Source organism: Myotis myotis, unplaced genomic scaffold, assembly GCF_014108235.1.
Source record: "Myotis myotis isolate mMyoMyo1 unplaced genomic scaffold, mMyoMyo1.p scaffold_m19_p_4, whole genome shotgun sequence".
In the NCBI taxonomy this organism is placed as follows: Eukaryota; Metazoa; Chordata; class Mammalia; order Chiroptera; family Vespertilionidae; genus Myotis; species Myotis myotis.
The window spans coordinates 61,110,439-61,398,796 of record NW_023416346.1 but is presented as its reverse complement, the minus strand read 5'-3'; the positions used below and the strand labels follow the sequence as shown (position 1 = coordinate 61,398,796).

General features: G+C 37.4%; 1 non-coding gene across 1 annotated transcript; it reads left to right on the top strand.

Moving 5' to 3' along the window:
* The first annotated feature begins 20,995 nt into the window (after nucleotides 1–20,995).
* On the top strand, nucleotides 20,996–21,159 carry LOC118654891. Its single transcript, XR_004967139.1, has one exon. It is a non-coding gene; the product is annotated as a U1 spliceosomal RNA (small nuclear RNA).
* Nucleotides 21,160–288,358: the final 267,199 nt, after the last annotated feature.

Genomic DNA, 288,358 nt, shown 5'->3' with positions numbered 1-288,358 from the left:
GAAACCAAGAGCTGATTCTTTGAAAGGATAAACAAGATGAACCTCTACCCAGGCTCACCAAGAAGCAAAGAGAGAGGACCCAAATAAACAAATTCAGAAATGAAAAAGAGGTGAAATAACAGACCACACAGAAATACAAACGGTTGTAAAAATAAATACTATGAGCAACTCTGCTCCAACAAACTAAACTACCTAGAGGAAATGGAAGTATTCCTAGAAAAATATGACCTTCCAAAACTCAATCAAGAAGAATTTTAAAAAATCTCAATAGGCTGATAACTAAGGAGGAAAGTTGAAGCAGTCATCAAAAAGCTTCCAGCAAACAAAAGTCCAGGGCCAGACAGTTGTACAGGAGGGTTTTACCAAACATTCAAAGAAGACCTAAAACCCATCCTTCTCAGACTATTACATAAAATGAAAGAGGAAAGAACACTTCCAGGCTCTTTCTATGAAGCCAGCATTCCCCTAATCCCAAAACCAGATAAAGACACCACACAAAAAAAAGAGAATTACAGACCAATATCCCTGATGAACATAGATGCTAAAATCCACAACAAAATTCTAACAAATTGGATCCAGCATTACATTAGACAGTAGTTCTCAACCTGTAGGTCGTGACCCCTTTGGCGGTCGAATGACCCTTTCACAGGGGTCACCTAAGACCATCCTGCATATCAGATATTTGCATTATGATTCATAACAGTAGTAACATTACAGTTATGAAGTAGCAACAAAAATAATTTTATGGTTGGGTCACAACATGAGGAACTGTATTTAAAGGGCCAGAAGGTCGAGAACCACTGCATTAGAAAGATCATACACCAAGACCAAGTGGGATTTATTCCAGGGATTCAAGGCTGGTACAATATCCACAAATCAATAAATGTGATACATCACATAAACCAATTGAGAGACAAAAATCACATAATCATATCAATTGATGCAGAAAAGGCATTTGGCAAAATTCAACACCTTTTCCTAATAAAAACTCTCAGCAAAGTGGGCATAGAGGGATCATACCTCAACATAATAAAAGCCTTATATGACAAACCTACAGCCAACAACATATTCAATGGGCAAAATCTAAAACCATTTCCCCTAAGAACAGGAACAACACAGGCAAGCCCACTCTTGTTTGACAGTACTGGAAGTGCTAGCCATAGCCATGAGACAAGAAGAAGAAAGAAAAGGCATCCAAATTGGAAAAGAAGAAGTAAAATTGTCATTATTTGCAGATGACATAATATTGTACATAGAAATCCCTAAAGACTCCATCAAAATCTAGTGGTACTAATAAATGAATTCAACAATGTAGCAGGGTACAAAATTAACACCCAGAAATCTATGGCATTTTTATACACCAATAATGAACTCACAGAAAGAGAAACTAAAAAAAAAAAAAAAAAAAAAAAAAATTCCATTTACCATTGCAACAAAAAAAAAAAAATTAAGAAACCTGGGAATAAATTTAACCAAGGAGTACAGGACCTGTACTCAGAAAATTATAAGACACTGAAAAAAGATATACAGGAAGACATAAACAAATGGAAGAATATACCTTGTTCATGGATTGGTAGAATCAACACCATTAAAATGTCCATACTACCAAAAGCAATCTATGGATTCAATACAATCCCCATTAAAATACCAAAGGCATATTTCAAAGACCTAGAACAAAGTCTCCAAAAATTCATCTGGAATAAAAAAGACCCCGATTAGTTGCAGTAATATTGAGAAAGAAGAACAAAGTTGGAGGGATCACAATACCAGATATCAAGCTATACTACAAAACCACTGTTCTCAAAACTGCCCAGTACTGGCAGAAGAACAAACATATAGACCAATGGAACAAAGCAGAGAACCCAGAGATTGACCAATGGCGTTATGCTCAATTAATATTTTACAAAGGAGGCAAGAGCATAAAATGGAGTCAAGATAGTCTCTTCAATAAATGGTGTTGGGAAAATTGACAGATACATGCAAAAAAGTGAAACTATACCACCAATTTACACCATACATAAAAATAAACTCAAAATGGATAAAAGCCTTAAACATAATATGGGAAACCACAAAAATCCTAGCAGTAGCCATAGGCAGCAAAATAGCAGACATTTATCATAGCAATATCTTTACCTATACAGCTCTTAGGTCAATGAAAATTAAGGAAAAAATAAACAAATGAGACTACATCAAAATAAAAATCTACTGCACAGGGAAAGAAACCATCAACAAAACAACAAGAAATTCCACTGCATGAGAGAACATATTTGCCAATGTTGTCTCTGATAAGGGTTTAATGTCCAAAATTAATAGAGGACTCATAAAACTTAACAAAAGGAAGATAAACAATCCAATCAAAGATGGGCAAAGGACCTAAATAAACACTTTTTGCAAGAAGACATACAGAAAGCCAAGAGACACACGAAAACTTGCTCAAAGTCACTAATCATCCATGAGATGCAAATCAAAACAATGAGGTACCATCTCCCACCTGTCAGAATGGCTATCATCAACACATCAACAAACGACAAGTGCTGGTGAGGATGTGGAGAAAAAGCAGCCTTGTGCACTGCTGGTGGAGCCACTGTGGAGAACAGTATGGCATTTCCTCAAAAATTAAAAACGGAACTCCCATTTTACCCAGTAATCCCACTTCTAGGAATATATCCCAAGAAAACAGAAACACAAATCAGAAAGCATATATGCACCCCTGTGTTCATAGCAGCACAATTTATAATAGCTAAGATTTGGAAACAGCCTAAGTGACCATCAGCGGATGAGTGGATTAGGAAATAGTGATACATCTACACAATGAAATACTATGCAGCTGTAAAAAAGAAAGAATTCTTACCTTTTGCAACAGCAGATGGAACTGGAGAGCATTGTGCTAAGCGAAATAAGCCAGTCAAAGAAAGATAAATGTCACATGATCTCACTCATTTGTGGAATATAATGAACAACATAAACTGATGAACAAAAGTAGAACCAGAGTAATAGAAGCATGGGTCAGACTGTCCAACCTATGAGGGAAGTCGGCGGGTGAGGGGGTAGGAGATCAACCAAAGGACTTGTATGCATGCATATGAGCATAACCAATGGACACAGATGGTGGGGGGCAGTGAGAACATATGCAGGGGGTTAGGGGAAGCCAGAGAGTGGTCAATGGGGGGAAAAGGAGACTTATGTAATTCTTTAACAATAAAGAATTTAAATTAAAAAATATCACATACCCTTCACTATTACAGGAGACATTACTTTGAGGATTTTATCATACTGTAATACTAGAAAAGAAATGCAAAAATATTTGAATAAATGTATTCATAGCAGTAATATTTATATTGCTGAAAAATGAAAAGAACCTGAATGGTCATGAAAAGAAAGCTCATTAATTCGTTATAAATGAAATACTATGAAGCTATAAAAAATTAATACATATCCCTGTTGTTATTGACTATAAAAGATATCCATTACATATTGTTAAGCTTAAAAGACAGTTACAGAACACTATATTTCAATTTTTTGTTAGTATAAAACTTGCATAGCCATTCCCTTAAGCATTAAGCCCTCAGGACAATGAGGTATGTATGTATGTGTATTAATATGTTAGCAATGGTTAACTCTGAATAGTGGGATTTGAAAGGATTTTAACTTTTTTCTGTTTATCTGTGTATTCTTGTTTTCTAAAAGAGTCATGTATTATCTGGGTATTTAAAAAATAAATGATTTGTGCTAAAAAAAATACTGCAGCTGTCTTCAGAATTCATATGTCAGGAAGTATTTGAATTATCACACATCTGACCCATTAGTGAAGCTCATTTTAAAGAGGAACTGATTGAGCTGAAAGCAAACTATACTAATTACATGGACATAATATCCTTCAAATTTTGGAGAGGAGACTATAACTGCACAAATAATTATAAAATTTCTGGCTATGTGACCAATCTTGGGGCTATGTTTGGGTCCATCCAGCTCTATGAAGGCATATTTTCCCTTATATAACTTCTGAAATCACTATTCAGACCATCAGTGACGAAAAGCAGACGTAGTGCTAAAAGTAAATTCACCCTTGGTTCCAGAATAAGTCCTCTGTTCAAAGCACTATTCTCATTGACTGGTAACTGTGCACTTTATATAAATACATATGTTTGAATATAATTTTGAACTGATTTTGTATCAATTCTGCTCATATTTACATGTTAAAGTATAGAAGGCTGTACTTTACCATAATCATTATATGTAGATTACATAGATATGTCATCCTTTTTTTTCCCATTCAAAGTCCCAAAGCTCTCAAAAATAGTAGACCATATAAACATATTGTACTCTGTTAGTACCAAAATTCTTACAGTTTTTTATATCCCATATTCTTTGTCATGCCTCCTTGTCTATTCTTATGTTGTTCTTTCTTCCTGGGGCCTTCCCACTTTAAAAAGCACACACCTGTATAAAGTGTTAATGTTTATGATTCAGTTCAGCTCTAATCTCTTTCAAGAAACTCTCCCTGAGAGATGAATCAAATCATTTGTATGCATAACCCATGGACACAGACAATAGAGTGGTGAAGGCCTGGGGCAGGGAACAGGGGGAGCTAGAAGGGCTCAATGGGGAAAAAAAGGGGGACATATGTAATACTTTTAACGATATAGTTTTTTTTTTTAAATAATAAACTCTCCCTAAATCCCAAGCTGTAATCTGCCCTCTTCTCTGATCCCATGATACCCATCATATACTGTTCATTTGTTCAATACTCATTGAGAATTTACCATGTGTAAGACAATGTGCTAGGATGACCGAAATATAAGAGTAAACAAAATTAGGCATGGCTCCTGCCTAAATGGAGCTTAAAGTTCATTTTGTCAGTTACCACATTAAAATGAAATGTACTATTTTGTCTTTCTGTCCTCTCTAAATTATAAGCTTCTTTATACCAAAGCCTATGTGTGTTCACATTAACACTTTTAGTGCTCAAAAATGTCCTGAAATATAATGGGCACACAACAAATGTTTGTGAACTGAAGTTTTTGATTATGTCAAGATTTTTAAAAAAATGTTTTTCCAAATTTTCACTGCATTGACCTTTTTCTTTTCTAATCTAAATTTACTTTCTGCTACTGGTCTTTATATCACAAGGATAAGAGAACACATCCCATTGAGATGGTTGGAGTGTGGTAAAAGTTGGAGAAAAAGAAGGTATAACTCAGATACACAAAGAGGTGAGGTTAAAATTATTTGTAGCACTTTTCTCTATTTGTTCTACTTGCATTCTCACCACATTAACACCCTGCTGTCATGTATTCTCAAGTCATGTCTTCTGCCACATTGCTGAGTTGAAGAAAACTGAGAGAGAGAGAGAGAGAGAGAGAGAGAGATTGGACATATTTCTAAATTCTGACTCAGATGAGACCCCCACACGAGTCAGCATTAGGTAGAATTCATAATATACCTGACATGCAGAGAATGATGCTTGCACCCAATACATTGGATGATATTGGGTCAATGTTAGAATCAATTTTGCATTTCCACTTAACTCTTTTGTCTTCAAAATTCAGTTTTAATATATCTACGTTTCTTGATGGGTTCCAAACGCCTGGCTTCCACATTATTGCACATTTGAACTCTTGGATGGTACTTTGTCAATTGACTTTTGAAAACAATAGAATAACAATGACTAAGGTAGCCATTATAATATTTTACTTAGTAGTATTAGATGCAGTAAGAAACAAGAGAGGTATGAAAAGTTTTCACTATATGTTACAGTGACTAAAACAGAAATCCCTGGCTTGACCTACTTACTGATACAGTTATTTAGATGATTTTTTAAAAAAATTAGCTTGAGTGGATCCTTATTATTTAAACCTTCTATCTATTCCCCATTTCTTGCTCCATACTAGTTCTCTCAAAGGTTCTTCTTTACTCCCTCCTTTTCCCTCTCCTCTCATGGATACACACACACACACACACACACACACACACACACACACACACACACACACATTCACTATCTACAAAAATTTGTAAATGCAAAATGATAGTATGGCTCTTGTATTTCTTTTCACCAGTTTTTTTGTTTTTTAAATCTTCACGTGAGGATATGGAAGATATGTTTTTATTGATTTTTGGGGGGAGAGAGGGAGAGAGACGAGAGAGAGAGAGGTTGAGAGAGAGAAATGCTGATTGGTTGCCTCTCTTAGGTGCCCAGACCAGGGATTGCACCTGAAATGTCGTTATGTGGCCTGACTGGGAATTGGACCCTTTTGTGTATAAGAGGAAGCTCCAACTATGACTACCATCTTCTTATTATATGTATACTAGTGGCCTGGTGCATGAAATTTGTGCACAGAGGGGGTGTCCCTCAGCCCGGCATGCACCTCTCCAATCTGGGACCCCTTAGGAGATGTACAACTGCCTGTTTAGGCCCCATCCTCAGTGACATCCATCTCACAATATGGGACCACTGGCTCCTAATTGCTTGCCTGCCTGCCAGCCAGATCGCCCACAACTGCCCTCCCCTTCTGGCCTGATTGCCCACAACTGCCCTCCCCTGCCGTGACCTGCCTTCTCCACCAGGACTGGCGTCCTCTGCGATGCATGGAGCTGTGGGACCCCCAGGCCTCACTGCATGGAATGGCCACCAGGCCCTGCCTCTGCTAGGCTCAGGGCCATCTTGTGGCGGCCATCTTGTGGCAGCCATCATCTTGTGATGATGTCGCACAGGGACCACCTAGGCTTTTATTAGTATAGACTAGAGGCCCGGTGCACAAAAATGTGTGCACTCGGGGGGGGAGGGGTCCCTCAGCCCGGCCTGTGCCCTCTGGCAGTCTGGGACCCCTCAGGAGATAACAACCTGCTGGCTTAGGCCTGCTCCCGGGTGGCAGAGGGCAGGCCCAATCCCTAGGTGCAGCCCCTGGTCGGGATCAGAGCAGGGCCTATTGGGGAGTTGGGGCGGCACCCCCTGTCACACTCAAGGCAGGGTCGATGGGGAGGTTGCAGCACCACCCCCTGTCATGCACAGAGCAGGGCGGATCAGGGGGTTGGGGAGCTCCCCCCTGTCACGCACAGAGCAGGGCCCATCAGGGGGTTGGGGAGCTCCCCGCTGTCACGCACAGAGCGGGGCCCATCAGGGGGTTGAGGAGCTCCCCCCTGTCACTCACAGAGTAGGGCCAATAGGGGAGTTGGGGCACTGCCCCCTGTCACACAGAGCAGGGCGGATCAGGGGGTTGGGGCACCGCCACTGTCACACTCAGGGCAGGGCCGATGGGGAGGTTATGGCTCTACCCCGTCACACACAGAGCAGGGACTGTGGGGTGGGGGGGTTGGGGCGCCGCACCCTGTCACACACAGAGCCGCAGGGCGATCAGGGGGTTTGGGCGCTGCCACCTGTCATGCTGATCCTGGTGCCGGGAGGCATATTACCCTTTTACTATATAGAATAGAGGCCTGGTGCATGGATGGGGGCTGGCTGGTTTGCCCTAAAGGGTGTCCCGGATCAGGGTGGGGGTCCCACTTAGGTGCCTGGCCAGCCTGGATGAGGGGATGATGGCTGTTTGCAGCTGGTCACACACCCTTCAGGGTGGGGGTCCCACCCTGGCTGGGGTGCCTGGCCAGTCTGGGTGAGGGGTGAGGGCTGTTTTCAGGCTCGGACTGAAGCTCCCAACTGCTCCTTTTTTTCTTTTCTTCTTTTTTTTTTTTTTTTTTTTTTATTCTGAGCCAGCTTTAGCTCTGAGGCTCCAGCTCTTAGGCCTCCATTCCTGAAAGCAGGTATCTGGTTTGTTTCGGTTCTACAATTGAAACTCTGTATCAACTCCAGGTCTGAGATCCCGGCTAGCTGAAAGCTGGTTTCTGGGGTTTTGTTTAGCTTCTATTTTGGTAACTATGTTTCAAACTGCCAGCTCAGAGGCTTGCAGCAGCAGGCGGGGAACATTGGAGTCCTCTGTCAATGAAGCAAGCAAGCCTCTTGTTAGTTTCAAGCTGCCTGGCTGCCGGCGGCCATCTTGGCTGACAGTTAATTTGCATATCGCCCTGATTAGCCAATGGGAAGGGTAGCAGTCGTATGCCAATTACCATGTTTCTCTTTTATTAGATAGGATGAGAAAAGATAAACTTTGTTGATTTTAAAATATGCTTCTTGCCCAATTCACTTTAGTGCTCATCATGTTTTTACTTTTCTCTTGCGTTGTGAAAGGAAAACAATGCATACTGCAAATTACAGCCACCTCTCAGGTTATCTTTGTTAAGACAGGTAAATCCCTTTAAATTCTATTTTTGTACCAATTAGTTCTTATAGCAAATATAGTGGTGATTCAGTCTATATATTGGGAATAAAGTAACTTCATTATGCCCTATAGCTATGCATTTTTATTTTAAAGGGCTAAAATACCCATAACTAAATTGTATTTCAATCTCATGATTATTAGAACTGTAATCACATCAGTTGCCATTTTTCCCCTTTGCCAATATTGTAAAAGCCATTTTGTAGAGAATATTTCAGAATACTTTACGGTAATATATATTTTTAAAAAGATGAATTAGGTACTTGTCCTCTGGAAGTTCTATGACTATCCATGTGTATGAGTTTTTTATTATATGCAAAAATAGCTCATTTTCCATGAATGTGCTATTTAAATGCAGGCAAATCTGCCATTTTAGGATTGTCATCAATTCTGAAAGAAAGAATCACGTGTTACCTTCCTTGTTCCTTTAGAAACTAATTTCATTCAAGATCCCTTCCTCCTTGAATTGTTCATTAAATTTTAAATGAATGCTAATAAAAGCACTATTTAAAGGACTGTGTCCAGTTGACCAAGGTTCATGCTATGAACCAATTTAAAGGTCTTATAACATTGAAAATGCAATTCTTCAATTATATTTCCCAGATAAAATAAAATTACCTTGAGTCAGTTGTCTAGTGGGCTTACCCTGATAATATAATGCTAAGTGACCAAATCCATCCTTACAACAAAGTGGATCTAATAAAAACATTAATGCATTATAAAAATGAAAAAACTAAATGAAAAACAAAAGTCCCAGAAACTAGTAAAATGTGATCTCTCTCTTTACCATCAAAGAACTGCACTAACCCCTTCATGCTGATGGATGTAATTATGTCCTAACTTGTTGAATGTATCTTTTCCCTGTCTGAATTTGATCTTCATCAATATATTAAAAGGAATATTTATTCAGGCTGACCTTTTGCTATCTTTAGGGCTTTCACATTTCTGAAATATTATTCCTTTTATGCATACTGAGTTTAAATAAATTTTGAGTACCTCACTGTTTGTAGGTAGGCTCTGAATGGATTCATATTTTGTTTTTTAAATGATATTTCCATTGGGAAATTAATGGAAGCAATTTAATGCAAACATTCTGAATCATTATTTTTTAAAATAACAGAAAGTAACACATTTAATTGTAGAAAATAAAATCTAAAAGAAAAAATAACAAAGAAAAAAATTATTCCAAATCCCACCACTAAAACATAAATACTGATAAAATTTTTATGTTTAGTATTTTCTATATAACTATGTGTATATAAATACTGTAAAATTATTCAAGTTATGTACCATTGCCGGGGTCCAACCCCAGCAGGTCCAGGGGTCCCCAAAGGTGTGGATGGAGTCGGCGAAGAAGGAATGACACAGAGACAGCGTTCAGTTGATCAGCAGCCTGGCCAGGATCTCTAGCCAGGATCTCCAGCCAAGTTCTGGTCTGGATCTCCAGAGAGGTTCTGCTTAGGATCTCCAGCCAGGTTCTGAGTCCATGTTCTCTTGCAAGGTTCTCCAGGTTCTCCAGTGAAGTTCTGGTTAGGAGCTCCAGCCAAGTTCTGTGTCCATGTTCTCTTGCTATGTTCTCCAGGCAGGTTCAGTAGCCATGTTCCCTCGCTAGGTTCTCCAGCCAGGTTCTGTCCAGGTTCTCCAGCCAGGTTCAGTCACCAGGTTCTAGTCAGGTTCTCTTGCCCATTTCTGTAGTCAGGTTCAGTCCAGGATCTTTTGCCATGTTCTCTCCAGCGAAGTTCTTCTGTCTCTAGTTCTGTGTGTTCTGTCTTCTTACATCTGTATTTATCCAGTTGATTCCAATCCTATCAATCTCTATTTCAAAGGTTAGGGCATTTCTTATCTCCATTCCAGGGAGTAAAGATTATGTAGCTTAAGCATGATTGTTCATAGTTAAAGTGATTAATTACCCACCTGGCACTAGTTAAGAGGTTTTATTCCCTCCCTAACAACCTTTCTCAGAGACCTTGTTTAAAACACATAGTGCCAAGAAGGTGAGCAAACATATTAAGAACAGTATGCCATCTATGCCAGGTCCCTTGAAACAGCAAGGATGGACCGGCTCCCGGCATACCATATTATGATTTATTTATGTAAATTTAAATTATGTATATTTCTAAGCCATTACATATGATCTTAAAACATCCTTTTTAATATTACATCATGTGGATGCATCATAGTTTATTTAAATAATTCCTAATCTTGATATTTAAGCTGATTCCAAATGTTTGCTATTAAAATAATGTTGCAGTGAGCCTCCTTTTAAATATGTCTTTCTTTGTATCACTGATTATTTCTTCAGAATAATTTCCAATCTTTGGATTTACTAGGTCATGGGGTGTAAAACTGTTTAAGGCTGTTCACACATATTGCCAAGTTTCCCTCAAGATGATTTGTGTTGTTTTACACTCCATTATCTATGTATATTAGTGCCAATTTCACAATATTCTTGCCAGAGCTAACTATATAATAAAAACTATTTTTCCAGTTTGAAAGGAGAAAAACTGTATTTTATTAATCAATTATAATTTTATGATTTAACTGGTAAAAATTTTTTCATAGATTAATTGACAATATTTATAATTTTTTTATTTATGGACCTTTTAAATTTTTCTTCTTAAGTGTATCATGTATTCTAATTGACCTGTCTTTGATATTAATATATTACAGATATTAATCCATTATCTGTTGTTTATTTTTAATTATTTTGCCCAGTTTTCATTTTTTTTCAAATATATTTTTATTGATATCAGAGAGGAAGGGAAAAGGAGAGAGAGATAGAAACATCAATGATGAGAGAGAATCATTGATTGGCTGCTCCCTGGATGCCCCCTACTGGGGATCGAGCCTGTAACCTGGGCATGTGCCCTTGGCTGATATCAAACCCGGAACTCTTCAGTCTGCAGGCCGACGCTCTATCCACTGAGCCCAACCAGCTAGGGCCAGTTTGAATTTTTAAATTTATATTCTTTATTGTTTAAAGTATTACATATGACTCCTTTTCCCCCATTGACCATCACCATACTGTCTGTGTCCATTGGTTATGCTCATATGAATGTATACAAGTCCTTTGGTTATCTCTTAATCCCTCACACTCTCTCCTGCCTTCCCTCTGAGGTTTGACTGTCTGATCAATGTTTCTATGTCTCTGGATCTATTTTTTGTTCATCAGTTTATGTTGTTCGTTATATCACACAAATGAGTGAGATCATGTGATATTTATCTTTCTCCAACTGGTTTATTTCCCTTGGCATAATGTGAATGGTAAGAGTTCTTTCTATTTTACAGCATCATTGTATTCCATGGTGTAGATGTACCACCATTTTTCAATCCACTCATCTGCTGATGGATACTTAGGCTGTTTCCAGATCTTAGCTATGTTAAATTGTGCTACTATGAACATAGGGATGCACATATCCTTTCTGATTGGTGCTTATGTTTTCTTGGGATATATTCCTAGAAGTGGGATCACTGGGTCAAATGGGAGTTCCATTTTTAGTTTTTCAAGGACACTCCATACTGTTTTCCACAGTGGCTCTGCCAGTCTGTATCCTCACAAGCAGGGCACAAGGGTTCCTTTTTCTATGCATCCTTGCCAGCACTTGTCCCTTGTTGACTTGCTGATGACAGACATTCGGACAGGTGTGAGATGGTGCCTCATTGTCATTTTGATTTGCATCTCTTAGATGATTAATGACTTTGAGCATGTTTTCATATGTCTCTTGGCCTTCTGTATGTCCACTTTTGAAAAGTGTCTATTTAGGTCCTTTGCCCATTTTGTGATTAAATTGTTTATCTTCCTTTTCTTAAGTTGTATGAGTTCGCTATCCATTTTGGAGATTAAAAAACATTGGAAAGATGCTTTAAAAACTTTGCATCACTTAGAATATTTGGTTCCATTCCCTTCTAGCCTGATGTGTTTCTGTTGAGAAATCAGTTGATAGTCTAGTAGAAGATCCCTTGTAAGCAATGTGGCATGTATCTGTCCAATTTTCTCAAAGATGTTTTCCCATGCAGTGGCCTCTCCTGTTGTTTTGTTGATGGTTTCTTTTGCTGTTAAGAAGCTCTTTATTTTGATGGAGTCCCACTTGCTTATTTTCTTCTTAGTTTCCACTGTCCTAAGAGCTGTATCTGTAAAGATATTGCTACACCATATGTCTGTTACTTTGCGGCCTATGGATTCTTCTAAGATTTTTATGATTTCTTGTCTTATGTTTAAGTCCTTTATCAATTTTGAGATTATTTTTGTGTATGGTGTAAGTTGGCATTCTAGTTTCATTTTTTTTGCATGTATCTGTACAATTTTCCCAACACCATTTATTGAAGTGACTGTCTTGATTCCATTGTATTCTCTTGCATTCTTTGTCAAACATTAATTGAGCATAATGGCTTGGGTCAATTTCTGGGTTCTCTGTTCTATTTCATCAGTCTTTATGTCAGTTATTGTGTCAGTATCAGGCAGTTTTGAGAACAGTGGCTTTGTAATATCGTTAATATCTGATATTGTGATCCCTCCAACTTTGTTGTTCTTTCTCAGGATTTTTGTGGGTATTCAGGGCCTAATTTTATTTTATATGAATTTTTGGAGAGTTTGTTTTAGGTTTGTAAAATATGTTATTGGTGTTTCACTGGGAATTGCATTAAATCTATATATTTCTTTGGGTAGTATGGACATTTTAATGATGTTGATTCTACCAATCCATGAACATGGTATATTCTTCCTTTTTTTATGTCTTCCTCTATCACTTTTTTCAATGTCTAAGTACAGGTCTTTTACCTCCTTAGTTAAGTTTATTCCTAGGTATCTTAATTTTTTTGGTGCAATGGTAAATTGGATTTTTTTGTTTGTTTGCTTGTTTCTCTTTTTGTGAATTCATTATCGGTGTATAAAAAGGCATAGGTAAAGTAAGAATCTTAAGACTGTCAGAAAGAGACAGAAAGTTACCTAAAAATGATCTTACATTAGTCTATCAACTGATATCTCAATAGAAACACATCAGGACAGAAGGGAATGTAATGAAGTATTCAAAGTGATACAGAACAAGGGACTGAATCCAAGAATACCCTATCCAGCAAGGCTATGCTATCATTCCAAATTGAACGGAAATGAGGAGCTTCACAGATTAAAAAAAAAAAAGGCTAAAGGAGTTTATTACCACCAAGCTTGCAATGCTAGAAATGCTAAAGGTACTGCTATTAAAAGAAGAAATAGAAAGGGAAGAAGGAACAGATGCATAAAGATTAAAAATGGCAACAAACAGGTACCTATCTACACTAATAAAAGAGAAACATACAAATTGGTGTCACTCCAATATGCCCAGCAGCCAATAAGGATGCATATGCAAATTAATCCAACACAGATGGCGGTTAATTTGCATATGCAGGTGCAGAGCAAAGACTGAAGTCTCCGGCTGGAGTGAAGACTGAAGACTGAAGACTGAAGACTGAAGAGGCTTGGCTTCTCTGCTGTGGCTACAGAGGAGAAACCAAGCCTCACTGCGGCCAGAGGGGAAAAGCCAAGCCTCACTGTGTCTGCAGCGGAGAAGCCTTGCCTTTAGGCTTGGCTTTTCCACTGCAGCCAGACCAAAGGCGTGGGTCCTGGGTGCCAGAGGAAAACCGGTGCTGACAGCCAGGGGAAGGAAGGCCTATTGCATGAATCTTAGTGCAACAAGCTTCTAGTCAATAATAACCTTAAATGTAAATAGGTTAAATGTTCCAATCAAAAGACAGAGTAGCTGAATGGATAAGAAAACATGACCTATATATATGCTGTCTACAAGAGACCTACCTCAGAACAAAGACTCGTACAGACTGAAAGTGAAGGGATGGACATATTTTTCATGCAGATGGTAATGAAAAACAAGCTGGGGTAGCAATATTCATATCTGATAAAATAGATTTCAAAGTGAAGGTCATAATAAGAGATAATAGAAGTTACTACATAGTACTGAAGGGATCAATAAAACACGAGGATGTAACCCTCGTAAACATATATCATATATGCACTCAATAGGGGTGAAATCAAATATATATATTATATATATATATATATATATATAATATATATATATATAATATATATATATACACACACACACACACACACACACACACACACACACACACACTTCTGGAGGACTCTAAGAGAGATATTGACAGAAATACAATCACAGTAGGGGACTTTAATATCCCACTGACATCACTGGATAGATCTTACAGACAAAAAGTTTACAAGGAAACAGAAATCATAAAGACACACTCGATCAGATGGAGTTAATTGATAATTACAGAATATTTCACCACAACGTTACAGAATATACATTCTTCTCAAGTGCACATGGGTCACTCTTAAAGATAAACTACATGTTAGGACACAAAACAAGTCTCTACAAGTTGAAGAAGACTGAAATGATATCAAGCATCTTTTCAGATCACAATAGCATGAAATTAGAACTCCACTACAGTAAAAACACTTAGAAACAGCCAAACATGTGGAAACTAAATTTCATGTTATTAAAAAATGATTGGGTTACCAATTAGATCAATCAAGAAATAAAAAACTTCCTGGAAAGCAATGAAAATGAACATACAAAACCCCAAAATCTCTGGGACACAGCAAAAGCAGTTCTGAGATGGAAGTTCACTATAGGCCTACCTCAAAAGACAAGAAAAATTAATAATAAGATATCCTATATAATAAAAGCCTAGGTAGTATCACATGATGTTGTCACAAGATGGCCACCACAGGATGGTCACCACAAGATGGCCAGCAGGGGAGGGCAGTTGGGGGTGATTGGGCCAGCAGGGGAGGGCAGTTGGGGGTGATCAGGCCAGCAGGGGAGCTGTTAGGGGGCACATCAGGCTGGTAGGCTGAAGAGGTTAAGAGCAATCAGGAAGGCAGGCAAGCAGTTAGGAGCCAGCAGTCCTGAATTGTGAGAGGGATATCTGACTGCCCTCAAGGGGTCCCATATTGTAGAGAGTGCAGGTCGGGCTGAGGGACACCCCCCCCCCACCGTGCACGAATTTCTTGCACCAGCCTCTGGTATTAATGATAAACTATATAACTTAAAGAATTACAAAGCAAACAACAAAAAAACCTGCAAAGTAGAAAGTAGGAAATAATAAAGAAAAGAGCAGAAATAAATGACATAGAGACAAAAAGAACAATAGAAAAGATCAATGAAAACAAGAGCTGGTTCTTTGAGGAGATAAAGAAGATTGATGAACCTTAGGCAGACTCATCAAGAAGCAAACAAGAGGATCCAAATAAATAAAATCAAAAATAAAAGCAGGGAAGTAACCACTGACACCACATAAATACAAAGGACAGGACTACACACAACTATATGCCAACAAGCTGGACAATGTGGATGACATGCACAATTTCTTAGAAAAAATATTATTTTCCAAACCTGAATCAGGAAGAATCAGAAAAATGAATGGGTGATAATAGCAAATTATATTGAAGCAATAATTTAAAAACAAACAACAACAACAAACTCACAACAAACAATAGCCCAGGCCGTATGGCATCATAAGGGAATTTTGTCAAGCATTCAATAAGAACTAACACCTATCCTCCTCAAACTATTCCAAAAAAATACAAGAGGAAGGAACACTTCCATGCTCTTTTTATGTGGCCAGCATTATCCTAATTCCAAAATAAGATAATGACACTAAAAAAAAAAAAAAAAAAAAAAAAAATAGAGAGAGAATTACAGGCCAATATCCCTGATGAATATAGAAGCTAAAATCCTCAACAAAATACTAGCAAATTTGATTCAGCAATATATTAAAAAGATCTTACACCATGACCAAGGGGGAGTTAATCCTTGGATGCAAGGCTGGTACAATATTCACAAATGAATAAATGAGGTTCATCACATAAACAAATCGAAAGACAAAAATCGCATGATCATAGCAATAGACAGAGAAAAGGTATTCTAGTTTGACCAATGTGGCTCAGTGTCTCAATGTCCACCAATAGACCAGAAGGGAATGGCTTGATTCCCAGTCAGGGTGTATGCCCAGGTTGTGGGCTCGATGCCTAATAGGGGACAGACAGGACGCAGCTGATCAATGAATCTCTCTCATCATTAATGTTTCTATCTCTCCTTCTCCCTTCTTCTCTGAAATATATATATTAGAGGACCGGTGCATGGATTGTGCACCTCTCGCAATCCGGGACCTCTCAGGGGATGTTGGATTGCTGGTTTCAACCCAATTCCTGCAGGCCAGGTTGAGGGACCCGACCAGTGCACGAATCTGTGCACTGGGCCTCTAGTATGCATATAAGGTCTTTGGTTAATCTCTTCCCGCCCTCCCCCAGTCCCCCCCTTCACTCTGATATTCATCAGTCTGTTCCATGTTTCCATGCCTGTGCATTGAGTGTTTGCCCCCTGGTGGTCAGTGCACATCATAGCTACTGGTCGAATGGTTCCTTAGGCATATATATATAACCTCCATTCAATAAAATCCAACACCCATTTTTGATAAAATCTCTCAGCAAAGTGGGAAAAGAAAGATCATACCTCAATATAATAAAGGCCATGTATGCCAAACCTATAGCCAACAACACACTCTATGGGTAAAAACTAAAACCATTTCCCTGAAGAGCAGGAACAAGACAGGGATGTCTGCTTTTACAACTCTTATTCACAATAGTACTGGAAGTACTAGCCACAGTGATTGGACAAGAAGAAAAAATAAAGGCCATTCAAATAGGAAAGGAGGAAGTAAAATAATCATTAATTGCAGATTACATAGTAGTGTATATAGGAAACCCTAAAGACTCCACCAAAACCTACTAGATTTAATAAATAAATTCAGCAATGTTTCAGGGTCCAAAATGAATACCAAGAAACCAGTGGCATTTTTATACACCAACTAGGAGCCCAGTGCGTAAATGTGTGTGCCTTGAAAAGAACTGTGTGCCACAAGGCTACAGTGAGCACGGGTGGGGGGGGGGGCAATTGGCCCATCCTCCCTGCCCCCACCCAGCCCTCTTACCATTTCTTCTGGTTCCCTGTCTGCCAGCAGCCCTGCTCCTGCCACCGCTGCTACCATGCGCTGATGGCACAGAGTGATTGGGGTTGGCGCTAGCAGTGGGTGTGAGAGGCAGCTCCAGCACTGGCTGTGGGTTTAAGTGAGGCCAGTGCTAGCAGCAGGTGTGGGCGCTGGGCAGGACCATGGCATGGTGGAGCAAAGTATTTTCAGTAACCACCAGAAGCTCACCCTGATGACAGTGAACAGCGCCCTGCTTTGGTCTGGCGGTCCCATTCACCTTCTCCACTATCTCACCATGGCCAACGCCCACCATGTTCAGTGCTCTGATGCTTGCTGCCGATACCCAACATGTTCTGCACACGCCCCCTGGTGGTCACTGCATGTCATAGCAACTGTTTTTTTGGTTGTTCGGTTGTTCCATGGCTCAGTCTATTTGCATGTTAGCCTTATATTATATAGGATAATGAATTCTCAGAAAGAGTAACTGAAAAAACAATCCCATTTACTATTGCAACAACAACAAAATTAAGATATATAGGAATGTATTTAACCAAGGAGGTAAAAGATCTGTAATCAGAAAACTATAGCATTTTGCCGAACCGGCTTGGCTCAGTGGATAAAGCGTCGGCCTGCGGACTAAAGGGTCCCAGGTTCGATTCCGGTCAAGGGCATGTACCTTGGTTGCGGGCACATCCCTACTGGGGGGCGTGCAGGAGGCAGCTGATCGATGTTTCTCTCTCATCGATTTTTCTAACTCTCTATCCCTCTCTCTTCTTCTCTGTAAAAAAGCAATAAAATATATTTTAAAAAAATGAGAAGGGGACCCACTGTATGGGAGAACATATTTGGCAATGATACATCTGGTAAGGGGTTAATTTCCAAAATATATAAAGAATTCATACAACTCAACAAAAGGAAGATAAACACTCCAATTAAAAAAAAATGGGCAGAAGATGTGAATAGACACTTCTCCAAAGGGAACATAGTAATGGCCAAGAGACATATAAAAAATGCTCAATGTCAGTAATCATCAGAGAAATGCAGATAAAAAATACAATAAGGCACCACCTCACACCTGCCAGAATGACTAACATCAATAAATCAACAAACAACAAGTTTTGAGGATGTGGTGAAAAAGGAACCCTAGTACACTGTTGGCAATGCAGACTAGTACAAACACTATGGAAAATGGTGTGGAGTTTCTTCAAAAACATTAAAAATGGAAATGCCATTTGACGAGCAATCCCACTTCTAGGAATATATACAAGAAGTCTGGGACACCAGTCAAAAAGAATATATGCACTCTTATGTTCAAAGCAGCATTATTTATAATAGCTAATATCTGGAGATAGCGCAAGTGCCCATCAGTAGATGAATGGATAAAACAACTGTGGTACCTTTACACAATGGAATACTATGCAGCTGTTAAAAAGAAAGATACTTTACCTTTTGAGACAACATGAAGTGACCTGGAGACTATTATGCTACGTGAAAAAAGGTAATCAGAGAAAGACAAATATCACATGATCATTTTTGTGTGGAATCTAATGAACAAAACAAGCTGATGAACTAAATAGATCTAGAAACATGGAAACATGCAACAGACTGATGACTCTCAGACATTAGGGTGGAAGGTAGATGGGAAGAGATTAACCAAAGAACTTATATGTATATATGCATAGCCCATGGACACAGATGATAGAATGGTGAAGGCCTGGGGAGAGGGTGAGAATGGGAAGTAGGATGTCAATGCGAAATAAAAGGGTGGCCATTTGTAATATTTTCCACAACAAACATAATAATAATAAAAGCAATTTTTAAAATAGAGATTTACTAAAATAAAAAATAATAAAAGCAATCATGCTTTGAAAGTCCTTTTACTAACAATAGATTTTTATAATATTCCCCTTCATTATTTCATTATTTAGTGCATATGTATATATGAAATTATTTATTATTATACACACATCCACATTAATAAATAAAATTATACCATAGTATTTATGATGAGAGTTATGTTTGCTAAAGTTATACATCAGAGTTATGCTTACAGTGAAAATAATCTTGTTTATACTACCATAAAATAAACTCATAAGTAATATAAATTAAAATTTTGGGAATTTCCAGTTCCTTGAAAGTTTAAATCAAATCAGCCATAAAATAATTTGGACCAGAGATATTTTTTCAGGAAATTCCTTTCAACTTTTATTTTTCCAACATTTTTATGGTTATTGATCAATTTTGTGTTTTCTATTTTGGGATCAATTTTAACAATTGGTATTTTATTCTATAAACTGACCCATTTCATTCACACATTCAAAATTATTAATATACGTTTTGACATAGTTTTATTCCTATGTATTAAAAACTAGAGGCTTGATGCATGAAATTCGTGCAAGGGGCTCAGCCCTTGCAGCCTTGGCTGCCTCATGGCCCTGCGGCCCTGCCCACTGGTCATTCCACAGTCCAACCTAATTAGCATATTAGCTCTTTATTATATAGGATAACCCAGAGAGCGAAAGAGAAATAGAAAGTTTTATGTCAATTTATTATTCTTTTTCTATTGAGAGATTTTGAAGAAAATGATGTAAAGACAGTGGCACAAGAGTTGTCCAGATAATTTGAAATTAATGAGCTAGGTACCTTCATAAGTTGGATTTACGTGGAAAAAAACCCTCTTATAAAGTAAAAATGGCTTGAAAATTATTTATTCTGATAAGTATTACACTTGAGAGGGAAAAATTATTGAGTAGTCTTCATTAAACTCTGTTGAACTAGACTTCAAGAGGTTATTACCAATAAGGTATTTTATGGAAATTTAGATAAATTATTATCAGCTGGTTGGATGTGTTAATGTATTCTTATTGCCAAAGAGCAATGCTTACCATAGCCAAGGTCCTCATAGAGAAAGACTACAGTTGATGGTATAATTTTTTACATTAATGATTTTGCAAATAATGGACATCTTTCTTAAAATACTCAGTCTTATAAACTAACTTGCATTGAAAATTATATTTTTTTAAAAAGATGATGTATACCTAAGATTTTTAAAAAATATTGAATGGACCTGGAAAGTATTAAGCCAGTCAGAGATAGGTAAGTATCACAAGATCTCACTCATATGTGGAATCTAATGAACAAAATAAACTGATGAACAAAAACAGACACAGAGACATAGAAACATGGAACAGACTTTTTCAGGATAGGGTGGGTGGGAAGAGATTAACCAATGAACTTGTAAACATATATGCATAACCTGTGGACACAGACAATGGGGTGGTGAGGGCTTGGGGGTTGGAGGCAGCCTGGAAGAGATCAATGGGGGGAAAGTAGGACTTATGTAATACTATCAACAATAAATCTTTTTAAAAAATAAAATACACAAACTCTAAGATAAGATTCATTTCTTAGTAATCCTGGACCAATATCCTGGACCCCTACTTTCAAGATTAATGAGAATGCTTGTTAATTTAGGATACAAAATGTTCTACTGCATCAGTACAACCCTTTAAGCTTTTTTTTTTAAATTTAAAAATTCTAAAAATCCCGACCTGTCTCTAACAAGAGACCAAACTGCTTCCAAATTATATCTAAGAGAAACTATGAAGTTGTTTTTTAGCATCCCCAATAATTACTATAAATTCACACAATTTTTCTCTACCATTGTAAATATAAAATGAAGAGAGAGAAACAAAACAACTATAAATAAATGTATTCCTATACTTACCTGGCAGGGGAGATACCATGATCATGGAGGTGGTTTTCCCAGGGCAAGGCTTATCCATTGTACTCCAGATGTGCTGACCCCTTCGATTTCCCCAAATGTGGAAAACTTGACTGCATAATTTGTGGTAGTGGGGGACTGTGTTCGCATTCTCTCCTGAAAAAACTATGTATTATTATGTGATGTTATACTATTTAAAATAGAATAATTTTCTCTTTCTCAGTATTAATTATTTTCCTTTCAAAACAATATTTCATACATATTTATATATTTTGAATCAAACTGCCTTAATAACATAACATACAATACTATGAATGCACAAAATTTCAGACTATGTTTTGAAAAATCTCGATATTTAAAAACAAATGTATCCTAGTTTAGTTTAAAAAGCACATTTCTACACAACTGAAAAGTTTGAAACCTTATTTGATATATAATAGTTTCAATGCAGCTTCTAGACAGCAACATGTACAAGGAACTTCAGGGCTCCAATAGAGTGTAGGTACATTTTAATACAACCACCTATTTTATTAAATCTAATAAGGCCCTATATTTATCTGCTTATTGTTCCTCAATATGTTGGGAGGTACATTCAAAGTAGAGATAAGCAATATTTCCAGTATTTACCTGTGTCTATCTTTCCATTTAGGGATAGCAGATGAGAGAGAATTGACTGTGAAAGCAAATATTATTTCACTAGATTATATAAGATTGCTGAAAGTCACACGAGTAAGTGCATGCACTACATTTTAAATCACCAAATCTCCTGTAAACATTGACCACTGATGCTTCCTTTTTAAACAGTGCATTCTCACTGAGTTAATCTTAGTCAAAAAGTACTTCCAGAGTACATAAAGTTCTGGCACACCACATAAATGCAGTTCTAATAGGTGCATTGGATGAATTTGCAATGGAATTTGTCTTTGATGAAAATGAGTAACAAAATACAACATGCAACAGAACTGATATGTTCAGTTATTGTAAAGATCTAAATCATCACCAATGTTTTAGTTCCACTATTTATCCCACAATCCAAAGGAGATATGTTCTATTTTTATGGAGTATAGTGACCATGAGGCTATAGCAACTTTGAAGTTCCTCTGAGTTATCCAAATATAGTGTTTACTTACACTATTTCTGAAGTGTTATAACCCATCTCTAAGGAACATAAAATCCAACTACATCTAGATGTCAATTATTTACAAGAATCTATGGCCAAAGATGGCGTATAAAAGCAAATCCACTAGGCAAGTATTTGCTGAGCACCTATGATGTTCCAGACATTATTTTAGCACTGTAAAAGAGAGAAGGAGAGAGAGAGAGATAAAGAGAAAGAAAAACAAAACAGACAAGATTTGTCTTTTCTGAAACATATTCTGACTAGAGGCACGGTGCACAAAATTCATGCATGGTTGGGCCACCTCAGCCCAGCCTGCACCCTTTCCAATCTGGGACCACGCCTAAACCAGCAGTCGGACATCCCTCTCACAATCCAGGGCTGCTGACTCTTAACTGCTCACCTGCCTGCCTGCCTGATTGCCCCTAACTGCCCCCCCCTGCCAGCCTGATCACCCCTAACCACCTCTGCCTGCCAGCCAGGTCACCCCCAACTACCGCCTGTTTTTCAGTCATTTGGTTGTCCCTCACTAATCTCCCTGCCTGGTTGCCCCACTCAGCCTGCTGTTCAGTCATTACTGTTATTGTGACGGCATCCTGGACAATTTGCATATTCCTCTCTTATTAGTATAGATTCTATAGTGATGCTCTCAATTTAAAAAAAAAGACTAGGAAAAACCACAGAAAATTTTAATGTTTGATTATTTATGATTTTCTGGGTAGGTGGTTTTTCTAGAACACCAGTTTAAAGATGGAGAGTAAGATAATATGATCAGCACAATTTTTTTAAGAGGCAGTTTCAAAGATCTGAGACAATTTGAACAAAGACATATTTTTGGAAAAATAAGTAATGGGAGAAATTGTAAATAAGGTTTGTTTCATCATAGGAGAAAAATAAAATAAGTTGAAATGCAGTACAAGTAATAAGAAAAATATATATCACTTTCCTAAAGCTAATTCTTGTTATAAAATTAAAACTAACCATATACATAACTGACTGATTAAACTAAAACACATAATTGAGCAATTTTATTTATATTAATTATTGAGCACCTGTTCTATACCAGGTATTATGTTATGTATTAGTGGTAAATAAAACATACTAATTCCCTGTCTCCATTCTGGAATCAGAATGAAGTGTGATGAGCAGAATGATGGAAAATACAGGCACTATAAAAGTACAAGTACATATTAGAGATTTCAACTAGTACTTTAAAAAGCCTCAAATAAAAGCCTCAGAAAAAGTATCATTTTATCTGAAATTTAAAGGATGTGTTAGGAAGAGGAAGGAGGCTGAACAAGACTGTTTCAAGTGGGTGGAATAGCATATGTGAAGGCCTAAACTAAGAGAAAGGGCACATTTCAAGAACAGTAAAAAGATCAAAGTGCTGGAGGAATTAAAGAGAGAAGAGGAGTTTTAATAGGGTTCAGAATTATGAGAGTAACCTCAAGGTTTGCTTTAGATACCCTTTCCCTTGCTATAACTCTTGGAGAATGTGGTTGGATTACATTCAGAGCTCCCTCTGCTATATTAAACTTCAGGGTCCTTGTTCCTGGGTTCCAATCCTTGATTACAACATACATTAAACTTATTCTAAACTTAGAAATTGAAGGGGGATGAAATTTATTGTCTGCTCCAACACAGTCACTCTTTTAGGTATTAAAGGTACAGCTGTGAATAAGATGGCAATGCGCCACTTTCACTGGGCTTATATTCTAGTGAATGGAGATTGATAATAAAAACAAGGTAATTCCAGTAGAGATAAATGCAATGAAAAAATACCTAATATGATAAAGAATCACTGTCAGTAATGGGTGGGATTGAATAAACATATCATTAGATTGGGTAGCTACTCTATGATAACAATATTTGGGTTGTAGCCTGGATGAAAAGAAACACATTATCCAAGAACAGAGGACATGCTATTCTAGGCAGCAAGAATGAAAAATGAAAGGACCCCTAGGAGAGGGGTTGTGTGTGTCTGTAGGGCAGAAATGTCACATTGGCTATGTTTTAGCAGGGAAGGGGGAAAATAACAGCACATGAGATTAGAGAGCTATATAGAGGCCAGATCATCTAAGGCTCTATAGGTCATTTTAAGTACCAGTGGTCTTGTTTTAAGTATGATGGAAGATGAAATAATACAATTCTTTTTATTTTACAATTAAAGTTTACATTCAATATTATTTTATATCAGTTTCAGGTCTATAGCATAGTGCTTAAATTTTCAGTTTACATCTATCTAATAGATTGCCATTCATTCTTACCTGGAAGGTCTTGCATTAAAAGGAAAGATGTAGCTGTATATCTTCATCTAATCAAACCAAGATCTCTATGAAAAACAAATAGAATAATGGTAAGCAGTTGTGAGATCAATTTGCAATAGTGACAAGTGTGTACTCAGGTCTGGATTGAGATTATGCTGACTTCATGTAAACTCAGAGCCATTAGAGGATGACTGCATATTCACTCAACCTACAAATTTGGAACCATGGCTTGAAAAGGCTCAAGAGCCTCCATTTCAGGAAACCCTTGAGAATAATCATCAGTAGAGTCACCAGGGGCATTTGATTGTTTATCGAATAACATAATTTCAAAATGGTCAGGAATCAGCCCTTAAATTTTTTTCAGAATTTTGGTCACAGTATTTTGACTGCCTGACTTTCTGCCTTTAGAAAGAGAAGATAGCCTATATGTCAACATAGCAAAGGCAAATAGTACCCAAAATAATCCTCACATAAAAACCTACTTTGCTTCTGATGCATGAAAAAAGTCTTCCCTTTTGGAAAAAAAAATATTTTGTGTCAATGAGCACATGCATTAAATGATTTTCTTTACTGAGAGTAATAATAAAGTGAGTAAAACAAAGAAGAAATGAGTGAAATTTCTGAAATTGAAATTGCTTTAACTTATTTTCCTCAGAAAGCTCACCTTCATTTAGCCAGCTATTTATATTTGCCTTTTCTTCTTTGTCTTGATATTTTTCCTTAATATGTATTCTTCCTATGACTGTCAAACATTTGCATTTTGACAATCTAAATTAGTGTTTAGTTAGTTCTTCCTTTGAAAGATATCAACAAACAAGAACACTACTAAATATACATTTGGGATACAGATAATATACCCCAATAAAACCAGACTAAGTTCCGTCTCATTACCTGGTTACTGGTTAGCAAGCACTTTCCAAACATTGTATTTGGTAAGCTTTGGGACTGCTTAAACCATAAAGTATTAGTTTTGCTAGTAATATCTTCACATATTGAGTGCTCAACAAATGTTTAAATATGTAAGAACAAGCATGACTGATCAAATAATTAAGCAATGAAAGGTTAAGGCAAGTGAGGTTCATCACTGTTAATTAACTTGCCCAAATTGTCACTATTAGTAAGCAGCAGAGCTATAATTTGAGCCCAAGGCTAATTCAAAAACATATATGGAATCTTTACTATATGACTGGTTATTAAATAAGTAAAGAAATGAATGAAAAAAGAACTCAATAAAAGATGTGTGCAACAAGAAACAATGAGAATAAATGACCTAACTCTACAACTCGAAGAGTTAGAAAGGGAGCAACAAAAAAAGCCCACTGTTAGCAGAAGGAAGGAAATAACAAAGATCAGAGTGGAGATAAACGACATAGAGACCAAAAAAAAAACAATACAAAAGATCAACAAAACCAAGAGCTGGTTCTTTGAAAGGATAAACAAGATTGATACACCTCTAGCCAGGCTCACCAAGAAACAAAGAGAGAGGACCCAAATAAACAAAATCAGAAATGAAAGAGGAGAAATAACAACAGACCCCACAGAAATACAAAGGATTGTTAGAAAATACTATGAACAACTCTACTTCAACACACGAGACAACCTGGAGGAAATGGACATATTCCTAGAAAAATACAACCTTCCAAAACTTAACCAGGAAGAATCTAAAAATCTCAATAGGCCAATAACTATGGAGGAAATCGAAGCAGTAATCAAAAAGCTTCCAGCAAACAAAAGCCCTGGGCCAGATGGCTTCACAGGGGAGTTTTCCCAAACATTCAAGGAAGACCTAAAACCTATCCTCCTCAGACTATGTCAAAAGATCCAAGAGGAAGGAACACTTCCCAGCTCATTCTACGAAGCCAACATCACCCTAATCCCAAAACCAGATAAAGACAATACAATGAAAGAGAATTATAGGCCAATATCCCTCATGAACATAGATGCCAAAATCCTCAACAAAATCCTAGCAAATCGGATCCAGCAGTACATCAAAAAGATCATACACCATGACCAAGTAGGATTTATCCCAGAGATTCAAGGATGGTACAATATCCACAAATCAATAAATGTGATACATCACATGAACAAATTGAGAGAAAAAAAACACATAGTCATATCAATTGATGCGGAAAAAGCATTCGACAAAATCCAACACCCTTTCTTGATAAAAACTCTCAGCAAGATAGGAATTGAGGGATCATACCTCAACATAATAAAAGCCATATATGACAGGCCCACAGCCAACATCATACTCAATGGACAAAAACTAACACCATTCCCCCTAAAAACAGGAACAAGACAGGGATGCCCCCTCTCACCACTCCTGTTCAACATAGTACTGGAAGTATTAGCCGTTGCAATCAGACAAGAAGGAGAAATAAAAGGCATCCAGATTGGAAAAGAAGAAGTAAAACTGTCCTTATTTGCAGATGACATGATACTGTACATACAGAACCCTAAAGACTCCATCAAAAAATTATTAGACTTAATAAATGAATTCGGCAATGTAGAAGGATACAAAATTAATGCTAAGAAATCCATGGCATTTCTTTACACCAATAGTGAACTTACAGAAATTAAAACTACAGAATCAATCCCATTTACCATTGCACCAAAAAAATAAAAATACCTAGGAATAAACTTAACTAAGGAGGTAAAAGACTTATATGCCAAAAACTACAGGACGCTGAAAAAAGAGATAGAGGAAGACATAAACAGATGGAAGAACATACCGTGTTCATGGATTGGTAGAATCAACATCATCAAAATGTCCATACTACCCAAAGCAATTTATAGATACATCATCAAAATGTCCATACTACCCAAAGCAATTTATAGATTCAATGCAATCCCCATTAAATTACCAACAGCATATTTCACAAATCTAGAACGAACGTTCCAAAAATTCATCTGGAATAAAAAAAGACACCAAATAGCTGCAGCAATCCTGAGAAAGAACAAAGTAGGTGGGATCTCAATACCAGATATCAAACTGTATTACAAAGCCACTGTTCTTAAAACAGCTTGGTACTGGCACAAGAACAGACATATAGATCAATGGAATAGAATAGAGACCCCAGAAATCGACCCAAACCACTATGCCCAATTAATATTCGACAAAGGAGGCAAGAGCATACAGTGGAGTCAAGACAGTCTCTTCAATAAATGGTGTTGGGAAAATTGGACAGATACATGCAAAAAGATGAAACTAGACCACCAACTCACACTGTACACAAAAATAAACTCAAAATGGATAAAAGACTTAAATGTAAGGCTGGAAACCTTAAAAATACTAGAGGAATCCATAGGCAGTGAAATCGCAAAAATATGCTGAAGGAACTTCTTCTCTGATAATGCTCCTAGGGCAATGGAAACTAAAGAGAAAATAAAGAAATGGGACTACATCAAAATAAAAAGCTTTTGCACAGCAAAGGAAACCATCAACAAAACAACAAGAAGACCCACTACATGGGAGAACATATTTGCCAATGATACCACCGATAAGGGTTTAACTTCCAACATTTACAGGGATCTCATGAAACTTAACAAAAGGAAGATAAACAATCCAATAAAAAAATGGGCAACGGACCTAGATAGACACTTTTCGAAAGAGGACATACAGAAGGCCTAAAGACATATGAAAACATGCTCAAAGTCACTAATTATAAGAGAGATGCAAATCAAAACGACAATGCGTTATCATCTCACACCTGTCAGAATGGCTATCATCAACAAATCAACAAACGACAAGTGCTGGAGAGGATGTGGAGAAAAAGGAACCCTTCTGCACTGCTGGTGGGAATGCAGAGTGGTGCAGCCACTGTGGAAAACAGTATGGAGCTACCTCAAAAAACTAAAAATGGACCTCGCATTTGACCCAGTGATCCCACTACTAGGAATATATCCCAAGAAACCAGAAACGCCAATCAGAAAGTATATATGCACCCCTATGTTCATAGCAGCACAATTCACCATAGCTAAGATTTGGAAACAGCCTAAGTGCCCATCAGCAGATGAATGGATTAGAAAACTGTGGTACATATACACAATGGAATACTATGCTGCGGTAAAAAAAAAAGGAACTCTTGCCTTTTGCAACAGCATGGATGGAACTGGAGAGCATTATGCTAAGTGAAATAAGCCAGTCAGAGAAAGATAAATACCACATGATCTCACTCATTTGTGGATTATAGAGAACAACATAGACTGATGAAAAGGGACAGACCCAAATACTGAGAAACAGCAATCAGGCTATCAATCCCCAGAAGGAAAGTAGGGGAGGGTGGGGGTAAGGGGAAGAGATCAACCAAAGGACTTGTATACATGTATATAAGCCAAACCAATGGACATGGACAACAGGGGGATGGGAGCATGAGTGTGCGGGGCGGGGGGGGGAGGGGAGGTTGGGGGTTAATGGGCGGGATGAGGACACATTTGTAATACCTTAACTAATAATAATAAAAAAAGATGTGTGCCGTTAAAAATGAAACATTTTCTTAGATAGGTAATGTTCAGAGGCTCTATTGGACAATCTCAGTCATTTAATTTATCTGAAAACATACAAACTACAAGTCTTAAATTATAAAAAAGTTCTTATTAATAACTCGATTTCTGTAAAAATTAATTGGTATGTTTTTCATTTGTGTATCCTATAACCAAGCAATTTAAAAAGGACAATGAAAGGTGTGCCAATATAAACAAACTAAGGGGCCAGAAAATATTTTTAAAATCTTCCTTCAGCCACTTCCTCAAAACATGGATAAAATAGTACCTTTAATTTTACATTGAAAATTATACAGAAATTTCTACAGATATCCTATATAATAAAAGACCAATATGAAAATCGACCAAAAGGCAGAATGACCAGTCGCTATGATGCACACTGACCACCAGGGGGCATATGCTCAATGCAGGAGCTTCCCCCTGATGTTCAGTGCACAAGTGCTGCTCAGCCAGAAACCAGGCTCACAGCTGGAGCCTCCACAGCAGTGCTAAGGATGTCTGACTGACTCCCAAGGGGAGCGGGCCTAACCCATCAGTCAGACATCCCCTGAGGGCTCCCAGACTGAGAGGGCACAGGCTGGGCTGAGGGACCCTCCTGAGTGTACGGATTTCATGCACTGGGCCTCCAGTATATTCATAAAGCTTTGTCATACTCTTCACTTTTAAAAAATATATATTTATTGATTTCAGAGAGGAAGGGAGAGAGAGAGAGAGAGAGAGAGAGAGAAACATAAATGGTGAGAGAGAATCATTGATTGGCTGCCTCCTGTTCATGCCCTACTGGCGATCAGGCCCACAACCCAGGCATGTACCCTTCCATGGAATTGAACTGTGACCTCCTGGTTCATAGGTTGATGCTCAACTAAGCTATGCCAGCTGGGGACTCTTAACTTTTTACAAATAATTTTAATTCATGCATATCTTCACATATAATATAATTAGATTTTCAGATGAAATTTTGCAAGTTTGTCTCTATGTGTCTTTAAATGCATGTTTTTATGTTCTTTCAGGAGTTCCAGAGATTTGGGACTGACAAGAGAGATATGCCCATAAGAAGCAGTAACAGATGCAACACTGGCAAATATGTTCTCCCATTCAGTAGGCTCTCTTGTTATTTTGTTGATGGTTTCTTTTGCTTTGCAGAAGCTTTTTATTTTGATGTAGTCCCATTTGTTTATTTTCTCCTTAGTTTCCATTGTCCTACGAGATATATAGGTAAACATATTACTAAGAGATATGTCTGATATATTGCTGCCAATGAATTCTTCTAAGATTTTTATTATTTCCCCTCTTACATTTAAGTTTTTTATCTATTTTGAGTTTATTTTTGTACATGGTATAAGTTGGTGGTCTAGTTTCATTTTTTGCATGTATCTGTCCAATTTTCCCAACACCATTTACTGAAGAGACTGTCTTCACTCCATTGTATGCTCTTACCTCTTTTATGAAATATTGAGCATAACGGCTTGGGTCGACATATAGGTTCTCTGTTCTGTTCCATTGGTCTACATGTCTCTCTTTTGCCAGTATCAGGCAGTTTTGAGAACAGTGGCTTTGTAATACAACTTGATATCTGGTATTGTGATCCCTCCAACTTTGTTCTTCTCTCTCAGGATTGCTGCAGCTATTCAGGGTCTTTTTTTATTCCATATAAATTTTTGGAGAGTTTGCTATAGCTGTGTGAAATATGCTGCTGGTATTTTAATGGGAATTACATTGAATCTATCGATTTTTTTGGGTAGTACAGATTTTTTAATGATGTTGATTCTACCAATCCATGATCATGGTATATTCTTCCACTTGTTTATATCTTCTTCTATCTCTTTTTTCAGTGTGCTGTAGTTTTCCAAGTACAGGTTTTTTACTTCCTTAGTTAAATTTATTTCTGGGTATCTTAATTTTATTTTTTTGTTGCAATGGTATTGTTTTTTGATTTTTTTTTTTTAGTTTTTCTTTCTGTGAGTTCATTATTGGTGTATAAAAATGCCATAGATTTCTGGGTGTTAATTTTGTATCCTTCTACATTGCCGAATTCATTTATTAAAACTAGTAGTTTTTTTGATGGAGTCTTTAGGGTTTTCTATGTACAATATCATGTCATCTGTGAATAATGACAGTTTTACTTTTACTTTTCCAATCTTGTTGCCTTTTATTTCTTCTTCTTTTCTGATCAATATGGCCAGCATTTCCAGTGCTATATTGAACAGGAAGGTGAAAGTAGGCATCCATTTCTTCTTCCTGTTCTTAGAGTAAATTGTTTTAGTATTTGCCTATTAAGGATGATGTTGACTGTGGTTTTTCAATTAAGGTTTTAATTATATTGATGTATGATCCTTCTGTTCCCACTTTACTGAGAGTTTTTATAAAAAAGGGGGGACAGGGAGGTTAAATAGGATAAATGGGGGGATAAATGGTGGTGAACACAATACAATAAACAGATGATGTGTATGCCTGAAATCTATAATTTTATTAACAAATGTCAGACCCATAAATTCAATAAAAGATAAAAAAGAATATAAAAAAGGGTGTTGGATTTGCCAATGTTACATCTGATAAGCGTTTAATCTCTAACATTTATAGGGAACTCATACAACTTAACAAAAGAAAGATAAACAACCCAACAAAAAAATGTGCAAAGGACCTAAATAGACACTTCTTGAGAGTGGACATACAGAAGGCCAAGATGCATATGAAAAAATGCTCAAAGTCACTAATCATCTGAGAGATGCAAATCAAAACAACAGTGAGGTTCCACCTCACACCTTTCAGAATGGATATCATCAGCAAAACAACAAGTGCTGGAAAAGATGTGGAAAAAAAGGAATCCTCATACCTTGCTGGTAGGAATGCAGACTACTGCAGCCTCTGTTGAAAACAGTGTAGAGTTTCATCAAAAAAATAAAAATGGAATTCCCATTTGACCCAGTAATCCCAATTCTAGGAATGTATCGAAAGAACTCAGAAACACCAATCAGAAAGAAATATGTACCCCGATGTTAATAGCAGTGCAATTTACTATAGCTAAGATTTGGAAACAGCCTAAGTGCCCATCAGCCGATGAGTGGATTAAAAAACTGTGGTACATCTACACAATGGAATACTATGCCGCTATAAAAAAAGAAGGGACTTTTATCATTTGCAACAGCATGGATGGAACTGGAGAGCATTATGCTAAGTGAAATAAGCCAGTTGGAGAAAGATAAATATCACATGATCTCACTCATATGTGGGATATAATGATCAACATAATTTGATGAACAAGAATAGATCCAGAGACAAATGGTAGGGGAGGGGCATGGTTAGAGAGCAACCAAAGGACTTGTATGCATGCATATTAGCATATCCAATGGACACAGACACTGGAGCGGTGGGGGCTTGCCAAGGGTGGGAATGGCTGGTGGGGGTCAATTGGGGAAAAAAGAGACATATGTAAAACTTTAGACAATAAAAAGGAAAACATAACAAAGAATTAAAAACAACAACAAAATAAATGGTGATACATTACACAATGGTATACTATGCTGTTGTAAAAAAGAAAGAACTCTTACCATTCACAACAGCATGGATGGACTTGGAGAGCATTATGCTAAGCGAAATAAGCTCATCAGAGAAAGATAAGTATCACATGATCTCACTCATTTGTGTAATATAATGAACAACATAAACTGATGATCAAAAATAGTTCCAGAGCCATAGAAGCATTGAACAAAACATCAAACCTCAGAGGGAAGGCAGGGGAGGGTGAAGGTAAGGGGGAGAGATCAACCAAAGGACTTGTATGCATATAAGCATAACCAAAAGACAGATAATAGGGAAATGAAGGCCTGGGCTGGGGGTTGGGAGTTGGCTGTGAGAGGATAATGGGGAAAAAGGGGGACAAATGTAATATTTTCAACAATAATGAATTTAAAAAAGAAGTCTATTTCATGGAGTTTGAACAGGATTTCATGAGAGGCAATGTCCCTCACAGAAGGAGTTTGCCCAGGGGCAAAAATGAAGTCTCTACTCAGAAAGGGAGGTGGACAAGGGAACTACTTGGAGGAGAAGTAAATAAGAGAGATGGCTTGCTTATCTAGGTGATATCACTCAACAGCATAGAGGGGAATTTTTGTGTCTGGGGGCTCCAAAGGACCATAGCATTTTGTGGTCTTATAACTAGAAGACTCTATCTTATCAATGACCTGCTAATGTGGGGTGAGATTTCACAGGATATGCAAAACAGGAAGACTAAATGTCTAAAAATATGCTTTAGAGGTCTTTCTAAAAAAATAATTGGGTATGTAAAAATTGAGTTTGCAGGCCTTTGAGCTAATGGGTTTCATCCTTCAGTGAAGAAATAAACATCCTAGGGACCAATATACACAAAGGCAATCTTTGGTTCATTTATTTATAAAGAATCACAGTAACAATCAGAACCAATAAGCAAACATCTGTGTATCTTCGTGTATAATATATAATGACTACTAATGAGTTTTTATTATTTCAATATCCCTCCACATACACGTATACATGAGTGACTATTTAGAGAGTAGAGCTAGATATGTTTTCAAAGCCTTCATATAAATTTAAAAAAGCAATAATTTAAATTAAAGGGCATCTTTAATGCAGTGGACATTTTTGGTATTTTGAAAAGAAGTAAAACTGTCTTTATTCGCAGATGACATGATACCGCACATAGAAAACCCTAAAGACTCCATCAAAAAATTATTAGACTTAATAAATGAATGTGGTAATTTGAAAAGAAAAAAAATAATTGTTTCAACCAGGAGATAAGCAACCAGGAAAGTACACAGTTGCAAAGATAATGATTTTGACATAAATTAGGTATACTCATTTTATATTTAAAGATAAACATATATGTGTATATATGCATATGCATGTGTGTGCATATGTGTGTATCAACATCTGGAATGTCAATATTAAAGAAAATCTCAAATAGAAATATGATCAGTATTCTAAAAAGCTACTTACAAACCATAAATATATTCTCCATCACCTAGTCAGATAACGTAAAGAATGAAATATTCATCTGGACTGTTTGAAACCTGTTCCATCAGTGAAATTATTTTGGCTCCATGTGTATGGTTTGGCTCCAGGTCTATATCAGTTTGCAGTACTAGCTCTTCACCCAGTTTGGAATGAAGACAATTTGTAGCAGCCCTTCCACCCTTTAATTTCTACCCTTTCCTAGTCCTTGCTCCTCACTTTCCAGAAAACCACTGCTCTCATATTCTATCACAAAGCATCCTACCTGGGACACCCAGTAATTCAAATACTAGCTCCTGTTTCCCATCTCTTTCAAAACATGCCTTTCATAAGCAGCATGCCCTTGGCAACCTAATGAGTAGAGCTTCTCTGGTGAACTCATCCAAGTTAAAGCGATAATGGCTTAATGTGTATCCCTCTTTAATGAAATTATATTTTCTTTAAATACTTAAGTACAAATACTAGGTAATTAAAAGGCAGTTAAAGGAAAGGAAATATTTTTGGCAAGGGGAAATTTCAAATTTTTCTCAAAATATACCGTTTGATCTTTTTTGAACTATTCCTAAAGAGATGCAATTTAATCAGGTAACTAAAAGAGTAAATTTAAGGAGTCTCTGAAGAAATTTCCTCTCAATTATATTAATACTAGTAGCCCGGTGAATGAAATTTGTGCACATTAAAAGGGAATTAATTGCCCTAACCAGTTTGGCTCAGTGGATAGAGCATCGGTCTGCAGACTGAAATGTCCTAGGTTCAATCCCGGTCAAGGGCATGTACCTTGGTTGCGGGCACATCCCCAGTGGGAGTGTGCAGGAGGCAGCTGATCAATGTTTCTCTCTCATCAATGTTTCTAACTCTCTATCCCTCTCCCTTCCTCTCTGTAAAAAAAAATCAAATAAAATATATTGTTTTTAAAAAAGGGAATTAATTAGCAAACTGGCCACCTGTCTATTCTGTGAGGAAAGGGACTCCCTCCTCCTGCCTGTCAGGGTCCAGGGTGCAGGAGAACAGGGTTCCTGGCTGGCAGGCCACTGACAGCAAGCTATCCAACAGCAGATTCTGTGAGGAATGGGGCTCCCTCTTTTCTACTGTCAGGGTCTGGTTTGAAGGTCGGCAGTGCCCCCTGTTGGGCCAGACCCAGAGTTCTACCATGCCGTGGCCTCCACCTCAGCAACCCAGGACTGACTGCTGCTGGGAGCTCCTGGTGCTCTGAGGGTGGATTCTTTCCTCAAGCCACAAGGGAAACAGCTGGGGAAGGCACAGTCCTTGGCAAAGCGACCCAGGATTCAGTGGGTCCAAGCTCCTAGGGCAGGTTCCTGCCTCAAACCCCGCCCTAACCCGAAACAGCTTTGGGAAACAGCTTGGGGGAGGGAGCAGCGGTTGCCAAGACAACCCCTGCAGGACTGACTTCCTTCCGCTTGGTCTGCAGACCCGGTCATGATGAACACCACCCAGGGTTTTTATATAAGTAGATATCTTAAAACCATAGAATCTAGGATGTTTACAGTGTTTATTTATGATGCAATAGTGAAAATAACCTAAATTTCCAAATATAGAGTACTGTGGAAAAAATTTCCAGTCATACAGTGAGATACTATATAGTAGTGTTTTGTACATTTATATATACTAAAATGTTATAAAAGTATATTTTTGTCAGTATGGAATTATTATCATAAGAAATGGGAAAATTAAAAAAATGTAATGTATTAACCAGTACACATACCATATTTTTGTAAACATGCACACACACATATTTTGGACATAAGTTATAATGACAGTTATCTCCAGATAGTCTGTTTCTGAGCATATTTTATTATATTATATATGCTTGTCTGTAGTTTCTAAATTTTTAGATCAAAAGAAAAACATGTATTATCTTTATAATAGAGAGCTTTTTTAATTAAGAGCTGCACATTGCTTTAAATATAAGCACAAGGAAATTGAGGATAAGATGATGTCCTCAACACCTAGAACCAAGTCAATAATTAGGATTTTTAGCCAAATGATTTCATAAAGGGAACTCATACAGGCTACTTGTTTTTAGATTAATCAATTATATAGTATTCTAGTGGTCTATTCAATGTATTTCACTCTTTTTATGCATTCCTAGGAAATTATGTTAGGCTTTAAAATTTTATTCATAATCATATGATTATAATGTAAATTTGATATTTTAAGATACAAAATTAATAAAATATATTTTTGATGATAACTTCATTATACTTTAATAACTTATTTTTCAAGGATTTATATAACAAAACTTTTATTATTATGATATAACACTTTCAGCTTTGGTCTTCATCTTGTTGTTGCATGGAATTTTCTTATTGCCCTATTGTGCTCCTTCTAATCGGTTGATTGTTCCCTACTATCACATTTTAATAACTTAGTCAATACCTTATTAGCCTTGTTACCCTTCTAGAATCCTATATCCAAATGTTTTAAATACATTCTCACCAATTCCCTGAATCACCTAACTCCCTTGACCTTGCATTATACCTACCATGCTAACCCCCAACCTTGAATTAATTGAACCAATCATTTTCTTAAATATTTTCTGATTTTTGCAAGTTGCTTCAAGAAATATACATCAACATTATGATTAGGGACACTAAATATACATGATATAAAGTTTCAACTGGGCCTCCACTTTCAATTCTTTACTTCCATTTCAAAGTAATTATCTCACTACTGCACTGCAGCAACTATTCCAAAACTTTTCTGTTCTCCTCATTCACTGAAAAGCTTTCCACGTTTTGTCAAATTTTTAAAATGAGTAGTCTACTCACACCTTTTTTTCTCAACTTCTTTAATTCTGTGTTTAACAACTATCAAGCTATAAAAACTGCCATAACAAAGCACCAGTTTCAATTACTTTATTCCAATTCCCATCTTAGTCAAATTGTCTGTATAATTCCATGTACTTGACAGCCCATCTTTCTTAAAAATGTTTCCTTCTAATGATTTTGTAAGTTATTGTCATTCTCTTGTCTTCTACTATTTTCTTTTTTAAATCTTTGAATAGTCTCTGTCTTCTTCATGGATTCCTATACTATACACTTTTTATTTAAGGCATCCTCCAATGTTTTGCTTCTGACCCTCTTTTCCTGCTATTCATTCTATTTTGTCAATTGCATTCACTCTCATAACTTCAAAAATAAATTGTGCAAGTCCCAATTCTCTTCTGAAATACAGTACTAAATTTATATTTTCTCAATTATCATTTATTAATGCCCCCAAAGCAATATATATATATATATATATATATATATATATATATATATATATATATCACATCACCTCATCAAACTTCCCATTTTCTTAGTCTTTCTGTATTTTCTAAGGCCCTTTATTTTTCTAGGCACTTAAAATCAAAATCTCAACCTAAATTGTTGTTCTTTCATATTCCTAATAATTCCCTATATTTAAGCATGAATTAATGTCTTGTGACTTCTATCTCTGCAATATCCTTTTTTTTTGTCATACATTACCCTTTCTCCAAGAAAACGTAGTTTTTACTATTCTAGCTCAAGCCTTATTTGACTATTATGACTTGTTAACTACTATCCCTGACTTCACTCAATCACTCTACTCTCTTATATTACAGTTGTAATTATATCATTACCCTATTCAAATACCTTTTGTGGCTTTCCACTACCAACAGAAGCAAGTCAAGCCCATAAATCTGACACATGAAGCCTTCTGTAGTCTTTCCCCATTCTATTTTCTAGCATTTTCTATCACTTATTTGACACCACAAAAATTAAGAACATTTGGTCATAGCCTTTGTCTGATCTGATCACACTTCTTCCCCACACTCCAACCCTAACCTCTGAATCTCAGACTTACTAAACCTTCATTCATTCATTAATTCAGTAACCACTTGTGTACCAAACAGTATAATGGACAATTTAAAAAAAAAGAGTTCTTATTTTCAAATATTTTAAAGAATAGTGAAAGAGATCAATAGATTATTTCAATATAATATAGTAAGTGCTATGAGAGAGATATGAAGGAATAAAGTCACAGCAGAAGAAAATCTGCTTGGGTGTTCTGAAGATGGCTTTACACATTAACTAACATTTGAGCAGGGGCACAGAGTTGGCTTATTTCTAACTTCTATATTTAAAAATATCTTTACTTCTACCTATATTGTAATACTCATTACACTGACCATTCATTCATCCATTCCCTGATTCAACAATCTTTATTCTCTACCATGTGTCAGATACATCTGTAAGTATTAGGCATCAACAAACCAGCCAAAACCCTCCTACTTTTACAGATATTTTATTCTAGTATAGAAACAAAACATGTAAATTATATAGAATATAAAAAATGTCATAAATGTTACAAAAAATAAAGTCACGTAGCGAGCTAAGGAGCACTAGGGTGGGGGTGCAATTTTCATAGTAATTATATATATATATTTCTTCTGTTGTGCTTTGAATTTCTCAAGACCAAAAATTGTGTAGGGAACTTAGGTTTGAATCAGGAAATCATTAGCCAGGCCTAAAAATTGGTGGGGGGCGGGGGGATGTGGCTATCTTTAAGTTATTTTAAGGATTAAATTTTCAATATTAATATTTAAATAATGATTATTATAGACACCCAAGTGTGTTATGGGAAATGACAAATTGTTCACTGTTGATCTTTGTATGTTTGAATCAGAATGTGGTCATCCTTTCTCAAGTAACTTTATCTGAGAAAATTTATAAACTAGGATATCAGGTCATAATTTACCATTTAGTTCTGAATAAAATAATTCAAACACATTTTTAAACAATGAGAAGGGTATTTTTTTAAATGACGGATTAGCCTAGACAAAAAGAACTTGGTAAAATAGACAAGTGTTTTCAAAATTTTGCATGTAGATTTTGACCAATCTCAGAGAAAAAATGTAATTGCATGTTTTAACAAATAATAAATGTAAAATTGGGCTCAGATTTTTAAACAAATTATAGTGTTTTAGCCCAAAGACACCTCATTGAAATGTAGAAAGTGGTTTTGTCTCCGGGTACCACACAGGAAACAGAGGTCTATCAAGCTTAAGAAACTCTTACTTCCACTAACTGAGTTACAATTAGTGGAGCTTTAGAGTTCAGAGTTGTCACAGGTTTATTTTATTTTATTTTTTTACCCTTTGTTGCCTTTGAAGTTATCAATTTTTAAATTGAAATAAAGTTGTTGAATATATTCAGACATGATTCTATGCTTTGGATTTCCCCACAGTCCAATACAAGAGTATTTTGAGAAATATCTCAAATCAAAAATGAAACTATCATATGTAAAGCATCTAAAGATATTAACTTCCCATTGTAGGTACTTAAAGGAAGCTTACACCCTTCTGGGTTTTTGTTTGTTTGTTTGTTTGTTTATTCATTTGATTTAAAATTTTATCATATATATTTTTTAAAATCCTCATCTAAGGACATGCATAGAGAAAGGAAGGAAGAAGAGAGAGAAACATAAATGTGAGAGAGAAACATTGATTGGCTGCCTTCCATATGTACTCTGAATGGGAATTGAACCAGCAACCCTTTGATGCACAGGACAACACTCAACTAACTCTGGCCAGCAAATCCCTCTATTCAAGGCTAATGAGAGATTTATCCATGTCTCTTCTAAACCCCAGGGGATTTGGATCCACAGGAGACAATCTCTAGGAAAGAGAAAGACAACGCGGAAAGAGTTTTATCTGGGAAACAAATGGGTATATCCGTAACTACCCACAAATTGCAGCGGACCCCAGCACAGAAACCAACCAGAGTGCTTGAAACACTTTCTGAAAGCAAAGCCAGGAGCTTAACCAAGAACAGATAGGACTCAGGAGGTGAATATCTAGCAAAACTGAGAGAACTTTTCAAGACAGTTCCTAACCAGAGTGAATCACTTTAACGGAATAAAGTCTGTACCACATGGCCCAGGGAACAAGATCAGAAGTAATGGCATCCAATGTGACTAGGACAACTTCTACCACCATAGACAGGAATGAAGGCAAAATGGGTTAAAGACTTATATGTAAGACTTAAAACCAGAAAAAGACCAGAAGAAAACACAGGCAATAAAATCTCAGACATCACTCTTAGCAATTTTTTTTTCTGATATATCTCCTCAGGCAAGGGAAATGAAAGAAAAAATAAATAAGTGGGACTCCATCAAACTAAAAAGTGTTTGCACAGCAAAGGAAGCCATCGATAAAATGAAAAGACAACCCTCTAAATGGGAAATCATATTTACTAATGATACATCTGATAAGGGGTTACTGTCCAAAATGTATTTATAAAATTCAACACACACACACAAAAAAAACAACCCCAAATAATCCAACTAAAAATGGACAAAGGACTTTAATAGACACTTCTCCAAAGAGGACATAGACACAACTAGCAGATGTGTGAAATGATGCTCAATACAACTAATCATGAGAGAGGTGCAAATTAAAACCCAAATGAGATATCACCTCATGCCTATCAGAATAACTATCATCAATAAATCAATAAACAACAAATGTATTAAAGAATGTGAAGAAAAGGGAACCCATGTGCACTGTTGGTGGGAATGCAGATTGGTGCAGCCACTGTGGAAAACAGTATGGAGGTTCCTAAAAAAATTTAAAAATGGGACTGCCATTTGACCCAGCGATTCCACTTCTGGGAATATATTCAAAAAATATATTCACCCTTAAGTTCATTACAGCATTATTTACAATAGCCAAGATCCGGAAAGAGCCCAAGTGCCCATCAATAGAGGAGTGAATAAAAAAAAAAAAACTGTGCCAGGGGATAGTCAAGGGCGGGGAAAAAAAAAAGACACATATGTAATACCCTTTGTAATACTTTAAGCAATTAAATAAATAAATAAATAACTCTGGTACATTTACACAGTGGAGTACTAAGCAGCATAAAAAAGGAGACAATCTTACCTTTTGGACAGCATGGGTGGACATGGAGAATATTATGCTATGTGAAATAAGCCAGTCAGAGAGAGACAAATACTTTATGATCTCACTTATATGTGGAATCTAATGAACAAAATAAACTGAAAAGATATAAATTGACTCAGATACAGAGAAGAGACTGACATTTGTCAGAAGGAAAGAGATTTGGGGGTCTAGATGGAAAAGTTGAAGGAATTCAGAAAAAACAACAACTCATAGACACAGACAACAATATGGTAATTACCAGAGGGAAAGGGAGTGGGGGAGGTAGAAAAGAGGAAAGGGAGATAAATAGTAATGGAAGGAGACTTGACTTGGGGTAATGAACACACGATACAGTATACAGATGATATATTACAGAACTGTACACCTGAAACCTATATAATTTTACTAACTAATGTCACCCCAATAAATTCAATAACATTTTTAAAAGGAACATAAAAGAGCAGGAATTATAGGCTATTCAGTTTTGTGTTATGGGTGTTTGACAACTGTCAAATTAAATTGACTGTGATAAATTTTATTGAAATTTCTATAAACTTTTTCTCTCATACAAATCTCAGAAAGTCTCCCTAACAAAAGCTACACTGTTTGCATGGCAACATGGAAAATGATTGCTGAGCTGTTCTTATGAATTCTTTCAGTTCATGTTCTATCATGAAGGAGCAATTTCTCTTCAGCTTTCCCCACTTAAATTTTCTACCTTAAATTTCAAGAACAACAACAATTGTGGGTTTTCATGGAGTGTTTTTGTAATAGAAATTGTGCTATGTGTGTAACAATACCAAAACATAATAAAGATGTAAATATTTTGTGTTTCACAACTAGGTCAATTAACTTGAAAATGGTACTTAGAATGAAAGTTGGCAGAATATAATATAACAGAGTTTCAAAAGTATAAGATTCTTAACTTGTGAGAGATACTGAACTATAATTATGAACTAACTGCAAGTCTGCAAAAATAATTTAAAGCCTGTGACAGTTTCTCTGGATTAGCATTTTTGACATATACATTTACCATGGAGAATCATTGATATGATTTTTGTCAAATGAGATATTTAGTAGCTTTTATGTATCATAACTCAGTAAAGATGATGTTTGTCTGGGCAAATCTTTAACTCAAGTCTCAGTTTTCTTAATATGTTTAATTAGCCACCGAAATTTTTATTTAAATGCAGTGAATTCATTGGCTTACTGTCTTTAAACTGAAATCAACTATTTGACTTTGTTTCACATATGAAAAGTGGAGCCAACCTTGAATAACAAGCTCCAGTGATTAATGATATCAGAGTAATAATCTGTTCCACAATATTCCCCAGCATTGTTGAAGCATTAAAGTACTCAATAGGGGAAACACACACACACACACACACACACACACACACACACACACACACACACACACACACATATATACACACACACACAACAATGGAGAACTTCAATATGAGTTATATAAACATCACCACTAATAACAGGATCTTTAAAAAGAGAGCAATACGTGTCACTTCTGGAAACATGAAGGTAGATTCCAAATAAATAATGAACAACATAAACTGATGAACAAAAATAAATCCAGAGACATAGAAGCATCGAACAGACCGTCAAACTTCAGAGGGAAAGCAGAAAATGGTGGGAGGGGCTAAGAAATCAATCAAAGAACTTGTAGGCATGCATGGAAGCATAACCAATGAACACAGACAGTAGGGGGTGTGAGGGACTGTGCTGGGGGGGTGGGCAGGAGCAGGTGGAGAGAGGTCAATGAGGCAAAAAGGAGCCATATGTAATACTTTCAACAATAAACAATTTAAATAAAAAATAAGTCTAAAAATAATAATAATACACAAGCAAAAGCCCTCACACGTTTCAAAGGTATAGACAATACTCCCTAATTTCTTCCCAGTATAAACTTGGTTATAATTTGGTAGATAAAAACTCATAAAGCTTTCACATTCACCTCCCATATGATTTACCAGTTGTCAAATTTTATAAAGTAAGCTAACTGAAAAATTACTAAGAACTTTCAATGTGCCAGTAATTTTTTTTCTCATTAGTAATCATTTGGTTCTCTCCTTCCATTTTTATAGGGCACAACATCATCCCATCAAGAACTGTAAAAGAGATCAAATGTTGCTTCTGCAACCATTCTATTAGAGAGAGAGATATTTATTCCCTTATTTGTACTTTTATCCAAACTATCCACAAGCCCCCACAAACTCACTCAGAAATTTCCCTCTTAAGATTGATAATAAACCAGCTTCTCACCTAAGAGGTCAGAGAATAGGATTGAATAAAAAATTGCATTTGGTAATTAGCATATACTATTAAACATTGATAAAACTTTGCAGAGACATTTTGGAATTCATCTGAATAACCCAGAATGATAAAAGGCAAAGCACTCAGTCTGTCAAATTAATGCCTCAGGAGCTGTATATTTTAATTGCTTTCATGGTCTCAAAGGACAAGTTGTGTGTGGGTATTTTACATTGTTGAGACAGTTTACATAGCAACATGGTTCCTCTTCTTTTCTTTTTTTCTTTCAGACATGGGATTAAATGTTTCTGTCCAGTTCATATATGCACTAGATAACTGTAAACATAATTAATCCAACTGCAAGATCTTCAGCAAATACTCAATTATCTTGCCTTCAGGGTCCCCAGAAACATGCCTCCCAGATGGCATGACCTAGTTCAGAGATATGTATTAGAAGCAAACTTAGTACAGTCAATGTATTCCTCCCGTTTAGAAGATGTTCACCAGCAAGTTATTTTAGTCTTAGAACATGTTTACTGGAAAAAATGCAGTTGCATTAGAATGATTGTTTGGGAGAAAATAAAGTCTTTGGGAGAGTCATAAGTGAAGAAAAAAGGCCATTTGAGATTTCAACTAAGAAGAAATTATAAAGAATATGGAAATGAATTCTAATTAGACAGAAAGGCTCCAAGACTGCATCCTATAGTGAAAATAGTATCTTCAATAGATAATATGTCTCATTAACAATAGGAATCTACTTTTCATTGTACTTTCCTTAGATTTTTCACTTCATATGGTAAAACTTAAAATATATATTAATGACCAAATTAATGAATCTATTTGCTGTGACTATTTTGAGCACTTTGAATAAGCAAGACATCTAGCCTGAACCTTTAAAAAGAGAAATAGATTAAAATCTATGGTGTTTTATTTGATGAGAAAAGGGTCAACTTCACAGGAAGCACAAAGAATATAAACAAATGAATGCCACCACTATTGTTCATGTTAAGTCACAGCATTTTTCAAATGAAGGCATGATGTTGTTCAGATTGATTCTGTGTACCTGATAGTAATGTAATTCAAACTTGATCAGAAATCTCATGACAAGGTTTATTGTGGAAACTTCAATAGCTGTATTAGAATTATTTATGAAAAGTAAGGATCTGTAAAGTCTTTGTGTAATAACGCATCTACATCACTCAGGGCTTAAATAATTATTTATTTAATAAAAGAAAAATAAAGTGAGATAATATTTTAAAAACATAAATGTAATCTAGTACCTATCCCTGTTAATTGCATAAGAGTTCTAGCTTGTTGTATTACATCCTATAATTTTTAAGACTGAAGTTTTAAATACAACAAAATAGTTAAATGTTTAGAGTCTACACTTTACCATAAGAAAGGTTTTAATTTAACTCAAGGCTGGTTCAAGTTTTGGGGACTTAAAGGTGAAAAAATAATTTGTAGTCACTGTTGTTTCATGTACTTAATAGGTCTTAGCAAAATGAACATGGAAAATCATAAGGGAAAAACAGCCAGGTACAACATAAATTATTTCTTGGACAAGTTGAATGTTTGTCTAATAAGCATTGTATCCAATTTTCCAGATAATAAAATGTTACAGTAATAAGATCCCCAAATCCAGCAATAACATTCTAAGGAGAGAAATAAAGATAATTATGGTAGAGAAAAAATTAAGCAAGCAAATATTTTGCTTTGGTAATTTCTAGTTGTTTTCAACCAATTTTTGTACGTATTCCATATAAGGCTACTCACTGATATATAATGATTTAAAATTACATCTTCCAATATGGACTAGTCTGTTAGTCCTTCAAAGGCTTTTCAGAGAATGAATTCTGTAACTTCTATATATGGGATTAAATTCCTCCTCCTCAGAATCACTCTTACAAGCCCTCAGGTTGATGTGAAGGTGAAGAGGAGAGGGCTGCATTGGCTAAATGCAGTGTTTTGACTTTGAGGGCTGGGCTTCAAGAATTGAGCAAGAACACTTATAATCCTCTCCCACAAAAGGGGGACACAACCTACTATAAGTAGAGATAAAAAACTATTTGCTCCTAATGTATTTTCTGGCAATCAATGAATAAAATAGAAAACGTTATTAAACTAAATTACTCTTGATCATGAAATGAATATAATACCCTTTTTTCTAATAAACATCAGGTTAGATAAGGAGCAAAAAATATTATCTGTACTGCATAGGCTTTTTATTCCTTTATAATTCCTTATTGTTTTCTGTATTCTGTGGAAATTTTTCATCCTCACTACCATAGTCCTAATCTATAAAGTAGATTGTATAGTACACTATAACCTATAGTTCAGGACTATAAGCATTAAGAAAATTTTTCAGCAGTAATAAAAGTAAAATCAACTTTTCTGATTATAGATCTCCCTAAATCATATATTATTAACCATATGAGTGTGGAACTCAAATAACAATTAAAATATAATTGCCCAACATTACTCTGGTTCCCCTCTTCCCCAAATTGCATGTGTTAGACAACTTAGAAGAAATCATCAAAGCTTTCTGGAAAAATAGAGAAACAAATCTCAGGAATCACAAAGATTATTCCAACAAGAACACTGGTGATATTCCATAGCAGGCCCAAATGCAACATTAAGTACTTTCAACAGTGAGGTTCTTTGATAATTGCAAATATCTGAGATTATTAGGGGAAGAGGGAGAGATTTAAGGTTTTTGGAGAAAGGTAAGGGTACAAGTTGTGGCTTCTGAATATTTTAATTTCTTTAATATCTATAACCTGATGACTCCAAAATCAATGTTTCCAGTCCCCTGTATTTCCTTGAGCTGCAGATACACAGATCTAACTGAATTATAAATATGCACACTTCAATTTCCCAGAAGTCCCAAAGGACACAAAAATTTTCAGTTTTTATTCTTCGCTTATGTTCCCTATTGCAAGCAATTGCATATCCTGCTCAAATCAGAAGATTGACATCATTGCCTCTAACTAATCATTTCCAAAACTAAAGTAATACAAGCTCCTCCCCTAAACCAACCAAATCAGAGAAACTTCTACTTCTACTTCTAAGTGTCTATATTATTTTCCAGGAAACATTACCACTGTCTGCCCAGTGGCACAAGCAAGAAACTTAACAGTGCTACAAAATTTCTTCCTCTTGCTACCTCTGACCCCTATTACACACACACACACACACACACACACACACACACACACACACACACACACACAGCCACAAAATCTGAAAACTCTATTGCCCTAATTCTCCCCAATTCTTCATTTTCTTTTCTCCACATCTACTACTCTAGACCTCTGATATCAGTTTCCAAACTTCAGTATTGGCATCAGAAATGTTTCTAAGTCAAAATGTCTTATATCATCCCCTCCAAAATGAGATGAAAAGAAGGATTAAAAAGATATCCATATTAAGATAAACAAACTGTGAAACACCCCTCAGTTGTATTATACCTCTTGGGGTATAAGTGACATCATTGACTTCTTCCTTTCCTCATGCTCTGACAAATCTTATTCATTGTAGCTCTAGAGTTTCTCTAACATACACTATTTCCTGTCCATTCCTACTGTCATTACCTTAATTCAGGTCTTCTTTATTTTTTATAACCTTTCCCCTTGTCAAAATAAAAATACTTTGTGTTCCCTTTTATACTTATAAAAGTAACAAAAACTCATGATACCAATATAGTCTGAAAAAATAGAGAAGTCTAGTGAAAAAAATTATATCATCTGTTATCTCACTTTTCAGAAATATCCATTATCAACATTTTTATGTAAATCCTCCAGACTTTTTCTATATAAAGCATCCTCTCTTCATCCCTCTCTCTATCTTCCCTTCCTTCCTTCCTTTTATTGTTTAATTTTTTATGAAATTGTCATGTCTAGTTACCTTCTGTCACCATATGAATTTATTATAGCATTATTGATTATATTCTCTATGCTGTTCATTACTTCCCTATGACTTATTAATTTTATAACTGGAAGTTCAAATATCTTAATCCCTATAACCTAGTTTTCCCATCTCCCCACAGCCCATTCCTCTGGCAACCACCAGTTTGTTCTCTGTAGCTATAAATCTTTTACTTTTTTGGTGGTTGGTTCATTTGTTTTGACTTTTAGATTCCAAATGTAAATTAATTCATATGCCATTTGTCTTTCTCTGTCTGACTTATTTCACTTAGAGCAATATTCTCAGGCTCTATTCCATTAATGTTGTCACAAATAGCAAGATTTTATTCTTTTCTTTGGATGACTAATATTCCATTTTATATTATCCATATATATCTATACTAATAAAAGCCTAGGTGGTCCTCATGCAAGATGTTGTCACAAGATGTCTGCCACAAGATGGCCATGCACACATTGGAGGTGGGGCCCAGCGGCTGCTCCACGTGGTGAGGCCTGGGAGTCCCACGGCTCCACGCGGCATGGAGGAGGCAGGTCGTGGCAGGGGAGGGCATTTGTGGGCAATCAGGCCATCCCTCGAGGGGTCCCAGATTGGAAAGGGTGCAGGCTGGGCTGAGGGACACCCCCTGCCTGTGCACAAATTTTGTGCACTGGGCCTCTAGTCTATATATAATAAAGCTTAAGTGACAGTTATGACGGAACAACTGGAATGACCAGGCAACAGGTCGCTATGACATGCACTGACCACCAGGGGGTAGATGCTCAATGCAGGAGCTGCCCCCTTGTGGTCACTACACTCCCACAGCAGGAGCACCACTCAGCTGACAGACCCATCCTGGCGGCCCAACAGCCCAGCGGCAGCCACTCACTCCTTCAGAAGTCTTGCAGGTCTAATCTCTGGAGAATAGGCCATGCACCAACAGACCAGTACCGCTGGTACGATCCCCACAGTGTCAATGGCCTCCTGGAAGTCTGCCTTGGGCACTGTGGCCACTTCCCTTCCCTAGACGCTCCACAAGGAAGAAACAATATAAAAGCGGCTTCCAGGTGGCTCCTGACAACCAGCATGAATGTCAGCAAAATGGATCCAGATCCCAGGCCGGCAAGGGCGTCCTGGCCCCCCTCACCCTCCTTGGGACCCCACTCATGCATGAATTCATGCACCAGGCCTCTAGTATATGCATAAAAAGATGAATATGATTTATATATGTGATATGTATATATATATATATATATATATATATATATATATATATATATATAGTCACCATTCCTTTCAAATCATAGTACCAATAGCAATAATAAATAAATTATTCTAAAACTTTTGTCAACACTGTATATTATATTTTTTCTTATGATGGTTTATGAGATGAGGTCTGATACCTAGATTTAATTTTCATTTATTTGATAATTATTGAGGTCAAATATTTTAATATGACATTTTCCCATATTTTTATTGTAATGTTTTTCTTTTTTTATTGCTTTAAGAACTTATTACATATTGATATCATTAACCTTTAGTCATATATGCAAATGTAGTTTTCTGCTTCTTTTATAAATTTTATTTCATTTTGAAATTCCTTAATTTCTGTACAGTTAAGTCTGTCATTATTTGTATTATGATTTCTGTTCTTTAAAACATGCTTAACCCAGTCTGTGTTGCTCAGTGGTTGAGCATTGACTATGAACTAGCAGGTCATGGTTCAATTCCTGGTCAGGGCATTTGCCCGGGGTTGTGGGCTCAATCTCCAAAGAGGGCATGGAGAAGGCAGCTGATCAATGATTCTCTCTCATCATTGATGTTTCTATCTCTCTCACCCTTTCCCTTCCTCTCTGAAATCAATAAAAATATTTTTTAAAAAGACATGCTTAGAAAGACTTTTCCCATGACAGACAGTATTTTACAAATGTTGACCAATATTTTCCTATTGTATAATTTCATCTTTTGCTTTTAAATATTTTGTACATCTGCAATAATTTAGATAAAGTGCAGTGTAGAGATCTATGGCAGAGATAATAGTGATTAGCAAGCACTTCAACTACTCTCCATCATTCCCAGATCCTTTATTGTTAGAAGGATCACATGACTAGTACTTGCGGACTATTGAAAATAATAAAAGGATCAGCTTACAATGCAATCGCTGTCTCTTCCCCTTTTGAAGTGTCTGGAGGTCACATGCTCTAGAGAGCACAACTATAAGATATTGATACCTCTGTCAACAGGAGTTCCTAAATGACAATGTGGAGTTGAGACCCCACTGTCAATCACCACTTGACATGCAATTTAAGTGGGAAATAAGCCTGAGTTTTGGTAAACTACTAAGATTTCAGGGTTGGGCCCTAACCGGTTTGGCTCAGTAGCTAGAGCCTTGGCCTGCGGACTGACGGGTCCCAGGTTCTATTCTGGTCAAGGGCATGTACCTTGGTTGCGGGTACATCCCCAGTAGGGGGCGTGCAGGAGGCAGCTGATCGATGTTTCTCTCTCATAGATGTTTCTAACTCTCTATCCCTCTCCCTTCCTCTCTGTAAAAAATCAATAAAATATATTTTTAAATAAGATTTCAGGGTTGGTTTATTATTAGGGCATGATATGGCTTATTGTTCTCAAACTTAAATATGCATCAGAATCACTTAGATAATGTGTTAAAATACAGATTGTAAGGTCCCACCCAAGAGTTTGTGATTCTGACTTTCTGGGGTGGAGCCTGAGAGTTTGAATTTGTCAAGTGATACTGATTTTCCAGAACCAGTGTTCTGTCTCATCAATATAAGTTAATTTTATTTTAATTTTCTGCAAAAATATATACTCATTGTGATACTGCTTTTAAAATACTTTTAATTATTATGGTAGTTCCCCCTTATTCATGAATAGTATGTTCCAAGATCCCCAGTGGATGCTTGAAACCATCGATAGTGCTGAACCCTCTTACACTATGTTTTTCCTATGGTAAATTTTAATTTTAAATTAAGAATAATAAGAAATTAATAATAATATCAAATAATAAAACAGAATAATTATAATAATAAACTTTAATAAAAGTTATGTGAATGTAGTCACTCATTTCACGAGATCTCTTGCTGAAACCTTTGTATAAGCTCAATGCTGTCTGGTACAACACTTTGCTGTCGATCAGAACATGTTTACTGTTTATGTTTTCTGCCCACAAATTTTATGCCTTTTTCATCTTATCTAAGCACTTATCCTGCACTGTGGCCCTAACTTTTGCAGTTTGAGGTATGACAGTGAAACCAATATGAATTTTTTTCCTTCTTCAAGATATCATGGATAGAATATTTGTTCTTACTTTACATCTTAGCAACCTCAGCATATGATTTTTTTTTCCTTACTAAGTCAAAAACTTTCATCTTTTTACTGAAGGAAACACCTTAAGGCTTTTCTTTGTTCTATCCAAATTTCCAGAATCACTACTTTTGCACTTTGGGGCCATTATTAAGTAAGATAAGGGTTACTTGAACACAAGCATTGTGATACCATGATAATATATATGGTAACTGAGACAGCTACTAAGTGACTAATTATTAGGTAGCACCTATAGAATGTGGATATGATAACAAAAAAAAAGGAATTATTCTTGTCCTGGTCAGGATGGAGCAGGGCAGTATGAGACTTTATCACACTCTTAGAATGGCCTGCAATTTAAAACTTATAAATTATTTATATCTGGAATTTTCAATTTAATATTTTCAGACCATGATTGGTCATGGGTAACTGAAACAACAAAAGTGAAACCACAGATAATGGGGAACTACTTATAACTACATATTTTAAAATATATTTTATTGATTTCAGAGAGAAAGAGAAAGGGAAAGGGAGAGATAGAAACATCAATGTTGAGAGAGAATCATTGATCAGCTGCCTCCTGCATGCCCCCCACTGGGAACTGAGACCACAGCCTGAAATTCTACTACTTGAACACTTTTGATGATAAATTCCGTAGCCCATGCTCTCTTTTTTAGCTGAAATCTCATGATTAGGGATATCTAATGCTATTGCCAGTGAATATAACTAGTATCAAAATAAGAACTTTAAACTTTTGGAATTCTGAGCTAGGTGGGAGGGGGTACATATACTAAATTTTGAATTCAATATACTCTAGTCTATTTCACTGTTTCATCTTGAAAACCTGTGTAAAGAGGTCAGCAGTTGAATTTAGGTGGCCTCAAATTAATTTAAAATAAGTGAGGGGACTGAAGTGTTTGGTGAAAAATCAGTTATTTTCTCCTCTTCTTTTAGACCCACTTATTATTAAGTAAACACAAGGTGGAACTAATGCATTTCCTAATTATCTATCTACACTAATAAAAGAGAAATATGCAAATTGGTGTCACTCTGCTATGCCCAACAGCCAATCAGGATGCGTAAGCAAATTAACCCAACAAAGATGGTGGTTAATTTGCATATGCAGGCACGGAGCAAAGATGGAAGACTCTGGTTGGAGTGAAGACTGAAGACTAAAAACTGAAGACTGAAGACTGAAGAGGCTTGGCTTCTCCGCTGCAGCTGGACCAAAGGCCTGGGTCCCAGGTGCTGGAGGAAAACCGGTGCCAACAGCCAGGAGAAGGAAGGCCTATTGCACAAATCTCTGTGCAACGAGCTTCTAGTATATATATAAAGAGCCAGGGGCCATAGCATCTGAAACAACCAAATGGATGACCAAACAGGCTGAGTGGGGTGACAAGGCCAGCAGGGGCGGCAGTGAAGGGCAACCAGGCCAGTAGGAGGGGCAGTTGGCAGCAACCAGTCTGGCAGAGGGGCAGTGAGGGACAACCAGGCCAGCAGGGGGACAGTCGGGGGTTACCAGGCAAGCAGGGGGGGCAGTTGGGGGTGACCAGGATGGCAGAGGGGGGAAGTTGGGGGTGACCAGGCCAGCAGGGGACAGTTAGGGGCCATCAGGTCAGCAGGGAAAGGCAGTTAGGAGCCAGCAGTCCTGGATTGTGAGAGGGATGTCCGACTGCCAGATTGGAGCAGGTGTAGGCTGGGCTGAGGGGACTTCCCTCTGTGCACGAATTTTGTGCACCAGGCCTCTAGTATTGGATAATGGAGCAAAAGAATCAGTAAGCAATTGAATCCCTGGCTACTGTGAGATGGCTTGTTTGTGAAGATTCTTGCAAAACTTAGTGCCCATATTATTTATGGTGATACTAATTACTGTAACAAAACAAAACAAAACCTGAAGGTTTCAATGGCTTAACGAAACAAAAGCTTTTTTCTCATTAATGTAACAGTAAAATTCAATTGTTTTCTGATCAGTGATTCAGAGACCTAGTTTTCTTTCTAGAGCTTTGGAATCCTTTGCATCCAGTTGGCAGATGGAGGAACTAAGTGCAGCAAAAGCACACCAATTTCATCAATGTGAACTATCCACAAAGTAACCTCCACCATTTCTGCCTATATTTCATTAGAGAAAATTGGTCACATGGTCATAACATAATGCAAAGTTTATGGTAGGGAGATGTCATAATTGGCTGGACAGGTATCTTTGGGTGAAAACTCCACACTATGGAAATGACTGAAGATGTATTTTTGGTAAAAATTTACCTATTTCTGTTAATGTCTTTCACCATGTTTATAAAATGATGAAATGTCTATTTGCGGCAGGGTATTATGTTCAAGACCCCCCTCACTCCCCCCCCCCACACACACACATACACACTAACTTCAGGCCCATGCCATATTGTAATATTCATTATCTGGAATTCATACTTTGACATTTGATTATCCTATTTTGTGCACTAATTATTTCATGTGCAGATTTCTAATCTCCCTAAACAGATTATAAATTCATTGAGGACAGATATTATGTAGCACAGGATAGGCACCAAATATTACTAAATTCAATTGACTGCGGCTGCACTTCTGCAAAGTGTAAGAGCTTCTCATAATCCTCCACATCACAATTAAGCTCCATAACCTTTGTTGTTATTTTCCCAATCACCCTCATAGTGTTATTCATTTGCATCTCCCCTCATACTGCCTAAATCAGTGATGGCGAACCTATGACACGCATGTCAGAGGTGACACACGAACTCATTTTTTGGTTGATTTTTCTTTGTTAAATGGCATTTAAATATATAAAATAAATATCAAAAATATAAGTCTTTGTTTTACCATGGTTGCAAATATCAAAAAATTTCTATATGTGACACTGCACCAGAGTTAAGTTAGGGTTTTTTAAAATGCTGACACGCCGAGCTCAAAAGGTTCACCATCACTGGCCTAAATCAACTTAACTTTTGAAAATTATTGAAAAGCTAAATGTTTTTCGAAGACAGAAAATTAAGATAAGCAAAATTCTTTATATGCTTTTATTCAAGGCCTAAACTATAATTTATACCAAATTTATGTGGATAGGGACATGTAGATACAGATAATTTGTGACTGAAAATAAAGCTAGGTATCTTGGAAAATAATTGAACAAGATGAAGTAGGCATAGAAAATAATGCTCGTTGATTCTCAAGTGCCCAGCTTCAAAGCAGATATGGAGACATCACTTGTGTTTGTCTTAGCCACTCACTTCTTAAGTAGTCCTCCAATCCAGGAATACAATATACCCAAATAGCCCAGGGAGTCTTAGTTTAGGTTTATTGTAGGAGCATAATTATTGATATTGCCCTTTAACTCTTAAAAAGTATCCCGCTTTAAAGAATAAATGATATGGTTATCTTAGCCAAATGACTCAACTCCTTTTCCTGTCCTGGGTCATGCGTGGATCATACCATCTTGGCAGTGGCTAAAGCTTTTCAATTTGCCTATTAGTATTATTTCACAATGATGCTCTACTAGATGAAAATTTCTGGGGCTACATTGCCAAGGTAGCTAACTAAATATGAACAGTACTACTGCTGCTGGATATCCTCAGCACATCAGAGTTACTGCTCCAGTCACTAGCTACACTGTCTCCAATTTGTGTCATTAATCTCATTACAGTGGATCTTGTTGAGAAAGACATCTCTCCAACAAGTAAGTACAATTAGGTACCCCAAAATAGCATACACTTAAGATTTTCATTTCTTGAACAGAACTAGGTCAAAGATTATTTAAATGAACCACTTGTCACATGCAAAAAGAGCATCTCTTTCCCATCCACAGGCCCTTCACTAAAAATTGGATGTTTTCAGATAGCAATCCTAGAAATTGGGGTTGGCATTTTTCTCCCTCTTTTGTCATATTTATAAATCCTAATGTTCTAATGGATGTAATTTTCAAAATCTGCTTCAACATTTTCCTCAACAGGTAGGAGATACATAACCAAATTGTACCCTTTGATTGTTTCTTTTGGTATCTCACTGTCTATAAAATTAGAATAAAATTTTGATCCCCATTTGGAAACAATGTCCTTTTAGACTAATTTATGATATCATGCTGCTTTATAAAAGACTTCAGATTTTTTAAAATTAGATTACTTTTTAGAATTGAGATCTCTTTGTGTACTTACTATCCTTTCTTCCCCTTGTTCTATTGTTAATTGTTGTTTTTGTTATTTTGTTTCATTTTTTGTGTTTCTTTTATAATATGATGTTAAATTGAAGTATTTAAGTCTGAATTTGGGATATAAAACTAAAATATTAGAAGCCAACAGGTGGAAGTCCACCATGTGGAATTTACAAAGGTGGCTGAATACTGGTTTAAAAATCCTACTCAAATACCCCATTTAAAGCCTATAAAATATATTAGAGCATTTTATAAACGAGTGGATGTTTAGGAGGGAATTTTTGGAAAGAGTTGTTGGTATGCTATGAGTAGTATTTTTTCAAAGTGTAAGTATTGAGAGATGCTTGCCTCTTATCACAGGTAAAAGGAAAGAGTATTCTATAGAATCACATGGAGAGTATGAAATATGTTCCCTGGAACCTGACTGAATGTTGTATGGCTTTGATGATTAAAGTATGGCTCATACCACCAAGACAATCTAAAGGGCAAGACTTGTTAGCTATTTGCTCTTAAAGCAGAGAAAATATAAGTTGCTGTATTTGAACAATGTCGGTACTCCCAGAGTATGTTGGGACAAAGAATACATGTATCTTATGGAGCATATGTAGTCCACACACACAAAGATCCAGCATGGGATTCCTTAGAACTTGGCTAAGAGAGGCCAGGCCATGGGAGAGATGTCCCAAATCAGTAGTCAATGGTCAAATTCCTATGTGATAAACAGCCAGAAGAGCGGCATTCACAAATATTAGGAGAACTGCAAATGATGTATTTCCAGTGATGAAGTGGTCTCTTAAGAAGTTAATAAAGCAATCCATGAAAGAAAAGATCAAGCTTAAACACCTACCAACTCGAGGGAGTGTCCATTCCTTCTCATGGTAGTATAATAAATTCACTCTTTTCCTTGCCATTTTCTCCTCTCCATTGGCTGTTATCTTATCATGAAGAAATTAAAGGTGAACAAGATGGAAAATTAGGACAATACAAGGTAGAGAAAACGTGTCTTCTTTGCTGTTCAAGTTAGTGAGGCTGGCAGTAGGCCTGAACTTGGAAAATAGCACACCTTTGAATAAAGTTTATAGTGCTATTTTTATATTGCTGAAGGTATATTAATTACTAAAATGTGACTCTTATTACTAAAAAGTTATGGAAATTTCCTGAATTTTATCCAAGGAGAAAGGAAGAACTCACCTCACAGAATAAATTTGAAGAAGTCTTGGGAAATTAAAACAGTCATGTTTGTTATATGTATCAGTTACTACTTCGTGTCTTATTCTTGAATGAAAAAGAAAAATCTACCTAAATCTAAACACTTCTAACAGATAGTGTATGTAGGTGTCCCTTGATTTTATTCTCTATCAATTTTCCAGTTGGACAACTATCTTAACTTTTTTACAGGGACTCTTAGAAAGTAATAGTAAAAGTGACTTTGAAATAAGAAACATTGGGGTTCATACCCTGGTTCCATCACTTGCTGTGTGACCTTGGGTAGCTGGTTCCATTCTCTTGTCTAAAACTAAGATGCTATTACTTAATTTACAGGATCACTATGATGAAGACAGGTGACAAATGTAGATGGTGCATGAGATGCATGTAGTATTATATACTGAACATGGGTTGCTTGCATAATTTTGGGCCCAATTCCTAGTGCCTAATGTTGTGTGTGTTTTTTTTCATTTGTTATGTTCTAATAGACTAAGAGATCTTTTATTTTCCCCACAAACTTAAAGACTCATTATATGAAATATCTTTTCTTAACCACTACACCATCATACAGATACCCTACTCTGTCTGTAGCCAGACTATATTTGTTACAGCAATAGCTCATGTAACAACTTTTAAAAGTTCAGTGACTTGCTAATTTATATTTTGTTGAAACAACTGATAATGGGTATTCAGGGGGAAAATGTACATGTGGGCATTTAGAGAGTCAGTCTTCTATCATCTGTCATTCCCTAGGACCTTTGAATCCTTCACCTTCAGCTATAAGATAGAAAAATCGTAGTGGAGAAGAATGCCTACTTGACCACTTCTGCCTTGAAGTAACACACTTTGATTCACCTTCTCTTCACAAGAAACATGGCTATACATAGATATGAGGAGGATAAGGAATGGAATTTCTAAATGGATAGCTGTTTCCCAAGTACAACTGTATAGTATGGAAAGGTCATGCGAGTATTCAGGAAATAGCTAGTTGTCTACTATGCTGACCTATAGTGCTTTATTTCAGGGAACTGTAAACACTAGCATTAGCTTTTCACTCTAAGTAGTTGCCTACATTATTCGTGAGCCATCATGGGAGTTGTGGTTTCTAACAGGATTTAGAATGTACAAATATAGTTGGGAGAAGACTCATAGAAGAGGCCCCATGCAGTAGAAATATTTGCAACCAGTTTTATGGTTAGTACAGTATTTAAAAATCTGAACCAAATATTAGATAAAGGGCAAAAAACAGTCCTCCTATTTTCTTTCAGATTAGCAAATTTGTTCTATTCTTAACAACTTAGCATATGTTGGCCACCAATTGTGTTTCTACATTCAGTTCCAACAACCTATTAGTGGACATTTTCCCCATATTTTTGGCAACTGATTTATTATTGTTGCCAACTTCCAAAGATATTGTGAGTTTTCGTTTTTGTGTGTCTCAAAAAAAATTAGTGGGAAGTAGGGAGAAGCTGCATCTGGCACAATTAGCCAGATACAATTTCATACAAATAAACTACTTGTATTAAAGGACTTCATAATTTGACCCTAACTGATATAACTTTATTTCCTAGTATTAACTGTCCTCTCTAGTCAGATATTTACTCACTGTCCTACAGATAAGCCAAATTCATTTCTACCTATGTGCTTTTACATCAAGTATCTTCCCTTGGCTTAAAATGACATACTATATCCCTTTCTCTACCCAAATATTATTCATTCTTCAAACCCAACTCAACCATCAATTCTTTCATGAAATTATCTCCTATCACTCAACTCTATTGACATGTTTTCTTTGAATTTTACAGTAGTTATTGTTTACAGAGTTTAGCATTGTAGTATGCAATGTTTGGCATATAGTCTCTTAAGACTTGTTTGTTCCTTTTCTGTATTATTATCTACCTACCAAGGTTATGTTTTCTCTGTATACTTCCATGGCATCAAAACAAGTATTAAATTATGAAGAAAAAGAACATGGTATTTGACTTCAAGGAAATAATTTATGAACATCTAGATTTCTGTCTCTATGTGAAATTTACAATGAAAATGTGCCATGGAGTTTTCTGCTTTCTTAGAGAAGGCTTTTGGGAACATTTTTTGGGGGTGTGAAAGCTTGAATCATTTATTTTTTAATTGATTTTTTAAAATATTTATTGTTGAAAGTATTACATGTGTCCCTTTTCCCCCTATTGACCTCTCCCTCCCATTCCCATCCCCCACCCCAGGCCTTCACCACCATATGGTCTGTGCCCACGGGTCTTGCATATACATATATGAGCTCATGGGTTTATCTCTTCCCTTCTCCTGGTCCCCTGCCTTCCTTCTGAGGTTTGACAGTCTGATGTTTCTATGCCTCTGGGTCTATTTTTGCTCATCAGTTTATGATGTTCATTAGATTCCACATATGAGTGAGATCATATGATACTTATTTTTCTTCAACTGGTTTATTTTACTTGACGTAGTGCTCTCCATGCCCAACCATGCTGTTGCAAATGGTAAGAGTCCTTTCTTTTTTACAGCAGCATAGTATTCCATTGTGTAGATGTACCATAGTTTGTTTTTTTAATCCATTCATCTGCTGATGGGCACTTAGGCTGTTTCCAAATCTTAGCTATTGTAACTGGTGCTGCTATGAACATAGGGGTGAATATAGTCTTTCTGATTGGTGTTTCTGATTTCTTAGGATATATTCCTGGACATAATCCAGAAATAAGCCCAAGCCATTATGCTTGATTAATATTTGACAAAGGAGGCAAGAGATTACAACTGAGTCAAGACAGTCTCGTCAATAAATGGTGTTGGGAAAATTGATCAGATACATGCAAAAAAAGTGAAACTAGACCACCAACTTACAACATACATAAAAATAAATTCAAAATGGATAAAAGACTTAAACGTAAGATGGGAAACCATAAAAATCCTAGAAGCAAAATTTCAGACATCTCTCATAGCACTAAGTTTATGGATACATCTCCTTCCTAGGACAATTGAAACTAAGGAGAAAATAAACAGATGGGCTACATAAAAATAAAAAGCTTTTTCATAGCAAAAAAATCAACAAAATAACAAGAGTATATTGCATAAGAGATCATATTTGCCAATTATACATCTGATAGGGGTTAACCTCCAAAATTTATAGGGAATTCATAGAACTTCACAACAACAACAACAAAAAATGATAAACAATCTAATAAAAAATGGGCAAAGCACTAAAATACACACTTCTCCAAAGTGGACACACAGAAGGCCAAAAGGCATATGAAAAAATGTTCAGTCACTAATAATCTGAGATATTCAAATCAAAATGACAATGAGGTGCCACCTTACACCTGTCAGAATGGCTATCATCAACAAACAAGTGTTGGCAAGAATGTTGAGAAAAGTGAACCCTCCTACACTGCTAGTGGAAATTCAGATTGGTGCAGCCTCTATGGAAAACAGTGCATGATGTATCATGTTTATTGATTTGTGGATATTGTACAATCCCTGGAATAAATCCCATGTGGTGATGGTATATGATTTTTTGGATGTGGTGCTGGATGTGATTTGCTAATAGTTTTTGAGGATTTTAGCATCTATGTTGATCAGGGATATTGGCCTGCAATTCTCTTTCTTTGCAGTGTCTTTATCTGGTTTTGGGATTAGGGTAATACTGGCTTCATAGGAGCTTGGAAGTAACTGTTCCTCTTGAACTTTTTTGAATAGTCTGAGGAGGGTAAGTTTTAGTTCTTTGAATATTTGGTAAAACTGTTCTGTGAAGCCGTCTGGACCAGGGCTTTTGTTATCAAAGCAACAATGAGGTACCATCTCACACCTGTCAGAATGGCTATCATCAACAAATCAAAAAATGACAAGTGCTGGCAAGAATGCAGAGAAAAAGGAACGCTCGTACCCTGCTGCTGGAAATGAAGACTGGCAGCCACTGTGGAAAACAGTATGGAGTTTCCTCAAAAAATTAAAAATGGAATTCCCATTTGACCCAGTAAGCTCACCTCTAGAAATATATTACAAGAACTCAAAAACACCAATCAGAAAGAGTATATGCGCCCCTATATTCATAGCAGCGCAATTTACAATAGCTAAGATCTGGAAATAGCCTAAGTGCTCATCAGCAGATGAGTGGATTAAAAACCAGTGGTACATCTACACAATGGAATACTATGCTTCTGTAGAAAAAAAAAGAACTCTTACCATTCACAACATCATGGATGGACCTGGACAGCATTATTCTAAATGAAATAAGCCAGTCAGAGAAAGATAAATATCATACAATCTTGCTCATTTGTGGAATGAACAACATACACTGATGAACAAAAATAGACCCAGAGGCATAGAATCATTGAACAAACTGTCAAACCTCAGAGGGAAGTCAGGAGGCGGGTAGTAAGAAATCAACCACAGGACTTGTATGCATGCATATAAGCATAACCAATGGACACAGATAGTAGGGGGGTGAGGGCATGTCCTAGGGGCTGGGAGTGGCTGGGGAGAGGCCAATGGGAGGAAAAGGAGACATATATAATACTTTCAACAATAAATAATTTAAATTAAAGAAAATAAATAAATAATAAAAACAGTATGGAGCTTCCTCAAAAAATTGAAAATGGATATTTTTTAAAAAATCTTTAAAAGTGTCATATTGTTGTAAAATATACATAACATGAAATTTACCCTCTTAACCATTTTTTTAGAGAGAGTGGAAGGGGAGAGACGGAAAATAACATTGATATGAGAGAGACACATTGATCAGTTGCCTCCCACAGGAGCCCCAACCAGGGCCAGGGATCAAGCCTTCAACTGAGGTATGTGCCCTTGACCAGAATTGAACCCAGGACCCTTCAATTTGTAGGCTGACGCTCTATCCACTGAGCCAAACCGGTTTCGGCGAGCATTAATCATTTTTAAGTACACAGTTCTATGTCATTAAATACATTTATATTATGCTACCATCACTATCATCTATCTTCAGAACTGTTTCATCATCCCAAACTGTAACTCTCATTAAATAATAGCTCTTCATCCCCCTTCTCCTACTTCTTTGTAATCACAATTATACATGTTATATCTATGAGTTTGACTACTCTGGTTACCTCACTTAAGGGGAATCATATGATATGAGTCCTTTTGTGTCTCACTTATTTTACTTACCATAATATCTTCAATATTTATCCACATTGTAGCATATGTTAGATTTTTTTTCCTTTTTTAAGGCTGAATAATATTCCATTGCATGTATACAGCACATTTTGTTTATCTATTTATTTATCTTTTGCTCAACATTTGAGTTGTCCCAATACTCTGCTATTGTGAATAATGTTACTATGAACATTGATGTATGAATATCTGTCCAAGTCCCTGGTTTCATCCCCTTTGTATATATACCCAGAAGCAGAATTGTTGGATCTTATCATAATTCTATGTTTAATTTTTTGAAAAAGCATCATATTGTTTTGCATAGAAGTGGAACCATTTTACATTTCCGTAGAAAACATACTTTTAAATTATGTTTATAAATTAGAGAAGCCTGGAGTTTTGTAAAGGTTAGCAGGTTGTCCCAGGCATGTAGAATAGATGGAAAGGGATAAAAGACAAGCTACATTGAAAATATTGTTTCCTTACTTCTTTTCCAAGATTTTTGGTACATACAATGTATTTTTCACTCCAATGACCATCTGTCCTTCTATAAATTCTTTTTGTTAGATAGAAGTCATTCCACTTCCTGGGATGGCAGACACAAGCAATATGTGATTAGAGGTGAGTGTAGCAACCCTTACAATCCGAGCAAGTGCTTGGAAAAAATTGTAAGGTTGTGTTGAGGCTTCGTTCTCTCTACCTTAGCATGCAACACACACACACACACACACACACACACACACACACACACACTCACTCACACACACTCACTCACACACACTCACTCACACACACTCACACACACACACACACACACACACACACACACACACACACTACATTGCCCGTTACCATCATACTGCCTCTTCATTATTCACTCTCAGCCTTCTCCAAATAAGTAATTCACTCAGTCTTGCCCATACTGCACTCACCCCATAAATTCTCTTATATTCATCAACCCAAATTAAAACTTGCCTTCATGTTATTGCTTAGGATTACAGTCAGGTGGCTGGAGTTATCCTAACTCCTTGATCAAGTTCCTTGAGAGGCTGTATTTTTCTTTTATGTGTCTTTCACCTCACAGCAACAAGCCATATTCTTTATCATATAGTAGATATTTCAGCACTGCATTAATTGCTAAAACTAGGAAAAAGTTAATATGTTGTAATGGCTTATCCTACCCATATAACATTTGTATTAGAAAAACTTTCTTAACACTCAACCCAAAGGAATTGCTAAAAAAAATGTATCAGATATCTTGGCAAAGGATCTTTTGATGTCCAAAAATCACAAGTGGCATGATGTTAATTTTAAACTGAGTGAGCGCTCTAACCAGTTTGGCTCAGTGGATAGAGCATCGGCCTGCAGACTGAAATGTCCCAGGTTCAATCCCAGTCAAGGGCATGTACCTTGGTTGCGGGCACATCCCCAGTAGGAAGTGTACAAGAGGCAGCTGATCGATGTTTCTCTCTCATCAATGTTTCTCACTCTCTATCCCTCTCCCTTCCTCTCTGCAAAAAAATCAATAAAATATATTTTAAAAAAATAAACTTGGTGAGTATTGCCCACAGGAAGAAATGCTAAGTAAGTGGAGACAGGACATTGAGTCACCCTGCTTCTGGCTGAGCTGAGAACCAAGTTGAGTTATACAGGAAGACCCAAGACTGGATGGAGAAGACCTTCAAAGCACAAAAGGAGTTATTGGTATTTTTCTGTCATGTTTTGCAAAACATAAAAGGCACAAGGGAAAAATTAACTTGATGAAAGAAGAATTCAAAGCTATGTTAGAAAATGATCACCATTTCTTTTTTTATTATTATATTGAGCTATTATTATTCCATGGTACAAATGAAGAAACTGAGGGTAAGAACCAGCAATAACTTGCCTATTGAGGTTCTATGACTCTTAAGTGTCAGGTCCTACGAATTATAAAGCCTATGATCTCAGCTCTTGTTTTTTGTTGACAGGGGATGGTTTTGTGGTGATGGTAGGTTGGCTAATGTATATGATATGTTGTGACTGAGATTTCCTTATACCCTAACATCACCATTTCTTATGTAATCTCTTACTAGATAAATTTACATTTTGGCAAACATAATGCAGTATTTTTCAGGTAGTAATGTGCCTGAAATTAAGTATTTAAGTGAGGAAAATATAGACATTGACACTTGTTTGCCTCCCTCAGGAGATTAAGAAGCGGCACTAAATTTATTAGACTGAAATTATATCTATTAAACAATCAAATGAAAGTACCATGGGTCTGGTGCCAAAGAGCATTCTTGAACTTCACTTTTTCAGTACTGTATTTAAACAACTGGAATTATTCTTTATTGTTATTCATTTTAACCTTTTGAAATAATTATTTCTATGAGAAATATGTTACTTTTTCATAAAAGGCAATATAGTTTAATAATTTTCAATACAGAGACCTTTTAGTACAGTGTGCTTAAGAAAGGCCCAGATTTATATGAAACAACTCACATTAAACATGATAGAATAGATATATACATAAAAACTGAAGAGATTGAAAAAAACACAATTTTTAATTCAAGCGAACCTAATGGCATATGACAAAATTCCTAGAGCCCTTCCTTCCTTTCTACTAGTTCCATAATAAAGAGGCCCCAAAAACAACATACCCAGGAAAAAGGTTAAGTTTATGAAAAATAAACAGTAACTTTGACTTTGGTAATAAATGAAAGTTCACTTGTCAAGGACCAAAGCAGCTAGCTTTCTCAAAGAAAATAACACAGATTTATGAAGAACATATGTCTTGAATTCTTCTAGACTTTTCTCATTTAAAGTAATCACAGGAAGAAATTTCATATAATGAAAAAAGAACAGGCTGTGGAGCCAGATATATGTGGGTTTAAATTCTGGCTTTACTACATATTAACCATATGAACTTGAACAAGTTAGAAGACCTCTGAAAGCCTCAATTTCATTATCTGTAAAAGGAGTATAAGAATACTTTACACACAGGCTGTTGTGGGGATAATGAAGTATTCTTAGCAAAGCACCTGTCATATAGTAGGCATCCAATAGTCGCTATTGTAATTTGCCAAGCTGTATTCCTATTTTTTTGGCCATAGGTGTGATAACTAAAACAGGAAATATTTCAAATTTATTGTTATTTTATAAAAGTACACTGTACACTTTAAATAGTAAACTACATAAAACCACTGGTATTTTGGGTTTTAGGCTCCTTACAACTAAATCTAACATTTACTGATATATATTATAAATATTTAGTTAGGGAAACTGTGTGGATTTTCTAGGGTTGTCATATAAATACCATAGACTGCGTGGCTTAAACAACATAAATTTATTTTTCACAGTTTTGGAGGCTAGAAGTACAAAATCAAGGTGTCAGAATGTTTGGTTTCTTTTCTTGGCTTGTAAATGGCCACCTTCCTGCTTTCTCTCACTTGATCTTTTCTTTGTGTGTCTACCATCTTGATATCTCTTTATGAATGCAAATTTCTTCTTATAAGGACACCAGTCAGACTGGATTAGGGCCCATTATAATGACATCATTTTAATTTAATCACCTCTTTAAAGGCCCTATCTCCAAAAACAGTTACATTCTGAGGTACTAGGAGTTAGAGCTTCAACATATGAGTTTTTTTTAAATTTATTTTATTGATTTTTTACAGAGAGGAAGGGAGAGAGATAGAGAGTTAGAAACATTGATGAGAGAAAAACATCGATCAGCTGCCTCCTGCACATCTCCTACTGGGGATATGCCTGCAACCCAGGTACATGCCCTTGCCCGGAATCGAACCTGGGACCTTTCAGTCCGCAGGCCGACGCTCTATCCACTGAGCCAAACCGGTTTCGGCAACATATGAGTTTTGAGAGGACATCATTCAGTCTATAACAGTAACCAGCTTGTTGGCATAATTTTGAGCTCTGTGAAGGCAGGAGCTGCATCTTCTTCACATTTATGTTGGCAATTGGTTAACACTCTGTAGGGCAGAGAAGAGACACTCACTGCATGGTGACTGCTTTTGAGGACTAAATTAATTTTCCTGAATGTTTAGATGGAAATGACTGACCAAGTTAATTAAATGACCACAATGATGTACACAAAAGTACAGCCTTAAATTTTCATAATTAAAACAAAAGATTTGGATAGTTCAGAATATTTAAGCCAGAAGAAAAGACAACAATGAAAGAAGTCAAACCCCAGGAAGATATTAATAATTAAACAGTTTTAGAAACTTGAAATGTAAATTGTATTTATTAGAGAGAATATGATGGAAATATTCAATATAAAGGATTGCTATCATGCAATTAGCTGAGTGCATCTCAGCTGGGCTTCCTATGAGTGTATCTTTGTCTGCCTCAACCATTCCACATGAAATTACAGGACCTTGTCCAGAAATCATACACATTGCAGCCACAGTGAGTGGTGTGTTAGGACTGGCTACTACCAAATCACAAGAGTGTTACATTTTTCAGTATTACTCAAAGCTGGTAGTTTAACCATTGGTAGCTTTAAATTAGCTGTGGTGGGAATATTATCACCATGGAAACAGGCAAACACTACAAATCAGAGCTTTGGAGGACAATGCTTTTTATTTTTTTAAATAATGTTTTATTTATTTTATTTTTTAATATTTTTCTTTATTGATTTCAGAGAGGAAGGGAGAAGGAGAGAGAGATAGAAACATCAATGATGAGATTAGCTGCCTCCTGCACACCACCTACTGGTGATGGAGCCTGCAACCCAGGCATGTGCCCTTGGCTGGAATCGAACCTGGGACCCTTCAGTCTGCAGGCTGATGCTCTATCCACTGAGCCAAGCCAGCTAGGGCAGGACAGTGCTTTTTAAACATTTACCAGTACACCATTGACCATAGTCCAGATAGCCTCTTCACATAGCTAACAGTTGTAAAGCATACCCATTGTGGGAGCGAGGTTAATGGGAATGGTAAGACGAAGGGTAATTCAGAAGAATACGGCTTATCTAAATCTCACCCTTCCCTCTCAGACCAGGCTGTCCTAGCTCAGCAGTGGATGCTTAAGTTGATTTTCATTGAATTTCATTATACTATTTTGAAACTCTGCTTGCTCCCTCACATCTTTATCATCAGATGTTCTATTCTATAAAATGACCCTTTTATTCTGAAAATTTCTCTGGTCTATTTTCTTTGATCCTTAGAGTGGAAAAGTATATCATTTGTTATGATCACTATTGACCTTTATACTATTACCTGTCCAACTTTCATTGTTGAACAAGATAAAGTGCATTCTTTTTTTTTTAGTTTTTCATTACGCAGTTCCTTAACATGTTTATAATTGCAAAGTTTCCCCAATCCACTATTTTTATTATTTTTACAAAAATCGTCGGGGTTTTGTGAGTGGCATTATGATGCTGTATCAGGGTATCAATCTCCAGAAAATTCAGAAGTTAGCTTTAATTCATGCACTAGTCTTGGAGCTCATACAATTTCTAAATTGGCCTTTGTAGACTTTTAGTGTCCCTTTTATACCTACGTGTGTCTTTCTGATGCAAGCTCTTACAATGCAAGTTCTTGTCCTCATTCCTACACATACACACAGTGAGACATTTAGAGAAAAGAGTTTACTCATTAATTATTATAACAGAAGCAGTTTCAATGTATTAATTGCCTACTCTGTATTGAGTCACAGTTCAAGATAATGGAACAAAGTAACTTTCCCAGAGATCCAATTAGGTATATGCAATTATGCCTATTTTTCAGATGAGAAAACTGAGGCCCAAAAATGTTAAATAACTTACCAAAGTAAGTGACAAAGCCCAATGGTCAGTAATTTAAAAAGTTGAACTTAAAGGTATCTGAAATTAAACTTTATATTTAATATAAAATGTATTTGTCCATGGATTCGCATATACATTATCTCATTCACTGTTCATTGTAATACAACAGGCTATTACAACCCCTTTTAAAAAGTGGTGGAAACAAGATCCAAGATATTAATTCATCTGCTTGGGCTTACACAACTGGTTTATAAGAGAGCTAGAATTCAAACCAAGATCATTTGATTTCCAAATCAGGGTCCTTCCCACTTTAACACTCAGAGATCTGGTAGGTAACCAGCTTCTTACCTGTTTCATTTTTCTCTACTATGTAGACTGCTTGATGATTATATTCCTTTTTTTCTCTTTTTTGCTTCACTCTTTCTTGCTCCTTTCCAGCATTAGGTATTGCTCTTGTACTATTTCCTTTAGCAGCATTGATTTACTGGTCACATATGGTACTTGGTTCCTCTAAATATTACATGTTAATAAAACAAATTGAAAACTGGGCTGCATATGTTTCAGAGGCTTGGGGGAACAGTGAGAGTACATTATTAAAGTTGGCACGCTGAAGAAAGAGATTCAGCCTTTGTTTAGACAACAATAGGAAACAAATGTAATATCATCCTAACAAGTTCAGTATTAACATCACTACACAGAGGAGATAGCGCTAACCTACTTATGTAATTTCCAAAAATCTAATAATCAACATTTATTGAATACTACTATAATGCTAAGTGCAAGGGTTATTATAAAAAAATTATAAGAAAATTCATCCTATTGAAATTTATTGCACTCTAATTATGTGCCAGGAAATGTTTCAAGTACTAGAAATACAATAGTGAACATGTCTGTCACAGGTCCTGCCTCATGAAGCTTACATTCTGGTGGAGGCAAGAGAAAGAACAAGTAAATAATAAATAAATAAACCTATTAAAATTACAATACGTGTCATGAAAGAAACAAACAAGGGTCCAATAGAAAGAATAACAGGAAGGAATGGGACTCAATTCTTTAGAAGGTTGGTGAAGAGCTCTCTAGGGTTATTTAAGCACATATCCTACATTTAAGGGGCTTATATATTATTTGTCCACACCACACACATCGTGAGCAAGATGATATTTTCCTTAGAAGTTTAATATGTTGCAAACTGGAAACTATATTAAACAGATGACCACAAAAACACCACATTTATCAAGAAGTGATACATAGTTATGATATTTAATAAGAAGGCCTAAGGAGAGGATGGGGGTAGAGGGGAGAAAGTCAATGGGAGGAAAAGGGTGATATCTGCAATACTTTCAACAATAAAGATAAATTAAAAAAATAAGAATATATAGGATATATGTTCACTTTTAAATAGAGCATAATTAAACCAACATAATCAATAACTAAGCCATGATGTTATATTATAACATTTATACTATAAATTTGAGGAAAATAATCTATATATATAGAAGCCTAAGCAACCGAATGACCATACAACCAAACAACCAGTTGACCAGTCGTTATGACACACACTGACCACCAGGGAGCAGATGCTCAATGCAGGAGCTGCCCCTGGTGGTCAGTGCGCTCCCACAGCAGGAGTGCTGCTCAGCTGACTGACAGATGCCAGATGTTGGGCTCATGGCTGGTAAGTGCAGCTGCGGTGGCACGACCCTCTCGATACCAAGTGGTGGCGGCAGCAGGCACAGTGAGGCCAGGATGAACAGGAGTGGCATGGCACCTGGCCCAGATTTGGGCTCCTCCCCAGCCGCCTGCTGCTTTGCGCACTACTACATCCCTAGAAGGATGTCAGACTGCTGGTTTCGGCCCAATCCCTGCAAGCAGTATGACATCCCCCAAGGGGTTCTGGATTGTGAGAAGGCGCAGGCCAGGCTGAGGGACCCCACTGGTGCACGAATCTGTGCACCAGGCCTCTAGTGCCATTATAATGCAGCAAGATTTTTGTGAGGTGTTCATGTGGAAACTGATTTCCAATTAATTTCTATAAAGTCCAAGTTAACTCATTTTTCTTCAGTATTACCTAGGAGATGCTCTTCAAATGTAATAAAATAGAAAGATGATGCTTACAAAGTTCAACCAAATTTCAGTTGATGTTTTAAATGTTAGAAGCTTATTCTGTGTCTATTACTTTTTAACCAAAAGTTTAGAAAAGAATATAATTATTCCTAATCCTAAAAGCAACATTTTTTTTCCAACTCTGAGGATAGTCATTTTCTAGGGTGATTTTTTTAAAGTCAAAATTGGACTGTGGATTTCTCATAGTCAACTTTTTTTCACAATGAAATGTGGCTATGGCATTTACTATTAGAAATATCTTATTGGAATCAGGGCTCAGGGGATATTTCAAGTTAACAAGGAAACAGCGATTAGGAAGACTGTTAGTACTCTCCATTTTTCACCCCATTCTGTGTGGTTTTTTTTCCAATGAGTAGACTATAAAGCTGTGCATTTTGGGGTTGGGAGGATAGGTCTGTCCCAATCTAATGTTTAAAGGCTGCTGTGCCATATGCATAAAAGCATGAACAGAAGAATAACAAAATAATTAATAAAAACCATGATAAAACAATATTAAAATGTATAATTACAACAACTGAACCACAAAAAGTACAACTGTATATAGAAAATGTTCATGTACAATCCAGACAGTAACATAAACAACTCCACAAAAACAAAACAAAACACAATAATAAACATACCAGATAAAGGAAGAATAAATAACTTCCAGGTTTCTTAGGCCCATAAATACAGTCATTTTTTTTAATATGTTAGGAAGAGTTCAGTTTTCTTTTGGGGTTTTCTTAACCAAGGAATTCTGTATTGGTCTCTTACTCATTAATGCATTCCCGCTGTTATATCTTTCACTACTAAATTATTAATCTGACTTAAACTTTTCTGAGTATTATGGGACCAAATTTGGTATCTCATAACCAAGGTGGAATATTCTTTTTTTTGTAATATATTTTATTGATTTTTTTCACAGAGAGGAAAGGGAGAGGGACAGAGAGTTAGAAACATCGATGAGAGAGAAACATCGATCAGCTGCCTCCTGCACATCCCCTACTGGGGATGTGCCCGCAACCAATGTACATGCCCTTGACCGGAATCGAACCTGGGACCCTGCAGTCCACAGGCCAACGCTCTATCCACTGAGCCAAACCGGTTAGGGCAAGGTGGAATATTCTTAAGGAAATAGTACACAGCATTTGTTCTGTGACCAACAAGGTGATCTGACATGGTAGGGCCACTTACTGAGGGTAAAAATGCCAAAAAAAAAAGCATTGATTAAGGACCTAGACTAGAGTTAAGTACATTTCCCTTGTTCCATATCTGGAAAGTGAGTCCACTCAATTTTGTATTCTTGTGATTATGCAGTCATTAGTCAATTTCAAACTATAAACTCCTGTGTTCAAATTTCCTCAGTTATGGGAAAAGAAAATATAATGTTGAGCATTGGGAACTCCCTGAATTAGCTATAGTTTGGAAATGAAAAGACTTAATAGTCAAAATCTTAAATAGACTACTTAAATGTTGTGTTCTTCTTTACTAATGCTTTAGCTTGAATAAGTATGGTTTGTGATAGGGCATGCACAGGTATTTTCTTAAAGTAGTCTGCACCAAAACTAGGTAAACACAAAATGACAATATAGCTGTTATTTAAATTTAATATCTTTATTTTTCAATTATTGTTAATATTCAATATTATTTTATACTAGAGGCCCAATGTATGGATTCATGCACTGGTGGGGTCCCTCAGCTTGGCCTGCAGGGATTGGGCCAAAACTGGCTCTCTGACATCCCTCAAGGTGTCCTGGATTGCAAGACCCTTCCTGCAGGCCCAGCCCTCAGGACCTAGACACCCACTGGCTCCCTCCTCCCTCCTCTCTGGGTCTGGTGTGCTGGTGAACCAGATTCGGGGCTGATAGTGCCCCAGAAGCAACCTAAACCACAGTCGATTTGCAAGAAATTGGGCTCCCTCCTCCACTGGTTGGAGCGTCTTCCCCTTGGTGGTCATTATGCATCATAATTACCGGGTGAATGGTCGAACGGTCGAATGGTCGGATAGTCGCTTAGGCATATATATATTTATATGTATATACATGTATGTATATGTATATGTATATAGATAGATGATAGATAGATAGATAGATAGATAGATAGATAGATAGATGATAGATTAGTTTCAGATTTACAGCATAGTGGTTAGACAATCATATACTTTACAAAGTGTCCCCCCCCCCAATATTTCCAGTACCCTCCTGGCACCATACATAGTGATTACAATATTATTGACTATACTAGAGGCCCAGTGCATGAAATTCATCCACTGGGGAGGGGTCTCCTCATCCCAGCCTGCATCCTCTCTAATCTGGGACCCCTTGGGGGATGTCTGACTGCCAGTTTAGGCCCAGTCTCGGAGATCAGGCCTAAACTAGCAGTCGGACATCACTCTCACAATCCTGGACCACTGGCTCCTAATCGCTCACCTGCCTGCCTGCCTGGTCACCCCAAACTGCCCTCCTTGCTGGCCTGATTGCCCCTAACTGACCCCCTGCCAGCCTGATTGCCAATAACTGCCTTCCCTGCTGGCCTGGTTGTCCCCAACTGCGCCCTCCTGCTGGCCTGGTCACCCTCAACTGCCCCCCATGCCAGCCTGGTTGCCCCTCACAGACCACCCCCACTGGCCTGGTTGCCCCACACAGCCTGCTGTTCAGTCATTTGGTCGTCTCTCACTAACCACCCTGCCGGCCTGGTCATAGGCAGCCCTCTTGTGAGGGTGTGAGAGTTAATTTGCATATTACCTCTTTATTATATAGGATTCTCTATGCTGTACTTTACATTCCCATGACTATTTTTTAACTACCAATTTAACTTCAGACAGGTGTTAATGAAGCAAGATTATCTTTTTGAATGGATAGTACTTTCTTTTTGAATGGATGATAGATTGCACATCTGCTGTTTGCACCGTCTGTGAGCAGGTTTTAACTTAAAGTCGCATACATCTTAACAATTTAAACTTGATTTTCCCATTGAATAATGCTTTTCAAGCTTGGTGATGACCATTTTATTTTATTTCTTTTACTTTATTTTTATTGTTGACATTATTACAGAAGTCCCCATTTCCTCCCACTTTTGCCCACCTCCACCCAGGCTCTGCCACCCTTTCCCTATGGCCATCACCACACTGTTGTCTGTTTTTATGGGTTATGCATATATGTTCTTTGGCTAATCCCTTCACCGTCTTTCATCCAGTTCCCTGCCCCCCTCTTCTCTGATAGTCTGTGCCATGTATCCAATGCCTTTGTTTCTATTTTGTTTATCTGTTTGTTTTCAATGATTCTACATACACATCAGATCACATGGTATTTGCCTTTCACTGACTTGCTTATTGCACTTAGCATAGTAATTTCTAGGTTCATCCATGCTGTCACAAAAGATAAGATTTCTTTCTTTTTTACTGATGCATAGTGTTCTACTTTGCAAATGTTCCACAACTTTTTTATTCAGTCAACTACTGATGGGCACTTGGGTTGTTTCCAGATTTTGGCTATTGTAAATAATGCTCCTATCAACATAGGATGCATATATTCTTTCTGATTGGTGTTTCAGGATTTTTAGCATGCATTCCCCAATGTTTCAGAATTGGACTTGCTTGGTTAAAAGACATCCCCATTTTTTGTTTTTTAGGAAACTCCCTACTGTTTTACTAAGTGGTTACACCAATCTGCATTCCCACCAACAGTACACTAGGATTCCCTTTTCTCCACTTTCTTTCTAGCATTTGTTGTTTGATTATTTATTAATGGTAGCCATTCTGGCAGATCTGAGGTGATATCTCTTTGTGGTTTTAATTTGCATCTCTCTGTTGATTGATAATGTTGAACATTTTTTCATGTCTATTAGCCATCGGTATGACTTTTTTGGAAAGGTGTCCTTTGACCATGTTTTATTGTATTGTTTGTCTTCCTTTTGTTAAGTTTTATGAGCTTTTAAATATATTTTGGAAATTAACCCCTTATCAGATGTACCATTGGCAAATATGTTCTCCCATAGAGTGGGTTCCCTTTTCATTTTGTTGATGATTTCTTTTGCTTTTTAGTTTGATGCATTTTAAGTTTAATGTAGTGTCATTTGTTTATTTTTTCCTTTGCTTCACTTGTCCCAGGAAATATATAGGCAAACATATTGCTATGAGAGGTGCCTGAGATTTTACTATGTGTTCTTCTAGCATTTTTATGTTTTCTTAACTTACATTTAAGCCTTTTATCCATTTTGAGTTCATTCATGTGTATGGTATAAGTTGGTGGTCCAGTTTCATTTTTTGAAAATACCTGCCCAATTTTCCCAACACAATTTATTGATGAGACTGCTTTTACTCAATTGTATATTCTTGCATCCTTTGTCAAATATTAATTGACCATAACTGTGTGGGTTTATTTCTGTGCTCTATTATGTTCCATTGATCTATATGCCTGTTATTGTGCCAGTATCAGGCTGTTTTGATTAATATGTCTTTACTAGAGGCCCGTTGCATGAAGATTCATGCAATAGGCCTTCCTTCCCCTGGCTGCTGGCACGGGTTTTCCTCTGGCACCCAGGACCCAGGTCTTTGGTCCAGCTGCAACAGAGAAGCCGAGCCTCTTCAGTCTTCAGTCTTCAGTCTTCAGTCTTCATTCTGGCCAGAGCCTTCAGTCTTCGCTCCGTGCCTGCATAAGCAAATTAATCGCCATCTTTGTTGGGTTAATTTGCATAGTCGCTCTGATTGGCTGGTGGGCATAACAGAGTGACACAATTTGCATATTTCTCTTTTATTAGTGTAGATAGTATAATTTAGAAGTTTTGTGATACCTCCAACTTTGTTCTTCTTTCTCAACATTGCTGAGGATATCCAGGGTCTTTTGTTGTTCCATATAAATTTTGCAATATATGTTCTAGATATACAAAATATGCCATTGGTATTTTAATAAGAATTATGTAGAATCTGCAGATTGTTTTGGGTAGTAGGGACATTTTAATAATATTAATTCTTCCAATCTATGAACACAAGTATGTGCTATTACATATTTGTATCTTCCTCAGTTTATTTTTTTAATATATTTTATTGATTATTTACAGAGAGGAAGGGAGGATAGAGAGTTAGAAACATCAATGAGAGAGAAACATTGATCAGCTGCCTCCTGCTCACCCCCTACTGGGGATGTGCACTGGAGATGTGTCCGCAACCAAGGTGCATGCCCTTGACTGGAATCAAACCTGGGACCCTTCAGCCTGCAGGACAATACTCTATCTACTGAGACAAACCAGTTAGGGCCTTAGTTTCTTTCTTCAATGTCCCATAGTTTTCTGAGTACAGGTCTTTATCTCCTTGGTTAAATTTGTTTCTAGCTGCCTTATTTTCTGTGGCAATTCCTTTTATTTTTTTATTTTTATTTTTTTTATTGCTTAAAGTATTACAAAGGGTATTACATATGTGTCCATTTTATCCCCCCGCCCTACAGAGTCCCCTAGCCTCCCCTATCCCCCAATGTCTTATGTCCACTGGTTATGCTTATATGCATGTATACAAGTCCTTTAGTTGATCTCTTACCCCCCTACCTCCTGCCCCGCAACCCTCCCCGGCCTTCCTGCTGCAGTTTGACAATCTGTTTGAGGCAGCTCTGCCTCTGTATCTATTATTGTTCAAAAGTTTATAATGGTCTCTATTATCCATGAATGAGTGAGATCATGTGGTATTTCTCCTTCATTGACTGGCTTATTTCACTTAGCATAATGCTCTCCAGTTCCATCCATGATGTTGCAAATGGTAAGAGTTCCTTCCTTTTTAGAGCAGCATAGTATTCCATCGTGTAGATGTACCACAGTTTTCTAATCCATTCATCTACTGATGGGCACTTAGGCTGTTTCCAGATCTTAGCTATGGTGAATTGTGCTGCTATGAACATAGGGGTGCATATATCCTTTCTGATTGGTGTTTCTGGTTTCTTGGGATATATTCCTAGAAGTGGGATCACAGGGTCAAATGGGAGTTCCATTTTCAGTTTTTTAAGGAAACTCCATACTGTCTTCCATAGTGGCTGCACCAGTCTGCATTCCCACCAGCAGTGCACAAGTGTTCCTTTTACTCCACATCCTCTCCAGCACTTGTCGTTTGTTGATTTGTTGATGATAGCCAGTCTGACAGGTGTGAGATGGTACCTCATTGTTGTTTTGATTTGCATCTCTCAGATGATTAGTGACTTTGAGCATGTTTTCATATGTCTCTTGGCTTTCTGAATGTCCTCTTTTGAAAGGTGTCTATTTAGGTCCTTTGCCCATTTTTTGATTGGATTGTTTATTTTCCTTTTGTTAAGTTGTATGAGTTCCCTATAAATTTTGGAGATTAGGCCCTTATCAGATATGACATTGGCAAATATGTTTTCCCACACAGTGGGTTTTCTCGTTGTTTTGTTGATGGTTTCTTTTGCTGTGCAGAAGCTTTTTATTTTGATGTAGTCCCATTTGTTCATTTTCTCTTTCGTTTCAAGTGCCCTAGGAGCTGTATCAGTGAAGAAATTGCTTCGGCATATGTCTGAGATTTTGTTGCCTTTGGATTCTTCTAGAATTTTTATGGTTTCCTGTCGTACATTTAAGTCCTTTATCCATTTTGAGTTTATTTTTGTGTATGGTGTAAGTTGGTGGTCTAGTTTCATTTCATTGCATATATCTGTCCAATTTTCCCAACCCCATTTATTGAAGAGACTATCTTGGCTCCATTGTATGTTCTTGCCTCCTTTGTCAAATATTAATTGAGCATATTGGTTCGGGCCGATTTCTGGGCTCTCTATTCTATTCCATTGATCTATATGCCTATTCTTGTGCCAGTACCAGGCAGTTTTGAGAACAGTGGCTTTGTAATACAACTTGATATCTGGTATTGAGATCCCACCTACTTTGTTCTTTCTCAGGATTGCTGCAGCTATTCGGGGTCTTTTTTTATTCCAGATGAATTTTTGGAGAGTTCGTTCTAGATCTCTGAAGTATGCCGTTGGTATTTTAATGGGAAGTGCGTTGAATTTATAGATTGCTTTGGGAAGTATGGACATTTTAATGATGTTGATTCTACCAATCCATGAACATGGTATGTTCTTCCATCTGTTTATGTCTTCCTCTATATCTTTTTTCAACGTCCTGTAGTTTTCTGAGTAGAGGTCTTTTACCTCTTTAGTTAACTTTATTCCTAGGTAGCTTAATTTTTTTGGTGCGATGGTAAACGGGATTGTTTTTATAATCTCTCTTTCTGAAAGTTCACTATTGGTGTATAGAAATGTCTTGGATTTCTTGGGGTTAATTTTGTATCCTGCTACATTGCCAAATTCATGTATTAAGTCCAATAGCTTTTTGATGGAGTCTCTAGGGTTTTGTATGTATAATATCATGTCGTCTGCAAATAAGGACAGTTTTACTTCCCCTTTTCCAGTTTGGATGCCTTTTATTTCTTCTTCTTGCCGAATTGCAATGGCTAACACTTCCAGTACTATGTTGAACAGGAGTGGTGAGAGGGGGCATCCCTGTCTTGTTCCTGTTCTTAGGGGAAATGGTGTTAGTTTTTGTCCATTGAGTATGATGTTGGCTGTGGGCCTGTCATATATGGCTTTTATTATGTTGAGGTATGATCCCTCAATTCCTATCTTGCTGAGAGTTTTTATCAAGAAAGGGTGTTGGATTTTGTCAAATGCTTTTTCTGCATCAATTGATATGACCATGTGTTTTTTTTCTTTCAATTTGTTTATGTGATGTATCACGTTTATTGATTTGCGGATATTGTACCATCCTTGCATCCCTGGGATAAATCCTACTTGGTCATGGTGTATGATCTTTCTGATGTACTGCTGGATCCGATTTGCTAAGATTTTGTTGAGGATTTTGGCATCAATTTTCATGAGGGATATTGGCCTGTAATTCTCTTTCATTGTGTTGTCTTTACCTGGTTTTGGTATTAGGGTGATGCTGGCTTCATAGAATGAGCTTGGAAGTGTTCCTTCCTCTGGAATTTTTTGTAGTAGTCTGAGGAGGATAGGTTTTAGTTCTTCCTTGAATGTTTGGTAAAACTCCCCTGTGAAGCCGTCTGGTCCTGGGCTTTTGTTTGATAGAAGCTTTTTGATGACTGCTTCAATTTCTTCCATAGTTATTGGCCTGTTGAGATTTTTAGATTCTTCCTGATTGAGTTTTGGAATGTTGTATTTTTCTAGGAATTTGTCCATTTCCTCCAGGTTGTCTAGTTTGTTGGAGTAGAGCTGTCCATAGTATTTTTTAACAATCATTTGTATTTCTGTGGGGTCTGTTGTTATTTCGCCTCTATCGTTTCTGATTTTGTTTGTTTGGGTCCTTTCTCTTTGCTTCTTGGTGAGTCTGGATAGAGGTTTGTCAATCTTGTTTATCCTTTCAAAGAACCAGCTCTTGGTTTCTTTGATTTTCTGTATTGTTTTTTTGGTCTCTATGTCATTTATTTCTGCTCTAATCTTTATTATCTCCTTCCTTCTGCTCACTCTGGGGTTTTCTTGTTGCTCTCTTTCTAATTCTTTGAGTTGTAGAGTTAGATGATTTACTACCATTTTTTCTTGTTTTTTGAGATAGGCCTGTAGAGCTATAAACTTCCCTCTCAGGACTGCTTTCATTGTGTCCCATAGGTTTTGGATTGTTGTGTTTTCATTGTCATTATTTTCCAGGATGTTTCGAATTTCTTCTTTGATTTCATTGGAAATCCAATCAATATTTAATAGCATGCTATTGAGCTTCCAGGTGTTTGAGTATTTTGGGTTGTTTTTATTGTAGTTTATTTCTAATATTATGCCATCGTGGTCTGAGAAGATGCTTTTTATGATTTCAATCTTCTTGAATTTGGGGAGACTTTGCTTGTGACCCAATATGTAGTCTATTTTTGAATATGTCCCATGAGCATCAGAGTGGAATGTATATTCCGTGGCTTTGGGGTGAAGTGTTCTGAAGATGTCGATTAAGTCCATCTGATCTAGTGACTCATTTAGGATTGCTGTTTCTTTGCTGATTGTTTGTCTAGAGGACTTATCCAGTGCTGTCAGTGGTGTATTAAAGTCCCCTACTATGATTGTATTGTTGTCGATGTCTCCTTTGATATCTTCCAGGAGCTTTTTTATGAATTTGGGTGCTCCTGCATTGGGTGCATATATGTTTACCAGGGTTATATCTTCTTGTTGTATTGATCCCTTTAGTATTATGAAGTGGCCTTCCTTATCTCTTGTTATGGCCTTCACTTTGAGGTCTATTTTGTCCGATATAAGTATTGCTACCCCAGCTTTCTTTTCCTTTCCATTTGCCTGAAAGATATTTTTCCATCCTTTCACTTTCAGTCTGTGTGAGTCCCTTCTAATGAGGTGGGTTTCTGTAGACAGCAGATGTATGGGTCATGTTTTTTTATCCATTCAGCCACTTGATGTCTTTTGTTTGGAGCATTTAGTCCGTTTACGTTTAAAGTTATTATTGAAAGGTATTTGTTTGTAGCCATTTCTGTTTTTGTGTGGCTGTTTTCTTTCTGAGCTTTTTATTTCTTATTTTTATACCAGTCCCTTTAGCATTCCTTGCATTGCTGGCTTGGTGGTGATAAACTCCCTTAGCCTTTTTTTGTCTGTGAAGCTTCTTATTTCCCCTTCAAGTTTGAATGATAGCCTTGCTGGATAGAGTATACTTGGATTCAGTCCTTTGCTTTGCATCACTTCGTAAATTTCCATCCATTCTTTTCTGGCCTGATGTGTTTCTGTTGAGAAATCATTTGACAATCTAATGGGAGATCCCTTGTATGTAACTTTCCATCTCTCTCTTGCAGCCTGTAAGATTCTCTCTTTGTCCTGAACATTTGCCATGGTAATTATGATGTGTCTTGGTGTGGGTCTTTTTGGGTTCACCTTGTTTGGGACTCTCTGGGCTTGTGTGACTTTTTTCTTCCCCACCTCAGGGAAGTTTTCTGATATTATTTCTTCGAATAGGTTTTCTAATCCTTGTTCATCCTTCTGTTGTTCTGGTACCCCTATTATTCGTATGTTGTTTCGTTTCATGTTGTCCCTAAGCTCCCTTAGGCTCTCCTCCTGTCTTTTAATTTTTTTTTTCCAATTGCAGTACATTTTGGGTGTGTTTTGCTTCCTTGTCTTCTAATTCACTAATTCGGTCCTCCGCTTCTCCTAGTCTACTGTTGATACTTTCAATGGAGTTTTTCATTGCAGCTATATCACACTTCATTTCTTCTTGGGTCTTACTTAAGTTGTGGATTTTTTCATCTCTTTCTTCTAGCTTTTCCATATGTTATCGATTTTTTCATCTGTTCCTTCTTGCTTCTTGCAGAGGTTGTCGATTTTTTCCTCCATCCGGTTTATGCACTCTAGGACCCTTATTCTGAATTCTTTTTCTGTCATGTTGCATGCCTCTGTATTACTTAGCTGCTTTTCTGGAGAGTCCTCCTTCTCTTTCCTTTGGGGGTTTCTTTGTCTACCCATGTTTGATCTCACTGACATATCTAGACGTTGAGTCGTTCAGTGGCTGCTCCCTTGGTGGCAGTGACTCCTTGGTCTGTGGTTGCTCTTCGGGCGGTTGCGGTAGCAGCTGCTCTTCAGTTGGCAGCAGCCCCTCTGGTGGGTGCTGTTCACAGCTGTGGTGGCTCTTCTGACTGGTGGGGCGAGGTTTCACGTACAGCTGCTGTTCCTCAGCAGAGGGTGTGGTGCTCAGGAGGTTGCTGTTGCTTGGATCTGCTGCGTTGATTTAAAGGCACAAAATACAACACAACAAGGCACCGTGTACCAGGCACTATACACAAATATATTCACGATATTAATAACCCCAAATAAAGGTGACCACCTGAATTAAGAGATTTAGGGGATAAGGAAGAAGGAAGAGAAAAAGTTAAAAGAGAAAAAAGAAAAGAAAAGTAGGGACCAAAAAAAGGAGTGCAAAAATGAAATTGGGAAAAAGGAGGGGGGAAAATAAAAGCGAGAAAAGAAAAGAAAAGAAAAAAAAGAGCGAAAAGAGAGAATGAAGTGGAAGAGGGGAAGAGACTTTTTTATATGAGGAGAATACTCCTATAGAACAGCCATTAATCCCAACAAATTCCAGCAACAGCTCCTGGAGATGAATGCAAACTAGAAACAACCAATAATATAACGATGAAAATAGAATGGAGAACACTAATCCCAAAATAAAATAAAGAGAAAATAAAATGGCACTTTAAAAAAAAATGGTAAAATGGTAGCAGTAATAATACTGGTTAAAAATAAGAAGGTAGTTATTAAAAGGGTAAAATCAGGTGATGGAAAAAAGAAGAAAAGAAAAAAAAAAAGAAAAAAAAATTGGTTTCTTAGTTAAAAGGTGAAAAAAGAAAAAAAATATTGCAGTAGTGAAGGTCCTTCGGTTCTTCTATTCTTCAGTGTGGCTCACCTTAGACCTGCCAGGTATTCAGGAGAGTGTTGAGTTTCCCTGCGATACACTGTTCCTCTGTGTTGTAAACCACAGTCCTTATTTTAATGCAAGCCGCATTTGTTTCCCAGACTGCCTTATTTTGTGTTTAGCAAAGAGTCAGTTTGTGGGTCAGCCTCTGAGTGGCAGTGTTCTGGGATTGGCCTCTGAGGCTATAGGGCCTCTCTGTCCAGTGGAAGTTCACTGCCCAGAGCTGGCTGCGTAATAGTTACCGGTGCTGTGTTGTTGCTGGGATTGAAAATCCACAGCATGGATGGAACTGGAGAGCGGATAAATACCACATGATCTCACTCATTTGTGGAATATAATGAACAACATAAGCTGATGAACAAAGACTGATCCAGAGACGGAGAGGCATTGATTAGACTGTCGGGACTTGGAGGGAAGGTAGGGGAGGGTGGGGGTAAGGGGGAAAGATCAACCAAAGGACTTATATGCAAGCATATAGGCCTAATCAATGGACATGGACAACGGGGGGGGTGAGGGCATGAGCGGGGGGGGGGGGGGGGGTAGAGGGTAACGTGGGGACAAGGACACATATGTAATATCTTAATCAATAAAAAATATATTAAAAAAATAAATAAATAAAAGACACCACCCAACATGGTCAAAAAAGAAAAAAAAAAAAGAAAATCCCTCTATAGGCCAGACCCTGTTAACTCCCAGGGACTGATCAGGTTATTTTAATCCTTGATCTCCTACAGGGTGGAATCTGGGTGTGGCTGTGCTCCTTGCCTGGGGGCTGGGGGGAGGAGTCTCACTCTCCGGAGAGAATGGCTGCCCCAGTCCTGGGCTCAGGGGTGTCTCAGCACTCAATTCGCTGCCACCTCTCCCGGCCCCCCTTCTCTCCTCAGTGTCTCCCCAGATTCCACTCCTCCGCACCCTCTCCCTCTCTTCAGCACAGGTGAGTGTCTGTATCCGAAATGTCCCATGAACAGGATTCAGTGAAAACAAACAAACAAACGCCGGCCGCGGAAATGGGGAAGGCTTGGTTTCTGTAAGCTTCTTCTCTTACAGGGACTGCATGGTCTGGTCAGCTCTTCAGGCTGCCGCCTTTAGGCTCAGTCTTCCGTGATCACAGAACCCAGCTCTCAATTCCCCCGGCGGCGCCAGGAATCTCGCGGTTCTCCTTTCCCCCGTCAGGGGCTGTGCCTGTCCCAAGGGAAGCGGCTGTCTGCCACGCGGTCTCCCTCCGACTCTCTGGGCTCAGAGGTCTGGCAAACTTTCCTGCCCAAATCCCTGTTTTTTTTTACCTTTCCAGGGGAGTTCTGCTCTTCCCGGCTGCAAACCGTCTCACCAGCTGAGCAATTTCGCCAATTTGGGGTGGATGTTACTAGTTTCAGCTGCTCACTCCATTTGCTCCGGGACACGACCTGGGACGCGTCTGCCTATACCGACGCCATCTTCCCCACCCTCTCTGATCATTTATTTCAAGAGTCCTCAACAAGAAATGCTGAGTTTTGTCTTTTGAAACCTGTTCCAAATTGGTGAGCTTATTCATTCACCAGGAGTGTTTGTTTCCACATTTTCATAGCTGTTCAGCAGTGTTTGACAAGTTCTTTGTGGAGTTCTGGAGTCTGGAAGCCCGGTCAGATTCTGGCGTCCTTCAGGTTGCAGGTTGCTGACTTCTTTCTAGTATCCTCACCTCCTAGAAGCCCAACCTTCTAAAACAGTGGTTCTCAACCTTGGCTGCACATTAGAATCCTCCTTTTATTTTTTTAATATTTAATTTTTCTTTATTGTTGAAAGTATTAAAGATGTCCCATTCTGCCCCCCCTTCACTCCTTCTACCCCTCTCCCACTCCTCCCCAGGCCTTCTCCAAACTATTGTTTGTCCACAGGTTATGCATATATGCATATACACTATATTAATTATTTAAAATATATTGTGTATATAAAGCATAGTGTTGAGTGCTTTATATACATTACCAGTGGCCCAGTGCACGAAATTAGTGCACATTGAAAGGGAATTAATTAGAGGAAATATTTTAATATTGCTATTTGTCCTTCTTCTATAATAAAAGTGTGAGAGATAAAAGGAAATGAGTACAATGTACATGAAAATAATACATGATTTTATTAATAAATAAACAATAATAAAATGATATAACAACAATAAACTCATGATATAAAAACAACACTGATGCAAATAATGACTGATAAAATGATTAAACTTATTCTAATATCTCCCTGTACACCACATTAAGAGTAAAAACACTTTCAGAGTGCTTGACTAATTTCCCTTGGGATAAAGTATTTACAACTTTAACTTTAACGTCACACACTCTTTGAACTCGAGAGAAAGCAACATATAACTGACCATGTGTGAAAACGGGTTCAGGTAGGAATATTCCTACTCTGTCTAGAGTTTGTCCTTGTGATTTATTAATAGTCATCGCAAATGCTGGCATCACAGGAAACTGTCATCGAATTAATTTAAATGGGAGGCCAGTGTCAGATGAGGACAAACAATTCTTGGAATCAGAACAACCTCTCTCTCTGCAGATCCGGTTAATACTTCAGCTTCGATTATGTTAGGTCGTAATCTTTTGATAATAAATCTGGTACCATTACAAAGACCCCCCATTTACTATTAAGATTTCTCAATAGCATGATGACTGCACCCACTTTCAATTTTAATTTATGACATGACATTCCCGAAGGAGTAATACTATTAAGCAATTCAATGGGAAAATTTTCCTTTTCAGCATCATCTGTTGAGTCAATGGAATTATCACACAAATATGTGTGAAAATCTCCATCAAGTATATCCAAAATTTCTTCATTTAATTTTTGAACATGCTCATTGTTTGGACAAAGAATTGCACGTTTAGATATATTTTTAATATTATCTATAGATATACTATTTTCAAAGATGGCTTCAATAATAGATCCGTTACAAATCATTTCATGGGGGATTTCAATAATATCCGTTCCTAAATGAAAACTGCTATCAAGTTTGCCACCCCCAAGTTTTACTAACCATGCACTATAAGCAGAATCCTCTGATCTCATATTTGTTTTAAAAGACAACTTTCTGAAACATCCCCAAACATTGCAGTACTTTAAACTCGTTTGTACTATGGCCGATCGCATAGCATGTGGCACAATACTGAGACATTGTCGAAAATCCCCTCCGAGAAGAAGAGGTTTCCCAGCAAATACAACATTCAAATTCATAATTTCTCAAGTAACCTATCTATGGCGTTTATAACATGACTGGATGCCATGGTGCATTCATCAATAATAAGAAGTTGGGCCTTTTTAATGATTTTAGCAGTGTAGAAATTGAAGCTTCATTTAATGGAATTGGTAATTTATATTAGGAATGAAAAGTTCTTTCACCAAGAAGTAAATTTGCAGTAATTCCTGTAGATGATGTGGGTAAAACAGTACTACCACAAACTCTAATGTAACGTGTTAAAACTTTATACAGATATGTTTTTCCACTACCACCTGGACCACCCAAGAAAAAGCATTTGGGGTGTACAGTTTGATCTTCGATGGCTGAAGTTATAGTCTGAAAGGCTGCCAACTGTTCATCATTCAGAGAATTTATCAAAACCTCTGCCCTTTGTTGCTCATACAATTGATCACATGTGTTTGCATTGGTTAATAAAGAATAGTCTGGAAGTTTGAAATGTGAACATTTCATTCCATGCAATGTGAATACCTCCTGAATTTCGTTAAGGGCATGGGTTTCACAGTTTACACAGGCACCTTCTCTTCGGTGTAATTTCCAACAGAAATCTTCAATAAAATGAGATTTATTCTCATCCCATAATTTGTCTGCAGCAGAAGGACATCCAAACACACATATATATGCAAAAAGTTGCCATAGTTGTTTGGGCATATTAAGGATGATTGCATCGTCAATCATATCTTTCCAGATAGTGTCGTCAAGTAATAATCCTCGGTGTTTAGCAGCTTCACGAAATGTATCAGAAGTTACACCTCCTACAGTTCGCAGATCCTCAAAACTTATCGCACCTTTTACATGCAGAAGCAAAAGTCTAAGGTAATATCGTTCTGGTTCTCTAGTGCTCACAGTGAACAGTCTACCTAATACTTTATTCTCACCCTTTCGGCGTTTTGTCCACAAACAATTAGTAAACACATAATGCTGTGGGATCTCCCAATAATAATACTTACGTGCATCAGAATCTTCTCTATTCAATAAGAACCAAGCCATCAAAGTCGAGTTATGCCTTTTAGCCCTATCTAAAACTTCAGCAAAATCATCTGCATGAAAATATAAATTCTGATCATTTGGCAGATGAATAGCTAATCTTGTGATTGCATGAGATTGGTCATGCATTCGCATTCCAAAAAGTCTCCAAACAGCCTCAGAAGCGTTCACATACCTGGAGTCAATGAAGTCCTGTACTTCGTCATGATTGATATATTTTTTCAGAAATTTGAATATTTGCACAGTCGTGCCCTTTATAGATGTATTTAAATAGATATTTGACACTTTTAATTGATGCACAGACTTCAGCATTTATATGACAGTTATATTTGAGGCACAAATATGGGTTATAAGGGACAATCCAAGTATTATCGACAATTTTATTTCTAATAGAAATGGTGCTACCAGATCTTCGTTTGGATTTGGGATATCCATCAATATTTCCAATGGTCACATTTTGAAATTCTTTTGGATATCCCTTTGAACATTTTCCATTTTCCATACATGGACTACTTGGATTTTTGCATTCCACATGGTCCATGCACCATATTTGATTTTACAATTTGAAAAAGTCGAGGACACTGGCTCTCATCTGGAATTTCTGCCTTAACTATACAGTCAATGTCATCTTCTGAATGTAATTTGGACTCACTATATAATATCAATAATATGTGAGCGTGAGGCAGTCCGTGTTTCTGAAATTCAATGACATGAATCTTAGCTATTACTTTGCCAAATAAATGGAATTTACATATATCATTTAAAAGAGCGTTCAGCTTAATATTAAAAACTCTGGCTACCAAGTCAGGTCTGTTTTCAACTTTTTGCCAGCGTTGTAAATTGTTTGTAATATCTGCCCATTTGGGGTTGCATGTCATGGTTATAAATAAATCGGGCTTGCCATACTTCGTTACAATTGCCATAGCATCCTGATATTGCCGCTGCATATTTCTGGGACTACCCTCAGAAGATGATGAAAGTATTATCATTTTACCAATTGGCACATTGTCATTTTCAGATCTAGATTTGAGATAATCCATCAAACCACTATATTTTTCAACTCTCAACTTAGATTGGTTTGCTTTGATGAAATTTATCTGATTGGCCTCCATTTTTGAATACGAATCCACAATAAACTGTTGAGTTAATTTTCCTGCATTAAAATAGGATTGAACGTGTCCCACACAGAGAGATGAAATCCATAATACTGCATTTGTGTGACTCGTGTCCTTACATTTTTGCCTAGTATTATTGTCGACTACACTGTTGTCTCTGAGTCTTAATGCAATATCTGTTCCCCAGCCTTTTTCACCATGTGGAAAAATAATAGGATATGTCATTGCATCTAATGTAGGAAACAGGATTTGTTTCATTTTAGTGGCACTTGGATTATTAGGATCTGGTTTACAATGAATGAGCAAGTCCCTTTCAAAAGGAGGTTCTCCATCTTCGTTTCTGAATATGACAGCAACTTTGGTTACACAGGGAGAATTATATCTACCTGGGTCACTGTTACAATCATATTTAATCGCCATTGTTACCTCTGTGGGAGCAATACCTTTTGCTGCTGCTTCAGATTGGGCTTCCTTTTCTACCTCATGTAGCATCTTGTACGATTTTGTTAATTCATTGATTTCATGCATGAGGTTGTTGATGTTGATCATGAGTCTTTCTGAGCAGCCCTGGTTTTCTGGCATTGGTAATCTTTTACTTGTAGCTTTGGCTGTATCCACAATATAGAGTTGATCAAACTTCTGAGAAACACCATCCGAAGGGTATAAAGTTCCAGTACGGTGATAAACTTGTCCATGTATTCTAAAACAGCATGGCCCATACCCTGATGGCGATGCAATATTAGCACCCATGGAAGCAAAAGCAAAAGAACTATTTATGGATCGAATATTTTCCATGAAATTTTTACTGTCAGAATCTTCGTTTGTCATTAATCTTTTTAAATATGCCGGGTAATCTGGAAAATGTATATCATTTGGACAGACTTTCCCTTTGCTACAACATCAAGTAAATTTCCCATCGGATGGTTTTTCATCAGAGAAATTTAGAGATAGGCAAAATTCACATCGAACAGTCATTCCACCACAACTATGCTCGAGGATTGCATCCTCATGTACTCCATTTTCGCTCAGAAGGCAGTTCCTACAAGTATTGGTAGTACTTGTTGATGACTGTTCTCTTGACATATTCTGTCGTCGCCACCGAAATCACTATTTCACTTATGTAACAATTAATCGCCTATACTCATACTTTCAATGTATAGTTTTTATAATTAATTTATTTTTCTTATGATGTCTGTTCTTATTATATATGTATATATATAAAACTGTAATCTTATGTTTGTTGAATATAATAAAATGTATGTTTGTATATTCTATTATAGTCTATTATAGTTAATTAATATTTACTAATTTATTATTTTACTTCCTAAAATTATTAGCCAATAATAAATTAATTTTTTATATATCTGATCCATCACAGTTTGACACGTATCATGATGTCATCGCTCATTTAACTATAATATAGGCCCAGTGAGAATGTAACTGTCATTATCTTCATATTTCAGATAGGGAAACTTGGAATCACAGAAGTTAAATAACTGGTTCAGTGTCACACAACTATTAAACAATAAAGCCATGAATTATGCGGAGGTCTTTCTGGTTTTCAAAGGCTATTTTTTCAGCCACTACCAGTATATTACCTTCCCTTTATACAGACATATACACATATAATGCCAAACTTATAGAACATTTAAAACTATGGAAATACATATCAAAGTACTTTTTTTCCCTCCTAAACCACTGTGGAATAAGTTCCTAACATGATGTCCCATCAACTTTAAATATTTCATTGTGCATTTTCTAACACAAAAGGTTTTCTCTTATATGACCACAATACAACTAATAAAATCAAAAGATTATCATTTAATACATCACTACCACCTATTTTTCAGACCCCCTAGTCAAGTCTCTCAAGTTATCCCATAATGACCTTTAAGGCAAAAGGATCCAATTCACAATCATGCATTGCATTTGGTTGTCATACCACTATAATTTCCTTTCCTGGAACAGTTCCTTATACTTTACTTTCATGAACTTTATCACTTTAAATATTTTAGGACAATTATTTTGTAGCCTGAAACTTAATTGGATTTGTTTGAAGTGGACTCATGATGAATTCAAGTTATGCATCTTTGACAGGCTTATCACTGAAGTGATGCTGCATTCTTCTGATTACATTCTATCAGGTGGTGCAATATTTCAATTCGTCCCATTACTGATGGTGTTCACATTGATTATTTGAGTAGGGTGGTGTCTGTGGAGCTTCTTCACTATAGAGTTACTCTTTTTATCTTTTGTAATTAACAATTATTTTGTGGAGAAATACTTTGAATCCATGTAAATATTAGGGTTCTCAGCACATTTACAATTTATCCATTAATCAATATTTATTAATATACATCCACTATTATCATTATTTAATATTATTCTGAAATTGTTCCTGATTTAACCAGGGGAAGACCACTGAAGCTACCTCAAGCTTTGTTTTGTTTACATTTTCCCATCATTATTTGAGAAATTCCCTGCTTTCTGATGAACAAGGTGTTTAATTTTATCCTGTACTTTCCTTGCTCCAGTTCTCAATCAGCTATTTCTCCCCCACAAATCGTGGATCTTTTTAAATTAAGAATTGTATGTATCACCTGGTCATTGTAGCTCAGTGGTTGAGAGTCAACCCATGAACCAAGAGGTCACCTGTTTGATTTCCGATCAGGCCACATGCTATGTGGGCTCAATCCCCAGTTGGGGGCCTGCAGGAGGCAGCTGATTGATGTTTCTCTCTTACTGATGTTTCTTTTTCTCTATCCCTCTCCCTTCCTTGCTCTCTAAAACTCATATATATATATATATATATAATTTAATATTATGAGGAATGATAAATATCTATTATAATTATATATAAATATATTTAATATTATATATATATATATATATATATATATATATATATATATATATATATATATGAATTGCATTTAGAAGTGTTGTTTTAGGCTATGATTTTACTCATTAATATCAGATTGTCACTGCTCCCAGACCCTTCATATACTTTACATAATGTTTCCTCAATATTTCAGTACCCCCACTGACACCATACCTAGTTATCGCAATATTATTTACAATCTTCCCTATGCTTTACTTACATCCCAGTGACTATTTTGTGACTACCAATTTGTGCTTCTTATTTTTTATTGTTTTATTTTCTATTGATTAAGTTATTACATATGTGTCCTTATACCCAGATTCCCCTCATTCCCCCCACTCATGCCCTCACCCCCTTGTTGTCTGTGTCCATTGGTTAGGCCTATATGCTTGCATATAAGTCCTTTGGTTGATCTCTCCCCCTTACCCGCACCCGCCCCTACCTTCCCTCTGAAGTTTGATGGTCTAATTGATGCTTCTCTGTCTCTGTATCTGTTTTTGTTCATCAGTTTATGTTGTTCATTATATTCCATAAATGGGTGAGATCAATCTCTTCATTGTTTTCATCCAGTTCTCCACTGCCTACGCCTTGGCAACCACCAGTTCACTCTCTATGTCTATGAATATGTTTCAGTTTTGTTTGTTCATTTATTTTGTTCTTTAGATTCCTAAGCTGTACACCTGAAACCAATACAAAATAAAATTTAAAAAAAAAACTGACAAAAAGGAAAGAAAGCTCAGTGGAACCTGAGATTGATTGTAGTATAAACTAAAGGTCACTTATCACATTTTATACTGTTGAAGATAATTACAGTGCTGGAAATGAATATTTGCCTTTGAACTTAGAGTAGCTTAGGAAAGAATATGATTCTTCCCTCTCACATTGTATTGGGATTGTGATCATAGTTGTTAGCATAATGTAATGTGCAGTTAACTAGACTGCCTGTGCTCAAATCCAACCCCACCACTTGCTAGCTGAGTGCAAATGCGGGCAAGGAACTTGACATGCTATGTTCCCATTTTCTTGTCTGTAGAATAGGGACAATGAATCATATCTAATTCACAAGTTCTAAGAATTAGATAAAATAATACAATGTGCAAAAATAAAATTAAAATATCAAAACAAAATTATGAAATTTACTTTGAACCAGCATAAGCACGTATGCTTTCATCACCACTTTTTTGCACATTATAACCATAATGATTCATTATGGGACAATATTTTTCTAAAGAGAAAGAGTTTAAAAAAAACTCAATTTTCTCACTCCTCTAAATACTAGCCCTTAACACAATGCCACACATGAAAACATCATTTTCCATTAAAATCATCCATATAGAGGTCAAGACTTCTGTGTAGATCATCAAAACCCTAGCCACAGCTTCAATGCACTGAATGGTTGATTGCTTATCTCCAAGTCCCTCCTTGGAGAATGAAATGATAAGTGGTAAAGTTATAAAAATAGTTACAGCACATGTATCAGAATGTATTCTCTTGGCAGTCCAATAGTGTTGATATGGTTTTCATAAGAAATAAGTTTCTTTCCCTTTGACTTCAAATCCATTGGTGGCAGTCACTGCAGAGTAGTGCACATTGATACCCCAGGCCTAAAAACAACTTGATCTTCATTTTCTCCATTAAATAAAAGTAGCCACCTGTAGAGAGTAGTTACAGTGCAACCATCAGCACTTCAACAATAGTATATATTTCAAAACATATTCATCTTTACCCAGACCTGTCAACTCTAATGTTTTGTACAATCTCCACAATTTATTTCCTCTGCCTCATAGTCTCTCATAACAATCTTGACACCTATCTCCAAGGCCAGCCTCTACACCCAATCCCAGATTCCTCACAGTAATTAGTATAAACTATGAACATGAGAACTTCTCATTCTGGAGTGATCCACCATTGTGTATGGAGATTGTGGAATCTGGACCCAATTCTGGTTCTGCCACTTATTAGCTGTCTGACTTAAAAACCATAACCTGTCTTCCTTCTTATAAGGGGATGAAATAGAAAAAAGGTTTATGACTCTCTAAGGTTTCTCTCAGCTCTCCAGCTTTAAGACTTTTGAAAGTATAATAGTCACCATGATGAAAAAGAAAGATCACTAGCTAAAAACCACCTTTTAAGATATAAATCTTATCATATCTCCTGACCCTTAATACATTTATATTTCTTACCTTTTATATCCAATCCAACTGTAAGACTTGCCACTTTTACATCTTAAATATTTTCCAAATATGTGCACTTCTTTCCTCTAGCCTGATCCAAATCACCATCATTGTTGTCTTGACAAATATAACCGCTTCCTCAATAATGTGCATACAGCTATCTGCATCCTATATATTTTCAATACTATAGCCAGGTCAACTTTTACAGAATGCAAATGTAATCAAGTTGTCACACCAACCCACGCTTATAACTCTCCATTGGTTTTCTATTGTCATTAGGATACAAACTAATTCATTAATATAAGCCCTTTATTAGCTAGCCTGGAACTACTTCTCCATTCTAAGGCCTCTTATTATTCTATGACCTCTTATTCTAGGTCCACCTTCTCTCCATCAATACACCCATTGCTCTCTTGCTACCCACTACACTCTTGCCACACCGGCCTTATTTGGGTACTCCATACTCACCATTCTTCTTCCAAATTTATTATCTTTATATATACTATTCTGTCTCTGTGTGATACCTGTCTCTTCATTTACATTCAGGTAATGCCAACACAACCTATGAATCCATCTTAAACATCACTTTCTCAGGGAAGTCTTATTCAGGTGGTTACCTAGAATGAGTCAAGTTATATTAGAGATTCTCATTGACTATATACCTCTCCTTTGTAACTCCTCCCATATTTGTAATATAACAGCTATTTTTGGATATTCGATAAATATGTCTTCCACACTAGTCAGTGAGCTTGAAGAGGTAACTTGTTTTTCTTGCTCACTACTGCATCCCCAACACCTAATGTAGTGCTTGCCACATAATGAGTTCTTAAGTCAGGTGGCCTGAAGTATAGTCTTAGCTAGTATCTATTTTGTGAAGTAATCCTTGATTTTTCAAGGAGTATAACCTCTCCATGCTTTAATCTTCTCTTCTTTAAAATAAAAGTAATAATCTGTATACCATAGGGTTGTTTCTAACAGCCAAATAAGATATAGTCATAGTCAAAATACAATGACTCATTTTTTAAATTTCAATAGATAGGTAATATCTGTGAAATGAATAAATTTAATGAATCCAGTACTATTCCAAACTTGGTATAGATTGGTATAATACTATATGTGTTATGGTTACAGTAACACCTCCAGTAAGGTATAGATGGAAGACATACTATTGACTTTCTATCTCTGGTAAAATACACTATTTCCTAAGAGTTTGTGGTTCTATTTTGTAGTGGAAAGAAATTAGTCTTTGTCAATGACCCTAAAATCTTTTTTCTATAGCCCATATATTTCTTTTCACAACCTTCTTCCCTCTTGTGTCTGTGAAATAATTGTCACAGTCTAAGAGGAACTTTCAGGGTTGATGAATTAGTCCTGGGAATTCAGTTTCAGAGATGGGCTCCAAAACTAGAGATGACCTATGATTAGCATGTACTGTTACAGGAGAAAGTAAGAGGCACCTAGACCATATTGTTAGAGAGGTTGAGTGAGAGCAAAGAGATTTTAAGTTCAAAAACTGCCACATTTTCCTGTTACAGGAGAGCTTCTACTATGAAAAGATATTGACTGTAACTACTATTTATAACAAAAAGCTATTGTATCAGGATGAAAGCATAACTAAGGCAGTATCTATACATGCCTTAGTGACCACTGGATTCTTCATGTCTAACACAATGCCTAGTATGCAAGGGGCTCTTAGTAAATATTTGTTGTAGGAATACATGGCATCAATAAATGAAAAAAATAAGTGAATATTTGGAGCAACAGTAGCAAATTAAGCTGGAAGCACTGAACAAATACATTACTAGTCATCAGAGACCACTTATTCCAACTCAGAGGATTAGTTCTTGCTTCCAGCCTTCTTTACAATGTGCTCAAAGTGTAAAGGTGCTTAAACATCAGTTATCTCCAGATTTTTCTGTGCATGCGATCAAAGGAATGGATGTAGCTAAGGCCAATGAATGTCAGTGAAAATTAGTGCCAAATTTTAGTTAGACTTCAAATTTTATTTCATAGTATATTTGCACTTGCTTCTTCTTTGGCCCCAAGAGGGTCATACTACCCATCAGAGCCACACCTATTATACATTTCCAGACTCTGTTTTGATTACATATCCCCTGACAGCTGAGGTAGAATATGAATCTGAAAGGTTCTCAATAGGAGATTTAACTGGTTTTGCTGGGTCCAGAAGAGAAGGCCTTGAAAAATACACCCAATGATTAGTGTAGCTGGAGAGAAGGTCAGAAATTTTATTTTACCCTCATGGGGCTGATTACAATTGAAACCATTATTACTCAGTGTTTTTGTCATTAAATTAAAAATAAATATCCAAAGTATTGTTTAAGTATGCTGCCATACAGTATATGCTGCAATATGGTATAATATAAATTAACAAATAATTTGTACTTACACACAAATATATGATATACATATGTGTGTATATACATAAACTATATATCATGTAACTGCTTGGATAGGGTCACTCTTTTACTTAGAAAGGAATGAAAGAAAATGTAATATTAACTAAATAATAAGAATAGTTTGTTAATGTGCTTGTTTGATATTTTGTTTTTGTTTGGTTTGACTTAAAACTCTTGACTAGTAGTCCTTAGAATAAAGCCCTGTTTCAACATACAGTTTTCTTCCTTGCACACAGAGATAAAGGTTTGAAAATCTAACTCTCATGAGCTTTGAAATTAAAATAATGAAAAGTGCCGAAACCAGTTTGGCTCAGTGGATAGAGCGTCGGCCTGCAGACTGAAAGGTCCCAGGTTCGATTCCGGTAAAGGGCATGTACCTGGGTTGAGGGCACATCCCCAGTAGGAGATGTGCAGGAGGCAGCTGGTCGATGTTTCTCTCTCATCGATGTTTCTAACTCTCTATCTCTCTCCCTTCCTCTCTGTGGAAAATCAATAAAATATATTTAAAAAAAAAATGAAACGGGGGAAATGTTTGTTAAATGGGAGGTTGGCCAAACACTACACAATCTGAGCTTCAAACAGATCCTGCTTGAAGAGTCACAGAGCTGTTGAGAACAGAGAAAGAAAAAGAATACATGTTCTTTTTTCATACTGAACCAGCAAGGGCAACATTCAGCTCTGCTGTTAATGTCAAGCAGCCAAATTATAAAAGGAAGCATTATTTCAGAGTCCTTGAAATGAGTTAGAAAAGTCTATTAAAATATTAAGATGTTGTGGTGCTATGCAAATGCCTCATTTGAAATTGAAATTCTTAAAAAATAAATGTTTACTTTTCTTTTCATTTAGAAAAAAAATACAATCCCTCCTCCCATTTTAATAGTGCTATCCATTTAACCACCTCTTGAATTGTTAAAATGGTTTACCTGCCTATATTTTATCCTAGATCATATGAATTGCACAGATATATTTTTACAATGAAATCATTCTGCTCTTCATTTCTTTATTGACAGCATTCTTAAAATTCGGTCTTTCTATCGTGTAGTTTAGTTCATCAACCACAAACCTAGAATCTGTGCCACATTTACTATATATATTATATATCTAGGAATTAATATATGTTTATATTACACTCTATAGTATATGTATTTCCAATATAGTGAATTATACATGCATAGAAATGCCTCTGGATAAAGAATACTGAGCTGTTTTCGCATGATACAGACATATAATCTATAATACATGTTTCTGGCAATAGAGTAGACTAGACTTGCAGAAAAATATCTCCTCATACAGAATTCCTTAAAATGCTAGATAAAATTCCTTTAGACATCCATTTTAAAGCACTTGTGGTAAAATAAGAGAAACAATGGAGGAGCTAGAAATTAGAAGAAATGTAATAACAGGGGCCTACAGGGAAGGGCCTCTAGCAATCACATATGCACCATGTGTCACTAACTTTCCTGCAATAAGTTATAGCTGTTTGGCGAGGTTGTAGACACATGAACCAAGCTGAGCTGATCAAGTTTTCTCCTCTGGAGATTTAAACCTAGGATTCAAAACTTGTAAGTCAGTCTTTTTATGTGATTCTAAACTTGAGAGTTATAGGGCAACTATACTTTGCCACATGTGTATAGAAACAAAATGTTAGTCTTTGGTATAAGAGAAAAAAGAAGCAGATAAGGAGAATCAAGCAATATACAGTACTCCCTGGGTTTATGGTAGCTTTCCATTTCCTGATTCTAGGCCCTTTTTGAGGCCCAGATACGGTTCTGCCTGTGTTTGTACACTAAGGCTATTATACCAAAGTACCACTGACTGGGTGGCTTAAGCAAAAGAAATTTATTTCCTCTTCTTACAAGGACACCAGTCATATTGGATTAGGGACCACATTTATGATATAATTTAACTTTAAATACCACTTTTAAAACTTTATTTCCAAATACAGAGGCATTCTGATTTGCTAGATGTTAAAACGTCAACATATAAATGAAGCGAGGGGGGTGGGGCACAATTCAGCCCACATTACTGCCCTTAGGTTCCATGAGACAAATTTATATATTTTCATGATCCATATAAAGCTAAACCACCATGTGGATAAACTTTAATGTTACATATAAAAATGCACAATCAACATACAAAAAATAATTGAAAACTCTTAAATTATTTACAAAGCTATTGGAAAATGCCATGAAAAAGCTCCAAATTTTACATAGCATAAATTTTCTTTAAAATATTCCTAATTTACTAATCTATTCAAAATCCCAGCCACTATAACATAGTAGCTCATCCCAATACATTTCCCTTCACTGGTGTTACTTCCCAGTAATACCATATCCAACTCATGTTAACTGTTATGCATTTCTCTCCTACCTTGTCCCATTCCTGATCTATTATCTTTGTTCTATAATTAACTTTTTGTTTTCCAATACAAATAATAAAGCAAGTCTTGGATTCTTTAATTTCTGTTCATGAGCAATGACACACATTTGCCCCAATTACAGCTAACCCAAGTTATTTTACTTACTACAACCAAAAGAATGCTGACTATTATTCAACACAAGAAAAATATTTGTTTCACCGTATTCCTTTCCTAACAGGCATTTCTTCCTCTACCCTGTCTCTCTTGTCTCGCATTAAGCCTATCTATATTTCCCAAATTATGAAGGAAACATTTTATACAAACCTTTCTTCTCAAGGGTTGGAAGGGCTTGGTGACAATGTAGAGCTATGACCATAGCCACCACCCTCCAGAGGACCAAACCAAGATTCTGCTCATGTTTTATCAGGCTAGTTCAGTAATGTTTTTGAACATATTATTTACAATTATGATTTCCCCAAAAATCTTTTCTCCACTGACTCTAGTATAATTTCTAGAATTTCAGCTACCTGTCTCTCCACTGGTTTTAGTAACTGAAAGACTCTGATCAAATGTAAATGCAATACTCTGAGAAAGAAAAAAATCATTTACTTAGTAAATATAATTGCCTTAAGTGAATATGACAGTGGGTAGCTAAGTTTTAATGGATAGAGGGGGTTGGGGTAGGCAAAGAACCTTTGGAATTTGGGAGACTAGCCAAGATGATCAAAGTAACTAAAGGATGGAATAAGGGCAGTGAGTGCCTGGGAAGGGAATGGAGGAAACAAAGATAGAAAGGTATTGAGCCCATCTTTGTTTACACATCTGCAATTCTGTTGGAGCATAAAAACCACAGCTGAAAGAACCCATTTTTATAAAAGTATGAGTCTTGGGCACAGAATGAAAGGCATTTTTCTTACCCTTTAGTTCAAATGCCAAGAGGCTAGCTCATAAATAAAATGTTCAACATCTTATTCAGTGTGACTAAAACCACTTGAACCTCTTTATTTTCTCTCACATCTTCTCTGTCTTTCACATGTCACCCACTAACTATACTATTATTCAAATAAAGATCCCTAAACCTATAGCACTTAATCTGTATTTGCAACAGTATGTTAAGGAATAATAACAATTTGCATCTTCTATGTATGTCAAAATAAACCTATTACAGAACTCATCGGCTTCGTCCTACACTATAATTCAAGTTTTTTCTTTGAGTCTCAGGATGACTGTCTGCTTGGCTACTGCTTGACTTGACATTTTTCTCTGGCTTTTTATATTGCTTTTTAGAATTCTATATTTTGTTTACCCCCTCTAAAGAGTTTTTTTGAATCTGTATATATGATAAACACTGCACTATGCTGGACTGGAAAAACAGAGTCTTGGGCATCTTAAGAGACCAATTGCAACCAATTAGCATGACATTTATTTTCTGTATATTTTCATTCACTGTGATGTCTTTCATCCAAGGAACTCAGAGGGTTTTTTAAAATATAAACCAACTCTCACAGCACCCTTGGAAGTAAGAAGAGGAGACAAATGATATAAGAGACATCCAGCCTTAGAGTATTCAAAAGAAAAATTATCTGCCCAATACCATAGAGAAAGAAATTGATCCATTTCCAGTCTTGGAACTCTTCAACTTAAAGGAACAAGCCTTGAACATATAACCTGGATGCAATGTCCCCTGCCAGAATCAGAAACTAGTGTGGGCACTCAGAAGTTATAAATAAATTACTTTGTATTTCTCTCTTACAAAAAAACTCTGGGGACAAGAACCATAGCAGATAGCTTATCAGAGGTGATAGGTTTTGCATGATTAGATGTGATTGTCAGTGGCAACTTTTCCCTGGACAGCGGAAGATAGAGAAGATGACCTTGAAGAGAAATAGGATTATGACAATGGATCAATTTCAACAATTGGCAAGTTCCTGCCATAAGGTATCTGAAGATAGTGTTAGGAGTATGAATATCTGTGTGGATTAGTGCAGAGAAGCCAAGAGTGAGGCGGCAGGCTTAGGAAAAATGAAAGAAAAAGACCAAATTTACTTGTTTATAATAATGATTAAGCCAGTTCTTGCTTTTCCTGACTCAGGCTTGGGAAGGAAGTGGAGGACAGTGATGTAGAAGCCTAGACTACCTCTTTCCAAACTTACTCAAGCTCCTTCTTTCCAAATTACCTTTGTGGAAAGAAATAAGGAGAGAGAAAAAAGGTGCGTTTCCTGGCTTACAGTGGGGGTATTAATACTATAAGTAATGTAAATACTATGCTTATAACTAATATTTATTGAGTTATTACAATATTCCAAGTACTGTGAAAAAATTTACATCTATAATCTCATTTAATCCTCACAGTAACTTTACAAGGTAGGTACTATTAATATTATCATGTAACATTGGAGAAATGGAGATTTAGAAAGGTTAAGTAACTTGCCAAGAATAAAATGCTAGTAAGCTGCAGAGTCAAGATGCTAACCTAGGCCCTGTCTGATTTCAAATCCCTTACTATCATTTCCTGTACCACATTGCTTCTTTGTCAGAGGGACTAAAAAGGTCTTTATGAGCTCTGATCATATAACTGTAAATGCACTATAGTCTGAGAGCAAACCTGGGAGTAGGTGGCACTAGGAGGAGTGAGAAGGCCTGGAAGGAGTATAACAAATAAAAAAAACATGTTGGCTGAAAATTAACTAAATAATTCTTTCCCTTGCCTCCTTGGCCAATTTTTCTAAATAAAAAAAATGTTAATGGTAGTAATAAGCTAAGCTAGGTGGCACTGGATGGTGCCATTGACCTGTGGATATGGAAAATGAGAGACACCAAGCAGTGCCAGAAGACACCTGCTTACAGAATAGTTAACCAGGAAGACTTTCTTTATTTTGATATGTGTCTTTCTGCAGCAAAAATGACCTCTGTGGAATAATCACAATCTTTAAAACTGTTTAAAATTGGAAACCTTTTATGCCTTTCTAATCCCCATCTACATTAATTATTCCCGTTTGTGGGTCCACAAAGAAATGCATGGTCTTTCCTGCTGTCTCTGGTCCTATACTGCTGCTATAACCCACTGGTTGCTTTTTCTGCCAGCAATACCTTCTCTAAATTCTTCCTGATTGCCTCTTTCTATTGAAACTTAATCTATATTCTGTCCAATTTTCTTAGAGTCCATAAGTTAAAAGGATAAATTAATTTTGTGATAAAGTGTTGATAATAATTTAAGGAAGGGCTTACCATTTTCAGATCACATTGGCATTTGAACCTCAATAAGTTATTAATGCCAAGATTATAAGCCTTAGGTAGAACTAGTGGAGTAGATACTCTAAGCAAGAACCATTGTCAGTAACTGATTTGAATCACGTCATCTAAGAAACTGGAAACTTTGATCATATGTAAAGCGAGTCTGGTGCTAAATGAAAGCAGAGAAGCTAGTTCACTGTAACAAGTGTCTTGCCCGCCCTGGCTATGGCATGGGAGAAGCTAACCCCAAGGAAACATTCATTAGCAATTTACTCCTCAGCACAAAAGAGAAAGGAGCCTTCCAGGCTGAAGAAAGTATGGCTACAACACCTCCATTTATGTGAGGGATATCTATCTAAAAGCCCTTTTTGTTATTGGAAAGGATAAGTTTAACAGACCAGCTGTCTTCCCTTGGTTTGTATCAACTCTAGCTCTTTTGGCAGCAAAAAGTAAGAACAAATGATAGTGAATGAAGGTTTAAAAGACAATGGAGACCTAATCCATAGAACATTATTTTATATGTATATTATCCTCTGTATACTAATAATGCAAGGGAAGTGAGTCATTTTTTTGTTATTTGAGAAAAAAGAAAAAAATAAACATATCTAACATTGAATAAAAATTAATAATTAAATATGCACTTACCTTCCGCTTTTGGGAGAATCATAACATGATTGAAATGTTGGACTGTCACATAAAAAAAAAGAGGGTAAATATAGGATAAATGGTAATGGAAGAAAACTTGACTTGGGATGGTAAACAGATGATGTATTATAGAATTGTGTGTCTTAAACCCATATAATTTTATTAAGTAATGTACCCCCCAATAAATTCATTAATAAAAAAGACTACTCAAACTAATAAGTGATTATAGCAAGGTTGCAGGATACAAGAAGATACAACTCTGCCAGAAAGTTCAGGGGCCACAGAAAAGTAATTCTTTAAAATAAATAACTTTCTGACAATTCTGTATCTGTTTTTTCCCCCCCTACCATCCATTTATCCAATTCATTCCACATTCTAGTGTGTCATTTTACACCCTTGCTTAAAACCTTTCAGTGGCTTCCCATGGACCTTGGGTTAAATCCAAACTCATTAAAATGATGTCTTAATTTGTTCAGGTGCCTACAATAAAATACCATAGACTGGGTGACTTATAAAGAGCAGAAATTTATTTCTCAAGATTCTGGAAGCTGAAAGTCCAAGATCAAGACACCTGCATATTCAGTGTCTGGTGAGGGTCCACTTTTCAGTTCATAAATGATCACCATTTTGCTATGTCTTTACATGGTGAAAGGATCATGTGAGTTCTCTGGGGTCTCTTTTTCACTTTTTTTAAATTTATTTATTGGTTAAGGTACTACATATGTGTCCTTATCTCCCCATTGTCCCTCACCCCCCACTCATGCCCTCACCCCCCTGTTGTCTGTGTCCATTGGTTAGGCTTATATGCATGCATACAAGTCCTTTGGTTTATCTCTCTCTCCCTTACCCCCACCCACCCCTGCCTTCCCTCTGAGGTTTGACAGTCTGATCAATGTTTCTCTGTCTCTGGATCTGTTTTTGTTCATCAGTTTATGTTATTCATTATATTCCATATGAGTGAGATCATGTGGTATTTATCTTTCTCTGACTGGCTTATTTCACTTAGCATAATGCTCTCCAGCTCCATCCATGCTGTTGCAAATGGTAAGAATTCCTTCTTTTTTACCACAGCGTAAGGGCACTGATCACATTCCTGAAGGCTCCACCCTCATACCTAATAACTTCCCAAAGGCCCCACCTCCAAATATGATCGCATTGGAAATTAGGTTTCAATATAAAAATTTGGAAGTACACAAACATTGTCTATAGCATATAATTTGCACAGCCTTGTGGAATCTTGCTCCTAAGTACCTCTCTGTCCTATCTCTCAACACAACCTACTTGGCACTTAGCTATCCAACTCTACCAGATTTCTTTCAGTTCCCCAGATTGCTATATTCTTTCTTAACCCAATCTCTCAGATACATCTGCTTCTCTCTAGTAAATACTCTAGTTTTAAGGCCACAACATCTCTGCCCTGCATTTGTTAAATGGCCTTCTAATTGATCCTTACCTCTACTTTACCCCATTGCAATTTATTCTTCAGACCGCAGCCAAGGTCACTCTCATCCTGTCTTACTGTTACTTCTTTTAAAGAATTCTCAAAAAACACATATTTGGTTATGCCATATTCTCAGTTAAGTTTCTTTAGTAGCTCACCATTATTTTCAGGATAAAAATGTAAATTACTTAGCATTAAAATGGGCATCCATGAGAAATGAGCCTATCTGTCTTTCCAGCCACATAGCTCCCCATTTCTTTTTTACCTGCAATGTCTTGGAATGATATAAAGTGCCTACAGATCCTTCTAATTGTTGCAGGTCTCCCCCCAAAAAGCCTCATTCATAGGAAAACTAGATACCCACCACTGAGATGTGACTTAAGAAGTTCCAGAAAGATGCCCCCTGGCGTGGCTCAGTAGTTGAGCATCAGCCTATGAACCAGGAGGTCATGGTTCAATTCCAGGTCAGGGCATATGCCTGGGTTGAGAGTTTGATCCCCAGTGTGGGGTGTGAAAAAGACAGCCAATCATTCTATCTCATCATTGATGTTTTTAACTCTCTATATCTCTCCCTTCTTCTCTAATATCAATAAAAATATATTTTTAAAAGAAGTTCCAGAAAAATTCTACCTCAAAATACCTTACACTATGCTCCCCATATGCATATTCTAGTATTTTGCAAATGTTAATAAAGCAAATTTGCTTAGGAAAATCAAAACTGTTTTCCTGAAACCCAAATTGCTGAAGAGAGATTGCAGGGGTACAAATCATATCTATGATATCAAAATTATTATGTGCTTATCATGTGCTCAGCTATGAAAAATTGAGACAAGTGACAAGTTTATCACTAGATTTATTTGGCATGACTTAGTTCCAAGAGTAAAATATAAATTTTTCAATTATTCTCCTCAAATGAAGGTATTTCCTGATTCAACAAAAGAAATGTTATTCAATGCAGACAAAATCCTGGCTGAGCTGCAATGAACACAAACAGGATATCAAAACGATCAATAAAAATAGGGTGGAGAAAATGTACCTTTTAGTAAACAGCTTACTTTTTTTTTTAGGCTTTTTTTTTATTGCTTAAAGTATTACAAAGGGTATTACATATGTGTCCTTTTTTTCCCCCCGCCCTTGACAGTCCCTTAGCCTCCCCTATCCCCCAGTGTCTTATGTCCATTGGTTATGCTTATATGCATGCATACAAGTCCTTTGGTTGATCTCTTACCCCCCTCCCTTCTGCCCCCCAACCCTCCCCGGCCTTCCCGCTGCAGTTTGACAATCTTAAACAGCTTACTTAAGAGTATTACACAAATAAATTATGAATGTAAATAGTTATTTTTAAGTTTGGGGAAGATAAACAAGGACAGATTTTCATTTACTAGTAGTCATTCCCAGATTAACCTTTATATATGACTCACCACAAATGGAATTTCAAGAACTCATAAATTTAAAAAAATGAGTGGTTGTGCTATCCTATCAAATATATTAATATTTTATTATAATTTTAATTGAAACAAGGCATAGATATAATACCCATAAATATAAACAAATACATTGAACACACATAGAAAATACAAATTGATATGAATGTTATACTTATGTAGAATTTGAACAAAGAAACACCAAATGCTTTCATTCAATTCACAAATACCTAATAACAACCTTCCTACTTTCAACTCATTCATTCAAACAATATTTATTAAGTCTTTATGATTTTGATTTCAGTACAGTCTAGGGTGATAGGAAACAAAGGTGAGCAAAATGTAGTCTCTATTTTTATGAATCTCACAGTTGAGTAAGATGAATGACAGTTACACCAATAAATATGTCACAAAATAGAGAGACAACTTATACAGTGTATTATAGAGAGCACAGAGGAAGGGCAGCTTTGTGGGAGGACTCATGAAAGACTTAGGCTACTAATGAGTTGTAAAGAAAACACAGTTGGACATATTCCAAACTCATTGTAGTGCTAGGCCCAAATTAGATGATCACATAAATCCTTGCTGCCTTGAAGTATACTAAATTAAAAGTTGCACTGAGTAAATATTTGGTGATAGGATTGGGAGGGTTAGAATAGGTAATTGAAGATATACTCACATGCCACCTGCTTTACCCTTTTTTCACTGTCTTGTAATTATCTTACTACCTATAACCAAGAAATGTTAGCAAAATTGATAATCTAACAATTTTCAAGCACTTTGAAATTATAAAAGAACCAAAAAGTATTAATGGAGAGAGTAAAATTGTATATTTCTATTTAGATATATATTTTAAATTCCTCTTAGTTTGGTCAGTAAATTTGTTTACCCAGTGCTCATTAGACTTCTATAAGGCTCAACAAGGATGAGTTGTATATGCAGACATTTACGACTTTCCTCAAAAATAATTTCTCTATAGAAGCTTTAACATGAACCTTTAATCAGAAATAAGCAAGACTGATGATAAGAAATTAAAGAAATAAATAATTTCATGGCTAAGTATAATTGTTACTGTATTTTTTTATCCAGAGGAAGTTAGTAGAAAAAAAAAAGATGTTGAGACATTAAAGGAAAAATAAATAAATTCAAAAATAAAAAAAGATCTCATAAAATCTGAGTATTTAACAATTATAGAGTTAACATGATCTTTATCAAGTTTTAGTCTCAGGTGAGGATTTGTTCTTTCTAACATAGCCCAAACCCACAACTTCTGGTGTGCATAGAGACACATATGCATCCAGAGGTATTTTCACCTTTAAGACCTCACTTGATCATTTAATTTCTACCCATAAGAATATTAGAGGGATTAGAAAATCAGTGTTGTAGTCCCAGTTCTACATCTTATGAACTGTGTGACCTTGGACTAATTATTTACCTGTTCTGAACCCCAGTATTTTCTATTCTTCAAAGTTGCTGGTCTTGCCAACATCACAGTTTTGTGGACAGCATTAAATGAGATAACCAGTATACATGCATTTTGAAAACCATGAAATACTGTGCATAATAGAGGGTACAGGGTTATTTTCATGAAAGCTGTTGACTGTGGTGTCTAAGAGGTGTGACTGTACTTGTAGAGCCAGACAGTATGAGTTAGGCAGAATGTATGGTACATATACAATATACACACAAACATACACAAACTCACAAATATAGTATAGCTCTAATTTTATTATATGTCATAAACTGTTCACTTCCTATTTGAGTACTCTCCCTTTGTAATAACTTGAAGATATATTAGCTTTTCAGGACTGAAAATTTGTAATTTAGTATGCAAAGACAATAGTAATGGCACCTGGTAACTCTTAACATGCTCATTTAGCATATGGTAAGGAAAATATATTAAATAATATCTGTATAATGGAAGTGTCTTTAAACTTTTCCAGGGAACCACATATCTTCTCCAAGAACTAAGAATTCAAAGACCAAAAGATCCAATCCTTTTCCACCTCAACCTTAAACAATGAGGAGATTGTACACGATACTTTTATGACTTCAAGGTGGGTAAGCTTTCAAATACTAACTCTCAGAAGAATATTCATCCAGTGTGAAGGCATATCTAACTCTTTTATTTATTTCACAGTGTCCTTTAACACTATACCATTGTTGTTGAAGCCAGAAAAATAACTAATGTGGAAGAATTCTGGGTTATAGAAAGGTCGATAGTTGTTTAACTGCAGGAAACTTTATTTCAATACCCCTCAGAGAACACCATTTGGTAATTGTGTACTACACCTCACACTTAGACCTGGTCACAAGTTGAGTTTATTCACCATACCTGAGATTATAAATTTGTACAGTTGATATTACCCTTCCAAATAAAAATTGAGATTGACTACCCAGAATCAAAAATCAGGATCCAATGTTAGACAGATGACTTAACTAGAACATCTGCTCTTAAATAATTCAACCTTTCTCATCTGGTTTATGTTCTATTTATTTAAGTTGCATAAAAAGTCACTAAAAGATATGTGGTACCTAGGGTTGGGGAGGTACTGATGTAATCACTGAGAATTATTTGAGCAATCACTCAACCCAGCATGTGCTTTATTGTACCGTAACAGCATGTAAAGCATCAAAGCCCCAAATCTACAAATTAACCTGCAGTGTATATATATCCTCAGAGCCCTGTTTAGATCATAAATGAATCAGAATCAAAAACAAGTTTCAGCCCTAGTCAGCCTGTGGATTCAAGGGTCCCGGGTTGGAGTCCAGTCAAGGGCACATGCCTGAGTTGCAGGCTTGATCCCCAGTAGAGGCATGGAGAAGGCAGTCAATCAATGATTCTCTCTCATCATTGATGTTTCTATCTCTCTCTTCCTTGCCCTTCCTCTCTGAAATAAATAAAAATATATATTAAAAAATGAAAGCAAGTTCCAAATATGGATCCTAATGTATTTATGTCACCCATTGTGCCTATAGTCTTCAGTATTATCTAACAAAAGTAGCCATTATTACTGATTTTCCTGCTATTTTCTAATCATTAGAGTAGTACAAAGGGACAGAGGTGAGGTTCCCATGGGAACCATATGCTAATATTTCTTGCCTTTCATAAAGTAAAACACTATCAGAGTTACATCATCAGCACTTAGCTATTCATCCAAACAAATGTAGGTGGATACCAACATGACTTGAAAATGACAAAACTGACCCACCAGCAATTTAGCATGAACTCTGTTCTTTTTCTGAGTTGCAGACAGAGGATAAATTGATTAATCTTTACTATTTCACTACTCTACTATCGCTTTTATAAGGAGGATAGCCAGGTTAAGGGCAGAAACTGGCTAAGTCCTCCAAACATTTTATTGTCTAAATCTTATCTTGATAAAACGCAAAATAAAACTTTCAAACTAGGTAATTCTCTACTTACACCCTAGTACAAAAAAAAGACAAATATCAATCCAAATTAAATTAGGTAGGAAACTCTAAAGTTTAAGGACTGTTGGTTAAAGCAAACAAACAAAACCGCCCACCAAACCGAAATTGCTTTATGAAGCAATAATATCAGAAAGATTTTGAAAACTTGCACAGTTTATGCTACTCCAAATGTCTAGGCTTTTATTTCTGCCACAGATCTTCTGCTTTACCGAGCAAACTGACTGATGGCTTCAGCTGCTGCCCCTCTGGATCCATCACCATGTTTACATGGCATCTCACTCCTCCCAATGACAGCATGGCAGATGTACAAATAGCGAACCATTACTGAGAGATGCAGGACTCCTTCATCTGATAACTCTAGTTCAAGAATTCCCTATATGTCTAGGGGACTGTCAAGGGTGGGGGGAAAAAAAGGACACATATGTAATACCCTTTGTAATACTTTAAGCAATAAATAAATAAATAAATAAATAAGAATTCCCTATATGTCTAGCCAAAACTTTTCAACTGTGTTCCAGTCTTCCTATCTTGTCCTCTTTATTTTCCTTCTTATTTCACAGATGTGTGATCGACATCAAGTTCTAAGGCTCTCTCAGTCTTAGTTAGCTCCTTTCCCCTGACCCTTCAAAGGTATTTCCCCCCAATAAGCATGTTGCACATCTAATTCCATCTTGGTGCCTTCCCAAGTGATGCCAGGAGAGGTCCCATAAAATAGGCAGTAATATGAGGTTTGGAGACTGGTTCACTCTCCACCTAGTGGGGGAAAATGCTATCTTGAATTTTATGTGGGGTACAAATAGTTCTTGGCACAAAGTGCCAGCACAGTTGATAAATTTTAACCTGGGAAAATGTTCCAGTAGAGGGGAATGCTTTTTCAGGAGCAATCATTTGGGCATTTTAAAGATCTGAGAAGAATCTATACTAATAAAAGGGTAATATGCTAATTAGGGCAGACATCTTCTGGACAAACTTCTGGACGTCCTTCCAGACAAAGCCCCAGTGGCTGCGAGGGCCAAGACTCAGGCCAACAGTGGCAGCAGCAGCAGGGTAATAGGGGAGACACCTTCCCCTGCTTCACCAGGTCGTTTCCCACAGAGGGAGGCCAAACTGAGGCTTAGGCCAGGGGCTGAGGCAGAAGCAGTTAGGGGTGATCAGGCAGGCAGGCAGAAGGATTAGGGGCAATCAGGCAGGCAGGTAGGCTAGCGGTTAGGAGCCAGTGGTCCTGGATCAGGCCTACACCAGCAGTTAGACATCCCCCCAGGGGTACCAGATTGGAGAGGGTGCAGGCCAGGCTGAGGGACCTCCTTCTCCACCCCATGCATGAATTTCATGCACTGGGCCTCTAATATATCTGTAAGATCAATGGAGTAGAACAGTCATTTTTAAGTTGTATGGATGACCTGAAGAGAGTTAATGAGAAACTGAGGGCTGTTAACAAACAGTAAAAGACTAAAGGTTAAAACCATATAACATTGTTGGTAGATTTATACAGTGGAAGAGAAAACACTGCTGAGGAGCAGATACCTACTCTTAAAGTCAGAGTCACAGTGCTTCAGAGACATTTAAAGGCTCAGACAAGGTGGGTCTATTATGCTTAGTTATGGCCCTGAGTGGGAAAACCTGGGACCTTAAAATGCAGGGGAATATCTGGATGGATTCCTGTGAGCATGTTTATAGAAACCCAAATCCTCAGAACTTGCAGAAAAGTCCCACCCTTTCATATAAGAGCAGGCACTTCTGCTGTGCTGGAAAATGTTGTAGAGGCCTCCCTGGCAAGATTACAGCATTTATCCTTCCACCATCAAATCCCTTCAGAGCTGTTCCCATCTCCTCTCCTATCTATAAGGTATTTAACTAGGGATAAATCCCAGGATAACCTGTCTGGGAGCATGCTGGCTCTGATAAGGGGGAAAACATACCCTGAAGGAGCTGAACAAAAATATCAGCAAGCTCCTACCAGCAGGAGTCTGGCAAGTACTCCTTGCATTGGACTTTGAAGATACTCAGTTAAGGCTACCAAAATATAAGACTGGATAAGGAAGAATTTATTAACTTAGTGGCACTTTATGGGGACATGGGATTTAATACTATTGCAAGGACTCCAGAAAATGGGGCAAACTCACTGTTGGTGTGGTTTTTAGAAGCCTGGAGAAAGCAATGGTCTATACTGAATGAAGTAGAAAGGCCTGAGGTGCCCTAGCATACAACAGAGGGAGGGATACATAGTCTCAGAGAGGTGGGAAGGCTGGATTGACTGTATTATGAGAGGCCAGAAGACCCAACCAAGGAAAGTGTTTCACAGTAGGGCCCATAGGACACATCATTAATCAAGGAATGCACTTGTGAAAGGGGCACTAGCATCACTAAGAATTTCAGTGTTGGCTGTGCTCTTCAGACCAATACTGATAATAGGAGAGACGTTTACAGAGCCAGAGTAATTAATATCCTTGGAGATAATAGAATCCTGAAGTAACAGAGGACAAGGGACAAGGCTTAACTGCCAGAAGCCAGGAGAACTACAATTACAATAATAACTGTTATGACCAACAGTTCCTTTCATGTCTGATTTCCAAACCTACCTTCATCCTGGTTCCCTTCATCAGAATGCATCCATGTTGATCAATACACCACATAAAATGTGATACCTAGTAAAGAGCACTACCCTAAAAATATAAGAGGACCAACTGTAGAGTGGGGCCATAAGTTTCTTTAAAATGGACACTATATGTCTATCAACATGGGCTAAGTTTTCATTCACTTTGTTCAGCAGCTTCTAAAAATTAGTTTTTCTTTAATTTCCAATGGCATGATTTTGATTAAAAAAAAACCAAACAATCAGGAAAAAAGGAGCAATAACTTAACTCCAAATAGCATACAGATTTTGCACTAGTCCCCTAAATGTCATTCCCCTTGTGTTCCCTACTCCCAGCCTCTAACCTAGACCCTGCTGTTTCCCTAAGGTTGAGATTTGTAATTTAGTCTTTTGTTACAGAAACTCCAACAGGCTGACCTTGATTCATATGCAAAATCTGTTCCAAGGTTAGAGCTCTATAAGCAGGATGGTTACAAAAGCCTCTCTGGAATAAGATTTTTAGGCATGTTTAATTTAAAACACTAAATATTTCATCTATAAAATGTGAATGGAAGAGCTCAGCTTAGCTTCTTTCTTTTCCCTGATATTTAAAAATTGTGACTTTTAAGACCGCCAAGATGCTGGTAGAGGACATGACATGGGAAACAACTGCAGTGTTGATCCCTCCCAAGGGACAGAAGACTGGTAAAGAAATGCTTATTCCAAAGATGCAATAAGGGTTTAATCTTCAAAATTTATAGGGAACTCATACAATTTAAAAAAAAGGAAGATAAACAACCCAATCAAAAAATGGGCAAAGGGACCTAAATAGACATTTTCAAAAGAGGGCATACAGAAGGCCAGAAGACATATGAAAACATGCTCAAAGTCACTAATTATCCAAGAGATGCAAATAAAAAGGACAATGAGGTACCATCTCACACCTGTCAGAGTGAGTCTCATCAACAAATCAACAAACGACAAGTGCTGGGGAGGATGTGGAGAAAAAGGAACCCTCTTGCACTGCTGGTGGGAATGAAGGCTGGTGCAGCCACTGTGGAAGACAGTATGGCATTTCCTCAAAAAGTTAAAAATGGAACTCCCATTTGACCCAGTGATCCCACTTCTAGAAATGTATCCCAAGAAAACAAAAACACCAATCAGAAAGGATATATGCACCTCTATGTTCATAGCAGCACAATTCACCAAAGCTAAGATCTGGAAACTGCCTAAGTGCCCATCAGTAGATGAGTGGATTAGAAAACTGTGGTACATCTACACAATGGAATACTATGCTGCTGTAAAAAAAGGAAATCTTATCATTTGCAGCAGCATGGATGGACCTGGAGAGCATTATGCTAAGCAAAATAAGCCAGTCAGAGAAAGATAAATATCACATGATCTCATTCATCTATAGAATATAATGAACACCATAAACTGAGGAACAGAAATAGATACAGAGACAAAGAAGCATCAAACAGACTGTCAAAATACAGTGAGTAGGGAGGGGAGGTTTGGGGGTGGGTAAGAGATCAACCAAAGGATTTGTATGCATGCATATAAAGATAACGAATGGACACAGACACTGGTGAGGGGGTGAGTACATGTGTGTGTGTGTGGGGGGGGGGTTGGGTAGGGAAGGCCAGGGGAGGTCAATGGGGGGGAAAAGGAGACATATGTACTACTATTTGTAATACTTTAAACAATAAAAAAACAAGGAGGGATAAGGAACAATAATAAACATAGGAAAATAAAATAGATGTATCCTTTCTGTGTAAAAAAAAATCAAACACAAAAACAAACAAACAAAAAAACAAAGATGACAGTAGGAAGAGCCCTACTGTCCATGCCTCTACCCCATAGCCTGGACAAAAAGAAACACTGAGTATATTAAAGTTTTTTTTGTAAAATTCAGCTTGACCAATATTAACTGACTGTGTACTATGCACTGCTCTTGGTTCTAGTAATATAATGGGAAATAAAGCAGTTTATAAGACACTGTACTAGCCCTTAGAGGTCTCTTACATGATCAATACTCATATTTTGATTTTTTCTTTGAAAATAAATCTCTCTCTTTCACACACACACACATGTTTGTTTTGTTTTTCTCAACTGTCATAGCCTCACTCAAAGCCCTACCGAAAATGCTTTATCACCTTAGTAGAAACAGGAAGTCCCATTTGTGTGTGATCCCAAAATACTCCAGCCCAAGAGCACCTTAACACACTAGTGTGAACAATCAACCACATTTGTGCACTAATAATAACCTTTTAAGGGTGACGGTTTTAGGACTGATAGGTAGGGTACCATGATGGATTATTAGACAGTGCTAGCCAACACTGCTGCTTTCAGCATTTTAGTGGATTGGCAAGGGGCTTGTCTTTGCTTCCATTTTTCTTTATTTATTTTTCTTTCTGTGCCACAGCCTTACAACTGAACAAACAAAACCCTTCAAGAGTTTGAAATTAATAATGAGTAAAAACCATGACTAATTGATGTGCTCAACATATAATCACACAGTCCTATAAAACTAATTTGTTTTGTGCAACACTGTTTCCAGAATTTTTAACTCTGTTTATCACAGGACAGCCAAGTTTATGGTAGCCAGTTGTTTACTGGTGACAGTAAATTTTAACCAGACAACTGAACTCCTCACAGTGTTTCTAGAGACTAATGCTTTTCAAAGTATTTAAAGTTGGTCTCTGGATAACTGTGCCTCATTGCTTTTTTTGTTGGTGGGCCTAGGAGATGGGTGCCTATCTTACTAAGGAGCCATAGTTCTCTTTCATGATATGCACCCTGATGCAGATTTTTTTAAAATATATTTTTATTGATTTCAGAGAGAAAGGGAGAGGGATACAGAGATAGGAACATCAATGGTGAGAATAATTGATTGGCTGCCCCCGCACACCACCTACTGGGGATCGAGCCCGCAACCCAGGCATGTGCCCTAGCCAGGATTCAAACCACCACGATCTCCTGGTTCATAGGTCGAAGCTCAACCATTGAGCCACACCACCCGGGCCCTGATGCAGATTTTTATCAGTTCTACATGCTGAACACCTTAGCTCTTCCAATTTTCCAGGAAGAACAAATACCTGCTTTCATCTTTCATATGATAGAATTTATAGTAAATAAGTATTTTTTCAGAGGCCAGTTTGAAGGTATAATAATAAAAATAATTACCCATATTATGCCAGGCTAACTATTCTAAATCCTTTATAAGGGCTTCCCCATATTAACCACCAACATAGTTCTATGACATAGGCTTAAAGAGATTATATTTCTTTTTTAAGATATTAGTTACAAAGGGCTGTGAGGGGAATACAAAGAGTTTGGCATAAGGGTGCAAAATTTTCACTTTAAGAGAAATAATTTCTAAGGGTCTAATGTAAAACATGGTGACTACAGTTGATAACACTGTGTTATATAATTGATATTTGCTGAGAGTAGAAAATAAATGTTTTCATCAAAAAGAGATAAATATGTGAGGAGTAGGGAAAAATATATGAGAGCTATAAATTGCAAAGGTGAGATTCAAGTCTATAGTCACTACCCACAACCCCTTTGTGGAAACTAGCCTATTTTGGGGAGTCCCGCTGAAATATAGAAAATTATTAACCTAATAACAATTTGAATATCAACATTTGTTAAAGTGGGCTACTAATTATGCAAAGTTGAAATTATCAAGAATTGTGAACAACACAATGAAACACATTCAATGGTACCTGAGATAATTAAGATTTGAGAACTTTTCCAAGTTAATTAAAGAAGCCAAGAACAGTAGATGATTTTTTTCTTTGAATAAGGACTTATTTGGCCTGCTTATCTGAAGTTAGAACCAACTGTGCTGAATCCTTTAAATAGTCCCTGATAGTTCATCATGTTACGATAAGAACCTTGGCTTCATTTGCAGATAAGACATGCCTATCTTCAACTAAGCCAGTTTCTGAAAATAGACAATACAAAGGTGTTAACATTTACCTACAGCCAGCTATGGAAAAATAATTATCTTGAATGAACCAAAGAATATTATGTTGAATATTGTGTATGAATAATTGTGGAACCTTATAACAAAATTTGCAGAAAGGAAAAATCCATAATTTTTGTTACCAATGTTACCTTTAGGGAGCTCATTAATACCATAAAACAGCAAGGTCATATATCAGCTCTGAGGACGTGTTGATTGTTAGGGAAATTGCCTTCTAAATGATATTTATTCACATAAAACCATCAACTTCATTTCAGACAAATTATTATTCTCCAATACTTGACTGTGGCTCGAAGGAATATGGGTGATACAGTTTATAAGGAGTGGGAAGATGACTACATTGATAATTATGTTGAATTCAGCCCAAAGTCACTGCAGTGACTTTGGGCTGAATTATCTATCTATCTATCTATCTATCTATCTATCTATATCTCTATATATATAAAATTATATATATAGAGATATATATATATAATTATATAGATATATACATCTATATATATATCTATATCTATAGCTATAGATAGATATAGATATATCTATAGATAGATAGATATATAGATATAGATAGATATAGATATAGATATAGATATAGATATAGATATAGATATAGATATAGATATAGATAGAACCAGGGTCCTCAAGACTGAAGGCTCGACCTAACACCGTAAGTCAGTGCTGGGTAGCCATGGAAACCCAGAACTGACTGCAGCCAGTGCTGGGGGAGCAATCCAGCACTGACTGCCGAGGGGGCTGCAGATTAGGCCCAGAAAGAGGCCTGCAGAGAGAGAGGCAGGGTCTGATATTCAGCCTCAGTGGCAGCTGTTGATCAGCCTTTGCGTCTCTTTCTCTCCCGGCTTCACCAGCAGCCATGCCTCTGTTTCTCTCTGGGCCTCACAGGGCTGCTGATCAGCCCCGCCTCTTTGATCAGGCCAGAGATAAGAGCAGAGAGGCTGCTGGCATAGAAACTGACCAATCAGAACCTAATCTGGGTGAACTACAAAGGCAGAACCTAATCTGGGTGAACTACAAAGGCAGAACCTAAGGTGGGGGCTGAGGAGGGGTTTTAAGGGCAACAGCTGTTTGGTGTAAGGTGTAAGAAAGTGGTTCAATTTTTTAACGACCACTTTGGCAGTATAGTCCATATGGCTGGCTGGAAGTCCAGGTATATGGATTACGTGTTTTTGTCTGCCAAGAGCATCTATTCCTGCTGAAAAAGGCTTCCCACCCCCCCACCCCCGCATTTAAGCAATCCTATCCTATATAATGTATCTATACTAATGAAAGGGTAATATGCTAATTAGACTGGGTCAACCGACCATCTTCCGGATGTCCGACTTCCTTCTGGACAAAGCCATGGTGGTGGGGGCTGAGGCAGAGGCAGTTAGGGGCAATCAGGCCAGCAGGGGAGGGTAGTTGGGGGGCAAGATCAGGTCGCCAGGGGGTTAGGGGCTATCAGGCTGGCAGGGGAGGGCAGTTGAGGGCGAGATCAGGTAAGCAGGCAGAGGCAGCTAGGGGTTATCAGGCAGGCAGGGACAGACGCTATGGGTGATCAGGCAGACAGGCAGGTGAGTGGTTAGAAGCCAGCAGTCCCAGATTGTGAGAGGGATGTCTGACTGCCGGCAGTTGAACATCCCCCAAGGGGTCCCCAATTGGAGAGGGTGCAGACTGGGCTGAGGGAACCTCCTCTCCCCATGCATGAATTTTGTGCACCGGGCCACTAATATAAAATAATGGAAAATATCTTATATGTCCTTTTAGAAGGAGCTTAATAACAGTCCCCATTTTTATAACTAGATTTCATGGGTAACAAAAGTATCTTGTTAAAGTAAAAAAAAAATTTTTGAAGGGAATGAGAAAAGGAATTGTTTTCAAAGTTCTAGCAGCTCTTACATACAGAAAACATATAACTCATGTGCCTCTCAAGGGGTTAGAGAGTGCATTTAAATGTGAGTAATGAAAAGCAGGTAAATTGTTCAAGCAACCTCATTTGGAAATAGAAATAATGAAGAATTTTTTTTTCAATATAGCAAGAGTAAAAGCATAACTAGTACTGAACTTCTCATCAAACATGAGTGGTTTGTCATCAACCTGAATGACATAGACTTACTTATTTTAAAGTAAACAGAATTTTTAATAGTTTCCATGTTCTTGCACATTAAGTATTTAACTTTTTTAAAGGGAGAGGAGACAACAATTCACCATTTGTCTGTGTGCTCATTATTTATCTCCATACTTCTCATAGACAATAGAGAAGTAAAAAGATTTTCTTTCAAAACAAAGAAAAACAAAACAAATCCTAATATAACCTAATATTTATTTATTTTTATTTATTTGTAATCTGTCAATTACAATTTACATTCAGTATTATTTTGCATTAGTTTCAGTTGTACAGCATAGTGGTGAGACAATCATATACTTTACAGTGTTCTCCCTGCTATTTCCAGTACCCAACTGGCATCATATGTAGTTATTACAATATTATTTTTAAAAATTTATCTTTACTGTTCTTCTCTTTTTTCCTCATTGAACCCTTCTAGCCTGCACCCACCCACAACTCCAGGCCCTCACCACCCTATTGTCTGTGTCTATGGGTTATGCATATATGCTTATAAATTCTTTGGTTAATCTCTTCTCACCCACCCATCCTGAATATTTCCTATGATGTACTTTACATCCTCATGACTATTTTGTAACTACCAATCTGTACTTTTCAATGCCTTCAACTTTTTCACTTAGTTGCCAAACCTCCCCGCCCCCATCTCGCAAGCATCAGCATGTGAGCCTGTTTCTGTTTTGTTTGTTTATATTGTTCTTTCAATTCCACGTATAAGTGAAATCATATGATATTTTTCTTTCTCTGACTGACTTATTTCACTTAGCATAATAGCCTCTAGGTCCATCCATGCTGTTGCAAATGGTAAGATTCCATTTTTTATGGCCGAGTAATATTCCATTACACACACACACACACACACACACACACACACACACACACACACACTAGTGGCCCAGTGCATGAAATTGATGCACATTAAAAGGGAATTAATTAGAGAAAATATTTTAATATTGCTATTTGCCCTTTCTCTATAATAGAAATGTCAGAGATGAAAGAAAATTAGTAAAATGTATATGAAAATCTTCCTCCTCTCAGAGACTGGGGTGAGCCGTGGGACCCAGAGTCAAGTCCCCACCCACCAACACACACCTTGAAATCACGTGAGACCCAGACCCAGCCAGCCCCACTCACATTGGGTGAGGTCCAGACCTGGCCGGCCCCACTCCCATCAAGCCCTGCTGGGTGGGGGGCACAGCCTCAGGTCCCCTGTCAAGCCCCTCTGGGTGGGGGGGTGCAGCCTCAGGTCCTCCAGCCTGGCACCAGGACAGGAGCTATGGCCTGAGGTCCCCCGTCAAGCCCTGCTGGGCAGGGGGCGCAGCCTGAGGTCCCCCACCCTAGCCTGGCACCACACAGCCTCAGGTCCCTACTGATCACTCGTTATGGCTCATTACGGCAACCCCGCCTCCACTGTGGGTACAGCCATCTTGTGTTATGGGAACCCTGCCTCTGCTGTAGGAGCAGCCATCTTGTGACAGTGTGAGGGTTAATTCGCATATTACCTCTTTATTATATAGGATATATATATATCTGGGTTGCTGCCCTAACTTGGCTATTGTAAATGACACTTCAATGAACATAGGGGTGCATATATTGCTTCAAATTACTGTTTTGTTGTTTTAATTTGCATTGCTCTGACAATTAGTGATGTTGGGCATCTATCCATATGTTTATTGGACATTTGTATGTCCTATTTGGAGAAATGTCTATTCAGATCCTCTGCCCAATTTTTATATTATTATTTTTTTTTGGTGCTGATAGTATGAGTTCTTTATAAATTTTGGATATTAACTTTTTATCATATATCATTGGCAAATATGTTCTTTCATTTTTTTGATGGTTTTCTTTGCATTGTAAAAATATTTTAGTTTTATGTAGCTCCATTTATTTATATTTTCTTTTCTTTCTCTTACCAAAGGAAATATATCAGAGAAAAATATTGCAATAAGAAATATCTGAGATTAACTGCCTATGTTTTCTTCTAAGATTTTTATGATTTTGAATCTTACATTTAAGTCTTCAACTCATTTTGAGCTTATTCTTGTATAAGGTTTAAAGAAGTGGTCTAGTTTCTTTTTTTGTATTTCTCTTTTGTGTTTTTAAATTTATCTTTATTGTTGCAAGTGTTACAGATGTCCCCCTTTTTTTTCCCCATTGACCCACTCCTCCCCACTCCAACCCCTTCCCCAGGCCTTCACCACACTAATATCTATGTCTATGGATTATGCATATATGCATATAAGTTCTCTGGTTAATATCTCTCCACACCTCTTCACTCTGAGAATCATCAGTTTATTTCATGCTTCCATGTCTCTGGATCTATTTTGTTTGTCATTTTTGCATATATGTTTTCAATTTCCCCAGCAACATTTATTCAATAAACTGTCTTTACCCCATTGTATGTTCTTACCTCCTTTGTCAAATATGAATTGACCATATAGATGTGGGTTTACTTCTGGGGCTTTCTATTCTGTTCCATTAATTAATATGCCTGTTTTTATGCCAGTACCATGCTGTTTTATTACTATGTCACCTGATTAAGTGTTGCACCCAGAAGCACACTGCTAATAAATATCAGGACCAGAATTTGAATTCAGGTTGAAACATCTAAAATAAAGGAAAGAGAGGACTAAATACATACAGAATGAGGAAAGCATCTGAGTTTAACACTGTTAGGTCAATTTAAAATGGTAAAAAAAAAATTAATTGAGATAGATTTTTGCATGTAAGGTAAGTTGGCCTACAAGGGTACTTATTAACATAGGCTGCCAGTCCATTTGCATCTCTAGTGTCTATCCCAGTGTTAGAACATAGCAGGTGCTCAACAATATTTTTGAAGGAATACCTCATTTTATGAATTAGTTAATAAAAACCATTGTGATTTTCAAAAACTGATACCTGGGCTGTTACAGGGACATGCTTCAAAGTGTTACTCACAGGTTTGTGCAAAATAATTGAAATAGAAACACTAATGAGGATTTAGAGGAGTCTATAGATAGACTGTACATGTTCTGAAGACCCTTAGTCAAGATGTCAAAGATAAATACTGAAACTCTACTACTTAACATTATTTGAGATGCAGACCTGGAACTGCTACACAAGCCTGTGTCCTTCTTTGCCAGATTTCATTTCTGTGGTGGACAGCCAGCTAATTTCAACTTTAGTTTAGAGATTAGCTGACCTTCCTAATTCTAACTATTGCTTAATATATTAAGGACAAACCCTTATGCTCAGTTGAGGATAGCATCATTATTTTATAAAGCTTCTTTTTTTTTCTTTTTGATGTAAGAAAAAAAAACAACACAAGACAAACTGAACATTTACTGCAGGGGGATTTTCTCCTCATTATTCAAGGATAAAATGTGACTAGGATGATGGGGTACGCTATTCTCTAGCATCACAAAGCAATTCCTTTAAGTAGGTAAACATTAGCAGAATGTATTTTGCAGCCTTTGCTGAAGGTAGATTGTTTGAGTATGTGTAGCAATGCCACAACTCCCACCCTCCCGCCATTTCCTTTTGATCAATAAATAGGGGACACAGATAATTCAGCAAGGTAAAATCAGTCTCTTTTCTCTCATATAATATGGGTCCCAAATTGCCTGTCATGAATACAAATCTAGAGAAAGAAATATTTATTTTTAAAACAGCTGGACCTGAATGCCTGCTTATTTTCTGGAGGTGTTAGGTGTCCACTCCTGGAAAAGAGCTTATTCCAATGTTGCCCCCAACCAGCTGAAATAAAAAGGAGATAAATTTACTTGGTCATAAATTGTTGAAAAATAATCATCTGAAAACCTCTGTGCAATTAAGACAGTGCTACAGATTTTAAAGTCAAAGCAGAGCAAAGCCATTAAATATGCTGAAGGTGTGGGAGGCTTTCATTAAACATTGTCACACAAACATACAGGGCCATTCAAGTCTGACCTCCCTGAGCAAAATCACTTCATGTTCTGCCTGTTTTGTCCAATTTTGTGGCTTTGTACAAAATGGAAATCATTCAAACAGGGTTTGATTGGGGTATTTAGTTTATCGGTAAAACCCAAAACATCACACTAAGGCCATTGCTGTCTAAAGCAATTCATAGGGGTTGCCTTCTCAACAACTCAACACATTCTATTGTCTAGGAATGGCATCAAGGTTTCTAGATTCTAATAAAGGCACTGAATTTACTACATGAATCCATGGAAGTACAATATTAAAACTCAGTTAGCAAGTTGCTCTGCAATTGTCTAGTTAGATCAAATAAAACACCTCTGAAAGATTTGTTTCTGGGGAACCAAGATGGCGGTGTAGGTAAACACCTGTACTTGCCACCTCCCACAACCACATCAAAATTACAACTAAAATACAGAACAACCACATTCAGAATTGCCTAAAACCTGGCTGAAATAAGTCCTATAACTAGAGATGTAAAGAAGAAAGCACATTGAGACTGGTAGGAGGGGCAGAGGTGGGGAACAGGCTGGTCCTACACCCACTTTTTAATCAGGAGGAATATCTCCAAGACCTCCCATGAGAAAAGGAGGTCCCAACCACACACCAGATCCCCAGCCCAGGGTTCCAGTGCTGAAAAGAGAAGTCCCCATACCTTTGGACTCTAAAAACAAGCAGGGATTGTGGCTGAGTGACACAGAGGTTGCTGGAGTCCCAGTTGTTCCTCTTAAAGGGCCCACACACAAACTTACACAGTATTGTTTCCTCTGAGCTCCACCGCCAGGTGACTTTGGGGGAATCCAGGGACATACTGGGAGGAACTGGACTGTCTGACATCAGGGTAGGAACTCAGGGGCAGCTTTCTCCCAGACAGGGGTGCTTTCAGGGGTCATTGTTCCTATGTCAGGACCTCTCTTCCATTGCAGAGCTGACTAGCAACCATATCTGAGTTTCCATCAGCTTGGCCCACACTATTTGCTCCACCCTGGAGATAATCTGAGACTCCACCACATCCAATTTGCAGTCCCACCTGAGCTGTTTGCAGAGGCCCAACTACGGGATACAGATTTCAAAACAATGGTTATAAAGTTACTCAAGAATCTTTTTTATTTTTTAATGTCAAGTTTGGGAGTAGATCTGTTTTTGTTTTGTTTTGTTCTGTTTGTTTAATTTTAGAGAGGAAGGGAGAGGGAGAGGGAGAGATAGAAACATCAATGATGAGAGAGAATCATTGATCAGCTGCCTCCTGCACACCCCACACTGGGGATCGAGCCTGTAGCACAGGTATGTGCCCTTGACTGGAATCGAACCTGGGACCCTTCAGTCCTCAGACCGACGCTCTATCCACTGAATCAAACTGGCTAGGGCTCAAGAATCTTGATGAGAGTTTCAAGGGACCTAATGAAAGTTTCAAGGGAATTAATGAGAGCATCAAGGGACTTAGTAAGACTTTTAAGGATCTTAGTGAGAAGGTCAAATAAATGAAAAAGGGACAGTCAGAAATTAAGCATACACTAACTAACTGAAATAAAGAATAATTTACAGGAATTCAACAGTAGAGGATTCTGAGAATCAAATCAATGATTGATTTGGAACATGAGGAAGCAAAAACACCCCATCAGAAAATCAAAAAGAAAAAAGAAATAAAAAATATGAAGATAGTGTAAAAAGCCTCTGGGACAACTTCAAATGCACCAACTTTTGCAATACAGGGGTGTCAGAAGGAGAAGAGAGAGAGCAAGTCATTGAAAACCTATTTGAAGAAATAATGACAGAAAACTTCCCCTACCTGGTGAAAGAAATAGACCTACAAGTCTAGAAAGCGCAGATAGTCCCAAATAAGAGGACATAGAAGATGTGTATCAAAAATGTGTTGAATGATTGATTCTTGTTAAAAATGCAAAGTAGGAAAATACTAGAGCTCAGCACAATGGGAATTTAAATTCTACAGTGTATCCGAAAGCTGAGGCTTTGTTGTCTGTATAACTAAAAAAAAAAAAATTAAAGACAAGCTGAAAATATCAACCTAGAAAATAAAAAAGTGTAGTTTAATCATATGTCACAATTTTTATGTCACTTAAAGGAGTAAAGTAGAAGTGATGATATTAATTAGAATTTGAAATCATTCTTTAGAGAACAAGGAAAACTTGTAAGCATGTTGACATTGTTTACTTATAGACAAAGTAAATATTTTATATTTTACATGCTTTATACTTTGTATCTTTAATTATAAATGTATGTGATAAGATATGAAAAAAGCACTTTTAAAATTTGAATTTAATGTACATACTTATTATGAGTATCCACAATCTAATGAAAGAATTTGCAACAATTTGTTGTAATGGAAAAAGCACTAAATGAAGAATCAGAGATCTAGATTCTAGTGCCAACTCTAGCTGTGTAATTTGAGGCAAACCATTTCATCACTCCAGAAATTAATTTCATATCTACCTAACATTAAGTGGTCTCTAGGATATTTTCCAGCTCTGATATTCTAAGGTTCTTTTTCATGGTTGCAGGATTCTCTCATGGCATTAAGGAAAGAACAAAATAAGAAAAGATATGAAATTTCAAATAGTAGAAATCATAAATACATACCTAATATATATAAAATAACTACAGAGAGGTATACAAATTGTTATACTCTGAACCTTGTCTCCAGGAATGGAGTATGCTATTTGACCATATTATGTTCTCCTCTAAATAAAAACTCTGCTAAAGACTGATTTATTCTACAATACCAACCAAGACTAACACTCACTGACATCAGTTATCCTAATTCCTCCAGTAACTTTTCAGCATTTCTGCATAGGAGGTTGGTAATATAAAGGTAGTACAATGGGTTGCCACATAGTGTTTGTCTCATGTGCCACATACCCCACATATGGAAATCATTGTTTTTTCATTCTCTTGGGAATACAATATGCAATATGCAGTATCTGAGAGAGGATAGACTTTTGGTAACATTAAGGATACTTGAAACAATACATAAAAATACCACAAGAAAATATATTTGACCTGAAAATAGAAATCACATTCTATGCATAAAAACAGTGAAAAGTAATGCAGGAAAACATGGATTGATTTGACATCATAAGAAATTCAGAAGGCAAAAAAAACCCAGAAGTTTACATACAGAAGCAAAAACAATCATTGTCTATTATATATATAAATAATTGTTCTATGACAGTAGTTAATTCTGACAAAGAGATAAGGAAACAGACATAATGATGGGAATGTAAATTAGTAAAAACCTTTCTGAAAATAGAGCATATGGTGCTAAAAGCCTTAAAACTGTTTGAATCATTTCGTTGAGTAATTTTATTCATAGAAACATATCCTATAAAATAGAGACTTAGGCTTATAACCAAATATTTTCATTAATGCATTATTTATAACAGAAAAATTATAGACAATTTAAATATCTAGTCAAATAAACAATGGTATAGCTAATAGAAGGATTATTATCCAGTCATTAATACTATATTATTTTCTGATATTTTTAATTTTTTTCAATTACAGTTGACATACAACATTAGTTGCAAGTATACTGCATAGTGGTTAGACATTTACATAACTTACAAAGTGATCACCCTTGAGCCCATCTGACACCATAAATAGTTATTACAATATCATGCTGTACTTCACATCCCAGTAAGTACTCTGTAACCACCAATTTGTACTTCTTTATTCCTTTAACTTTCTCAACCATTCCCCTAACCCCCTTCCTATCTGGCAACCATCAACATACTTTTTTTGTATCTATGGGCTTATTTCAGTTTTGTTTGTTCATTTATTTGGTTTTTGCATTCCACATATAGGCATAATCATGTGTTATTTCTTTTTAACTGTCTAACTTATTTTACTTAGCATAATACTTTCAGGTCCCATCCATGTTGTTGCAAAATGATAAGGTTACATTTTTTATGGCTGAGTAATATTCTATCGTATATATGCACAACATCTTCTTTATCCATCCATCTGTTGATGGAAACTTAGGTTGCTTCCATATATTGGTTATTGTAAATAATGCTGCATAGGTATGCATATGTATTTTCAAATTACTGTTTTGATTGTGTGTGTTTTTTGTATTTGTACTATAAACCCAGAATTGGAATTGCTGGGTATTTCTTTCTCTCTTTGCCAAGCCTTTGTTTTAAAGTCTACTTTTGTCTGATATTAGTGTTGTTGTCTCAGTTATTTTTTTCTTCCATTTCCATAAAATTTATTTTTCCACCTCTTTACTTTCAGTCTCCAGGTGTCTTTTGATTTGATGCCTGTCTCTTGTGGACAGAATATGTATGGGCCTTGTTTTCATACCCAATCAGCCATTCAATGTCTTTTGATTGGGGCATTTAATACATCTGAATTTAAAGTAATTATTGATAGATATGTAGTTATTGTTACTTTATTGTCATATTTTAAATCTTTTTCCACCTTCTTTTTAAGGCAGCCCCTTTAAGATGTAATGCTGGTTTGGTGGTGAGAAATTCCTTTGACTTTTTCTTGTCTGGGAAATTCTTTATCTCTCCTTCAACTCTAAATGATACCTTTGCTGGGTAGAGTCAAAGCTGAAATAAAATCAATAGACTCTAGGAATGAGGGGAGACAAAATGGCAGTGGAATAGATGGGCGTGTCCCAAGCCTTGTGCCAGATCAGATAGAATGAGCAACTAAATCGAACAACATCCACCCTGAATTGGCGAAGTAGACATAGCTGGTGAGACAATTGCAACAAGGAAGGGCATAGGATGCCTGGAGAATGGTAAAATCAGGGACCCAGGCTAGAGAGAACTGTGAGACCTCTGAGCCCAGAGAGTCAGAGGGAAACTGTTTGGCACCGAGTCCGCATCCCTTGGAACAGGAACAGTGTCTGACTGTGGAAAGGAGGTCTGCAGGTCTGCTGGTGGTAGAGGGTTCTAGATCTGGGTTCACTGTCATGAGAGACTGAGCCCAGAGGGGGCATTCGGGATGGCTGGGAGGATAGGGGCTATCAGAGATGCAGCTCTTTCCCCTCTTAGTGGGTGTTGCTTTTGTTTGCTGAACCTAGTTCATAGGACCTTTTGGATATGGACACTCACCTGTGGCTGAGGTGCAGGAGGAGGTGCGGACTTGTGGGGTCTGGGGAGAGGCTTGGGAGAGGAGAGGGTCTGGGAAAGGTGGCCGCATATTTGGTGCTGAGTCATACCTGATGTGCGGGACCTAGACAGCCATTTTCTCCTGAAGAGATAACCCCTCCCTACAGTCTTCAGGAAATCAATACAGTCACACCCAGAATACACCCTGAGTGATACAAAGGATAAAAAAAATCTGAATACTGCTAGTCCCTGAGAATCCACAGAGAATGGCCTAAAGAGAGGCCTTCAGTCCCAATAACAGGAAACTGATAAATCACAGACCGTACAGAAGAGTGGGATCTTAAACCAGCCAAAGGAACGACACTTCATTTTTTCATTTTTATTTTATTTTATTTTATTTATTTTATTTTATTTTATTTTATTTTATTTTATTTTATTTTATTTTATTTTATTCTTATTTTGTTAGCTCTTTTTTTTCTTTTTATTATTTCATTTTTCATTTTTTTTAATTTCTGTTCCTTTTTGCATTATTTTTCCATCATTCTAATTTATTTTATTTTTTTTCCATTTTTTGATCAATTTTTTTAAAAATTTATTATTATTATTGTTATTTTCTACTCTTTTTCTTTCTTCTTATCCACTCATCCTCTTACTACTTTCTCTATTCTGAACTGAGGTCCTCCACATATTCATCCAATTCTTAACCTTACTTTCTGTAGTGGGCACCCCCTCTTTACTGGGTATTTGGTGTTTGTTTTGGTTTATTTTTTTTCCTTTTTCTTCCTTATTCTTCTTTTTCTTTTGCCTCATACCATTTTTTTTCTCTCCAATATCATTTATGCTCTCTTTTCTCTTCACTAATTTTCTTTTCTCTGACAGTCACTTATATTGAGGTTATCGGTGCCATGAGTACATTTATGTTTTGTTCCTTTTATGTCATGTCTTATTGAGGTAAATTTTATCCTGTCCAGCCAATGTGCTAGAGAGCAAGCTACATAAACAGACACCCGTAGAGGAGACTCCATCCATGGGTCAATAACACTCCAGACACAACTACAGAGTCAGAAAGAAGGTGGCAGTGAGGGAGAGAGTGTGAGTGAGGGAGGGAACCAAAGAGGAGTGTGTGGTCTTTTGCGGTGTGTGTGTGTGTGTGTGTGTGTGTGTGTGTGAGAGAGAGAGAGAGAGAGAGAGAGAGAGAGAGAGAGAGAGAGAGAGAGTTAGATCCCACAGGACCTTCGGGGGCAGTCTAACTGGGCTCACATAACTAGGCAGCCTCTGCTACCATTGCAAACAGTCTGGGAGTGGCTGACTCTTCCTCAGAGAACTCGCCTTTTTGAAGGTGAGCGCTTCTGTGACTGGGCCCAGGCTCACCTCCACCCAGGGTGCCCTCAGATAACACCCAGGACTCTACAGCCACCCTTGTCAGGAACCTGCTGCTTCGGCTGCAGTCCCACAGTCACTGAGACTCCAGCCACCCAGGGTTCAGGCTCCTGTGAGTTCCGAAGCACGCTCACCTCTAACTGGCCCAATGTTTTGCCCTGGGCACTGTGACCATGCAAGCAGCAGCCATGTGAGCAGACCCTGCCCATCTGAGGAGCAGCAGCCCCACAAGCAGTTTGCCCCAGGATGAGGAGCAACAGTTTTGTGTGCAGCCCAGCCCCATCTGAGGATCAGCAGCCTTGAAAGCAGTCCACCTTGGTCCAAGGAGCAGCAGCCATGTGAACAGCCCAACCCTGTCTGAGTAGCAGCAGGTGCATGAGCAGTCCACCCCAGTCTAGGAGCAGCCTCACCCCACCCAAGGAGCAACAGCCACATGAGCAGCTGCCCACGACCGAGTAGCAGCAGTCCTGAACAGCTAGACACTATCCGAGGAACAGCAGCCACACAGCCCACACTTGTCTGAGGAGCAGCAGCTACATGAGCAGCTTGCCCCCATTTGAGGAGCAGCAGCCCTGTGAGCCACCTGCCCTGTTCTAGGATCAGCAGCCTCGTGAGCAGTCCACCCACGTCTGAGAAGCAGCAGCTGCAAGAGTAGCCTGCCCCTACCAGTCAGAGGACCCACCACTGCTGCGAACAGCACCCACCAGAGGAGCCACCACCAACTGAGGAGCAGCCAGTGACACAACTGCCTAAGAAGCAGCTGCCACCCGAGGAGCCACTGCCACCCAAGGAGCAGCCCCTGCATGATTCGACACCTTCATTGAGCGCAAAAATAGGTAGACAAAGAAACCCCAAAAGGAAAGAAAAGAAATAGCCAGAAAAGCAACAAAGTGAAACAGATGAATGCAATATGTCAGAAAAAGAATTCAGAATAAGGGTTCTACAGTTCATAACCCGGATGGATGAAAAAAAAACCAACATAAGTTTGAATCAAGAAGAAATAAAGAGAGATATAGCTGCAATAGAAAACACCATGGAAAGTTTCACAGTAGACTAGGAGAAGTGGAGGATCGAATTAGCGAAATAGAAGACAGGGAAGCAAAACACATACAAACTGAACTGAAACTGGAGAAAAAAATTAAAAGACAGGAGGAGAGTCTAAGGGAGCTTTGGAACAACATAAAATGAAGAAACATATGAATAATAGGCGTGCCAGAATGACAGGACGAGGAACCAGGGTTAGAAAACCTATTTGAAGAAATAATGTCAGAAAACTTCCCTAATGTGGGGAAGAAAGAACTCACACAAGCACAGAGAGTCCCAAACAAGGGACTCCACTCAAGGAATCCAAAAATATTCTATCCATCAAGGCTATCATTCAAAATTGAAGGAGAAATAAGAAGCTCGACAGACAAAAAAAGGCTAAGGGAGTTTATCACTATCAAGCCAGCAATGCAAGAAATGCTAAAGGGACTGGTATAGAAAGAAGAAATAAAAAGGTAAGAAGGAACACAGGCACAAAAAATAAAAATGGCTACAAACAAGTACATATCAATAATAACTTTAAATGTAAATGGACTAAATGCTCCAATCTAAAGATATTGAGTGACTGAATGGATAAAAAAACATGACCCATACATATGCTGTCCATAGGAGACCCATTTTAGGAAAAAAAAAATAAACTCACACAGAATGAAAGTGAAGGGATGGAAAAATATCTTTCAGGCAAATGGAAGTGAAAAAAAAAAGCTGGGGTAGAAATACTTATATCTGACAAAAGAGACCTCAAAGTGAAGGCCATAACAAGAGATAAGGAAGGCCACTTCATAATACTAAAGGGATCGATACAACAAGAGGATATAACCCTAATAAACATATATGCACCCAATGTAGGAGCACCCAAATACATAAAAACACTCCTGGAAGACATCAAGGGAGAGATCAACAATGATACAATCATAGTAGGGGACTTTAATACCCCACTGACATCACTGGATAAATCCTCTAGACAAAAACTCAGCAAAGAAACACCAATCCTAATTTATGCACTAGATCAGATGGACTTAATTGACATCTTCAGAACATTTCGCCCCAAAGCCACAGGATATATGATCTTCTGAAGTGCATATGGGACATTTTCAAAGATAGGCCACATATTGGGTCACAGGCAAAGACTCTGCAAATTCAAGAAGATTGAAATTGTACCAAGCATCTTCTCTGACCACAATGGAATAATATTAGAAACACTAGTGGCCCGGTGCATGAAATTTGTGCACATTAAAAGGGAATTAGTTGGAGAAAATATTTCAATATTGCTATTTGCTCTTTATAATAGAAGTGTGAGAGATGAAAAGAAATTAGTAAAATGCATATGAAAACAATATGTAAATTTATTAATAAATAAACAGTAACAAAAGGATATAACAACAACAGAGGCATGATATAAAAACAACAAAAACATGATATAAAAAGAATAGTGATGAAAACAATGACTAATAAAGTGATTAAACTTATTCTAATATCTCTCTGTACATCACATGAAGAGTGAAAACACTTTCAGAGTGCTTGACTAATTTCCCTTGTGATGTAATATTTAGAACTTTAACTTTAATGTCACATGCTCTTCAAACTCGAGAGAAAGCAACATATAAATGACCATGTGCGAAAACGGGTTCTGGTAGGAATATTCCTACTCTGTCTAGAGTTTGTCCTTGTGATTTATTAATAGTCATCACAAATTCTAGCATCTCGGGAAACTGTCGTTGAATCAATTTAAATGGGAGGCCAGTGTCAGATGGGGACAAATCAGTTCTTGGAATCAGAACAACCTCTCCCTCTGCAGATTCTGTTACTACTTCAGCTTTGATAATGTTAGGTCGTAATCTTTTGATAATAAATCTGGTACCATTACAAAGACCCCCCATTTACTATTAAAATTTCTCAATAGCATGATTTTTGCACCCACTTTCAATTTTAATTTATGACACGGCATTCCTGAAGGAGTAATACTATTAAGAAATTTGATGGGGAAATTTTCCTTTTCAGCATCATCTGTGGAATCAATGGAATCATCACTCAAATATGTGTGAAAATCTCCATTGATTATATCCAAAACGTCTTCATTTAATTTTTGAACGTGCTTATTTTTTGGACAAAGAATTGCATGTTTAGATATACTTTTAATATTATCTATAGTTATAGTATTTCCAAAGGTAGCTTCAATAATAGATCCATTACATATCATTTCACAGGAGATTTCAATAATATCCATTCCTAAGTGAAAACTGCTATCAAGTTTGCCATATCCAAGTTTTACTAACCATTCACTATAAGCAGAATCCTCTGATCTCATATTTGTTGTAAGGAACAACTTTCTGAAACATCCCCAAACATTGCAGTACTTTAAACTCATTTGTACTATGGCCAATCACATAGCATGCGGTACATTGTCGAAAATCCCCTCCAAAAAAGAGAACTTTCCCAGCAAATACAATCTTCAAATTCATAATTTCTCTTTGTAATTTGTCTATGGCATTTATAGCATGACTGGATGCCATGGTGCATTCATCAATAATGAGAAGTTGGGCCTTTTTAATAGTTTTAGCAACTTCACTGTTTATATCGAGTCTAGAAATTGAAGTTTCATTTAATGGAGTGGGTAATTTATATTGGGAATGAAAGATGCTCCCACCAAGAAGTAAATTTGCAGCAATTCCTGTAGACGCTGTGGGTAAAACAGTACTACCACAACCTCTAATAAAATATATTAAAACTTTATAAAGATAAGCCTCCATGCTCTGAGGGCCGGTTCTGGCTTCAAATATCACCCTCATGGGAAACAGCTCAGGGAGGGTGCAGCCCTTGGCAAGGCGACCCAGGACTCAGTGTGTCCACGCTCCAAAAGCCGGTTCCTGCCTCAAACCTCGCCCTTACCAGAAACAGCTTGGGGAGGGCACATTGTTGCTAAGAGGATCCAGGACTCAATGTGTTCCACACTCAGAGGGTGGGTTCCTGCCTGAAACCTCGCCCTCACAGGAAATTGCTCAGGGAGGGCAGAGCCATTTCCAAGATGACCCTTGCAGGACTGACTTCCTTCCGTTTGGTCGAACTTTGGTTGTGATGTGTTACACCTAGGATTTTTATAGAAATAGTTACTACAATAAAAACAATTAAAAAAATCACTCTTCAAAGCTGAATAGCATGCTATTAAACAATGATTGGGTTACCAAAGATCTCAAAGAAGAAATTAAATACATCCTGGAAACAAATGACAATAAAAACACAACAATCCAAAATCTATGGGACACAATGAAAGCAGTCCTGAGGGGGAAGTAAATAGCTCTACAGGCTGACCTCAAAAAAAAACAACAAAAAAAAAAGAAAAAATAAAATAATAGTAGATCACCTAACTCTACAACTTAAAGAACTAGAAAGAGAGCACCAAGAAAAGCCCAGAGTGAGCAGAAGGAAAGATATAGTAAAGATAAGAGCAGAAATAAGTGACATAGAGCCCCCCAAAAAAATCCAAAGATCAACAAAATCAAGAGCTGATTCTTTAAAAGGATAAACAAGATTGATGAACCTCTAGCCAGGCTCAACAAGAAGCAAAGAGAGAGAACCCAAATAAACAAAATCAGAAATGAAAGAGGCGAAATAACAATAGACCCCACAGAAATACAAAGGAATGTTAAGAAATATTATGAACAACTCTATTCCAATAAACTAGAAAACCTGGAGGAAATGGACATATTCCTAGAAAAATACAACCTTCCAAAACTCAATCAAGAAGAATGTAAAAATCTCAATAGGCAGGAAACTATGGTAGAAATAGAAACAGTCATCAAAAAGCTCCCAGCAAACAAAAGCCTGGGGCGAGACAACTTCACAGGGGAGCTTTACCAAACATTCAAGGAAGAACTAAAATCTATCCTCCTCAGACTATTCCAAAAAAATTCAAGAGGAAGGAACACTTCCAAGCTCATTCTATGAAGCCAGCATCACCCTAACACCAAAACCAGATAGAGACAACACAATGAAAGAGAATTACAGGCCAATATCCTCGTGAACATAGATGCCAAAATCTTCAACAAACTTCTAGCAAATAGAATCCAGCATAACATCAGAAAGATCATACACCATGATAAAGTAGGATTTATCCCGGGAATGCAAGGATGGCACAATATCCGCATATCAACAAACATGATGCTCCACATAAACAAATTGAGAGATAAAAATCACATAGTCATAGCAATTGATGCAGAAAAAGCATTTGACAAAATCCAACACCTTTTCTTGATAAAAACCCTCAGCAAAATGGGAATAGAAGGATCATTCCTCAACACAATAAAAGCCTTATATGACAACCTTACAGTCAACATCATACTCAATGGGCAAAAACTAAAACCATTTCACCTAAGAACAGGAATTTGACAGGGATTCCCACTTTTACCACTCCTGTTCAACATAGTTCTGGAAGTGCTAGCCATAGCAATTAGACAAGAAAAGAAATAAAAGGTATCAAAATTGGAAAGTTGTAAAACTGCCATTATTTGCAGATGACATGATACTGTATGTAGAAAACCCTAAAGACTCCATAAAAAATTATTAGACTTAATAAATGAATTTGGTAATGTAGCAGGATACAAAACTAACACCCAGAAATCTATGGCATTTTTATACACCAATAGTGAACTTACAGAAAGAGACTAAAAAATCAATCCCATTTGCCATCACACCAAAAAAAATTAAGCTACCTAGGAATAAATGTAACTAGGAGGTAAAAGTCCTGTACTCAGAAAACTAAAAGACACTGAAAAAAGAGATAGAGGAAGACATAAACAGATGGAAGAACATACCATGTTCACATGGATTAGTAGAAGCAACATCATTAAAATGTCCATACTACCCAAAGTAATCTATAGATTCAATGAAATACCCATTAAAATACCAATGACATATTTCACAGACCTAGACCAAATTCTCCAAAAATTAATCTGGAATAAAAAAGACCCCAAATAGCTGCAGCAATCCTGAGAAAGAAGAACAAAGTAGGTGGGATCTCAATACCACATATCAAGCTGTATGATAAAGCTACTGTTCTCAAAACTGCCTGGTGCTGGCACAAAAACATATAGATCAATGGAATAGAATAGGGAACCCAGAAATCAACTCAAACCACTATGCTCAATTAATATTTGATAAAAAAGGCAGAAACATACAATAGAGTCATGGAGGTCTCTTCAATAAATGGTGTTGGGAAAATTGGACAGATACATGCAAAAAAATGAAACTATATCACCAACTTACCCCATACACAAAAATAAACTAAAAATAGATAAAGATCTTAAACATAAGATGGGAAACCAGAAAAATCTTAGAGGAATCCACAGGCAGCAAAATCCCAGACATATGGTGAATCAATATTTTTACCAAAACAGCCCCTAGGGCAATGGAAACTAAAGGGAAAATAAACAAATGGGACTACATCAAAATAAAAAGCTTTTTCCCAGCGAAAGAAACCATCACCAAAACAACAAGAAAGCCCACTGCATGGGACAATGATGGTGAACCTTTTGAGCTCAACGTGTCAGCATTTTGAAAAACCCTAACTTAACTGTGGTGCCGTGTCACATATAGAAATTTTTTGATATTTGCAACCATAGCAAAACAAAGACTTTCATTTTGATATTTATTTTATATATTTAAATGCCATTTAACAAAGATAAACCAACCAAAATTGAGTTCGCCTATCACCTCTGACATGCGTGTCATAGGTTCGCCATCACTGGCATGGGAGAACATATTTGCCAATGTTATCACCAATAAGGGTTTAACTCCCAACATTTACAGGGAACTCATTCAACTTAAAAAAAAAGAAGATAAACAACCCAATCAAAAAATGGGCAAAGGGCCTAAATAGATACTTTTTGAAAGAGGACATAAGGAAGGCCAAGAGACATATGAAAACATGCTCAAAGTCACTAATCATCCGAGAGATGCAAATCAAAACAACAACGCGGTACCATCTCACACCTGTCAGAATGGCTATCATCAACAAATCAACAAACGACAAGTGCTGAAGAGGATGTGGAGAAAAAGGAACCCTTGTGCATTGCTGTTGGGAATGCAAACTGGTGCAGCCACTGTGGAGAACAGTATGGAATTTCCTCAAAAAAACCAAAAATGGAACTCCCATTTGACCCAGAAAACCCACTTCTAGGAAAATAGCCCAAGAAACTAGAAACACCAATCTGAAAGGACATATGCACCCCTATGTTGATAGTGGCACAATTTACCATAGCTAAGATTTGGAAACAGCCTAAGTGTCCATCAGCAGATGAGTGGATTAAAAGCCTGTGTTACCTCTACACAATGGAATACTACACTTCTGTAAAAAAGAAGGAATTCTTACCATTTGCAACAGCCATGGATGGAACTGGAGAGCATTATGCTAAGTGAAATAAGCCAGTCAGCAAAAGATAAATATCACATATCACTTATATGGAATATAATGAACTACATAAACTGATGAACAAAAACAGATCCAGAGACAGAGATACATCGATCAGACCATAAAACCTCAGAGGGAAGGTAGGGGAAGGTGGGGTAAGGGGGAGAGATCAACCAAAGGACTTGTGTGCATGCATATAAGACTAACCAATGGACACAGACACCAGGGGGTGAGGGCATGAGTGAGGAATGGGGAGCAATGGGGAGATAAGGACACATATGTTATACCTTAACTGATATAGAAAAAAAAATCAATAGACTCTAAACAAAAAAACAATGATAATTTTAATGAAACCAAGAGATGTTTCTTTGAAAAGGTATATAAGATTGATAAACCTTTAACCAGACTCACAGAGAAAGGGAGAAAACCCAAATACATAAAATTTTAAAAAGTGAAAGAGAAGTAACAACTGACACTACAGAAATACAAAGATTATTAGTAAATACTATGAAAATAATATGCCAATAAATTGGACAATATGGAAGAAATGAATAAATTCTTAGAAACCTGCATGCTCCATGACTAAATCAACATGAAACAAAAAATCTGAACAGACTGATTACAGTCAAAAGCCCTAGACAAGTGGTTCTCAACCTTCCTAATGTCGTCACCCTTTAATACAGTTCCTCATGTTGTGGTGATCCACAACAATAAATTTATTTTTGTTGCTAATTCATAACTATAATTTTGCTACTGTTATGAATCATAATGTAAATATCCGATATGCAGGATGTATTTTCATTTTTACAAATTGAACATAATTAAAGCATAGTGATTAATCACAAAAACAATATGTAATTATATATGTGTTTTCCAATGTTCTTAGGCGACCCCTGTAAAAGGGTCATTTGACCCCCAAAAGGGTCGAGACCCACTGTTGAGAACCGCTGCCCTAGACCATTTATGCATATATGTATAACCCATGGACACAGAGAATAGGGCATGAATGCCTGAGGTGGAATGCAGGGATCTATATATACAAAAGCCTAAGCAAACAAATGAACGAATGAACGAATGACCAAATGACTGGTCAAATGGTCACTATGACACACACTGACCATCAGGGGCAGGTACTCAATGCTTCCAGAGCCAACATCCTGCGGCCCTTTCCCTGGCCATCTCCCATGGCCCCTCCCCCCACCTGGCCGAGCCCAATGGCTCTGATCAGAACCTCCCGTGGCCCCTTCCCCCTACAGGCCATCCTCCCACCACCCAATCGGCCCCGATCACGACCAGGCCAAGGGACCCCACCTGTGCACAAATTCATGCACTGGACCTCTAGTGGGATATAAGGGGTCAATGGGTGAAAAAGAAGGAACATATGTAATACTTTCAACAATAAAGACTTTTTTTTTTTAAGTGCTGAACTGGATGGTTTTACAGGTGAATTTTACCAATCATTCAAAAAAGAATTAACACTTATCTTTCTCAAATTATTCTAAAATATTCAAGTGAAGGGAAGACACCCAAGCTCATTTTATAAGACCACCGTAATTTTAATTACAAAACCAGATAAGAAATAAAGAATATTATAGGCCAATATCCCTGAAATAAAAATATGTATAAATTCTCCAGAAAATATGAACACACTGAATTCAGTAATACATTAAAAATATCTGCAACATGCCCTAACCGGTTTGGCTCAGTGGATAGAGCATTGACCTGCGGACTGAAGGGTCCCAGGTTCGATTCCAGTCAAGGGTGTGTACCTTGGTTGAGGGGACATCCCCAGTGGGGGATGTGCAGGATGTAGCTGATCGATGTTTCTAACTCTCTATCCCTCTCCCTTCCTCTCTGTAAAAAATCAATTAACATATATTAAAAAAAATATCTGCAACATGATCAAGTGGGGTTTTTTTTCTGGGATGCAAGTTTGGTAAAATATTCACAAACCAATTAACATGATCCACCGTATAAACAAAATGAGGGATAAAAATTATCATGATCATATCAATACATGCAGAAAAAAACACTTGATAAAATCCAGCACCTTTTTATGATAAAAAAATCAAAAACGTTGGATTAGAGAAACCATACCTCAACATAATAAAAGCCATATATGACAAATCCACAGCTAACATTTTACTCAATATGAATAAAGTAAAAGTGTTTCTCTTAAGATCAGGAACAAAACAGGATGCCCACTTTCACCACTCTTATTCAACATAGTACTGGAATTCCTAGCCACAGCTATCAGACAAGAGGAAGAATTAAAAGGCATCCAAAGTTGAAAGGAAGAAGTGAAGCTCTCATTATTTGTAGATGACATGATACTGCATGTAGAAAGCCCTAAGGACTACACCAAAAAAAAACCACCAAACTACTAGAAATGATAAATGAATTCAGTAAAGTAGTGAAATACAAAATTAAAATTTAGATATCAGTTTCATTTTTACATATCAACTAATGGCCCAGTGTACTATGGGGTTCCCTCAGCCCAGACTGCACCCTCTCCAATCTGGGAACCCTGTGGGATCGGGCCTAAACAGGCAGTTGGACATCCCTCTTGCAATCTGGGGCTGCTGGTTTCTAACACTCACCTGCCTGCCTGGCTGATCGCCCCTAGCTACCTCTGCCTGCCTGCCTAATTGGCCCTAACTGCCCTCCCCTGCCAGCCTGATCTCGCCCCCAACTGCCCTCCCCTGCTGGCCTGATTGCCCCTAACTGCCTCTGCCTCAGCCCCCACCACCATGATTTTGTCTGGAAGGAAATCAGATGTCCATAAGATGGCCAGTTGACCCGGTCTAATTAGCATATTACCCTTTTAGTAGTATAGATAGATTTTATATCAGATAGGATTGCTTAAATGGGGAGGAAAGCCTTTTTCAGCAGGAGGAGATGCTCTTGGCAGACAAAAATACATAATCCCTATATCTGCACTGATAGCCAGCCGTATGCACTATATTGCAAAATGGTCATTAAAAAATTGAACCTCTTTCTTACACCAAATATCTGTTTCCCTTAAAACCCCTCCTCAGACCCCACCTTAGGTTTTGCCTTTGCAGTTCACCCAGATTAGGTTCTGATTGCTCGGTTTCTAAGCCAGTCAGCATCAAAAGCTCCGCTTCCTAGGCAGCCATTGGATCCGCACACTTCACCCAGATTTGGTTCTGATTGGTTGGTTTCTATGCCAATCAGTGTCTCCGGGCCTATATCTGGACCTGGTCAAAGAGTCTGGGCTGATCAGCAGCCCCCTGAGGAGGCCAGAGAGAAACAGAGTCATGGCTGCTGACTAAGCTGGGAGAGAAAGAGAGAGGCATTGGCTGATCAACAGGTGCTATGGAGGCTGGGGATCAGACCCTGCATCTCTCTCTACAGGCCTCTCTTTGGGCCTGATCTGCAGCTCTTTCAGCAGTCAGTGCTGGGTTGCTATGCTGGCACCAGCTGCAGTGAATGCTGGGTCACCACGGCAACCCAGCACTGATTTCCTGTTCGGTTGAGCCTTGGTCATTATGGACCCTGGCTCTTTATATATAGAGATAATGAAATGTGAGAAAGGGAAACTTAGAAAAAATACCATTTACAATTGCACCCCAAAAAAATAAAAGAAAAATAAATAAATTTAATTAGGTACATTAAAGAACTGTACTTGCAAAACTATAAGGCACTGAGGAAAAAATAGAAGATAAAAATAAATGGAAACATAGTCCATGTTTATAGATAGGAAGAATTAACATTATTAATATGTCCATATTACCTAAAAATTACATTTATTTAACACAATTTACATCAAACTACCAAAGGCATATTTTACAGAACTAGAGCAAATCATCCAAACATGTATATGGAACCACAAAAAAGCAAACAAAGAGATAGTATTAGGAATATTGAGAAAGAAGACAAAAATTGGAGCTATCACACTGCCCATTACCAAACTGTACTACAAGGCCAGAGTAATCAAAACAGCATGATACTGGCATAAAAAAAAGACATCTAAATGATGGAACAGAAGACAGATCCCAGTAATAAGACCACATCTATATGTTCAATTAATATTTGGCACAGGAGTCAAAAACATACAATGGGGTAAAGACAGTCTGTTCAATAAATGTTGCCGGGGGGTGGAGAAAATGGCGACCAGCAGTAAGGTAGGGAGGGAGAGAGTGTGAGAGCACAAGGGAGTGATAGAGGAGTGTGTGGACGTGGGTGGTGTGTGTGTATGAGCTAGGGACAGTTAGATTCTGCAGGTCTTCTAAGGGGCTGCTAAACCAGGCAGTCTTAGGCGGCAGAGTCCCGGTCCCTGCACGGACACTCCTGGGCAGCCAGCACAGGCATAGTGACCATGCCATCTTGGGAAACAGAGCTGCTTGAGACTAGGATCCTGGCCTCAGCACCACCCAGTCTGATCTCAGACGCATACCAGGACCCTGCAGCCACTGGAGACAGAGACCTGTGACCACAGCTACAGACCTGTAGCCACCAAAAGTTCAGAAATCCCCGCAGCAGATCCATGAGTAACAGACTCATCCCCCCTTCCTGCAGGCTTGTGGGCAGCACCAGAGTAACTAACTGATAGACACACCCCTTGCCAGGGCCTCAGTGCTCCAGGAACTTTAGCCTGGAAGTGCGCGAGCACCTTGGAACTGATACCGCCTGGGCCGGGTTCAGGAGTCCTGGGCTGGGAGCCAACACATGAACACCGGGAACTGATCCTACACACACTGCCGGCTTCGGAGCCCTGGGCTGGGAGCGATCCCACGAACACCGGGATCTGGTCCTGCTCCCACTGCCTGCTCCAGGAGCCCTGGGGTGGGAGCAATCGTGTGAACCCCAGGAACTGATCCTAAGCACACTGCCAGCTTTGGAGCCCTGGGCTGGGAGCAATAGCGTGAACACTGGGAATATGTCCCGCATAGCACAGGCCCAGGGACCCTGAATCTCTGGGCAGGAGGCAACACCAAGCACCAGTGACTTGAATGTGTTTCTTATAACCTGCACCTGAGATCCTGATTCCCTGTGCATTCATACTAAGAGCCAGTGACTCCAATTCCTGGTGCAAGGGCACACAGGGACCCTGATTCTCAAGGCAAGATCGAGTGAAGCAACAGAGACTCTGATACTGGATTCTTCGGGAACTCTGACTCCTGGCGCACACTAAGGGGCTCTGGTTTTCAACACCCTTCAGGGGGCGGTCTCTGTTTCAGCACAGTGCAGGCAGGGTCCCTGATTCTAAGGGCGCGTACGAGGCCACATTGAATGCTGACAACACTGACTCTAAGCAAGCCTGGTTCCCACCAACCCACAACAACCACACATCTTAGTGTCAGAGCTCTTCAGTGACATTAGGGTGGTGGGAGGCTCCCACTGCACACGGCCCAGGCCCACACAACTCGACGTTTGAACCATCGGGAGATAATCAGAATGAAGAGACGACACAACACCCAGAGGAAAGACAATGAGGAGTCGCCAAGAAAGGAAATTAAAGAAGTTGAAGCATGCAACCTGACAGAAAAAGAATTCAGAATAATGGTTGTACAATTCATTCACCGGATGGATGAGAAAATCAACAACCTATGCAAGAATCAGGAAGAAATGAAAAGTGATATAGCTACAATCAAAAACACTATGGAAAGTTTCAACAGCAGACTAGAAGAAGCAGAGGACCGAATTAGTGAATTAGAAGATAAGGCAGAGAAACAAGCTCAATCTGAACAGCAACTGGAGAAAAAAATTAAAAAGCAGGAGGAGAGCCTAAGGGAGCTTTGGGACAACATGAAACGCAGTAACATACCCATAATAGGGCTGCAAGAAGGACAAAAAGAGCAGCAAGGATTAGAAAAATCTATTTGAAGAAATAATGTCAGAAAACTTCCCGGATATGGGAAAGAAAAAAGTTACACAAGTACAGAGAGTCCCAGGCAAGATGAACCCCAAAAGACCCACACCAAGACACGTCATAATAACGATGGCAAATGTACAAGACAGAGAATCTTAAAGGCTGCAAGAGAGAAACAGAGAGTTACCTACAAAGGATCCCCCATCAGATTATCAAATGATTTCTCAACAGAAACACATCAGGCCAGAAAAGAATGGACGGAAATTTACAAAGTGATGCAAAGCAAAGGGCTGAATCCAAGAATACTCTATCCAGCAAGGCTATCATTCAAAATTGAAGGGGAAATAAGAAGCTTCACAGACAAAAAAAAGGCTAAGGGAGTTTATCACCACCAAGACACCAATGCAAGGAATGCTAAAGGGACTGGTGAAAAAGAAGAACTAAAAAGCCCAGAAAGAAAACAGACACAAAAAAATAGAAATGGCTACAAACAAGTACCTTTCAATAATAACTTTAAACGTAAATGGACTAAATGGTCCAATCAAAAGACATCGAGTGGCTGAATGGATAAAAAAACAGGACCCATATATTTGCTGTCTACAAGAGACCCACCTCATTAGAAGGGACTCACACGGACTGAAAGTGAAGGGATGGAAAAATAGCTTTCAGGCAAATGGAAATGAAAAAAAAGCTGGGGTAGCAATACTTATATCGGACAAAATAGACCTCAAAGTGAAGGCCATAACAAGAGATAAGGAAGGCCACATCATAATACTAAAGGGATCAATACAACAAGAGGATATAACCCTGATAAACATATATGCACCCAATGCAGGAGCACCCACATACATAAGAAAACTCCTGGAAGATATCAGGGGAGAGATCGACAACAATACAATCATAGTAGGGGACTTTAATACACCACTGACATCACTGGATAAATCCGCTAGACAAAAACTCAGCAAAGAAACAGCAATCCTAAATGGCTCATTAGATCAGATGGACTTAATTGGCATCTTCAGAACACTTCACCCCAAAGCCACAAAATATAGGTTCATCTCAAGTGCTCATGGGACATCTTCAAAAATAGACCACATATTGGGTCACAAACAAAGCCTCCGAAAATTCAAGAAGATTGAAATTATACCAAGCATCTCCTCAGACCACAAGGGCATAATATTAGAAATAAACTACAATAAAAACAACTCAAAATACTCAAACACTTGGAAGCTGAATAGCATGTTATTAAATATTGATTGGGTTACCAATGAGATCAAAGAAGAAATTAAAAACATCCTGGAAAATACTAACAATGAAAACACAACAATCAAAAAACCTTTGGGACACAATGAAAGCAGTCCTGAGAGGGAAGTTTATAGCTCTACAGGCCTATCTCATCAAACAAGAAAAAATGGTAGTAAATCGTCTAAATCTACAGCTCAAAGAATTAGAAAGAGAGCAACAAGAAAAGCCCAGAGTGAGCAGAAGGAAGGAGATAATAAAGATTAGAGCAGAAATAAATGACATAGAGACCAAAAAAAAATACAGAAAATCAAAGAAACCAAGAGCTGGTTCTTTGAAAGGATAAACAAGATTGACAAACCTCTATCCAGACTCACCAAGAAGCAAAGAGAAAGGACCCAAATAAACAAAATCAGAAATGATAGAGGCGAAATAACAACAGATCCCACAGAAATACAAATGATTGTTAAAAAATACTTTACTCCAACAAATTAGACAACCTGGAGGAAATGGACATATTCCTAGAAAAATACAACATTCCAAAACGTAATCAGGAAGAATCTAAAAATCTCAATAGGCCAATAACTATGGAAGAAATTGAGGCAGTCATCAAGAAGCTTCCATCAAACAAAAGCCCAGGACCAGACGGCTTCACAGGGGAGTTTTACCAAACATTCAAGGAAGAACTAAAACCTATCCTCCTCAGACTACTACAAAAAATTCAAGAGGAAGGAACACTTCCAAGCTCATTCTATGAAGCTAGCATCACCCTAATACCAAAACCAGGGAAAGACAAAACAATGAAAGAGAATTACAGGCCAATATCCCTCATGAACATAGATGCCAAAATCCTCAACAAAATCTTAGCAAATCAGATCCAGCAGTACATCAGAAAGATCATACACCATGACCAAGTAGGATTTATCCCAGGGATGCAAGGATGGTACAATATCCGCAAATCAATAAACGTGATACATCACATAAACAAATTGAAAGAAAAGAACTACATTGTCATATCAATTGATGCAGAAAAAGCGTTTGACAAAATTCAACACCAATTTTTGATAAAAACTCTCAGCAAGGTGGGAGTAGAAGGATCATACCTCAACATAATAAAAGCCATATATGACAAACCCACAGCCAACATCATACTCAATGGACAAAAACTAACACCATTTCCCCTAAGAACAGGAACAAGACAGGGATGCCCACTCTCACCACTCCTGTTCGACATAGTACTGGAAGTATTAGCCATTGCAATTAGGCAAGAAGAAGAAGTAAAAGGCATCCAAATTGGAAAAGAAGAAGTAAAACTGTCCTTATTTGCAGATGACATGTTATTATACTTAAAAAACCCTAGAGACTCCATCAATAAACTATTAGACTTAATAAAAGAATTCGGCAATGTAGCAGGATACAAAATTAACGCCAAGAAATCTATGGCATTTCTATTCACCAATAGTGAATTTGCAGAAAGAGAGACTAAAAAAGCAATCCCATTTACCATAGCATCAAAAAAATTAAGATACCCAGGAATAAACTTAACTAAGGAGGTAAAAGACCTCTACTCAGAAAACTACAGGACATTGAAAAAAGAGATAGAGGAAGACATAAAGAGATGGAAGAATATACCATGTTCTTGGATTGGTAGAATCAACATCATTAAAATGTCCATACTACCCAAAGCAATCTATAAATTCAATGCACTTTCCATTAAAATACCAATGGCATATTTTACAGACCTAGAACAAACTCTCCAAAAATTCATCTGGAATAAAAAATGACCCCGAATAGCTACAGCGATCCTGAGAAAGAACAAAGTAGGTGGGATCTCAATACCAGATATCAAGCTGTATTACAAAGCAACTGTTCTCAAAACTTCCTGGTACTGGCACAAGAACAGACATATAGATCAATGGAATAGAATAGAGAGCCCAGAAATCAACCCCAACCAATACGCTCAATTAATATTTGACAAAGGAGGCAAGAACATACAATGGAGTCAAGATAGTCTCTTCAATAAATGGTGTTGGGAAAATTGGACAGATACATGTAAGAAAATGAAACTAGACCACCAACTTACACCATACACAAAAATAAACTCAAAATGGATAAAGGACTTAAATATACGATGGGAAACCATAAAAATACTAGAAGAATCCAAAGGCAACAAAATCTCAGACATATGCCGAAGCAATTTCTTCACTGATACAGATACTAGGGCATTGGAAACTAAAGAGAAAATAAACAAATAGGACTACATCAAAATAAAAAGTTTCTGCACAGCAAAAGAAAACATCAACAAAACAACAAGAAAGCCCACTACATGGGCGAACATATTTGCCAATGCTATCACTGATAAGGGTTTAACCTCCAACACTTATAGGGAACTCATACAACTCAACAAAAGGAAGATAAACAATCCAATAAAAAAATGGGCAAAGGACCTAAATAGACACCTTTCAAAAGAGGACATTCAGAAAGCCAAGAAACATATGAAAACATGCTCAAAGTTGCTAATCATCCAAGAGATGCAAATCAAAACAACAATGAGGTACCATCTCACCCCTGTCAGAATGGCTATCATCAACAAATCAACAAACGACAAGTGCTGGAGAGGATGTGGAGAAAAAGGAACACTTGTGCACTGCTGGTGGGAATGCAGACTGGTGCAGCCACTATGGAAGACAGTATGGAGCTTCCTCAAAAAACTACAAATGGAACTCCCATTTGACCCTGTGATCCCACTTCTAGGAATATATCCCAAGAAACCAGAAACACCAATCAGAAAGGATATATGCACCCCTATGTTCATAGCAGCACAATTCACCATAGCTAAGATCTGGAAACAGCCTAAGTGCCCATCTGTAGATGAATGGATTAGAAAACTGTGGTACATCTACACAATGGAATACTATGCTGCTGTAAAAAAGAAGGAACTCTTACCATTTGCAACAGCATGGATGGAGCTGGAGAGCATTATGCTAAGTGAAATAAGCCAGTCAATGAAGGAGAAATACCACATAATCTCACTCATTTCTGGATAATAAAGACCATTATAAACTTACAAACCAAAAATAGATACAGAGGAAGAACTGCCTCGAACAGACTGTCAAACTATAGCAGGAAGGCCGGGGAGGGTGGGAGAGCAGGAGAGGGGTGGGTAAGAGATCAACTGAAGGACTTGTATGCATGCATATAAGCATAACCAATGGACATAAGACACTGGGGGTAGGGGAGGCCAGGGGATTGTCAAGGGCAGGGGAAAAAAAGGAAACATATGTAATACTCTTTGTAATACTTTAAGCAATAAAAAATTAATTAATTAATTAAAAAATAAATAAATGTTGCTGGGAAAATTGGACAGATCTATGGAAAAATTAAACTTGATCACTGATTTTTATATTATTCAAGAATAAACTAAAAATGTATAAAAGACGTAAAATCTAAGATTCAAAACCATAAAATTCCTGGAAGAATACATAGACAGTAAATCTCAGATATTTCTTGTAGCAATATTTTTTTCTGATATATCTCCTTGGGTAAGGGAAAGAAAAGAAAATATAAACAAATGGGGTTACATCAAACTAAAATACTTTTACAATGCAAAGGAAAGCATGAAAAAGTGAAAAGACAACCTGATAAATGGGATAATATATTGCCAATGACACATCTGATAAGGGGTTAATATCCAAAATTTATAAAGAACTCATACTATCAACACAAAAAAATAATCAATATAAAAATGGACAGAGGATCTTAATAGACACTTTTCTAAAGAGGACATACAGGTATCCAATAGACATATGAATAGATGCTCAACATCACTAATCATCAGGGAAATGCAAATTAAAACCACAATGAGATATCTCTTCACAACTGTCAGAATGGCTATCACCAATAAATCCACAAATTTCAAGTGTTGGTGAAGATGTGAAAAAAGAGAACCCTAGTGTATTGTTGATGGGAATGCAGATTGGTAGACCCACTATGAAAAACTGTATAGGGTTTCATAAAAAATTTATAATGGACCTGACTTATGACCCAGTCATTTCACTTTTGGTGCTTTATCAAAAGAAACCCAAAATAGTAATTTGAAGGAATATATGCACCCCTATATTTGTTGAAGCATTATTTATAATAGCCAATAGGCTGCCCTATTAAAGCAACCCAGGTGCCCAAAAGTAGACACATGGATAATAAAAAAAAAGTGGTGGTGCATATATACATGGATATTAGCCATAAAAAATGAAACCTTACCATTTGTAACAGTATGAATGGACTTAGAGGGTATTATGCTCAGTGAAATAAGTCAATCAGAAAAAGACAAGGACTATATGATTTCACTTATACCAGGTATGTGGAATGGAAAGAACAATATAAACAAACAAATAAAACAGAAACATACTCATAGATACATAGAGAGATCTGGTTGTTGCCAGAGGAAAGGGTTGTGTTGGTGGGATGGGGGGGCAGTGGGGGGGTAGGACAATGGGTGAAAGAAGTGAAGGGAAAAGAAATACAAATTGATAGGTACAAACTAGTCACATGGAAGTAAGTAAAGCATAGGAAATATATCAATAATATTATGATAACTATGTTAGGTTCAAAATAGGTTACTGGAACTATCAAGGGGAACACAATGTAAAGTATGTGATTGTCTAACCACTAAGCAGCACACCCAAAAGCAATCTATACAGTATATATATAAAAGCCTAAGCAACTGAACAAACAAATGACCGATCAACTGTTCGACTATGATGCACATTGACCACCAGGGGCAGATGCTCAATGCAAGGGCTTCCCCCTGGTGGTTGGTGCGCTCTCAGAGCCAACCTCCAACATCGCCTCCCCCCGGCCACCTCTTATGGCCCCTCCCCCCTGGCTGGCCAGCCCGATGGCCCCAATCGCAGCAGCCAACCTCCTGCAGCCCCTCCCCCTGGACAGTCAACATCCCACAGTCTCTCCCTCCAGCTGGCCAGTCCAGATGACCCTGATTAGGACCACCGGCCAACCTCCTGTGTCCCCACCTCCTGCTGGCTGGCTCAGATGGCCCTGATCAGAACCTCCCGTGGCCCCTCCCCCTGTCAGCCAACCTTTTGCTGCCCCAATCGGCTCGATCTCTGGCCAGGCCAAGGGACTCCACCTGTGCATGAATTTGTGCACCGGGCCTCTAGGACATAATAAAAAAATAACTGGCTTTTAACTCATACACACCTGGATTTGTATTCTAGCTCTTCTATTTCCTAGCTGTGTGATATTTGAAAATTACTTAAAAGCTTCCAAACTTCAGTTTTTTGAGTCTGTAAAATGGAATTAATATCACCTAATTCTCATAATTTGTTTGCATATAATTCACATAGTATAACAATATGTATCATCCATAGTTTTTGCTCTAATTCTGTATCTTTTTTCTCTATATCCTCCCATAATACTAGGGCATTCAATAAATGATACTTGCATATTAAAATTAATTTTACATGGGTAAATAAAAAAGCTATCTATATATATAAAAGCCTAAGTGATAATCCAACCATCCAACCATTTGACAATTTGACCATTCACTATAACATGCACTGACCATCAGGGAGCAATGCTCAATGCACATGCATGGAAACATGGAACAGACTGATGAATCCCAGAGGGAAGGAGGGAGGGGGGAGAGTGGGAAGAGATTAACCTAAGATCGTGTATGCATACTAGAGGCCCAAGGCTCAGATTCGTGCAGCATCCGTGAGGTCCATTGGCCTGGCCTGTGGGGATTGGGCCAAAACTGTCTCTCTGCCATCCCCTGAGGGGTCCCAGATTGCCAGAGGGTGCAGGCACACTGAGGGACCCCACTGGTGCACAAATCCGTACACCAGGCCTCTAGTATAAAAATAATATCATATTTACTATGGAGGGAATGCCTACATCAGAAGTCACAAATTAAAGCATTTAGGTAGCAAAAATCCCACAGACACTGCCCCCCTGCCACATACATTAGATTTGATATTTGTTTGCCAACTTTCACAACTTAAAAGAGTTCACAGAAGTACCTGAATTTCTAGCTTCTTGAATATCAGAAAATCTGGCAACAATGGATTCAAGTTCTAACTTAGCAATCAATGGAGCTGAGAAATAGTGACTGTCTTTGGTAGACACAAGTATTTGGGCCCTCTACAGTATCCAACACTCTCTATTGTTTTCTCAAGACTAGGTTCACTATACTCATGTGCATTACCTACCAGGTCTCTGTTTGTGTTTATAATCACCCCCAATTTAATTCATTAAGCTAAAATTAACCAAGGAAAAATTCTTTCCTCTATATTAAGAAATTGAAGTGGAAATTTAGGCTTAGGACTATTCATTCATATCCTGGTTATATTATATTCCTTACTAATCCAATAGAAATATAATATATTAAAATGTTTAACTAAAAATTATTTACAAGTTAATACAAACACCAGAATGTTGACTGAATTATCTTCCCTATCTGGAAGCTGTAATGTCCTTTCATTAGCTAAAAATAGTCTCTAATGTTAGTTAAAATAAAGCTCCTTTTTACTGACAAAGAAGTTGAATTTTCCCACTTCCATAGGGTCTCTGCATTATTTCATATCAGAATTCAATATTTTTCAGTATCCCTCATTTGGTATAAGTAATGAATTAAATCAATGTTGACCATGGTAAGAGTGGTGAAGGAAGGAAGGAAGGAAGGAAGGAAGGAAGGAAGGAAGGAAGGAAGGAAGGAAGGAAGGAAGGAAGGAAGGAGGAGGGAGGGAGGGAGGGAGGGAGGGAGGGAGGGAGGAAGGGAGGGAGGGAGGGAGGGAGGGAGGGAGGGAGGGAGGAAAGAAGAAGGAAGGAAGGAAGAAGGAAGGAAGGAAGGAAGGAAGGAAGGAAGGAAGGAAGGAAGGAAGGAAAAGAGACAGGTTGGGAGTGAGGAAGGAAGAAAGAAGTAAGTCAGGGAGTTAAGGAGAGAAAGAGAGAAAAAGGACAATTCTTGTGTATAGGAGGAGGACAAGAGGGGATGAGGAACAGAAGATGATGGGAGTCAATGGCTAACAGATATGGCTTATCCAACACTATTTAGTAATTAAAGTAATTTTATTTATTATACATATACACCATAATGTATATAATATCATTTGAATAAAATTTTCTATTAACATCTATGTATATATTTGCATAGAAGATTTCTAGAAATGTGTTCACTAAATGCTAGTGGTTATATCGAGTTAAGATTTGGGGTTGTTGCCCAGGTAGCATGGCTCAGTGGTTGAGTATCAACCTATGAACCAGGAGGTCACAGTTCGATTCCTGGTCAGGGCACATGCCCGGGTTGTAGGCTCAATCCCCAGTGTGGGGTGTGCAGGACGCAGCCGATTGGTGATTCTCTCTCATCATTGATGTTTCTATCTCTCCCTCTCCCTTCCTCTCTGAAATCAATAAAAATATATTTTTTAAAAAGATTTGGGGTTGTTGGGGCTGTCTTATTTACACTACATTATTTGATTGTTATAATAAACATTTATAAATTTTTAGAAATCAATTCATTTACTTTAAACTTTTATTTTTCATTTACAGTTTACATTTAATGTTATATTGTATTAGTTTCAGGTGTACAGTGTAGTAGTGAGACAATCATACTTTACAAAGTAGTCTCCCCACCCCATTATTTCAAATACCCATCTGGCACCATACATAGTTTTACAATGTTATTGACTATACTTCTTGGGTTGTACTTTATATCCCCATAACTGAAGACAGCAGGTCAACTGTCCAGTTTTCTGGTTGGTACAAACGCTCGATCACTGTATCAGACAATAAAAGTGGAGGAAAATATCTTCCTGCCTTCCTAAGACTTCCAAAGTTTGCTGGTTCAGGGACTTTCAGATTGCAGCTTCATTGCCCTTAAGTTACTAGAATTTCACTTTACTAGTAGTTGCAGCAATTATTTTTCAATCTTAGTTTTCCAAATTTTCTTGAACTCATTTTAGTTAGCTTTTTCATTTAACATTTTAGTAGGAATTAGGAGAGGCATATTAAGTTCTGCTTATCCAGATGTCCTTTTACACTTTGTGAAAATTATTTAAATTTTACTCTATAACCCAGAGGATGGAATAGTTGTGAACATATTGATAGAAAGATAGGAATATAATTACTGTTTAAAAAATAGGCCTATGGGGCAAGGATGTATCAGCTGCAATTATATTGTCTTTTAGCAAACCAGGAGGCTTTTCCCATTATTACCTGCTTGTTTCACTCAAATAGAAGTTCTGTGTCACAGACTGTTAACCTGCTTTGGGAGAAAGGAAGGACAAACATAGTGCTCCTATCTCCACAGCCTAGAAGGTTAGTCTGTTAGAACTTCTTTCAAAACTAAGGTTTATCTTTGTAAATCACTTAGCAAAATATTTAGGCATCACATTACCTGCCTCCAGAACATGGGGAAATAATCAGAAAAAAATTCAGGTTATTGTAAACTTAGCTTTGAATATTACAGCCAACTCCCTTCCAGCCCTCCAACCTGGCTTGTTACAGCAGACTCCGACATTTTGCACCTGAACATAATTAGACTACATGACAATAAAATTAACCAGAACAAGAAAAAGCTATCAAAAATAGGAAAACAATCTTTCTGAGGAGATAGTTACTTTCAAATCAATGAGGAGAACGAGGGAGAGAGACAGAGAGAGAGAGAGAGAGAGAGAGAGAGAGAGAGAGAGAGAGAGAGGTAACAGTTCTTTGAATTGGCAAAAAGTGTTAGGTGAAAAGATTTTCTAAAATGATTTGTAGTATTGGTTCATTATTTACTTTTACTTTACTAATGAAACTTAAAGAAATCACCAGCTTTGTTTTTCACTTAGAACTAAGGCCATATCATTGTACTTTCAGAGATATATGACAGCATGAATTTATTACTGCAAAACACTCATCACAAATATTTTTTTAAAATATATTTTATTGATTTTTTACAGAGAGGAAGAGAGAGAGATAGAGAGTTAGAAACATCGATGAGAGAGAAACATCGATCAGCTGCCTCCTGCACATCTCCTACTGGGGATGTGCCTGCAACCCAGGTACATGCCCTTGACCGGAATCGAACCTGGGACCTTTCAGTCCGCAGGCCTACGCTCTATCCACTGAGCCGAACCGGTTTCGGCAACTCATCACAAATATTAAAACATTCCATTTTTACCCTGTATTGGGTATCCTGTACCTCTCAAAAATGAAGTTATTCGGTTGCATGATATTTGAAGAAAGGAATAAACTATTTTGGCTTGACCAAATATTTAATAAGACTACTGTATTAAATATAAAAGTACTGCACAATAATGTTAAAGTATTTCACAAGACATGGTTAAACTTCGTTGAAAAGAAGGATCAAAACCAAAATTCAGGAAAACAGCCAAGCCTTTGAAACACAATTACAGCTATCATGCTTATTTTAGAGCAGGATGCCCTTCAGGACTGTAACCAAATTCTGAGACTCAATGATTTTTCCTGAAGGAATAGATTGCTACAGAGAGCAATAATAGTGCCCTGGGATCTAACAGAGGGAAAACGCAAATAGGCCTGGATCCAAGACTAGCCAGATAAAGATTCTTATCTAGAGCTTTTGTCACAGTAGAAGCCTTGTGAAAAACCTGTTTAGTTTTTGAAAATAAATTTTGTCTGTATGTTCTGAACAGTGTCTTGACACATTTCTTTTAAGTGAAAAATTTTAAAAAAATATCACCCCAGTTTTACTTTAATGGAATAATTGGCCAAACCCTGGAGCCCCCAATCCATTGTGAATTATAAAAAAAAATTAGTCAACTTTCTCTCATTCGTGGTAACAGAAGACAGGAAAAATTAATTATAAATGCTTTTCCTACTTATCTAGTAAGGAGCCAGTGAATTATCTGAGTTGACTTAGCCCTTCTGAGATAGATATTAATGGTAATGAAAATTTTAAAAATGAATAATGAACTCTGATCACATAAACCACACTTTAATGCACTAGAGGGAAAGTGTGTGTATACATATGTATAAAGCACTGATATTAAAATTAGAACATATTTTACATAATCTCAAATAGTGATTTCTCAGCAAGTCAATGTGAGAGGCAGTGGGCCATATCCATTCACGTGTAACGTCAAAAGCCTCCATAATACCAGAACTGTACTCTACACACCAAACTCATTTGATTTAGGCTTGTAAACTGAAAGTGTACATTGTGGGATGCAAGAATTTGAAGTATAACAAGTAAAGGCACTATTGTCATTCTTTCTTACAACTTTATGCCCAGTAATATTTGTAATTCGCTATAACTTATGTCAGTGTAATGCAGTTAGTGACTTATAGCCTATGAAGTACCCTTTTTCTTTTACACTGTCTGCCATCATTAAACATGGAATACAACAATCCTGTCCATGCAAGACACAATGTTTCTACCAACAGTGCACACTTCATTGCCTTATACCCATGTCAAGAAAGAAATTATTCTGATTCTAATGTTATTTATCATTTAAATCTATGACTTGGGCAACAGAAGAGAAAACAGACTGTTGTGCTTTCTGTTTACCCAAACCTGTGCTAGTCAAACAAACCTATCTACTTTAAAATATAAATGACCTCAGGAATCTTGAGACTGAATTAAAGACCTGAAACTAAAAAACACAAACAGAGAGAGAGAGAGAGAGAGAGAGAGAGAGAGAGAGAGAGAGAGACCAAACACACCAGGGAAAAGTTAATAGAGTGACATACCAAAAAAAGAAAAATTAACTGCACAGCATATCCTCCTTCTCTTTCTCCTGATCACCCAGCATCCCTCAGATATTCCATTCCTATTAGCTTACCTACTGTCCCCATTTTCAAATTTATTTTAGATGTGTAATGTTCGATGAGCCATGTTTTAAGTTCTCTGCACAGTGCCTTAAGCTTTTAGGGATGAAAACAATATATAAATCTAACAATAAATAAATAATAAATAAGAGAAATAACTGGCTATATGTGAGTGGGTCTAAAAAAAGATCTATGGAGCCTGGTGATAAAAGAGGCTGAAAATAAGTCAACCATGTAGTGTTACTGTTAGTAAAGCCTACCAAGTGCTGGGAGGCAGAAATGAAAATGGAGTTGTAATGCAACAACCAAGTCCTAAAGGCACCTTGCAAATGAGTCTGTAGCTAAAAGGTGACAGCTAATGGGGTATTATCCACTGGCTGAGCATCCTAACACCAGTATTATATATTTTTTCATAACAAATGAATTGGGCAACTCCAACATAGAAACCTACTAAAATTGAAATCACTAAGTTTGTAATTAAGCAGATAGGCAAATGACAAAAAGAATATGCAATGAATACCTTTTATGTAGCAGAAACTTTACAGGGTGTGGTAAAAGAAGGGTTATAGTTGTCCATGTGAAAAATAATAAAATAAATAATAATGCAAGAATAAACTGTTTCTTGTACTCAAAACTGTAAACCTACTTTTGCCTGACACTGTATATGAAGTTTTTTATTTAATTTTCACAATAATCGTATGAGGAAGGTATTATCACTGAATTAATAAAATTGAGATACAGGGAGGATAAGTCACTTGCTTTAGTTCATACAACAAGCAAGTCACTGAGACACAATTCAATCTACAGTGTGTCTAATTTAAAAGCCTATCGCTTTTCACCACAACATGACAGCCTAAGAGTGGTTTACTGAATTTTAGGAACAAAAGTGGCCCTTCCTGAAGATAGTAAAGTTAAAAACTCCTGAAAATCTGTTTTTTCATAAGAGCACTAAAACACAGGCAAAACTGGTTAACTTTTTCAGCACAATGGAAATTAACCAAAGGTTTGAAACAATCTAAGGAGGGTTTATTCAAGAAAAGAAGCTGAATTTCAATAGCAACAATGAGTATTATGGAATTTCAACTTTCTCTGTTTTTATTTTCTCCAGCTCTGAGCAAACATTGAAAACTGGCAGCCTCAAAATGACTGAAATTGTGGAAACCAGCAGCTCAGTAAACACAGGAAGGGGAAAATGGGTTTGTAACACCTAAAGCCCTATTTCCTTTGTTGATTTGTTGATGATAGCCATTCTGACAGGTATGACATGGTACCGCATTGTCATTTTGATTTGCATCTCTCAGATGATTAGTGACTTTGAGCATGTTTTCATATGTCTCTTGGACTTTCTTCTGTCTTCTTTCAAAAAGTATCTATTTAGGTCTGTTGCCCAGTTTTTGATTGAGTTATTTTCCTTTTGTTAAGTTGTATGAGTTCCCTGTAAATGTTGGAGATTAAACCCTTATCAGTGATAACATTTGCAAATATTTTCTCCCATGCAGTGGGTTTTCTTGTTGTTTTGTTGATTGTTTCTTTTGCTGTGAAGAAGCTTTTTATTTGATGTAGTCCCATTTGTTTATTTTACCTTTAGTTTCCATTGCCTTGGGAATGGTATTGGTGAAGAAATTGCTTTGGCATATGTCTGAGATTTTTCTGCCTGTGGATTCCTCTAGTATTTTTATGGTTTCCCATCTTATGTTTAAGTCCTTTATCCATTTTGAGTTTATTTTTGTGTATGGTGTAAGGTGGTGATCTAGTTTCATTTTTTTGCATGTATCTGTCCAATTTTACCAACACCATTTATTGAAGAGGCTGTCTTGACTCCATTGTATGTTCATGCCTCCTTTGTTGAATATTAATTGAACATACTGGATTGGGTCGATTTCTGGGTTCTCTATTCTATTCCATTGATCTATATGTCTGTTCTTATGCCAGTACCAGGCTGTTTTGAGAACAGTGGCTTTGTAATATAGCTTGATATCTGGTATTGAGATCCCACCTACTTTGTTCTTCTTTCTCAGGATTGCTGCAGCTATTCGGGGTCTTTTTTTAATTCCATATAAACTTTTTAAAAGTTTGTTCTAGGTCTGTGAAATATGCTGTTGGTAAACGACAAGTGCTGGCGAGGATGTAGAGAAAAAGAAACCCTCATGCACTGCTGGTGGGAATGCAGACTGCTGCAGCCATTGTGGAAAAAGTATGGAGTTTCCTCAAAAAACTAAAAATGGAACTCCCATTTGACCCAGTGATCCCACTTCTAGGAATATATCCCAAGAAACTAGAAACACCAATTAGAAAGGCTACATGCACCCCTATGTTCATAGCAGCACAATTCACCATAGCTAAGATTTGGAAACAGCCTAAGTGCCCATCAGCAGATGAGTGGATTAAAAAACTGTGGTACATCTACACAATGGAATACTATGCTGTGGTAAAAAAGGAGTTCTTACCATTTGCAACAGCATGGATGGAACTGGAGAGCATTATGCTAAGTGAAATAAGCCAGTCAGAGAAAGATATCACATGATCACTCATTTATGGAATATAATGAACAACATAAACTGATAAACAAAAACAGCTGCAGAGACAGAGAAGCATGGATCAGACTGTTAAACCTCAGAGGGAAGGTAAGGGAGGGTGAGGGTAAGGGGGGAGAAATCAACCAAAGGACTCATATACAAGCATATAGGCCTAACCAATGGACACAGACAACAGGGGGGTGAGGGCCTGAGTGGGGGTAATGGGGGGTAATGTGGGGATAAAAACACATATGTAATAACTTAATCAATAAAGAAATAAAAAAGCCCTATCTCAAATTAATTGTCACAATTTGACCTGTCTGGAGACTCCCTGAAAAGTTCCATTCCCAAGGTTGTCTTTATTTGATCTGAGTCAGAGTTCACTCTATGCAAAAATCCCTATTCGCATAAAAAATAGTCATTAGCAATTGTTTAACATTGCAGCTGTCTGAGGTAGCAATATCAACTGGGGGTAACAACAGTATGGCATAAAACTAACAAAAGAAAAAAGCTTAGAGTATAATATCACTTGGGGCTTTAGTAAATCTTTGATATACTCCTATGAATCTAGAAGGCCACATTCATGTTCAGGGCTGTGTGTAATCCCTGGAAAGACAATGAGGTGGCCCTAATCTTTGATATTTGTTTAACATTGATATTCTGTGCAAGCAGGGCACATGCTCCCAAGCCACATACAGAGCTCCTTGGCAAAGATAGGGAGACATATTGGTTTAAGGCACTTAAGAAAATCTCTGGCCCTAACCGTTTTGGCTTCTTGATGGAGCATCAGCCTGTGAACTGAGAGGTCCCAGGTTTGATACCAGTCAAGGGCATGTACCTTGGTTGCAGGCACATCCCCAGTAGGAGATGAGCAGAAGGCAGCTGATCAATGTTTTTCTCCCATCGATGTTTCTAACTCTCTACCCCTCTCCTTTCCTCTCTGTAAAAAATCAATAAAATATATTAAAACAAAAGAAAGAAAGAAAATCTCTGTCCAGTCATTAGGTGATCATTAAAATAACCAAGGAGAGGCATTAGTAATCATGCATAATAAAAATTAATTCAGAAAAGTACTAAATTATCAAACAGCATCGATAATAAACAACAACAATAAAATCCTTAGAGCGAGAGCAAATCAAATTTTCAGAGTTACCACATTATCTATTGATCTTGTATTTTTTTAGTCTCTTTGTCATTTATTTCTACTCTCATCTTTATTTCCTTCCTTCTACATACTCGGTGCTTCTCTTGTAATTCTCTTTCTAATTCTTTAAGCTATCAGTTAGATAGTTTAGTAATTTTTTTTCTTATTTTTTGAGGTAGGCCTGTAGTGCTTTGAACTTCCTTCTCAGGACTGCTTTCAGTGTGCCCCATAGATTTTGGGTTGTTGTGTGTTCATTTGCATTTGTTTCCAGGAAGATTTTTCTTTTTTTCTTGATCTCATTGGTAACCCATTCAATGTTTAATAACATGTTATTTAGCCTCTATGTGTTTGAATGTTTTTCAGTGTTTTTACTGTAAGTTGATTCCTAACTTCATGTCTGGGTCTAGAAACATGTCAGGTAAAGACTCAAAGCATCCATAGTTCTGCCTCTGCCTGCAGTCTGATTGTTGTTCTAAGTCTCTTAATAATCCACAGGCTATAGACTACAGCAGTGATGGCGAACCTATGACATGCGTGTGAGAGGTGACACGCGAACTCATTTTTTTGGTTGATTGTTCTTTATTAAATGGCATTTAAACATATAAAATAAATATCAAAAATATAAGTCTTTGTTTTACTATGGTTGCAAATTTCAAAAAATTTCTATATGTGACATGGCACCAGAGTAAAGTTAGGGTTTTTCAAAATGCTGACACGCCGAGCTCAAAAGGTTCACCATCACTGGTCTACAGCATGGTGTAGAGTTCACAGAATGGGGCTAGAGGTTTTCCAATTGGGTGGGCCAATTGCTTTTCCTCCAGGCAAAAGCTGCTTGGATGCTAAAGTTCTGCCTGAGAAAGATGTCCTCAGCACCGGAAACTGGGGTGGCTGCTTTCTGAGCTCTGACCCCAGGGCCCCCTACCCTGTATTCTCCTTACACTGCTCTAGTACACTCTGACCTTCCTCTTCTGGAGCCCAAGGTGAGTGGCTGTACATGAAATTTTGTGTGTTGGCCCTTTAAGAGGGTGCCTGCATTTCCAGCCATCTCTCCCTGGCAGACAGCAACCCCATTGCTTTTCACAACCAGATGTTATGTGGGCATCTTTATTGGTTCTAGTGCTCTGGACTGGGAAGCATATCCTGGGTTTAGACCCCAGAGTTCTCAGTGGGAACTCCCCACAGCTGAAGTATCCCTCCAGGTCTTCAACTGCTATCTTTGAGAGCCCAGCCAGCCCTCTTGTGCCTTTGCACTTCCTACCAGTCTCTATGTGGTCTCTGCTTTACATCCATGGTTATAAAGATTCTCTCCAGCTAGTCTGCAGTTGACTATTCAGGATGGTTTTTCTATATTTTAGCTGTAATTCCTGTTTGGTCTTGGGAGAATGTCATTATAACTTCCACTTAACCACCACCATTTTGGAAACATACTGGAGCCTTGATTTTTTTCATTTAATATATGATCCAGACAGTCCATTTCTAAGTATTACACAATGGAAATGAAGGTATATGTCCATAAGAAAACTTGAATGAGAATGGTTATAACAACTTTATTTGTAATATAGCTCTGAAACACAGGAAAACCACAGTATAAGTAGGGTTTCATTCTTTGTAGAGGCTTCAGGGAAGTATTTGTTCCTAGTCATTTTCAGAAATTGGAGGTTGCCTATATTCCCCGGTCCATGGCTCCTTCCTGGAACCACTCTAACCCCTTGAGTCCTCACTCTTACACTTAACCCCATGATCTATTTTAAATGCTTACTTTTAAACAAAAAGTTATGACACATGCAAAGAATGATGTTATAAAATCAATCAATGGAAATGTCTCAGGAAAGCCAAAAACTTGAAATTGCTGTACTGAGACTTTAAATCCACTTTCTTAAAGAAACCATGAACAAAGAATTAAAGAATAGTATGAGAACAACATCTCACCAAATAAAGAATACTAATAAGAGGAAGAAATTATAAAAAATAAATGGAAATATCAAAATTAAGAAATACTATAACTAAAACAAAAATTCACTTAGAAGTCTCATATTCTATGGATTTGAAGTCCATAGAAAATTCTACCCAACAACAGAAGAATACATATTCTCTACAAGTGTACATGTAACTTTTTCCAGAAAAAAAAACATATATAAGGCCTTAAGGCAATTCTAAATAAATTTAATAGAACTATTGAAAGGATAAAAAAAAAGTATGATCTGAGACTACGATAAAAAGAAATTGTAAATCAACAAAAAAAAATTGGGAAAATTTTAATATGTGGAAATTAAACTATACTCCTAACTAGACAATAAGTCAAAGAAGAAATCACAAGGAAATCAGAAATTTTTTGAAATTAATGAAAACAAAAATACAACATACTAAAACATTTTTGATGCATCTAAATAGAGCTCAGAGAAAACTCATAACTGTAAACACCAGTATTTAAGGGAAATATATCAAATAAATAACATAACTTTTCACCTTAAGGAACTGGGAAATAAAAAAATAATTAAAAGCAAAGCCAACAGTAAAAAGTAAATAATAAAGATTAAAGATTGAATAAATGAAATAGAGAATGGTAAAACATCAGAGAAAAATAATATGACCAAAATTGGTTCTGTATAAAGAAAAACAAAATTGAAAAAAACTTTAGCTAGATTGACCCAAAGAGTACAAAACAGACTTGAATTATGAAAAGCAGGACTGTAAGAAGAGGCATCATTACTGACTTTAAGGATTATAAGCAAATAATATGAGCAATTTTACACCAATAAACTAGATAGGCTAAATGAAATAGGAAAAATTCCTATAAAGACAAATTACCAAAACTCACATAATAAGAAATACCCAAGCCGGTTTGCTCAGTGTATAGAGCTCAGTTGCAGGTTCGATCCCTGGCCCTGGTTGGGTTGTGTGTGGGAAACAACCAATTGATGTGTCTCTCTCACATCAATGTTTCTCTCTCTGTGTCTCTCACCCTCCCTTCCACTCTTTCTAAAAATCAATGGAAAAATATCCTCAGGTGAGGATTAACAAAAAAATGAATAGAACATAGTGTCAATAATAAAAAAAATAATAAAAGAAATGGAACATATATAAACTTATAATACATAAAGAGATTAAGTTAATGATAATAATAATAGTAAACTTTCTACAAAGGAAAAGCAAGACCCAACTGGGTTCACTAGAGAATTCGCCAAATATGTAAGGAAAAGTTAACATCATTACTTCACAAACACTTTGAGAAATTGGAAGAGAAGGAGCCAATTTCCAATGCATTCTATGAGACCAGTATTACCCTGATACCAAAAAACAGATGGAGACATCACAAGAACTAAAAATGAAAACTATAGAATAATATGCCTTAGGAATATAGACACAAAAATCCTTAACAAAATATTAGCAAGTGAAACCAGCAACATGTAAAAAGGGTTATAGTATATCATAACCAAGTGAGAAATATCTCAGGAATACATCAGTTTAACATGTGAAAAGTCAATCAATGTAGAAAACCATATTAGTTGAATGAAGGACAAGAATCACATGAGAACCTAAGGAGAATAATGAAATCATTTGACAAGATTCAATATACTTACATGATAAAAACACTGAAAGATATAGGAATGCAAGAGATTGTCCTTAACCTGATGAAAACCATATACAAAAAGCTCACAGCTAACATAATGCTTAATGGCAAAGGACAAAATGCTTTTCTCCTAAGATTGAAAACAATACGAAGATTCTTGCCACTTTTATTCAACATTTCAGTGCAGGTTCTAGCCTGGCCAATTAGGGAAGAAAAAGAACTAAAAGATATTCATACTAGAAAGGAAAATGTAAAATGATCATTATTTGATGATGACATGACTTATATTTAGAAAATACTATGGAATCCATAAAAATAACCCTATTAGAATGAATAAACTAGTTGATCAAGGAAGATAAATAAATAACAATTAAAATTATTTGTATTTATATATAATTAAGAACAATGAAAATTAAATTAATAATCAATTCTACTTATAGTAGCAACAAAACCAAAATACTTAGAAATAATTTTTTAAAGTGTAAGAGTGATACCCTGAAAACTAAAAACATCATTGAAAGATATTAAAGATCTAAGTAAATAAAAATATACCCCATCATCATAATTGGAAGCCTTAATACCTGTATGAATAAGATGGAAGTATCCCCAAATGATCTATAGAGCCATCAAAATCTCAGATGGCCCTGGCTGCTGTGGCTCAGTTCCTTGGAGCATCATTGTGTACACTGAAAAGTCAAGGGTTCAATTCCCAATTAGGACATATATCCAGGCTTCAGGTTTGATCTTTAGTTGAGGCATATCTGGGTTGCATACAGGATCAAAGTTTGTCTCTCTCTCCATCTCCCTTTCTCTCTCTCTAAAATATATAAAAACATATCTTTGGTTGAAAATTAAAATAAAAACACATCTCAGGTAGATTTTTACAGAAATTTATAAGGTGATCCTAAAATTAGAAATGAAAGGAAGCCGAAAACAGTCTTAAAAATAACAAATTTGAATGATTCACACTTTCAAATTTCAAAACTTACCAAATTACAACAGTAATCAAAACAATGTGGTACACCATTGGGTTAGAAATTTAGATAAATAGAATAGAATTTAGAGTCTAAAAATTAATCCTTACATTTATTTTTTAATTGCTTTGGACAAGGTACAAAGACAACTCAATGGAAGAAAGAATAGTCTTTTCAACATAAAACAGGAAAATATTCCAAGGAATGAAAGTAGACCCCTACCATACACCATATACAAAAATTGACTCAAAATGAATCAAAGACTTAAGTATAAAAGCTAAAATTATAAACCTATTAGAAGAAAACATAGAAATAAGTTTTCATGAATTTGCATTAGGCAATGATTTTTTTTTAGAAATGACATCACAACACAAGAAACAGAAAAAAATAAAATTAAATTAATGGATAAAATTAATTTAATGAAAATTGTAATATTTTGTGCTTGAAAGGATGCTATGTTGAAAATTAAAGCACAATCAACCAAACAGGAAAAACATATTTGCAAATTATATATCTGATAATAGAGTGGAATTCAGAGTATATTAAGAACACTTAGAACTCAATTATAAAAGGCAAAATAACCCAACTGAAAAACTGGCAGAAAATATGGATATATTTTTCTCTGAAGATACACAAATGTTCAACAACAATATGAGAGGATGCTCAGCATCAGTAGCTATCAGAGAAATGCAAATCAAAGCCAAAATGAGCAACTACTACTGTAGCTTTAATAAAAAAGCAGACAGTAACAAGTGTTGGAGAGAATATGAAAAAATTGGAACCATTATTCACTCATTATGGAAATGTAAAAATATTAATTTAACTGTGTAGAATAGTTTAGCAGTTTCTCAAAAAATTAAATATAGAATTACCATATGACCTAGAAATTCCACCACTAGGCATATACCCAAGAGAATTAAAAACATATGTCCACACACAAAAATAATTTAAGTTTATACAAATGTTTAATAGCAACATTTTTATAATAGCCAAAAGGTGGAAGCACACCAATGTCTATCAACTGATGAATGGATAAACAAAATTTTAATTACTAAAATGAGTTAATAAGTACTCAGAAACTGATATAGGCAAATAGAGGATTTGTTACTTCACATCCAATTCTATTAACAATGATTTGAAATGAGTCTTGGGAGGCAACCTTATTATTTTTAGGGTTTTGTGATAGTCAAGGAAGTAATGGGTAGGCAGATTTAATGAATTATATATGATCCCATGATCAGAAATTCTAAGGAGAAATATAGCTCAGTGTGCAAGAGGCAATCAGAAATGAAATCAACAGTGTAATCAAAAAGGAAAACTGTTAATTGCCTAAGTAATATGGTGTGGTTTATAAGATTTGGAAGAAAGTATGCAAAAAGAAAACAAAAAATCAAAAACAATGTCTTATGTTTGTAAAGCACTTTATAACTGTTATTGTTGTTTATTAATTGATTCACTGATTGATTACTTTGTACAGCAAACATTGGTATGTAATCACTGGGACAGAGTTACAAAAATGAACTAGATTTGTCTCAAGGAATTCAAAGCCTAGATTAGGAGTTGGATTTTGAAGAGGGATGGCAGGTATCGAAAGAAACAATTATAACAATGAAATAATGTCATTTATATTTCAATTATGTACGTAATCAAAATATGTACCAAGAAATAAGAGCACAGAAGAAAAATAATAACTACTCTTTGAATGAAGGTAAGGAATGAGACATATTCAATTTATTGGGAAACTGTCAAAGAGATGGCACTTTCTTAAATGATAATTAGAAACCAAGGAGACTAACAAAAGGGAACAGTTCAGCAAAACATTTGCAAATCATTTCATAGAGAGGATGCTCCATCTGCTCTAATTGCAAGACTCAGAAAGCATTTGCACACCTATAGTGCTATTTGAGCCTCATTATAGGCCTGAGAAATAAGTAAGGCAATTATTATGATCCATGTTTTACAGTCAAGAAAACCAAGGTTCAGGTTAGGAGAGAAAGCAACTCCCTTACAAAGAGTAAAATTAAGCCTTGGCCCAGATTTTCTTTCTACTTCTTCAATAGAAAAAAAAATTGCATGAACTTCTAAGAGCCCAGTCAGAAAGGTAAAGATAAGGGACTGTTTGGTTCTGTGTGTGTGTGTGTGTGTGTGTGTGTGTGTGTGTGTGTGTGTGTTTAACAAGATGAAGAGACAGAAAAGAACCCCTGCTGCCTGGATGAGTTTAGAAAGAACTGCCCCACTCCTGTTTTATTCATCAAATATAATTTTACAACAGAAACAGGAAGAATAAATATCTTTAAGAGAAAATTGAACTCGATAATAAGTGAAAAAACAAACAAAAAAACACACCTATCTGTTCTAAAAGAATTCAAATCACCTGGACCAGAAAAGTTATCTCTGAGTTTCCTGAGTGAACTTCCATCCTATCTAATAAAGAGGGATTATGCTAATTGACCCTCATGCCATTGCAAAGATGGCAGGGTCCACAGCTACAAGATGGCTGGCAGGGGAGGGCAGTTGTGGGAAATCAGGCCAGCAGGGGAGGGCAGTTAAGGGTGACCGGGCCGGCAGGGGAGGCCAATTGGGGGCGACCAGGCTGGCAGGGGAGGGCAGTTGGGGGTGACCAGACCAGCAGGGGAGGGCAGTTGGGAGCAATTGGGCCAGCAGGGGAGCAGTTAGGCATTGATCAGGCTGGCAGGGGAGTGGTTAGGGGGTGATCAGGCTGACAGGCAGAAGCAATTAGGGGCAATCAGGCAGACAGGCAGGTGAGCGGTGTTGGGAGCCAGCAGTACTGGATTGTGAGAGGGATGTCTCACTGCCAGTTTAGGCCTGATCCTTGGGACATCCCCCGAGGGGTCCCAGATTGTAGAGGATGCAGACTGGGCTGAAGGACCCCCCCCCCAAGTGCATGCATTTTTTGCACTGAGCCTCTAGTATAATAATAAAAAAATTAGATTCTGAAAAATAAAAAATAAAATATGGTGGTCGAATAGGCAGACCTGTCCTGCACCTTTTCCAGATCAGATAGAAGGGCAACTAAATCAAATAACATCCACCTGGAATTGGCAAATTAGACACAGCTGGTGAGACAATTCACAGTGAGAAAGGGCAGAAGATGCCTGGAGAAAGGTAGGATTGGTGTTCTGGTATAGAGAGAGATGCACAAACACCAGGCCAAGAGGGTCAGAAGGAAGCTTCCCTGTACCAATGCCACATCATTTGGGGACATCTGACTGGAAAGGAAGTCCACAGGGCTGCTGGAGGCTGTGGAATCTAGATCTAAGTCCACAGCTATGAGTGACTGCACCCAGAAAGGTAGTCTGAAGAGCTTCCCAAGCTGTGGGGTGCTGGGGGGAGAGAAACTCCCAGTTCTGTGGTTGTTTTGCCTCTGTTTTGTCTTTTCTTTTATTCACTAAACCCAGTTCATAGGACTTTTCAATTACAAACATTCACCTGAGGCTGTGGTGCAGATAGAGGTGCAGATTTATGGAGTCTGGGGAAAGGCAGTGGAGGAGAACAGGACAGGGAGAGGTGACCAGGAATCTGGCACTACAATATTCCAGACCCTCCTAACCTAACCAGCCAGTTTTCTCCTGAAGAGCCAGTCCCTCCCAGCAGCCTCGAGGCAGCTAGTGCAGCCACACCCAATCTCGAGCTTTGCTGAGGAAATAAAGACTCTGAATAGCCCCAGGGAGCCCTCTGAGACTTGGATGAGTGGTCATTCAATCCTGGAAAGCAATACAGCACCACCCTACCTAAAGCCCTTGTCAGAAACAGACTCTTGGGTGATTAAGACTGACAGCAGGTAGACAGGAAAAGCAGGCAGATTGGTCCCACCTGCTAGCAGCCAAGGCTGTGGAAACAGGCACAGAGGAGCCATAGATTGTTTGAAACTTTAGCACAGTGCTGACTACACAACAGGAAACTGAGAAGTGGCAGACAGAACAGAAGAGTGGGGTCTTAAACCAGCCCCCCTGGGGCATTAAAACTCGGCTGAAGCGAACACTTCACTTTTTTTATTTTTCATCTTTTATTGAAAACTATTTTTTCTTTATTTTTTTGGTTTATCTTTTAAATTTTTGTATTTTTTTTCTTCATTCTATTTTTATTTTTATGGTTATTTTATCTAATTTTTCCCTTTTTTCCACCCTTTGCTTCCTCACTTCTCCCTTTTTCATTCTGTTTTCTCTTCTCCTGGCCTTGATTTAGTTTTACTCATTCCTCTCTTTTTACCCTTTGTTAAAAATTGATCTTCTTTATCTGCTTTATTAATATGTTATTATTGTAGTCTCTGTTAGCTTACTCATATATCTAATTCCCTCTTCCCTGCTCCAAGTCCATGCACCCTTATCTTTTCTCTTTCTTTGCTAGTAAATTTTTTATGCTTTGTTTTTCCTCTCCTCTCTTGCTCTCTTCTCCTAATTGTTTAGTTTCACTAACTAAACTCAAGCCCATCTGCTCTCCCATCTATTCTTCTTTTCCAAAAGTAAATGAATAAATGACTAGATCAATTAAAAAATTATTTTATATTTTTATTTTTAATTTCTTTTTCATTTCTTCTCATCTACTCATTTTTCTTCTACCTCCTCTATAGTGAACAGTAGTCCTTCCCCTATTTATTAAATTTCTTAACCCTCACTTTCTGTATATAAGTCTGCCTCTACAGATTCTGTCCCCCCCCCCCACACACACACACACACACACTTTCTGGGAGATTCTTGTTTGCATTTTTTTATTTGTTTGTTTTGTGATATTTTCTCCCCATATATATTTTTTCGTCTTTTTATTTTCTCTCCTACCCTTTTATTGTTTCTCTATATTACTTTAGCTCTATTTTCTCTCTTCTAATTCTTTTCTCTGGTGGTCACTTTTATTGGGGTTATTGATGCCATGAGTACATTCATGTTTTATTCCCTTTGTGTTGTGTCTTATTGAGTTGTATTTTGTGGTGTTCAGTCAAAATTCTAGAAAGTGATCACATAACCAGACACGCTGAGAGGAGACTCCATCTATGAATGGGAAAATAACATTTAAACCCAACTACACCTAGAGAACCCAAATATCCCAAGTAGGGGGCATACCAAGAATACCCCACCCAGAAGAACAGAGAGATTGCACCACTGGGTCCCACAAAACATCTACTATATAAGACAAACCCAAAAAATCTGAGTGGCATACCAGTTTTATCTAATACAGAGAAACAATCAATGAAAAGGAATAGCAAAAATGAGGAGACAAAGAGACAAAACCTTATATGACAAAAAAGGAGGAATCACAAGAAAAGGAAATAAACAAAATGAAGGCAAGCAATTTCTCAGAGAAAGAATTCAGAGCAATAGTTATAAGGATGCTGAAAAGAATGGAGACAAATTCAATACGTGTAAGAATCAAGAGGAAATGAACAGGATTCAGGAGAATATGAAAAATAACATCGCTACAAGAAAGAACACAATGGACAAAAGAAGCTGAGGACTTAATTAACAAGTTAGAAGATAAGGTAGAAAAAAAAAGACACATCAGAGCAGAAACTGGAAAAAAAAAATTAAAAAGCAGGATGAGAGACTAAAGAAACTTTGGAACAACATGAAACAAAACATAGGGGTGCCAGAAGGAGAGGAAGCTGAGCAAAGAATAGAAAACCTGCTTAAAAAATAATGACAGAAAATTTCCCTGATTTGGGGAAGAAAAGAGACATACAAGTCCAAGAAGCCACAGAGCTCCAAACAAGATGAACCCCAAAAGACCAACACCAAGACATGTCATAATTAACCTAGTAAATATCAACAATAAAGTAAGAATCTTAAAGGCTGCCAGAGAGAGACAGAAAGTTACCTACAAAGGATCTCCCATTAGACCAGTGGTTCTCAACCTGTGGGTTGCGATGCCTTTGGCTGTCAAATGACCCTTTCACAGGGGTCGCCTAAGACCATCCTGCATATCAGATATTTACGTTACGATTCATAACAGTAGCAACATTACAGTTATGAAGTAGCAATGAAAATAATTTTATGGTTGGGTCACAACATGAGGAACTGTATTTAAAGGGCCAGAAGGTTGAGAACCACTGCATTAGACTATCAAATAATTCCTCAAGAGAAAAACATCAGGCTAGAAGGGAATGGAATGAAGTATACAAAGTGATGCAAAGCAAGGGACTGAAACCAATAATACTTTATCCAGCAAGGCTATCTTCAAAATTGAATGTAAAATCAGGAGCTTCACAGACAAAAAAAAAAAAGGCTAAGGGAATTTATTACCAACAAGCCAGCAATGCAATAAATGCTAACGGGGCTGTTATAAAAAGAAGAAATAGAAAAGGAAGAAGGAACACAGGCATAAAGAAAAGAAATGGCTACAAACAAGTAACTATCAATAACACCCTTAAATGTAAATGGATTAAATGCTCCCATCAAAAGACATAGGGTAGCTGAATGAATAAAAAAAAACATGACCCATATATTGGCTGTCTATAAGGGACCCACCTCAGAACAAAGGAATCACATAGACTGATAGTGAAGGGATGGAAAATTTTATTTCAGGCAAATAGAAATGAAAAAATAACCTGGGGTAGCAATACTTATATCTGACAAAATAGACCTCAAAGTAAAGGCCATAACAAGAGATAAGGAGCCACTTCATGATACTAAAGGGAGCAATTCAACAAGAGGATATAACTCTGGTAAATATATGTACCCATTACAGGAGCACCCAAATACATAAAAAACAAACAAACAAACAAACAAAAAACCTTCTGTAAGATATCAAGGGAAAGATCGACAGCAATACAATTATAGTAGGGAAATTTTAATACCCAAATGGCACCACTGGATAAATCCTCTAGACAAAAAAATCAGCATAGAAACAGCAATCTTAAATGACCCACTAGATCGGATGAAATTAACATCTTCAAAACATTTCACCCCAAATCTACAGAATATACATTCTTCTCAAGTGCACACAGGACATTTTCAAAGATAGACCACATATTGGGACACAGGCAAAGTCTCTTCAATTTCAAGAAGATAGAAATCGTATCAAGCATCTGCTCAGATCACAATGGCATAAAATTATAAATCAACTACAATAAAAACCAATTAAAAAAATCAAATACTTGGAGGCTAAATAGCATGCTATTAAACAATGATTGTATTACCACCAAAGACATCAAAGAAGAAATAAAAAACATCTTGGAAACAAATTACAATGAAAAGAAAAGAATCCAAAATATATGGGACACAGTAAAAGCAGTCCTGAGAGGGAAGTTTATAGCACAACACGACTACGACAGAAAAACAAGAAAAAATGGTATAAATGATCTAACCCTACAACTTAAAGAATTATAAAGAGAGCAACAAGAAAAGCACACAGTAAGCAGAGGAAGGACAAAATAAAGATCAGAGTGGAAATAAACAACATAGAGACAAAAAATATACAAAAGATCAATAACACCAAAAAATTGTTCTTTTAAAGAATAAACAAGATTGATGAACCTCTAGCCAGGATCACCAAGAAGCAAAGAAAGAGGACCCAATTAAACAAAATCAGGAATGAAAGAGGTAAAGTAACAACGGACCCCAAAGAAATACAAAAGACTGTAAAAAACTACTATGAAAAACTCTACTCCAACAAACAGGACAGCCTAGATTAAATGGATATATTCCTAGAAAAACACAATCTTCCAAAACTCAATCAAAAAGAATAAAAAAACCTGAACAGGCTGATATCTACAGATTAAATTTAAGCAGTAATAAAAAACAAAACAAACAAACAAAAAAAACTTCCAGCCAACAAAAGTCCTGGTCTGGGCAGCTTCACAGGGGACCTTTACCAAACTTTCAAATAATTAAAACCTATCCTCCTCAGATTACTGCAAAATATTCCAGAGGAAGGAACACTTTTAACCTCTTGCTATGAAGCCAGCATTACCCTAATCCCAAAACCAGATAAAGTTACTACAAAGAAAGAGAATTACAAGCCAATATCCCTGATAAGTATAGATGTTAAAATCCTCAACAAAATTCTAGCAAATTGAATCCAGCATTACATTAGAAAGATCATACACCATGATCAAGTGGGACTTATTCCAGGGATGCAAAGATGGTACAATATCCACAAATCAACAAATGTTATACATCACATAAACAAATTAAGACACAAAAATCACATAGTCATATCAATTGATGCAGAAAAGGCATTTGACAAAACCTAACACTCTTTCTTGATTAAAAACTCCCAGCAACATGGGAATAGAAGGATCATACCATCACAATAAAAAAAAAAGATACCTAGAAATAAACTTAACTAAGGAGGTAAAGACCTATATTCAGAACACTATAGGACACTGAAAAAAGAGATAGAGGAAGATATAAGCAAATGGAAGAATATGCCGTGTTCATGGGTTGGTACAACCAACATCATTACAATAATAAACAATAAATCCAATAAAAAAAATGGGCAGAGGACCTAAATAGACACAACTCTTAAGAAGATATACAAACTGTCAACAGATATATGAAAAGATATTCAACTTCACTAGCTATTAGGAAAATACAAATCAAAGCTACAATAAGATACCACCTCACATCTGTTAGAACAGCTATTTATTAACAAGTAATAACAAGTGCTGCAGAGGTTGTGGAGAAAAAGGAACCCTCATTCACTGCTGGTGAGAATGTAAACTGGTATAGCCACTATGGAACACAGTATGGAGGTTCCTCAAAAAATTAAGAATAGAGTTACCATGACTCAGCAACCCTTCTTCTGGGTATCTACCCCAGAAATTTGAAAACATTTATTCACAAAAATATATGTACCTCTACGTTAATTGCAGCATTATTCACTGGGGCCAAGGCATGGAAACGAGTTATTTGATAGATGATTGGATAAAGAAGATATGGTACATATATACTATAGAATACTACTCAACCATAAGAATAGATGAAATACTGCCATTTGCAACAACATGATTGTATCTTGAGAATATCATGCTAAATGAAATAAGTCAGACAGAAAAAGTCACAAACTATATTATTTCACTTGTATGTGGGATGTATAAATGAACACACAAGACAAACAAACAAACAAAAACTCATAAACACCAAACAAAAGTCTGGTGGTTACCAGAGGAAAGAAGAGTGATGAAGAGCAGTAATGGCTAAAGGGGGTCAAATATATAGTGAAAGAAAAATATTTGACTTTGGGTGGTAAACACACAATGCAATATTAAGGTGATGTGTCATAGGATTGTACACTTGAAACCTATATAATTTTTTAACTAATGTTAACACAATTAGTTTAATTTGAAAATTGAAAAAGGACTAAATCAGCATTTCTCCAAAGAAGACATGCAGATGGCCAACAGGCATATGAAAATATGCTCAAAGTCATTATTATGAGGGAAATGCAAATAGAACCACAATGAGTTATCATCTCACACCTGTTAAATAGCTTTAAAAAAAGACGTGTTGACAAGTATATGGAGAAACTGCAACTATTATACACTGTTGGTGGGAATGTAAAATGGTGCATCAGCTATGGAAAGCAGTATAGACCAGTGGTCGGCAAACTCATTAGTCAACAGAGCCAAATATCAAAGTACAATTGAAATTTCTTTTGAGAGCCAAATATTTTAAACTTAAACTATATAGGTAGGTACATTGTTATTAACTTAATTAGGGTACTGCTAAGGCTTAGGAAGAGCCACACTCAAGGGGCCAAAGAGCCCCATGTGGCTCGTGAGCCACAGTTTGCCAACCACTGGTATAGATGATCTCCCCAAAATTAAAAATAGAACTACCATATTATCTACTCCTGCATACATATACAAAAAAATAACAATCAGGATCTTTAAGAGATATCTACTTGCACTCTTATGTTCATTGCAACATTATTTACAATAGCCAAGATATGGAAACAACCCAAGTGTCCCTTTTTAAAAAATTCTTTATTAGTTAAGGTATTACAAATGTGTCCTCATCCCCTCCATTAAACCCCCATCCTCCCCCCACCACTCATGCTCTCCTCCCCCTGTTGTCCATGTCCATTGTTCTGGCTTATATGCATGCATACATGTCCTTTGCTTGATCTCTTCCCCTTACCCCCGCCCTCCCCTACTTTCCCTCTGGGGATTGATAGTCTGATCGCTGTTTCTCTGTCTTTGAATCTGTCCCTGTTCATCAGTCTATGTTGTTCTCTATAATCCACAAATGAGTGAGATCATGTGGTATTTATCTTTCTCTGACTGGCTTATTTCATGTAGCATAATGCTCTCCAGCTCCATCCATGCTGTTGCAAAAGGCAAGAGTTCCTTCTTTTTTACCACAGCGTAGTATTCCATTGTGTAGATGTACCACAGTTTTCTAATCCACTCATCTACTGATGGGCACTTAGGCTGTTTCCAAATCTTAGCTATGGTGAATTGTGCTGCTAAGAACATAGGGGTGCATATATCCTTTCTGATTGGTGTTTCTGGTTTCTTGGGATATGAACAGATAAAGAAAACATGGTATTTTCTTTATATTATAATGGACTATTATTTTGCCATTTGCAAAAATGCAAATAAATCAAGAATGACTGCTAAGTGAAATAAGCCAATCACAGAAGGACAAATATTACATGATTTCACTTAAATAGGATATCTGAAATGGGCTGGTAGAAGCAGAGAACACTATCGTGGTCTTCAGTGGCTGGAGGGTGGAGGAATTAGGGAATTGCTCAATTAATATAAAGTTTCAGTTATGCTAGATGAATAAGTTATCAAGATATATTGTTCATTATGGTGCCTATAATTAACGATATAGTGTTGTGCATCTTAAAATTTAAGACAGTAGGGGAAAGAAAAAGAAACTTTGGGAGGTGTTGGATATGTTTATTACCTTAATTGTGTTGATGCTGTCACAGGTGTTTGCATATACAGTATCCAAATTCAGCAAGTTGTACAAGTGCAGTTCTTTATATATCAAGCATGCCTCAATAATGGTGTTAAAAATAAAGATATGTGCATTTTAATGCCCCTGATATATATTTCCAAATTGCTTCCTCTAATAGTACTACAAATTCCTATTCCCACTAGTGTAAATGGATGTCCATCTCAATGAACCCTTGCCAATACTGAATGTCTATTTCTTGGGCAAATTGATTGGTTTAAAATTCAGAGGTCCTCAAACTTTTTAAACAGGGGGCCAGTTCACTGTCCCTCAGACATTCCACACATGCGCACTGTGGGCCCGGGAAGAGTCAGCTGCTATGCAGGACAGGCAGCGGCGGCAAAAACACCCGGTGGGCTGGATAAATGTTTTCGGCGGGCCACATGTGGCCTGCGGGCCATAGTTTGAGGAACCCTGGTTTAAATGAATAATATATCCATATCAAAATTTTTTATATTTAATCATTATATATAACTAGAAGCCAATTGCATGAAAATTTGCAAATAGGCCTTCCTTCCCCTGGTTGCTGGCACCAGTTTTCCTCCAGCACCCGGGACCCAGGCCTTTGGTCCTGCCACAGCAGAGAAGCCAAGCCTCTTCAGTCTTCAGTCTTCAGTCTTCAGTCTTCAGTCTTCACTTTGGCAGGAGCCTTCAGTCTTCACTCCGCGCCTGTGTATGCAAATTAATCGCCATCTTTGTTGGGTTAATTTGCATAGCCACTCTGATTGGCTTATGGGTGTAGCAAAGTGACACCAATTTGCATGTTTCTCTTTTATTAGTGTAGATTCTTCTTTGATCTGTCTGCTTATGCTCTTTGACTATTTTATTGGGTCTTGATATTTTCTTATTGATTTATATAAGCTCATAAAATAAAAATGAAAATAATACTTTTCTAGTCAAATTTGTAGTAAATGTTCTCTTAATGATTCTTATCATGTCTCTATATTGTTGGCATATAATAGCTTTAAAAATTTGTGGTCAAATTTATTAATCTTTTTTTCTATTGTCTTTATGCTTTAACAGTTCTTCCTCATTCAAAATTTGAGGGGTAACATTTACTTTTATCTTTTGTTATTTCATTTTCTTATATTTCACTTCTTTTTTAAGTAAACTTACTACTCTGATAGCTCATAAATATACTTTAGATACAGTGTATCTTGATTTCTGAAAGGCATTAATGAAAGTTCTCAGTATCCGCCTCACTGGCTTCTTTCTTTGTGCCTACAATTATGTTCAACCTCTCCTTATTTTTAAACAAAAACTTTGTTTTAAAAAAGAACTTTCTTAAAATGCTTTCCATTTTTTACTTCCATAGTAACATTATCCTCTCTGGATTCTCTTCATTTCTCTTTTAGCTGTTCCTTTTCCATTTGTGTATTTTACCCTTCTTTGGCCGCCTAAATGTTGGTGTTCTCTTAAACTCTGTCCTTCGTTATCTACACAATCTCTCTGAAAGGATTCCACCCACTACAATACCTTCAACTGTCATCTATATGCCAATGATGCCAAAACTGATGTGTTCCAGAACACTTCAAGTTTCATGCATGAGCTCTACATCTTTATATGCAAGTCTTTTTTGGCCATATCCATCTGATTATCTTACATGGGAAACTGGATAAATGGTCTTTCACATACTGCCATTAAATGTTCTTGCCATAATTATCACATTTTATTTGTTAGCCAGTCTACCTTTCAGAATTTACAGAGCTTACATCTCTTTCAGATTTGCTTTTCAACATTTGTGGGATATACCTAGTCTGTTCTTAACACCATCTTTTAGATGACTATTCTCCTTGCCTAGGGCATCCTACTTTTCACAATTCTTACTCATATATTCATGATGCAGCTCAAATGCCAGTTCCTCCATTGTCTCTTTTCTACTTTTGTCAGACATGATATTATTCTAGTCTCTATATTCCCAGAGTACTTTTCTCTTATTTGTCACTAAAATATATTTTAATTTATCTGATTAAATTTCTGTCTTCTCTGACTGAATGTGAGTTCCTAAAGAGTAGAGTACATATTATTTTCATCCTCATAGTTTCAGTACCTAGAACCTTACCTGTATTATATGGTTCAATAAAGTTTATTTTCCATTTCACTAAATGCTTATTGAATGAATAATATATTTGTGGATAGGTAATGAAATTGTGAGCTAAATATTATTAGGTAAATGATTGTTCCTCAACATTGGGTACTCAAAATAATGTATGGAATTTTAAAGAGACATACATTGGTCCCATTATCCATAGATTCTGATATAATAAATCCAGTTTAGAGCTGAGGTATTTGTGGTTTTTTTTAAATGCCACGTGTCAATCTGATGTACCACTAAAGTTGAATATCTCTGACATAAAGTCATAAATATACTCACAAATTACCTTTAATAGTTTATGTAAACCTGGGAAAAATATCTTTTTGGAATTGTGAAAGGATTTTGTCTTGTCCCTTTCCAATTCAATATTTTCTTCAGTGACTTGAATAAGATCATACTGTGATATATTTATTTAAATTACAGATAACCAAAATGAAAGAGTGGTTGTTAATAAACTTATGTTGTGAACTTATTTTATGTAAGGCATTATGTGATTTATATGAATAGCAATGATCTCACTTAACCTTCAAAATTCAATTTTAGAGTTGAGGAGATTGAGTCTCAGAGAAATTAAGTTATTTACCCATGACATGCATGAAGCGATAGAGGGAAGAGTCAAATCCAAATCTGTTAGATATCAAAGCCTTATATACTCAAAAACACAGTATAAAGCTAAGATCAAAAATCACATTAAGAAACTAGAAGAATCAAATGAAGAGAATGAAAACAAATTCAATAAGAATATGAAGCAATCTTAGGTTCATAAAAACAACTGTGCAAATTTTTAAATAAAACAGAAAAATCAAACAATAAAATGCAATACTGGAAAAGCAAATACAGAGTATCCCCCCAAAAATGTATACATACTTAAACATTATTAGCTGTTAAATAAAAATGAAGTATATTTTAATAAACACTACCTTTATAATTTTATATATATATAATTTGTTTTGTTTTTTGGGTGAGGGGAACACCCTGTATGTTTATTCATGGTAGTGATACCATCAATTGATAGTTATTTTGGTAGGAAATTTTGCCTAGTAAGTATATTTTAAGAAACGCTAAAATATTCATTTACAAATATTTTACCATTTAGCACAATCCCACTTTTGTTTTAGAAATAAATTGTATGTGTGTGTATATGTGTGTGTGAGTTTGTATGTGTTAATGTCTATGTGTCCTTAAAAGGATGTACACTAAACTGTTACAGTGATTTCCTGTGTGTTGTAGGTGGGAGGTGAGGAAATGAGATTATTTTTTTTCAATTTTTATGTAGTAAAAAGAAAGAAAGAAGGATAGGTGATTTTTACTTTTGTGTGTATGTTTTGTGTGTGTTTCAATTTCCTAAGTTTTTTTTTATCAAGCAAAAGAATTTTATTAGATTTATCATAATAGAAGAGAATACCACATTGAAAGTTTTAATAATTGTCTGAAAATGAGAAAGTCTGAGATTATAAAATTCAGTTTAAAATCCTTGGCTTAGTGATACTAAAGTAGGCCTTTCTAAGTTTGTAATTTCCTAAGTTTTTATATTATTTGTACTGTATAATCCAACAATCCAGACTCTCAGAATTTATCTTAATAAAATAATTCAAAAGAATAAAAAGCTATATTACAAAGATAAAACCATAATAATGTTATTTTTAAAAGCAAAATTCAATGAATAACTTAAATGTATAATAATAATGTAATGGTGAGATTCAAAATTCTATAAATAACCTAAAAGTATAATAATACTGTAAAAGTATAACAATAATACAATAAACATAACATATCATGTTTATTATGTTACAGTATAAGAATAGATTGTGTCATTATAATGATACTAGAGGCCCAGTGCATGAAATTCATGCATGGGGGGGCCCCCTCAGCTGCCCAGCCTGAACCTTCTCTAATCCTGAGGATCGGGTCTAAACCGGCGGCAGTTGGATATTCCTCTCACAATCCAGGACCACTGGCTCCTAACTGCTAACCTGCCTGCCTGCCTGATCTACCCTACTGTCCCCCCTTCCAGCTTGATCACCCCTAACCACCTCTGCCTGCCACCCTGGTTGCCCCCAACTGCCCCCCCCACCAGCCTGGTTGCCCCTAACTGCCCCCGCCCCACCAGCATGGTTGCCCATCACTGTCCCCCTCTGCCAGCCTGGTAACCCCTCACTGCCCCCACTGCCGACCTGGTCGCCCCACACAGCCTGCTGTTCAGTCATTTGGTCACCCTTTACTGACCCCCTGCCAGTCTGGTCGCCCCACACAGCCTGCTGTTCAGTCGTTTGGTCATCCCTCACTAACCCTAACCCCCCTGCTGGCCTGGTCGCCCTACACAGCCTGTTCCGTCATCTGTTCAGTCATCCATTTAGTTGTGATGGCCCCTGGCTCTTTATATATATAGATATTATTTTTTTTTCATAAGCTAAAAGTAACAACCACAATCAAGTGTAGCATGATGAAAATTGTTCACAAAAATAACATTTGCTAATATTAGAATAAGTAAATTTAACATATCTACCCTAAGACTATAGAGAATACAAACATACATGGGTGATACATAGAAGGGATAAAGTACAGTATAGTGAGAGTTTGGGTTGTTGAGTCAAATGTCCTGGCTTCCAAACAAATCTCAGTTAGTTGTGTAGCTTTAGATAGCTACTCTTTGTGATCAGCTTCCAAATCTTTAAAATGAGGACTATACTTATCAAATTAGGTAGTTTAAGAATTTAATGAGAAGGTGCATATAAAAGACTTAGAACAACTTCTGGCACTTACTCCCTATTGTTGACTTGGTGTATGTTCTATGGCTTTTATATATATACTAGAGGCCCGGTGCACAAAAATTTGTGCACTCGGGGGGGAGAGGGGTCCCTCAGCCTGGCCTGTGCCCTCTCGCAGTCTGGGACCCCTCGGGAGATAAAGCCCTGCTGGCTTAGGCCTGCTCCCGGGTGGCAGAGGTTAGGCCCAATCCCTAGGTGCAGCCCCTGGTCGGGCTCAGAGCAGGGCCGGATGGGGAGTTGGGGCGCCTTGCCCTGTCATGCACAGAGCAGGGCGATCTGGAGGTTGTGATGCCACCCTCAGTCACGCTCAGGGTAGGGCCGATTGGGGGGTTGGGGCACCGCCCCCTGTCACACTCAAGGTAGGGTCAATGGGGAGGTTGCAGCGCCACCCCCTGTCATGCATAGAGCAGGGCCCATCAGGGGGTTGGGGCGCCGCCCTCTATCACCCACAGAGCAGGGCCGATCAGGGGATTGGGGCTCCGCCACTCTCACACTCAGGGCAGGGCCGATGGGGAGGTTATGGCTCTACCCCGTCACACACAGAGCAGGGCCCGTGGGGCAGGGGGGTTGGGGCGCCGCCCCCTGTCACACACAGAGCTGCAGGGTGATCAGGGGGTTTGGGCGCTGCCCCCTGTCACACTGATCCCAGTGCCAGGAGGCCTCGCGGCTCCGCTGATCCCGGTGCTGGGAGGCATATTACCCTTTTACTATATAGGGTAGAGGCCTGGTGCACTTGTGGGGGCCGGCTGGTTTGCCCTGAAGGGTGTCCTGGATCAGGGTGGGGGTCCCCACTGGGGTGCCTGGCCAGCCTGGGTGAGGGGATGATGGCTGTTTGCAGCTGGTCACACACCCTTCAGGGTGGGGGTCCCCACTGGGGTGCCTGGCCAGTCTGGGTGAGGGGCTGAGGGCTGTTTTCAGGCTGGGGGTGACTGAAGCTCCCAACCGCTCCTTTTTTTCTTTCTTTCTTTTTTAATTCTGGGCCAGCTTTAGCTTTGAGGCTTGGCTCCAGCTCTTAGGCCTCCGCTGCTGAAAGTAGGTTTCTGGCCTTTGCTTACAATGTTGCGATCCTGCTGGCTGAAGCCCAGAGGACTAAAGCAGGTTTCTGGGGTTTTGTTTAGCTTCTATATTTGTTACATAGTTGCTTAGAGTTGCAGCTCAGAGGCCTGCAGGGGCAGGCGGGGAACGTTGGAGTCCTCCGTCACTGAAGCAAGCAAGCCTCATGTTAGTTTCAAGCTGCCTGGCTGCCAGCCGCCAACTTGTCTGGCAGTTAATTTGCATATTGTCCTGATCAGCCAATGGGAAGGGTAGTGGTCGTAAGCCAATTACCATGTTTCTCTTTTATTAGATAGGATTAACATGCCTATGCCTTAAAACAACTCTATGAGGTAGATATTAATATTTTTTTTAAATTTATCTTTATTGTTGAAAGTATTACAGATGCCCCCCCCCCCCACCATTGACCCCTTCTAACACACACCGACCTCTCCCTCCTGCCCTATCTCAGGCCTTCACCATACTATTGTCTGTGTCCATGGGTTATGCATATATACATATAAATTATTTGGTTAATCTCTCCCTCCCACCCCCATCTTCCCTCAGATTCAACAGTCTTTTCCATGCTTCTATGTTTCTGGATCTATTTTGTTCATCAGTTTATTTTGTTCTTTAGATTCCACATATGAGTGAGATCATGTAACACTTGCCTTTCTCAGACTGACTTATTTTGCTTAGCATATTCTTAGCTTCATTTTACAGATAAGGAAACTGATGAACATAGACATTAAGCAACTTGTTGGAGTCACATAAGTAGTAAATAGTATGGGCAGAAGTCAAATTCAGGCAAGCCTGACTCAAAACTCCATACTCTTAACCATTTTGACGGACTATAAATATACACAAATTAGGGCTTGAAAACGATATTAGCAAAATTAAAATGAGAGATTTAAATGTTTTTCCAATATTGTTTATATAATTAATTTTAAAATTAAAGAATAACTTTATAAAACAAAAATATAGTTTGACATTAAAAAGCAAAACTTTAAAACTTAAAAATATACCTTAATTCTAAAGGAAAAATACTAAAAAATTATCTCAATCCTTTAAAAATAATCCATTTCTCTACCACAGTTTGGAGGTAATGAATTATATCTGTGTCATATTTCCTTACACTTGAAAGGCATTCAAAAAGTGATGAACAAATCTGCTCTCACTTTCCCACCTTATTTTGTTTGGTCATACCCCCTCTCAGGCTTTGCTATTTGAGGACAGTACTTAATAAAAATGCTGTGATGACTGACTTTTGTCTTCTGGCACCAGTTAGCTTTAGATATTCAGTTTACTAAATGTATCATCTTGTAGAACTGATGGTATAACTTTCAAATTTAATGTACTAAGAGTAGAGAGTCCTGTTTAATTAGCTGTTTCTTTAACCCTCTGTTGTAATGCTCAAGGGCACAATACACAATTATTTTATTCATTCTGAAGCACTTCTAGCTTTAATTTTCACCTATAAATCCATCATTCTATTGAATTCTAGCTAGTAATAATCATGGGATAACTTCATTATTAAAAATCACATTCCTCAAAGTGATAAGTGATATCAACTCTACCAATTAAGAAGACAAAAATGTCATTAAAAATCCATAACCAAACAATAGTACTTGCCTCCTGGTCTTCACATCTATGTACCAATGTTTAATTGCTTTATCTTTCCCTCCAGGTTGAATATCCAAGGCAGATGATATTTCCTTTTATTCTCTAATTTTTAAACATGTAAGCAGTAATTTGCCTACATATCTGCTATTTGATTCCTCACCCTCCAGTTCTACTGTAATTATAACATACAACTACCATCTTGGCTCTAACCTTCCATACCTAATATCAAACTTCCTCCCAAAAATTCTAATGACTTTTGGAATAGGTACAGTGATATTATGAAGCTTAGTGAGAATCTTGGGCACCCATGCTTTGCTTTCAGATCTTAACTTGAGAATTCCTTTCTCAATGAGGCTTTCTCTCTCCTCCATGACAGGTCAAGTGCCACTATCACATGCACTCACAACACATTACACATCTCTTTTACAACACTTTAATTCTTGTTAAATCATGCACTTGTATGATTCTCTGATTAACGTTTACTTCCTCCACTAAATTGAAATTTCTATGAGGTAAAGTCGCATGTTTTTGTTCACCATTAAATATCAGCACCTAAATAGTGCCTAGAACATAGTATATGCTTAATGAGTATTTGTTGAATAAATGGTGAATAAGTCAATGACCCTAAGAGATTCAGAAAACCAGAATATTGCCTTTCCAGAAAGGCATCTGATCACAGCAAAATTTGCCAACACTGGAAGCCAAGTTCAAGCCCTGAGGTAACCATACAATTTTAGACAGCATAGGGATACACTGAGCACAGTGCCATATACATAGTTTGGAGGTTAAAATTCTTGTTGAATCTCTGACTTGACAGACAGTGAGGAGTTATTTAAATGTTGTAAAAAAAATGGAGAACTTAAGAAAATGTGTAGAACTAATTTTTATTTTCTAAAAGAGTTTTCAAAATGGAAATGGAAAAACATGGTCTATATACAGATTTGGATTTGAGGACTGAAGCAAAAAATGATATTGTCAGACACTACTTATTTTTCTCTCCATATAATTGGATTTCAGCAGTTTGGGGTTGGTATAAGAGGAAAAATTCTCTGGAGAATTGAGATTTTGAGATATTATTCCTTCCCACCCATATATTAATCTCAGGGTAGTGTGTCCAATGTAGGGAATACACATTTTTAAAGATATACAAAGATCTTGAATAGAATCTAGAAAATAATAAAAAATGTGAGTAAAATGTATTCAAATAAGGTGTAGAGAAGAATTAAAATTATTCATCCTAGAGAAGAGTGGACTAAGTGTTGTTTTGTAATTGTTCTCTGAGTTTTTGTTATGTTTTCCCAAGAAAAAAAAGCAATTTCCAATATTTACTACTAGTAGCCCATTGTACAATATTGTGCTCAGTAGGCCGCCTAGCACTTCTGCAGGAGCCAGCGAGCACCACAGCGTGCCGCTTGGAGCCACGCTGCTTCCATAGGAGGCAGGAGGGACCTCAATTCATTCCGCAGGAGTTGGGAGGGACCTGCGCTGCTTCTGCAGGAGGCAGGCCCGCCGTCTCCTCTCTGGGCCTGCGCTTGGCCATGGAGGCTGCAGGCTGGCCCTCCTGTCCCTGTCCGTGTCTGCCCTGACTCCGGGGGGCTGGCCCGAGCCGGGCACAGAAATGAAGTAAGCTGATTGCTCTCAGAGGCCATCCCCCTGGGACTGGGGGACTCCAGTGGGGCTGAGAGGACTGGGCGCTGCCATCTTTGTGATGGAGTGATGGTTAATTTGCATATTGCCCTTTTATGAGATAAGATGGCAGATTAAAAGAAGCTGCTCTTACAAGAGAGTTTTCAAGTCTGTTCAATATAAAGAAAAATTCGAGAGAAGATGGAAGATGGCGGCAATATAGGCAGACGCGTCCCGGGTCGTGTCCCGGAGCAAATGGAGTGAGCAGTTGAAACTAATAACACCCACCCCAAATTGGCAAAATTACTCAGCTGGTGAGACGGTTTGCAGCCGGGAAGGGCAGAACTCCCCTGGGAAGGTAAAAAAAAAAAAAAAAAAAAAAAAAAAAAACAGGGATTTGGGCAGGAAAGTTTGCCAGACCTCTGAGCCCAGAGGGTCGGAGGGAGACCACATGGCAGACAGCCGCGTCCCTTGGGACAGGCACAGCCCCTGACTGGGGAAAGGAGATCTACAGGATTCCTGGCGCCAGGGGATTTGAGATCTGGGTTCTGTGATCACGGAGGACTGAGCCTAAAGGGGGCAGCCTGAAGAGCTGACCAGACCATGCAGTGCCTGTAAGAGAAGAGATTACAGAAACCAAGCCTTCCCCATTTCCGCGGCCGGCGTTTGTTTGTTTTCACTGAATCCTGTTCATAAGATATTTCGGATACAGACACTCACCTGTGCTGAAGAGAGGAAGAGGGTGCGAAGGAGTGGAATCTGGGGAGAGACTGAGGGGAGGGGGGGGCTGGGAGAGGTGGCAGCGAATTGAGTGCTGAGACACCCCTGGGCCCAGGATCTGGGCAGCCATTCTCTCCGGAGGGTGGGACTCCTCCACCTAGCCCCCAGGCAAGGAGCACAGCCACACCCAGATTCCACCCTTAACAAGATCAAGGATTAAAATAATCTGATCAGTCCCTGGGAGTTAACAGGGTCTGGCCTATAGAGGGATTTTCAATCCCAGCAACAATGCAGAGTCGGTAACTATTAAGGAACCAGCTCTGGGCAGTGGACTTCCCCACACCAGTTTTAAGTGTAATAGAGACGATAAACCCAAGCTACTGGACAGAGAGGCCCTATAGCCTCGGAGTCCAACCCAAAAACACTGCCACCCAGAGGCTGAGCCACAAACTGACTCTTAGCTAAATACAAATTAAGGCAGTCTGGGAAACAAATATGGCCTGCTTTAAAATCAGGACTGTGGTTTACAACACGGAGGAACAGTGTATCGCAGGGAAATTCAACACTCTCCTGAATACCTGACAGGACTAAGGCGAGCCAGACTGACGAGTAGAAGAACCGAAGGACCTTCACTACTGCACTTTTTTTTCTTCTTCTTCTTTCTTTTTTTCACCTTTTAACTAAGAAACCATTTTTTTTCTTCTTTTTCCATCACCTGATTGTACCCTTTTAATTACTACCTTCTTATTTTTAACCAGTATTATTACTGCTACCATTTTACCATTTTTAAAGTGCCATTTTATTTGCTCTTTATTTTATTTTGGGATTAGTGTTCTCTATTCTATTTTCATCATTCCTTTAGCATCAGTTTTCCCTACCTCAATTTTACCTCTATGCTAAAACCCTCTCCCTCACTTTTCCCCTTTTGTTGTCCTGTTTCTCTTACCCTATTCCTGCTTAAGATTTTCCCTATCCCTTCTGTTTACTTCCTGTAAAAATTTCACCCTACTTATATATCCTATTTCCAATCCACTGCTCTAAATCCTTATACACATATCCCTTATCTTTCTTCACTATCGAATTTTTTTTGTCTATTATCTTTCTATTGTTTTGTTGCTGTTTGCTTGATTGTTGAGTATATTGGGGGTTTTTTGTTGTTGTTTGTTTCTTTTGTGTCTGTGTGTGTGTGTGTGTGTGTTTTAGGACTGGTTGTGAGGTTGTTTTGCTTTTTCTTTTTCTTTTTTTCTGCTGGTTTTTCCCCTCCCTCCACCCCCCCACCCCGGTTATTTTTGTGCTTCTGTTTTCCCTTGCCTCTCTTGATATTATTGGTTGTTTCTAGTTTGCATCCATCTCCAGGGAGCTGTTGCTGGAATTTGTTGGGATTAGTGGCGGTTCTATAGGAGTTTTCTCCTCATATACATAGCCTCTTCCCCTCTTCTACTTCATTCTCTCTTTTCGCTCTTTTTTTTTCTCTTTTTTTTTCTCTTTTCGTTCTCCCTCCTTTTTCCCAATTTCATTTTTGCACTCCTTTTTTTCCTTCCCTACTTTTCTTTTCTTTTCTTTTCTTTTTTTTCTCTTTAATCTTTTTCTCTTCTTTCTTCCTTATCCCCTAATTATCTTAATTCGGGTGGTCACCTTTATTTGGGGTTATTAATATTGTGAATATATTTGTATTTAGTGCCTGGTACGTGGTGCCGTGTTGTGTTGTATTTTGTGCCTTTAAATCAACGCAGCAGATCCAAGCAACAGCAGCCTCCTGAGCACCACACCCTCTGTCTGAGGAACAGCAGCTGTATGTGAAGCCTCCCCCCACCAGCCAGAAGAACCACCACAGCTGTGAACAGCACCCACCAGAGGAGCTGCTGCCAACTGAGGAGCAGCTGCTACCGCAACCGCCCGAGGAGTGACCACAGCCCAAGGAGCCACTGCCACCCAGGGGGCAGCTACTGAACGACTCAACGTCTAGATATGTCAGTGAGATCAAACATGGGTAGACAAAGAAACCCCCAAAGGAAAGAGAAGGAGGACTCTCCAGAAAAGCAGCTAAGTAATACAGAGGCATGCAACATGACAGAAAAAGAATTCAGAATAAGGGTCCTAGAGTGCATAAACCGGATGGAGGAAAAAATCAACAACTTCTGCAAGAAGCTAGAGGAAACAGATGAAAAAAATCAATAACATATGGAAGAAGCTAGAAGACACAGATGAAAAAATCAACAACTTAAGTAAGACGCAAGAAGAAATGAAGAGTGATATAGCTGCAATTAAAAACACCATTGAAAGTATCCACAGTAGACTAGGAGAAGCGGAGGACCGAATTAGTGAATTAGAAGACAAGGAAGCAAAACACAACCAAAATGTACTGCAATTGGAGAAAAAAATCATAATAGAAGAGGAGAGCCTAAGGGAGCTTTGGGACAACATGAAACGAAACAACATATAAATAATAGGGGTGCCAGAAAAACAGAAAGATGAACAAGAATTAGAAAACCTATTCGAAGAAATAATATCAGAAAACTTCCCTGAGGTGGAGAAGAAAAAAGTCACACAAGCCCAGAGAGTCCCAAACAAGGTGAACCCAAAAAGACCCACACCAAGACACATCATAATTACCATGGCAAATGTTCAGGACAAAGAGAGAATCTTACAGGCTGCAAGAGAGAGACGGAAAGTTACATACAAGGGATCTCCCATTAGATTATCAAATGATTTCTCAACAGAAACACATCAGGCCAGAAAAGAATGGACAGAAATTTACAAAGTGATGCAAAGCAAAGGACTGAATCCAAGAATACTCTATCCAGCAAGGCTATCGTCAAACTTGAAGGGGAAATAAGAAGCTTCATAGACAAAAAAAGCCTAAGGGAGTTTATCACCACCAAGACAGCAATGCAAGGAATGCTAAAGGGACTGGTGTAAAAAGAAGAAATAAAAAGCTCAGAAAGAAAACAGCCACACAAAAAAAGAAATGGCTACAAACAAGTACCTTTCAATCATAACTTTAAACGTAAATGGACTAAATGCTCCAACCAAAAGACATCGAGTGGCTGAATGGATAAAAAAACATGATCCATACATCTACTGTCTACAAGAGACCCACCTCATTAGAGGGACTCACACAGACTGAAAGTGAAAGGATGGAAAAATATCTTTCAGGCAAATGGAAAGGAAAAGAAAGCTGGGGTAGCAATACTTATATCGGACAAAATAGACCTCAAAGTGAAGGCCATAACAAGAGATAAGGAAGGCCACTTCATAATACTAAAGGGATCCATACAACAAGAAGATATAACCCTGGTAAACATATATGCACCCAATTCAGGAGCACCCAAATTCATAAAAAAACTCCTGGAAGATATCAAATGAGAGATCGACAACAATACAGTCATAGTAGGGGACTTTAATACACCACTGACAGCACTGGATAAGTCCTCTAGACAAACAATCAGCAAAGAAACAGCAATCCTAAATGACTCACTAGATCAGATGGACTTAATTGACATCTTCAGAACACTTCACCCCAAAGCCACGAAATATACATTCTACTCAAGTGCTCATATGACATATTCAAAAATAGACCATATATTGGGCCACAAGCAAAGTCTCCCCGAATTCCAGAAGATTGAAATCATACCAAGCATCTTCTCAGACCACGATGGCATAATATTAGAAATAAACTACAATAAAAACAACCCAAAATACTCAAACACCTGGAAGCTGAATAGCATGTTATTAAATATTGATTGGGTTACCAATGAGATCAAAGAAGAAATTAAAAACTTCCTGGAAACTAATGACAATGAAAACACAACAATCCAAAACCTATGGGACACAATGAAAGCAGTCCTGAGAGGGAAGTTTATAGCTCTACAGGCCTATCTCAAAAAAACAAGAAAAAATGGTAGTAAATCATCTAACTCTACAACTCATAGATTAGAAAGAGATCAACAAGAAAACCCCAGAGTGAGCACAAGGAAGGAGATAATAAATATTAGAGCAGAAATAAATGACATAGAGACCAAAAAAAACAATACAGAAAATCAATGAAACCAAGAGCTGGTTCTTTGAAAGGATAAAAAAGATTGACAAACCTCTAGCCAGACTCACCAAGAAGCAAAGAGAGAGGACCAAAATAAACAAAATCAGAAATGATAGAGGCGAAATAACAACAGACCCCACAGAAATATAAATGATTGTTAAAAAATACTATGGACAGCTCTACTCCAACAAACTAGACAACCTGGAGGAAATGGACAAATTCCTAGAAAAATACAACATTCCAAAACTCAATCAGGAAGAATCTAAAAATCTCAACAGGCTGATAACTATTGAAGAAATTGAAGCAGTCATCAAAAAGCTTCCAGCAAACAAAAGCCAAGGACCAGACGGCTTCACAGGGGAGTTTTACCAAACATTCAAGGAAGAACTAAAGCCTTTCCTCCACAGACTACTACAAAAAATTCAAGAGGAAGGAACACTTCCAAGCTCATTCTATGAAGCCAGCATCACCCTAATACCAAAACCAGGTAAAGACAACACAATGAAAGAGAATTACAGGCCAATATCCCTCATGAACATAGATGCCAAAATCCTCAACAAAATCTTAGCAAATCGGATCCAGCAGTACATCAGAAAGATCATACACCATGACCAAGTGGGATTTATCCCAGGGATGCAAGGATGGTACAAGATCCGCAAATCAATAAACGTGATACATCACATAAACAAATTGAAAGAAAAAAACTCCATGGTCATATATATTGATGCAGAAAAAGCATTTTACAGAATGCAACACCCATTTTTGATAAAAACTCTCAGTAATGCGGGAGTAGAAGGATCATACCTCAACATAATAAAAGCCATATATGACAGGCCCGCAGCCAACATCATACTCAATGGACAAAAACTAACACCATTTCCCCTAAGAACAGGAACAAGACAGGGATGCCCCCTCTCACCACTCCTGTTCAACATAGTACTGGAAGTGTTAGCCATTGCAATTAGGCAAGAAGAAGAAATAAAAGGCATCCAAATTGGAAAAGAGGAAGTAAAACTGTCCTTATTTGTAGACGACATGATATTATACATACAAAATCCTAGAGACTCCATCAAAAAGCTACTAGACTTAATACATGAATTTGGCAATGTAGCAGGATACAAAATTAACCCCAAGAAATCCAAGACATTTCTATACACCAATAGTGAACTTTCAGAAAGAGAGATAATAAAAACAATCCCATTTACCATCGCACCAAAAAATTAAGCTACGTAGGAATAAACTTAACTAAAGAGGTAAAAGACCTCTACTCAGAAAACTACAGGACGTTGAAAAAAGATATAGAGGAAGACATAAACAGATGGAAGAACATACCATGTTCATGGATTGGTAGAATCAACATCATTAAAATGTCCATACTACCCAAAGCAATCTATAAATTCAACGCACTTCCCATTAAAATACCAACGGCATACTTCAGAGATCTAGAACGAACTCTCCCAAAATTCATCTGGAATAAAAAAAAGACCCCGAATAGCAGCAGCAATCCTGAAAAAGAACAAAGTAGGTGGGGTCTCAATACAAGATATCAAGATGTATTACAAAGCCACTGTTCTCAAAACTGCCTGGTACTGGCACAAGAACAGGCATATAGATCAATGGAATAGAATAGAGAGCCCAGAAATTGGCCCGAACCAATATGCTCAATTAATATTTGACAAAGGAGGCAAGAACATACAATGGAGCCAAGATAGTCCCTTCAATAAATGGTGTTGGGAAAATTGGATAGATACATGCAAGAAAATGAAACTAGACCACCAACTTACACCATACACAAAAGTAAACTCAAAATGGATATAGGACTTAAATGTACTACAGGAAACCATAAAAATTCTAGAAGAATCCAAAGGCAACAAAATCTCAGACATATGCCGAAGCAATTTCTTCATTGATACAGCTCCTAGGGCACTTGAAACGAAAGAGAAAATGAACAAATGGGACTACATCAAAATAAACAGCTTCTGCACAGCAAAAGAAACCATCAACAAAACAACGAGAAAACCCACTGTGTGGGAAAACATATTTGCCAATGTCATATCTGATAAGGGCCTAATCTCCAAAATTTATAGGGAACTCATACAACTTAACAAAAGGAAGATAAACAATCCAATCAAAAAATGGGCAAATGACCTAAATAGACACCTTTCAAAAGAGGACATTCAGAAAGCCAAGAGACATATGAAAACATGCTCAAAGTCACTAATCATCCGAGAGATGCAAATGAAAACAACAATGAGGTACCATCTCACACCTGTCAGACTGGCTATCATCAACAAATCAACAAACGACAAGTGCTGGAGAGGATGTGGAGAAAAAGGAACACTTGTGCACTGCTGGTGGGAATGCAGACTGGTGCAGCCACTATGGAAGACAGTATGGAGTTTCCTTAAAAAACTGAAAATGGAACTCCCATTTGACCCTGTGATCCCACTTCTAGGAATATATCCCAAGAAAACGGAAACACCAATCAGAAAGGATATATGCACCCCTATGTTCATAGCAGCACAATTCACCATAGCTAAGATCTGGAAACAGCCTAAGTGCCCATCAGTAGATGAATGGATCAGAAAACTGTGGTACATCTACACGATGGAATACTATGCTGCTCTAAAAAGGAAGGAACTCTTACCATTTGCAACGTCATGGATGGAACTGGAGAGCATTATGCTAAGTGAAATAAGCCAGTCAATGAAGGAAAAATACCACATGATCTCACTCATTCATGGATAATAGAGACCATTATAAACTTTTGAACAATAATAGATACAGAGGCAGAGCTGCCTCAAACAGATTGTCAAACTGCAGCAGGAAGGCCGGGGAGGGTTGCGGAGCAGGAGGTAGGGGGGTAAGAGATCAACTAAAGGACTTGTATGCATGCATATAAGCATAACCAGTGGACATAAGACATTGGGGGATAGGGGAGGCTAGGGGACTGTCTAGGGCGGGGGGATAAAATGGACACATATGTAATACCCTTTGTAATACTTTAAGCAATAAAAAAAAAAAAAATGGGCAAAGGACCTAAATAGACACCTTTCAAAAGAGGACATTCAGAAAGCCAAGAGACATATGAAAACATGCTCAAAGTCACTAATCATCTGAGAGATGCAAATCAAAACAACAATGAGGTACCATCTCACACCTGTCAGACTGGCTATCATTAACAAATCAACAAACGACAAGTGCTGGAGAGGATGTGGAGAAAAAGGAACACTTGTGCACTGCTGGTGGGAATGCAGATTGGTGCAGCCATTATGGAAGACAGTATGGAGTTTCCTCAAAAAACTACAAATGGAACTCCCATTTGACCCTGTGATCCCACTTCTAGGAATATATCCCAAGAAACCAGAAACACCAATCAGAAAGGATATATGCACCCCTATGTTCATAGCAGCACAATTCAGCATAGCTAAGATCTGGAAACAGCCTAAGTGCCCATCAGTAGATGAATGGATTAGAAAACTGTGGTACATCTACACGATGGAATACTATGGTGCTCTAAAAAGGAAGGAACTCTTACCATTTGCAGCGGCATGGATGGAACTGGAGAGCATTATGCTAAGTGAAATAAGCCAGTCAATGAAGGAAAAATACCACATGATCTCACTCATTCATGGATAATAGAGACCATTATAAACTTTTGAACAATAATAGATACAGAGGCAGAGATGCCTCAAACAGATTGTCAAACTGCAGCGGGAAGGCCGGGGAGGGTTGGGGGGCAGAAGGGAGTGGGGTGGGGGATCATCCAAAGGACTTGTATGCATGCATATAAGCATAACCAATGGACATAAGACACTGGGGGATAGGGGAGGCTAGGGGACTGTCAAGGGCGGGGGGAAAAAAGTACACATATGTAATACCCTTTGTAATACTTTAAGCAATTAAAGAAAATAATAATAAAAAAATAAAATTTGAAAGAAAATATTAAAAAATATATATATATAAAGAAAAATTCCCTAACAGTAAGGATTATTAGTTATGAAAATGAGTGATTTATGGGAATCAAGAAAGTCCTTTAGTTAAGATCTTTAAGAAAACATACCAGCCTCTCAGAAATTGGAAATTCTACTTAAAGGTAGATACAGGGCTGATGTGGCTGTTGTGTGGATTATATGACTTCTCAAGTCTTTTTCAGCCACAGATGTCTGTAAATTTAAAAAGTTAACCAAAGCACATTAAAATACTTAACAGATGCAGCCCTCCAGACAAAACCATCATGCTGGTTTTATAAAATGCCCAGATATTACCTCTCAGCAGCAGTTAGTAGAAGCAAATATTTATTGCATCCTGATAAGGGTCAGAAGTCACACTTAACTATATTTTGCTATTAAATATGGAGGTATTGTTGTCAAGCATTAAAGGAATAACATTAAACATGAATTCAACAAGTTGAACCTAATATGTGTAGGCTGTTTCCACAATTTGGAATGGTGCAAACATGAAAGAAAACATGTAATATTATATTTTCCAAAATCAACAAAGTGAGATAGCTAGATTGATATGCCTCAAAAAAAAAAAAAATTCAGTAGCTATAGGACTGCTGAACAACACTGAGACTCAACAGAGAGTCAATGGCTGTTTTCACAAACCATCACCAAACAGAAGAAAATAACAAAGTTCCTAATGGTCTTCTTAATGTTGCATGGATGGGTTTTTACATGTGACCCATAAGTCACATGCATAGCTTGTTTTAGTATACTAGTATACTGAGGTTCTGCCCATGTGGACTATAGACAGCAAATAGCCTTTAGTATTCATTGTGAAACTGCCACATTGTATTAACTACACTATATATAAAAACCTATAGTTCAGAGTTAAATTACAAAATTAAAGTTATTATTGTAGCACAAAAATGAAATGTGTGCATATATGTATATATACTTGGTGGGCAAAAGTAGATTTACAGTTGTGAGTAACAGTTTATTAGTGTATTATTTTTGTAATTATTTGATTATTTTCCATATGTATAACTGTAAACCTACTTTGTTCACCCCGTATATGCAGCAAATTCATTAATCATTTTTCATAGTTTTACACACAGTAAGCAAAGTATATTCATAATCAAACAGAGAAAAAAATTGATTTAACTAATGCTAAGAGAATCATGAAATATTGGCCAACTGAAAGCATCATCTATGGGGGAACCACCCAGCTAAAAAGCTTTAAATTTAGGGCATTTCCCGCTCTCATCCCTTTATTCGGAGAATCACATAAAAATCTTTACAATGTGTTTAGAAACTTTCCATTTGTTATCTTTAGTCATTTTACTTTGAAACATCGCATCTTTTTTTAAACATATTTTTTATTGATTTCAGAGAGAAAGGTACAGGGAGAGAGTGATGGAAACATGAATGAGAGAATCATTTATCTGTTACCTCCCGCATGCCCCAAACTGGGGATCGAGACTGCAACCCAGGCATATACCCTGACCATGGAATCAAACCATTACCTCCTGGTTCATAGGTCCAACACTCAACCACTGAGCCACACCAGCTGGGTGAAACATCTCATCTTGATGAGGCCAAAGAGGGTAGACAGACTAGCAAATGAAAAATGACCCCCCCTCCCACCCATGTCTTCTTAATCTGGTGATTTACCATTTAACAAGAACTTTTGCAATTTCATTAAGAATTTATATCTGAGGTCACAACAACCTGGGTCCCTTCAGAATTTCTATCTGCAGCCAAGGAGGCCCAAGTGAAAGAGCCACTGAAGAGTAGGAGTAGACCTGTCACCACCCTTCACCAGAATAATTTTAAGATAGATCTGTGGTAACCTAAAATACTGGGGCCTTCTCCAGAAATAACAAGCAGCACTATAAAGCTCTTATATAAGTGAATATAATCCATTGGTGAATGGAACAATTAAATTAACACAGATTCCAGCATCATTTATTGTTCACACAGAGAACAATTAATACACTAAGAAAAATCATTAGTAACATAAATGCAAGCAATGTAAACCTATGGAACTGCCTCATCTACACTTTTGGAGAATTCATTTTAACAAAGAGAGACCCAAATCAAAACCAATATTTCTCAGGATTGGAAGAAGTAGAGGAAGACAAAGCAGGGATAAATGGTGACAGAAAGAGACTTGACTTTGGGTAGTGAAATGTTATAGAATTGCACACTTGAATGAAACAAGTATGGTTTTGTTAACCAATTTTACCCCAATAAGTTCAATTATAAAACAAGATTTCTCCAAGATCTCTGCCTCATAGAAGAGACACATACATATAATTCTTTTTTTTTATTTTAATTTTATTTTTTATTGTTTAAAGTATTACAAATAGTAGTACATATGTCTCCTTTTTCCCGCATTGACCTACCCAGGCCTCTCCAACCCCCAAGCACATGCCCTCATACCCCACCCTAGTGTCTGTGTCCATTGGTTATCCTTATATGCATGCTTACAAGTCCTTTCGTTGATCTCTTACCCACCCCCTCAAACCCTCCCCTGCCTTCCCGCTGCAGTTGGAAAGTCTGGTCAATGCTTCTTTGAATCTGTATCTATTTGTGTTCATCAATTTATGATGTTCATTATATTCCATAGATGAGCGAGATCATGTGATATTTATTTTTCTCTAACTAGTTTATTTCGCTTAGCATAATGCTCTCCAGTTACATCCATGATGTTGCAAAAGGTAACAGTTCCTTCTTTTTTACAGCAGCTTAGAATTCCATTGTTTAGATGTACAACCATTTTTTAATTCACTTATCAGCTGATGGACATTTAGGCTGTTTCCAAATCTTAGCTATTGTATATTGTGCTACTGTGAACATTGGGGTGCATATATCCTTTCTGATTAGTGTTTCTGTTTTCTTGGGATATATACCTAGAAGTGGGATTACTGGGTCAAATGGCAGTTCCATTTTTAGTTTTTTGAGAAAATGCCATATTGTTTTCCATAGTGGCTGCACCAATCTGCATTCCCACCAGCAGTGCAAGAGGATTCCTTTTTCTCTGCATCCTTTCCAGCACTTGTTTGTTGATTTGTTGATGATAGCCATTCTGACAGGTGTGAGATGGTACTTCATTGTTGTGTTGATTTCCATCTCTCAGATGATTAATGACTTTGAGCATGTTTTCATATGTCTCCTCGCCTTCTGTGTGTCCTCTTTCAAAAACTGTCTATTTAGGTTTTGCCCATTTTTTGATTGGATTGTTTATCTTCCTTTGGTTAAGTTGTATGAGTTCCCTATAAATTTTGGAGATTAAACCCTTATCAGACATAATATTGGTAAATATGTTCTCTCATACAGTGGGCTTTTTTGTTGATTTGTTGATGGTTTCTTTTGCTGTGCAGAAGCTTTTTTTATTTTGGTGTAGTCCCATTTGTTTATTTTCTCCTTAGTTTCCATTGCCCTAGGAGTTGTGTTGTCAATAAAGATTTTGCTACTACAAATGTCTGTTATTTTCCTGAGTATGGCTTCTTCTATGATTTTTATGGTTTCCCATCTTAGTTTTAAGCCCTGAAGTCAATTTTGAGTTTATTTTTATGTATAGTGTAAGTTGCTGGTCTATTTTCAATTTTTTTGCATGTATCTGTCCAATTTTCCCAATACCACTTATTGAAGAGACTATCTTGACTCCATTGTATGCTCTTGCCTCCTTTGTCAAATATTAATTGAGCATAATTGCTTCTGTTGGTTTCTGGGTTCTTTGTTCTGTTCCACTGGTCTATGTCTATTCTTGTGCCAGTACAGGCAGTTTTGAGAACAGTGCCTTTATAGTATAGCCTGATATCTGGTATTTTGATCCCTCCAACATTGTTCTTCTTTCTCAAGATTGCTGCAGCTATTTGGGGTCTTTTTTTATTCCATTTGAATTTTTGGAGATTTGTTCCAGGTCTTTGAAGTATGCCATTGGTATTTTAATGAGGATTGCATTGAATTTATAGATTGCTTTGGGAAGTATGGACATTTTAATGATGTTGATTCTACCAATCCATGAACATGGTGTATTCTTCCATTTGTTTGTGTCTTCCTCTATCTCTTTTTTTCAGCGTCCTGTAATTTTATGAGTACAGATCCTTTACCTCCTTGGTTATATTTATTCCTAGGTATCTTAATTTTTTGTTTAAATGGTAAATGGGATTGTTTTGTTTAGTTTCTCTTTCTGTGAGTTGATTATTGGTGTATAGAAAAGCCATAGACTTCTGGGTGTTAATTTTGTATCCTGTTACATTGCTGAATTCATTTATTAAGTCTAGTAGTTATTTTTTTGGAGTCTTTAGGGTTTTCTATGTACAATACCATGTCATCTGTGAATAATGACTATTTTACTTCGTCTTTTCCAATTTGAATGCCTTTTATTTCTTCTTCTTGTCAGATCATCATGGCTTGTACCTCCAGTACTATGTTGAACAGGTGTGGTGAGAGTGGGCAACCCTGTCTTGTTCCTGTTCTTAGGGAAAATGATGTTAATTTTTGCCCATTGAGTATGTTGTTTGCTGTAGGTTTGCCATATATGACTTTTATTATGTTGAGGTATGATCCTTCTATTCCCTCCTTGATGAAAGTTTTTATCAAGAAAGGGTATTGGATTTTGTCAAATGCTTTTTCTGCATCAATGTATATGATTATATGTTTTTTATCTCTCAATTTGTTTCTGTAGTGTATCACGTTTATTGATTTGTGGATATCGTACCATCCTTGCATCCGCAGAATAAATTCCACTTGGTTATGATGTATGATATTTCTGATGTAATGCTGGATTCAATTTGTTAGAATTTTGTTGAGGATTTTGGCATCTATGTTCATGAGGGATATTGGTCTGTAATTCTCTTTCTTTGTAGTGTCTTTATCTGGTTTGGGATTAGGGTAATGCTGGCTTCATAGAAAGAGCTTGGAAGTGTTCTCTCCTCTTAAATTTTATGGAATAGCCTGAGGAAGATAAGTTTTATTGCTTTTTTGAATGTTTGATAAAATCCCCTCTGAAACCGTCTGATCCAGGGCTTTTGTTTGTTGTAAGTTTTTTGATTACTGCTTTAATTTCCTCCATAGTTATCCACCTATTCAGATTTTTTTTTATTCTTCCTGGTTGAGTTTTAGAAGGTCATATTTTTCTAGGAATATGTTCATTTCTTCTAGATTGACCAGTTTGTTGGAATAGAGTTGCTCATAGTATTATTTTTATGAGTCTTCATACTTCTATGAGGTTTGCTGTTATTTCACCTCTTTTATTTCTGATTTTGTTTATTTGTGTCCTCTTTGTTTCTTTGTGAGTTGAGCTAGAGGTTCATCAATCTTAATTATCCTTTCAAACAACCAGCTCTTGCTTTCATTGATCTTTTGTATTGTTTTTTGGGTCTCTATGTCATTTATTTTTGCGCTGATCTTTATTATTTCCTTCCTTATACTGACTCTGGGGTTTTCTTGTTGCTCTCTGTTTAATTCTTCAAGTTGCAGAGTTAGATGATTTATTACTATTTTTATTTGTTGTTTTTTTTTTTGGTTTTTTGTTGTTTTTCTGTTTTGTTTTGTTTTGTTTTAATATATTTTATTGATTTTTTTTTACAGAGAGGAAGGGAGAGAGATAGTTAGAAACATCGATGAGAGAGAAATAAAGATCAGCTGCCTCCTGCACACCTTCTACTGGGGATGTGCCCGCAACCAAGGTACGTGGCCTTGACCGGAACCAAACCTGGGAACTTTCAGTCTGCAGGCCGAAGCTCTATCCACTGAGCCAAACCGGTTATGGCAGTTTTGTTTCTTTTAGGTAGGCCTGTAATGCTATGAACTTCCCCCTCAGGACTGCTTTCACTGCGCCCCATAGATTTTAAATTGTTTGTTTTTATTGTCATTTGTGTCCAGGATGTTTTTTTATTTCTTCTTTGATCTCTTTGGTTACCCAATCATTGTTTAATAGTATGCTATTCAGCCTCCAAGTGTTTGAATTTTTGTGATTGTTTGTATTGTAGTTGATTTCTAATTTTATGCCATTGTGATCTGAGAAGGTGCTTGTTACTATTTCTATTCTCTTGAATTTGAAGAGACTTTGCCTGTGTCCTAATATATGGTCTATCTTTGAAAATGTCCCATGTGCACTGGAGAAGAATGTATATTCTGTAGCTTTGGGGTGAAATATTCTGAAGATGTCAATTAAGTCCATCTGATCTAGTGAATCATTTAGGATTGCTGTTTCTTGTTTGATTTTTTTTGTCTAGAGCTTGGTTCTCAATCTTCCTAATTCGGCGACCCTTTAATATAGTTCTTCATGTTGTGGTGACCCCCAATTTCATAGTTACAAATTGAACATAATTAAAGCATAGTGATTAATTACAAAAAACAATATGTAATTATATATGTGTTTTCTTATGGTCTTAGGCAACCTTTGTGAAAGGGTCGTTTGGCCCCCAAAGGGGTCGTGACCCACAGGTTGAGAACCGCTATTCTAGAGGTTTTATCCAGCAATGTTAATGGGGTATTAAAGTATCCTACTATGATTGTATTGCTGTCAATATCTCCTCTGATACCTTCCAGAAGTGTTGTTTTTGTTTTTGCTTTTTTATGTATTTGGGTGCACATATGTTTAGCAGAGTTATATCATCTTGTATCCATCCCTTTAGAATTATGAAGTAGCCTTCCTTGTCTCTTATTATGGTTTTCACTTTGAGGTCTATTTTGTCAGATATAAGTATTTCTACCTTAGCTTTTTATTTTATTTTCATTTGCCTGAAAGATATTTTTCCATCCATTCACTTTCAGTCTGTGTGAGTCCCTTGTTCTGAGGTGGGTCTCTTATAAACAGCATATATATGGGTCATGTTTTCTTATCCATTCAGTCACTCTATGTCTTTTGATTAGAGCATTTAATTCATTTATATTTAAAGTTATTATTAATAGGTACTTTGTTGTAGCCATTTCTTTTCTTTATGCCTGTGTTCATTCCTCCCTTTCTATTTCTTCTTTTTATACCATTCCATTTAGCATTTCTTGCATTGCTGGATTGGTAGTGATAAACTCCCTTAGCCTTTTTTTTTTTTTTTTGTCTGAGAAGCTCCTGATTTCCCCTTCAATTTTAACTGATAGCCTTGCTGGATAGAGTATTCTTCGATGCAGTCCTTTCCTTTGCATCACTTTGTATACTTCATTGTATTTGCTTCTGGCTTGATGTGTTTATGTTGCAAAATAATTTGATAATCTGATGGGGAATCCACTGTAGGTAATTCTCTGTCTCTCTCTTGCAGCCTTTAAGATTCTCTCTTTTTCATTAGTGTTTGCCATTGTAATTATGATGTGTCTTGGTGTGGGTCCTTTAGGGTTCATCTTGGTTGGGACTCTGTACATGTGTTACTTTCTTCCCCATATCAGGGAAGTTTCCTGTCATTATTTCTTCAAATAGATGCTCTAAACCTTGCTGCTCTTCTTGGACTTCTGGCACTCCTATTATACATATGTTACTTCGTTTCATATTGTCTCAAAGCTCCCTTAGGCTCTCCTCCTGCTTTTTAACGTTTGTCTTCAGTTGCTGTTTAGATTGGGCTTGTTTCTCTACCTTATCTTCTAACTCACTAATTCGGTCCTCCACATCTTCTAGTTTACTGTGGAAACCTTCCATCATGTTTTTTATTATAGCTATATCACTTTTGATGTCTTCCTGATTTTTGCATAAGTTGTTGATTTTCTCGTCCATCTGGTTTATGAACTGTATGACCATTACTCTGAATTCTTTTTCTGACATATTGCATGCCTTCATTTCACTTATTTCATTTCTTGGGGATTCTTCTTTTTATTTCCTTTAGGGATTGTTTTGTTGTCTTCCCATTCTAGCTATCACCAGAAGGTTCCAGCACTGAGCTGCAGGGGCCTGAGCTGTGTGCGGTGGGAGCATCACACCCCCCAAGTGTCACTGAAGAGCTCAGACACTGAGAAGTGTGCCTGCCATGGTTGGCAGGAGCCACATGTGCCAAGAATCAGGGTTCCCATGTGCATGCGCCAAAAATCAGAGTCACATTGTTCTGTGTGGCCTCGTGCTTGTGCCAAGAATCAAGGTCCCCTTCTGTGCATGCTGAGAATTGAGAATCGGAGTCTCTGGTGATCAGTGCAGCCTTGAGCACACTTTAAGAATCAGGGTCCCAAAGTGTGCATGGCGAGAAACAGAGTTCCCGTGTGTGCACACTGAGAATCAAAGTCACTGGCACTCAGTGAGGCCTTGCACATGTGCCGAGAATCAGTCCACATCCACCAATAATCAGATTCCCTGTGCAAATACGCAGGGAGAAACAGAGTCCCCGCTTGCGCACACCGAGAATCAAAGTCACTGACACTCAGTGAGGACTTGCACATGTGCCGAGAATCAGTCCACATCCACCAATAATCAGATTTCCTGTGCAAATACGCAGGGAGAAACAGAGTCCCCGCTTGCACACACTGAGAATCAAAGTCACTGGCACTCAATGCGGCCTTTAGTGTGTGCACTGATAATCAAAGTCCCTGCCTGCTAGGGGAGCGGGGTTGCACAGCTTCCTGGTGTTGGTGGGAGGCCTGCTCGTGCATGTCACAGGTCACGCAGGCCCTATGCCACTACAGTGGATCAGCGGGGAGGGGAATGTGCTCTGTGACTCACAGAAATCTGTGGTTGGGATGTCTGGAGTCTCAGTGTCCCAGGGTCTGCAGTTGTGGTAGCAGGTCTCTATCCAAAGTGGCTGTAGGATCCTGGTTTGCATCTGAGGCCAGTCTGGGTGGTGGTGAGGCTAGAATCCAAGTCACAGCAGTTCTGCCCTTCAAGATGGCATGGTTTCTATGCCCGCACTGGCCATCCGGGAGTGTTTTTCCATACATACAATTCTTGCAAAGAAAAAATTATCTTACCATATTGTGAAATGCAGCTTCACATATCAAAACAAGTTGCTCTCATAAGTTTAATGTTATAGATCAAAATACATGAAAGAGAGGGAAATAGAGGGGAGGATGCCAGGTTAATAAATTTATAAATGGACAACTCAGGGGGATTTTTTTTTCCCAATTATCACTAGATGTTCTAAATTAGTATTGAATGAATCTGGAGACTCTGATTGCCTTTGTACAGACTGTGTTCCAGATGGCTTCTGATATTTGAACACTCAGGTCTGGGTCCATGCTGTGCAGTCAGCTTCCAATGTATTCTGTATATCAGGAGTAATTTATAAATCTATCTATAAAGGCAGTTACAGTGCATGTAAGAAAGGGTTATGTAAAGCTCTAAGATTGAAAGAAGTAGCTCCAGCAAACTCGGTACAAGTTCTAAATGTCACTATTATGTTTGAGTTGATTTACAAATCCCACAGATTTTTGTCTGGTAATCCATACACTTTTTGAAGCTGGAAGAGAGAAGCAAAGCATTGTTGACATAGTATTTACATAAATTTCAAACTGCTGAAATTCCTTTACCTTGCTGCCTCATATTCATTAAACCCAGCCTTGCAATTTGGGAATCTGAGACAAGCAGTAAGAAAAGATAGTCACTGTGAGATTCAGCCAGCACAAACCAAGCAGAGTATAAGATGAAACTTCCAAAATGCCTTCCCAATTTGTTCTCAATTGTACATCTGAAGGATCTCCCACAAAGCTGGCTCTAAAGGCCTATTCAAATGAAAATAGTTGCAATTTTAAGAAGAAACATTTCTGAAATGGCTCAGATAGTCCTTGAGGGTGTGGCCAGCATTTCTTTACCCATGACTTTTATCAGCGGGCTCCATTTTCATCCCCCTGCCATCAATGATAGCTTACCTCTTTCCTTCTACAGTGGAACCTTGGTTCTCAAAGTTAATTTATTTCGGAAGGCTGTTTGAGAAGCTATTTGTTCGAAAGCCTAATCACTTTTTCCCACCAGAAATAATGTAAATTGAATTAATCTGTTCCAGACCTCCAAATGATTCCCTGTTTTAACCCTTCTTATATACAGTACTTGTCTAATATACTATTTAATCTATAAATAAACACTTCTTTTCTCAGATTTATCAAACCACCCCCTACTAGCATTAAACAAATTATTTTTAGCATTTGGTCCAGGGATGTCTTTCAGATCAATATGCCAAATCTTTGCTTGTTCATATATCACTGCCTCCAAAGTGCTGTTATTGGCTAACTTCTTTTTATTTATCAAAATCAACAACAGTTTTTCTACCTCTTCAATTATCTGTGGTCATTGTTTTTTTCACACCCTTAGCAACATTAGCACTCTTGATGATCACTTTATGTTTTAAAATTGTGCTAATCATTGATTTCCTTAGCAGCACAGCCTCTCTCCTTTGTTGCCTGAGAGATTTTTTTTTGTCATGCTGTGGTATCAGGTTGAAAGGGTTGTCAGTTCAAAAACCAAAGTTTGGTTCCACAACCTAGACATTTCTGTTTTTTTCGGTTTTTTTTCTGTGAACAACTTGGTCAAAACCGAATTGCCTTAGATGGAAGACTTTTTAGAAATGAGGTTTGACTTTATATGTGATCCTGCTTTTGACAGGGAACGATTTCACCTTGAGTACTTACAGCAGTCTCTCTTTAGCTTCTGTTAGCATCTTTGCCTTTCCTTTTCTTTTCCATTCTTACTTTAACCCTTTCTATTATCACCACTTAAAAGTCTCTTCTTAAGCATTTCCTTGTTCTGCTCATACTCTGAATACTCAATAACTCCAGCAAGGTTCCTGTGTTTGCCCTACTTTTACAATTTGCAAGATTAATATTCTGGGAACTATTTCCACATGAGTTTATTTCCATCAATTTAGACATGTTATTACCAAATGCAGGACCGATGAGAAAAGGAAAACATAATATGCTTTGCTACATAAGTTTTGTTTTGTTTAAATTTCATAGAATCAGCGTAGCACAAACATATAAACTGCTTTTAAATTACTGTTTAAAAGATTATAGACAATGCAGACTAAGTTACTGAACTCACCAACTTGTAATTACTATCAACCTCTTCATAACTGAAAAAAATCACAACAAATGTGTGGACTTGGGGTTAGTTTTACTCTGGATTTAACCATAGCTATGGTAAAACTAGCCCATAGAGCATCAACAGTTGAAGCAGATTACTCTCCGCTTTGATCACTATTGGATATTGTTCCAGACATTCTGCTACCTTTGTTTTACTTTTTGGTGCTATTAAACAATATTGTGTACCATTTAAAACTATGCTTTCTGGCAAGAGTAGTAGAAATGTTATTCCCACAGTTTGTTGCTATAACCCATATCTGAAAGTTGGTTATAAAGCATGCTTATTATTCTTTTGAATTACTTCAGAGCATGTCATACTGTCCATTATTTTCAGAATCCCAACTTCCAGAGAAAAAGTCCATCTTTCCCTGACCTCTACTCTCTCTTTCATTTTCAGTACCATCACAATCACCAGTTTTCCTAATGTCACTGTTCTACTGCTAAATAAACAGAGACTTTACCAAAATGATGTTTCAACAATTTTGACCCTCTCTCTTAAATCACTACAGAACTAAATTTGCCTCAATCTCCTCCAGGCCTGTTGTCTACATGACTGCATCCCCAGAATGTCAATCATTTCAACTTTTGGCAAATATGGGGTCATTTGTCTAAACATCTCATGTACCAGACAGAGTCTTTGCTAGATTAGATTTTCATTGTAGCTTAATTAAACAATTATTTACCTCTTCCAGACACCTACACCATCTCTTCTTCCCTTTTATATGTCCTCCAGTCTGGTAAAAAATTAAAGTATCATCAGTTTTCCCTTTCTCCCATATCTCAACTGTATATGTACCTTTTAAAATTGTTTTATTTCCTCAACTTTCTCCCTGCAGGAACTGACTTCAACTTTAGCTTTTCTTGGCTCCTATTTGATTATAAACATATAAAAACATATCACAATATCAATATTATTCCTAGACTACTCCTATTCTCCCCCATTCTCTCTCTCTCTCTAATTCTCTCTCCCACTCTCCCTTTTCTAACATAGTCATCAAGTTTATCCAAAGCCACCACATTGATTTGAGACTCTTTTTTCTCCCCTTACATTCTACAATAACTAGAAATATACAATCTCAACAATATCCATAATATCCATTAATTAGGAATTGCATCATGTTCTCTAAAATTTTGCTTGAGAATACTCACCATTAGTTAATATTCACTACATATAAAAACTGTGGTGTTGCTGAAAGTGACAATTATAACATGTGTAATATTTATGTCTATGGTTTATTCCTTTTGGAAGCCCTCCTTACCATTTATTTTTAAAACAAACTTTTGATATTGGAACAATTTTATTTAGTTTTTTAATTTTATTTTATTGTTTAAAGTATTATAAATAGTAGTATATATATCTCCTTTTTTTCCCCATTGACCTCCCCTAGCCTCCCCTATCCCCTGGCACATGCCCTCAACCCCCACCCCCAGTGTCTTGTGTCCATTGGTTATGCTCATATGCATGCATACAAGTCTTTTGGTTGGAACAATTTTAGATTTACAGAAACATTGCAAAGATAGTACAGATATTCCCATTTACCCTTTAGCCAGTTCCCCCGGTTATTAGCATCTTATACAATCACGCTTGATTTGTCACAACTAAGGAAATAACATTGATACATTTCTATTAACTAAATTTGAGATGTCATTCAGATTTCACTAGTTTTTTTTTTTTTTCATTAATGTCCTTTTACCATTTGAGGATCCCGCATCAACATCACATATCCTAATAATTTCTCTTTAGTTTTATTTTCTCTTTTTAATTATTTATTGTTTAAAGTATGACATATAGTATTACATATATCTCCCTTTTCCCCCGATTGAATTCTCCCAGCCACCCCTCCCCCCAACACACACACATGCCCTCACCCTCTAGTGTCTGCATCCCTTGGGTATGCATAATATGCATGCATACAAGTCCTTGGTTGATCTCTTAGCAATCCCCATCCCCCCGCCCCGCCTTCTCTCTGAAGTTTGATGGTCTGTTCGATGCTTCTCTGTCTCTGGATCTATTTTTGTTCATCAGTTTATGTTGCTAATTATATTCCACAAATTAGTGAGATCATGTGATATTTATCTTCCTCCGACTGGCTTATTTTGCTTAGCATAATGCTCTCCATGTCCATCCATGGTAAGAGTTCTTTCTTTTTTACAGCAGCACAGTATTCCATTCTGTAGATGTACCACAGGCTTTTAAGCCACTCATCTGTTGATGGGCACTTAGGCTGTTTCCAAATCTTAGCTGTTGTATATTGTGCTGCTATGAATATAAGGGTGCACATATCCTTTCTGATTCGTGTTTCTGATTTCTTGAAATATATTCCTAGAAGTGGGTTTACTGGGTCAAATGGGAGTTCTATTTTTAATTTTTTTTGAGGAAACTCTATACTATCTTCCACAGTGGCTGCACCAGTCTGCATTCCCACCAGCAGTGCACGAGTGTTCCCTTTTCTCCGCATCCTCTCCAGCACTTGTACTTTGTTGATTTGTTGATGTTAGCCATTCTGACAGGTGTGAGATGGTACCTCATTGTCATTTTAATTTGCATCTCTCAGATGATTAGTGACTTTGAGCATGTTTTCATATGTCTCTTGGCCTTCTGTATGTCCATTTTCAAAAGTGTGCTCTGGCAGTGAGTGGCACAGTACCACTCTTTAGTTTTCATTTGTCTGTGATAGTTTCTCAGTCTTTGCTTGCATTTCTTCATGACTTTGACAGTTATGAGGAGTATTTGTCTGGTGTTTTACAGTTTGTCCATGAATTTGTATCTGGCTGATATTTTCTTCATGGTTACACTGAGGTGATAGGAAGGGGAGTAAGATCATAAAGGTTAAGTGCAATTTTCGTCCCATCAATCAAATGGGTACATGGATTAACAGGTCTTATCATTGATAATGTTAACCTAATCACCTGGGTTAGGTAGTGTGTGCCAAGTTTCTCCATTATAAAATTAGTCCCCCTCCCTTATTCCATACACTATTCTTTGGAAGTGAGTCACTAAGTCAAGCCTTCACTCAAGGGGGTGGAATTAAGTTGCATCTTCTAGAAGAAAAGCCATCTATATAAATTATGCCTGGGAGATTTGTCTATTTTCTGTTATTTATTCATTCATGTATTTATTTAATAATTTATATCAGCTTGCAATCATGTATAACTATTTATACTTAGCACTATAATCTAATACCTTGTTATTTATTCTGTGCAACAAATTATTTTGGTTTTGGTCACTGAGAACCCTCTCAGGTTGCCACTTATGTCCCTTTGACACATGTCTATTGTTTTTTGAGCACTTTCTTAACTTATGGTACTACAAGATGTGCCAGGTTCATTGCATATATCTCATACCCCAGCCCTAGGATTAGCCATTTCTTCAAGGAGCCCTATCTTCTTGTATTAGAGAATAGTATTAAAAATCAAGATCTTGCCTATCATTGCTTTGCTCCTTTATTCAGATAGCCCGTCCTAAGCCTATCCAACTACTCATGACCCTGGTACTTTCATGTTCCTTCCAACTTAGTCCTATTTTTGTCAACTCTATTGGTAAAGTGTACTGTTCCCATCCTTGGCCTTAGCATTCTTATAATTTCCTAGAGGCCTGGTGCATTACATTCTTGCAATGGGGGGTGTACCTCAGCCCAACCTTTACCCTCTCCAATCTGGGACCCCTCGGGAGATGTCCTACTGCCCATTTAGGCCCCATCCCAGGTGGGATCGGGCGTAAACCAGCAGTCAGGCAACTCTCTCACAATCCAGGATTGCTGGCTCCCAACTGCTCACCTGCTTACCTGCCTGATTGCCCTTTACCACTTCTGCCTACTGGCCTGATCACCCCCTAACCACTCCCCTACCAGCCTGATCGATGCCTAACTGCTCCCCTGCTGGCCCAATCACCCCCAACTGCCCTTCCCTGCCCCCCTGGTTGTCCCTAACTGCCCTCCCCTGTAGGCCTGGCCCTCCCCCAACTGCCCTCCCCTGCTGGCCATCTTGTGGCTGGGGGCACCGCCATCTTTGAGGGCATGGTAGTCAATTAGCATATTCTCTCCTTATTGTCTGTGGGTGCTGCCATCTTTGCAACAGCATGAGGGTCAGTTAGCATATTCCCTCTTTATTAGAAAGGATTGGAACACTACCTTGCATAAAACAAAAGCCCTTGAAGAAAAAGCAAGAAATACTAGAAATAGAAAGTTACAGTTGACTGAACTAAAGTACAATTTATAGCCAAAGAAAAGGTTCAGAGGTAAATTAAATTAAATAAATATGCCTCACAGAAGAATTTTGATTACTTCATAAAACATCATCACTCACAAGACAAATGTAACAAAAATAAATTAAGCCCAGCCAGTGTGGCTCAGTAGTTGAGCACTAACCTGTGAACCAGGAGGTCACAGTTCAATTCCAGGTTGTGGCACATGCCTGGGCTGCAGGCTTGAGCCTCAGTTTGGGGCATGCAGGAGGCAGCCGATTGATTCTCTCTCATCATTGATATTTCTATCTCTCTCTCCCTCTTCCTTATTCTCTGAAATCAATAAAAATATATTTTAAAAAAAGTTAAGACTGATGTCTCAACTAACAGATTCATATCAATCAATGTATTTAAATATTATATGTATGGAAACCAATAAGCAGAACATTTTAGATATTTACATTTTGACAGAAATATTTTCAGAATATCTTTCTTAATCTTTTTTGCCTCCTAAATGTCAATCTTTCTTTGCCTTCAAATCTAGGATTATTGAAAGATGATCAGTAATTTGTGGTTAAAAAAATAGTCATAGTGATGTAAAGTACAACATGGGGAATATAGTCAGTAATATAATAATAATAATAATATATGGTGTTAGGGGGTAACTAGACTTATTAGGGGGGATCACGTTGTAAATTATATAAATGTCTAACCACTCCACTGTACACCTGAAACCAATATAGTAATGAATGTCAACTGTAATTGAAAAAAATTTAAAGGCATAACTTAGGCATCACTGCCATGAATACTGATTCATGAATTAGTGATTATCTTCTACTCATTCAAGAGGTATACCTATGAAACAAACCTATGAAGGTATAATCTATACAGATTTAATAAAATAAAACCAAAAATTCATCAGAATACTTTTTTAAAAGAAAGGTAGTTTAAATTGTGAAAGTTACATCCCTTTATCAAAAATTTTAGCTTTCTCTGCACAATTGAACATTCTGTTTTGAAATTAAAAAAAGAAACTTTTTTAGTTAAGAAAATGTTCTCCTCCTTGAAAATATTTTTCTTAGATAATTGCTGTATGAGTGTTAACAACATTGACTAATTTTCACTTTGTATAAAAGGCAAAATGGTTTTTGATTTATGCAAGCATCTTGACAAATCCTAAAAAAATAATTTTACTTGTCTTACCCTTAAAAAGTAGCAACAAAAAGGAAGTCAGTTCTGTTTTTAACTCAGTTCAAGATTGGCAAAATCAGTATTTCTTGGTTAAAGACAACACGAAGGACCATTTTAAAGTTATTTAAAATAAAATATATATTTTTCTTCAGTCTTTCTATAGATAAAGCAGACTTGATTCAAAAAGGGATTTTACTTGAAACCATGTATTCATGGCCAAGAAATAAAGCTGACAAAGTATCCCCTGTTAGGAATCAGAGAGGAAACTAGAGACTTTTTTAAAAGATGAAGGTAAGGGAACTTTGAAAAATCTTATCTATCTTTGCTATGTCCTCTTCTTAAACTTAAGAAGGTTAGGTTTAAGACAGGTTTCTCATTTCCTCTTTGAAAATACATGATGAATAGAGATGCATAAAACATAGCATGTGTTTTAAATGACATGCTGTAAACTAGTCCAAGACAGAAAGAATGATACAAAAAGAATAATCATGTTTTCATTGAAGCCTTCTTTCTGGAAGACTGACCAAAATTCAAAAATAGTGTGTGTGTGTTTTCTTTTGTTTTCTTTTGTTTTTTCCTTGGGGGAAAAACATTTTCATGCTCTGATACTAATAGTGACTACCTGAAATTGCAAAGGAGGGAATAACATGAAGAAGACTGCCATGTTGGGAGGGAAAGAAAAAATGAACCTAGTGGAGAGGAAAGCAAGCATAGAGGGAGAAACAGTCTCAGAAAGAATGAAGAATGAACCCAAAGAAATGATAACTTTAGGAATTCAAAGGAAATAGCAGTGAAAGGCAATTCCACTTTCCACTGGACACATGCTGACAGATAAACTGAAAAGAAGAAACAAAAGCTAATAATATTTTTAATCTAAATTTTGATAGTTTGAAAATGAAGTGGACATTTTTGTTAAGGCTATAAAAATTACAAAGAAAAACACATGACAGTTTCAAAGATGACATTATTATCTGTACATAACTGAACAAAGTATATATGTCTAAATAAGTAGCCATTAATGTGTTGGATATTATAATTCCACCAGTGTTGATATTCCAATTTTATACTTATTTTTAAGTAGTGTTGGTGTCATTTAAGGTTGATAATATAGTCTAAAGGGTGCTTTTTAAACTATCTTAGAGGCAAAAGAATAAGTATAGACAGAATATGGCACTTCCCCAGAATTAACATCCACACAGTTCAGATAATTTGAGGCCCCCTGAGAAGAATGAAAAAATATCAGTTAAATAAGACTTAATACTCAGGATTTGTAAGCATGGGCAATATTTATTTATTTCAGGAACAACTATCATACATGCCTTAGTTTTCTTCTATTGCTTTTCTCCATTTCCTTCCTTACACATACCACAAATGTTTGGGAATTCATTCTTTCCACTTTGAATCGAAACTCTAAATGCTGATTTTGAGTAGGCAAATCTTATTATGTTCAATTACAAAGACGTGTTCATTTGCAGGAACACACCCATCTGAAAATAATTTGAACAAATCCAAACTAATATCTTCTAATTTTTAGAAATATTTGTCTATATGAAGTAAGATTATTTTTAAAGTATTTCTTTTGAGAAAAATATTTAAATATTTAAAATAAATTGAGGGACATTTACATATAATCATAACTTCTCAATTGCTCCAAAATGTTTGTAAATTTATCTATGTAATGAATATGTGTAAACATGTACACACATCACATCCCATGTTCAATGATTGGCTAACGTTAACCAAAGAGACTGGCTAATATTCAGTGTAATCTGAAACCCAATAAATGGGACTTGCAAAAATAGGCAAGTCACATGCAAAAGAATGAAACTAGACTGCTATTTGTCCCCATATGCAAGAATTACTCAAGTGGATCAAAGACCTAAATATAAGACCTGAAACAATAAATTGCATAGAAATAACAGGTATTAAACTTACGGACCTAAGTTATTCTTAATTATTATTAATTTGAACCCAAAAGCAAAGGAAGTAAAGGGAAAAATAAATGAAAGATAAGCCTATATCAAAGTAAAAAGATTCTGCACAGCAAAAGAAACCTCCAACAAAACAAAAGGCAACCAACCAAACGGGAGAAGATATTTGCAAATGACAGTTCCAACAAAGGGTTAATATCCAAACTATATAAAGAGACAACTCAACACAAAATCAAATTATTTTGTCTTTTTGTTCATACTAATCCTAACAGGCATGATGTTATATCACATTATAGTTTATATTTGCAATTTCCTGATGATTACTGATGTTGGACACCTTTCTATTTACCCTTTGGCCATTTGTTTACTTTCTTTGAAGAAATGTCTATTCAGCTCCATTTTTTAATTGGGGTATTTGTTGTTGTTTTTGCTATTGAGTTGTAAGCATTCCTTATATAATCTGGGTATTAACTGCTTATCAGATACATGATTTGCACTTTTTTTTAATTTTTCAATTACAGTTGGCATTCACTATTAGTTTCAGGTGTACTGCATAGTGGTTAGACATTTACATAACTTACAGAGTAACACCCCCCCCATAAATCTAGTACCCCCTGAAACCACACATAATTACTACAGTATTATTGACTATGTTCCCTACACTGTAATTTACATCCTCATGACTGTTTTGTAATTACAAATTTATACTTCTCAATCCCTTCCACCTAGCGCCCCCCCAAACCTTCCTCCCACCTGGCAAACATAATTTTGTTCTCTGATTCTGAGTTTGTTTCTGTTTTGTTTGTTAATTTATTTTGTTTTGTTTTAGATTCCACATACAAGTGAAATTGTATGGTATTTGTCTTTCTCTGTCTGACTTATTTCACTTAGGATAATACACTATTGGTCCATTTATGTTGCCGTAAATTGTAACTTTTCATTTTTTATGGCCAAGTAATATTCCATTGTATATATGTACCACAACTTCTTTATCCAATAATCTATCAATATGAAAAGATGCTCAACATCACTGATCATCAGAGACATGCAAATTAAAACTACAATGAGATATTACCTCACACCTATTAGAATGGCTATCATCAAAACATCAACAAACAACTAGTGTTGGAGAGGATGTGGAGAAAAGGGAACACTTGGGCACTGTTGGTAGGATTGTAAATTGGTTCAGCCACTATGGAAAACAGTATTGAGGTTCCCTAAAATAAATTAAAAATATAAGTACAATATTGACTCAGCAATTCCACTTCTGGGTATAAATCCAAATAAAACCAAAACACTAATGTGAAAAGATATATGCATCTCTATATTCATTGTAGCACTATTTACAATCGCCAAGATATGGAAGCAAATATTTTCTTTTATTAATTAGGTTGCCTTTTTCTTTTTCTTTTTTTTTCATTGTTCCTTTGCTCTGTAGAAGTTCATAGTTTGATGTAATCCCACTTGTTTATTTTTGCTTGTGTCGTACTGGCTTTAATGTTATATCCAAAGTAATCACTGCCAAAGACAAATGTCAAGGAGCTTTTTCCTTTATGTTTTCTTATGGGAGTTTTATAGTTGCAAATTTTACATTAAGCCTTTAATCTATTTTGAACTGATTTTAGTGCATAGTGTAAAATATGAGTCAAACTTTATTATTTTGTATGTGGGTATCCAGTTTTTTTCAGCATCACCTATTGAAGAGACTATCTTTTCTCCTTTTGTATTCTTGTCACACATGTGGAAGATTAATTGACTCTATATACATGTGCATGTTTCTGGGGGGGTCTCCATGTCTATTTATAAGACAGTATTACAGTTTTTAATTACTATAGCTTTGCAATACAAATTGAAATCAGGAAGTGTGATGCCTCCAGATTTGCTCTTATTGCTCAAGATTGTTTTGGTTACTCTGGGTCTTTTGTAGTCTCATATGAATTTTAAGATTTTTTTGTTTACCATTTCTTTAAAAAATACCATTAGAATATGTAGATCACTTTGAGTATAGACATTTTTTAAATATTTTTTTATTGATTTCAGAGAGAAAGGGTGAGGGAGAGGGAGATAGAAACATCAACAATGAGAGAGAATCACTGATCTGCGGCCTCCTGCATGTTCCCCACTGGGGATAGAGCCCACAACCCAGGTATGTGCCTTGACTGGGAATCAAATTGTGACCTTTTGGTTCATAGGTCCAGGCTCAACCACTGAGTTACACCAGCTAGGTGGGTATAGACATTTTAACAATGTTAATTCTTTCAAACCATGAATATAAGATGCTCTTCCATTTATTTGTGCTTTCTTCAATTTCTTTCACCAGTGTTTTACAGTTTTTAGGGTACAGACCTTTCAGCTGCTTGATTAAATTTATTATTAATGTACTTTATAATTTTTTACATTATTGCAAATTGGATTGTTTTCTTAATTTCTTTTTAGATACTTTTTTGTTAGTGTATTAAAATATGCAACTTATAAACTTATTTTATATATTGATTTTGTATCCTGAAACTTTATTGAATTATTAGTTCAAACACTTTTTTTAGTGGAGTCTTTTAAGGTTTCTATATATAAGATCATGTCATCTGCATACAAAGACAATTTTTCTTCTTGCTTTCTGATTTGGATGCCTTTTATTGACCTTTCATAATTCATTGCTTAGTCTAAGACTTCCAGTACTATATTGAATGTAAGTGATGTGAGTGGGTATCTTTGTCTTGCACCTGATTGTAGAAGAAACCATTTGATTTTTTCACTGTTGAGTATGATGTTATCATATATGACCTATATTATATTTAAGTATATTTCTGATTTTTTGAGAGTTTTTATCATAATGATGTTGAATTTTGTGAGATGCTTTTTTCTGCATCTTCTGAAATGATCACACATTTTTAAGGTCTTCATTCTGTTAGTAAAGCGCATTCCATTAACCGATTCTCATATGTTGCACCATCCTTGCGTCCCAAAGATAAATTCTAATTCAGCATAGTCTATCATCCTTTTAATTTCCTGTGGAATTTGGTTGACCAGCATTTTGTTGAGAATTTTTGCATCCATGTGCATCAGAGATACTGGCCTGTAGTTTTCACTTCTTGCAGTACTCTTGTGTGGCTTTGGTATCAGGATAATGCTAGCTAAAATAAGCTGGGAAATGTTCCCTTCTTCACAATTTTTAGAGGAGTATGGAAAGGTTTGGTAATAATTCCACTTAAAATATTTGGTATAATGTACCAGTAAATCCATCTATTCCTGTACTTTTCTTTGATGGGAGGTTTTTGATTACTGATGCAACCACTTCCTCTCATTCTTCGTCTATTCAGAGTTTCTTTTTTTCCATGATTTAGTCTTGAGAGGTTGTATTTTTCAAAAATTTTATCCATTTTTTTCTAGGAGGTCCAATTTATTAGCACATAATTGTACATAGTAGTCCTTTATAATATATTTAATTTTTGTTGTACTGGCTCCTCTTTTATTTATATTTATTTATTTATTTGAGCCTCTCTCTTTTTCTTAGTCCACATAAAGGCCTTTCAGTTTTGTTAATCTTTTTAAATTTGTTAACCTATTTATTTATTTTATTTATTAAATTTATTTTGTTTAATTTTTAATTTTTTTAAATTAGTCTTTATTTTTGAGATTATGCCGATGTCTCTCTTTTTCCCCCCATAGCTCCCATGTACCCCATTCCCATCCCACCCCAGGCCCTCACCACCCTATTATCTGTGTTGATAGGTAATGCATACATGCATATAAAATCTTTGTCTAATCTCTCCCCACCCCCTCACCCCCTTCCCTTTGAGAATCATCAGTCTGTTCCATTTCTAAGCCCCTGATTCTATTAAATTCATCAGTTTATTCTGTTCATCAGATTTTTTATTCGTTTGATTTTTAGGTTCAATTGTTGATAGATATGTGTTCTTAAAGAATACCCTTCAGCATTACATACAATACTGGTTTGGTGGTGATGAACTCCCTTAGCTTTTTCTTGTCTATGAAGATCTTTATCTGACCTTCAATTCTAAATGATAGCTTTGCTGGGTAGAGTAATCTTGGTTGTAGGTTCTTGGCATTCATCACTTTGCATATCTCTTGCCACTCCCTTCTGGCCTGCATAGTTTCTGCTGAGAAGTCAGCTAACAGTCGTATGGGTACTCCCTTGTAGGTAACTAACTGTTTTTCTCTTGCTGCTTTCAATATTCTCTCTTTGTCTTTTGCCCTTGGCATTTTAATTATGATGTGTCTTGGTGTGGTCCTCTTTGGATTCCTTTTGTTTGGGGTTCTCTGCACTTCCTGGACTTGTAAATCTATTTCTTTCACCAGGTAGGGGAAGTTTTCTGTCATTATTTCTTCAAATAGGTTTTCAGTATCTTGCTCTCTCTCTTCTTCTGGCATCCCCATAATTTGGATGTTGGTAAGCTTGAAGTTGTCCCACAGGCTCCTTTACACTATCTTCATATTTTTGGATTCCTTTTGCTCTTCTGGTTGGGTGTTATTTGCTTCCTCAGGTTTCAAATTATTGATTTGATTCTTGGAATCATCTAGTCTACTGTTGAATCCTTGCATATTATTCTTTATTTCAGGCAGTGTATGCTTAATTTCTGACTTATTAGTGACTTTGAACATGTTTTCATATGTCTTTTGGCCTTCTGTATGTGCACTTTCAAAACGTGTCTATTTAAGTCCTTTGCCCATTTTATGATTAAATTGTTTGTCTTACTTTTGTTAAGATGTATGAGTTCCCTATAAATTTTGGAAAATAGATCCTTATCGGACATAACATTGGCAAATATGTTCTCCCATGCAGTAGGCTTTCTTGTTGATTTTTTGATGGTTTCTTTTGTTGGCAGAAGCTTGTTATTTTGATGTAGTCTCATTTGTTTACTTTCTTCTTAGTTTCCATTGCCTTAGGAGCTATATTGGTAAAGATATTGCTATGACATATGTCTGCTATTTTGCAGCCTATGGATTCTTCTAAGATTTTTATGGTTTCCCATCTTACCTTTAAGTCCTTTATCCATTTTGAGTTTATTTTTGTGTATGATGTAAATTGGTGGTCTAGTTTCATCTTTTTGCATGTATCTGTCCAATTTGCCCAACACCATTTATTAGACTGTCTTGACTTCATTGTATGCTCTTGCCTCCTTTGTCAAATATTAATTGAGCATAATGGCTTGGATCAATTTCTGAGTTCTCTGTTCTGTTCCATTGCTCTATATGTCTGTTCTTGTGCCAGTACCAGGTTGTTTTGAGAACTGTGGCTTGGTAATATAGTTTGATGTCTGGTATTGTGATCCTCCAACTTTGCTCTTCTTTCTCTAGAATGCTGTGCTTATCTGGGGTCCTTTTTTGCTCCATATGAATTTTTGGAGAGTTTGTTCTAAGTCTGAGAAATATTCCTTTGGTATTTTAATTGGGATTGCATTAAACCTATATATTGTTTTGGGTAGTATGGACATTTTAATGATGTTGATTCTACCAATCCATGAACACGGTATATACTCCATTTGTTTATTTCTTCCTCTATCTCTTTTTTCAGTGTCCTGTAGTATTCTGAGTACAGGTTTTTTACCTCCTTAGTTAAGTTTATTCCTAGGTATCTTATTTATTTTTATTTGTGCAATGGTAAATGGGATTTTTTTTGTTTCTTTTTCTGTGAGTTTATTATTGGTGTATAAAAAGGCCATAAATTTCTAGGTTGTAATTTTGTATCCTGCTACAATGCTGAATTCATTTATTAGTTCTACTATTTTTTTGATAGAGTCTTTAGGGTTGTCTACGTACAATATCATGTCATCTAATACATATAATGACAGTTTTACTTCTTTTCCAATTTAGATGCCTTTTATTTGTTCTTCTTGCATGATCACTATGACTAGCACTTCCAGTACTATGTTGAACAGTAGTGATGAGAGTGGGCATCCCTGTCTTTTTCCTGTTCTTAAGGGAAATAGTTTTTGCCCATTGAGTATGATGTTGGCTGTAGGTTTGTCATATAAGGCTTTTATTATGTTGAGGAATGATCCCTCTGTTCCCACTTTGTTAAGAGTTTTTATCAAGAAAAGGTGTTTGATTTTGTCAAATGATTTTTCTTCATCAATTGATATGATTATGTGATTTTTATCTCCCAATTTGTTTATGTGAAGTATCACGTTTATTGATTTGGGGATATTGTACCATCCTTGCATCCTAAGAATAAATCCCACTTGGTCATGGTGTATAATCTTTCTAATGTCATGCTAGATCCAATTTGATAGAATTTTGTTGAGCATTTTATCATCTATGTTCATCAGGAATATTGGCCCGTAAGTCTCTTTTTTTGTGGTTTCTTATCTGGTTTTGGGATTAGGGTAATGCTGGCTTCATAGGTAGAGCTTGAAAGTGTTCCTTCCTCTTGAATTTTTTGGAATAGTCTGAGGAGGATAGATTTTAGTTCTTATTTGAATGTTTGGTAAAACTCCCCTGTGAAGCTGTCTGGCCCAGGGCTTTTGTTTGCTGGAAGTTTTTTGATTACTGCTTCAATTTCCTTCATAGTTATTGGCCTATTCAGACTTTTTTATTCTTCCTGATTGAGTTTTGGAAGGTTGTATTTTTCTAGGAATATGTCCATTTCTTCCAGGTTGACCAGTTTGTTGGAATAGAGTTTTACATAGTGCTTTTTTACAATCCTTTGTATTTCTGTGGAGTCTGTTGTTATTTCGCCTCTTTCTTTTCTGATTTTGTTTGAGTCCTCTCCTTGACAATTTTTGACTTAATGATAATATGTCTGATTTAAGAATAGCTACCCCTGCTCTATTTTGATTACCATTCATGAAATATCTTTTTCCATCCATTAACTTTCAGCCTATATGTGCCCTTAAGGCTAATATAAGTCTCTTGTTGTACCTGGTTTAATTGTGGTTTTATCCATTCAGCCACTCTATCTTTTGACTAGAGAATTTAATCAATTTATATTTCAAGTAATTCAGATAGGTAAGGACTTAATATTGTCATTCTAAAACTATTTTTTACTGCTTTGCAATTACTTTGTTCTTTTTTTCAATCTTACTGTCTTCCTTTGTGATTTATTTTTTGTGTGATGTTTTGATTCCCTTATCTTTAACTTTTATTTATCTACTACACATTTTTTTCTTTGTGATTACCACAGTACTTACATAAAACTTCTTCCTTTTTTACCTTTTTTTATATTGATTTAAGAGACAGAGACAGAGAGATTGATTTGTTATTCCACTTATTTATGAATTTACTAGTTGATTCTTTAGTATGTGACCTGAGGAATTGAACCCACAAACTTGGCATATTGAGACAGCACTCTAACCAACTGAGCTATCCAGCCAGGGCTAAAACTTCTTATAATTATAACACTTATTTGTAAAATGAGGAGGCAGGGCTAATTGATTTCTCTAGAATATGTTTTGTTTTAATATTTCTGTAAGTTTTTCTATGTATGCATATGTGATTATAGTTAATTTTAGATCATTAGGTGACTTGTTAAATCTAAGAAGGACTCAGATTTGAATAGAGAATTCCAGTTGATTATGTGATGTAGGAAGTTGGGAGAGAATGAGAAAAGAGTTAAATTCCAGAGGTATCTCAGCACAACATATCCAAAATGAAAGTTACTATAGTCTCTCTGCCCAGGATTTCCTCTCTCCAGTTTAATCTATTATCTAATTTTAGAGAACTTTTGTAAAATACAGAATGAATCATGTCACTCCTCTTAAATGTTAAAATATAAATGGCTCACCATGTCTGATAGGATAAAGTCTAACCAACTTAACATAGGATATGAAGTCTGACATTTTCTAGTTCCCACTTACCTCTCCAACCATAAAATAATCTATCATTTTTCTATACTCTACATTAATGTTGTGTTGAATTAACCTTCTAAATACACTCCTCTCTCTTTTTCTCACTTTCATTCTCTCTGTGTCTCATATGTTTGTGTGCAACTGGCAGCAGACCCAAAGTGAAATGAGCTTCATTAATACAGAATTATATACAGAGGGCTACTTATCTGATTTTACACAAGCAAGCCACCAAGTTCTTAATAGTCATGGATACACACAGTAGGGTGTTGAAGGCCAGGGTGGGGGACTGGAGTAGGCAACAAGGGGTCAATGGGAGAAAAAGGGGTACCTATGTAATACTTTCAACAATACAGATTTTTTTTTTAAAAAAAAAGGTAGGTCCTGCTCAGTGTATGTATATTGATTCAAAAATTATTTTAAAATAAAACTTTATTGAATATCAAAACTACATACTGAAAATGCCAATTCACTGTCAATAATGAAAAGTAAAAACAATTTACTCTGAATGGACAAATATCAACAACCATAAGGAATTGAGAGTGGGTTTGGATAACAGCCTTCAGGTTTCCTCACTAAGGAAGAGCTAATAATTCTTATTATGGTTTAAAGTGGTCATTGGACTAGGTTAGTCTAGCCTTACTTCTCTTTTTTGTGTCCAACCTTAAACTCATCCTATATAACTTGTTCTCTGGAATAGATCCTTTCTTTAAATTATTTTGTTTTATTTTTAAATAGCTGCATATAAATTTCTTTATTCTCAAGTACACCTGAAACTAACATAGAACAATATTGAATTTAATATATACTTTTCATTGCAATGTTATAATTAAAAATCATAGAAAATTCATGTCATTTTTAAGATCTTTGAATACTCAATATTTACTCATCAATTTCATCTTTCCAATATGACTTGCAAATTTGCAGTTGATTTTGGAAGCCCTTTGGCTCTTAAACCTAAAGGCTGTGCATCTGCCTTCTCATGAGTGGGCAGAGTCTCTCAGACATATTAATGTCTCACATACGGTGACAGGAAGTACATTCTAAACAACCTTTGCAATCTTAACTGGGCCTTGGAGAACAGGTAGAACTGAAAGGGACAACAAAGAATAAAAGGAATATTCCAAGAAGGGGGAGTAGAATAAACAAAATCAGAAATGCAGAGATGTCCTTGACAGTTGAATAAAGCAGTAAGGAGGAAGTATGAATGGAATAGAGGGTGCATATTCAGGAAAAGTAGCATGAAAGCTGCACCCACACACACCTCGCCAAGAATGCTCTCTCCTTGCCTTTTTATCTAACTTTTACTAGTTGATAATTTCTGTTAGAATCCTTTTCCTACACAACAAAACTGGGTTAGATGTCTTTTAATGCACCATCTTGGCACCCTTTTCTTCCCTAGGAAATAATTCATACCTAATAGCATTTTTCTAACAATTAATTTGTCATTTCCCCTGTACCAAAATTTATCAAACTTTAGCATGTATCAGAATCACCTAGAGCAAGTATCAAAAAATGACTGTTAAAGGACCCAATCCAGCCCAGCTCCCTGTCTGTAAATAAAGTTTTATTGGAACACAGCCTCATTTTGTTATATATTGTCTATAGCTGTTACAGCATAGCAACAAGGGCCTACAGTCCACAAAGCCATATATATATCTTTTAATTTTAAAAAAAAGTTTGCAAATTCCTGACCTAAAGGGCTTGTTAAAATAGATTGTTGTGCCTCACATCTAGAGTTTCTGATTTAGTAAGTACAAGTGGGGCCTAATAATGTTCCTGTCTAACAAGTTCCCAGGTGATACTGATTTTGAGCTGCTAGTCTGGAACAATATTCTGAGAACACTGCCTTCAACCAATTAATATTAATTGGCTAAACATTAGAGTCATATGCAGAGCTTTTACATATTGATATGTCCATCCCACACCTAGAACAATTAAATCAGAATTAGTAGATGTGATACTCATATTTAAGTACATTTTTTAACTCCCCAAGTGATTCCAATATGTGGTCTAGCCATCTTTCCCATAAGCTCTGAGAGGGTAGGCTCCCTGCCTTAAACTTAGGCAAAAAACAACAACAACAAAAAAAAAACAAACACCAAAAAAACCCCCATAAACTTGCATACTGTAAGTGCTACAGTAAATGATTTTTAAATTAATTATTACTTTTCAAGGTAAGTAAAATTATGGATAGAACTCAAGATTTGGTCGGGCAATTCACTATTTCACTTAATTGGATAACTCAATGCTTTGTAACTTAAAGAATCTCTACGCTTCATGAATCAACTTCCCTACTTTCACCCTCCTCAAGAAGGCAGCCATATTTAAAAAGAAAGATGACAAGCCTGGCTGGTGTGGCTCATTTGGTTCAGCTTTGACCCATGCACCAAAAGGTTGCTTGTTCTATTCCGGTCAGGGCACATGGATGGTTGTGCATGTGCCCTGACTGCTCTCACATCGATGTTTCTCTCTTCTCCCTTTCTTTCTCTCTAAAAATCAATAAACTATTAATAAGTAAATAAATAAAAAGCAATGTGGCAGGCAGACCACGAGGCTGCCACACAGCTCAGAATATTTAACAATAAACTAACTCAGTAATTTTTAGGCAGAAAACTGGAATTTGGCTAGTTCTTCAAGATACCAAATCCAAAAGAAGAATACATGTTTAATTTGTGATGGGCATACTGTTTCTCTCAAAGCCAAAAATTAGAGGACTCTTGTGAATGTGGGTTCTTTTACATGAAGAGACTAGCAGCGGGGTAGAAGGAGGAGATCAGATGATTGTAAAAAGTAACTGCCACATGAGGGAAATGGGCATGAATTCTACTAACTGGCCTATATGTTTCCATGGTATGAAGAAAAAATGTTAATAACCACTTTTAAATTGTTCTTAGAAGAACAATGCATAGGTGAAACATTCCCCAATATAAGAAAGCTAAAAGCATATAGGATATTCCCTTAAAAAATGTAGTGAGAACAGTGACACGATTTCCCTTTCTTTTATACAATCCAGGAGGCTCTGTGCATCAAATGACACTGCCTTTGAAAACATTATTGCAGTAACCAGTTCAGCTGGGCAGCAAGCAGAGTGAAAAAGCAGATGGAAAGGGGAAGAGGGTAGAAGCCAAGCTAATGCTACCCATTCTCTGAAGTTGAGAGATAAAACGGAAGAAAGGCCAATGAACTGAAAGGAAATATAATAAAATATAATTCAGCCTGTGGGATGGGGCCGAAACCAGCTCTCCAACATCCCCCGACAGGTCCCAGATTGCGAGAGGGCGCAGGCCAGGCTGAGGGACCTCATCGGTGCATGATTGGGGCCAGAGAGAGACGCAGGAGGTTGGCCAGCTGGGGAGAAACTGAGGGAGGGCTCCAGGGCATGTCTGGCCCAACTTGCTCAATCCAAATGGCTGGACCCCAGCAGCAAGCTAACCTACTGGTTGGAGCATCTGCCCCCTGGTGGTCAGTGCATGTTATAGCAAGCAGTCGAGTGGCCTTGGCATTTCATTAGCATATTACGCTTTGGTTGGTAGAACCGCTGATCAGTCAACTGGACACTTAGCATATTAGGCTTTTATTATATTGGATAAATATTAAACAAATAGAGAAACAAGACTGAAAATGAAAGACATTTTGAACAGTGGGGGAAGAAAAATATATCAGTAACTGAGATAGAAAAGGGCAGGAACACCAAGCTAAGAGAACAGGAAAGGAATAACAAAAAAAACAAAAGAAAACTGCAGATAGATAGATTAATAGATGATAGATAGAGAGATAGGCAGACAGTAGTTTGGTGCTTTGAAACATAAACATTTATGTTTTCTTTTCTTCAGAGTAAAAGCAGCAAAGGAAAGCAGGCTTCAAGGAAGCAATGTCCCAAAACCCTAGAAATATTTGCCCCAGGCTCTGAATCAGAGATTTAGGAGCCAGAAAAATTAGCTAGCCATACCTGAGCTTCAAATCACTGATTGCTGATAATACCTCAGGTTTCAACACCTGAATTAAATGATTCACTGTTGAGATTATTCCCATGTCCAAAGTAAATGAGAGCTTCCTTTGATGTATTTTTCAACATTTTCATCTTAGTTAATGGTGGGTCTATTTAGTCATATTATGTTAGACAATGGAGCAAATATGAAGATGCTATTTCTGACAACCTTGCATGAAATACTAACTTGATTTACAGGTAGTTTGCTTCCTTAGGTTAAAGAAAAACATACCTTAAAATTCTATGTTGTATGCATGCTTATAAGCCTAACCAATGGACACAGACAACATGAGGGCAAGGGCATAAGTGAGGGTGTGGGGGGACAATGGGGTAATAAGGACACATATGTAATAGATAAAAAATAGATTTTAAAAAAGAAACTCTATGTTGTGCTCTTATCACAAAATATTAAATTTACACTGCAGAAAGAAATTTTCCAGAGGCTCATGGAAAGTTTTAGGTACTCATACAGGTAGCAGTATTTGGCTTTATATGTAGCTATATACTATTTTATAAGACTGCATATAAACATGTAAACAATATAGCAATATAAAATGGAAATAAGACTGTGATAAAATCAGGAAAAAGGAAAATAAGCAGAAAAATGAAATAAAATGAATAGTGAAGCCAAATGTATATTTTGAAGCAAGATATACTTGCTGGAAGGATTAGCAGCCAACATGAAAAGAAAATATAGCCATCTATAGAATTGGCATTGTCCTTGAGATTAAAATATTCAAAAAAGCACCACTTTTCCTCTTACCATGGAAAGAATTTATCTATGGTTCTTCATAGGGTCAATGCTATGAAATGTGGTAAACAACAACCTAATCTGCAAACTTACATGAAATACAACAACCAGTATCAAAGGGTAATTTATTTTAAGATCCCTTATGTAAAGATTTTAAGGCTCTATTTTCTGATGATTTGCTGGAATGGAACTCTGAAACTACTCTATTCTCCTGTTTTAAGTGCAGAGGTTCATGCTAAATATTCTACAAGGACACACACCTTAATAAAAGAAGACAACCCTAACTCTGGTAGCATGCCAAGAGGGTACTAAGGACAGTCAAAGGTTCTGCTCCATAAAACAATGGCTTTACCCTAAGAGACAAATGGAAGATCAAAGCTATAAAAATGTTAAATATGTGTAACCAAATACCCACCTCACCTATAAAACCAGTCTTATAGCACCTGCAACAGATGTGTTTACCAAATCTCATATTGTGGGCATATGACTCTCCTTACTGGGTATACAGAAACCTCTTACAATCCTTCTTGAAGTTTTGGAAGCTAAATGATTGGCACTCATCAATGAAATGTGATTGTGTCAACTATGGGCTGATGTAGTAAAAAGGCCCTGGACAATTGCCTAGTCTCCCTCTGCTACTTTTAGGATGCTAGAGATGAAACCTTAAGTTGGGATCATGAAATCGCATGATAGCTAGATTATTGAGTCACTGCATGGAAGACAGCCACCCTTGAGAAATTGCCCAAACTCCCATCAGACTTCACTGAGTGAAAAATAAAGTTTTGTTGTGTTAATCTCATGAGATTTGTTATTGCCAATAAATTTAGCCTACTATGACTAATAGAGCCTCCATATAAAGCTTATCCCCCATATAAATTCCTTGCTAAACTGGTTACAACATGTACTTCTAAATCACTGAAGGAGTTGACCTACGATATGGGATCCTTACCCATGCCAATAAATGCTTGGTAACATGCACCATAATAAAACCACATAGTTTTGATTTTTGAACATTCTGTGAATTCATTTTTTTCTGGCAGTAAATAGTCCACTGTCCAGTAAAGCCATTTTATCAGTCAGGGTCCTGGCAGGAAACATATAGCATATATTCAAATGGATTAATTGAAGTTAATTTAATAAAGGGGCTTTTTAAAATTGTTAATAGGGTTAAAAATAATAAGGTAAAGAAAATCAATAAGTTTTAATTAATATCTCAGGCTAGCAAAAGTATAGATCTATCACATCATTAGAGCTAAAGGGGTAAAGAAGATAACATGATTCCCAGAATCCAGATAAAGCTAGAGCTCTAGCCTTCAGGAAGGAAATGAAATCACAGCTAACTTGTAACTTGTAGCCTGATCTCTTTTTTTCTCTAGCCTTCTGATCTTCTGTAAGTGCATCTGATAAGATGCCAGAGCAGAACAGAATGGAGACTGCTAGTACAATCCAAAGAGGTTCATCATCCAAGGCACAAAAGAGGGTAGATATGGTAGGAAGGTGGATATGCAGGGAGAAATGGAATATATCCAGGATAGCCACTCAAAATTAAGCCATCTTCATACTGGATAATTTTGTCTTTCTGTTCTCTGTAGGGGAAGAATAGTTTAAAGTAATATTAAACCATTTCATGTAATTTAATACAGGGTGTAGCAAAAGTAGGTTTATAGTTCCTCATGTGAAAAATAATACAATGATCCTATATAATAAAAGCCTAGATGGCATCATGCCCTTGTGTGACGCCCTTGCGCGACATTGTCACTAGATGGCTGCCACAAGATGGTCACCACAAATGGCCACCACAAGATGGTCACCACAAGATGGCCACATGCACAGTGGAGGCGGGGCCAAGTGGCTGCTCAGTGCAGAGGAGGCCGGTCCTGGCCTCTCTGCTGCCTCACACGGAGGAGCAGGGTCCCTGCAGAGGAGGCGGGTTGTGGCAGGGGAGGGCAGGTGTGGGTGATCAGGCTGGCAGGGGAGGGCAGTTGGGAGCCATCAGGCTGGCAGTGGAGGACAGTTGGGGGCTATAGGGCTGGCAGGGGAGCAGTTAGGTGTCAATCAGGCTGGCAGGGGAGCAATTAGGGGGCAACCAGGCTGGCAGGCAGAAGCAGTTTTGGGGCAATCAGGCAGGCAGGCAGGTGAACAGTTAGGAGCCAGCTGTGCCAGGATCAGGCCTAAACTGGAAGTCAGACATCCTGCCAGGGGTCCCAGATTGGAGAGGGTCAGGCTGGGCTGAGGGATGCCCCCCACCCCCCTGCATGAATTTCATGCATTGGGCCTCTAGTTAATAAATAATAATATAAGAATAAACTGTTTCATGTATTCACAATTGTAAACCTAATTTTGCCCAACTCTTTATTATTCCTACTGGATATTGTTATGTTAATAATAAAAATATCCCTATCAACCACCAAGTATTAAGGTAAGATTTTATATAAATAACAACATTTTAAAAGTTCATATTGAACTCATGATATTACCCACAGGCTATTTCTCTGTGCAAAGCCAAAGACAATTTTATGTAATACTTAATAGGATTCTTCAAAAAGTGATAATTAATATAAAAATAGTGAGGGAGAAACCATTTAGGAGATTATCATAATATGGCAATCAAGACTTTCGGAGATACTGAAGAAGGATGGAGAAGAATTGGAAAACAAGGACAGAATAGGAGAGATAATCAGGAGTTTGGATGTATAGACCTTTCAGAATTGATTGTAGAGAATAAAGACATTAAAAAAAGAAAGAAAATAAAATATTTCTAATTATTCTGAGAGAATGAGCCATGAAATCTGTACTGATTTTGACCTAGAACCTTGTAGCCAATTTGAATGGACCCAGTGTTTGAGGATCCAGCTTATTTACAATGGCAAACTGGCCAGCCAACTGCTGGAACATCGATGTTGTGTGGTTATTAAATAGGACCAAGCTCTCCTTCACGATTCCTCAATCTTTTCTTGACAGGAAATTTACCTTCTGACCAGAGATGTATAAGGTCTTCATCAAACTATATCTTTACTTCTGCTCCTCACTTAGAACCATTTTATATAGGCTCCCATGTTCTATTTCAGAAAATAATAATTCAAATAATTCAGAGTGCATTCCCTAGCAGTCTTAGTTGCTTTCTGCTGCAAATATAAATCATTTATACATGGCATTATCTTTACAAAACATTTGACAACCATTAATTAAATATCAAAACACTCTTATACTTTTCTAATGAAAATGAACATTCATAGAATGCTGCCAACAAGTAAAACTGACCAATGGACAAAGATTTTCTTAAATGTGTCCCTCATTTGCCAGGCACTAAGAGTCTACAAGCTACTCCACAAAGCCCATATCTTCCTAACACAGAGGCTCTTCCTGCACCTAGAATATGGCCATCCTATGCTCGCAAATTCCCTTTTCTTACCTCTAAAAATATACACCCTTGGGGTAGTAGTATTCATTTATGAAAATAAAAAAATTCTGTCTTAGTTGTTACCATATACTACAGTATCTGAAACCTAATGTGTTATAGTACACGGTGGGGGATTTCATGCACTGTGACAGAGCAGTGGGCTTGATTTTTTGGTAAAGGAGTTTGCTTTGGGGATTTTTTGTTGTTGTTTTGTTTTGTTTTCCCCCATGTCCACACTATTGAAAATTAGTCTTGGGTATACCAATATTAAACATATAGCATGAAGGCAGGGTCAGGATGGCAGAGTAAGTAGATGCTGAACTCAGCTCCTTCCATGGACACACCAAAATGACAACTAAATATAGAGCAATAATCACTGAGAGTGATCTGAAGACTAGCTGAACAAAATTTTTACAATTAAGGATATAAAAATGGGTCACATTGAGATAAGTAAGAGGATCAGAGACGCACTCTAGCCAGGACCTACACCTATATGTGGCAGTTCACACATGGAGGAGGTATCATCACTGTGGTCTCCCCTGAAAAGGAAGGGGTTTGAGCATCACAATGGGTCCCCCCAGTCTGGAGGACATACACCAGGAAAAGGAGATCCCAAATTAGAGAATCAGAGAAGCTATTCCAAGAGAGCTATAGGAAAATGAGACTTTGCTCTTTATTTAAAAAAAAAAATCTTTATTGTTGAGAGTATTATATATGTCCCCCTCACCCCTCATTTCCTCCCTCTACCTGGTTCCTACCATATCCTAGGCCTTCACCACCCTATTGTCTATATCCATAGGTAATGCATATATGCATATAAGATCTTTGGTTAATATCTCCCCAACCACCTTCCCCCTTCCCTCAGAAATTTGTCATTCTGTTCTGTTTCCATGCCTCTGGTTCTATTTTATTCATCAGTTGCTTTTGTTCATTAGACTCCTTATTCATTTATTTTGATTTTGAGATTCAGTTGTTGATAGATATGTATTTACAGCTATTTTATTTTTCATATTCTTCTTCTTCTTCTTCTTCTTCTTCTTCTTCTTCTTCTTCTTCTTCTTCTTCTTCTTCTTCTTCTTCTTCTTCTTCTTCTTCTTTCTTCTTCTTCTTCTTCGGAATACCCTTGAACATTTAATGTAATACTGGTTTGTTGGTGATGAACTCCTTCAGCTTGTCCTTGTCTGTAAAGCTCTTTATCTGACCTTTAATTATAAATTAGAACTTTGCTGGGTAGAGTAATCTTGGTTGTAGGTCTTTGTTATTCATCACTTTGACTATTTCTTGCCACTCTCCTCTGGCCTGCAAAGTTTATGTTGAGAAATCAGCTGACAGTCATATGGGCTAACCCTTGTGGGTAACGTACTGTTTTTCCCCTGCTGCTTTTAAGATACTTTGTTGTTAACTTTTGGCGTTTTAATTATGGTGTGTCTTGGTGTGGGCCTCTTTGGGTTCCTCTTGTTTGGGACTATCTGCACTTCCTGGACTTATAAGTCCATTTCTTTCACCAGGTAGGGGAAATTTTCCTTCATTATTTCTTGAAATAGGTTTTCAAAATCTTGCTCTCTCTCTTGTTCTCTTCCATAATGCAAATGTTGGTAGGCCTGAAGTTGTCCCAGAGGATCCTTTCACTATCTTCATATTTTTGGATTACTTTTTCTTTTCGTTCTTCTGATTGTTTTTTGCTTCCTCATATTCCAATTCATTGTTTTGATCCTTAGAATGCTCTATTCTACTGTTGAACCTCTGTAAATTATTCTTTTTTATTTTTTTCACTTTATTGATTAAGGTATTACCAATGTGTCCTCATCCCTCCATTGTCCCACGCATCGCCCTAGTCATGCCCTCACCCTCACCCGCGTTGTCTGTGTCAAACGATTATGCTTATATGCATGCATACAAGTCCTTTGGTTGATCTCTCCCCCTTACCCCCACCATCCCCTACCTTCCCTCTGAGGTTTGAACATCTGATCAATGCTTCTCTGTCTCTAGTTCTGTTTTTGTTCACCAGTTTATGTTGTTCATTATAATCCACAAATGAGTGAGATCATGTGATATTTATCTTTCTCTGACTGACTTATTTCACTTAGCATAATGCTCTCCAGCTCCATCCATGCTGTTGCATATGATAGGAGTTCCTTCCTTTTAACAGGAGAATAGAATTCCATTATGTAGATGTGCCAAATGTTTTTAATCCACTCATCTGCTGATGGGTACTTAGGCTCATTCCAAATCTTAGCTATTGCAAATTGTGCTGCTATGAATATAGGGGCGCATATATCCTTTCTGATTAGTGTTTCTGTTTTCTTGGGATATATTCCTAGAAGTGGGATTACTGGGTCAAATGGAAGTTATATTTTTAGTTTTTTGAGGAAACTCCATACTGTTCTCCATAGTGGCTGCACCAGTCTGCATTCCCACAAGCAGTGCACAAGGGTTCTTTTCTCCGCATCCTCACCAGCATTTGTCATTTTGTTGATGATAGCCATTCTGATAGGTGTGAGATGGTAACGCATTGTCGTTTTGATTTGCATCTCTTAGATGATTGGTGACTTTGAGCATGTTTTCAGATGTCTCTTAGCCTTCCTTAGGTCTTGTTTCAAAAAACATTTATTTAGGTCCTTTGCCCATTTTTTGATTGGGTTGTTTGTCTTCCTTTTGTTAAATTGTATGAGTTTCCTATAAATGTTGGAGATTAAACCCTTATCAGAGATATTGTTGGAAAAATATGTTCTCCCACGCAGTGGGCTTTCTTGTTGTTTTGTTGATGGTTTCTTTTGCTGTGCAGAAGCTTTTTATTTTGATGTAGTCCAATTTGTTTATTTTCCATTTTGTTTTCATTGCCCTAGGAGCTGTGTTGGTGAAGACATTGCTTTGGCATATGTCTGAGATTTTGCTGCCTGTGGATTCCTCTAATACTTTTATGGTTTCCCATCTTAAGTTTAAGTCCTTTATCCATTTTTAATTTATTTTTGTATATGGTATAAGTTGGTGGTCTAGTTTCATTTTTTTGCATGTGTCTGACCAAAGTTCCCAGCACCATTTATTGAAGAGACTGTTTTGGCTCCATTGTATATTCTTGCCTCCTTTGTCAAATATTAATTGAGCATAGTGGTTTGGGTCGATTTCTGGGTTTGCTATTCTATTCCATTGGTCTATATGTCTGTTCTTGTGCCAGTACCAGGCAGTTTTGAGAACAGTGGCTTTGTAATACAGCTTGATATCTGGTATTGAAATCCCTCCTACTTTGTTCTTTCTCAGGATTGCTGCAGCTATTTGAGTCCTCTTTTTTTTTTAACTATTACAGATGAATTTTTGGAGAGTTCTTACTAGATCTGTGAATTACACTGTTGGTATTTTAATGGGGAGTGCATTGAATCTATAGGTTGCTTTGGATAGTATGGACATTTTAATGATGTTGATTTTACCAACCTATGAACACTTACGTTCTTCCATCTGTTTGTCTTCCTCTATCTCTTTTTTCAACATCCTGCAGTTTTCTGAGTAGAGGTCTTTTACCTCCTTGGTAAAGTTTATTTCTACATATCTTAATTTTTTTTGTGCAATGGTAAATGGGATTGATTTGTAATTTCTCTTTCTGTAAGTTCACTAATGGTGTATAAAAATGCCATAGATTTCTTTGTGTTAATGTTGTATCCTGCTACATTGCTAAATTCATTTATTAAGTCTAATAATTTTTTGATGGAGTCTTTAGGGTTTTCTATGTACAGTATCATGTCATCTGTGAATAAGGACAGTTTTACTTCTTCTTTACCAATTTGTATGCCTTTTATCTCTTCTTCTTGTCTGATTGCTTTGGCTAACACTTCCAGTACTATGTTGAAGAGGAGTGGTGAATGTGGGCATCCCTGTCTTGTTCCTGTTCTTAATGGAAATGGTTTTAGATTTTACCCATTGAGTATGATGTTGGCTGTAGGTTTGTCATATAAGGCTTTTATTATGTTGAGGTACGATCCTTCTATTCCCACTTTGTTGAGCATTTTTATCAGAAAAGGGTGCTGGACTTTGTCAAATGCCTTTTCTGCATCAATTGATATGATTATGTGATTTTTGTTTCTCAATTTGTTTACGTGATGTATCACAGTTATTGATTTGCGAATATTGCACTAGCCTTGCATCCCTGGAATAAATTCCACTTGGTTATGGTGTATGATCTTTCTAATGTAATGTTGGATCCTGTTTGCTAGAATTTTGTTGAGTATTTTAGCATCTATGTTCATCAGCGACTTTGGCCTGTAATTCTCTTTCTTTGTGGTGTCATTATCTGATTTTAGGATTAGGGAAATGCTGGCTTCATAGAAATAGCTTGGAAGTGTGCCTTCCTCTTGTATTTTTTGGAATAGTCCAGTTGTCGGCAAACTCATTAGTCAACAGAGCCAAATATCAACAGTACAATGATTGAAATTTCTTTTGAGAGCCAATTTTTATAACTTAAACTATATAGGTAGATACATTGTTATTAACTTAATTAGGATACTCCTAAGGCTTAGAAAGAGCCACACTCAAGGGGCCAAAGAACTGCATGTGGCTCGGGAGCCGCAGTTTGCCGACCACAGGAATAGTCTGAGAAGGATTGGTTTTAGTTCCTCTTTGAATGTTTGGTAAAATTCCCCTGTGAAGCCATCTGGTGCAGGGTTTTTGTTTTCTGGGAGCTTTTTGATTAATGTTTCAATTTCATCAGTAGTTATCCTCCTATTCTGGTTTTTTTATTCTTCCTGATTGAGTTTCGGAAGCTTGTATATTTCTAGAACTGTTTCCATTTCATCGAGGTTGTCCAGTCTGTTGGAGTAGAGTTGTTCATGGTATTTTTTTACAATCCTTTGTATATCAGTATGGTCAGTTGTTACTTCACCTCTTTCATTTCTGATTTTGTTTATTTGGGTCCTCTCTCTTTCTTTCTTGGTGAGCCTGGTGAGAGGTTCATCAATTTTGTTTATCCTTTCAAAGAATCAGCTCTTTGGTTTCATTGATCTTTTTTATTTTTTTTTTATTTTTGTCTCTATGTCATTTATTTCTGCCCTGATCTTTATTATTTCCTTCCTTCTGGATACTGTGGGCTTTTCTTGTTGCTCTCTTTCTAATTCTTTAAGTTGCAAGGTTTGATAATTTCTTACCAGTTTTTCTTGTTTTTTGAGGTAGGCCTGTAGAGCTATGAACTGCCCTATCGGGGCTGTTTTCATTGTGTCCCATAGATACTGGATTGTTTTGTTCTCATTGTCATCTGTTTCCAGGATGCTTTTTTTATTTCTTCTTTGATCTTTTTGGTAACCCAATCATTGTTTAATAACAAGCTATTTAGCCTCTAAGTGTTTGATTTTTTTTCATTGTTTTTATTGTAGTTGATTTCTAGTTTTATGCCATTGTGATCTGAGAAGATGTTTGTTATGATTTCTATCCTCTTGAATTTGAAGAGACTTTGCGTGTGTCCTAATATGTGGTCTATCTTTGAAAATGTCCCATGTGCCCTGGAGAAGAATGTATATTCTGTAGCTTTGGGGTGAAATATTCTGAAGATATCAAGTAAGTCCATCTGATTGAGTGAGTCATTTAGGATCACTGTTTCTTTGTTGATTTTTTGTTTAAAGGATTTATCCAATGGTGTCAGTGGAGTATTAAAGTCCCCTACTATGACTGTATTGCTATCTATCTCTCCCTTGATATCTTCCAGAAGTTGTTTTATGTAATTGGGTGTTCTGGTATTGGGTGCATATATGTTTATCAGAGTTATATCTCCTTATTGAATTGTTCCCTTTAGAATTATGTTGTGGCCTACCTTATCTCTCTCTTTTTTTTTTAAATATATTTTATTGATTTTCTACAGAGAGGAAGGGAGAGAGATAGAGAGCTAGAAACATCGATGAAAGAGAAACATCAATCAGGTGCCTCCTGCACATCTCCCACTGGGGATGTGCCCGCAACCCAGGTACATGCCCTCAACCGGAATCGAACCTGGGACCCCTCAGTCCGTAGGCCGACGCTCTATCCACCGAGCCAAACCGGTTTCGGCTACCTTATCTCTTGGTATGGCCTTTACTTTGAGGTCTATTTTGTCAGATATAAGTATTGCAATCCCAGCTTTTTTCTCATTTTAATTTGCCTGAAAATTTTTTTTTCCATTCCTTCACTCTCAGTCTGTGTGAATCCTTTGTTCTTAGGTGGGTCTCTTGCAGACAGCAAATACATGGGTCATGTTCTCTTATCCACTCAGCTACCCAATGTCTTTTGATTAGAGCATTTAATCCATTTACATTTAATGTTATTATTTAGAAGTGCTTGTTTGTCATCATTTTTATTCTTAATGTTTGTGTTTCCTCTTTTTTTTTTTTTCTGTTTCTTCTTTTTACAGTAGTCCCTTTAGCATTTCTTGCATTGTTCACTTGGTGGTAATAAACTCTCTTAGCCCTTTTTTGTCTGTGAAGCTCCTGATTCTGCCTTCAATTTTGAATGATAGCCTTGCTGGGTATAATATTCTTGGATTCAGTCCCTTGCTTTACATCATTTTGTATATTTCATTCCATTCCCTTCTTGCCTGGTGTGTTTCTGTTGAGAAATCAGCTGATATTCTATTAGGAGCTCCCTTGTAGGTAACTTTCTGTCTCTCTCTGGCAGCCTTTGTTGTTGGTGTTGCCAAATTAATTATGATGTGTCTTGGTGTCAGTCTTTTGGGGTTCATCTTGTTTGGGAGTCTATGCGCTTCTTGGACTTGTGTAGTTTTTTTCTTGCCAATATTAGGGAAGTTTTCTGTCATTATTTCTTCAAACAGGTTTTCTATCCTTGATTCTCTTCCCTTACTTCTGGGACCCCTATTATGCGAATGTTGTTTCATTTTGTGTTGTCCCAAAGCTCCCTTAGGCTCTCCTCTTGCTTTTTAAATTTTGTTTCCAGTTGCTGCTGTGTTTGTGTGTTTTTTCCTACCTTGTCTTCTAATTTGCTGATGTGGTCCTCAGATTCTTCTACTCTACTGTTTAAGCCTTCCGTTGTGTTCTTTATTGCAGCTATGTCAGTCTTCATTTCCTCTTGGTTCCTTTTCGTGTTCATGACATTCTCATTCAGCTCCTTATAATTCTCATTCAGTTGTGTGTATATGCTATTGACTTGTGTGTATTTGTCATCCAGCCATTTGAGCATCCTTATAACCATTATTCTGAATTCTTTTTCTGATATGTTACTAGCCTCAATTTCATTTAACTTCCTTTCTGGTGATTTCTCTTTTTCTTTCTTTTGGGGATCACTTTTTTGTCTTCCCATGTTTTGCTGTAACGTTTTAATTGTAGATCCGATTACTTTACTACTCAGGTTTTTTGGGGGATGGTGTTACTGGTGTGATCTCTCAGGTTTCCTGGGCTTGGTAATCTAGTATAGCTCCCTACTTGAGTTATTTGGGTTCTCTTGATGTAAGCCTGTGATTTGGAAAGGCACAACTGCGGTGTCTAGAAGTCAGCAGCCGTGGAGGGGGTATCCCAATTTTTGCTGTCTTGCACCCTTGGTTAAAATTGTGCATGCCCAGCGGCAACTCACAGTGGCATCTAGGAACCGTCTGTTGCAGTGGTGGGGCTCAGGAGGCCTGCACTCTGGAAAGGCATGACTGTGGTGTCCAGAGTTCTGTAGTTGTGGGGTGGGCACACTCAGCTTTTGCTGCTGCTCTGTGGTTGGATACACACGCCCCCAGTGTTGGCTCACAGGGGCACCCATGGTACATTTGCCAGCAAGGTGTACTGATGCACTCTGAAGGCCCTGGCACTGAAGTCACAGGATTGCGGTGTCTGTGGGCAGGTATCCCAGAAGAGGGAATTCAGTGTTTCTACAGCCCAGCAGTGCAACCCTGTTTGTATAAGTGTGCACCCAGCGTGGGCTCACAGCAGTGCCAAGGGCTGCCTGTGTAGTGGTGGGCTGGGGAGGCCTGCACACTGGAAAAGCCTCCAACTGTAGTGTCCAGAGTTCTGAAGCTGTGGGGTGGGAAGACTCAGTTTTTGCTGCTGCACCTGTGGTTGTATAGGTGTGCACTCCCAATGGTGACTTACAGGGGCACCTGCCATTCATTTGCCAACTTGGCACACTGAAGAACTCTGAAGGGTCCTGGCCCTGAAGTTGCGTAATCGAGGTGTCTGTGGGCAGGTGTCCAGGATGAGTGAATTCAGAATTTCTACTTCTGAGGTAGTGCATCTCTGTTTTTCCAAGATTGCACCTAGCAGGGGCTCACTGTGGCTCCCAAGAGCACCCTGTGGATAGATAGGCTCAGGGGGCCTGCTCGTTGGAAATGTGTGACTGTGGCAGTGCATTTGCTGGCGCAGAGCTCTGATGCACTCTGAGGGGCCCTGCTGCTGAAGTTACACAGCCGGGTTGTCTGTGGGAAGTTATTCAGGAAGAGGAAATTCAGAATTTCTACTGTGGGGTAGTGCGCCCTTGACTGTACAAAATAACACCCAGCAGGGGTTCACAGTGGCTCCCAAGAGCTGCCTATAGAGTGATGTGCCCTGGAGGCCTGCGTACTGGAAATGCACAAATGTGGTGTCTGGAGGTCTGCTGCTGGGGAGGGGGGGAAGTCACACTTACTGTCGTGGGAGCAATGCACCTTTGGAGGTGGAGGTCTTAGGGTCCGTGAGTCTGTGGGTGGGGCAGCAGGATTTTGGCTGGAGTTGCTGCTGGGTCACTAGCAGTATCCAAGGCCTGTCTGGGTGGTGGTGCTGATGAGTTCCTAGAAGAGGCTGCTCTCCCCTTCAAGATGGTGTGGGCTCCGTGCCGAAGTCCCACAGTCTGGGGAGTGCCCGCAGTGGTGGTAGTCTTGCTCTGTCCAAGAAAGCCTTGTCTTCCAGCCCCTGCTACTCCTGCCAGATTTAACTGTCCCTCACTGACACACACACACACACACACACACACACACACACACACACACACCACATTCACACACTCTCCTTTCATCCCCGAACTCACTCAAATCCTCTCCCTCACCTTCAGTCCTGCCAGCCACCATCTTTTCCCCTGTAAATTTTTCTTTGTTTCAGTTACTGTATGCTTTATTTATGACTGGTCCTTTTTCATGTCTTTGAAATTCTCACTAAGATTCTTAAAAGCCTCACTAAGTCCCTTGAAGCTCTTTTTGAGTCCCTTGAAGCTCTCATTGAGATCCTTGAGCAACATTATAACCATTGTTTAGAACTCTGTATTTAGTAGTTTCCTTGCTTCCATTTCATTTACTTCTCTTTCTGGAGATTTCTTCTGTTCTTTCATTTGTAATATGTTTCTTTGTCTCTGCATTTTGGTTGCTTCCCTGTATTTGTTTCTATATATTAGGTAGAGCTGCTATGTCTCCTGAAATTGGCAGAGTGCCTTGTGTAGTAGGTGTCCTGTAGGGCCACCTGAGCCAGGTACTCTAGGTGGACCCATGTGTCAGCTGTGTTCACAGTCTTGTGGTAGTTGAGCCTTTATTGCTGTTGGTGTCACTGGGAGGAGTTGACATCCAGGCCAATTGGCTGTGAGGACCAGCTGCAACTACAGTGAAAGAGTTTCTGTGTAGGAGATACCCCTATGGATCAGGACTTGCTTCAGTGAGGCTTTGGTACTCACTGAGTCTGTCTCTTGAGTGTGTTGCTTATGGATATGTAGAGTTGTTATCTGGTATGGTATGAAGCTGTCCACTGAATATACTGGCTCTGGGGCCTCCCAGGAGGTGCAAAGTCAGCCACATGCCTTGGGCCACTTGGCAGGAGCTACAGAGCTATCTGCAGAACAATATTATTTGTATTAGGCTTGGAAGTACCAGGTAAGGCCAGGCTGTGAAGCACGGCATGCTGGTGCTAGTGCTGGGTCTTGGGCCTCTAATTGATAGGTATATGGTACATTGATGCCAGCTTCTGCTTATATGAGAGATTTTAGGAAAATCTAAAGCCAGGACAGGCCATTCATATGGAAAAGTGGCGGCAAATAGCTTGGGTGGGGCTATAAGTTGGATGGGGCAGGATCTCAGGGAATCACCAGGGTGGATAAAACAGAGTGAGCTACACTGATGGAAACTCAGATATGGCTGCCAGTCAGCTCTGTCACAGGGGTGGTGGGTGGGGTCCCAGCACAGGAAAAATAACCCTTGTGAGCAACCCTGTCTGGGAGAAAGCTGCCCCTGAGTTCTTGCCCCATGAGGCCAGACAATCCAATTCCTCTCCACATGTCTCTGAATCCCCCAATTCTTCCAACCACCACTGGAGCTCAGAGAGAGGGACCATGCCTGTTCATGTGCTGGCCCTTTAAGAGGGACTGCCTGAGTCTCCAGCAGCCTCCATGTCACTCAGCCACAATCCCTGCTAGATATTACAGCCCAAAGTTATGGGGGCTTCTCTTCCCAGCTCTGGAACCTTGGTCTGAGGGCTCTGATATAGGACTGGGACTCCTTGCTCCTCACGGGCAGCCTCCACAGTGGAGATATTCCTCCTGATTAAAAACACACCGCACATAGATGTTGGACCAGCCCGTTCTGTGCCTCCACCCCTCCTACCTGTCTCAATCCGCTTTCTTTTTTACTTCTCTATAGTTAATACTTCCATTCAACCAGCTTTCAGGCAGTTCTGAAAATTGTAATTTTAGTTGTAATGTTGATGTGGTTGTGGGAGGCAGCAAGTACCTGCATTTGCCTACACTACCATCTTGGTTCTCTCGAGCCTTTCTTTTAATGGAACCATGCATAAACTCAAACTCTGAGCTCAGCTCAGAGAAAGCAGTTTGAAAATCACCTGGAAAATACATGAAAAATGTATATTGACGAATTTTAAAGTGAGTGCTGGAGATGTAATGATCAGTGAAAAACTTTTTCTCAGAATGAAAGGTGCCATTGTTTCTTTGTTTCTTTTATTGTGTTCTTCCACCTGGCTAACCTGACACAATCAGGTGCCAATTCTGACACTCTCTATTAACATAGTTAATTGTATTCACCCTGGCATGGCAATTTACTGAGGTCCTACCCTGACCAACCTGCCCAAATAGGCCAGAATCAATCTAAAGCAGCTCTAACCCTGGTACACTCAGAAGATGGCCTCAGCCTGCAACATAGCCCCTGCCAAGTGGCTCCAACTTCAGTACATATGGTAGCTAGTCTTCACTTGCATTGTAGGTCCTCCCAAGTGGCTCCATAATCCAGATATATAGAAGTCAGTCTTGGCCTGCATCAGAGCCCCACCCAAATGGCTCCTCAACTGATATATTTGGCTGATAGCCTCAGCAGTTATTGGAACTTCTTCAAAGTAGCTCCCAGTCTGTGGGGTGAGCTCACCACACCTGATTTTCTGCAGCAATTATAACCAGTCCTTGCAGCCATCTAGCCTGAGGGTTAATACCACCCAAAGGCATACCAGAAACAATTGCAACTCAACTACAATAGGAGGGTTCAAACAACTCACACAGGGGAGACTCGTGAAGCACCTGGTTCTGGTGACTAGGAGATATTGCACCACCTTCTACTTAGGACCACAATTTCAAGACCAGGAGATGTGCTGGTCTACTTAATATAAATAAACACAAATATGGGCAAATTAGTAGACAGAGGAATATATTACAAACAAATAAAGGCACAACAATACCTCAGAAAAAGAACAGAGTGGAAAAAATACAAGCACTCAACCAGAAAGAGTTAAAAGCAATGGTTATAAAGATGCTCAACTAACTCAGGAGAATAATGGATAAATTCAGTGAGAACTTCAAAAAAAAAGAAAATATTTTTTAAAAACACCTGAAGAATACAACCAAAATGAAAAAAAAATACACTAGAGAAAGTCAGCAACAGATTAGATGGTACAGATAAATACAAGGTAGTGGAAATCATCTGTTTTTGAAGAGTAAAAAAAAAGAATTTAAAAAATGAGAATAGTTTAAAGGACCTCTGGAACAACATCAAGCATACTAACATTTCTTCACAGGGATCCCAGAAAGAGAAGAGATAAAGTGACAGGAAAAAAATGTGAAGAAATAATCATTGTTAACTTCCCTAACCTGATGAAGGAAAATGACATCAAATCCAGGAAGCATAGAGAGTCTCAACCAAGATAAACCCAAAGGTACCCAAACCAAGACACATCATGATTCAGATGCCAAAAGTTAAAGATAAAGACAGAATCTTAAAAGCACCAAGAGAAAAGCAGATAGTTACATACAAATGATCCCTGTAATGTAATAGGCTGATTTTTTTCAGCAGAAAAATTGCAATCCAGAAGAGATTGGCACAAAACATTCAGTGATAAAAGAAAACTACAACCAAAAAAACTGTACCAAGCAAGGTTATCATTCAGAATTGAAGGAAAGATAAAGAATTTCCCAAACAAGCAAAAGTTAGAGGAGTTCATCACCATTAAACTTTCACTATAAGAAATGCTAAAGGGCCTGGCCGGTGTGGCTCAGTGGTTGAGCTTCAACCTATGAACCAGGAGGTCATGGTTCAATTCCCAGTCAGGGCACATGCCTGGTTTGTATGCTTGATCAACCCAGTGGGGGGCATGCACGAGGCAGCCAATCAATGATTCTCTCTCCTCATTGATGTTTCTATCCCTCTCTCCCTCTCTCTTTCTCTCTGAAATCAATAAAACTATATTTTAAAAAAAATACCAAAGGGGCTTCTTTAACTGGAAAAGAAAAGGACAAAGCTCAAATTAAGAAAACATAGGAAAGAGAAAAATCACCAGTAAAGGAAAATATTTATTCCCAGTGAATCAACCAATAAGAAAGCTAGTATGAAATTTAAAGACATAGTATGGAGGTTTTATAAAAAATTAAATATAGAGTTACTGTATGACCCAGTAACCCCTTTCCTGGGTATCCCCAAAATTTGAAAATATTTACTCACAAAGTTATATGCACCCCTTTGTTCATTGAAGTATTATTTACAGTGGTCAATTCATGGAAACAACCGAAGTGTCCTTTACTAGATGATTGGATAAAGATTATGTGAGAATATATATATGTGTGTATATATATATGTATATATATGTGTATATATATATATATATATTACAACAACATGGATTGACCTTGGGAATATCATGCTAAATAAAGTAAGTCAGACATAAAAAGTTAAGAACCATATAATTTCATTCATATGTGAGTTATAAAGCTGAAAGCAACAAATGAGCAAACAAGAAAAAAAAAACTTAGACATAGACAACAGTATGGTGGTTACCAGAGGGAAGGAGGGAAGTAAAGGGTAAAGGGAGTCCAGGATATGGTGACAAAAGGAAATTTGACTTTGGATGGTGGGCACACAATACAGATGATGTGTCATAGAATATTACACCTGAAATGTATATAATCTTATTAACCAATGTCACACCAATAAATTTAATAAAAATAAGATAAAACAGTAAATCAACCATTTATAAAGCTACTGTGAAACTTAAAAGACAAAAGTAGTAAAGGTTGAAAATATGACATGAAAAATGTAGGACAGTGAGTAAAATAATGTATTGTTTTTAGAATGTATTCAAACTTAAGTGACCATCAACTTAAAAGAGACTGATATAAACATAGGATATTATTTTATTAATCTCACGGTAATCACAAACTAAAAAACCTATAATAAATATACAAAAATGAAGGAAAAGTAATCTAAATATAATAACAAAGAATGTAATCAATGTATAGAAAAGGAAAGAAAGGGAGGAAGAAAGGAACAGAGAAGAACTATAAAAACAACCAGAAAATAATTAATAAAATGACAATAAGTACATGTCTATCAATGGTTACTTTAAATGTAAATGGAATAATTGCTGTCAGCACCTAAATACATACCATAAATATTAACAAACATAAAGGGAGAGTTGATAGCATTACAATAATAGTAGGGAGTGTTAACACCCCACTTACCTCAATGGATAGATCATCTAAACAGAAAATCAAGGAAACAGTGTCCTTAAACATTATATTGGCACAGATCAACTCAATAACATAGAATATTCCATCTACAAGAGCAGAATACACATTCTTTTCAAGTGCTCATGGACTATTCTCCAAGATAGATCACATTTTAAGCCACAAAAAATAGCCTTCATAAATTTAAGAAGATTGAAATCATATGAAGCATTATTTCTTACTGCAAAATTATGAAACTAGAAATCAATTACAAGAAGAAAACTGTTAAAAATCACAAACATGTAGAGGCTAAACAATATACTACTAAATGATCAATTGGTTAACAGAGATAGCAAAAAATGTCTTAAGACAAAAATGGAGTACAATGTTCTAAAATCTATGTGACATAAAAGCAGTTCTAAAAATAAAGTTCATAGAGATAAACACCAACATCAAAAACAGATCCAGAGACAGAGAAGCATCAAACCTGAGAGGGAAGGTAGGGGAGGGTGGGGTAAAGGGGAGAGATCAACCAAAGGACTTGTATGCATACATATAAGTATAACCAATGGACACAGACACCAGGGTGGTGAGGACATGAATGGGTGGGTGAGTAATGGGGGGATAAGGACACATATGTAATACCTTAATCAATAAAGAAAAAAAAGAAATGGGAAAAATCTCAAATGAACAATCTAAAGAAAATACAAAAAAAACCCAACACAACAAAAAACCTCCAAGATTAGTAAAATGAAGGTAATAATAAAAGAGTGGCCCTGGTGGTTTGGCTCAGTGGATAGAGAGTTGGCCTATGGACTGAAGGGTCCAGGGTTTGATTCCAGTAGAGGGCACATGCCCGGGTTGCGGGATCCATCCCCAATAGAGGGTGTGCAAGAGGCAGCCAATCAATGATTCTCTCTCATCATTGATGTTTCTATCTCTCTCTCCTTCTCCCTTATGCTCTGAATTCAATAATTATATATATATATATATTTTTAAAAATCAGAGTGGAAATTAATGAAATAGAGACTACAAAAATATAATAGATCACCCGGCCAGTGTTGCCTAGTGATTGAGGATTGACCCATGAATCAAGAAGTTTAAAAAAAGCAAACAAACAAACAAAACAAAAAACAGAATAATAGAAACAGAGACCAAAGAGATGGTTACAGGAAAAGATGGGGTGGTGGTTGGGTGAAAAAGGGAATGGGAATATATTAAAAAATATTGTGATAAGTTTTCACAGTAACAGATGATTACTAGAATTAGTGGGGTATAAAAATGTAAGAAATAAGAATATGTGAGATATAAAATGTGGAGTCACTCTATTATACACATGAAAATACTATAACCAATATAATATTTTATACCAACTATATTTAAGTAATAGTAGGGAGTGTTAACACCCCACTTACCTCAAATTAGAAATGAAAGAGATGCTATGATTGATAACTCAGAAATATAAAGGATCATAAGTGAATAGTACACCAACAAATTGGACAACCTGAAAGGAGTGGATAGAATTGTGGAAATATACCATATGGAATGAACCAGGAAGAAACAAAATATGAACAGATCAATTAATAATAACAAAATTGAATCATTAATAAAAAAACTTCCAACAATCATATACTTCATAAAGTGTTGCCTCTGATATTTCTAATACCCAACTGATACCATACATAGTTATTACAATATTATTCACTTTATTTCCTTTGCTGTGATTGTCTAACCACTATGCTGTACACCTGAAAGTAATACAAAAAAAATATTTGAATGTAAATTGTAATTGAAAAAATATTAAAAATAAACATTTCCAACAAACAAAGTTCAAGACCAGATGGCTTCACAGGAATATTCTACCAAACATTCAAAGAAGAACAAATACCTATCTTTTTAAAACTTTCTAATAATTTGAAGAGAAAGTAACACTTCCAAACTTATTCTACAAGGCCTTCATTATCCTGACAACAAAACCAAAAATACTACAAAGGAGAAAATTACACCCCAAAAGCTATCATAAACATAGATGCAAAAATTCTCCAGAAAATATAAGCAAACAAAATTCAAGAATTTATAGGATAAAAGGATCATACCCCATGGTTAAATGCAATTTTTTTCAAGGATACAAGAATGATTCAATATTCATAAATCAATCAAGGTAATACACCATATTATCAAAACAAAGATAAAAATATTATTATCTCAATAGATGCAGAGAAAGTACTTGAGAAAATACAACATCTATTTAATATTTTAAAAATCTCTCAACAGATTAGATTCAGGAAGATGGCGGCGGTATAGGCAGACGCGTCCCAGGTCGTGTCCCTGAGCAAATGGAGTGAGCAGCTGAAACTAGTAACATCCACCCCGAATTGGCGAAATTCCTCAGCTGGCGAGACTGTTTGCAGCCAGGAAGAGCAGAACTCCCCTGGAAAGGTAAAAAAAAAACCAGGGATTTGGGCAGGAAAGTTTGCCAGACCTCTGAGCCCAGAGAGTCGGAGGGAGACCGCGTGGCAGACAGCCGCGTCCCTTGGGACAGGCACAGCCCCTAACAGGGGAAAGGAGAACCGCGGGATTCCTGGCGCTGCCCAGGGAATTGAGAGCTCGGTCTGTGATCACAGAGGACTGAGCCTAAAGGGGGCAGCCTGAAGAGCTGACCAGACCATGCAGTCCCGGTAAGAGAAGAAGCTTACAGAAACCAAGCCTTCCCCGTTTCCGCGGCCGGCGTTTGTTTGTTTGTTTTCACTGAACCCTGTTCATGGGACATTTCGGATACAGACACTCACCTGTGCTGAAGAGAGGGAGAGTGTGCGGAGGAGTGGAATCTGGGGAGAGACTGAGGAGAGAAGGGGGGCCGGGAGAGGTGGCAGTGAATTGAGTGCTGAGACACCCCTGAGCCCAAGACTGAGGCAGCCATTCTCTCCGGAGAGTGAGACTCCTCCCCCCAGTCCCCAGGCAAGGAGCACAGCCACACCCAGATTCCACCCTGTAGGAGATCAAGGATTAAAATAACCTGATCAGTCCCTGGGAGTTAACAGGGTCTGGCCTATAGAGGGATTTTCAATCCCAGCAACAACAAAGCACTGGTAACTCTTACGCAGCCAGCTCTGGGCAGTGAACTTCCACTGGACAGAGAGGCCCTGTAGCCTCAAAGGCCAACCCCAGAACACTGCCACCCAGAGGCTGACCCACAAACTGACTCTTTGCTAAACACAAAATAAGGCAGTCTGGGAAACAAATGCGGCTTGCTTTAAAATAAGGACTGTGGTTTAAAACACAGAGGAACAGTATATCGTAGGGAAACTCAACACTCTCCTGAATACCTGGCAGGTCTAAGGCGAGCCACACTGAAGAATAGAAGAACCGAAGGACCTTCACTACTGCAATTTTTTTTTTCTTTTTTCACCTTTTAACTAAGAAACCAATTTTTTTTCTTTTTTTTTCTTTTCTTCTTCTTTTTTTTTCTTCTTTTTTCCATCACCTGATTTTACCCTTTTAATTACTACCTTCTTATTTTTAACCAGTATTATTACTGCTACCATTTTACCATTTATTTTTTTATAGTGCCATTTTATTTTCTCTTTATTTTATTTTGGGATTAGTGTTCTCCATTCTATTTTCATCCTTATATTATTGGTTGTTTCTAGTTTGCATTCATCTCCAGGGAGCTGTTGCTGGAATTTGTTGGGATTAATGGCTGTTCTATAGGAGTATTCTCCTCATAAAAAAAGTCTCTTCCCCTCTTCCACTTCATTCTCTCTTTTTGCTCTTTTTTTTCTTTTCCTTTCTTTTCTCGCTTTTACTTTCCCCCCTCCTTTTTCCCAATTTCATTTTTGCACTCCTTTTTTTGGTCCCTAATTTTCTTTTCTTTTTTCTCTTTTCTCTTTTTCTCTTCCTTCTTCCTTATCCCCTAATTCTCTTAATTCAGGTGGTCACCTTTATTTGGGGTTATTAATATCGTGAATATATTTGTGTATAGTGCCTGGTACGTGGTGCCTTGTTTTGTTGTATTTTGTGCCTTTAAATCAACACAGCAGATCCAAGCAACAGCAACCTCCTGAGCACCACACCCTCTGCTGAGGAACAGCAGCTGTACGTGAAACCTCGCCCCACCAGCCAGAAGAGCCACCACAGCTGTGAACAGCACCCACCAGAGGAGTTGCTGCCAACTGAAGAGCAGCTGCTACCGCAACCGCCCGAAGAGCAACCGCAGACCAAGGAGTCACTGCCACCAAGGGAGCAGCCACTGAACGACTCAACGTCTAGATATGTCAGTGAGATCAAACATGGGTAGACAAAAAAAAAACCCCAAAGGAAAGAGAAGGAGGACTCTCCAGAAAAGCAGCTAAGTAATACAGAGGCATGCAACATGACAGAAAAAGAATTCAGAATAAGGGTCCTAGAGTGCATAAACCTGATGGAGGAAAAAATTAACAACCTCAGCAAGAAGCAAGAAGAAACAGATGAAAAAATCGATAACATATGGAAGAAGCTAGAAGAAACAGATGAAAAAATCAACAACTTAAGTAAGACCCAAGAAGAAATGAAGAGTGATATAGCTGCAAAGAAAAACTCCATTGAAAGTATCAACAGTAGACTAGGAGAAGCGGAGGACTGAATTAGTGATTTAGAAGACAAGGAAGCAAAACACACCCAAAACGTACTGCATTTGGAGAAAAAAATGAAAAGACAGGAGGAGAGCCTAAGGGAGCTTTGGGACAACATGAAACGAAACAACATACGAATAATTGGGGTACCAGAACAACAGAAGGATGAACAAGGATTAGAAAACCTATTAGAAGAAATAATATCAGAAAACTTCCCTGAGGTGGGGAAGAAAAAAGTCACACAAGCCCAGAGAGTCCCAAACAAGGTGAACCCAAAAAGACCCACACCAAGACACATCATAATTACCATGGCAAATGTTCAGGACAAAGAGAGAATCTTACAGGCTGCAAGAGAGAGACGGAAAGTTACATACAAGGGATCTCCCATTAGATTGTCAAATGATTTCTCAACAGAAACACATCAGGCCAGAAAAGAATGGACGGAAATTTACAAAGTGATGCAAAGCAAAGGTCTGAATCCAAGAATACTCTATCCAGCAAGGCTATCATTCAAACTTGAAGGGGAAAAAAGAAGCTTCACAGACAAAAAAAGGCTAAGGGAGTTTATCACCACCAAGCCAGCAATGCAAGGAATGCTAAAGGGACTGGTATAAAAATAAGAAATAAAAAGCTCAGAAAGAAAACAGCCACACAAAAACAGAAATGCCTACAAACAAGTACCTTTCAATAATAACTTTAAGCGTAAACGGACTAAATGCTCCAAACAAAAGACATCGAGTGGCTGAATGGATAAAAAAACATGACCCATACATCTGCTGTCTACAAGAAACCCACCTCATTAGAAGGGACTCACACAGACTGAAAGTGAAAGGATGGAAAAATATCTTTCAGGCAAATGGAAAGGAAAAGAAAGCTGGGGTAGCAATACTTATATCGGACAAAATAGACCTCAAAGTGAAGGCCATAACAAGAGATAAGGAAGGCCACTTCATAATACTAAAGGGATCAATACAACAAGAAGATATAATCCTGGTAAACATATATGCACCCAATGCAGGAGCACCCAAATTCATAAAAAAACTCCTGGAAGATATCAAAGGAGACATCGACAACAATACAATCATAGTAGGGGACTTTAATACACCACTGACAGCACTGGATAAGTCCTCTAGACAAATAATCAGCAAAGATACAGCAATCCTAAATGACTCACTAGATCAGATGGACTTAATAGACATCTTCAGAACACTTCACCCGAAAGCCAGGGAATATACATTCTACTCAAATGCTCATAGGACATATTCAAAAATAGACCATATATTGGGTCACAAGCAAAGTATCCCCAAATTCAAGAAAATTGAAATCATAAAAAGCGTCTTCGCAGACCACGATGGCATAATATTAGAAATAAACTACAATAAAAACAACCCAAAATACTCAAACACCTGGAAGCTGAATAGCATGCTATTAAATATTGATTGGGTTACCAATGAAATCAAAGAAGAAATTCGAAACATCCTGGAAACTAATGACAATGAAAACACAACAATCCAAAACCTATGGGACACAATGAAAGCAGTCATGAGAGGGAAGTTTATAGCTCTACAGGCCTATCTCAACAAACAAGAAAAAATGGTAGTAAATCATCTAACTCTACAACTCAAAGAATTAGAAAGAGAGCAACAAGAAAACCCCAGAGTGAGCAGAAGGAAGGAGATAATAAAGATTAGAGCAGAAATAAATGACATAGAGACCAAAAAAACAATACAGAAAATCAATGAAACCAAGAGCTGGTTCTTTGAAAGGATAAACAAGATTGACAAACCTCTAGCCAGACTCACCAAGAAGCAAAGAGAGAGGACCCAAATAAACAAAATCAGAAACAATAGAGGCGAAATAACAACAGACCCCACAGAAATACAAATGATTGTTAAAAAATACTATGGACAGCTCTACTCCAACAAACTAGACAACCTGTAGGAAATGGACAAATTCCTAGAAAAATACAACATTCCAAAACTCAATCAGGAAGAATCTAAAAATCTCAACAGGCCAATAACTATGGAAGAAATTGAAGCAGTCATCAAAAAGCTTCCAGCAAACAAAAGCCCAAGACCAGACGGCTTCACAGGGGAGTTTTACCAAACATTCAAGGAAGAACTAAAACCTATCCTCCTCAGACTACTACAAAAAATTCAAGAGGAAGGAACACTTCCAAGCTCATTCTATGAAGCCAGCATCACCCTAATACCAAAACCAGGTAAAGACAACACAATGAAAGAGAATTACAGGCCAATATCCCTCATGAACATAGATGCCAAAATCCTCAACAAAATCTTAGCAAATCGGATCCAGCAGTACATCAGAAAGATCATACACCATGACCAAGTAGGATTTATCCCAGGGATGCAAGGATGGTACAATATCCGCAAATCAATAAACGTGATACATCACATAAACAAATTGAAAGAAAAAAACCACATGGTCATATCAATTGATGCAGAAAAAGCATTTGACAAAATTCAACACCCATTTTTGATAAAAGCTCTCAGCAAGGTGGGAGTAGAAGGATCATACCTCAACATAATAAAAGCCATATATGACAGGCCCACAGCCAACATCATACTCAATGGACAAAAACTAACACCATTTCCCCTAAGAACAGGAACAAGACAGGGATGCCCCCTCTCACCACTCCTGTTCTACATAGTACTGGAAGTGTTAGCCATTGCAATTCGGCAAGAAGAAGAAATAAAAGGCATCCAAATTGGAAAAGAGGAAGTAAAACTGTCCTTATTTGCAGACGACATGATATTATACATACAAAACCCTAGAGACTCCATCAAAAAGCTACTGGACTTAATACATGAATTTGGCAATGTAGCAGGATACAAAATTAACCCCAAGAAATCCGAGGCATTTCTATACACCAATAGTGAACTTTCAGAAAGAGAGATTATAAAAACAATCCCGTTTACCATCGCACCAAAAAAATTAAGCTACCTAGGAATAAACTTAACTAAAGAGGTAAAAGACCTCTACTCAGAAAACTACAGGACGTTGAAAAAAGATATAGAGGAAGACATAAACAGATGGAAGAACATACTGTGTTCATGGATTGGTAGAATCAACATCATTAAAATTTCCATACTACCCAAAGCAATCTATAAATTCAACGCACTTCCCATTAAAATACCAACGGCATACTTCAGAGATCTAGAACGAACTCTCCAAAAATTCATCTGGAATAAAAAAAGACCTCGAATAGCTGCAGCAATCCTGAAAAAGACCAAAGTAGGTGGGATCTCAATACCAGATATCAAGATGTATTACAAAGCCACTGTTCTCAAAACTGCCTGGTACTGGCACAAGAATAGGCATATAGATCAATGGAATAGAATAGAGAGCCCAGAAATCGGCCCGAACCAATATGCTCAATTAATATTTGACAAAGGAGGCAAGAACATACAATGGAGCCAAGATAGTCTCTTCAATAAATGGTGCTGGGAAAATTGGACAGATATATGCAAGAAAATGAAACTAGACCACCAACTTACACCATACACAAAAATAAACTCAAAATGGATAAAGGACTTAAATGTACGACAGGAAACCATAAAAATTCTAGAAGAATCCAAAGGCAACAAAATCTCAGATATATGCCGAAGCAATTTCTTCACTGATACAGCTCCTAGGGCACTTGAAACGAAAGAGAAAATGAACAAATGGGACTACATCAAAATAAAAAGCTTCTGCACAGCAAAAGAAACCATGAACAAAACAACAAGAAAACCCACTGTGTGGGAAAACATATTTGCCAATGTCATATCTGATAAGGGCCTAATCTCCAAAATTTATAGGGAACTCATACAACTTAACAAAAGGAAGATAAACAATCCAATCAAAAAATGGGCAAAGGACCTAAATAGACACCTTTCAAAAGAGGACATTCAGAAAGCCAAGAGACATATGAAAACATGCTCAAAGTCACTAATCATCCGAGAGATGCAAATCAAAACAACAATGAGGTACCATCTCACACCTGTCAGACTGGCTATCATCAACAAATCAACAAACGACAAGTGCTGGAGAGGATGTGGAGAAAAAGGAACACTTGTGCACTGCTGGTGGGAATGCAGACTGGTGCAGCCACTATGGAAGACAGTATGGAGTTTCCTTAAAAAACTGAAAATGGAACTCCCATTTGACCCTGTGATCCCACTTCTAGGAATATATCCCAAGAAACCAGAAACACCAATCAGAAAGGATATATGCACCCCTATGTTCATAGCAGCACAATTCACCATAGCTAAGATCTGGAAACAGCCTAAGTGCCCATCAGTAGATGAATGGATTAGAAAACTGTGGTACATCTACACGATGGAATACTATGCTGCTCTAAAAAGGAAGGAACTCTTACCATTTGCAACGTCATGGATGGAACTGGAGAGCATTATGCTAAGTGAAATAAGCCAGTCAATGAAGGAAAAATACCACATGATCTCACTCATTCATGGATAATAGAGACCATTATAAACTTTTGAACAATAATAGATACAGAGGCAGAGCTGCCTCAAACAGATTGTCAAACTGCAGCAGGAAGGCCGGGGAGGGTTGCGGGGCAGGAGGTAGGGGGGTAAGAGATCAACTAAAGGACTTGTATGCATGCATATATGCATAACCAGTGGACATAAGACATTGGGGGATAGGGGAGGCTAGGGGACTCTGTAGGGCGGGGGGATAAAATGGACACATATGTAATACCCTTTGTAATACTTTAAGCAATAAAGAAAATAAAATAAAATAAAATAAAATAAAATAAAAATAAAAATCTCTCAACAAAGTTGGAATAAAGTAAATACATCTCAACATAATAAAGTCCATATATATGACAAACTCACAGCTAACAACAAACTCAATGGTGGGAATATAAAAGCTTTTTCCTAAGATCAGGAAAAAAAGCAAGGATGCCAACTCTCATCACTTTTATTCAGCATAGTATTGGAAACAATGACACCAAAACTAAAAGAAAAAATTGAAGAATCCAAATTTGAAAGAAATAAGTAAAAACTGTCAATGCTTGCAGCTGGTATATTTATATATTGAAAACCCAAAAGACACCACTATACAACTATTAGAGCTAATAATGAACTCAGTAAATTTGCAAGATTAAAAATTAATATATAGAAAGAAATCAATGGTGTTCTTTTACACTAATAATTAATTATCAGAAAGAGATATAAAGAAAACCATCCCATTTACAATTGCATTAAAATATAATAGAATATCTACAACTAAATTTAACCAAGGAGGTAAAAAGTCTATACTTTGAAAACTACAAGACATTAATGAAAGAAATTGAGGATGAGATATATAAATGAAAGGATATACCTTGTTCATAGATTGAAAGAGTTAATACTATTCCAATATCCATAATACCCAAGCAATGTATAGATTCAATACAATCCCTTTCAAAATACCAATGGCATTTTTAATATAACTAGAACAAATAATCCTAAAATTCATATGGAACCAAAAAATACCCCAAATAACCAAATCAACCTTGAGAAAGAAGAGCAAAACTAGAGGTATCTTACACCCTGATTTCAAACTACATTACAAAGCTATAGCAATCAAAACAGTATGGTATTGGCACAAAAACAGATACATTAATGGATCAGAATAGAGAAACTATAAAATAAACTCATGCTTCATAGTCTATTAATCTATGACAAACGATACAAGAATATACAATAGGGAAAAGACAGTCTCTTCAATAAACAGAAGTATATTTTAAAAATTCAACAATAAAGATTTATTTAAAAAGAAAAAAAAAGTGAAACAAAAACTTACCAAAAGAAAAAAAAAAGTATTATGGCACTAATGAAAAAAAAATAATTGAATATATTGGGGTGAAATCTATAATAATAAAAGGGTAATATGCTAATTAGACTGGACATCCTTCGGGATGTCATTCTGGATGTCCTTCCAGAGGAAGCCGGGGCTAGAGGGAAGCCAACCCAGGCCCCTGGTGCCAGAGGGAGCCGGCGCCAGCTGCTGGGGAAATGAAGGTCTTCTCTTGCACAATTTCATGCATCGGGCCTCTAGTGGGTTAATAAAATTACAAAGAGAGCAACAAGAAAAGCCCAGAGTGAGCAGAAGGAAGGAGATAATAAAGATTAGAGCAGAAATAAATGACATAGAGACCAAAAAACCAATACATAAAATCAATGAAACCAAGAGCTGGTTCTCTGAAAGGATAAACAAGATTGATAAACCTCTAGCCAGGCTCACCAAGAAGCAAAGAGAGAGGACCCAAATGAATAAAATCAGAAATGAAAGAGGAAAAATAACAACAGACCCCACAGAAATACAAAGGATTGTTAAAACATACGATGAACAACTCTACAACAAACTAGACAACCTGGAGAAAATGGACATATTCCTAGAAAAATACAACATTCCAAAACTTAATCAGGAAGAATCTAAAAATCTCAATAGGCCAATAACTATGAAAGAAATTGAAGCAGTCATCAAAAAGCTTCCAGCAAACAAAAGCGCAGGGCCAGACGGCTTCACGGGGGAGTTTTACCAAACATTCAAGGAAGACTAAAACCTATCCTCCTCAGACTATTCCAAAAAATTCAAGAGGAAGGAACACTTCCAAGCTCTACCTATGAAGCCAGCATTACCCTAATCCCAAAACCAGATAAAAACAACACAATGAAAGAGAATTACAGGCCAATATCCCTCATGAACATAGATGCCAAAATCCTCAACAAAATCCTAGCAAATCAGATCCAGCAGTACATCAGAAAGATCATACACCATGACCAAGTAGGATTTACCCACGGATGCAAGGATGGTACAATATCCACAAATCAATAAACGTGAAACATCACATAAACAAATTGAGAGGAAAAAAAAACCCACATAGTTATATCAATCAATGCAGAAAAAGCATTTGACAAAATCCAACACCCAGTTTTGATAAAAACTCTCAGCAAGGTGGGAATAGAAGGATCATACCTCAACATAATAAAAGCCATATATAACAAACCCACAGCCAACATCATACTCAATGGGCAAAAACTAAAACCATTTCCCCTAAGAACAGGAACAAGACAGGGATGCCCACTCTCACCACTCCTGTTTGACATAGCACTGGAAGTATTAGCCATTGAGATTAGACAAGAAAAAGAAATAAAAGGCATCCAAATTGAAAAAGAAGTAAAACTGTCCTTATTCACAGATGACATGATATTGTACCTAAAAAATCCTAAAGACTCCATCAAAAAACTATTACACTTAATAAATGAATTCAGCAATGTGGCAGGATACAAAATTATTGCCAAGAAATATATGGCATTTCTATACACCAATAGTGAACGTAAAGAAAGTGACACTAAAAAAGTAATCTCATTTACCATCACACCAAATAAAAAATTAAGATACCTAGGAATAAACTTAACTAAAGAGGTAAAAGACCTCTAATCAGAAAACTACAGGATGTTGAAAAAAGAGATAGAAGAAGACATAAACAGATGGAAGAACATACCATGTTCATGGATTGGTAGAATCAACATCATTAAAATGTCCATACTACCCAAAGAAATCTATAAATTCAACGCACTTCCCATTAAAATACCAACGGCATATTTCACAGACCTAGAACGAACTCTCCAAAATCTCATCTGGAATTAAAGAGACCCCGAGTAGCTGCATAAATCCTGAGAAAGAAGAACAAAGTAGGAGGGATCTCAATACCAGATATCAAGCTGTATTACAAAGCCACTGTTCTCAAAACTGGCTGGTACTGGCACAAGAACAGACATATAGATCAATGGAATAGAATAGAGAGCCTAGAAATCGACCCAAACAATTATGCTCAATTAATATTTGACAAAGGAGGCAAGAACATACAATGGAGTCAAGACAGTCTCTTCAATAAATAGTGTTGGGAAAATTGGACACACACATAAAAAAAATGAAACTAGACCACCAACATACACCATACACAAAAATAAACTCAAAATGGATAAAGGACTTAAATGTAAGACAGGAAACCATAAAAATACTATAGGAATCCAAAGGCAACAAAATCTCAGACATATGCCGAAGCAATTTCTTCACTGATACAGCTCCTAGGGCATTGGAAACTAATGAAAAAATAAACAAATGGGACTAAATCAAAATAAAAAGCTTCTTCACAGCAAATAAACCATCAATGAAACAACAAGAAAGCCCACTGCATGGTAGAACATATTTGCCAATGTTATCACCGATAAGGCTTTAGTCTCCAACATTTATAGAGAACTCATACAACTTAACAAAAGGAAGATAAACAATCCAATCAAAAAATGGGCAAAGGACCTAAATAGACACGGTTCAAAAGAAAACATATAGAAAGCCAAGAGACATGTGAAAACATGCTCAAAGTCACTAATCATCTGAGAGATGCAAATCAGAACAATCAGGTACCATCTCACACCTGTAAGAGTGGCTATCATCAACAAATCAACAAACGACAAGTGCTGGAGAGGATGTGGAGAAAAAGGAACACCTGTGCACTGCTGGTGGGAATGCAGACAGGTGCAGCCACTATGGAAGACAGTATGGTATTTCCTCAAAAAGTTAAAAATGGAACTCCCATTTGACCCATTGATCCCACATCTAGAAATGTATCCCAAGAAACCAGAAACACAAATCAGAAAGGATATATGCACCCCTATGTTCATAGCAGCACAATTCACCAAAGCTGAGATCTGGAAACAGCCTAAGTGCCCATCAGCAGATGAATGGATTAGAAAACTGTAGTACATCTACACAATGGAATACTATGCTGCTGTAAAAAAGAAGGAATTCTTACCATTTGCACCAGCATGGATGGAACTGGAGAGCATTATGCTAAGTGAAATAAGCCAGTCAATGAAAGAAAAATACCACATGATCTCACTCATTTATGGATAATTAAGACCATTATAAACTGATGAGCAAAAATAGATACAGAGGCAGAGCAACATGGAACAGACTGTCAAACTACAGCAGGAAGGCTGGGGAGGGTTTGGGGGGGTGGGTAAGAGATCAACTGAAGGACTTGTATGCATGCATATAAGCATAACCAATGGACACAAGACACTGTGGGGTATGGGAGGCTAGGGGAAGGTCAAGGGGAGAAAAAAAGGAAACATAGATAATACTCTTTGTAATACTTTAAGCAATAAAACAATTAAAAAAATAAAATAAATAAAGTTGTATCAAACCAAAAAAAAAAACCCAGCTTATTCTTGTATTATTATTTATTATTGTATTACTAGAGGCCTATTGCAGGAAGATTCCTGCAAGAATAGGGCTTCCTGAGGCTGGAGTGAAGCAGTGGAGTGGCGGGCTTTGCTCCCTCCTCCTCTGCCTCGAGTCCTCCCGTCTCTGCTGCCTGGCTCCCTCCTGTCTCTGCAGCCTGGCTCCCTCTCGTCTCTGCTGCTGTCCTGCCCAGCCATCCTGTGTGGCACACGGGAGGGCCGGATGGAAGCAGGGCAGGCGGCAGATGGTGCTGGCCCACCCTGCCTGCAGTATGCAAATTTAACGGCCATCTTTGTTGGGTTAATTTGCATACTCTTCTGATTGGCTGATAGGTGTAGTGAAGGTATGGTCAATTAACATCTTTGTCTTTTATTAGTGTAGATTTTCCATACAAACAACTGTAAACCTACTTTTGCCCCACCTTTTATGTACTCTTGTATTCCTTTCACTCAACATGTATTACAGATTTATGCATGTTATTGCCTGTATCAATAGCTCATTTTTATTACCCAATAATATTCTTTGCAAATAAAATAAATAAAATAAAAATTCAACAATAAAGATTTATTTAAAAGGGGAAAAAAAGTAAAACAAAGACTTACCAAAAGAAAAAAAAAGTATCATGGTACTCATGCAAAAAAAAATATTGAATTTATTGGGGTGACAACTTACTGAATTGGAGATGCTATTTGCAAATTATATATCCAATCACTGGCAAAAATCCACAGTATATAAAGAATTCATACAACTCAATATCAAAAAAAAACAAACACTCCAATTTAGCCATGGCCATGTAACTCAATTCGGTGGAAGCATAATGCCTTACACCAAAAAGGCAGCATGTTCAATTCTCTCTCTCTCTCTCTCTCTCTCTCTCTCTCTCTCTCTCTCTCTCTCTCCTGTCTCTGTCTCTCTTTCCACTCCCCTCTCTCTAAAAACATATCCTTGGATGAGGATTCAAAATAAATAAATAAATAAATTGATTGATTGATTAATAGAATGGATAGGATTAGCATTAAAAGAGCCATGAGCCATACAGTTCTTTCAGCAATTGTCAGAGCTCATAAAACAAATTATGTTAAAAGAACATGGAGAAGGTGGAGAAGAAAGTAGAGAAGCAGAGGCAGCAGTGGTGCAGACAAAAAATTGCTGCCCATATGCAGCACCCCACATTTGTAATACTTACCAACTTTTCAAACATGTAAACTTTCAAACAAAAAATACCAAAAAAGAAACCCATACAAAAATACCTAAGCATCATTTCTTAAATATACTATTTAGCTGTTAGTATAGACTATCATTCTTTTGCATTCTATTTGTTTCCAGCTTATGGTATAAATAAACAACACTGTATTCCCTTAATATTTGTCCATTATGTGCTAAGAGCAAAAATCTATTAAGGCTTTCAGTGTTAATGTACTAGAATTTTTCACATTTCAGATATCTAATTATATTTGCTCCTGATGGTGATGTAAGCTTTAGGTACTAAGAATTGAAAAGGCAGCTGTAATGTTTATATATTTACCTTATTAAAAAGCAATATCTTACACAGACAGTTTCTCTTGTTGGGCTTACCTTGTAAATGTGATTCCCAATGAAATTCATTATCTCCTGCCTCCTATGCAACATTTTCACAAGTATGATTGATTGACACTTTTAAAAATGAACATGATGGTCATGTTAATCAGAACTACAGAGTCCAACTTTAAAAAATGGATCCTCAATATTTATTATGGTAAATGCCTAACCATCATTGAAACCTGCAAAGTATAGTGAGCATGGCCACATCAAATGCTTATTTATTGAGCCCCATATTCAGTCACTGTGTACAGAAGGAAGGGAGTTAGGCAAGTTTGTTTTCTTCAAGAAATTTACAAGAAAATATAGAAGATACAAAAGTATTTATCATACATTGCTATAATGAAAGTTTGTAAATGTTACAGTGATGGCACTAAAAGAGTGCAATCAACTCTGCTAGAGTGGTGGAGAAAACTTTGTCAAAAGGAAACACTTTAGCTGGATCTTGAAGCACCAGCATTTTACTAGGCAGACAACGGAAGAGAAGAGATTACTCAGGTAATATATGCAAAATCTCAGAAACAAGAACCAATGTAGCACCTTAGGGAAACTGCAAGTACTATTTTAAAGCTGTGTCATAAATAAACAATAAAAAGAGTTGATGGGAGGCTGAGAAAAGCAAAAAAAAAAAGATGAGGCTAAGTATTTAAGGGTAAGACCATGATGAGGCTTGTCTAGACTTCATGCTGTATTACGTGAAATAAGTGATGGTGACTCTTCACATGATTTTAATCAAAGAAGACCATACTTAGTTCTTATTTGTAAATTCCCACTCCAACATCAATGCCATTAATGTAGTATAAGGGGATTGAAGGAAGGGAGATGCATTGTGAGACAAACACAAGAGTTTACACAAGAGATGATAATAGCCTTATCTGAAGCATTGACACTGAAGATGAACAAGAGGGAATAGAATATAGTAGAAGAAAGTCAGAGGAGATAATGCCCAGCATCTTCCATCCCAGGTAGAAAATGAAGAGATAAAATCAACAGATCTAACTTTTCTGTGACTACTTTAGAAAATTAAGTATTGAGAGTGACATGTGTGATGTGATGGAATGAACTCTAGATTTGAGTCAGAAAATCTGGCTTTTAGTCCCAGCTCTATTATTAACCAGTTATGTTTCCTCGGAGGAGTCATTTTTCTTTCTCTAGATACCAATTGTTCATCTTCAAAATGTAAGGGATTGTTTGATGACCTGTGACATCCCTTCCATCTCTGTCATTCTATGGCTCTAGGACTGATTTGGAGACAAGGAGGCAGGCAGTTCCTAACTTAGGTAACTCCCTTAACTAAGGAGAAAAAGAAATCAAATCCCTAGAGTAGCAGGTAGGATGGAAGATTTTTGTGTCACTTAAGAAGAATCATACATGAGTGTAGTCACCTCTCAGCATCAAGGCACTGCTTATTCATTTTCCAGAATATCTGTGACCTCCACTTCTCCTGACTACCTGACTTTTAGGCATGTCTTTGTTCATTAACATCTCCAATGTAGGGTAAGAAGAGAAGGAGGGAAACACAAGGACCACATTTTCTGCTTATTAGAAACCCTGTCTTTTTTATTTCAAGTGGATTTAAGAGAAAGAAGATTGAAAATATAAGCTAAAAACAAGGTTTTAGAATTGTTAGTGGTTTTCAATTATACAGGTTAGCCTTATACTTACAGATAACTGGAAGTTTAATATCATAAATTACTTGCAAAGAATGAAAACAAATGGTGTGAAAGTGAACTTTAAAAACGTAGCAGATAGAAAGTAAAATAAAAGCTCATTTAAAGATCAATTTTACTTCTTGGTATAAAAGAAATCTTATAGCATTGATCCCTCTAAGACATTCACTATAGCCTGGTCCTGCTTAGCTTAAAATTATTTGGACAATAAATGTCTGCTACTTCCAATGGGCTAATAGTGCTCAGATATAAATGCTTAGCTCTCTTGCAGAGAGACTGGTATGTGCAAATAATAAGGGTTTCTATGCTCCTCAGGCAATTAACCAATTTCCCCCTTGAAATGCCCAAATGAACTTACTATAAAAAGGAACAATCCAAAACCTATGGGACACAGCGAAAGCAGCCTTGAGAGGGAAGTTCATAGCACTACAAGCCTACTGCAAAAAAACAAGAAACAATGGTAATAAATTACCTAACCCTAAAACTCAAAGAGTTTAAAAAAGAGCTAGGGGATTGTCTAGGGTGGGGGGAAAAAAGGACACATATGTAATACCCTTTGTAATACTTTAAGCAATAAAAAAATAAAAATAAAAATAAAATAAAAAAGAGAGCAACAAGAAAAGCCCAGTGTAAGCAGAAGGAAGGAAATAATAAAGATCAGAGTGGAGATAAACGACATAGAGACAAAAAAAAATCAAGAAAACCAAAAGCTGGTTCTTAGAAAGGATAACCAAGATTGATGAACTCTAGCCAGGATCACCAAGAAACAAAGAGAGAGGACCCAAATAAATAAAATCAGAAATGAAAGAGGTAAAATAACAACAGACCCCACAGAAATACAAAGGATTGTTAAAACATACAATGAACAACTCTACTCCAACAAACTAGACAACCTGGAGGAAATGGACATATTCCTAGAAAAATACAACATTCCAAAACTTAATCAGGAAGAATCTAAAAATCTCAATAGGCCAATAACTATGGAGGAAATCGAAGCAGTAATCAAAAAGCTTTCAGCAAACAAAAGCCTGGGGCCAGACGGCTTCACAGGGGAGTTTTACCAAACATTCAAGGAAGACCTAAAACCTATCCTCCTCAGACTATGTCAAAAGTTCCAAGAGGAAGGAACACTTCCAAGCTCTACCTATGAAGCCAGCATTACCCTAATCCCAAAACCAGATAAAGACAACACAATGAAAGAGAATTGCAGGCCAATATCCCTCATGAACATAGATGCCAAAATCCTCAACAAAATCCTAGCAAATCAGATCCAGCAGTACATCAGAAAGATTATACACCATGACCAAGTAGTATTTACCCAGGGATGCAAGGATGGTACAATATCTGCAAATCAATAAATGTGATACATCACATAAAATGATTGAGAGGAAAAAAACCACATACTCATATCAATTGACACAGAAAATGCATTTGACAAAATCCAACACACATTTTTGATTAAAAAAAAAAACTCTCAGCAAGGTGGGAATAGAAGGATCATACCTCAACATAATAAAAGCCATATATGACAAACCCACAGCCAACATCATACTCAATGGGCAAAAACTAAAACCATTTCCCTTAAGAACAGGAATAAGACAGGGATGCCCACTCTCATCCCTGCTGTTCGACATAGTACTGGAAGTATTAGCCATTGAGATTAGACAAGAAAAAATAAAATGCATCTAAATTGGAAAGGAAGAGGTAAAACTGTCCTTATTCACAGATGACATGATATTGTACCTAAAAAACCCTAAGGACTCCATCATAAAAATTATTAAAATTAATAAATGAATTCGGCAATGTAGCAGGATACAAAATTAATGCCAAGAAATCTATGGCATTTCTATACACCCATAGTGAAATTACAGAAAGAGAGACTAAAAAAGCAATCCCATTTACCATCACACCAAATAAAAAAATTAAGATACCTAGGAATAAACTTAACTAAAGAGGTGAAAGACCTCTAATCAGAAAACTACAGGACATTGAAAAAAGAGATAGAAGAAGACATAAACAGATGGAAGAACATACCGTGTTCATGGATTGGTAGAATCAACATCATTAAAATGTCCATACTACCCAAAGCAATCTATAAATTCAACGCACTTCCCATTAAAATACCAACGGCATATTTCACAGACCTAGAACGAACTCTCCAAAAACTCATCTGGAATAAAAAAAGACCCCAAATAGCTGCAGCAATCCTGAGAAAGAACAAAGTAGGACGTATCTCAATACCAGATATCAAGCTGTATTACAAAGCCACTGTTCTCAAAACTGCCTGGTACTGGCACAAGAACAGACATATAGATCAATGGAATAGAATAGAGAGCCCAGAAATCGACCCAAACCAATATGCTCAATTAATATTTGACAAAGGAGGCAAGAACATACAATGGAATCAAGGTAGTCTCTTCAATAAATGGTGTTGGGAAAATTGGACAGATACATAAAAAAAAAATGAAACTAGACCACCAACATACACCATACACAAAAATAAACTCAAAATGGATAAAGGACTTAAATGTAAGACAGGAAACCATAAAAATACTAGAAGAATCCAAAGGCAACAAAATCTCAGACATATGTTGAAGCAATTTCTTCACCGATATAGCTCCTAGGGCATTGGAAACTAAAAAGAAAATAAGCAAATGGGACTACATCAAAACAAAAAGCTTCTGCACAGCAAAAGAAACCATCAACAAAACAAGAAAACCCACTGCATGGGAGAACATATTTACAAATGTTATCACTGATAAGGCTTTAGTCTCCAACATTTATAGAGAACTCATACAACTTAACAAAAGGAAGATAAACAATCCAATCAAAAAATGGGCAAAAGGCCTAAATAGACACTATTCAAAAGAAGACATTCAGAAAGCCAAAAGACATATGAAAACATGCTCAAAGCCACTAATCATACAAGAGATGCAAATCAAAACAACAATGAGGTACCATCTCACACCTGTCAGAGTGGCTATCATCAACAAATCAACAAATGACAAGTGTTGGAGAAGATGTGGAGAAAAAGGAACACTCGTGCACTGCTGGTGGGAATGCAGACTGGTGCAGCCACTATGGAAGACAATGTGGAGTTTCCTCAAAAAGTTAAAAATGGAAATCCCATTTTACCCAGTGATCTCACTTCTAGGAATATATCCCAAGAAACCAGAAACACCAATCAGAAAGCATATATGCATCCCTTTGTTCATAGCCGAACAATTTATCATAGCTAAGATTTGGAAACAGCTTAAGTGTCCATTAGCAGATGAATGGATTAGAAAACTGTGGTACATCTACACAATAGAATACTATGCTGCTGTAAAAAAAAAGAAGGAATTCTTACCATTTCCACCAGCATGGATGGAACTGGAGAGCATTATGTTAAGTGAAATAAGCCAGTCTATGAAAGGAAAATACCACATGATCTCACTCATTTATGGATAATAAAAACTGATGAACAAAAATAGATACAGAGGCAAAGCAGCATAGAACAGACTGTCAAACTACAGCTGGAAGGCCGGGGAGGGTTGCGAGGGGGCGGTAAGAGATCAACCGAAGGACTTGTAGGTGTGCATATAAGCATAACCAATGGACACAAGACACTGGGGGGTAGGGGAGGCCGGGGAAGGTCAAGGGGGGAAAAAAGGAGACATATGTAATACTCTTTGTAATACTTTAAGCAATAAAATGACAATAATAATAAATAAAATACTAGAAAAAAGGAACAAAATGTCTATATATCATTATTAATATAATATATTCAAAAATATAAATTTAAAACAGGCAGAATAGCCTGGTACTCTAGGAAAAAAAGGCAAAGAGAAAGAAAGAAAGAAAGAAAGAAAGAAAGAAAGAAAGAAAGAAAGAAAGAAAGAAAGAAAGAAAGAATACTATAGATAATCTGATTTTTTTAACTAAACCATCATATGTGGTAATTGGATAACTAGTCAAGAGGGCAGTTTTCTGAAGTGTGAGGATTTTAAATATAAAAATACATCATATTTTGGGCTTTTTGTTAATCGCTACCAAATGCCAAAATATTCTTGTATCTTTATCGCTTATTTTTATAAATCATATGTAAATTGGTACCAATACTCAAGGGGCATTTGAGTAGTAGGAGAGCACTCACATGCCTTAAAAAATAAGGGTTAAGCACTAAGGTGATTTGAATTCTCTGAAAAGTATGAGATCAACACAATTCTCCAGCCTTTAAAATACATATTGCAGGGGGCAAATAGGGAGAAAATATAATTTGTGTGAATAAAATGGCTGGCAATCTGATGTTTTACAGTTTACAAAGCATTTTATTTTATATTATTTTATTTAAACTTTACAACAGCATTATACCCTGAGCACTGTCATACCTATTTTACATATGAGAAACGGGATTGAGGAAATTCATTAACTAGTTCACAAAGCTTATTAATAACAAAATTTGAATTTAAACTTAGGTCCGGGAATGCCAAGTTTAGTTTATACACCTAGACTAGTTATGGATCTGCAACCTCAATATTTGGACCAGTGAGGGTTCTGGATTCAAGGAAACTTAAGTAAAATGCTCAGGAAATGAGGTCTTCTGGTTATTAAAATCCTATTTTTCAACATTTGTATTGACCATTATAATGTATATTCAACAATTTTATGGCATAGTAAATAAAAATATGAAAAAATAATTGAATCTTACTGATATACATAGTAAACTAAACAAATATTTGTTGATTGACAGCCTCAAAACCAGTATTGTTATCATTAATGTTCAGGAGTGTGATAGGGCTCTAACCCAAATTTATATTTACTTCAGGACACACAAAGGAAGTTATTAGAATAAATTATTGATGAGAGCTTGTATTATTTGCTTTTATTCCCTTAAAGTCAAGTTGAAGAAAAAAATTCAGCTAGGTATCTTTGAATTAATTGAATCTTTACTACAATATAGAAATATATTTCACTGTAAGTTTGTCTCCCTTTTAGCACATTAGACACAAAGCCAAGAGTAGCCAGACTAAACAAAATGTAAGTTGAGGGTTTTGGGTCAAGTGAAAATCACTTCCATTTTTTGGAATGCACTATGAGGATCCTAGAAAGTGGGTAAAGTTTTCATTTATTCTGGAGAAGGAAATCACAGAAATGTGTAACTTTTGGAAACATCTACATGAGCATCTAATCTACATTACCATCAAATCTACAATATGATGAGGAAAGGGGTAAAAGGAACACTGTCATGATGGCTACACCAGAGCTATTGTGAGGCAGGAATCAATTGGTTAATCTATGAAGTGGAATCAAGCTCCTTGGGGAAGTCAAGATGAACTTACATTAAGCATATTACAAAGTACCCACAATGACAAATTTAATAAGCAATATAGTGATCTGTTATAGTGATCATTATGGAAAAGGAAGTAGATTTAGACTACTGGAATGTTAAACTTCAATGTCTTACTTGAGTTTTTTGTAATGCTTTCTTTCCTCAAAGGAGATGAAGAAGAAATATTCAAATCCCTCCTTACTGGGCTTTTGCTTGGAAGCAAAAATATTTTCCAACAATTATTTTCTCATTAACACAAGGGTAAAGCAAGACTGTCACTATCTATTCTTTGCCTGTGTCCCCTAATAGCCCTAAATAATATTTCAGAAGCAATCTCCCTCATCTCCAGTGAAATTTTTCTCTAACAAAGATTGTGTGTGTCTTGCATTAATTCATATTATAGCCCAATTCTGACATGTTCTGATCTATGCATTTTATATATGATAGTGATCTGAATGCAATATAATAAAGCTTAGAATTAATCTATATGCATTTCAATATTTAATAAAAACAGCTAACAAAAATTTTCCCAATTAGCATAGGCATTAACCTTCATTTTTATCTAGTATGTTAAATTAACTGAAGAATAATTATTCTGAAAATTAGGCCAAATGATGTTCATTTGGTTTCCCAATTTATTCCTGTAATATGAATTGATGAATTTTTGGACAGCTCATGCTATATCTAAACTTAATGATTCATTCTTAATTTCTTTCAATTGTCTCCATAAAAACAATTTGTATTTCAGAATATATGTAAAACACAAGTAATCTGCAATGATTGAAAGTTATTTTAAAATATTTACCTTTCACAGAAACTAGAAAACATACCTAATTGATTCATTTAAATTCTTTAACCAGCAAATTAAAAATTGAACAGCTAAATTCCATCCCATTTTATTTGATTATACATTTATGGCATGGCCTAAATGAGTTGTGATTCCCAAGGAATGCTGTTGTCCCCATTGTGTGGGAGTAAAATAGGCATTAATAAATCTTGGGTGGCTTTGAAACAGAAGCCATCAATGAATGATCTAATTCAGCCATAGAAGTAAGACTGCCATTGGATATCCTAGGGCCCGAAAAAAGTTCAAATAAAAATTGAACTTAAAATACAATTTAATATGTTCTGTCTCCTTTGATAATGCCTTATTTGGTATCTGTGAACTGAGCAGAGCTAGTACCTCTGTTGGACAAAAGTACTTGGGTAGAACTTTGGGTCAAGTCTTCATGACTAAGAGATTAAGAATGTGTTAATCAAATATCTGGATAATGTTAAAAATGACAAGGTTTATGTACAGAAATAGCATGCAAAGTGAATACTAACATACTGATAAAGCAGTGCTATGAAATGGGAATAAAGCCAACAGGAAAAAGCACAAAGTATTAGGAACAAACTTCAGGGTCAAAGAAAGACAATGACAGATACAGGATAGAAGAGGCCTCGTTAAAAGTAAGTATAGCTTAAGAGAGTAGTTCATAACTGACTAAAAGCTCAATAAGTGTCAGTATTGCAATAATATTTGCAAAGATGACTCATGTACAGAAAAATGACACACTAAGAAAGGGATTATTTCACACTCTTTACTAGCCATAGTCTTAAAGAACTAACATTTGTTGGGCTACATGGTAGTGTGCTATAATGTTTTATACACATCTCATTTAATCCTTCCAATATGCTACTCCCTAAGTAATATATTTAACACCATTTTACATTTGAAAAATTGAGGTCCTGGACTTCTCCCAACTCTTTCCTGAGCTATATTCTTCAAAACGGCCTGCTTGTTTGTTTTAAATCTATCTACGCATTGAGGTATCATGCAGCTTCATCTTGGACTATGGACCATTCTCCTCCCATGACAGTCACTATATTTTACCATGCCTACAGATTGCTTTGCCTCTTGATTGGCATGCTTTATGTGCCTGACCGAACTCTGAACTTTTGCAACTAGGCCTGCTTCTTCTTTCATGAGGTTGGATCCACCTCTTTATCATGAACAAAAAGCTATGCACTGGTAAGTTCAGAGTTTTAATAGAAGTTATTTATTCCTAGATGGTAGGCCTGTCTGAATTCATGTTTGTTTAAAACAGAATAGATATTGAGAAAAATGGCTACTATATAATCTGGGAGTGCAAGGTGTTGTGCAACTGATACCTAAACTAAGCATTTTCCTTCTCCCTTGGATAATCTGTTCTTTCTCATTAAAAACATAGGACATATGATTTTGCCTGTGATCTACTTTGATTTATTGGTGAAACTACAATGATGAATCACATTTAATTATGATAATTTAAAAAGATAAATCAAAACATACAATTGCCTTTTCATCACAAAGATCATAAAAATGTGTATTTTTAAATCCTGGCAGAGAAAGAAATACTTTTCTATCTGATCTCAAACAGTTTCATTCTCAATTAAAATTTCAGAGAATGTTGAGAATCTGAGAATTAAAATGGACTTTAGAGGGTCCATTCCCTAGCCTCCAGGCAGCTGGGTAGCAAAATATTCCAGGATCAGTTATCTAGAACCTTCTTAAAGTCAACCAGCAAAGCATATTAGTTCTAATAATTTCAATCTTTCACACACTTTTCATCTTCTTTATGTCTATATAGTACCTAAAAACCTGTTGTGTAATATTATTTTCTTAACTGAACAAGCTTTGATAGCCAGCTTTAAAGCAATTTTTAAATCAGGGACAGACTAATCATCAGTTTTTGGTTGACCATAGTGGGTTTTCCCCACCTTGGTAACTATAGAGGTCTTTATTATGTTCAATAGGAATTTGCACTGCTTTTGTTTTAACCACTTTTCCACTTCTTAATATCTGAATGATAAAAAAACTATTAAAATATTTAGCACTATAACAATCATTGAAGATGGGGTTCCAATTACTTCTTGTGATTAAAATAATCTCTATCCCAATATTTTGTACTCATATGAAAAGAAAGACATACTCTAAACTTTTTTGCTACTCTGTGTTGATTTTCCAATTTTCCATCTTGATTTTTAAAATATGGTGAGGCTGTTCCATAAGCAGCACCAAGATACGATAGCTATTATTTTCACTACTAGTGGCCCGGTGCACAAATTTGTGCACATTGAAAGGAAATTAATTAGAAGAGATATTTTAATATTGCTATTCACCCTTTCTCTATAATAGAAGTGCCAACCAAATTCACGATCTACAATGATAGATTGAAACACACACGTGAGATTGGCGCCAGAGAGAGCTTTATATATATCATGCATGCATGAGTCAACTTAGCCTTTTATAGATATAGAATAAACTTGCTTAATTAGACCTGCTTTCTGATGTAGCTAAACTTTTTCCAGCCCAGTGAAGCACCCCAACTTCTCTTTCAGGTAATTGTTAGCAACACAGCAGTAAATATCAACACAAAGCAGATTATTATTGTAGATCACGCAGGGAGAACAAAGGGTGAAATGTTTAATTACAGCAGTGCTTGACTATATTCTGAGCAGTGAGAAAACCTGAAGTCATTTTCAAGGCCCACCATTTCTTAATTCTTTTTAGTAGGGTCAAGTTTCTAAGCTTTCTAAATCTCCATTTTCCGGCTAATTAAAAGAAAATAGGATTACACCAAGTCTCCTATCTACCTACTCCAGGACTTCCGTGAGGATCAAATGAGATGGGAAAATGCTTCACAGACATTTGGTTAAAGTGTAAAATGTTTCCACCTGTGTTCCTTGGCTAAAGAAACTCCAGGGAGGCTAGTCGTTAGGGAGAGGAAGCCAGGTGTTGCTACATGATGTCATTACCCAGAGCCCACAGCAGCCGTTTCCCGGCTGGTCTGGGCTGTGGACTGCGTTTTGCACCATGGGGTCTTGGCAGCATTGGCTGAAATTTGATGGAATGTCACTCTGGGGTGGTGGTGGGGCCTGTGTCCCACTTGAGGAAGCCAAGTGTTGGTTTGTTGGCACCAGGTCCATGGTGCCAGCCAGTGCACATCCTGCATTGAGCATCTGCCCCCTGGTGGTCAGTGTGTGTCATAGCAACTGGTTGGATGGTCAGACACTTAGCATATTAGCCTTTTATATATAGATTATTATATCAGAAGAAAAAACTATACTAGACTACTTATTAGAACATAACATCAGAGAATAATCCAAAGCAAAAGTTTAAATCTGAAAATTGTGGTGCCCAGGAGGAAAGTGCTATAACTCAAAGGGGGAAAATGGAGAACATCTGTAATAATGTCAACAATAAATAAATAAATATTTAATTTTTTAAAAAAATATAAAAATAATTAATTTTGAGTAGCATGATAGAAAGTTATCACTTTTGTCTTGTATCCAACTACCTTGCCAAATTGTCTTAGTAAGTGTAACTATAATGAGTTTACCTTGATTTTATATATAATTTATCATCTGAAAATGATGATAAGTTTGACTCTAATTTTTCCCAACGTTATGACTTAATTTATTTTCTTCCCTTATATTAAGTAGAACCTCTGAAATGATGTTGAAAATAAAGACAATGGCATCTAAGAGTCTACAAAGAAGACTAGTTGTCAGTACTTGAATGGCAAATCAGAGGTCATATAGGACACTACTCTACATAGTACAGCCTAGTATAGAGTGACTTAAGAACAATGTAGAAGCCCAGAAATTAGTGCTAGAATGTTGTGTCTTGAGTCAGATTGGCAGGGAGAGCCACAAAATTGTAAGCTACAAATGGGATTGGTTTGGAAATTAGGACAAGATTAAGCCTGCAGGTGGATAATTCACTAATCCAAACTGGGAGAATTAAAGAAAGTAATAGCAGAAGTGAGGTGGCGACTAATATATTTCCTTGGCAAGAACTAAGACAAATATATGTTCCTTGGCAAAAGAAAGTGCTTTGCACATACAAATAGAAACTTCCTATCATTCTTTTTACTGTAAACTGAGATTAATTATACACATTTTTGACAATTAAAACTAATAGATTATCAAAACTAATGTGTATCCTTTATATAAAAAGCTATCCATGTCATACCTTGCAAGATTGTAATGATAAATTTAACAAATTAAATTGCCCAACAAGCTATATACTTTTTGTAATGTCAACAGAGACATGTTGAAAAAGCAAGTCTTGTTAGCAGCCTGAAAATCTAACCCATTGGATATTTCTTCATGTTTTATAGAAGCTAAGAGGAACCAGAAAGACCATTCAGGTCAATCTCCTAATAAATATGGGAATGAACTCTACAACCACCCAGACCTATGGTCACTCAACATTTATTTAAACACTAGAGGCCCAGTGCATAAATTCATATACCAGTGGGGTCCCTCGGCCTGGCCTGCAGGAAAGGCCTGAAACCAGCTCTCTGACATCCCTCTAGGGGTACCAGATTGTGAGAGGGTGCAGGGCATGTCTGGCCCATCTTGCTCAGTCCCGATCTGCCAGACCCCAGCAACAAGCTAACCTACCGCTTGGAGCATCTGCCCCCTGGTGGTCAGTGCATGTCATAGCGACTGGTTGACCAGTTGACTGTCTGCCCCCTGGTCGTCAGTGCACATCATAACGAGTGGTTGAGTGGCCTTAGCATATCATTAGCATATTACATTGAACAGCCAACCAGTTGACCCTACACTTAGCATATTAGGCTTTTATTATATAGGATTGCCAGGGCTAAGGAGCCCGTTCAATTTTCAAATGGTTTCAGTTTTATATTCCAGCCAAAATATGCCTCTCTGATACACATTTAGCTACCTTAGTTTGGCTCCTTGGAATCTAAATCTCCCATCTAACAGTCCTTGATTATTTAAAAAATCAAACATGTCACTGACATTGCCTTTTCAGATGGTAAAATCTCAAAGCTTCCATATATTGGGTTCACATAGAGAAAGAATGTAAAATGGAGTGGGAGAGGGGGCTGAGAGAGGGGGAGATTAGAGATAGAGATAGAGATAGAGATAGAGATAGAGATAGAGATAGAGATAGAGATAGATAGAGATAGAGATAGAGATAGAGATAGAGATAGAGATAGAGATAGAGACAGAGAGATCAAAGCTTACCTTGACACATAGTCAAGTCCACATGAAAGCCACCTCTTCTACTGTAGTGGCAGGGTTATTAGACTTAAAATTCCTTTAAGGCAAGTATTATAAATATATCATTACTGTTTTCCTGGCACATATTAGATGAGGAACAGATATTTTTGGTTGAAGTAATACATGGTTTCAGCAGAAACAAAAAAAAAAAAGAAGAATTAAGCACCAAAGACATCTTTTGACAGGAATGCAAGGTAAGCTAAACCAAGGACCTATAAGAAAGTTTCCTGTTATTTACAAACTATTCACAAGTTATTAAGAAAAATAATTCTAATAATACCAGGCTCTCAACTGCTTTTCATTATATATGTATGTTTAGACAATGCTTAAAAAACAGTTGGACTAAATAGTCTTATTGAATTGCATAGCTATGTATACATGGCTTTTAAGCATTTTTTAAAACTTAAGAGGAAATGGTATGATTTCTTAAGAAAGCAATTTGATATGCTTAGTACAGAAGAAAAATGATGATGGTGATGATGATGGCAGCTAATATTTATTGACCATTTTACATGCCAGATACTGTGCTAATTGATTCACATACATGGTTTCATTTATGCTTTGTGAGTTATGTACAGTCATATTCATTTAAAGATGAGGAAAATGCAGTTTAGAGAGCTTATGTAACTTATCTAAAGTCTCAGAGCAAGTATTGGAGCCAGAATCAAACTGAGGTCTGTCTGACTCCTAACATGTATTAACAATACCTTTCAAGAAATTATTGTAAACACATTTTCCTTCAAATTAAACCTGATACCATAGCAATCATGATACCATACCATATCATTAAGAAAATAAACAGATCCACTTTCATTCTTGTTCTTCATGAATTTTTTTCTTCTCAAATCCTGTCAGAATTTCAGGTGCTCTTCTATTTATGATGGGTTTACATACCAACAAACCCATTGTTAGTTGAAAATATCTTAATGCAAAAATTCATTTAATACACCTAACCTACCAAACATCATATGTTGGCCTCGCCTACTTTAAATGTGCTCAGAACACTTGCCTTAGCCTACAGTTAGGCAAATATCTTGAGTTTCATCTCAAGAGCAGTTGCCTTCATTTTATTCTCACCAGAAGCAGGAGAAACAAGTGGGCATTTTCTAGACACGATAGGATACAAAAATGCAAAACACGATATTAAAAAAAACAAACTCTGGCCAGAGAAAGATAAATATTACATGATCTCACTCATTTGTGGAATATAATGAACAACATAAACTGATGAACAAAAATAGAATGCATTGAACAGACTGTACAACCTATGAGGGAAGGCATGTGGTGAGAGGGTAAGAGATCAATCAAAGGACTTGTATGCATGCATATGAGCAAAACCAATGGACACAGACAGTAAGGGGGGTGAGGGCTTGTGCTTTGGGGAGGGGATAGTGGAGGAGAGGTCAATGGGGGAAAAGGGAGACTCATGTAATACTTTAAACAATAAAGAATTAAAAAAAAAAAACTCTGGCAACACAGTATACTGTAGAGTATAAGTTATTTGCCCTTATTATCACGTGACTGACTGGGAGTTTAAGCTTAGTGTGGCTGCCCAGCATCATGAGAGAGTATAGTAGCACAAATTGCTAGCCTGGGAAAAGATCAAAATTCAAAGGAGACAAAGTTTCTACTGATTGTGTATTGCTTTTGCACTGTTGTAAAGTACACAAAGCGTTAAGTCAAAAACTGTCTCTACAGTAACCTTAGGAAGCCGAAAGATAACACTTATCTAAAAATTTCTTTGTTAGGATATAAAAGCAAAATAATCACCAGGTTATATACCACTTTTTAGAGTTGATTTCCTTTCTCTTGCTGCACTTGAATGACAAATGGAAACTGGACAAGAAAAAAGTCAGTGATGAATTGTGGTCAAAAACCATAAGAAACACATTTACAAGTGTCTAGAAATAAAGTTGAGCTTGTTCCAGATAAATACACAGACACACCCCAAAACAGCTGTGCCAAACAACTCCATAACAGAACTGCCTATCTCAGAAATTAAATTCAATCCTTAGGTTTTGAAAGTACTCAAAATGTCATCCATGAAAGTTAGGCAAACCCCATAGAACATGTCAAAACATTTGCTCATTCAATCTGCACTTGCACATTTTTCTTTAGGGAAAGGAAGAAAATGGTCAGAGAAGTGTTTCTGTATTTTTTTCTTTTATTCTAATACAGAAGAGACATGATGAGTGGTGAGAAAATAGAGGTTGGCATTGGAAAAACATGGATTAAAATTTCTAGCTCTGCCACTTTTTGCAAGTTGTCTAATGAGTCAAATTTACCTCTCTGATCCTCATATGTAAAATGTGCATGTTATATATGAATATATATTATAGTAGAGGCCCAGTGCATGAAATTCATACATGGGTGGGGCCTGCACCCCCTCATAATCCAGGACCACTGGCTCCTAACTGCTCATCTGTCTGACTGCCCCTAACTGCTCACCTGCCTGCCTTCCTGATCACTCCTAACTGCTCGCCTGGCTTCCTGATCACCCCTAACCACTCGCCTGCCTGCCTGATTGCCCCTAACCACTCTACCTGCCTGCCTGATCACCCCTAACTACTCGCCTGCCTCCCTGATAGCTCCTAACTGCCCTTGCCTTGGCCCCCGCCACTGTAGCTTCGTCTAGAAGGACGTCCAGAATGACGTCCAGAGGTCATTTGTCTGCCCAGTTTAATTAGCATATTACACTTTTATTATTATAGATAAATATATGGCTATTTATATATACTTGTGCATGTTATGTACAACCTACAAGGCATATATATATATATATATATATATATATATATATATATATATATACACACACACACACACACACTAGAGGCCTGGTGCACAAAAATTTGTGCACTCGGGGGAGGGGGGAATCCCTCAGCCCAGCCTGTGCCCTCTCGCAGTCTGGGACCCCTCGGGGGATGACCACCTGCTGGCTTAGGCCTGCTCCCCAGGAGATTGGGCCTAAGCTGGCAATCAGACATACCTCTGGCAGCCCGGCAGCCCTCGGGGGATGTCCACTTTCCAGCGGGGAGCAGACCTAAGCTGCAGTCAGACATCCTTAGTGCTGCGGAGGAGGCAAGAGAGGCTCCCACCACCACCGCTATACTGGCAGCCATCAGCCTGGCTTGTGGCTGAGCAGAGCTCCCCCATGTGGGAACACACTGACCACCAGAGGGCAGCTCCTGCATTGAGCGTCTGCCCCCTGGTGGTCATTGTGTGTCATAGTGACCAGTCATTCTCAGTCTTTCTGCTGTTAAGGTCAGTTTGCATATTACCCTTTTACTATATAGGATAGAGGCCTGGTGCATGGGTCGGGGCCAGCTGGTTTTCCCTGAAGGGTGTCCCGGATCAGGGTAGGGGTCCCGCTTGGGTGCCTGGCCAGTCTGGATGAGAGGCTGAGGGCCATTTTCAGGCTGGCCTGCGACTGAAGCTCCCAGCCTCTCCTTTTTTTCTTTTTTCTTTTATTCTGGGATTTATTTACCTTCTATAATTGAAACTCTGTTGCTGTCACTGGCACTCCCAGCTCTGAGGCCGAGGCTGGCTGAAAGCAGGTATCTGGGGTTTGTTTGGCTTCTATAATTGAAACTTTGTTGCCGTACTGCTTGCTCCAGCTCTGAGGCCGCGGCTGGCTGAAAGCACGCATCTGGGATTTGCTTAACTTCTATAATTGAAACTTTGTTGCTTTTGGAACTGTTGCTTTTGGAGCTTAAAACAGGCCTCGGCAGGCGGGGAACCTTGGCTTCCTCCATCACTGGAGCAAGCAAGCCTCATGTTCACTTCAGCTGCATGGCTGCTGGCCGCCATCTTTGTTGGCAGTTAATTGGCATATCTCGCTGATTAGCCAATGGGAAGTGTAGTGGAGGTCCAGTTAATTACCCTTTTTGTCTTTTATTAGATAGGATATATATATATATATATATATATATATATATATATATATATATATATATTAGTACCTAACCACATAATAGGTTTTCAAAAGCAAATATTGCAGGGAATATAAAATTTTCTCCACACTTTTTTTGTGTATATTAGAGCATCACTTTTTTATTATACTCTGATCCCCCAACCTACTGGGCCAGCAGTAAATTAAATCTTCTCCACTATCCCAAGAGTCTTACACAGAGCAGAATATTAGAGAAAAATTCTGGTTGTAGGTTTATACCAATCACCACTGATAAGCTCATATTGATCCTTTGAAGTTGGGAAACTCATTTTCTTCTGTACAATATTGGACACAAAAATTGTATCAAGTAATAAGCCTCATTTTTGTCATTCCTAAGTGTAACACCCAGGCCTCTACACACACACACACACACACACACACACAGCACAAAACCCCAGTTTTCTTGATCTGTCAATCCATCATCTCCTACCTAGTTTAAAAGTCTATTATCTCATCTTTCTGCTAGCTTCCACTACCCACTTTCAAATATTTCACCTCAGGTCTTCTCGTTCCAGTTAAGCTCTTCAGTGAATTAAGGCTTTCAAAAGATAAGAAGTTTCGTTGTTTGTTTGCTTGCTTGTTTGTTCCTGGTAACTTTGACAACATTAAATACATCCAGCCCCAAAGCACAAAAATGGCCTAACTAACTACCTTTTGGAAACAGGAGAGAAAATACAGAGAACAACAACAACAACAACAACAACAAAAACACATAACTTATTCTTTGTGTTTCTTCTAGAAATTAGGATAAATAAATGATTCACACTACTTAGTATTCTGATAAATGATCCTGTCGCACTATTTTATCATTTCCAAGCAAAAAAATAAAGTAAGTAAAATGGGTCCTTCATTATTATTTCTTCTCTACTCTTCTTTTCAAATCCCTTACCCCTACTTGGGTACCCAAATGCTTCATAGATCTTGATACTCTACCTATGACTATTATTACCAACCCATATTGGTTTGCCCAGGACAATTCTGGTTTTAAAACTGAAAGTCCTGCTTATCCTGAGACTCCTCAATACTGAGCAAACAGGGAAGGTTAATCACCTTAGACATAGCTTCCCTCCTTAGATAGCACTCCATGGTTTAGATCATCTGCTCCCCTTTTAAAATACATGATCCTTTTGCTAGTTAATCTGATAAATGAATTAAAAATAATTTATACATGTGTCCACTCTCCCAGATAAATTTGCATTTCAGCTAGGATATAGAAATTCTAATGGTTATTTTAGGCACTGAAGCAGGGATGATGCCAGAAATATACCACATAAATAAAACTACTAGGGCACTTGAATCTCACCACTTGAGTACCACCCACGTGGCCTATGAGTAAAGCTAATAGGTAAGACTGATAGTATTATGTCTTATTCTTAAACAACTAGCTTAAAAAAAAGCCTGGTGATTTTTTTTTCAAATATGGGTACCTTGACCTTACCCTATATCCATTAAACCAAATTTGCTGGGGTGGGAGTGGCCAAAGAAGTGGATTCTGTTTTAATATCTCCCAAGGTGATTTTAATATGCAGTCAAGGTTGAGAATCACTGCTATAGAGCACTTGAGAGTTTGGGCAAGAGACACTTCCTCACACACTCTTTCTGATGAATGAAGTAAAAATGGGAAACTCAGGTTCCTTCATTAGAAGTCTTACACTATTAGAAGTCTTACAACAGTATCATGTCATCTGAAAATAAGGACAGTTTTACTTCTTTTCCAATTTGGATGCCTTTTATTTCTTCTTGTTGTCTGATAACAACGGCTAGTACTTCCAGTACAATGTTGAACAGTAGTGGTGAGAGGGGGCATCCCTGTCTTGTTCCTGTTCTTAGGGGTAATGGTTTCAGTTTTTTCCCATTGATTATGATGTTGGCTGTGGGTTTGTCATATATGGCTTTTATTATGTTGAGGTATGAAACTTTTATTCCTATCTTGCTGAGAGTTTTTATCAAGAAAGGGTGTTGGATTTTGTCAAATACCTTTTCTGCATCAATTGATATGATTACGTGGTTTTTATCTCTCAATTTGTTTATGTGATGTATGATACTGTACATAGAGAACCCTAAAGACTCCATCAAAAACTTATTAGGCTTAACAAATGAATTCGGCAATGTAGCAGGATACAAAATTAATACCAATAAATCTATGGCATTTCATTACACCAATAGTGAACTTACAGAAAGTGAGACTAAAAAAGCAATCCCATTTACCATCGCATCAAAAAAATTAAGATACCTAGGAATAAACTTAATTAAGGAGGTAAAAGACTTATATGCGAAAAACTACAGGACACTGAAAAAAGAGATAGAGGAAGACATAAGCAGATGGAAGAACATACCGTGCTCATGGATTGGTAGAATCAACATCGTCAAAATGTCCATACTACCCAAAGCAATCTATAAATTCAACGCACTTTCCATTAAAATACCAACGGCATATTTCACAGATCTAGAAAGAGCGCTCCAAAAAATCATCTGGAATAAAAAAGGACCTCGAATAGCTGCAGCAATCCTGAGAAAGAAGAACAAAGTAGGTGGGATCTCAATACCAGATATCAAACTGTACTACAAAGCCACTGTACTTAAAACAGCTTGGTACTGGCACAAGAACAGACATATAGATCAATGGAATAGAATAGAGAACCCAGAAATCAACCCAAACCACTATGCCCAATTAATATTCGACAAAGGAGGCAAGAGCATACAATGGAGTCAAGACAGTCTCTTCAATAAATGGTGATGGGAAAACTGGACAGATACATGCAAAAGGATGAAACTAGACCACCAACTCACACCATACACAAAAATAAACTCAAAATAGATAAAAGACTTAAACATAAGATGGGAAACCATAAAAATACTACAGGAATCCACAGGCAGCAAAATCGCAAATATATGCAGAAGGAATTTCTTCTCTGATAATGCTCCTAGGGCAATAGAAACTAAAAAGAAAATAAACAAATGAGACTACATCAAAATAAAAAGTTTTTGCACAGCAAAGGAAACCATCAACAAAACAACAAGAAGACCCACTTCATGGGAGAATATATTTGCCAATGATATCACCGATAAGGGTTTAATCTCCAACATGTACAGGGAACTCATGAAACTTAACAATAGAAAGATAAACAATCCAATCAAAAAATGGGCAATGGATCTAGATAGACACTTTTCAAAAGAAGACATACAGAAGGCTGAAAGACATATGAAAACATGCTGAAAGTCACTAATTATACGAGAAATGCAAATCAAAACGACAATGCGGTATCATCTCACACCTGTCAGAATGGCTATCATCAACAAATCAACAAAAACAAGTGTTGGAGAGGATGTGTAGAAAAAGGAACCCTTCTACACTGCTGGTGGGAATGCAGACTGGTGCAGCCACTGTGGAGAACAGTATAGAGTTTCCTCAAAAAACTAAAAATGGAACTCCCATTTGACACAGTGATCCCACTTCTAGGAATATATCCCAAGAAGCCAGAAACACCAATCAGAAAGGATATATGCATCCCTATGTTCATAGCAGCACAATTCACCATAGCTAAGATATGGAAACAGCCTAAGTGCCCATCAGCAGATGAGTGGATTAGAAAACTGTGGTACATCTACACAATGGAATACTACGCTGCAGTAAAAAAGAAGGAACTCTTGCCTTTTGCAAAAGCATGGATGGAACTGGAGAGCATTATGCTAAGTGAAATAAGCCAGTCAGAGAAAGATAAATGCCTCATGATTTCACTCATTTGTGGAATATAGAGAAAAACATAGTCTGATGAAGAGGGACAGATCCAAAGACAGAGAAACAGCAATCAGACTATTAATCCCCAGAGTGGAAGTAGGGGAGGGAGGGGGCAAGAGGAAGAGATCAACCAAAGGACTTGTATGCATGCATATAAGCCAAACCAATGGACATGGACAACAGGGGGATGAGAGCATGAGTGGGGCGGGGGAGGATGGGGGTTTAATGTGGGGGATGTGGACACATTTGTAATGCCTTAACTAATAAAGAATTTTTAAAAATGAAAAAAAAGAAGTCTTGCGACAATATATTTCCTACATTATTGATTTTCTCAATTCCTATTTTTATTTAATTTTTAGAAACACAAAAAATGGTCACATGATCTGAGAAACTAGTACTGAGAAGCAGAGGTTATTAAAAAGAACAAAACTGATCAATTCTTCCTTGCCAGTTGCATTGCATTACACAATGAAATCACTGCAATATTTGTTTGTATATTGATTTAAGAACCAAAGTCCACTGGTATCCTCACCATTATCTTTTGCCCACCATTTGTATTATTCCTTATTCATAATTGATATCCAATTCTAATCACATCTGAACTAGAGAACTTTGATCAATATATGCTTCAATTTTTATCCCATGACCTTAGTACCTGCAGTATAATAATTATCGACCTTATGACTTTCCTCATTATAAGACATTCCTGGCACCTTCTGAATCTGGAGATGTTCATAATATTACCCATTAGATCTGCTGTTTGCTGTTATTTTGCTGGGTCTTGAAGAGCTGTGTTAAGAAGTCTCTGTTTGATACTGTCATGCAAATTCAGATGTTTCCCATCTTATAAACCAATGATGTATGATGCAAACTTAACGTACTGGAATTTAGGGCACTTAAGTGTTTAATCAAATGTCCATGACTTGACTTCTGTAGCACTGAAGGTGGCAAATAGAACCTTGGCAAGAATTTAAATATCAGCCTTGACAGAGAAGAGCTTTCCTGTTTTCTTTGAGAAGAATTTTGCCTTGGTTGCCTCCTTAAAACTTTTGAGATCATAAATGTGATTTCTCAGTGATGATATGTTGTGCTGATAGACATACTTGATCATAATGTTTGACTACCATCATGTTTCCCGTAGTGAATCAAGCAACTTCCATTACTGACTTGAGTCAGATTGAAATTATCAGGCAAGAGCTAAAGTCCCCTAACCCAGTTCATTCCTCCTTCCCAACATTCTGTAAGGGATTTTATTCATTACAGAATTTTATTGAAGGAATCTGTGAGGGTTAAGAAGATAGGATATTCAGGAACCAAGATGGCGGCATAGGTTAACGCCGGAGTTTGCTGCCTTGAGCAACTACTTCAAAAGTGAAACTAAAAGATGGAATGGACATCACCCAGAACCACAGGAACACTGGCTGAGTGGAAGTCCTACAACTAGGAGGAAAGAGAAACGCATACGGACACTCAGAGGAGGCGCAGTGCTGAAGTCAAATTCTGAAGTGCGGAGTGCGTGGAGCGGGCTGGCGGCGGAGGGCGCGGTTGGCGTTTTCAATCGGGAGGGAGTCGCAGACTCTGAGCTCCAGATACGGGCGAGTCTTTAGGGACCCAGACTCAAACGGGAGAAGTGGGACTGTCTGGCTTCGGTCAGAGCGAGTGCAGCTTTCTCTCTGAGGTTTGCAGCGGGTGCTGGGACTCAGAGAGGCAGAGCCCCTGGGGACAGGACTGAGAGCCGCCATAACTGCTCTCTCTGGCCCACCCTGTTGATCCTGTGCAACCCGCCCCGCCCAAGCCCTGCACAGAGGCATTTGCCGGATAGCCTCAGGCAAAGGCTAGATTAGCACCTCCCTAGAGGACAGAAGTTCTCTCACTGCAGACACAGCTGATTCTCACAGCCACTTGGCCTGGAGGTCAAACCCTCCCTGGTATTAGCTACAACAATCAAGGCTTAACTACAAGACTGCACACAAAGACCACTAGGGGGTGCACCAAGAAAGCATAACAAAATGCGGAGACAAAGAAACAGGACAAAATTGTCAATGGAAGATATAGAGTTCAGAACCACACTTTTAAGGTCTCTTAAGAACTGTTTAGAAGCCGCCGATAAACTTAATGAGATCTACAAGAAAACTAATGAGACCCTCGATGTTATGATGGGGAACCAACTAGAAATTAAGCATACACGGACTGAAATAACGAATATTATACAGACTCCCGACAGCAGATCAGAGGAGCGCAAGAATCAAGTCAATGATTTGAAATGCGAGGAAGCAAAAAACACCCAACCAGAGGGGCGGAAGGAAAAAAAAATCCAAAAATACGAGGGTAGTGTAAGGAGCCTCTGGGACAGCTTCAAGCGTACCAACATCAGAATTATAGGGGTGCCAGAAGATGAGAGAGAGCAAGATATTGAAAACCTATTTGAAGAAATAATGACAGAAAACTTCCCCCACCTGGTGAAAGAAATGGACTTACAGGTCCAAGAAGCACGGAGAACCCCAAACAAAAGGAATCCAAAGAGGACCACACCAAGACACATCATAATTAAAATGCCAAGAGCAAAAGACAAAGAGAGAATCTTAAAAGCAGCAAGAGAAAGAAACTCAGTTACCTACAAGGGAATACCCATACGACTGTCAGCTGATTTCTCAACAGAAACTTTGCAGGCCAGAAGGGAGTGGCAAGAAATATTCAAAGTGATGAATAGCAAGAACCTACAACCAAGATTACTTTACCCAGCAAAGCTATCATTCAGAATTGAAGGTCAAATAAAGAGCTTCACAGATAAGGAAAAGCTAAAGGAGTTCATCACCACCAAACCAGGATTATATGAAAATCTGAAAGGTATCCTTTAAGAAGAGGAAGAGGAAGAAAAAGGTAAAGATACAAATTATGAACAACAAATATGCATCTATCAACAAGTGAATCTAAGAATCAAGTGAATAAATAATCTGATGAACAGAATGAACTGGTGATTATAATAGAATCAGGGACATAGAAAGGGAATGGACTGACTATTCTTGAGGGGGAAGGGGGTGTGGGAGATGTGGGAAGAGACTGGACAAAAATCGTGCACCTATGGATGAGGACAGTGGGTGGGGAGTGAGGGCGGAAGGTGGGGCGGGAACTGGGAGGAGGGGAGTTATGGGGGGAAAAAAGAGGAACAAATGTAATAATCTGAACAATAAAGATTTAATTAAAAAAAAGAAGATAGGATATTCAAATGAAAGGAAGGAAATAATACATTCTATACTTTACATTCTTATAACTGTGATTCTATCCTACTCCACCTCACCCCCAAAACAATATATTTCCTACATTGTTAATTTTCTCAATTCCTATTTTTATTTAATTTTTGGAAACACAAAAATGGGCACATGATCTGAGAAACTAGTACTGAGAAGCAGAGGTTATTTAAAAGGACAATAAGTGGCTAATACCTTCTTAACAGATGCATAACCCTCTGAGAAAGTGCTTCCTCTAATATAACATAACAACTACTAGCACTTCTTTACTACCAGCAAATTGCTCAAGTGAATAAGGACCTGTACCCAAAGGCCATGTTGTGTGTCTCCCAACTAGCAAAGTCCTTAATCAGTAGCCATTGTGACTCAAGGCTGCTAAAAATATTATGAAATTTAGACTATCTATTCTGTTAATAATCACTTCATTATCTAATAGGTGCAATTCCTGGAATATGTAAAATACATAATATACAATTGTGTCTTATGGATATTAAAGTATAAGAAAAGATAATGGAGTCAATGTTCAAATTCCTCTAAAACTAAAATTTTCTATAGTTTTCTCAGTCTCTACAAAAATTGGTATAGGAAGAGTATTGTAATCATCACTGCAAGTCAGCCATATCACAACATTATATACTGCTGATGGTAACAGCACAGTGCGATGTATGAAAATCCTGAAGATGTCTCCAATGATTTGAGATAGGTGGCTGATGACAGATAGATGATAGATAGATAGATAGATAGATAGATAAGTTTGAATGGGTCAGGAAATGACATTTGAGATGAGAGCTGAAAACTATGCAATATGATAGATAGATAGATAGATAGATAGATAGATAGATAGATACATAGATAGATAATGATAGATAGATAGATAGATAGAAGATAGATACATATCTTCTTTTAAAATTTATATTTATTGTTAAAAGTATACAAATGTCCCTTTTTTCCACATTGACCCCTTCTACCTTGCAACTGCCCCCCGCCCCTAGCCTTCACAACACTATTGTCTGGATCAATGGGTTATGCATTTAGGCATATAAAAAGTTTGGTTAAGCCCTGGCTGGTTTGGCTCAGTGGATAGAGTGTCGGCCTGTGTACTGAAGGGTCCCAGGTTCGATTAAGGTCAAGAGCAGATGCCCAGGTTGCAAGCTTGATCCCCAGTAGGGGGCATGCAGGAGGCAGCAATCAATGATTCTTTATCAACATTGATGTTTCTATCTTTCTCTCCCTCTCCTCTCCTCTCTGAAATCAATAAAAATATATTTTTAAAAAAACTTTGGTTAATCTCTTCCCACCCATCCACCCACTCCCACCTTCCCTCTGAGATTCAACAGTCGGTTCCATGATTCTCTGTCTCTGGATATATTTTGATCATCAGTTTACTTTGTTCTTTAGATTCTACATATGAGTGAGATCATGTGATACTTGGCTTTCTCTGACTGGCTTATTTGGCTTAGCATAATACCCGCCAGGGCCATTCATGCTATCTCAAAGGGTAAGAGATACTTCTATTTTACTGCTTCATAGTACCCCATGGTATAAATGTACCACAGCTTTTTTATCCACTCATCTACTAATGGGCACTTGGGCTGTTTCCAGATGTTAGCTACTCTAAATTGCACTGCTATGAACATAGGGGTGCATATATTCTTTCTGATTGGCATTTTGGGTTTCTTAGTATATATTCCTAAAAGTGGGATCATTGGGTCAAATGGCAGTTCCATTTTTAATTTTTTTCAGGAAACTCCTACTGTGTTCCATAGTGGCTACACCAATCTGCCTTCCCACCAGCAGTGTACTAGGGTTCCCTTTTCTCCACATCCTCACCAGCACTTGTCATGTGTTGATTTGTAGGTGATAGCCATTCTGACAGGTGTGAGATGTTAACTCATGGTCATTTATTATTATTTTTTTAGATATGTATTTATTGACATTTTATTGTTCTTTTTTAACTTAAATATTTATTGTTCAGATTATTACAGTTGTTCCTCTTTTTCCCCCCCATAGCTCCCCTCCACCCAGTTCCCACCCCACCCTCTGCCCTTCCCCCCCACTGTCCTCATCCATAGGTGTACGATTTTGTCCAGTCTCGTTTTGCACCCCCCAAACCCCTTTCCCCCCAAGAATAGTCAGTCTACTCCCTTTCTATGTCCCTGATTCTGTTATATTCACCAGTTTATTCTGTTCATCAGATTATTTATTCACTTGATTTTTAGATTCACTTATTGATAGATGTGTATTTGTTGTTCATAATTTTTATCTTTACCTTTTTCTTCTTCTTCCTCTTCTTAAAGGATACCTTTCAGCTTTTCATATATTACTGGTTTGGTGGTGATGAACTCCTTTAGCTTTGTCTTATCTGTGAAGCTCTTTATCTGACCTTCAATTCTGAATGATAGCTTTGCTGGGTAAAGTAATCTTGGTTGTAGGTTCTTGCTATTCATCACTTTGAATATTTCTTGCCACTCCCTTCTGGCCTGCATAGTTTCTGTTGAGAAATCAGCTGACAGTCGTATGGATACTCCCTTGTAGGTAATTGACTGTTTTTCTCTTGGTGCTTTTAAGATTCTCTCTTTGTCTTTTGCTCTTGGCATTTTATTTTATTTTATTTTTTTGTTTTTTTTTGTTTTTTTTATTAAATCTTTATTGTTCAGATTATTACATTTGTTCCTCTTTTTTTCCCCCCATAACTCCCCTCCTCCCAGTTCCCGCCCCACCCTCCACCCTCACTCCCCACCCACTGTCCTCATCCATAGGTGCACAATTTTTGTCCAGTCTCTTCCCGAATCTCCCACACCCCTTTCCCCCCCAGGAATAGTCAGTCCATTCCCTTTCTATGTCCCTGATTCGATTATAATCACCAGTTCATTCTGTTCATCAGATTATTTATTCATTTGATTCTTAGATTCACTTGTTGATAGATGCATATTTGTTGTTCATAATTTGTATCTTTACCTTTTTCTTCCTCTTCCTCTTCTTAAAGGATACCTTTCAGCATTTCATATAATCCTGGTTTGGTGGTGATGAACTCCTTTAGCTTTTCCTTATCTGTGAAGCTCTTTATCTGACCTTCAATTCTGAATGATAGCTTTGCTGGATAAAGTAATCTTGGTTGTAGGTTCTTGGTATTCATCACTTTGAATATTTCTTGCCACTCCCTTCTGGCCTGCAAAGTTTCTGTTGAGAAATCAGCTGACAGTCGTATGGGTATCCCCTTGTAGGTAACTGAGTTTCTTTCTCTTGCTTTTTTTAAGATTCTCTCTTTATCTTTTGCTCTTGGCATTTTAATTATGATGTGACTTGGTGTGGTCCTCTTTGGATTCCTTTTGTTTGGGGTTCTCCGCGCTTCTTGGACCTGTAAGTCCATTTCTTTCACCAGGTGGGGGAAGTTTTCTGTCATTATTTCTTCAAATAGGTTTTCAATATCTTGCTCTCTCTCATCTTCTGGCACCCCTATAATTCTGATGTTGGTACGCTTGAAGCTGTCCCAGAGGCTCCTTACACTATCCTCGCATTTTTGGCTTCTTTTTTCATTTTGCTTTTCCAGTTGGGTGTTTTTTGCTTCCTCGCATTTCAAATCATTGACTTGATTCTTGCGCTCCTCTGGTCTGCTGTCGGGAGTCTGTATAATATTCGTTATTTCAGTCCGTGTATGCTTAATTTCTAGTTGGTTCCCCAATATAAGATCGAGGGTCTCATTAGTTTTCTTGTAGATCTCATTAAGTTTATCGGCGGCTTCTAAACAGTTCTTGAGAGACCTTAAAAGTGTGGTTCTGAACTCTATATCTTCCATTGACAATTTTGTCCTGTTTCTTTGTCTCTGCATTTTGTTATGCTTCCTTGGTGCACCCCCTAGTGGTCTTTGTTCGCAGTCTTATAGTTAAATCTTGATTGTTGTAGCTAATTCCAGGGAGGGTTTGACCTCCAGGCAAAGTGGCTATGAGAATCAGCTGTGTCAGCAGTGAGAGAACTTCTGTCCTCTAGGGAGGTGCTAATCTAGCCTTTGCCTGAGGCTATCCGGCAAATGCCTCTGTGCAGGGCTTGGGCGGGGCGGGTCACACAGGATCAACAGGGTGGGCCGGAGAGAGCAGTTATGGCGGCTCTCAGTCCTGTCCCCAGGGGCTCTGCCTCTCTGAGTCCCAGCACCCGCTGCAAAGCTCAGAGAGAAAGCTGCACTCGCTCTGACCGCAGCCAGACAGTCCCGTTTCTCCCGTTTGAGTCTGGGTCCCTAAAGACTCGCCCGTATCTGGAGCTCAGAGTCTGCGACTCCCTCCCGATTGAAAACGCCAACCGCGCCCTCCGCTGCCAGCCCGCTCCATGCACTCCGCACCTCAGAATTTGACTTCAGCACTGCGCCTCCTCTGAGTGTCCGTATGCGTTTCTCTTTCCTCCTAGTTGTAGGACTTCCACTCAGCTGGCGTTCCTGTGGTTCTGGGTGCTGTCCCTTCCGTTTTTTGGTTTCACTTTTGAAGTAGCTGTTCAAAGCAGCAAACTCCGGGGTTAACCTATGCCGCCATCTTGGTTCTCCGCTCAGGGCCACCTCTTGGCATTTTAATTATGATGTGTCTTGGTGTGGTCCTCTTTGGATTCCTTTTGTTTGGGGTTCTCTGCACTTCCTGGACTTGTAAGTCTATTTCTTTCACCAGGTAGGGGAAGTTTTCTGTCATTACTTCTTCAAATAGGTTTTCAATATCTTGCTCTCTCTCTTCTTCTGGCAAGCCTATAATTCAGATGTTGGTTCACTTGAAATTGTCCCAGAGGCTTCTTACACTATCTTCATACTTTTGGATTCTTTTTGCTTTTTGCTTTTTCGGTTGGGTGTTTTTTTCTTCTTCGTATTTCAAATCTTTGACTTGATTCTTGTGATCCTCTAGTCTGCTGTTGGGTCTCTGTATAATATTCTTTATTTCAGTCAGTGCATGCTTAATTTCTATTTGGTCCTTTTTCATATCCTCGAGGGTCTCACTAGATTTTTTGAGGGTCTCACTAGATTCATTGAGGGTCTCACTAGATTTATTGAGGGTCTCACTAAATTTATCTGCGGTTTCTAGAAAATTCTTGAAAAACCTTATAAGTGTGCTTTTGAACTCTATATCCAGTCATTTGCTTTCCTCCATTTCTGTCATTTGTGATCTGTTTCTTTGTCTCTGCATTTTTTTTATGCTTCCCTGTGTAGATAGAGTGGCTTTCTGTGCTAGGTGTCCTATAGTGCCCAGTGGCTCAGCCTCCCCAATTAGCTGAAGTGGACACTCTTGGTGCACCCCTTTGTGGGCTTTGTGCATGGTCTTATGGTAGTTAAGCCTTGATTGTTGTATGTATCACTGGGAGGAATTGACCTCCAGGCCAATTGGCTGTGAGAATCAGCTGTGTCTGCAGTGGGAGAACTTCCGTGCTGGAGACACCCTTCTGGGGCAAGACTTGCTTCAGTGGGGCTTTGATGCTCACTGAGTCTGCCCTCTGAGTGTGTCCTTTATGGATCTGAGGAGTTGTAATCTGGATGGTCCCATTCTGACCACTGGGTACACTGGCTCTTGGATCTCTAAGGAGGTGCTAATTTAGCCCTTTCCTGAGGCTACTCAGCAGGAGCTATGGAGAAATCTGCAGATTTCTCTTCTTTGGGGTTTGGAGGTGCCCAGATGAGGCCCAGCTGTGAAGCAATGCAAGCTGTTGTGGGGCCTTGGACCTTCTTTTGGAAGTTCTGGGTCTCTCTGATCCAGCTTCAGTTTGTTAGGTAATTTTCAGATTGCAAAGGGCCAGGCCTTTCATATGCAAAAGCCTCTGTGTACAGCTTGGGTGGGGTGGGGTCTCAGGGGATCAACAGGGTGGAGCAAGCAGCTATGGCTGCTCCTCAGTCCTACCCTAAGAGGCCCTGAGTCTCAGTGTCCCAGTAATCACTGCAAGCACCTCTGAGAGAAAGCTGCCCTCGAGTTCTGCACGCTGCCAGACAGTCCAGTTTCTCCCTGTATGAGTCTGGGTCCCCAGAGACTTTCCCGGAACTGGAGTTCAGAGCAGTCGGGAGCTTGAGACTTCCTCCTTACTGAAAAAGACAACCATGTCTTCAGTTGCCAGCCCTTTCCGTGTGTGCAGCGTCCTCAGTGGCCAGCCTTTTTCATTTGCACCGTGTCCTCAGTTGCCAGCCCTTTCCACATGCGCAGCATCCTCAATTGCCAGCCTTTTCTGCGTGCACCTTCGTACCTCTGCGCTTTACTTCCACACCTCCTCTGATTCTCAGTGTGCTTTTCTCTTTCCTTCTAGTTGTAGAATTTCCACTCAGCCAGCCTTCCTGTGGTTCTGGATGATGTCCGTTTTGTCTTTTAGTTGTATTTTTGAAGTTGTGTTAGGCAGCAATTTCCGGTGTTTACCTATGCTGCCATCTTGGTTTCTCTCTTTTGTTATTTTCCTATTATTTTTATTTTTAGCTTTTTTTGTTTTGTTTCTTTAAAACTTAAAAAAAATCTTTATGGTGGCGGGAAGGCCGGGGAGGGTTGGGGGGCAGGAGGTAGGGGGGTAAGAGATCAACTAAAGGACTTGTATGCATGCATATAAGCATAACCAATGGACATAAGACACTGGGGGATAGGGGAGGCTGGGGGACTGTCTAGGGCGGGGGGATAAAATGGACACATATGTAATACCCTTTGTAATACTTTAAGCAATAAAAAAATAAATAAAGAAAGAAAGAAAGTATTACATAGGTCCTCCTTTTCCCCCATTAACCTTTTCCAATCCAGTTCCATCCTCCAGACCCTCACCAACCCATTGTCTGTGTCCACAAGTTATGCATATATGCATACAAGTTCATTGGTGGTTCTCTTCCCACCCACCCTCTCCTGCAATCCCTCTGAGGTTCAACAGTCTGTTCATGCTTCTATGTCTCTGGGTCTATTTTCATCATCCAGTATTTGGTTCATTAGATTCCGTATATGAGTGACATCATTTGATACTTAACTTTTTCTGACTGGCTTATTTTCCTCGGCATAATTTTCAGGTCCATCCATGCTGTTGCAAATAATAAGAGTTCTTTCTTTTTTATTGTCACCTAGGGGTCCACTGTGTAAATGTACCATGTTTTTTTTAATCCACTCATCTGCTGATGAGCAGTTAGGCTGTTTTCAATTCTTAGCTATTGTAATTTGTGCTGCTATAAACATAGGGGTGCATATATTATTTCTGATGAGTGTTTTAGGTTTCTTAGGATATCCTATCTAATAAGAGCCAAACATGATAATTGGCCGTACCTTTGCTATGCCTCCCATTGGCTAATCAGCGAGATATGCTAATTAACTGCCAACAAAGATGGCGGATAATTTGCATACTGCAGGCAGGGTGGGACAGTGTGAGCCACCAGCGCCAGCTGCCATCCAGGCCCCTGTGGGTGATGCCAGAAGCCGCTTGCCTGAAGCCCGGGACCTGATCTGGGACCCGATCCGGTCCCGGGCCTCAGGCAGGCTGGCCCCGCAAGCCCCAGAAGCCACCAGATATGGCAGCAACTCTATCAGTAAGCACTCTGAAAGTCAGTGGCATAAATGCACCAATTAAAAGACAGATTATGAGGGTGAGTCAAAAACAAAACACACTTTAAATATAAAGACACATATAGATTAAAAGTAACTAAATTAAGCTGTAGCCTGTTTTGCTCAGTGGATAGAGCATTAGCCCGTGGACTGAAGGGTCCTAGGTTAGATACCAGTTAAGGGCATGTACCTCAGTTGCTGGCTTGATCCCCAGTCCCTATCAGAGCATGTGCAGGAGGCAACCAATCAATGTGTCTCTCCCTTTCCCTTCACTCTCTCTAAAATTCAATGGAAAAATATCCTTGGGTGAAGATTAACAAAAACAAAGTAAATGGATTAAGTAACATTAAAGAGATTATAAGAAAAATATATTCCAAATTTTGTTAGGTGTATAATGGTTATGTTTAAATTATTAGCACCTAAGAAATTGGGTGAAGTTTACATATAATATGCTGTAATATTTTATAGTTTTTTTTACATGTATGAGATTATTTCAAATTAAAATATTAAAAAATTAAAAATTAATAAAATATTAATTGAAATGTATCTGCATTACATAAAAAATCTCCTAATTGCTTCTAGCATAATTTATTAAATTGTGCTAAAATTTACAAGGGTTCAATTAAAAAATATCTTAATTCTAAATGATATAATAAAAAATATATAATAGTGCAGTTATAAGCACTTATCTGAAAATAAAAATTTAAAGAAGTGAATTTAAAGAAGAAATTAGCCAAAGAAAATATATGCACACAGACAACAGTATGGTGATGGCCAGAGATAAGTGGGAGGCAAGAGCTGGGTAGAGGGGGCAAAAGGGGGGAAATAGGGACATCCTATATAATAATAATAAAAGGCTAATATGCACATTGACTGAAGGGCAGAATGGCTGGTTGCTATGATGCACACTGGCCACCAGGGGGAAGATGCTCAATGCAGGAGCTGCCCCCTGGTGGTCAGTGCACTTCCATATGGGGAGTGCCACTCAGCCAGAAGCTGGCTCATGGCTGGCCAGCGCAGAGGTGGTGGCAGGAGCCACTCCCACCTCTGTGGCAGCACTAAGAATGTCCAACTAACTGTTTAGGCCAGATCCCTTGGGGGCCTAAGCCTTTAGTTGGGAATCCCAAGGGCTCCCTGGCTGCCAGAAGGATGTCTGACTGCAAGCTTAGGCCTGATCACCCAGGGAGTGGGCCTAAGTCAACAGGTGGACATCCCCCAAGGGGTCCTGGACTGCAAATGGGCGCAGGCCGGGCTGAGGGACCGCCCCCCCCCCCCCGAGTGCACAAATTTTTGTGCACTGGGCCTCTAGTCCTATATAATAAAAGAGAAACATGTAAATTAACCATCCCTCTGATATGCTCACCAGCCAATTAGAGTATGCAAATTAGCCTGACAAAGATGGCAGGTTAATTTGCATACACAGGCACTGGGCAGCCAGGGCGGGAGTGTGCGCCGGGGCACTGGGGAGCCGGGGTCGGGGAAGCACATGCAGATACCAAGGAAGCTCTTGCCCAGCTGGCATGCATGCACTGGCACTGGGGAGCCAGAGGAGGGGCGGTGTGCACGGATGCCAGGGAGCCAGAGTCGGGGCAGTGCGCGCAGATGCCGGGGTCGGGAAGTATGCGTAGAAACCAGTGGAGTGTGGGTTCAGGCACCAGTGCCAAAAGGCCTGTGTCCCCGGGACAGGCATCCTCAGGATCCAGGCCACCCTCAGCCTGTAGGCCCATGCCTAGGCCCAGAGCAGCCAGGGTCCCAAAACGTGACAGAAGGTGCACATCAGGCTGAGGGGACTTCCCCCTCCCCCCCCAGTGCATGAATTTCGTGAACCAGGCCCCTAGTATTCATAGAAGTGGGATTACTGGGTCAAATGGGAGTTTCATTTTTAACTTTTTGAGGAAACTCCATACTGTTTTCCACAGTGGCTGCACCAGTCTGCATTCCCACCAACAGTGTATTAGGGTTCCCATTTCTCCACAACTTCGCCAACACTCATCATTTGTTGATTTGTTCATGATCCATTCTGACAGGTATGAGGTGATATGTCATTTTCATTTTGATTTTCATCTCTTGAATGATTAGTAACTTTAAGCATTTTTCATATGTCTCTTGGCCATCTGTATGCTCACTTTGGAGAAGTGTGTATTTAGGTCCTTTGCCCATTTTTTAATTGGGTTGTTTGTCTTCCTTTTGTTAAGTTGTATGAGTTCCTTATATATTTTGGATATTAACCCCTTATCAGTTGGATCATTGGCAAATATATCCTATCATACAGTGGATTCCCTTTTCATTTTGTTTATTGTTTCTTTTGCTGTGCAGACATATTTTATTTTGAAGTGGTCACGTTTATTTATTTTCTCCTTTGTTTCCCTTGCCCTAGGAGATATATCAGCAAACAAAGCTATTAGAGATGTCTGAGATTTTGCTGCCAATGGCTTCTTCTAGTATTTTCATGGTTTCACATCTTACATTTAAGTGTTTTATTCATTTTGAATTTACTCTTGTGTATGGTGTAAGTTTGTGCTCTAGTTTAATTTTTTTTTCAAGTATCTGTCCAATTTTCCCAACACCATTTATTGAAGAGACTTTGTTGACTCCATTGTTTGCTCTTGCCTCCTTTGTCACATATTAATTGAGAGTAGGAGCTTGAGTCAATTTCTGGGGTCTTTGTTCTCTTCCATTGATCTATATGCCTGTTCTTGTGCCAGTACAAGGCTGATTTTATTACAGTGGCTTTGTAGTGTAACTTGATATGTGGTACTATGATCTCTCCAACTTTGTTTTTTCCCAAGATTACTGTGCCTATTTGGGGTCTTTTTTGGTTCTACATAAGTTTTATAGTGTTTGTTTTAGATCTGTAAAATATGCTGTTCGTATTTTAACAGGGACTGTATTGAATCTATAGAATGCTTTGGGTAATATGGACATTTTAATGATGTTAAATCTACCAGTCCATGAACAAGGTATATTCTTCCACTTGTTTATATCTTCCTCTATCTCTTTTTTCAATGTCTTGTAGTTTTCTGAGTATAGGTCTCTTACCTCCTTGGTTAAGTTTATTCCTAAATATCTTAATTTTTTGTCATTGCAATGGTAAATGTGCTTGTTAGTTTATTTTCTCTTTCTGAGAGTTCATTATTGGCATATAAAAATGTCATTTATTTCTGGGTATGATTATTGTATCCTGCTACATTGCCAAATTCATGTAATACATCTAGTAATTTTGGGGTGGAGTCTTTAGGGTTTTCTATGTACAATATCATGGCATCTCTGAATAATGGCAGCTTTACTTCATTCTTTCCGACTTGGATGCCTATTTATGTTTTCTTCTTGTCTGATCATGGTGGTTAAGACTTCCAGTTCTCTGTTGAATAAATATGGCAAAAGTGGACATCCCTATCTTATTCCCGTTCTTAGGGGAAATGGTTTTAGTTTTTGCCCATTGAGAGTGATGTTGGCTGTAGGTTTGTCATATATGGATTTATTGAATTGAGGTGTGATCCCTCTATTCACACTTTGCTGAGAATTCTTATCAAAAATGCATGTTGGATATTGTCGACTGCTTTTTCTGCATCTTTTGATATGATCATGCGATTTTTGCCTTATTTTTTTGTGTAATGTGTCATATTTATTGATTTGCAAATATTGTAAAAGTCTTGCATCCCAGGAATAAATCCCATTTGGTCATGGTGTATGATCTTTTTAATGTATAGCTGGATCCTATTTGCTAAAATTTTGTTGAGGACTTTATTGTCTATGTTCATCAGGGATATTGGCTTGCAATTTTCTTTCTTTGTAGTGTCTTTATCTGGTTTTAGAATGGGGATCATGATGGCCTCATAAAAAAGCTTGGCAGTGTTCCTTCAGCTTGCATTTTTTGGAATAGTTTGAGGAGGGTAAGTGTTAGTTCTTTCAATGGTAAAACTTCCCTGTGAAGCTGCCAGGACCAGGGCTCTTATATGCTGAGAGTTTTTCTGTTTGTTTGTTTTTTATATTAGTGCTTCAATTTCATCAGTTGTTATTGGCCTATTCATGTTTTCTGATTCTTTCTGATTCAGTTTTGGAAGATTGTATTTTCCTAGGAGTTTGTTCATTTTGTCCACATTGTCAAGCTTGTTGGTGTATAATTTTTCATAGTATTTTATCACAATCCTTTGTATGTCTGTGGTGCCAGTTGTTACTTCAACTCTTTGGGTTCTGATTTTATTTATTTGGGTCCTTTCTCTTTGTTTTTTGCTGAGTCTGGCTAAAGGTCCATTAATGTAATTTATTTTAAAGAACCAGCTCTTGGTTTCATTGATCTTTTCTATTTTTTTTTTCATTTCTATGTCATTTGTTTACACTTTGCTCTTCATTACTTCCTTCTACTTATTCTGTAGTTTTCTTGTTGTTTCTAATTCGTTAAGTTGTAAGTTTAGATATTTTGTTAAAATTTTTCTTGATTTTTGAGGTTGGACTATAGTGTTATGAACTTCCCCCTCAGGGATACTTTTGCTATGTCCCATAGGTTTTGTAAATATCAAATCCCTTTGATCTAGTGTGTCATTTAGAGTCACTGTTTTCTTGTTGATTTTTTCTCTGGAAGACATATATATTGGATGCATATATGTTTACCAGGCTTATATCCTCTTGTTGGATCAGTCCTTTTAGTGTTATGTAATGGCCTTTATTATCTCTTGTTATAGCCTTCCTTTTGAAGTTTATTTTATCAGATATGAGTATTGCTTATTTTTCATTTCCATTTACATGGAAAAACTTTTTTTCCCCATCTCTTTACTGTCATCCTGTGTGAGTCTTTTATTCTGAGGCGGGTCTCTTGTAGACAGCATATATTTAACCATCACACTAATAAAAGATCAAAATATTATTCAAAGCTATAAGTTTAGGCTTTGAAAAACCTAATAATTTTGTATTGATGGTTACAAAAATTACATCAATTGTTACTTAAGGAATAAAATAAAATCAATAAGAATGAGTATTCTAATCACTGTTAAGAATTCTTTTATTTCACATGCTACAGAGTTTTAGGAATGTCAATTAAACTCTAAATCAAAGGTGATTAGGGATGTCACAAGGAATATGATTCCTAATCTTATTTCAATGAGCTGGCAGAATAGATCATACCTTTTGTGATCTATGCTAGCCCTGAAAAGTGGTGTGTGTGTTTTTTCTTAGTAAATAATTAGTGAACTACAAGTAAGTATAGGGATTGATATATTTAACAGTATATGGGAAAAATTAACATCCAAATGGTTATCTGTCCCATGTGATAGCCTGAGAGAACAAAATCTCCAATACTACTCTATTAGCCATTCTTCAGAAACCTGTGCCCTTGTTTCACTGAAGAAATAGAGAAGAAAACCCCAATATTTTCCCACCACATGTTATTAGAGGTTGGGCATGAAAACAAGCTGAATCTCTTTTTCCTTTTTCTCTCCCAGTGAAATGATATGTAGAAAAACCAAAGCCAAGAGCCACAGCTGAGCCAGTGGAAGCCAGAAAACATCAAGATAGATAGAGATCCTTGTGTATTTCTATTTCCACCAAGCAGTATGTTTATATTTATGGGAAATCACAAAGCAACTAAAGAGAATGCACAGCATAGTGATATATTGTTCTATATAATTGAAGATTTTTGCAAGTTCTATCCAAAAGGTTAGGAAATGCTTTTATGCCTTATTTCCTATTATCTTACTCAGGTTTATGATGACATACTCTTCCCTTCTGAATACTTTACCTTTCCAACTGGTGAACCAATAAAAAAGTGCTTTTTGTTTAAAAAAATGTTTTCTTTGCCACTACGTATTCTGATTCTTCATTCAGTATCATTATTTCACAAATCAAATGATCATATTCTACAGTAAATCATATAAAAAGAATACAAACAGGTGAAAGCTAACTTATTTCTCTACCTAATGATGCTACCAAGGCAAATATAGCTGTTTTTCTACAGATGATGAAAGTGGAGTAAATAGATAAATATGTGCAATAGACATAAATTGCAAATATTACAGGTTTACCAGGACTTGAATGATTGGTGAGTTACTGTATGCAGCACATCTCTACTGATGATGGATGGCATTGCATAAAACAAAGCTCTGTGGGAAATTTTAAATGGAGGGTTAGGATAGAAATTAACCACATCTAGACCTTATAGTATAAGAGTACACAGCACAAAACATGTCTGCTTCTTTTCCAAGGAGGATTAACTTTAAAATGTAAAATCGGTGGATTTTGTCCTTCAGATTTGCAAATGTTTTGAAATGGCAACATCTAGTATCTGTAAAGGTGCTGAGAAATAGACAATCTTATTTGGAAGCGAATGTAAACTACAAGGAGATAAATTTATAATCTTACAACATGTATCAAAACAATGTTTATATTCTTTGCCCCAGAATGTTCTAGTAATGAATCTTAAATATTACAGAAGTGCAAAATGGGAAAAATTTAACTACAAAGCTGTATTTGATAATATAGTAAAATTAGAAACAACCTACTTGCACAATTAAAGAGGAGGTCTGAATTTTTGTTCAGGGACTGGCTCACAGGGAAAGAATAGAAGTAAGTCCCTTTAAGTAGACTCCTAGA